Source organism: Pezoporus occidentalis, unplaced genomic scaffold (assembly GCF_034315485.1).
Source record: "Pezoporus occidentalis ecotype Australia unplaced genomic scaffold, CSIRO_AGI_Poc_V1 ctg138, whole genome shotgun sequence".
In the NCBI taxonomy this organism is placed as follows: Eukaryota; Metazoa; Chordata; class Aves; order Psittaciformes; family Psittacidae; genus Pezoporus; species Pezoporus occidentalis.
In genome coordinates, this window is record NW_026913188.1 from 515,689 (window position 1) to 783,447 (window position 267,759).

At 43.6% G+C, this 267,759-nt stretch overlaps 1 protein-coding gene and 1 long non-coding RNA gene across 10 annotated transcripts; both read right to left on the bottom strand.

Annotated features, from left to right (window-relative positions):
* Positions 1–1,117: 1,117 nt before the first annotated feature.
* Positions 1,118–124,234, bottom strand: HMGA2 (high mobility group AT-hook 2). Of its 8 annotated transcripts, none has more exons than XR_009962979.1 (8): positions 123,112–124,234; positions 120,377–120,463; positions 112,519–112,569; positions 27,973–28,005; positions 5,965–6,046; positions 5,309–5,380; positions 2,643–2,740; positions 1,118–1,348 (listed from the first exon to the last, which is right to left on the bottom strand). XR_009962979.1 is itself a non-coding variant. In XM_062609490.1 (6 exons), the coding sequence occupies exons 1-5, from the start codon at positions 123,220–123,222 to the stop codon at positions 5,999–6,001; spliced, it is 330 nt and encodes a 109-aa protein (XP_062465474.1). In that variant the 5' UTR covers positions 123,223–124,234; the 3' UTR covers positions 2,865–5,380; positions 5,965–5,998. The 8 variants fall into 8 exon arrangements, 4 of the variants coding, with proteins under 4 accessions (XP_062465474.1, XP_062465473.1, XP_062465476.1 ...); XR_009962978.1 differs by having other exon boundaries at positions 5,675–6,046; XR_009962977.1 differs by lacking the exons at positions 1,118–1,348; positions 2,643–2,740 and having other exon boundaries at positions 2,865–5,380; positions 5,675–6,046.
* A 128,112-nt stretch (positions 124,235–252,346) lies between these two features.
* On the bottom strand, positions 252,347–255,524 carry LOC134158973 (uncharacterized). 2 transcript variants are annotated; one of them, XR_009962972.1, is made up of 3 exons: positions 255,383–255,524; positions 254,224–254,415; positions 252,347–253,242 (listed from the first exon to the last, which is right to left on the bottom strand). It is a non-coding gene; the product is annotated as an uncharacterized LOC134158973 (long non-coding RNA). The 2 variants fall into 2 exon arrangements; XR_009962971.1 differs by lacking the exon at positions 252,347–253,242 and having other exon boundaries at positions 253,558–254,415.
* Positions 255,525–267,759: the final 12,235 nt, after the last annotated feature.

The following is a 267,759-nucleotide window of genomic DNA, read 5'->3' on the forward strand; positions in this document are numbered from 1 at the left end:
GATTCCTGCTCTAGCTTTACCCTATCCATAACTGACAATGCAAAGCTCCTCCTTTATATGACAATGGTAACGCTTTTAGCTGCGCTTAATTAGCTCCATCTTAGTAGGAAAGCAGTGTTGAAGATTTGTGTCCTATCTCCTAATGTTTCAGTTTCCCCTTTTGCTAGGAGATAAAAGCTGATGTTTATCTTGTGCTACAGGTCTGGGGAACAACCACCAGCAGCTTTATTTTAGAGTGTAAACAGGCAGACTGCTTCCCACTTAGCCTGCTACCTCAGTGGACTGTTATCTTCAGGCTAATCATAATTACATTCATGTTAATTACAGGAAGATGCTTTCTTTTTCTTCACTAATGGAACAAGTGCACTGCAAACCTGGAGCACTAAAGGGTGGGAAAAGGATTAAATCACAGGTGGGAATGAAGGGAATGAAGGGAATTTGGGTGACAAAAGGGAATAAAAGGTGGGAATGAAAAAGACATGTTAAACCTCACGGTCACACGGAGGTGTATCAGCCTGGAAGGTAAGAGAAACAGCACAGCTTGTTACACCAGCTGGAGGTGTGAGTATGGTCAGAGCAACAACTTGGCCAGAACTGTTGCCAGAGAGGTCCTGGAGCAAGATGGAGTGCTTGCATGGGGCAGCTTTGCTCCTCATGCACCCTTGAGTGAGCTGGGGTAGCAAAGGGATGGGGGTTTCCCTGTCACTAGTGTCCCTTAGCATGGCACACAGTCCGTGGGTCCAGGAGTCAGGCAGGAGCAGAGCATTAACCCACACTGACTGTGCCAGGGATGAAACAGCCAGACAGCAAGGGTGACTGCATTTTTCAGGCAACGTATATAGTACACAGTGCCAGACATTCATTTGACTGAGCAAGTTGAGGTAATGAGTTGGGTTGGAAGGGACCTCAAAGCTCATCTGGTTCCAACCCCTGCCACAGGCAGGGACACCTTCCACTAGAGCAGCTTGCTCCAAGCCCGTGTCCAACCTGGCCTTGAACACTGCCAGGGATGGGGCAGCCACAGCTTCTCTGGGCACCCTGTTCAATAAAGTTTCAATTGCTGTTATTTCTGAATCAAGAAGGCATATAGAAATTGCAGCTTTATTTGCACTGTACTGAAGGCTATATGACAAAGGACTTCTGTACATTTGACAATTAATGTGATCAGGAAGATGGTCAGAGATAAAAAAAGGATGAATTGAGTGGCAGAAGTTCTTCATCTATGTATGCAGAGATGCCAGGGTGAGATACATTCCTTCATTCAGGTTTCAGGCGACGTCTGAGGTATGACAGGTCTGACTCCTCTCCTGTGATCAGAGAAACACGTTGCCATTGTGCTGGATCCTGTCTGTAATGATGACCAGAGCAGATGTTTCGGGTTTCAGAGAAGCTACAGCCTATTAAATTGCTGTGCGAGGCACTGGCAGCGCCAGCTTTCAGTAATTCCCCATCTCCGCGTGGATGTGATGTGATGGGAGTGGAAAGCAAAAGCAGAAACTTAATATGACCCTTGCCACAGGCATCTTGGATAAAGCACTCTTGGCTGCTAGACAAACACAGGCCTTCATCCTGCAGAAGCTGATTAGTTTTATACACACAAATAGTCCCACTGTGGCATGAAGCGTGCAGAAGTTTATTGGAGGATGCCCCGAGAAGGGAAGTGGGAGTGCAGCAAGCTGGAGGAATGACTAATAAGCAGAGGGGAGTTAAGCAGAGGGTAGCAGAAGTTCAGCTACTTGGCTGATCCATTAGGTGGGTGGGTTACAGCTGGAGCATCACATCAGATAAAGCAACAGGAAGACCTGAATGATGGCAGCCACAGGGAAGAAGACCACCAGGAAGTCTGAAAAGTGGAATGATTCTTTAATATCACCGAGGAGGGTGAGAAAGGAAGATACACAATGTGAGGAACGCAATTACTCACATGTCTGACTCAGGACTGAATGGGTGTTACTTCTTTATGCTTTCTTTTGTGATTGTGTTTTGGTTATTTTACAAGTAAGCAAGCCCAAAGAGAACATGCTGTGAAGCCCTTGGGAAAGCAGAGGTTACTAGGCCAGAGGAGATTAGGGGGAGAGTTTGCAAATGAGTGAGCACAAAGAATGTGTAAACCTAAACATCTGAGGAATTAATATCTGAACAACCACTTTAGGTGAGAGGCGGAGCTCCAAGTATGAATCAATGGACATGCACCACGACCTTTAGAACTCTCTGTAACAGGCAGGAGGGCCATATAAGAGCAAATGAAGAGAAGAAGCCAGAAGAATCCTGCCCAACTTGCCTGTGACAGTCTGGTGTGGGGGGAGGCTTTTAATGCAGAGTTTCCTGAGCTCCTCAGTTTGTGCCCCAGACCATAACCCTGTCTTTGCTGCTCTGAGTACCTGCTCTTTTTAACCTAATGGCTGCAGAATGGAGACTCCATAAACCTGGATGCAAACTGTGATCTTGCCTAAAAAGAGGAGACGGCTCATCATCTTGGTGGATCCCCAAGAGGCAGGTCTGAGGCCAGTCAACAAAACCCACTTCAGCTTGCCCCTTGCTATGGTGTTTCCTGTCTGGTGGGCAAGACTGCAGCATCCAGAGTGCATGGCTTAGCCCTTAGCTCGGCACGGCGAGTCCCAGGCCAGGAATGGGTGCCTCACCTTTAAGGGAGAGTCACAGGATGTGTCCATCTGCCGAGCACCCAGCCCTGGGGTCCCTAACAGCAAGTGCACTTCTTCTCAGGCACAAGCCTACGGTCCTGGGTCAAAAAAAAGACGACTCCTTGCATGCAAAGCTTTCACAAATTTGGTCACTGTGACCAAACTTTATTACCCATTTGATGGAACTGTGACAAAAAGTCTAAGAATCAAACAACATGGGGATCACAGAGGCTATTATGTTTATTGTGCTGAACAGACTGTGATAATCCATTAAAGGAACATTTTCAACAAGCAAGCGATTTGAAGTACAATCATAGACAGCAACTCTACACGAAGAACAAAGCGTAAAGTTAGAAGACACTCAAAAGAAAAAGTAAACTGTAGTTAAACATCTTGAAGCGTTTTTTTTTTTCCTTTTTCCTGCAAACACACCTCTCTTGCAGAAATGGTAAAGAGTTAAATGTCCAGTCTTAGTTAGCAGTGACCACCGGCAGCAAAGAACAGTCGTATAAAATTTATCTCCCACAAAAATAAACTATATATATAAAAAATTTTATGATGTTCTCACTGATTCGATGGCCACATGCAATTTTTCAGTCTGAAAAAAAATGAGGTATAGTAGGCCCTAAGAGGTAGTAATGTGTTTTGATTGTACTACAATATAGAGAAAATACAAGATTCAGTTCATCAGAGTGGTGAGTCTCTCAGAGGCTGAAGTGTGACACACACCCAGCCATTATTACTGTGTCATCCACGGAATACTGTGGGTTTAAAAAATGCAAAAACAAAACCCCAAAAGGGACTTGCTTAAGGCTTGATTCGATGCCCTTTGAAGTCAGCAGAATTCCTTCTACTACCTTCAAGTGACACTGGATTTGGCCTGTTAGAGCTACCGTATAGCTAGGATTATTTCTCTTTCACTCGGTATTAACGTGTCTAGTTGTAATACTCTGATCAGCTCTTTCTCAGCGATTTCCGCCACTGAACCCTCTGTGGGCTTTCAAGGAGGGTCCGTATTGCTTGACACTGCCTCTGGGAAGAAGCCAGTAAGTAGTTATCTTTAACTGCATTTGGCTTGGTACTAAAGCCATACTAACAGACGCCTTCCTGAGAAACTACCCCTGGCCCAGTTATTAATACAACGGTAAAAAGTACTGACTAGGAAAGAGAGGAAGAAGAGGAATAAAACAGAACTAGAGAAAGCAAAATAGGAGGAGAGAAAGAGAAGGAACAACAAAAGTGAGAGAGAGAAGAATAAAAAAACCTCTACATAAGAAGCATTTAAAATAAATCTGGCTGAAACATATAACAAAATCACATTTGTGTAAAATACACGAAAATACTTGTCAAGTATTTTCTTACAATCTACTAATTTCTTCTTTTCTTTTTTTTTAAACACATATTTGTGATTGCATTATGCAAAAGCTGAGCTTGTTGCTTCCCACCTACAAAGCTTCAAGTTTCTTTGAAGGTTTTTTTTTTTTGTTCTTTTTTTTTTTTTTTTAATACGAAAGTAATTTAAAATGTGTTCATTTTCCACAAGTTATTTTACAAAAATAGTTTTCAATTAGGGATTAGTTGCAGTCCTAACTGTTTCCAACGTCTCAAAACTAATGCTGAAAGTAACAAGTTCATTCTATTTAAAGTCTGGAGGTAGGTCTTTGTCAATCAATTAGTCCATTTCTTTAAACAATTCATTTGAGGTACAAACTTGGACAGCAATATTTAAACATTACAGCTAATTTTTTTTCTATGTCCTGTAGTGTCATTGCAGAAAATTATCCTCACAAACCTATCAGCAATTCAGTACAAAAATATATACAAGTTAACAGTACATTACACAGAAGTCTAGCAGAGAATAGGGTAAGTACATTAAAAAAAAAACCAACAAAACAAAACAAAACAAAAAAACAAACCAAGAGAAAGAAAAATACATAGTCATGCCAAAACACAATGAAGATATTGCTTCCTTAACTGCAATTAAGTGTGGAAGTAGAAATAAGGGGGAAAATGCAGACAGTCGTGATTTATCTACCCAGTAAAAATTTCCTGCATTGAATGTGTATAGCAGCATGTATTTATCAGTCTGTTGAGTTATTTGTAAAAAATCAGAGGTAGCACTGAATAGTGGGGTAATATTGCATCTGGTGCTAAAAGTGCTGCTTTGAATGAAAAGATGGAAAAATGTCACCGGCGCCGAGGTGCTCAGTGAACCATCCTATGTCAAAATACATTGCTTAAAGTAATGCACGAGCTTAGCTGAGGTACATGGTGGTTGTTCTTACATCAGGACTGATGAGTACTGAGGAGAGATGCAATTCTTTTGAAATACTGGTATGGGGCGAGTGGAATTAGGCGAAACTAAGCAAAACATCTGGATTATGTTTGTTAGGACAAATACACGGTTAATTTTGAGGTACCTTTCTGTATGTTTTAAAACGCTTTTCTCAATAAAGACTTAGTCATTAATGGTATAAGGTGTTTGGTGTCAGTCATTTTTGTTTCCATAGAAAATGCCTGGATCTACAGAAAGCCAACTCTTGGCTTCCTCTCGTCCAGAAGATGAGGGCTGTTCATTTTGTTTACTACTACTTCTGCTGATATGTTTGTATCTATTACTATACAACGTATCTTTGTCTTTCTTCCCTTTTGCAAAATGAAAGTACCTTTTTCGTGTGGATTTCTTTCTTCCGCTTACCAGCTGAATGAAGTGAAAGATCAGCTTTCATTTTTTTTTCCTGAAATAACAGTAAGTCTTAAAAAAAAAAAATAAAAATAAAAAATCAAGTACAAGTCTACAAGAAGGTTACAAGAGAAAAAGAGTAGTATCTATTCCCTATCTTTGGTGTTCTAAAACAGGGAGTTCACTAAGTAGGGAGTGGGTTCCTGGAAGAGTTGCAAGGCTTTAGTGTTACACACACAGCCTTTCCTATTTCAATGCCCATTATAATGACTATGTTACAAGTTAATTGTTTCTATGCAGTGCAGTGAATGACATAAACCCGATTCGGAGCAATTTTTGACCCACTCACCCTTACTTAGCAGCTCAAATGAACTATTAGTAGGTTAAGAGAAAAGAAAACAGTAATTAAAGGTTGCATCGTTAATCTGTGTCCCCTTTGTGTTACAGCAGTTTTTCACTAAACCTGGGACTGTGAAGGGATTACAAAAAAGATGATTAGTCAAATCCTTTTTAAGGTTATGCAATTCCCCACTCCCACCCCCCCACTCCCCCCACCCCCCCCCCAGGCAAAAGTGGAAAGACCATGGCAATAGAAAATAAGTGGTCAAGGCAGTGTCTTCTCCCTTCAAAAGACCCAACTGCTGATGAGGTAGAAATTGCATGGTGCGGTCTCCTAGTCTTCCTCTGCAGACTCTTGTGAGGACGTTTCTTCAGTCTCTTCCTAAAATACACAAACAGAAAAATAAATGCTGTGGCAACCATGTGTCTTATGCTGCAGACAACTACCTCCTGAGCTAACAAAATGCCCTTTACAGCTGCTGTGGCATCTCAAGAAGGCACCTTGGGAAGGAGGCGTAGGTTCCCTACTCTCTGATCCCCCCCACTTTTCCCTACCAGGCTTTCCACCTACCCCAGGGGGTGCCAAGAAAAGGTAATCAGTGCCATGCTCTGTCAAGGGCCTCTTATGGCCAGAAGCCATCAACAGCTAGAAAATGGAAAGCATTTTGAGCAGGTAAGCTAAGTCTCTGGGAAGCTTTCTCCTCCTTGTAGGCTGTTCTCCGCCGCCCTAGCGCTGCCTTCATGTTTGCCTTCAGCAGTCCTGACCAAACGTGATGCTCTTACACTGCTTATTTAACAAATGTGCAGTACCTTTCAGGCCACGGGTGGTAAACTGGGGGCAATAAACATTTCTAATGAAAGGGGCTGTCAGTGAAAAGTTGGTTTTTATCATCGCCTAAGACAGCACGTGAAAAAGATCTAGGAAGAAGAGGAATTTACCCCCTCAGCCAACTGAGACCTTTGAAGAATGACCAGCTTAAAACAGCTTATAACAGTCTTCATACTTTAATAGATTTGATTTTCCACATGGCTTCATTTTGTCTGGGTGGCTAACTGACACAATTTATAACTCTCTTCCTTTCCCAGGCCACTACAGTACACCATTCAGCAAAGCATGCCTTAAAGCTTGCCTGCGTTATATGACCAAACTTCCATTCATTAGTGTTTGAAACACCTCAGCTGTGAAGGGCTCCTAAATGCTACCATGTGTGACACTACTGCGGAGGAGCAGCATCAAGGAAAACCACTGGGCTTTAATCACAGGCCATTGCTCACTGCAATCCCCTTTCAAAAGGTTTTAACCTCCCCCCCCCACCACCTCCCCACAAGAAAAGACTGAAAAAAGCTGTAAATCCAGGAAATAAACAGAAGTATAAATGAATGGATGACAGCTTAAAAAATATAACCATAGCAGCATCAAGCCATGAGATTTCACACTGGTTTTGTTTAGTCTGCTTTGGGTTATGTGGGAAATGTGAAAAGCATGAAGCAAACGGTCCCCCCTCTCCCTTCAAACCCCTACCCCCTGCTAAAGCTTGGGCCTCAGATATTTAAGCCAGTAGGTTTATACCTCTTGACTAGGAAACAGTCCATGACGCTGGGGTACCCTCTCAAGCACCAGGCACAAAGAAAGATGGAGCATGATCAAAGCCGTGGATAGAGGAAAGAGAGCAAAGTCAAGCGTCAGCTGCCCTCCGACCTTGAATTTTCAATTAATATTTGGATTCCAGAAGACACTGATCTGTCATGCAGATGAACATTTCTTCCTCACAACTCACGGCCACTCGTGGCAGTGTTATAACCACAGTGCTGCTATGGAAATGATCCCCAGCTCACAAAAGGAACAAGCAAATTTCACTCCGTCCCTGGCGGCACTGGGGGACCTGAGCTCACACTCCATCGAATCCCATTAACGCGTAAAGGATTTTCCCTGCTTATCTTCCTCCCAGAACGGGGACTGTGACTGTTACAACACGTAAGTCAAGAAGAAAAATGGTATGTACAGGCATCTAATGAAGGGCTAATTTGGGTTGCCTGTGGAGAGACAGCGCAAAGTACGTTGGTTTGAGCCTTGGTAATTCAGAACTCAGGATGATCACGGCAAACGCTGGCTTTGCCTCCAAGCCAAGTATTTCAGTTAAAACTTACAACTGTGGGTTCTGTGCTCTTAACATAATACAGGTGAACATGGCTTGGTATTTGATGATGACCACATGCTTAATTCCTCACAGCAACTCAGTCAGTCCCTGAGCCTCTCCTCACTGCTTCCCAAGATGGCAAGTGTACACGTGAGCGTGGAGCAGCAGCTCCCTGTTTTATGCTTGGCTTGTCAGGGGACTACTGAAACCTGATGGACTCATTTTCCATGAAGGTAGGCTTCCGATCACAGCATAAAGAAGGATGGGGGAGAGGCAAAGTATCTGGAAGGACTTACTTCAGAGCCCAGCCAGAGTGGCCACAAACACCTACTGCAGTTAAAGAGTTGCCTACTCTAGTGATTTTTACTGTCAACCTCACAATATTTCTTTTACTTATAGTCCCTGCGCCATTGACCATGAAAATTAATGAGAAGCTCTTCCTTCATGTGTGTATATATATATATATATATGTTTGTGTAAGGAGGGGTGAGTTTCTCTCATCTGCATATGTGCATGCAAACGTGTACCTGTAGTACCTGGAAGGATGAGAAATAAAAAAATCAAGCTAACCGCCCCCAAATACACGTAATACTTATTAAATACTTATTAAATTTCTTATTTAATAATTATTAAATAATGAACTAATTATTAAAAATATTTGATACCAGCAGACGTTGAATTCACATCAGTCCTGGGAAAGACTTTTTTAATGAAGAAAAGCTGTCAAAGGCATCAGATTGTTGTGCAGCAAAAAGAAAACTTTCCTTCATTAAGTTCATTCCTTGCAAAAGCCTAGGATAGCTCAGTTACAGACGGGTGGTTTTAAGCCAACCTATCGTGTAAGTCTCTTGTCAGGGCACAGATGGAGACATGATTGCTGCTCTGAAGGGCTTACAAGTCAAACAAAGGGATAATACAAATCAGACATACATGCATGAAGGGACCCAAAGGAAGAAGCAAGTAGAGGTTCTGAAAGAGAAAATGCAAATGCGCAAGACCAGAACAGAGAGGGAATTTTTGCATTTGTGAAAAACTGGTTGCAAATATCAGAAGATTGTGCAGCTGTGATCCTTAACCCACCCTATGCCTCTACAGCACCCACAAGCACACGTCTCCCCAAAAGATGGAGGGGGGCAGGCGTTTTGAACTGTGCACCCCTTTGTTGCAAACCAGCTCTGTGCTGAGTCATTCCAGCCAGAGATTCACTGAAGTGCATTGCGTGGCATGTGAGGGCACTGGGCACCTCAGGGGAAGGATGCTTTACCATCAGTTAGCACCCTCCAGGCACTTGCAACCCCTCACAGACCCACCAAGGTCGATGGCCTAGCCATGTAGGATCAGTCCCCGGGCCAAAAGCGAAACACTTTGTAAGTGCAAAAGTGCTTCTGATCAAGTTGAAGAGAAGGGCAAAGCTCAAGAGGGGAAGCGCAGTCATTAGAGCAGACATCAGAAATCCAAGTCATTCAGTCACAGCACGATAGCCACGCAGAGCATAAATTCAGCACCACCACCGCCACAGGAAACGCTCAGCCAAGAAGCAAAGGTTTCACGTTGCACGGCAGCCTTAATTCAGGTTGTTCTCACTTTTTAGGTGCATTCACTGGAGTTGCAGAATGGTGACATGTGTTAATTGAGCGTGAATGTTCATTGACCCAGTTTTGCCTTGAACTGCTACTCCCCTGGTTATTTGTTTTCTGCTCCAGCAAGCTGGGGAGCAGCTGGGTATCGACTGCAAAGAGAAACCTGAGAAAGCTTCAGACCGGGTCAAATCTGGCTAACAGGGAAGCCACAGCCAAGCAGAGCTCAGGTAAATAGGACAAGCACCTGAAGGGCAAGGTAAATACCTTCATGCACAACTCAGGCTTTACTCCCTGCTGCTAAGACAATATCCCAGGTAGTTCCCTGTGCATCTGTGCTCCCCACATAAGTGTATCCTCAGGGGCTGACTGGCATGAGAATGCGCTGCTGAAGCAGATTTACTTGGCTGCATGCATGCTTATCACAGAGTGATATTGCAAGACAAGCTGCAAGCTGTGAGACAAACACCCTGAGCTGTTTCCTCCCTTAGTTGCTGTAACTGCCCTACCAAGCAGGGAGTGATGGGGAGTTGCTGTCTCTCCCACAAAAAGAGCACCAAAAAGGCTTTCTCCAAAGCTCCTATGTGCACAGATGTTTAACAGGTCTTTTCTGGAGTGACATCGCTGGCAAGTGTCTGGCAGATGTGGACACTGGACTGGGATCCTCATGCCTGTCTGATGTTGGGCCCAGAAGAAGATAAAGGACAAATGTTTCACAATGGCTCAAAGCAGGTATTTGCCCTCTGAAGGGCTACTCTGCAGGGGGGCAACTGGCACCACAGTTGTTGACCCTGATTTAACAGTGGTGAAGGTAACAAAAAGGACCACAAGGCAGGACAGCAGGCTTCAGTCAGAAGTGCTATCTGCAGCCAGCATGTCTATTTCATAGAATCATAGAACAGTTAGGGTTGGAAAGGACCTTAAGATCATCCAGTTCCAATCCCCCCCCGCCACGGGCAGGGACACCTCACACTAAACCATATCACCCAAGGCTCTGTCCAACCTGGCCTTGAACACCACCAGGGATGGATCATTCACAACCTCCCTGGGCAACCCATTCCAGTGCCTCACCACCCTTACAAGAAAGAATTTCCTCCTTATGTCAAGTCGAAACTTCCCCTTTACCCCTTGTCCTATCATTACACTCCCTAATGAAGAGTCCATCCCCAGCATCCCTACAGGCCTCCTTCAAATACTGGAAGGCTGCTATGAGGTCTCCACGCAGCCTTCTCTTCTCCAGGCTGAACAGCCCCAACTTTCTCAGCCTGTCTTCATACAGGAGGTGCTCCAGTCCCCTGATCATCCTTGTGGCCTCCTCTGGACTTGTTCCAACAGTTCCATGTCCTTTTTATGTTGAGGACACCAGAACTGCACACAATGCTCCAGGTGAGGTCTCACAAGAGCAGAGCAGAGGGGCAGGATCACCTCCTTCGACCTGCTGGTCATGCTCCTTTTGATGCAGCCCAGGATACAGTTGGCTTTCTGGGCTGCAAGCGCACACTGTAGCTGGCTCATGTTCATTTTCTCATCCACCAACACCCCCAAGTCCTTCTCTGCAGGGCTGCTCTGAATCTCTTCTCTGCCCAACCTGTAGCTGTGCCTGGGATTGCTCCCACCCAGGTGTAGGACCTTGCTCTTGTCATGGTTAAACTTCATGAGGTTGGCATCAGCGCACCTCACAAGTGTGTCAAGGTCCCTCTGGATGCCATTCCTTCCCTCCAGGGTATCAACTGCTCCACACAGCTTGGTGTCATCGGCAAACTTGCTGAGGGCGCACTCAATCCCACTGTCCATGTCAGCGATGAAGATGTTGAACAAGACCGGTCCCAACACCGATCCCTGAGGGACACCACTCGTTACTGGTCTCCAGCTGGACATTGAGCCATTGACCACAACTCTTTGTGTGCGGCCATCCAGCCAGTTCTTTGTCCACTGAGTGGTCCACCTATCAAATCTCAACTTGCCCAGCACACAATTTCGTAACATGCTGTCCTTGGTGGGATCTGGTTGCCTGAAGATAGGAGCCCAGGGCTGCTTTAGATGCCCTGGGTGTTTCATCTGGTATCTAGCAGCCAGGTCTTATGTGTCATGCCTGCCTGCCTTGTGTGGATGTCTCTGATCCCCTGGGACACCTAAAAGGGCACAGACCAGCAGTGTTGCAATGTGTGGCCCCCCTAACCCTCTCCAGAGTGACAATGATCCCTGCTTTTCAAGGTTCCCCACTGTGGGAAACAAACCAGAGTATGCTGCAGGAACAATGCGAAGTGATAACCGCTACCATGTGCATCTCATTCCTAAAGCTCAGACAAGAGCATCCCCCACCTGCAGAGGGCAACTGGCATTTTTGTAGAACCGTTTGTTCTGTTCTAATACCCTGGGGCAAAGCTCCTTTATGGCTGTTTCAAGGTTAATTGCCTTTGCCTCACAAAGCTCACTGACAATTCAGCTGGTGATTCAGTTTTTTCACCTTCCGCTCATGAATTTCTGAGCTGCGGATTTAAAAACACCAGACCCAATGTTTTGAGATGAACTGCAGGATCACAGAAACACTACACATGGAGCCTCCGAGTTTGTCAGAGCTTTTACTTTATAGCAAAGTATTAGCTATTGGCACAGATTTTGCTGGCTGCTTTCTAAGCCCAAGAGGGTATGCTTGAATAGATATGTCAAAAAGAACTGCTGACAAGAGCAACTTGCAAACTGTGGACCATTGTCTGTTGTTAACTTGTCTGAAATCCCCTGGCACGCAGGCTAATGTTTTCAGAGGAGTCCCTGAAGGCAGTGGCTCCTATTGCAGATGCAGGGAGTGGGGCTGCGCACAGCTGAGACACAGTGCCAACACACCAAACTGCTTTAGGAATCCTTACAGCACGAACAGGCACTCAGTAGGTTTGCTCTGTGTGAAGCTTCGGGTGGGATGTGCTGCTTCCAGCTACTTCATTCTGCAAAGCACACTGACAAGCTCAGTGACAGCTGTCACTCAGCAGTAAGGCAAAGTTTAACTCCAGAACCTGGATTTAGAGCTCAAATTGATGCAGGTGTTTCCTTCACACATCACAATAAACAGATTTATTGGGGCAGAAGAGGTCACCATGGCCATATACAGAATGGCCACACAACTCTTCTTACTGCTGGATTAAAGCATGTTTTTAAGAAGGGCGCCTAAGGAAATTATTTCAATGCAGAAACTCCGCATCCCAATACATATGTGTAAACCAGCCCACAAGCAAGAAATTTCTGTCAGTGCAAGAAGGAGCACAACTTCTCTAGCTTGGTGACCAAAAGCACAGTTAAAAACTCTGCCTACAGAGCAGTTCTGGAGCCTCACTGCCCTCTCCCAGCACTGCTCCTGCAGCCCTTGACTAAGACATGGGACAGCCCTGGGGCAGTGACCAAGCAGGTCTCCCCAAGGAAGTAAAACTCAGTACTTAAATGACATTAAACAGAGGGACAAAGAGAGATGGCAGCTGATGGGAAAGTTTCGGGTTGAGATTTAAGGCGCGGAAACCAACATTTTACTTTAAATGTGTAAATTCCTATGGACTTAGCCTCTAATGGCCCACCTTGTCATGTAAGGATGTTACCCTTCTAAAGACTGCAGACTTGGCCATAGTGTTGAGTCCAGTATTTGGACACCAGCACGGAGCCTTGCTGAGCTGCTGTTTAACATTCTCAGTGCCGTTGGGCATATGCAGAGCTGCCTGCTGCTGTTAGGAGCAGTCTAAGGGTTGGCAAGTGCCTTAGAGATCATTTTGACTTGGAGATGTCTTCAAAGTTTCCATGCTCAAGCAGGCAATGCACAATAGACAGCAAGGATAAGACTTTGAATGTTCACGTACACAATAGCACTGGTTTGGAAACTCACAGGCAGACTTGTTTTGAAAACCTCATGATCTCTGATTTGAACCTGATATTTCAATCAGTGTTTTCTACCTTCTACGAAGCAACTTACACCCACCCAGCTGTTGTGTGTGGAGGATGCACCTTTATCCTGTTGAAGTCACTCCAGTTTTATAAAAATAATCAAATATTTTGTGAGGGATGGAAAAGGAGCAGAGAGAACAAAGCAAAGCACTGATGCTGTCCTGCAGGTGACCAGCATGTGGTTTCTGAGCTGCATGTTTAATAAGCAAGTTAAGGGCGTCCTTTCCTTTTGCTGCAGGAACAATACTGCTTGACTAGCAAAAAGGCTGTTCATAGGGATTACTGGATGATCCACATCCCCAGCTGTTGGAGGAAGTGAATTAGCTGGGGCAGTCAGAGTGAAGCTGCTGGGACTCAGCTGTTGGTGAGCATGACAAAGGCCAACAACAGTGGGCAAGGTGGGAGACCCAGGAACCACTCCTACAGAGCCCCTTCCTCTGCTGGAGGAAGTGTCTCGCAAGGCTTTGCTGAATTACAGCCCTCGAGTAACAGGTTCAGGTAACAGGAGGGGACTAGGACAGTGCTCAGGAGGATCCCTACAGGTCAGGACAAGACAGGACAGGACATTCCTCTTTAAACACAGATTCAGATCTCTCTTTCCTGTTAGATTAAGGGGGATTCAAAAACATTTCTCTATCTCCTAGCTTATCTCCCACTAGGAGAACTATTTGATATAATGGAGATACTGGTTACTCGGAGAGAAAAGGCTTATCTGACACAGGACTTTTAAAGCCAGGAGGGCTCACACTGAGAACTTTCAGAGACGGGAATTAGACTGACTGATGTTTAGATACCTTAAAAAGTATCTGCCTTGGGCTCTGCTTTTCAACGTCTGTTACAGATGGGCACGAATGAACCTCAACTCCACGTGCCCAACTTTGCCACGTATTTTAGAGGAGCCCTGAAGTTAACTCAGCAATGAGGCTTCTGCAAGGCAGCAGGGCACTCACTCAGCACTGAAGCCTTTTGAAATTGAGACTCAGCTGTCTAAATTACGTCAGGCCAGATTTCTTAAACACATTTTGGCATCTGAGTACAGCAAGTGCCTTTTTGACCTAAGCAGGTCAAAACACTTTGAAAAAAATCTGTTCCCCATGTGATTAAAAGGAGACTAAAAATCTCCAGCAAAATCTCAGCACTAGTCGGAAGAATTTCGCAGGCAGCACCATCTGAAGTCTGCAAAGCACGGACCTGAAGTGAAAATGGTGCTTGAAGCAATCACGGGTACTGTGCTAATACCGGCAGAGCCGTTATTTTGTCTTGGAGAGCTTCAACCCTACAAGATGTAAACAGTTCTGGTGGGAAGGAAATAAAATATTAAGGAAAAGAAGGCGGCAGTTCTATTAGAAACATATACAACTGAGCTGGACTAACCCCAGCGTTGAGAAGCTGCTCTTACAAACCTCTTGTGGAGCTGTAAACTGGAGGAGTAGTAAACTGCTCGCACACCACGCTTCAGAGCCAAAATCCAGGCTGGAGCATAAGGCAAGCAGAGGCTCTAATAAATAGTCTCTAATCACCAATATGTATGACCATAATTAGGTGAAAAGAGCAAAAAACAAGAGTGGATGTCAACCTTTAACAATCCTCAGGCTTGCGCAGGTCACTGAAACGCTGTGGGTCACTGCATGAGCTCTGCCTTCTTGTGGCAGTGGAGGCAGCAAAGCCCAAGAGGATCCTGGAGCCCACACAGGTAAGCCTGAGGGAGTGCCAATTTGTGTGTGTATTTTATGTCGAGCAGCACAAGGAGGACCACGGCGAAGGTCTCCCAAGAATGGAGCAGGGAAAGGAACACTAGTGCAGACTTCGAAGTGGAGGTCAAACCCCCACAGTTTACCTTCTGCCACTTCCCCCCCATGGTAGAACATGAAAAGGAGAATGAAGGAAGGCCTGTTAGATTTCTATTCCTTTTTCCCCCCTAAAAATGACTACTTGTTACAGACAGGAAGCAACTGCCCAAAGTTATTCACCTCCAGTCCTTTATCACTTAAGAAAGCATTACAGCTCTGTCCACAGACCCACTGGCAACTCTTGCGGTTTGGGAGCACCTCTCTATCTGCAATGCTAAATAACAAAACAAGGCGTCTTCCCTTTTGAATCCCAGCTCAGAGATTTTGCCAAGTGATCAAACTTGTCTGAACCTTGGCGCAGCAGCTTTGAAGTATGAAGAAAGAGACTGAAAACCTGCAGCCAAGAGCCACACACACCTCATTAGGGCCCAGCCATGCGGGAAGGCTGAGCGGCAGCCACCGGCCCTGTAGACCCACTGGAAAGGGGCTGCGGGAAGGGAAGATAAAAGAGCCTTTCACAGTGGAAGTGCACCAGTGACATATTTACGAGCGCCAGCCCCGAGGCTGAGCGTCCCGCGCCATGCCAGCGCAGCCCTTGGGGTGGGCAGGGGCACGGGGGCTCCGCGCCGCTGCCGTCACTCTTCCGCAGTGTGCCCTGGCTTTCCTCTTCCTCTCTTTTAGTTTATTTCCGAAGGAAGGAGTTTAACATACAAGGCTCTACCTTCCATGGGTCGTGAATTGAAAAGCCCCCCCCCCAGATGAGAAACGTATCTGTGAAAGACAGCAATCTGGTTCAGCAGAGTTCATGTGAAACTTGGTGGTGTAATTCAGCTCAATGGTTTTTCACTTTGTTCTTAAAAAAGAAAATACCCCAACCCCCCAAAAAAAACCCAAAACAAAAACAGTGAAGCATAACAGACTTGTAAAACACTTTAAAAAACTTCTGAGGAGTTTATAATCACAGATCTTACCACACAGACACTGGTGAGGCTGTGTGCTGGCGAGTAAAGCCGAGTCTTTGACTTTGAGAGCTGAAGCTCTGGGTTTAATTTTCAGTTTCAGACTAAACAGCAGGTCTGCAGCGAAAGGCAGAGCGATGACTCCTGAGCAGAACGGGGTAATGGAAATGCTTTCCTTGCAGACTTTACTGATTGTGTAACCATGGAGCGCCTCTTTGTGCAGGCAAAAGCCCAAAATCCGAGAAGTTTGTGTTGGTTTTAATAAACTTCCCCCCATCCCCCCATGCCTTTTTTTTTTACTGCAAAGAATTCTGCTATTTTATTATGTAATGCTGCAGGCTAAAAATATATCCACTAATTTAAGCCATCTTGCCAATAAATCTACAAATACCAGGTAATCCAAAAATGGTAGTTATGGTTTAATGACATACTCTTCTTGTCATCTTAATATGTTCAACTCCTGAAGGATTTAGAGTTATGCATTTAAAGACTTTTGACAATTTCTTGAGTATCTCCACACAACCTGGTGGAAAGGGCGATAAAGTAGGGTCCTCTTCAGCACAGAGCAGCAACACAACTTCGCAAGCTCCATCGGCACTGCGATGCATGCTACCACAGGGCCAAGCTTTTTCTTTCTCTAAGCAAGACAGTCTGATTCAAAATGAATAGGGCTGTCCAGTTTAAAAGATAGGGATTATTTCCTTTTGATTACAGAACCTTTTATGGGAGTTTCTCTTCCATTTGAACACATCTATATTCTCTAATCAAATCACAAAAGGTATCCTGGGGGAAATGTGTGTTCAAAACATGTTTTCTTTTAGGACTGAGACATTTGCTGCATTTATACCTCCGTGTTAATTTATTCTCCTCTTCCTAAACATAAAAAATTACTAACATAAATTACAGTTAATGTCTCACTGTATAACACAGTTCTCAGGAGACTGTTAAAGTGATGGGTGAGCTGCCTACCATACTGTAACCGTCTCTTTGCTTCTCTGATTTCAGTTTTCGGATTTTACCCCAAAATAAGCATGGGAATCATGGAAGGGGAGGGGGTAAAAGCCATTCACTGCCTTGAATCTGATATCTGTCAGGTCCTACAGCTCACGTCCCTTCCTTCCAGCCTCAAGTCTGGTTTCAATGGAGCTCTCATTTTTCTTCCCACTAATCCTGCCATGAGATCAACCATTGGTAACTCTGTGAGAAATTAAATACTAGGATGTGGGAAATCTGAGATCTGAATTCAGGCAGAAAGTGGGTGATTAATTTTTTTATTTCCTTCCTTCTATTTTCCCATGATGTTGTGTGGCAAATAACTCTCGAAACCCGATATCAGACATCAGCCCCAAACCTTTGACTATATTGACAGAACAGACGCAAACCAAGAAGTACATTGGCAGCATTATATCCCTTTTCAATATAAGCAACAGTAATTTCCAAAGAGAGATTTTGGCCAACGTTTTCTGAAAACATTCTGGCATTTCCAGAATTGCCTTCCAATGGGATCAGCAGCAGAACTTCATCATGGTGATGCTCACCATCTGCTGGAGCAGACTTCATAGAGAATTTACCATCTGTGGCATTGGGATCCCAATGAAAAAAGATCCACGAGACAGTTTGCTATGGTGATGTGAGTGTTACAGTGCCCAACAGCCAGGCAGTCATTTTGAACGGCTTTTTCTCTTTCCTCAGAGTGAGAAAAGCACATTTATTCATTTAGGTCCTGTAAAGATGAACTTAGGAAGCTCACAAATGTTGGGCTGCCCAAAGGTTTAGGTCCTTCATTCAGAAAATCACCTACGTACTCCTATATCCTTCAACGTGAAGTATCTGGGAGCGTAATTCTCACGCATGGTCTGCTAAGAGGCTGTGATACTCCCAAACTTCTTACTCTGTCTATAAACAAAGCAGCACCATGCTCACAATACCCAATGAGCAATTGATGACCATGAGCTCTGAACGGCCCCCCAGACGGCAGCCTGCCTGTCACAGCCAGTGCTTGCCATCTGGGTTCCTTCATACAATCACAGCACTAAGGGACAGCACCATAACAGCCTCAATGGAAGTGATATGGGATGGAAGCCCCACCAGGGAAAATGGTTTTAGAGTATCTATCACAATTTTATTTAGCACTGACTTTTATGAATTCTTTGTCTCTGTGGTCCTCTCTGACTGCAAGGGAGGAGACATGCTCATTGATGTGGCCTATCCATCCCAGCCTTAATGTTTGGCCCAGGTGTCACAAGCTGATGGACTGCCCAGGGAGATCAGATGTCACCCCAGGGTATATGGCAGCACTGACTTCAAGGAACCAAATTCACCGAATTCCACAAATGCCCCGCTGTGACTGACAGAGTAGCTGTGAAATGCTTCTTATTCTTCCGTTCCAAGACAGAGCAACAAGGGGACCTTATAAAATTCCCCATATGTCATACAAAATCCAGAATAAAATACGATATTAGCTTCTTATTGCTTCCTTCCAGAACATGTTTGAAGACATGTATCAGTTAGTAAGAGCTGAGCATGCTGTTCGTTTCCCTAGCCAAATCTTTTTTAATAGTACTGGTATGCAAACACTGTAACTGACCATCCCAGCAAATTATATAACAGATAAAAAATGTACTATTTTCATTGGTCTTAACTTTGACTTTCATTGTGTTTACCTCCATTGCAGCATACCTCATTTTTAACATACAATTTGCCACAGAATTTACATGGTCCTGAACTGGCATGGCAAAACGTAGTAATGTGTAGAAGTGGCAGATGAACTGGTTTATAGCCCTGGAGTATCTGTTAATAATATTTATGGCAGGAAAAAGACCTTCTTCCAGTGACCTGAGCCAGGTGTGGAGGAGCAAACACAATGCTGACTGTGAACGATGCAGGGCCTTTATGAGAAGCTCAGGAACCAAGCTCTGAGCGAAGAGCACTTTCTTCCTGCGCAGCTTTCTGACATCCCTCATCTTTGCTAATTAGCATTTTGATTATTTTTATTGCTGTAAGTCCAGACGCTGATTGTTCTGGCAGTTTCAGCTTTCTGGATATTGTTCTGGAAACATCTTAATCCAGTTTCTCCGAGGGTAGTCAAGTACTGCCTAGAATCCTGAATGCCTGTGACGTTAGATACCCAAATACTACCAGCACAGACTCGTTACTCTTGGACATCTCGGCCCAAGTATGTACGACGTGTATGCAAAAGTAGCCCGGTTTCATTTACTCTTGACTGATATTCTTTTAAACACTGTTCCCTGTCCAGCCATCTTCCTCAATAGTGTTTCCCAACCACACGCCAGAGCCCCTTCTCTTCTAGCTATCATTAGTGAGATTTCAGTTTGTGTCAAATCAGAGCCAAGTGCTGAACTGGATGGAGTACCTCCCTAAACAGCTTCCACAGCCACAGTCATGGGGTCAAAGACAAAGCCACCGTGTCCACAGCCACTGCACGCGTGTCCAGGGCTTCTTTCCCTGGCAGGCTGGGGAGAGGGAAGAGATGGGGAGAGGGCAGAGAGGGAAATGTTTTAGCTTACCCCTTTGGCCTTCAGCCTTCTGCCATCAACCGCAGTGTCTACTCTAAGTGCTATGCACAGAGAGGTTCAACAGCTGTACTCCATGAATGTTTATGCGTGCTTTTAGGGACAGGTCTTGACCAGCACACAGGGAAAGAGAAGCAACCTGAGAACATGTCTATATTGAATGGGCAAACGTGTGACATGCGCTGCATTCAGAAAGCTGCCTCCTGCTGTAGGGCTTCTCTCAAGGGAACCGAATGCTGCATGTCTGAACAGTTAAAATAACCTTTTTCTTGGTCAGAGCTGGAGGCTCCTCCTGCGTTGGGCTTTGCCATGGCACTCCTGCTATTTGACTGACTCAGAAACTGGCTGACAAGGACATGAGATCTCCAAGCAGCACACTGCAGCAGGCAAGACTCTGAACCTTCCAGACAGTCCCTGACAAGCCATGAAGCAAAACGACCTTGGTAAATCTGATTCCTTTTTAGTCACATCAAATTGTGACTGCGTGTACTCTTATAACTGCCTTACTCAAAAAGGGAGCATCAGAACCTCAGTTTTGGGAATAGCAGCACTGGGAGACCGCCCTAAAATGCATCTTGCACACTGCAGTGCTCAGTGCTAATGTCTTCAAAGGAAGCAAGAGGCTTACCTAGCACAGTGCCGATTGGGGCACCCCTGCTCCTTAGGCAGTATATGGGGACACAGGGCCAGGCACCTCAGCCTGCCTTGTAGGCCACCCAAATACCAGATCCCAGCAAAGGCCATAAAGGGTTTCCAAGTTCCAAATAACTTGAGACAGGAGCCTGGGGGTCAGCTGCTCGGCGAGTGCCTCTGGTTCCTGTGGTGAAGCTAAGGCACCTGCTGACTTCAGGAGGGACTGGGCAGGTAGGAATTGGGGTATGTAGTGATTTTCTCCATTAAACATCCAGTTTCTGCCTGCAGAGAGAAACAGGGCTACCTGTACTCTGCTGGTAGCTCACAAAGATCGAGGGCTGGATTGCAGAGGTTATTTGAGAATCTAGTGAAGCAGGGGTTATGATGCACACTTCAATACCTAAACTACCTTTGTAAAAACCATCTGCCTGCTCCCTCTGTGCTCTCCATGGACTGGTGAAAATGCTGGGTGAGATATTTCTAGATTGTCATTACTCACATGAGCTGTGAGCAAAAGCAACTTCTATAAAAGTGACCTTTGTAAAACCGAGTGGTGATAATGGCCCTGTGGCTCCAGGTGCTCATTGTGTGAAATGGTACTCGCTGGCAAAGCCTTTGCCATCCCCACACTGAGAGGCCAGTGTGAACCTGCCCCTATCATAAAAGAAACTACGAAAATGTGAAAGGAAGTGCCTCACAGAGCAGAAGCTGGCATCTTCGGATCACTGCAAGGATTTCTGATCTCTGACTCTTTAAAAGTCATTCTCTAAAAGAATATCTGAATATACTCCTGTTCTGAAGGTGGTTTTTTTCCTTTTCTTTCCTTCCTTCTGGTCACATAATATCTCAACTTATTGTTTAATTTATCTCAACAATGGCTGCTCTATCATAGCTATATAATAAATGACAATCATGAATACCTAAAGCCTTGAAAACCTGAATATTACACTGATTTGGATATTTAGGTGTAGCCTCATTGAATTACCTTAGTCAGAGTATATTCAGAAGTTATGTCATAATGTAACACACAATCTGCTGTCAGTAATACCTGGCTTCCTCTTCTAGCCTTCATTCTTTAGAACAGGCTAGCACTTCAGCTGTTCATAGAACAGATTATTTGGGGTTTTATTTCAAAAACTGTGCTGTTTTGACGTTTTGTTTTGAGGGTTTTTGGTTTTGTTTTTTTCAGTCGTCAGACAAACTTTTCAGTTTCCCTGTCACAATAAACCAGTCACAAAATAAGACTGAATATGTCTTCCTTTGGAAACCACATTATGCAGTTGCCACCATTTTGCGCTGGACGGAGAAAAATGGTAAGGGCATAAAGCTCAGCACCACCCGCAAGTCTCTATTACTGCAGGCATAAAGAAAGCATGAGACTTTCCTGATTTCCTTAAAATCAAATGCAAATCTCTCCCAGTTCAATGGCAGATCCATTCCCGCAGTTCAGGCATCCACCTGATTTATTAATAATTCTCTCCGTAGTCCCCATATTTGGTATTCTAATTTTGTCTTTTCCCTTTTACACCAACCGATCCTTACAGGCTGCTTGAAATATAAACAGCAGGAGCTGGTAACAATGAAACACAATTTTCAAATTGGAGCCATTTCTCATCAAGAGTTCCCATGACATCATTATCCATTTGGTAAAGCGGCATCTTCCAATCAGAAAAATGTTTCCAGAACACTCAAAGGCAAAATCTGGAAGGATTTTGCGAAGTGAAAGTGTTCAAAGGGCCCAGATCAAGCCCTATTTTTATTTAAAAAACTCAGTTCCCAAGTGGTCATAATATTGGGAAGCTCTGGAAAAACAAAAATTCCAAGGACACCGATGGGGAAAAGGGTCAACAAAAACACGAAGCAATTTATGCAAAACCTCTGACCAGCTCCAACAAGCATTGTCCCCCCATGTGGGGGTGGTGGGAGGCAGGGCACTGAGCTGGAGGGCCCACAACAGGTCTGGGGCTCAGCCCCAAAGGGAAAGCTTTGAGCAGCTCCATTGGGTCCAGGCTGCACATGGGAAGGGAGGTACAGTGAGGCTGAGCTGATGGAGCTGTGATAAACACTGTTCACAGGGTACCAAGAGCCTCAAGTGCACGTAAGATGTCCCCCACTGCTGCCTTTGGGAAAACATTCAGTATTTGCTTTAAAAAAAACCAATAATGAAAGAATGGTAACTGAGACTTTCAGAGGACGCTCTGGAGTGGTGTATGTAACACACACGCACTCACCCTACACTGAAGCATAAAATTCCACATACCATCGACAAACAAAGTTTTACCTCTGGGATCCAACAACTTCTTGACTCCCTGTATCAGGAAAACCAGAAAAAGCACACGACACACAACACAGCTTGCTGGATGCATTGGGGCGAGCAACAAATTGAGGCACCAGGTCAACCTCCAGGGCAGTTTTTCAGTGTTTCTACAGCCAAGGCTCGGTTGAGTAAGGCTGCAAGGAGGGGCTTGGACAGTGGCACACACTCTCTCTGATGTGTATGTGCACCCACTTGGGTGTGAAGGATTTGCTGTCTCACGTCTTTTGACGCTGGAAGCTTCTTTTCAACTTCCTGAAGTGTATCTCGGGGGTATTTCTACCACATTTCTGGACGAGATTTCCCAGAAGGGCAAAAACAAATCCACGGAACGCTTGAAGCTTGTGGAAGTGCAGATTTATTTCACAGCACAGAGAGGGGATGCAGCATGTGCCTGACGCGTGCCCCAGCGCGTCAGACCTGCCACACAACCGCCAAGGGTCCCCGGCTCAGCTCTGCTCACTGTCTGCTGCTTTTGGGCTGCGTATGAATGTGTGAATCACAGATGTAGCTCCTGGGCTGCAGAGCCTTACTGTGCTCTGCACTGAGTAGGCATACGTGATGGGTGCAGCTGGGGAACATATATAACTCGTGGTTGTGAGTGTGTGTGTGTGTATATATATATATATAAGGACTAATTAACATGCGTAACCTTACTGATACCAAGGCTTAGGAATGAGTAACATGAAAAAAAAAATATAGCGAATCTGCATTTTCTTTTCTATGCATAATTACGCTTTTCTTTTTAGCTTTTATTCTTGTTTGGATTTGATCTTTCTGGTTATTGTTTTAAAAGCATCTACTGTATTTGGCATTAGATGCCAAAGTACACTTTGTGCATTTTGGTGTACTTTTTCTGTACACTTTTTTGTGTACACCTTTCTATATACACGTTATGTCTACTTTTCTGACTGTCTTGCAACTGACATGCTGTCTTTCAGACTCGGATACAAAGGATTTGAGATTTGCATAGACCTCCCAAAGAGATTATAAGAAGATTTTCAAAGGGCTGCTCTACACTCGGTATTTCTTCTCTCCAGAATGATAAAATCATGTCCTGTTTCCAGAAAACTCTGATAGCTTTCATGATGTTTTCCTAAATATATCTATTTCCTTTGTATTACCTAAGTGTGTAACTCCCCCATATGGCTGAGTCTACAGCTGCTACAAATTGCTTAAAGACTAGGAAAATTGAGACATTTCTATTTGGACTGCTTATTTACACACCTCGGTAAGAATATTCCTGCATCATGGTTGTAAGATCTGGCTGTCATTCTTTAGAGACAGAGCAGATTTCAAAGGAATGTCTTGGTTTTGAGGTTTAGGCACATATTTCCACTAGAGTGCTAAACTTACCAATGTCACGCAGTGAGGCTGGCTATCTTTTCCTCATTTTCCCAAGGAAGTGTGAGAGTTATGAGTCAGTGATCACCACAAAGATGTGTACAGACCACAGTATTTAAAGGTTTGTATTAATGATACGGGCGTGTAGATTTCCAGTGGATTTTACTGCTGCGTTTACCGCCTGTGTGATGGTAAACATTCAGTGCTTTGCGGATGCTTGAAGACATTGCAAAGGTTTATACAGGCGTCTGTACGGCCCTGAACTGGACAGCAGATATTCATAAAGAGATTTAGAGCATGACAGAGCTCTGCATGATGCTTAAAATATGGGAAAGAGTGATGGGAACTGAGCTGTTATTCCTAAAATGAGAATTTTATCTGGTCTTTCTGCTTATTTTTAAAAACAACACAAACCCAAGAGGCATAGGCACTAGAATCACAGAATCACAGAACGGCCTGAGTTGGAAGAGACCTTAAAGATCATTCTGTTCCAAGCTACCTGACATGGGCAGGGACACCTTCCACTTGACCAGGTTGCTCAAAGCGTAATCCCAGCCTGGCCTTGAACACTGCCAGGGATGGGGCAGCCACAGCTTCTCTGGGCACCCTGTGCCAGTCCCTCACCACCCTCATAATCAAGAATTTCTTTCTTATATCTAATCTAAATCCACCCTCTGTAATTTTAAAGCCATTCCCCCTTGTCCTGTCACTTCATGCCCTTGTCAGAAGTCCCTCTCCAGATTTCCTGTAGGCCCTCTTTAGGTACTGTAAGGCTGCTCTAAGGTCTCCTTGAAGCCTTTTGTTCTCCAGGTTGGAGAATCCCAGCTCTCTCAGCCTGTTTCCACAGGAGAGCTGCTCCAGCCCTCTGATTATCTTCATGGCCTCCTCTGGACTCCCTCCAACAACTCCACGTCCCTCTTGTGCTGGAGGCTCCAAGAGCTGGATGCAGGACTGCAGGTGGGGTCTCACAAGAGACCTCCTTCGACCTGCTGGTCACACTCCTTTTGATGCAGCCCAGCATATAGCTGACTTCAGGGTTGTGAGTGCACACTGCCAGGTCATGTTGAGCTTCTCATCAGCCAACACTCCCAAGTCCTCCTCCTCAGGGCTCCTCTCAATTGATTCTCTGCCCAGCCTGTATTTGAGCTTGGGATTGACCTGACCCAGGGGCAGGACCTTGCACTTAGCCTTGCTGAATGAACTTCATGAGGTTTGCACAGGCCCACCTCTCAAGCAGCAGCAGTAGTAAGAGTAATGGCGATGTAAACTAACGCTCACTGAAAACTTTGAGAATACACTGAAAATTCAAAGCACAGGAAAGCACCCGGGGATGAAGCCTGACCAAGAGTTTCTGCCACCTTTACCACAGCAGACTGGAGTAACATGCTCACTATCACACAGCAGTTCTCAAGTGTAACCTCTTACAGTCCCCACTGATGAAGAAAGGATACACTTCTAACTTAGTCCAGACTGCCACATGGTAAAGCCATCTGGGAGGATATTTTGGAGGAAACAGATGGAAAAGGAAGAGATTCCTCTGAATGTAGTGTAAGATTTACATTATCCTCCATGAACTTCCATGTAGTCCCCATGTTTATATAATTTATCACTATTTCCTTAGACAGCTCAGATTAGGAAGCCTGCATGAGCTCATGTTCTTGTCTGAATTCTGAGTCTGAACCTCCCTCCTTTAAAGGGAAATCCAGTAGTGTAAAAAGAAATCGGAAAAAGGCACAACTGGACTTAAGTGAAACCCAGCAGCACGAAGTTCCTGATCACTGTCCCAGGAATTACACTGCTCTACCTCCTGCTTTCAACCTCAGGAAGACGCTGCCATTAGCGCTTGCTCACAGTGATAGTTTTTGTTCTCTGCCATGTACCCACACCCAGCAAAACCAAAATGTTGTGTAAGCATGGGAGAGTGGCCTATTAAAACCAGAAAGGGTTAAAGACAAGTCAATGATTTCACTGAACATCCCCCAGGCCAAGGATTGAAAACAAAGCAATGTTCTCTGAGTGAAGACATGGCATACAAACAATTCAAAGAGTGTCATTTCACTAGTTGTGCTGTGGTGACTGGGGATTTCTAAAAAGCCCTCTCTCTCCTTTCATGCATTCTTCTGTGCCTCCTCATTTTCTATACAAACATTTCCATTACTAATGGCAATGTCAAAGGGCTTCCTTTTCTCTTTCGCTGCTTCTGACCACAGAGATGCTGCTGAGGCTCCGTGCAGCAGCGGCTGCATCCGTCTGGCTGATAACACCCTACAGCATCCCCACTGGAATCACTGCTTCAGGAAAGGGAAAATCCACACAGGGAGCCCTGGTGCTTTAGTTTAAACGCCTACATCATTTCACCATCAATTAAATCTGTCATTACTTAGTTCTGCTACCAGAAGATGGAGTGCCAGGTTCCCTCTTTGTGCTCCCACACCCCAGCTCAGCCTCAGACCCAGACATTTCTTCCTCTCTTGCACTAGGGCTAGCACTTGAGTACTGTTCAAACAAAACACTTGCAGGAGTAAGTGCCCGTGGAGACTGGAGACCTCACAGCTCCGCACATGCCCTCGGCAGCAATGGCTTCTGCCAAGCCAGGCTGCGGGCACAGCAACTAGCTCTAGACCCCTTCATCCTGGTGACCCCAGTGGGTATGAGCTCTGCTATGTGCCAGAGGAAACCACAACGTGAACCACCTCCTGGGAGTCTTTGCCTCCCAGATCTGGCCTCCTTTGCACAGCAGGGTTTAAGCCTCCCTGTCTCTCAGGTGCCACAGAAGAGATGACTGGCCTTGTGCCCACTGGCAGATTTACTACCATGTTGTAGTAGGAATAGCCCGATAGTGGCTGTAACAGTTGAAGGATGTAAATGAGACCAGGGAGAGGAAATATCTTTTATTAGAACAGTTTGGTGTGTTTTGAATCGTGTGGGGTAGTCTGAAGGTTATAGACGGTAAGTCCTTCGAGACGGATGTTGCGTTTCTTGCATAAGCTGGCCTAATATAAGACATTACCTCTCCTTGCAAAACTTACCTCACTTGAAAATACTATTACATTTATCCTGTGTGTTATCTCTGCCATTTGGAGAGACATTAATACTATTGCCAGTGCCATGGACTCACCATTGCTGCAACTGTATTGATTTCTTTTTGTAGAAACCTGATTCCTGCACATGCTTTGGAGAGCTACATCATTTCACCCCTTCAACTCACAGCTAGGATGTTTTCTGTTTCTTATGTAACAGCTCCTAATTCAGATTACAGTTATTATTACACAATTATGTACATTGTACAATAATGTATTGAAACCATAAGGCAGAAAAACAGAAGTATTATTTCCTTCTGAAAGCAGACCTTTATCTAGAAAAGCAATGGACCCTTTATGCTCTTGACTGAGCATAGACGTACAGCAGCACAGCCCATGGACTCTGCCAAGCAGTGATGGACCTGGTCCCATGCCAACAGTCTCTTCTCTGCTGGTGCATATATAAAGAAGTGGCATAGTTATATTTTGGTTTTTTTTTTAACACAGGGCAGGCTGGGGAAAGAAAATGGAGGCAACTATAAATGCAGTGTATGACCAATTTCATAATACCTTGTGGCTTGCACTTTGTCCAAGGTGTTAAAGAGGAATAATACAATCCAACAGAAAAAGTTCAAATGCATTAGCCTTTATGATGGATCCAGCCTAGTTACCAAATTCAGCCTATTTTATTTTGTGGACTTAAAGACTCCTTTAGACCAGTGGGGAGAAGGTTTTTATACCTGTGCCTCCACCTTGCTGGAAGCGGTCCCCGGTTAAGCCATGATCAGGACATGCAGAGATACCACATGCTGTGTGTGCACGTGCCTGCATTACCATGGCAAGGTGGCCTCTGCAGAAAGAGCACCAAGCAAGCACTGTCTACTGCTTCCTCCTCTCCTTCCCAAGGGCCACTGCATGAATTGTTCTAGTGATTATGCCTAGCAAGCCAACAGCTGTCCCCCAGATCAAGTGATTGATGCATTTCCCTTCATTCTTTACAGTAAAGGAGACCCGTTTAAATATGGAAGAATTATTTCATTTAAATTAGTCTAAGATTTTAAATTAGCTTTTCTTACCTGAGCAGGCTTCTTTTGAACCACTTGTTGAGGCTGAAAAGTAAAACGACAGCACGGTAAGAAACTCATTGAGGCCACTTGGCCGTGATTTCCCAGGTGGTGGGAAAAATGTTTTCAGCAACAGGAATAAAACACAGGCAAAGCCCACATTCAAAAACGAAGCGATGAACATACCCAGCTCTCACACCCAGCCTCTCCTACACCTATCTATGACCTTGCTCTGAAGTAGTTCAGATTACTGTTGATTCAGAGCAGTATGTTAAGTTTGTATAATCAAAACCAAGGTGAAATCTAATTTAGCATGTTACATCTTTCAGCTCTTCCACGGTACTGCTAGATTTGCTTTGCTGCATTACTTATCAGGCTGTGAGAGTGGCCTAATTTTGTAATTAGTTTGTTGTCTCCACTGATGCTGTTCACTCTCTTACCACTTTCAGCTATGAGTGGAATGTTCCACTGTGGCAAAGTCCTCCTCCTGGCCATAAGCAGAAGCACAGCTTGGACAGAGGGATGAGGGACACATAACCACATTTCCAAGCCAGGGCTTCCCACTTGATGAAAGCCATCCCTGGCAAAGCCAGGAGGCTGGGGTAGGCAGTGGCCTCAGCCCTCACAAGTTCTGGTTTGAGATCTCTAGCTGCACAAAGGTGATGCTGCGCTGACCCTCATGGGCCTGTTGACGTGTTTTTGGGGATGCCCATCATTGGGCATGTTGGCTGTGTGGGCAGGGAGAGCCACAGGCTGTGCCCACCTGTGCAGGACCTGGTGGTACAGCCAAGGGATCCTCATTGAGTCTCCCTCCTGGCTGCGTCCACTCGGGAATGGGAAACACGGTCCCCACACGAGTCAGAAGACCCACCAAGGTGCCAGTGTGTTTCAGCCCCACCCCAGGGAAGGAGGAGGAGTACCAAATAAAGGACTAATACAGGCACATTTAAAATACACCACCACCACCCAGCTGGTGTAACAAACCTTGTGGGTGCCAGGAGCAGCATGGAACAATAAGACCACAGATAAAGGATGAAATCCTGACACCAAGAGCACAAAAGGGCTTTTCTTACTTTAGTGGGGCAAAGCTGCAGCCTCTCTCCCCTCCCCCTGACTTTCTGTTTTCAAAGTATATGAATTGCACTCAATGATTTTCTTCCTGCCCTTCCTTCCTGCCTGTTCCTAATCCTAGCCGTGATTTTAGTGCCTCTCTTGGGCAGAAGCCAACATGCTGTCCCTCTGCATGGCCAAAACCCTAATTTTCATGACAGTGTAGTAGGAAATAACTCGAATATTTCTGAATAAGCAGTTTAGTGTAACTGGCCTTTCGGAGCAGTATTTCAGCGGGAAGGATCAATGAAAATGTAAATTATATGTAACTGATTCAATTCAGACTGCCCACCACAAGCGTCCCATTTTAACAAGAGATGCTTTGTTTATTTTCAGTCTTTTTCTAATTCAGTGGAATCCTATGGCTGTTATGTTTTTGTGTCTGTGCCCCAGGCTCCAAGTTCTGCTCTCAAATAAGTATGAGAAAAAAAAACCCTATGTGATGACTGGGTTCGTCTTTAAACTTCAGGGTGGACCCTTTTCTTTTCCATTAAATACTCTTGCAATGGAGAAGCTATTACCAAGGCGCACATTTTACTGATGCCTTCTCCAGGTGGACTGCAAGCCCTGAACTCATTAATGGACATTTTCTGCGCTTGGACAAAGCCATGATTCCTTTCAAAGCAATCCTTTGTCATTACAGAACACATTGAGCTCTTCAGTAACCTGCCACTGGTGCTTTTCTGCTTTATTTTCTTGTTTTGCTTGCTGATTACACCTGTGCACATGTTTACTCTCAAACCACATGAAATCCACAGACATTCTTAGAGGCTGACTGTTTTTTCCTGCTCAGAAATCCCCATGTATTTTTGGCCATGCACTCTGCATTCATGTGACTCTCACACACTGTAGCTCAATGAAATCTTCTGAAAGAGCTGCCAACTCACCAAATTTTCCATGAATTAGGTCCTGACACTTCAATGAGAGGAAAGACAATGTCTGAAACAAGGCCAGCTCTGGCTTTCTGCCTAGTATGTGTCACAGTAATTCTACCAGCTGCCCTTCTACACAGCACTTCATACTTTTCAGACCACCAAAAAGCCCCTTGAATACTTTCAGTGATAGCTGGGGCTCGAGTTGCCAGCATGTTTTCCCAGCCTCTGGCACCCAGTGGCTCTGGACTGGACCTGGGAAGTTTTGTGTGCGTGTTTGTTTTGTTTTGTTGTTATTTTTATGAATGGCTTTCGCAGGGGACTCTGACTCCAGCACAATCCTATCCAGCCATTCATAAAAAGCAGAGAGAAAATATTGTACTTTGCCCAGTTGGAAACTGTCTCTGATACTGACCAAGGCTGTCGAGAATCTTAGTCATTCAAGACCTTCGCTATCGTAGTGCTTCCCGTCGAGCGCTCCCTGGCAGCGCTTGCTGACGGCCGGCGAGGTTTCCACTGGATTTGGGATCTGGAGTTCAGTGTGTGTTATGCTTTCTTCCTTAAATGGAAGCAGCACGGCTATGAAAGCCGGAAAGCAGGGCTCAGCCCCTCAGCCGCTGTGACCATCGGTGCACCCCACAGACACGCCGGGAACCGTGCCCACCCGTGTCACGCTGAGGGCTCCGGCTTGTGGCTGCTGAACCCATCACAAGCGCTGGTGTTCAGGAGCGTTGCGTTTCTTGCTGCAGCCTGGGAGAGCTACCCGGATGAACGCAGGCCAGACGAAACCAGCCAGGTCCTGTCGTGCGAGGGCTGCAGTGCTCGCTCACCTAGGTCACCCCAGACCAGGGGAATGGAAGTGTGCGGGGATCGTGAGAAATCTCCCAAGCACCCCACTTCATCTCTTCAACTGTTGTGGATGCGATGCCTTTGGAAACTTTGACACGGTATAGATACAAACGCTAAGCTTTGTGTTCACTGAGTTAAAAGATCATTTCAGGGCTTCAAGGGAGACACCTCTGATTCAAAAGAGTGTTGCAACTGCATGTTCAACTAGCTGGAAAGAAGGAGAATCTGTCTTGGTTATGGAAAAGACCGGAACCATAAAAAAGCCAAGAACGAGAAACTTTAAAGAGGTGCTAAAGAGCAAAATAAAGTTGCACACAAGACACGAGAGCCCTGAACTTTTATGTATCCTCCTCAGGAGCCTGAAGAGTAAGATGGCAGACCTCATTTTGCTCTGACAGAGGCTCTCTCACTTGTGTCAGCGATCAGATGGAAGGGGAGCTTGGTGATCATATGTTGGGAGCTTTGTGCAACACAGGACTTTCACATTTTACTTTCATCCTGTTTAAAAACCACCTATTGTAAAATGAATGTGTGTCTGCTGAAATACCACACTCTTGAATGCAAAATTCAGGTTTTTTTTATATTATATTCAAGTACAAGTCAACCTTAAGTCACTTTCTTAAACACGTATGAGACAGAAAGAACAAGCGACAGTGTTGGAAAAACCCTATGGTCACGTCATTTAAATGCCTACCATACAAGAACAAATCCAAAGTACAGCAGGGTTTCTTTTCCATGTTTGAACTATTGGGCACATGTGAGCTAAGGCAAAAGATAATGATTTAAAACTTCAGGAGAAGAGTTCTGATTTTGAGCAGGTAAAAATTAACCCACCTAATGAAGGACGTACGCAAAGGTTTGGGCAGTTTTATCTTTGCTGTGAGCTTCGTCTGTTCAGAGCCCAACTGTTTATATTCTACAAGACGCTTCTTCCACTCCTCTGTCACCACATACCTCATTTTATTTTCAACTTCTGTTACTTTACCCTTTGTCAATATCTTAGATGCATCCTTATGGCCTACACAGTTACTGGTCAAACAATTTCTTTGCTTTTTATAGGGGAACAAAAGGGCAGCCTCATGTGATGAGTCTATATTCATCTTGTAACAGCGGTCAAAAGTTGTTTCAAATTCAATTTGTCACACTTCTCAGTCACTGCAGTACTTCTTAACCTGTTACTTTTCACAGTGTTATAAAAATAAGGAAGGAGAAGGGTAAGTCTATGCCAACTAGTATGAGCAATGCTGGATGGAACACATTTTGAATGATCAGAGATAAAAGCCCTGATTTGAATGCAAATCATCCCCTGACTGCTGTGCCTGAAGCTCCAAGGCCAAGAGACACACTCACAGCACTCCTACATTTTGTGTTTCTGTCTTCCTCTTCAAACTAAGTATTATGAAGATGTTTGACTGATGCTTCTTGGCAACAGTGATTCTCTTTTGTTCCCTCAGTTAAGACAGAGACAGGACATTCACACGCACGTAGCTCTGCTGGTGAGACTAAATGACCATGATGGAAATTAATATCCCGTTAGGATGACATTCATAGTGCTGACAGATCAGTGTTGTGCAGAAATCATTAAAATGATTTCATAGGTCACCCAAACACTTGTAGCTCTAAATTAAAAGATGAGTAAACCCATATTTAGTCTTTTTGTCTACATATCCTCAAAAAATCAGGAAGTTCATATTATACCAGTTGAGACCGATATAATCCAAAATGAATCATGTCTTCCAAGCAGTTCCATATGACAGCAGAGGAACTACTGTTCTGCCCTACAGCTTTAATTAGCTCGAGTCCAGGCTTTCCCTATCTTCTCCAGTACAGTGATACAATGCAGCCTGCAAAAGAGCCCTCACCTCTGGGCAAAAACTACTTTCAGCTTCATGACCGTCAGCAGGATTGCATAGGATGGTGCGCCTGTCGTTCACTCCTCTAGCACAGCTATGCTCAAAGCTTGCTATAGAAACTATCTTTCTTTCAAGAGCGTAACAGAAATGCTTTTTCACCCCATTAAAAGCAAGGGGGAGATGTCCCCTTCATCCAAGTGGGACTGACTGGTATTTTGGAAGCACAGGTCATGAATTCTCCTGCCTCCATTGCATGTTTGCAGTCAACTGGCAACCGTGGTGTCTGTGTACGCACAGTGCTGTGGGTCATTAGGATCTAACAGCAAAACCATCTGGCCCTTAGAGTTCAAAGGAGATTTCACAGTTCTCTGTGCAGTCTCATAAAGGAAGCTAATAGTAATCTGTGGAGAATTTTGGCAAAATCTGTGGAACTTTTATTCTTTATTTTCTATTCTATTTGGCACTTCTCTGAGTTTTTAATACCAAATACAAAGTCAGGTCATTCAAAAAATATTTATTAGCTTATTAAACTGACCTCCCCTGACTGCTGCTGGAAAACCCTGCAAGATCTCAGGAGCTGCACCAGTAATTTTAGCTGATGACAAAGTAAATAGTACTTCTATTCCGCTTGTGGAGGAGAGCAGAGAGCATCAGAGTCTTCCAAGTACACAAAGTGACTTTTAAGAGTTGACTGGCAACAAAATATTATATTCTAATTGCCAAATTCAAAACACACTGCTTCAAATTACTCTTTTGGTAGCCAGGAAATGCAGGCACTGGCACATATATTCAGTCAGGTATGTATGTACCCAATGGAAGTCAAACAACTGACTTCAGCAGGGTTAGGATTGCATACGTTTTGTTTCTAGAAAGCTACCTTCACTACAAAATGTCTGAGAGTTGCTGCATTTGCAATGGGTTGATGTTCTGAGAGGATAAAAACTGAGAAAAGAATGTATCAAAAGTCGAACTCTGTTTTCTTTTACGCTCAAATAACCTATTTATTTTTCAGCTGCTTTGCTCAAACCTTCCTCACAGATGACATCCCACCATTACAGGTCTTGTTAAGTACAAACTTAATGGTTAGAACAGGAAAGGAAACCCCTTAATTTTTCTTCATCTGCCGGCTGAACTTCATCTGCAAGCACAATACCCCACTGAGTTTATGAAGGATATAATCAAAATTCAAAGCACAGTAGCTGTTACTTCAGTGCTCTTGATAGATGTTATTAATTTTTATAATGTTTCAGCCAATATTGGTTACATTTCCATAGAATATTTAGGGTAGTGCAGCTTATCAAATATCCATTTAATGGGCCTTGTATCAGTGGTTCAATACCACAAGCAAAGTGTAAACTGGCATACTCAGCTAAAACCAATACAGTTCGGCAGCAGGAGGATCTGTTGTTGCTGACTGCTTTTTAGAGTCTCTGCTGCTCTGTTGTGTTCCCCTGTTACCTTATTGCCATCCACGATGCATTTGATAAGCTTTCCTGGTGCATTTTGCTCAGCTGAAGTTCAGCACCTTTGCATTTTTCTGTTAAAATATCACAAAGCAATTCCTGCCTTTCAGAATAATTCTAGCACACAGTGCAGCGTTGAGGTTTTCTTGATACGCACCTAAGGAAATACGAGCTGGCTCTTTTGTCTGGCAGACGTCATACGTATCTATCTATTTATAACTCCATACACAGACAGACTATTGAGAAAGCCAAATGGGACGTTCCAGTTATTCTTAGTTATAGCGTAGGGGAAAAAAAAGAAACAAACCTACACTTTAGTAGGCAGAAATAAACTGTAAGTTATTTGCAATGAATCCAAGCCCTCGTGATTCAGGGATATAAACGGATCAGAAACTGCTTAGCTTTATACCTTGCAGACTTCTCCAGACAAGTAACTATTGTGCAACCCTTTATCTCCAGACTGTCTTGTCTGTTTGGATACAGCAACCCCTGTGCTCACCACGCATTTCTTTTGGCCCATGTGGAAATGATTTTGGGTCACCACTAAACAGGCTTGATTTGAATTCATGACCTGGAGGTGAAACGCGCCGTATCGCATTACCATCCAGTTCCAACCTTTGTTTTAAGGTCTTCCCTCTCTCTTCTTGCTCAGGCACCTCCTGCCATACAGACTGAAAAAACAGGGGCAGTTCCTGCGCCAGAGACCATTCCTGGTGGTACCGCTACGGGTGGCTGTGTGGAGCTGATCAGAGCCGCAGGACTGTCATCGGTGGGCTCATCTGTAGCCCTGACTGCGAGAAGCTCCTGAGTCCCCCCCCGAAATTTGCCCTGGCCTCCAGAGAACTAACAGAGTAAATAGGGCAGTAAAGTCTCAAACCAGACAACCTGCTGCAAAATCGGCTCCTGTTTGGAAAGTGAACGCTGAACTTCAGTGATTTTTGCTCAAAATATAACTACCGTCAGGTAACACTTCTCTTTCTGGCCTTCTACATTTATTCCCCTCCACATTTTAAGGCCACAAAGACCTCATGCTTAACTCGTTCATTGATAGTGTCCTTGTGTCATTTTGAGACTGGAAAACGCGCACAGCCTATTTTCAGCAATAGAGGCTTAGAAGCAGTCCAAATAATTTCCAGGCCTATGAAAGGTTTTGCCAACAACAGGCCCAAGCCCATAGGCAGGGATGGAAAAAGAACTGAAGTGGCAGGGATGTAAAACAAGGGACAAACTGCTCCACTGGGCAGCCCTGGGACCACTCTACCCTCTGCCCCGCATCTTCACCACCATGACGCTGCAAAGCCCATGCCACTTTTTCAGTGCACTTTCCTTCACTTATTGAAGCAAAATGCCAGTGAAAATAAAATATTCACTTCCCTCAGCCACTGGCCACCTTCTTGGGTATTTTCCAGTGGCAGCCTGTGGCATATTTCTTCAGTTTACTCTTCTGCTGCCTCCAGAAGGTAGCCATTCAAGCTGCCTTGAAGGTGGTAATTCAAGCCAAGAAATCTCAGTGTCCCCCCCTTGGGAAGAGTCTGTAGGCTGTGCTCTTTCCTTAGCCACATGTGGGTACCATGTTAGGTGGCCGAGGACAAGACTGTGTGAAGGAGAGAAGGCTCCCAACTGCACAGCACGGATGTCTGCAGACATCACTGAGGCTGCGCCCAGGCACTGTTCAGCTCACTGAGCACAGACACAACTTTATATCCTGTTAGGAAGAACTATCTGTTCCCTCATCTGCACAAATTAGGGTAAGGATACAAGGGATCTAAGCAGCCCCTATTGCACGGCATTTCTGCTCTTTCAGAGATGTAAAGCATCTTGTGCCAAGCTTATGTGGTCCTCCCCAGGCCCAGCCTGAAACTACTGCAGAAGCTTCCCTTTCCCATACAGTCCATGACCTCCCATTGCCCTGTAATGGCTGGGCAGGGTTTTCCTCCAAAGAAAAGGCACACAGTGCAAGGCAGGCCAATCGACTGTGCCTGGCTGATTTTCTGCAGCTGAGGATCTGGCCTCAGGCACTTTCTCTTGAACTTCTTTGTCTGAGCAGATCCCTTGGTAGCCACATGGGTTTTGTACGTCTGGGATATATGGATGTCTGATAGCTGTCTGTCTATCGAACAAATTTGATCATTATTAGCGCCTCCAGGAAGCTGATGCTGCTACAAGTGTCTGCCAGAGCCTGACCAGAGCCTGCTGACATCCTGGCACAGTTTTCTTACAGAAGTCCGTGTCCAAAATAGAAATACACTTCCCATGTACTTGAAATATACCAGGGGTTTGGTGGCGAGTTGTTGTAATTAACCCACTTCCTGGCTCAATATATTTTGGGATCATTCTGGTGTGTGGTATGTTAAATAGGGAGCTCAGCTCGTACGGTTATTTTTTAAATGGAAATTACATTCACTATGTCCAAAGGCATGATTTGTAGGCACTCCTTGCACAGCAGGAAAAAACTCCGTTGCGTTACATTGCATTTCCAGTGTGCTTTGACCATTCACTCATTACTAGCAATTTCATCGTGAAATCCACATGACATGGTAACACATTTTAAGAGGTGGCAGCAAAACAATTTTCTCTTCTATTTAGCAAGGACTCATTTAATAGAAGATGGCAAAGCCAAGGTCTATGGTATCCTACTATCATCAGCCTCTGAACAGCAGCAGAAATATGAATAGTGTCACTGTACACATGCTTCCCTTGCTCTGAAAGAGAGAGAACTGGGGAGAGAGGGAGGGATAAAGAGATTCTGCTGTTGATAATCCTGGTGTAATTTTGGAGTTGTTCTATTTATGTCCCTGGACAGACTCTAAATTTAGCCCAGCCTAGGAGAGATTTGACTGTAGTTGTCACAGGACAATTACCTGACTGTCTAGCTACATTTATTTAATAGCCTTTTGGAAGCTACATCCGATCTGAAGGTCCTATTTGTTGCTTGGATCTGACAATGTGAACATCGAAGGTATGTGTGTTAGGTATGCATGCAAATCCCCTGCAGCTTTCTTCATAATAGTACTGAAACCTGATAGCACATCAAGAATGCAGCGCCTGGAGCACCCTACTACAGCCCCGCTCCCTGGTACAGCTTAACGTGGTTTCCTCGCTCACAGAGCTCCATTCGCAACTGGGAAAGCAGCCTGCCTTTAAATGTTATGGTTGCTGGGAAAGGTTTGTGATCATTCTGCCAAACCCAGGTCATAGCAGAGAATAGGACTGCTCAATATTTACTCTTGGTTCCTGGTAACTCTTCCATATTTTGTTGCTTCTGTTGCTTAAGTGACAAAACCTGATTTTTCATGCCACAAAACCCAAAGCTAAATCCTGCCCTTGGCTAAGTTCTGCCCTTGGTTCAAACCACTTGCAGAGTCAATCCAAAGAGGTAAATCCTTCCACCTCCTACCTAGTCACATTCTATTGTGGTTGGAACCTATGTGGTTTGGGACGTGCCAAAAATATACTAGTTGGTAGCATCTGTGGCTAGGTGGTCCTGGCAGCAGAAGTGAAAGCCGCTTGCTGGATGAAGAAGGATAGCTGGCCTCCAAACACTGCTGCAGTTGGCACAGAGAGACATACCTTTTCTGGGAACTAGGTACACCGGGTAGACAGAAGCCTCATTTGCAGCTAGCTGAACAGAAATCACCTCTGTGAGATCAGGCGGTATATTAGCACCAGACCGCTTAAAGGCAGCTGTAAGATCATTTTAGTGTTGGCAGCAATGTGGCCAAGGACACCCTCGTGCTCTAGATATTAACAGGTGTGAGAGCTACTGATGGTGTGGAACAAAGTCTTTCTGCTGGTACTCACCAGGCCACTGCCAGGCACCTAAATATCCCCGTGTTCCATGCCTGTGACTCAAGCAAGGCTTTATCTTGAGAAAAGAGCCAAGGAGGCAAGCCCCAAGGACACCAGAGGTTTCTTTGAGCCCACTGCTCTCCCAGGCAAACCCTGTGGCCAGCAAAGGAAGAATAGCATTTGGAGGAGAGGTAAGGAAACAACAGTATGGCTTGGGACAGCATGTGTACACTTAGGAGCTTCTGGAAATCTTTGGTTGGTAGGGAACAGTGTTGGGAAGTTCTGGTTGGGTTGCATAGTGGGAAAGATCCAAAGGGATGGAATGGAGGAATGAGAGTGGCAAGGAAACATGGTGGGGAAGAAGGGGACCAAACACACACCACCTTCCCTACCTGCACACAAACAGGAGCGAGATCTCTACACTGTTCGTTATGTGCAAGGAATTGAAAGGAAACACAGAGAAATACCTTACTCATATTTCTCTTTGTCCACCAATGCACACAAGACTGCTGTATCGTTGTCATAGTTTTGGCTTCTTCTATGCTTCTTGGTGTGCATTACTGACATATTTTGGGGCTTCTGTGGTCTTTTATAGGGAGTAATTGCAAATTTGGTTAGAAAGACTGCTTTCAGGTACCAGTGGGGTTTTTAGATTTGAGGTTCAGATACATTTTGTAGGCTTTATGGGAACACTTCATTTCCTCAGATCACAAAAAAGGAAAAGAGAAATAGGAAGGCCCTGGGACTGTACTGGATTACACCCCTACCCGGAAGCAGAGAAACAACCTGCCGTTCAAGGCTGATGACAGCAGGATCCGCAGGAACACGTGCTCTTCCTGAAGAACTCAAACTATTTTTCACCACAGCAATGTCTGCATAAGCAGGTCTGCTCCAGCTTCGTGGTTAGACAGCGCCTGGCAGCAGCACAGCCAGGACATTCACTGTTTGGTATATAAGCCCTTCAAAAGGGTGGGGGACAGTGATGGGATAAGGAGCTGCCCGTGCCTCTTTGCTTCTCATCACCTCCCAGGAATGGGTGCCTTTGGGGATAGTTAGATGCATTTATGTTAATAAATATGTGGCCTTTTCAGCCATGTTTTTTCACTTTAATTCTTGTCTGCCCTTGCTGGCACGTGCCCTTAGCAATTTGTGGTTATTATTTTGCTCATTCAACATTGTACAATTGTCTTTTATGACTGAATATAAGGGTTTTCTTATAGTTTAGCAAATGCAGAACTCAAGGAAGTGATATAGTCTGGATCCACTTTGCTTAGCAAACACTGGGTTTTCTTTTCTTCTATCTCTCAGTCAGAAAGACAGTATCTTGCTCACTGTACATTGGTTTGCCAGCCCCAAACTGATGATTTCATAAGTCCTCCAGATGCACCATCACAATTCCAGAAAGCCAGGATTTCTGTGAGATCTCCACATCAGGATATTATCAATAAACATGCCGTACCTCAGAGGGAACCCCTCAGTGTCACGTACGCTCCATATAGCTCCCTACTCAACTCTGTGGTGATCACCTCCCTTAGATGGGGCTGATGAGGCTCAATCTTTTTGGCTGCAGTTGGTTGAACGGCCCCTTACGAGGTACTCAAGATCTTGATGCTCAGCACCAACCATGACTTAATACATGATGACACTTCTTTCAAATCCACGCTTATCCCATGACATGATGATCCCTGTGCTTGGACCAACTGAGAGACATGAGATCATGCAGCTGAAGAGCAGGATTCACACATCCTTAAAGAGAGAGCACAGTGAAAAGAAGGCTGCTGCCCTCTGCGCAGGATAAGGACAAGGAAAGTAGATGCAGGGTAATTTTGCATTGTTGATAATTCTGGCAGGGAGGATGCAGCCCATGAGCTTTAGTTTAACCAGCCCTGCCCTAGAAAACAGTTTGGCCATGTAAAATTGTGAAGCTCCACCAGCCAGTAAAACTCAGAAGTGTGCTTTCTTCCAGCGTGTCTCAGCCATAATACACTCCAATCACAGGGCTGTCAATGTCCTGGGAGAGTCTTTAGTATGCAGGAGTTGTGTTCCTGGAAGGGCTTGGGGTGCCAATGAACCACAGAGACTTTAGGAGCAAAATGCATAATGCTTTGCTGAATAGCATCCTGTAAAAACACAGATACAGACAAGGGCATCTAGTTCCTGAAGACTAGAGAATGAACTTTTTGCAATCTGAACTTTCCTACTGTTACACAGTAGACAAGGGCAAACTTCAAGCAGGGAAATTTGACAAGTGCGTGGACACCACCACAGTGAACATGTTCGTATATCTCTTCATCATTCCTGTATCTCTTCACGATGACTCATGGTGGATTTGTTTTGGTTTGGGGTTTGTTTGTTTGTTTGTTGTTTTCCCCCAGGTACATTCTTCTTAGCCATCAGTGATTCCTTAGAAATGGAAATTAACTCAGACATTCAGTGGAAGACCTGTGATGCTGTGATGGGTCATACCAATACTACTCCTCAGTTCACCATGGACTTTCCCATGAAAAGCTGAAGAATTTATGTTAGATACCAAAACCCAACAGCACTATTTAAATACATATTATCTCTGAATATCCTTTTAATCTCTGCAGATCCCAAAGTGATTTGCATACTTGAAGTGACAAGAGAACGTGATAAAGGGGCCTGTTTTACTCTGTTCTGCAATGCAGCCATTGCTGGGATGTTTAACAGCGCAAGACAGTGTGCTGGAGGGGCAGGAAGTGAAGAATAGCATGCCCAGTGTACACGGCAGGGAAGAAAGGATGTAATTATCCAAACTCGAATTTGGCCAGGACACTGAGGTCAAAACCCCAACTCTTTTGAAAAATGCCATGGGAATTCTGATGACCACATGTGGTCATAGCCTTGATTTTATATCTCATCTGAAAAAATGTCACCTCCAATGACAGTTTTCTGGAGGACCATGCAAAGATATTAATCCTAAGTGAATCAGAAAGCAGCTAGGTGTCCTTGGAAGTATTTATTTTGTTTCTTAGTTAGCCTATGTAATCTCATAGCACTTGGGACACATACATCCCCTTTCTCAGCACTGGTGTACAAAGAGAATGGGACACTGCTTATGTTGGATGTACTTATCAGAAACTCAGATCACAGCCCTGCTATTTTCAAAGCAGCAACATTCCTCCCATGATTAAGTCGTGACTTGACTTCTGTTGTCTAAAATGTAAATCACACCGAGTTCTTCATCTATGAGCAACTACTAACCAAAACAGACAACTCTGCATTTCAGTATTAGCAGCCTACTGCATTCTGCATGATTGAAGGACACAAACACACCACTGCCTTAAAAGACTGTTTAAAAATCACCACCAGGTAAACGGCAATAACAGAATAAATACAGGTTTTAGCCCACTTCAGACGTCAGGTTATACAGCATCGCTTTACACTTATTTTACTAAGGTGAAAGCAATGAGGACAGGCTAGCAGCCTCTGCATGGGTAATCAGTAATACTCATCAAATCTCAGCCAGAATGCTGTAACTCAGTCATGCATTTGTAGAAGCACAGAATTGTTAGGGTTGGAAAGGACCTTAAGATCATCAAGTTCCAACCCCCCTGCATGGGCAGGGACACCTCACACTAAACCGTGTCACCCAAGGCCTCATCCAATCTGGCCTTGAACACTGCCAGGGATGGAGCATTCACAACCTCCCTGGGCAACCCATTCCAGTGCCTCACCACCCTGACAGCAAAGAATTTCCTCCTTATATCCAATCTAAACTTCCCCTGTTTAAGTTTTAACCCGTTACCCCTTGTCCTGTCACTACAGTCCCTAATGAAGAGTCCCTCCCCAGCATCCCTATAGGCCCCCTTCAGATACTGGAAGCTGCTATGCGGTCTCCACGCAGCCTTCTCTTCTCCAGGCTGAACAGCCCCAACTTCCTCAGCCTGTCTTCATACAGGAGGCGCTCCAGTCCCCTGATCATCCTCGTGGCCTCCTCTGGACTTGTTCCAACAGTTCCAAGTGCTTTTTATGTTGAGTACACCAGAACCGCACACAATGCTCCAGGTGAGGTCTCACAAGAGCAGAGCAAAGGGGCAGGATCAATGCCTCACACTAGAAATTATGTCCATCTCTGTGCTTACAGACTCGGGGAGAGAAATTTACTGCTAATGTAATAAGGTGGCTTACAACTTAAGAGTGTTAATTTTTTATTAGTCTTAATTCTTCAAATCAAGTTCAGCAACCTGAACAGATTCTGCCTGGGACAAAACATCACTCACTTCTCAGCTCCTGCTGCCTCTAGAGTAATTCTCAGACTCACATCACCTGAGAGCTGGACCTAATGGCAGGTGCCTCCAGGCACCCAGATGCCTGTGGCCCTCCAATAGCTCATGAACTGTAGCATGCTGGACTGGGTACCACAGTCAGCAGTGGAACCACAAGGAACCACATCCTCTGCTACTGAGACAGGAAAAACACCAAAGCTGACATTTCCAGGCTGCCCAGCAAGTATTCATCCAGTTCCTTCCTCTATTCCTTTCTTCCCATGGCACTGCACAACTCTGGGGCAACAAGTATTGAATCCAGCAAGTGAGGCAGAAAGCCCCTGAGCAACAAGATTTTCATGCAACACTGGGAGAGGCAGGGGAGTTTACTGTCTCTGCATTACATGCTGCACAGCTGATCCCTCATATGAAGAATGGGCGCTCCAAACATGGAAGCCTAACAAAAGGTGAGCTGTGAAGAGGCCCAGAGAGATGAAATGCTTCATCACAGAACACGTCAATGTCAAAAATATTAGTGAGTGCACGTTTCTTGGAACTGGTCTAGACCTCTCTCACAGTCCCCATGTTGAAAATATGACTCAAAAGACTACGAGAGTTTGTCACTTGCATTCAAATGCCATCCATAGGAAGGAATCCCTTTCTGGCCATAAATCCTAAGCAATCTGTAGCACACCTTTGTGACAGACTCTGATGGCCCATCCTACACAGGAGGTCACATCAGAAACAAATCATCCCATTTGGCTTTAGCATCTGCGGATCAAGGGTTGGATACCTACATCACTAGTTTAACAAGGCAGAGCTAGTCTGCCTCGTAAGAACTACTGCAAGAGGGTTACTTTTTCACACGCATTTCCTTCTATAGCAGGAACATGCGTGCATGTGCTGCAGAGAAATTAAATGATAATTACGATCAAGGAAAATTAAAGGAGTTGACACAAACCCCAGTAAGACCAGGTGCACATAATTAGAAATCTCAGATTTGTCTGAATAATCTCACAGAAGCAAACCCAGCTCAAATCCATCGGGTTGACAGCACGAGTAACTGCATGTGGGATAGCGTAAGACCGCAGCACTTGAAGGAAATGAATCTTGGAGGTTCTACAGTGGTCTTGGAGGTTCTACATAGGTCTTGGAGGTTCTACATAGGTCTTTCAGCTACAAAGTTATATATAATGTAGGAATATGCTGCAATGCCTGCTCAGAAGAAGATTAAAATCAGTTATCAGTCTTTACTTTAGGCAATAACTGGTTTTGAATACACTTGAGAAAACAGCATTACATACATACCATCACATTAGATACCTTTGGCTCAAATGAGACGCAGGTCACGCTACATGAGGTGTAAGCCATCAAACCTAACAGTTCGTATCCTTTTAACAAAAATGGAACCAAAACTGTGATTTCTGCCTGGCGGGAACAAGGCAAAGACTGATTTTTCAAAGCAAAATCTAGTCAGCAGAAACACCAGTACGCTTGCATCTGATCTCACTGTTACAAGCTCAAGTGAACATTTGTCTGCCTTGCTGGACATACACAAGTATGAGCTAACTTGTCACCCAGCTGATTTTTACTTATTTAATAGTACTAATATTATGGATATTCCATTTCATAGAATAACAGGATGGTTTGGATTGAAAGAGACATTAAAGTCCAACCCCACAGACACCTTCCAATAGACCAGGTTGCTCAAAGCCCCATCCAACTCGACCTTGAACACTTCCAGGAATTATTTACTTGTGCCCTTTAAAGCAACTGAACTTAATGTTAAATGTGTTCTCCTATTTCCTTTTTGCCATTGCCTTTTCTGTGAAAAGAACATTGCTGCATCTTAACCACACACAGTGCTCACAGAATTAGCAAAAAACCCAGCAACAAATATACAGATACAAGCCTCCCCTTGCTGGTTGCTTTACTCCGTTTTACTCCATTTACTATCCTCTCATTGTTTTACTTTAATTGCTGGAGCTTGATACCGTCCTCATTTTACTCAGTCAGTTCATAATATCAATTTCCCTGAAGGTCAGAAACAATACTTCAGGAAATACCACCTGCTATTCAGGGATATCACAGGAAATTTGCGTTTCCACTTTGTAAGTGTTATTATTTTGGACTGACAAGCTACATTTACTCCATTATCCCAGAGTTAGGTATCTGAAAGCTAGAAAGAGAGAGAATGGGTGTCCCGGCTGGCCTCCCACTAGCATTTCATGGTCATTAACAACCAAGGGTGAGAAGACAAACAACTTGCAGCTGAGAGATGGTGCACGCTTCACCTGCAGCTCTCTGTCACTTCCACAGGAGTGAGGGAGCCATTCCGCCTCTTCGCTGGTCTCCTCCTTCAGAGCTGGGCTGCTGCCTGAGCGCATTCTTCCACCTCCTGCAAACAGCACTGAGGAATGAGGTGGCGGATGAAGCCAGAGGATTTATTCCCCTGCAGGAATACAGGAGACTTGAGAGCAGTTTCTGCAGGGAGTTGGATGTCTTCTTTCTAAACTTTGATTCATTAGGTGTGAGAATGCAGCATTTCGGGACCATCCTTCCCATTCTGGGGAAGAAAGCTGCCCCCAGTTGCAAGCCTTGCAACCTTCACAGCAACCGTAGCAAATCCAAACTTCAGTCCTTCAGTGTTTTTTCTCCAGGTGGGCATTCTGAGGTGGCCACCAAGACAAACTCCAGCAATTTTACTCCCTTAGAGCTCTCAGCACAGCCTTGGGGCAGGAAGGGGGAGACCTGTTAGAGGGAAGCTGCAATCCTGCACATTTCTGATGTATTTTCTGCAAAATGTGGAGCACATTAAGCTTTAGGAGCCTTCATCCCAGCTCTTCAAACTCAAACTTGTCTTCGGCTGTTATTTTCTCCTCCTGGGAGGGAACAGGCATGGTCCACAGTGCAGAGCAGAGTACCTGCTTCAAGCAAGTGCGGCCCTGGGAGCGAGCAGCATGGCCGCATGTCACATCCCTTCATGCACATGTCAGGAAGCATATATATACTGAGTGGAACGCTGGGGCAGAGGGGTATTCCAACTGCCTACTGCTTCTCCCAGGGAGTCTGCCCTGTCACCCAGAAACACACCTAATGGTGAGCATGAGGGAAACCAGCCTGAAGGCAGAAACGGGCTTTAAAATAGCTTTATTTCTGGAGGTCTGTCCAAATCCAGCTCTGTGGCTCAAGAGGAAGCACGACTGTGGGAACTTTCTTGCACAGTTTCTTCTTGGCTGGCCAAAGCCATCCCAGAGATTTCACTTCTGGGAAGAATGCCTTGAAGTGCTATTTTTTATGATGAGGGTTTTTCAAGACATATCTCCATTTCAAGCAGCAGTGCTGGAGACTGCTGAGGGAGGTCAGCGAGCCTTATGGGGCCGACTAAAGGAAACTCTCTTTTTAGCTGGCTCACAGGAGGGCACAAATGAGATGGCAGCAGAAGAGTGCACTCATCAACAGCTTCCCTGAGTCACTCTCCAGCCCTGCTCACCGTGGGGAGCTGTGTGGCCACTGGCACTCCCAGAGCCAAGGCAGCCTGCTGCTGAAGAGCTCCATGCTATGCAGAGCCAGAGATGATGCCAGCTCCCCTTTCCTGATGCAGAGGCAAGGCTGGAAGCTGCCGCTACGCCAGCAGATCCGAGCTGCAGATGCAGCACTGGTGCATGTAGCTCCAAAAGCTGCCCAAAGTTGAAAGAGTTTGGTTTGCTCTACTCGCCCAAGAAGAGGAAATGCAAAGAAGCATGAAGTTTCCTTTCCCAGACATGAGGGCTATCACATATGAGCTGAGAATTTCCCCCCCTCAGAGAGTCCTGCCCAAGTATTAGGATTTAGCAGTTGGCGGCCATGGCAAGGTCTTGCTGGCAGAAGAGAGCTGCTGGCTGGCACTGGCTCAGAGGCTGTTTGCACAAGGGCTGTCTTTTAAAACTTCAGACTGATAAAACTAATGACCGTGTTGAGAGATGCTCATAAAACACTGAGTCAGCCCTTATTCAACTAAGGAAGCCGTCACCGATCTTTCAAGGAGGCCTGAATGGGTTATTCCCCTCTGCGCTGTGCTGAACCCAGAAATAGCAATCTGTGTAACACTTTGGATGACCTGTGCTGCCAGCCAGAAAGTTCAAAAGGTGAGGAACACCTCCCAACAGGAATAAACAGTGACGCACATTTGGAAACAACCCTTGCAATTACGAGTAGCTGTTTGGTACCCTCTCCTGCCTGGAGGTTTTTGTGCTACTAAAAAGCTACCTAGGAGGGATGGCAAGAAATGACTGTAAACCAGCCCCAGCTGCCTCCAAGGTGGGTTTAAAAATCAGGAGGAGGAGAAATGCCGATGTTTAATATTTAAACAAACAAACAAAAAAGAGTTTAATTTTAAAACATTTATGTTCATTTTATGATTGTTAAATCAATATTAATACAAAATGTAAATCATTTTATAGCCTCCACACAAGTCTCCCTTGTTGCTCCCTTCCCAAGAAGCCTGTTTTTAGGCAGATGCGCATTACTCAGAAACACTGGTCCTAATAAATAACTCCAGAGTGAGACCTGCTGCCCTTCTTCAGACACACTGCCTAATGACTTCTGTGAGAGTTCTGCCTGAGTAAAAATACCAAGTTTTGGCCCATTACCTTCAAATGAACAGAACAGTTTATTTGTGGTTCAAGGTGCTTCCTCCTGTCTGAAGTTTCTGCTTTCCGGGCTGAGCCAAAGAGGTACAAAAGGGGTTTTCCTGTGATCCCCCAGGTTGTACGTATACTCAGAAGGGCTCCCAATTTATTCTTCTGAGTTACGTTGGTAGCTGCAATCCCTGCCTCCACTGAGCAGAAGCCATAGGTAGAGATGGGATGTCTTGACAATGAGCTTTGATTGAGTTTTAAAACAATATTTCTCCAGTGCTAGTCTCCAAAGACAAAAATCTTTTCTGACATTCTTTAGCCTTTATCCCCACTGCAAATTATACACACAAAGATGTGCTGTGTTTCTAAGAATCTCTTACAACCTATAGATGAAAACCAGGACAGTGCAGAAAACCAGGAGCAGAAACAACAGCTAACAGCCATGCCTCTAATATTTATTTTTGTGAGTTTGCTGCAAGAAGTCCGTCCAAAAAGCAGTCAGTAAATACTCGTGAGCAAACCTCACACCAGCCCACTGCATCCTGCTAACATCACAAAGCTGCTGCCCCCATTCATTCACTCCCTCGTGCGTTTGAACTTCATTTATCCATTCACTGGGGAGGAGGTGTTGCAGTCCTCCTTCCCTGCCCCTTACCAGCCTGTTTCCCTTCCAGAGAGCACCCCAGCTCCAAGGGCTCCAAAACAGCCTCCCAGCTCCCATCCTTAGAATCCCCCCGCTGTGGTCCTCGGGAGGGGGCACAGAGAGGAAGTGGTTCTGACATGTTTTACTGATGTTTTAAAGCGTATGATCCGAATGTGCTGAACGCTGTGGAAGATTACTGTCACACGTCCTAACCCACTGCCTATCTGTTGGCACAGTATCACCTTTCATAAATCGATGGATATCATTTTCCAATCAGCGCTGCCCTAAACACAGGAATTATAGGCAGGACACAAACCCAAACAACCCTTATATGCTTATAACATATATCCATAAATAACTATCAGGCCCTTAAATGTTTTTCCTTTAAAGGAATTTTCCGTATTTTAGATCCAACGCTTTCTAATGCTAATTTGTACTTTCCAGTGCCATAAATAACTAACACAAAGGAAAAAAAAATATAGCACATTCAAAATCAGCCAGATTTATATTTTTAAATTAGAAAATACATGCTCACACCATGCTTTGGGTACTGGCACAATTTTCTCAATGAATGCAAACAAAGCGAGATCTACTTGAATGCATCAGACCCCTTAATGCATTCTTAGCATAGCTCCAGGTCAGCGGAGCCAGACCAGTTCACACCAGTTCAACAGTTGGCCAGCAAGGTTCACATGAACTGGTATCTCTGTAAGTATCTGTTCTGTTCCCTCCTTCTCCAACTTGTGAATGGGTTAATGCTGCATATCTCGGTACACCTCTGAACTATCTGGATTTGGTTCAAGCCACACAAAAGCAGGCTGGAAGACACACGTGCACCTTCGCCACCTCCCCCTACTCCACACACACCTCCACACACTGATGGAAAGATAACATCAGCTTTTCATAGGAAAACCGATTACTGAGATGCTAGCTCAGCATGGACTACAAAATGTCACATTTGGGGTTTTCCATGAAGACAAAATCCTCAGAAGTGAGCATGTACTTTCAGCTTAAAATTTCCTTTTCACCTGAAATCAAATTTTCTGATTAAAGTATTTCAACAGAAATCGTCTTGTCAGTAGCTAATAAAGCTTTATACTCCACTACAACAGCACATTTCTGTGTGCTTCTGCTCCCAAAACCTGTATCCATCTCAATCCCTGCACATTTCAGCTTTCAGTATGGCCTGCAGGTCCACGGGTGAAGACTGATTTGGACCCCCAAGTACCTGCTTTTATCCTCTTATCATCCAGGCAAACAGGAGCTTAGCTCATATTAAACCATTGGATTTGTCTGCTTGAAGCATACAGGGAAAGAACAATGATGTGCTTGAGAGGCAAACGTAAGCCATTTGGGGATGCGCCAGACAAAATCAATACCTGGCAGCTGGTGATCAGCCAGGTTTCACTCCAGTGGTGCGGTGAGAACTGATGAGAACTGGCTTGTGTTGTATGAGGAGACACACTTGGCTATGGAGAGCTCCAAGAGGAACCTAAGTGTAGAGCCCTTCGGAGCAACCCAGTCAGTGAGCATAGAGTGAGTACTGAGCAGAGTCCTGTGATCTCTCTGGCCTGCAGTACTTTGAAGTTTGTATGAAGTCCCTGTTGCTACAGCACTGGCCAATTTCCCATACACTAAAAACTATACATAAATAATGACTCTTCCCCCCCCTTCCTGTTGGCTTATACAAACAGCTTCATTACTGTGTTGCGTTTATCTCATGTTGCAAGTGTCTAAGGAGGATGTTCTTGTGAGCATGTACTGAATTCCAACACATCTGAGCAACCATCAAAACATGATGGTGGTATCCCAGTCCTGCTGCAGCAGCTGTTCACTCCATAGCCAAGGAGGTTGCAATTGCTGCTCATCAAAGCTCTTCTTAGCAGTCACAGACCAAGGGCAAGCAACCAAGCTTTCAGGCTCTTTGTTCCTCATGATCAGGACATCAGCAGATGACCACCTGCTGAAATCACGGTGCCAATACCTTCTCCAGGCAGCTTCAGTAGTAATGATAATACAGTAACGATGGAATCCAGATGAGGGATTATCACAGAATCATAGAACCAACTAGGCTGGAAAAGACCTTTAAGATTATCAGATGACTTTTGTTTCCAGGACTGCCAGGCTAACACCCTTCATGAGAACTAAATTCACCTGTCAAAATAGTTTTTAAGGAAGACCATACATAGCACCAGCCTCTGCAAAACAGGCTGGGAAACACAGCAGCTCTATAATGTTAAACAATCCTAGAATTTCCAGGTGAATCCAAACTAACAACACCTACAAAAGCTCCATTTAAAAATACTCCTGCCACCAAAGAAAGCCCCAAAGCAGTCTGCCACCAACAAACAGGAGGAGTCCAACTCTGAGGAGATGGACTCCCCCTTAGTACCCTGCTGAGCCTCAGGCTGCCTCTTTTGGGGCTGGCCTCACTATGAGAGGAGCAGCAAAGTTTATGTTGGTGAGCAGGGTGTCACCCAATGCATCTGCTGATCCCTCTGGGTGATCAGAGACCAGCTGATGGGAGCTGGAAGCAGAGAGAGTGAATCACCCTTCTCCAGCACACCAGCCCGAGGACACAAAATGTCTGGGCACAGCACACCACTGTGCTTCCAGGGCTTAGACCATGTCACCTCTGCAGCCCCCAAACCGCCCACAGCTAGAGAGTGCTCTGTGGGGGCCGCACAGGGTGTCAAAACATCATCCTGTCTGGGAGTCATTTATTTACATCAAATTATCAGAAGTAGCTATAGAAGCTGAAGTAGAATGGAGAGAAATGAAGAAGTGGATTAGTGCCATTTGACATCTACATCCTCATTTTCAAGGCCCATAAGCCAGAATGAATTTTCACGACGGGCTTCCTTTGCTGATAACTGTATTTAGGAGACTGTTTCTATCCTATTCTGGTGATAACTACTATATACAAGACATTAGATTCATGAATCCATAATCTAATCCTGTATCGTGCATGTATTTTTTTAAATGAGGTGGCTACATGGTACTTGCAGAGTGTAACTGTCATTACCTTCCAACCCCAGCTGGAAACTAAGTACTACACAGCTGCTTGCTCACCCCCCACACCTGCTGGGATGGGGAGAAGAATAGGAGAAAAGGTAAAATTTGTGGATTGAGATAAGAACAGTTTAACAACTTAAAAAACAACAACAACATCGTAATGAAAATGGAGGCAACAAAAAGAGAGAGAGAAATAAAACCCCAAACAAACACAAGTGATGCACAATACAATTGCTTACCATCTGCTGACCGACACACAGCCTGATCTGGGCTTTCTGGGTAAATCTCCCCCTCTTTATATACTGGGCATGATGTGCTGTGGTATGGAATACCGCTTTGGCTAGTTTGGGTCAGGTGTCCTGCCTCTGCTTCCTGTGCCCCTCCTCACTGGCAGAGCATGAGACTGAAAAGTCTTTGACTTAAGAGCCATTACTTAGCAACAGCTAAAACATCGGTGTGTTATCAGCATTGTTCTCATACTAAATTAAAAACCACAACACTGTACCCACTAGAAGTGAAATTAATTCTATCCTAGTCATAACCAGGTCAGTGATGAGCCCTACTCCTTCACTGATGACCTTAAAACAGAATCCCCTTGCTAAGGAGATACGGAATTATGCTGTATTTTCACATGTGGATAGACAGTTAAATTGTATGCAAAATCTTTTTACTGCCTGGTTCCCTAATTGTGGTATATATAAGAATAGTAAAGAAAATTACTGCCTATAAAATGTTTGTTTCTGTTTCAGTGCAAGAAATGTAAAATATGTCCAAATGCAGCCAAAATCCTATTTTTGTCTTATTTTAACTAAACCATGGCCAAACCAATTTCCTTAAAATTTTAAGGAAAAGAGAAATGTTCTTGGGTAGCAGCTGAGAACTTGCGCACTATATTTCAGTCTGGACAGAATTCTTATGGCTCTGTTATTACTAATAAACAAAGCTAATAATAAATAATGGAAACATTGACAGGACATCCACTGAAGCAATACAGTACGGGCCACTGCAATAAATTCAATTAGCATCTAGTAGAAACTCTGGTCTCATCACATGCCAAGTAACATCATGCTTGGAGGAAAACAAAACTAGCACTGAACGGCTGCTGTCAGCTCCTGAAGGCTGCCATCCTCAAATTTCTCCCGCAGATTAGGAGGTTCTATAAACTGAGGTACCTTCTTCAAATCAACAGAAACTACCAATGCCAGACCAGATTCCCTCTTCATTTGACCGATTACACTCCTTTAAATACAGGATATCACTGCGGGCTACGCAAGCCCTCAGCCTCCGTACTGAGGTTATGACTACAGCTGACTTTGGTTCAGTAGCTGTTGAAGATTAAACAAAAATTAGCAGTTCCTGTACAACAAAATATTTGGATATTAACCATAGTTAAAAATCAAGCCTTAGTTTGCTTCCTGCCCATGGGGCATGCTACACTGAACATCCTTTTTAAATTCCACAGGTAATAAAATTTGCACTAAATGAGGTCAGTCTCAACACAAGTCTGTACTGATGCCAGGCACAGCAATCTCTTTCATGGTGCTGCTTTGCAAGCATTGAGGCTGCAAGGCATGGGGGTTCATGAAAAGACACTGCGTTATAGGTTCACTGATATCTTGATAGAGCTGATAATGCAATTATTGCTTGCTGGAGCTGACAAGTCAAACAGATTTTTGCAGTAGCGGCAGAATAATGTCAGAAATGAGCAGGAAAAACAAGACCAGTACAGCTCACAGGATGTGAACTTCTGTTTCCTAGACTAGTAAATAAAACAAATCCTTCTCAAAAGGATGTGGCTGTAATCCGGACTCCATATAGCAGAGGTGCAGTCAAGATAATTACAGTGGAATTCAGGTAGGGCTCTGGTGTGTGCAAAGAGGGCATCAAAAAGCCTTGTGCCACAGGATAATTAGATATGTAATATAAGGAGCCTAATCATTTGCTCCTGATGAGACAGATCAACCATTTAAACTGACTGAACTAATCTGAATGGTTTTGCTTGGAGTGTATTAGAAAGAGCTCACAGACACCACTTAGCCTCAGCTGGGCAATGTCAGTAACCTCTGGACAGCAGGCTGTGATGAGCAGCCAAGGGCACCAACCTCTTCCACTGGCACAGCTCAGCTGGATCTCGAGGAGGACACCTTCCTACAGCTTAACTACATGGGGTTCTCTATGGGCAATGGGCAGCCACGCCAACTTGCCCTCTTTCCTCCACTGACCTCACCCACTTTGTACCACCCAGGCAATCAATCAGCTCCTACTTGCTAGCACACAACTCTGGAAAGCATTAAGTTTTGCTTTCAGATCATTTTTACTGCTACAGCAATGTGAATAGTCTTCATGGTAACAGCAAAGAGAATAAAACACTGAACTGAGGCACAGTGTACAGGTCATAGTAATTACTAAATCCCCCAAAACACCCAACTGACACCAATAAGACCAGAAAGTGCCATTGCTATCACTTAGTCTGATGTCCCACACAGACATCAATGTCTGGTCAAAGGTGCCATTGTTACGTCAAAAAGACAAAGAGTTTTGCCCAACAATTCTTGCATCAACGTAACAATTTTAGGTTGAAATATTGCATATCTTTTAGAAAAACATTCAGTTGTTATTTAAGAACTGCAAGTCTTGAAGAATACACCACATCCCCTAAGTAAACTGTTCCCATGATGAACTGCCTTCATTCTTCAAAACCTGTACCTCATGTGCATGTGGGAACTGAAAACGCAAAGGGTGAGAAAGCCAAGTTCTGCTGCTCTGGCATGAGTGAAGAATCAACCTCCTATCAGTTTTATGAGGTTATTGTAACACCACATAAGAGGCTGTACTATCTTTTTGGAAGATCTCGTGCAGAATTTAGCATGAGAAGTGCCAAACATTTTCCCCACTTTGTGAGAACTTTCCAGACTGTGTTTCCTTCTCAAGACAAAAACAGACCTGACAAGTCGTGTATTTTTTGTGCAAGATACACGATCCACAGCAGCCACTGCAATGGTAATGGTACCATGGCTCTTCTCTAGCCCCCAGACTGGCTTGCTTGCCAAGCAACCGGGGCTGAAAAATTGGCTGCTGAAGTTAAAAGTCACCATGGTTCTGTCCACCAAAGAGCACGTTTTGCTTTCCAGCTGAGCTCTGGTTCTTCCATATGAACCAAGACAGAGGACGGGCTGCTGACATGCAACCAAAGGGGAAGTGACTTTGCCTTGCAATCCAACAAATGCCATGCTAAGTTAGGGTCAGGGAATTGGAAGTCGATTGACCCAGCAACACGGTATTTCGAGGGCTGAGGACAAAAGTTAATTAGAAGTCCTTCAAAAGTAAAACATCACAAAAGTTCATGAAACAAAATGACCAATGCAAGGAAGGAACTGAAATTTCTCATTTCACATATTGCTACTCAGTTCTGATCTCTTGTGTTTCTTTTAATCATGGACTGATTTATATTTCCAGCAGAAAAGACCTTCTAACTTAGAAAATACCGGAATGGGACATGTAACATTTTTTGTTTTAATTGAAAAGAGAAATTTGTTGAAATGGACCTTTCTTCTTAGGAATCTCTGATTAAAAAATTATTATATATAATATATGTATATAATTACATATAGAAAATATCCCTCAAAAGTTCCAAACCAGTTCCAGCAAACTCTTACCCAAGCTGAAACCCACAGCAGAGCATCTGACATTTTGCTGCAGTTGTAAGTGCAGCCCTATGCATTACAGAGAGGATGCATCTCCTCACACTCAACTGGTATTGCTCATGAACTACACCTCTTCAGTGGAGAGGAAAAGCAGAGCCAGAGCATGTGCTGCAAACTCATGGCAATGGTGGGACACAGCTGCTCATGGCCTGTCTGTGCAGCAGCCGTGAGCAGGAGGGAAGCAGTGAGCAGTACAAGAGCAGTAAGGGACATATTTTTTGGGGAAAGTAAGTGTTGCATGTCTTTTGTTTTCTTAACTTGGAATAAAGTCCAAAGCAAGCACTTATGTATGTGTCATCTGTTCTTCCCTTGAAGATGTCAATCTCTTAGCATCACTGGGATGTAAGGAGACAATTGTCATTGTGCTCTTTCTGTAATGCCAGAAGGCTTTCTCCAATGTAAATTTAATCTCCCATACAAAGCATCCAAGTATTTATTTACTTGCAAGAATCAGATCACCCAAAGGATATGACTGTGGAGAAGACCCTCAGCAAACCCTCATCTGCTACTTCACTCCCTCCAGCAGAAGCAGAGATCCAATGTCTTTTTTCACTGAGCTCAAAGAGGCCAACTGGCATATGAAGGCACAGCCTTCCTCCTCCTTTTGCCAGTATTTCCTGTTTGATGGGAAAAGCTGCATTGAACTTGAGCCACCACAGTTTTCAAATGGTTATTCTTACTCTTTGTTAGTCAAATACATGGGAAACAGATCTGCAGAAAACGTGACCTTGTGGCTGAAGACAGATCCCTTCATGACTCTACTTTAGTCTCCAAGTGAACACTAGAAGGACTTCACCTTCAGTCTCTGTTAACTGTGACCTGGCTACTATATTTGCCTGCATCAATTTAGCTGCAGACCTATGTTTTAAAATTCGGCTCTATAAAAAAACAGATTAGACACAATCACGAATTAGACTTCAAAGACCTTTCTTTAATCTGCCACATGTAACTAGCATACTGAATCACAATTAAACCATGCATTTTACAGCATTAGTTTTTTTAGGACAACAAGCTCATTTTTACCAATAGTCTTCAAGGAAAAGACTCCACTATTTAAAGGTACCTCTAATTTCTATACAATTCAAGATATGAAACACGGAATTTTGAACATACAGCTGCTTTCACATTATTTCATGATCCCTGCAGTATTTTTGGCAATGAGTGTTTTGGAAGGTGAATTTAAGCCAAGAAAAAATACAAAATAAAGTTGTCAGTGCACTGATTGGAATTACGGCTACGCATCCTTTCATCATATGTCCCAGTCAAACCATGCAACTCCGAGTCCACAAGGCCCACAGGTGAATCTCTCACTGTGGGCATTAAACACTGTAACATGTTTAATTAATTCACTAAAACACACGAAGGTCCTTGGACATCATAGCGATGGTGCCAAGTAAGTGCTTATAGTTACAGCAACTGCTAATAAAACATCGTGCACTCTAGGTTTGGAAGCTGACGTGGAAGAGCTGAGGGGCTCTGGGGCCTTGAGGTCATTCATGTCTTGTGTCTCCTTACAGTTAAGGAGACTGAATTTTTGTCAAGCCAATGCCTTGACTCCTCCTTGTACTCTTCCACCCTCTGGAGCTGCCAAATTTCCACAAGCACATGCTATCAGCTGTGGTCACCGTGGAAAGACAGCACTTGAAAGCTGCTGAAATACACCCAAGAGGTCCTGGCTGTGGCATATCCAAGGCAAATGTCCCACCTGGGTGACCATTCTGTCCAGGCCAGCCAGCTTGGTTAGCTGACACAGAACCACAGCCATTCTCACTCTGCTTCTCCCTTAATCTGTCAGAGATGCAATCTCTTACTTCCACTAGTTTACATTCATTCTGACTTCAGAGCTGTCAGCTGGATCTACAAGGGGTTTCCATTACTGTGACTGTCAGCTCACACTTTTCCATCTCCCAAGCACGTGAGAAAAGCCCTGACTTCTCCAATCGCTTTGCAATGAGATGGGTAGACAAGATAAATAGGTGGAAAGATGAACGAAATGAAGGAAGAACTGGGGAGTTTTCCCCAGAAGAGCTGTAAGTAAGCCAAATTACAGTAGATCTCCTATGTTTTCTCCAACCTAAACAATCCCACCAGGTGTTTAAGGTTAAGGTTCTTATCTGAAGAGCTAAGAGGGCTCTCCAGGGTACCAAAATGAGGAGTTATGGACTGTAATGCCTTCACGTGTAGCCTGTTGAATCTATAGTTTATGAGTCTATGAAGATCTCTCTGACAGACTCACAGTACATCCAGCTTTTCCCCTGATATTTTCCAAATACAGTGCTGCTCATCAGGATGGAAGTATGAGAAGTTATGTGCAGCACATGGAAGACAGTGTGCTCGTTTCCCTTGTGTCTGATTCTTTCAATTTTGGAGAGGAAAATTCCAGCAAAAAATCCTCTTTGTTTCAGTTGGCTTTAGGAAATTCTGAAACAAAACCGGCTGGTTTATCTTCATTTAACTGACTCATTCTCAGCTTCACATAGAGATGATTTAACAAATTAAGTGGTGAATGTGAAAGTGAACTGATCTGAAAGTGCCAGTTGGAAATGCAGTGTTTATCAAATCCCAAAATTATCAGAATTTCAAAATTAAAAGGTTTTATAAGAAAAATCTTGTCATTTTTGTTTTTTCAAAGGGAGCTGTACTGCTCATCCAAGCCATTTGTATAACATTTCATTAGAAGGTGTGTGGGATGCTGCTGTGGTTTGAGCTGAAACCAGGAGAGATGTTTAAATGAAAGGAGTGTTAGTAGAAAAAGCATTATGTTGTTTACATTTTATGGGGTCCTATCACTCCACAAAGAAGAAACAGAAACAACTTCAAAGAAAAGATAGAGTTCTGTCCTATCTTTGGTTGCTGAGCTTGTTTTCTATAAACACAACTACTTTTGGGTTCAAAAAATGAGCAATATTCTAGGAGTTCAGAATACTGCTTTTCACAACATATCCATTACTAGGACAGTTGACTACTTGTTAAGAAGTTGCTAGAGGAAAAAAGCTGCACATGTGCTGTCAAAAAGACCATAAAGTAACTATTACCAATGGAATTTAAAAGCAGAGGCAACTTTGGCTTTTAGTTTGATATCAAGGTGAGTCTTCCTCAACTTCTTTTCCTTCCCCTCCTCATTTTAACACCGGTTATTTATGGGAGTGAAACCCATTGATGGGAGTGAAACCTACAGGAGGGAAGACAGGAATTGGGATCCATGATGTCTCTGTTCTGATGATGTATAACACTTCTGGAGAAACCACTGAGCTGCTAAAGCTGGCAGTACGGGTTTACTGCATCTCATGGGGCCGAGCACAGGCAGTGAGCTAGCCCGCTGCTTCCCGACGTGAGCAGAGATGGCAAGATCTGCCACTAAAAATGGTTCCAGAGACAAAATAAAATGATGAATGGTCATAAAAGCAAGGAAAGGATGAGGAAAAAAAAATAAAGGAAAATGGAGAATGGAGGGAAACGGAGAGAGAACAGAGGGAGAAAGAACCGCACTGCCCTACAAGAGCAGCTTTGTGATTCCTCCAGTAATGTTACTCTGTTTTGTTTATCATGAAAAGATGCCATTAATGCTTCAGCCCCATCAAACAGCAGACCAAGTTCATGAATGGCACCTATCAGAGCCCAGGGTAAATCCAATGATTAGAGGGAATTTGCCAAAGGGCCTTTGTAGCTGAGAAAAATGCCTACTCCAGAGAGGAATGCAGAAAATTCCTGGGAGGACAGGCCCTCCTTTGTTGGCAGTCCAGCGGTATTCTGGAGCAAATAAAGGCACACAAAAAATGGGATCTTAGAAGCAATGAACATGTGAAGAAAACGTTCAAAGACCTCCTTGAAACATTCACACCTCCCCCCCCTTTCCCAACTGTACCAATTCTGTTTAGGATGACCGAACAGCCTATACTGAAAACACTATTTTAGGATTACATAATAGAAATGTCTCCCGACAGCAACAGCTTTACTTACTTAGTTTTTTTCTGCTGCTTTTTCTCCAGTTAAAACTTTTGTTGACACAAGCTTTTAAGGGCCAAATTCTCAGCCAGTGCAAATTGCTACAGATCCACTGAAATAAAAGGATCTGCTCTGGCTTACAGCAGTATAGAATGTGACCTCAGGTTCAGCCTGTAAAATGGAAGAAATGCACCCAAACACCAGAACGGACCGACAACCAGTGGAGAAAGGTATATTGACACCCCATCTCTGATTCACCCCGTCTTATTAAAGCCTGTTCCAAATGAATATGCATCACCTATGAGCTATGCAGTGGCAGCTAAAACTGAGCTGTACATGGAAGATTCGCCTGGACAGATCCATTTTGAGAGTATAAACACATCCCGGCAGAAATTAAATTCACAAGATCAGACAAGACAAGCTGTCACTTAGCAACTGCAAAGGACACGACATGCGGGGGTTGATTCACTTCAGACTCACACGACGGATGCTTTTTACTTCCTCTAAGTTAAGAACTCCTCCATAAGAAACACATTGAGATCAGCAGAATTACACAGAGACCCAAAGACCTCAGCCAACTATGCGCAAAATTGTATTAAAGCTGCAAATTGTTATGTAATGTTTGTCCATATTTGCTTACCGTGACCTTGTCAACTACATTACAGCAATATAGGTTTTGTATTAAAATAGCCCCAAACTATACTAAGCATACAGAGACAATGTTCTGTCTGCCACAGGCAAGGTTCTAATCTTGCCTACATCAGTGTAAATTCAGCATATTTCCAACAATTTCACTGAACACCAGCGAAAGTGAGGTCAGAATTTGGCCCTATGCCTCCTTCACTCTGTTTTTCTCCAGAGAAAACAAAACAATTTTTGTTATTTCTTTGGTGTGAAAAATCAGATACAGATTTTATGGCTGATTTAGAAGATCTTATCTGCTTCTGAAATCTTGAATTGCATAAACTGCATGTAATCCTCACATAAACACATTCAACAAACATGATTTCCTCCTTCCCTCCTCACTTCCTATACTCAGAACAATCCTAATGCCTCTTTTTTCCCTCACAATGTGCACTTAAACACAATATGCTTCCTCATAAACATTCTCAATGACTTTTATTTTATGTCCTGCTTTGCAGATTTTGCTGTGATGATGAAGGAGAGAAGCAATAATCATGCAGTTGGAAGGCGGCTCTGTAATCATCAATGGGTAAGTGCTGCATCAGTTTGTATGCGTGCACCTAATATATTTATCTGCAACATTGGAGACTGATAGGCTAATGTTTTTCAAGACGGGCGTGAATTGTTTGCAAAGGTGTTTCCTTTATTGTTCTGCAAATGCTGTTCATTTTACTATTGGTTTTAAATGTTCTTTTACTGGTCCAAGTGGATTTACGTTCACACAGCAGCACAGTGGCAGCGAAGGGATAAAAAGCTGGGTGCACAACCAAAGCTGGGCTGTGCAGAGCACCACTGTGTTTTGCAGTGGCTTGTTAAAAAAAAAGCAGTAGTGTTAAAAGAAATCTTTTCCTGTTTTTTTAAGGAAGGAAAGCAACCAAAGTTTTCTGCTAAGTTCTGCTTTCTCTTGGATATTCCCTAGGGAGCTGGTATGGGGATGCTCTAGCTTCCCTCAGTGTCAGTGCATTGCCACTATAGCCGACACAAAACTTGAGACACTATCTCCTTCTCTAGTAGGGAGAGCTGGAGTCTCTCATCCTTATTCACATTCATCTGTTTTCTTCAGTGTGACTCCTCTGAAAGTAAGATACCGAACTGTACTCATGGGTGAGACGCTCTGAGAATGGGGCCTTAAGGCAAAAAAATGGCATTAAGGCAGACAGGCTGGAAGGGCTGTGGCACTTGCACCCCCAAAGCCCACACTTAACATGGACACTGAGGGAAACAACAGATCTCAAGATACATTATTCCTCCAGCAAAGGTATACAACACCTACAGTGCTACTTAAATATAATGGGAAGTGCAGATATCCAGCGCCTTCCAAGGTCAAATAATCAAAGCAGAGTTAGCTATAGCAGAAAGAGAAATACACTGAGTGTAATTAAATTCCCTCCAAACAGAGCACATGACTCCCCAGCATAGTTCTTTAATTGCCAGCAGCTGCCTAAATCCTAGGAGCATCTTCTGCAAAATAAGTATCAACTTAGAAAGCTGGTCATTGGAGAAGTATGCACAGCCTGCAGAACACACGCGCACACGTGTGCGCGCTAACCTTCTCCTGTAACCTTGATTTATTGAGCCTCTGCCTGGCAGATGGCTGACATTTTAAAACAGGCTCCTAAAACTTCAGATCTGTTGGTTGGTTGGTTGTTTTCCACCGAACAGACCGTAACAACTCCAGCCATTAAAATCCAGGCTAGCAGGGTGAATGACTGTCACTGGAAGCCTGACTTGTCATGCTGCCATGGAGCGGTGTGAAGCCCTGGGCTCTTCCTCCCAAGCCAGGGTTACATCATCTCACACATGCTCCTTTTACTAGCTGGTGTTTTGAGCTCCCTTCAAAAACATCCACAAACGACGCACTGATTTACTCGCTGTTCTGCACCGTCAGGGTCCCTCCCTCAGGGAGAAGTTCCTGCTCCGCCACAGACTTCCTCTGTGTCTTTGGGAAGACGCATACACCCAGGCATTTAAAGATATTTTAGGAACCTAAAGGCAGAGACAGATGTTTTCAATAATACGTCAGATCAAAAAAACCTTGTGTTAACCCAGCAGCAGACACCTTGGCCATTCAGACACCCCCGGCTCAGCCGGCAGCACAACCTCCTTCCTGCACGAGGGGTGACACAGAGGCTTGGGCGGGCAGGAACGGCATGAAACTACCCTGCATGAGGTGGCTAATGGGTGAATCATGGCAAACGCAGCCGGTAACACCCCAGTGATTCCTGCTCTGAAGAAAAAAATAAAGACTGGCTGTTTAAAGAGGGGATTCGGTTCGTAAGATTTTGAACTCTCCTTTCAATCAAAGGTGGAGTTATTTACCACTGCAAACAAGCATTAAGTCCTAAGCCACTAAATCCTGTAGTGAAACAAGGATTGAAGCAAGAAATAACTGACTGGCCTAGATTCAGTGGCCAGTACAGATTAAAAGGGAAGTGGAAAGGCAGCTTGGAGGCGTTTCTGCACCCTGTGATTTCTGGGGTTGGGTCAGTTTCTTCAGTAGTCTTTTCCACGGAGACAGGTACTACCCATGCCCATGGGAGACCTGCTTCTCCTCCAGTGTCTTGGCAAAGTGACTAGATCCCACAAGAGCAAGCTAAATAAAAAGGGTATTCTTCCAACAAACATGAGCAGTAAGAACATTTACAGAGGACAGAGAAAGGGTCCAGGTGTCACTGCCTCTTTCTGGTCCCCACTTAGCATTGCCTCCTTCTGGTTCCTGATTTTGACTTAGAATTGAGAAGGAATCATTCCAATTAAAACTGTGGGGCCAAATCAGTATGAGACCAGAAGAAAGACTGTGGTTTATCAGAGCAGCTTCATGATGGGGTTCTTCAAAGCCCCAAAGATGCTGGCACCATTCCTAAAATGTGCCAGGAACCTCTGAAGCACTGTAAACATCAGATTTTTCCTCCTCCACAGTCACAGAGAAACAGGGAGAGGGCAGAGGGAAAGGAGGATGAGATGAGGAAGTATCGGGTCCTAGAAAACTTTGGCAGAGCTAAACTTGACATTTGCTCAGCTACCGGATCCGTGGCTGGTGTTCGCACCCAGGCTTGGCTGCTCAGCCCCAGTACGGGCGGCAGGAGGAAGCAGTCACCATCAAGGTCAGCCGGAGGATGTGGTGATTGCCCCTCCGAGCCGCCCCGGAGTTCATCAGGATATGAATGTCTGTACAGGAGAAGGCACTGCTTCCAAAATGAAATCTGGACAGTGTTAATTTATCATGTCTAAGCCTGAGGCCTGAAATAACAGTTACCAGCATTTGTGTTTTTTTATGCACTTTGAAAGTTCTGGGTAGCTGAAACAGTCTGTTTTTTTTCAAGAATTAAAAGCACTTCTGACCTTCTCTTCAAATACCCTCTGTAAACATAATGAGATAGATAGGCACACATTTACTGGCTTTTTGTAGGGGGAAAAAAACAAACTTAACATAAAGCAAACTGGTAAAGAGAGGGCAGAGGTAGCTCCGAACACAAAAGATCTCGCTCTATTTCTTAAAGGTTCTCCTGTACTAACAGCAATTAGAAAGTTCAGCTGTAATTTCACCCCTTATTCATATAGGACCTAGTCTCACCTTCAACAGGAAACAGGGACTGAGTTAAGAGAGCCTGAATATAATAGAAGTCTGTGGCTGTGGTGCACTGCTGCCATCACTATAAATCTGTCATAAACACACTCAGCGAGGAAGAGGAACTTCCATACACTGTGGCCTCTAGATTTCTGGATGCACATGCAGATTTATGGTGCATGGGAAGCAATAAGACTTTGAGCCAACGTGGGCCTTGTGAGTGTGTGGGGCTGTGCAGGCTGGTGCTCAACTGAACGGCACTTCCACAACTGTATTTGTAACCATCTCCTGCCAGACAAGGCTATGGAGATGGTCTCGTTACACTGGATTTTCACAACAAGGTGGCCTATAAAAGGAAAGCCACAATTTTTAAGCTGGACTGGAACTGATTTGTTATATGGCCTTCAAACTGCTGCCCTGTACTTCCACGTGTGCTAAATGACATCTTCTGTTTCTTTCACACACGTGGGATGTGAATGGGACACGCATGCAATAGAGAGTTAAGGGGCTCTATGAGGAAAGGTGGAAGAATCAGGCCCACAAAGCCCTTAGGATTCCAGTCCAACTTTGCTCACCCTTCCAGCAAACTTTGCACACTGATAAGAAGAGCCCTATCTGGAAGGCACTTACATCAAGTGACTGAATTAACATGATTACTCTTCTGAATTACGGCGTCTTAAGACTGTCTTTGCATAAAGGGAACTACAAATGAAAGCAGTTCTGAGCAAACTGACAAACAGCTCAGTGTCACTATTAATTAATTAAAAACAATTTTTCATAGCCTAATAGAAGGCTTCCTACATGCAACCAGTAACTGATTAAGTGAGTGACTCAAGCAGTAAAATCACAGTTGGGCCCATTTTCTTCATCCTGGAGGGCCAAGTTCAATATTTTTCCTATGAGGCATGCCTTGCTATAAAAAGAATGTGATGTTTGAACGTGAGCATCTCTGCTCTCGGTGCTGGCACCGAAAGCCTTTCCTAGCCCTCCTGCCACATTTCAAGAGTGCAGGATGAATCACAATCATGTGGCTCACCTCCCTGCCAAATTCTTTTCTTCTACTACCACTGCGAGTTCCTCCCAGACTGCTGCCAGCAGCGGCTCTCCCCAGCCAAGACCTTGGGGGCGAGTGTCAGAGGGAGAGACTAGATCCCTCGCTTCCTCCCTCCCTCCTCCTCTGAGGAAACAAGCAGGAGCAGTGTTAGAGACCTTTAATCATGTCTAAATAGATGCTGGAGGAGGCTGAGGAGGAGAAAAGGAGTAAGTAGGGGACTGAAACGGAGGGAGACAAGAGAAAGAGGATGTGTAGGGCTGGCTGGATGCTGCAACCTGCACAGCACTGTGAGCTGGCTGAGCACTACATCCTCCCACCCACCCATGGGCACACTCTTCATCTGTTCATCCCGTAGTGATCAGTATAACACTGCTTTCAACCAGGCAATGGAGACCCCTGCACAACAGAGCTGCGAGGTTGCCTAATTCCACTGTGAGCTATCTTCCAAGGCTGAAAAGCCTTTCAGATGCTTTTCACATAATATGCTGGTATTACTTAACTGTGCAAAAATCACTGCCCATCTTAAAGAAAATGTTTCCTTTCCATAGAAGAATGGCAGTGACAGCCCAGAACACAAGACATAGGAGCAAGACTGAAGATTCAGGATTGCAGAAGGTTCATTCTTTAAGACAGAACTAAAAGCATCCCTACCTGGCCTGCTTGTAAATGAAAAATGATCAAGATGAGTGTTTGGCCACTGGAAAAGCTTGGATGTTTTTACTTGCTTTAAGGTAGCAAAAAGGTTGTAATGGAATAATACTGAACTAGCTTTATTTTTTTTTTCCAAATTATGCCCTAATTCTTATATGTAGGCACTGTCCCAATCTCTTTGATGGCTCTGCACTGGTTTACACAGAACTGAAACCTTGAACTTTTACAGCTTACCTGGCGCCATAAATAATATGAGACTTAAAACAGATACAGTAAATCTTGACTTACATTATTCTCCCAGGGTTTATTCATTGTTCGTAAAAGCAAGGAAGGAAAAGCACCCCAAAGGATATTAAACTCTGGAATCTCTCGAGCTCTGGTGCTTTGTTCTGTGTACTCAGCGTTCTCACACCCAGGCACCCTGGGCTCAGGGATATCCCAGAAAGTGAGTGCCCTACTTCCAGAGATGTTGCAGCTCCGCTGAGAACCCTGCTAATGCTAGGATGAAAAATCTGGACTGACTTCTCCAAATTTACATTGAATTAATCCCCTTTTTCCTAAGTCTGCTCCCATATCAATTACATCTTAAACTTCCCCTGCCAAATATCTCTCAGGAAGGTTTTTACTACCAGTTGACCACTTCTGGGCCAGCTCAAACCAGGAATCGCAGGGACACAGTCAAGTTACTGACCATGTGCTTGCTCACTGAGAGCAGTTTAAGTGGTGCTTTTTACCTTCCATTTGCAGGGAGCTAACCACACACACTCGGCCAGCTATCACAGGTCAGCCAACAGGCAAAACAGGTCCTAGGTCCCACTCTTTTTGTGAGCTTTCTCCATGAAATAACACACCATGGTTATCCCAGCTCTGCTTGGCTTCGCAGGGAAGAAACACTGAATAAGAACACATGAAACACCCAGGGTCAACCCTTGCTCCTTTTCTGTACTGAGAGCAGCTCAATTTTCCATTTTCAAAGTATTCCTTAGTATGGAGCTGAGGCAGAAACCTCTGGCAAGCTTCCCCACAAGAGTAAGGACGGCCTTTGAGAAAGAGCACTGTCGGTTTCTGAAACGCAACACTCTGTTCTCCCAGTTGAGGGATAAAACTTTTCAAAATACATTATTTTTCTTGCAACCAATAGGAAAATATATTATGTACTTTATAACATAATTTAAGCTCCTGAACAGTTATGGGAAACAGAAGTAGCAGAGTCTATTGGACAGGGAATGAAGAGCTGGAATACACCACCAATTCGCTTTCTGCAGCCTCATTTCCTATGTGGAACAATGGCATTCTCCTTTATACTATGCCCAAGGGATCTAAAAATCAGAAATGTGGTACATATAGAAGATGATCAATTTTCACTTTTCTAAAAAGTACTTCCCCAATCAGAGGTCCAGAGGATGGAGAAGTAAAATTAATTCAGTTAATTCAGAAGAAAAGGAGACTACTTAAAATGCAGGTCACTCCATTTTAAATTAATACTTACTAACTTTTCATAACTATATTATATCATCTTAGTTGAGAATTTTCAGAAAACTGGATAAATCATTGTTACCTCTATCTTAATGGGAGAAAGCAGTAAGCATCAACAAATACTGCAAATAAAAGTGTCTGACTACAACAAGACCATACTGTTAACGTTAGAAATATTCCCTTCCATCATTCGTGATAGCAAGCTGCTTTAGAAAACATAACAGACTTATCTGAGTCTTTGAACTAAAGCTAGTGAGTGGTTCCACTCAGGTTAGCATACTGCACCTCTGGTACACCTTGACTCCCATGGTGATCACCTAAGTTGGTGGTTCAAAGCGAGCGTGTGGAAGAAAAACTGAAAGGTCATTTTTCAGTAAGGCAGCAAGAGCAGAATTCAGCCCCAGCATCAGTAAGTTCCGTTCCCATGGGGGGAGGCTGGGACAAGCCTGTTTCTATGAGCAAGCGTATCCTTTCATATCAAGCAGTCCCAAAATGATGACTACCTCGACAAACAGCTTTTCAGTAAGAATTGTATTCATATTGCCAGTTCCCATTCAGCATCCCACATGTCATTTGTAGGCTACTTCTCCAGAGGATGTTTTCAATTACTTGGCTGTTTTTCTTGCTTCCCTGTGCCCTCTGTTTGTCCCAACTATTACTCAGTCCCTGTAAAAGTATTTCTGTTGTGGCTGCAACTTGGGCATGAGACACGTAAGTGTATACTCTGTCTGCACATGCAAGTTAATGACTCAGATTCTCTCATTACAGGCTGTTCATAAGCAGCTTTTACCATTTCCTGGTCAGAAGAGATTTCTACTTTTCTGCTGTACCAGAGCTCAATTAAACCATCTAATCAACCTGATCAGTTCAGACCAAGTTCATTCAGCTCCACCTACATTTGAGTAGTAAGTGACTCAGGGTTTTCCTTCTGCTGTTTTGTTTGTGGGTGGGTTTTTTTTGTCTAACAAAATAGCTATTCAAGTTTAGAGAAACATATGCCCATTTTTGCTTTGGATATTAAATAAATCTAATGCTTTTATTGTGACTAAGAAGGAAGTGCCGGGGCACTGCTCCAATACTATTCAGTGGACCTACTTGCTAGCAAACACAGCTGATACGATGGGGTTGTTTTGTTTTGTTGCTGGATCCACTACAAACACAAGCCATTGGCAACTCAGCCAGCGACATATGAGAAGGGGCTTCCTCTCCCGCTGTAGTGTTCCTGGCTGCCTGAGCATGAACAGAAAAGGTGGATGGATGCCAATTGGCAAAACAGATAGAAATAGCAGCGCATGATTCCAATACAAGCAGGAAAAAAGACCAAGCACAACACATCTCTCTCTCTCCCATTGACTAAAGTTGCTTTTGGCAAACAGCAGCAGGCTTTTGCATGCTTATTTCCCTCTGGTTGGGGAAGATAGCTTTAATTATGTAGCCATGCAAGGTAATACTGCACAGTCTCTGGCACTGTTGATGTGTTTGGGCAGTAAACAGAGGGCAAAAGGACTGATCAGCTGTTAAGCAGCTCACAGATACGCCCCATCTTGGCTTTCTAATGAAATTCCACATAAGGGACGTAGCTGGAGGACTCCTCAGACCAATTCACATGCACTGCAGGAACGCATGGGAAAGGGTGCGCACCTACAGGGAAGGGAAATGTGTCAACAGCAGTGACGCAGTAATCCCTGCACATTATGAAAGGCAGGTTCACTGGGATTCACTTCCTTCCTTCGTCAACAGATCTTCATTAACAAGTGTGTGGAGCCTGCACATGTTTCGGCATGTATAAAGTATGGCAGTGGGTGGACAATATTCTGCTAACAGTTTTCTTTCCTTCTTTCTTTCTCTTTTTTAGTTTCCTGCAGGATATTGTCAGCTAAAAACTGATGCAGATCAAGGCTGATCTTCCTACCACTCTGCAGTGAGTATGAGGACTCGCAGAGGGATTCTTTCCATCAATGACTATGATTGCTATTATCACCATGACTATTACTATGACTTTTTTATGTTTTGCTTTTAAGGATTCCTCCCACACCCAACCAACACTGTGAACAACCAAAGCCAGATGGCTAATTCAGGGACTCTATAGGGCAAGAATATACAATGTAAGACCAGTCCCAAATCAAGGGGTGACTTTTCTGCCATTTCTTTCTTTTTCTGCAATGTTTCATTTCTTAACAGGCTCATTTGACAAAAATCACAATTGCCATTTCTTTGTAAAAGCCACTGGCAGATGTTTTGTTGCAAGAGAGACTGAACAGACAGGGATGGCGTTTGGTGAAGTGTTCCATGCTGGGCAGTGACAACTGATACAGATCTTCCAGGGAGATATGCGCTCTCCTGGAGTACTAAATTCAGTGTCTGCAGAGTGGGAGACTGCTAAGCACCTGGGGGCAGCACCAGGGTCTAACCCTCAGCTTCCCACTGACTTTGGTGGGTCCTGCATCAGCCTAATAAGCATAGTCACTTTACACTCAAGCAAGATTAAATGTGCTCAAGTACGGTAAGAGCTTCTATGACATCTATTTTGATACACAAACGGGGAACTTGATGTTTAGATTCAATGAAGACATGTATATGGCCTGATGTTATTAAAAGATGGCAACTGCGAGGTGTACTTGAGGATGCCAAGGTCAGCACTTAGCTCGTGAGCATCCTGACCAAAGGATTTAAGACTGTCCTGGGATTGGTCCCTTATCCAGTCAGATCTCCAGTTAAGTCAACATGGTGCTTAAGATGGAGCCTTTACTATCCTGTCTTTGGGGGGTAATCTTATATAGCCCTCATGTAAGAACACACAGAAAAGTATGAATCCTCATCATAAGGTGTTCACCATCTTCAAGAATTCACTCTTGCCTGCATTACTATTGTAAAGAGGGAAGGCAAGAGAAGCTGACTGCACATACAAAATATCTCTACTATTAGACTTACACTGTGTATACATGAATAGTCCTACTAGGACAGAACAGATACTGATCTACCCCTGTGTTTTTTTCCTGTAAGCAAATGCCTAGAAAACGGACACATGGAGAAAGGATAAACCCCCGATACTCTCCAAGCCTTTAGTTATTTCAGGGTGTGGGGCTCCTCAGCTAGATGTGGTCTGTAGGTGTTTACTAACCCGCAAAGTATCTCCCTTCCATGAGTTTCTCCAGTCTTTCACTGAACCCTTACAAAATGTCAGCATCCAGTGCCCTGTGGCAAGGAGTTCCAGATCTAAAACCTGCAGTGTGAAGAACCATTTGTGTTTGTCCTGAAATAGGCTACTACCAATTTTACTTGATTCCACTCACTCCTGTCATAGAAAAGCTAGTCAACAGACAATCCCTACCAGCTCTCTCCATGCTTTTCATGACTTTGTAGACTCTTCTAAATCATCTCTCTTCCAGGCTGAAGAGCCCCAGCTCTTCTACTCACCACAGGGTAGCCACTCACACAGCAGCCCCTTGGACTGCAAAACAGAAGTTTCTACTACTTTCTTTGTAGGAGGAGCAGACCAGAACTGCATGCCCTGTTTCCAAGATGCTGACAAACACGTCAGCATACAGACCCCGACTTACCTTCAACTGGCATGAAACAATTTTGGTGAAGAACTCAATGCAACGGAAGTCTAATGATAGGAAATGGTACCCTACAGCACCTTAATAAGAAGGTTTCTCCGAAAGACAAGTCAAATTTAAACACACAGCTCTACAAGTTACATCTTGCTGTAGTGGAAAACAGCTCAAGGAAACGGCTGAATAGGCCTCACTACACATAGACAAATCCCATGCTTTCTGCTTGGCTACGTGGGTGGGTGGGGAAGAAGGACCAAGGTGGAGTGAGGGAGGAGAGAACGGTGTGTTTGTGTGTTCTGTTTACAACTGGAGTGGTTTGGAAGTGTGTGTGTTTTCCTGTGGGAAGTGCCTCGCTCTATCTCCAGTGATCTGAAATCAGTGTCAAAGGTTTGTGAATGGGTTACAGAATGAGCAATGGCACCTCCCATTGTTAGCCGTCTACATTTTTTATAACCACTTGCATACTTTTGGTCAACCACTGTAAAATAAACAGTCCTTCCCAAATGTTTTTGTTTTCTTTGACAGCACAGCAATAATTCACTTGGAATGCTGCAGAATATAATAGCACTTTAAAGCTGTTGTAAAGCTGCCTTTTTATGATTTATGTGTGAGTTGTTTTCAAGCAAAAAAGATGCCAGAGCTATAAAAGTATACAAAATTAGAAGATGCATCATGTGTGCATATACATCATATGTATGTGTGCGTGGGCTCAAGTGGGAGATGCTAATTTTAAATAATCTTCATTTTGTGGGGAAGATCTGATCATTTGCCTGGGTCTGAAAAAATGACTCATTACAACAGCCAGATTAGTTTCTACCACTACCAAAATCTAATCAAGATGACCAGAACGAGTATCTTTCAACATGAACTCTTAGGACTTCACGCTTGCTGCGCCCCTTGAGTAGCAAAACAATACACATGGAACTGGACATTGCATCCGACCAGAAAAAACATTTTACAGATAGAACATTATATGACTGCAAATGCAGTCAGCAAATCATACTTCAGACTAGAACAGAAACCTGTGACAATTACACCAGTGGCTGTTACCCTGCACTATCAGAGAGTGAGTCCGTGTGACCACAGATGTTTATGTTCAGTCAGCATCACTGTATTTTTCTCTCTCATCTTCTTTCTGAAAACTCTTGTCTCCAGACCGCACAACAAAGACCCTAAATTGTGCTGTATGAGGAACAGGAATAAGCTGTACATTAAGTTTGGTCCTGAAGGCTCAGAGGTTATAGGTCCAGCCATCACACCTGCACTCCTGACAAACAGCTGGAGACTCAGAGGTCTGGCCCAGCTCAGTGCTTCTCCAGCAGAGAGCAGTGATACACTGTCAGTGAGCTCAGCCCGGAAAAGCAGGGCAGCTTCCAAGCTCCTGAAAAGGCAAAGCTTGAAGCTGGCAAGCTTGCCAATGTGAATGTCAGCGAAGCTGGACTTGGAGAAAAACTGACAACATGGGTCACCTGAAAAGAAAACCATTAAAACAACCTGCAAAGGCAGTGCCTGAGCCAGCAGCCCTCACTTCAGGAGCAAAAGCTCTCAGATCAGATATGCAATCCTTGCAGCATTTTGCACTATAAAGTAAGAAGTACAGGGGGCATTGGTACCATAAACTCCACCTGTCTCCGAATTAATATCTAGTACTCTCTGGCAGCCATTGCTAAAGATGCCTATACATGTTCAAGCGATGTCAAGGAGAAGATTCCACACTGCCAAGAGAATGGCATCTCTTACAAACTGTTTGAAATATCACTGTAAATTTGTCCAGCTCAAGTTGTGAGCAAGGCAAAATTTTCAGGCAGAAATAGACTCTTTTAATAGACCACCCAATACTGCCTTTAAAACCTGACAAGCTTGTCTCAATCTCTGTCCTGTATACAAGCTGCTCACACATTTCAAAGATAGGCTTACATATACACACAATGCACATCCTCACACATTGGCAATTCACCCTTTACACCTCGTATGTATTTTATAGAATCACAGAATAGAATCATAGAGTGGTTTGGGGTTGGAAGGGTCCTTAAAGATCATCCAGTTCCAACCCCCCTGCTATGGCAGGGACACCTTTCACTAGAGCAGGTTCCTCAAAGCCCCATCCAACTTGGCCTTGAACACTTCCAGGGATGGATATATCATTGTATACATTCTCAAAAGCCACTACTAGTAGCAACAAAGTCCAAATATGAAGCTCCCTTAGGCAATACAAAGTACTGAATGCTAAATTACAGATTTCATTGCTGTGGTCTAAGCAACAGGTAGATGATGTCCTTACTTGTGCCAACCCCAAAGGAACTGATCTGGATGCCTAGAAGCAGGCCTTCCCAGGAAGAAAGGTTTTCCTCTGTCCCATGTGCTACTGAAATAAATGTAGTTTTTTCATCTAAAGATTTTAAAAATATTTCACAAAGCAAAAGACTGGAATTGCCATTTCTATTTTACACATGATGAAAACTGAAGTACACCAAGTACACTGCCCTGAGTAGATGAAGCCAGGCAGACAAGTTTGCTGTTTTAGGCTGATGCTTCCCATCCTGCTTGTAGCCAGAATACCTTGCCATGGCTTTTCTGCCTGTCAGGTTGCTGTGGCTCTCTGCCACTGCCGCCTCAACATCTCCTGCCACTTCTCCTGTGACAGGCTGAGGAAGCTGGGGCTGTTCAGCCTGGAGAAGAGAAGGCTGCGTGGAGACCTCATAGCAGCCTTCCAATGTCTGAAGGGGGTCTGCAAGGATGCTGGGGAGGGACTCTTCATTAGGGACTGTAGTGACAGGACAAGGGGTAACGGGTTAAAACTTAAACAGGGGAAGTTTAGATTGGATATAAGGGGGAAATTCTTTACTGTGAAGGTGGTGAGGCACTGGAATGGGCTGCCTAAGGAAGTTATGAATGCTTCATCCCCGGCAGTGTTCAAGGCCAGGCTGGATGGAGTCTTGGGTGACATGGTTTAGTGTGAGGTGTCCCTGCCCACGGCAGGGGGTTGGAACTGGATGATCTTAAGGTCCTTTCCAACCCTAACTATTCTATGATTCAATCTTTCCCCTGTCCTCTCAACATCAGCCTGCTCTCTCCTCCCTAGCTGCTGCCTCATGTCTCACTCACACTCCTGTGACAGCAGCACTGGTGGAGATGCTCATACCCCCCCCGAGGAGCTTTCAAGCCAGTCCTCCCTGCAGCACCCTATCTCAGCAGGCAACCTAGTGTAGTGAGAGGAACCTTCTTGGGTGACAGCAGCTGATTTAAATCATAACTCATCTCTTCCGGCTTTGTGTCCCACATGTAGACACAAGTCTGTTCTTACAGTGGAACAAAAACACAGAGCATCCATTATATCACACAAATTGTGTTCTCTGAAAAGCAATGCTAGGCCAGACTCAGTATTTGAGCTGTAAGGCTATTTTGCACCAGCTACCACCAAAAGAAGGCTGTTGTGTCAGCAGGAAGCTTCATGAGTCAAGAGCATGCATGCATGCGACTCACCCTCCACCCCTCACCATGGCCACTTCACCTCGCCTAGAGCATCAAAGGAGTCTTTCTTGTCTTAATGAAACCCGGGCAGGAACTACTCTTTAAAAGCAATGATTGCTCAGTCAGGGCTGGCTCTGGGTTATATACAGCTGTGTAACCTGGCTAGCCAATCTCTCTTTCCACCCATGTGCAAGATAAGGAAAGCCTGTGAATCCTGCTACACCTCCCATTGCAGGGCACAGCTGAGATGTAAGAGAAAAGGTGGTAGAGAGAGCCTTGCTGGTGCTGGTAGGAACCAGACTGGTTTCCCTCTTGCTGGAGCCTATCTGGGTGGTGGAAGGGCTGGAGAGTTCAGGCAAGCTGTATCCTCCACTGCAGTAACCCAGAGACATGCTGGCCGTTGGCTCCAAATAAGGAGCTCATCTCCATTCTTCCTAATTTCCTCTTCCTTGTTCCTGCCTTGGTAGCACTAAGATATTTTCAGACAAGGATTTACTATGAGCTTATCTGTAAAACCATTGAGGCAATAGAAACATGTAGGAATTAGATTAAAACAGAATTTCACAGTGGTAAATATGAGATTTTAATGTTTCCTCCTCTCACCATATCCTGCCTGAAGTACTCCTATGCTTTTTTAGCCTCAAGTATGCATGTGGGCACAATTCTTTTTTTGCTGAAATGACCACATGCTCTTTCTGCATCTCACGGGCACATGACCCTACAGGATACAGCGTGAATGAAGAGGGTCTGAGAGAGAGCTTTGTCTTCTGTAACGTTCCCCAGCCTTCCCCATGCCAGGGCAATAGCACTAAAGAAAGGGAAACCCTTGTTTTCCTTCAGCCTGGGCTGTACTGCCAAGCGCATGCTGTACCTATGGGTCACACTAGATGGTCCTGCAGATACCATGTAGCCAGTAAGAGCATATCAGCAGCCTAAACTGTAAGAAGAATAACCATGAAAGTAGAAATGAAGGATATTTTTTTGTCAGATCCTTTGCAACACACTGACCTTACACCCTCCCCTTGTAGCCAACATCCCTGTTTCTGTTTGACTTTAAAAATGATACAAGCCTATCTATTCTATGATTCTATGATTCTATTTGTCATCAGCATTTTGAAATATAAGTCTGGAACCACTTGGACCTATTTTTTCTATTATTATTATCATTGTTACAGAGAGAGATTGTATTATTTCAAGGACAGCCCCTGTTAGGGCTTTCTCATACCCTCTCTGCAATGACCTCCTTTCCCCAGAAGGGCATAAAACCTGGAAACCAAGCAAAACAGTCCTCTCTGCACACAGGAGGGGAAAAACTTTGGAGCAGATAGTTGTATGCTCCAGCAAAAATTTTGGGTTTAATTACTAATTTTTGCAACTCGCTGCTCATCAGACGCAATATTGTTCACACCGTCATATCTCTGTAAGGCTCAACCTTTTGTGCTTTCAGAAGCAGCCAGAAAATGCACCTTTTTTGTAACGTTGAGGAAATGTGAACAAAAACCCCCCAAAAGCTACAGTGTTCATCCAGGACAGTGACAACCCCCCCAAGGATAGCAATACTATGTGTGTGACAGCTCTTGTTACCAAGCCTATAACTAAGAAAGTAATGATCGCAATATGCATTCCATGTTTCACTTTCAAGGAGTGGTTCACACGAGCAAGAGCTTCAGGCCACCTTCCTCAGATGAGCACTGGAGGATACAGTGGCTGCCTTCCCACAATGAGGGGAATTTTGGATGGCTGAATCAAATCAAGTGGCAACCTACATCTCATGTTCCTCTTGGAAATCACTATCTCCTGCCACGACGTGAGATTCCCTTCTAAGTCATCCTACCCTAAGCCCCAAGAGCACCTATTGCCCTGCTCCCTCCTTGCTCTGCCACCAACCTGGGCCACACTCGCAGGCAGCAGCAAGGAAAGTGGCACTCAGCACACCTCAGGCCTGGGCTCCCCAGCTAGGGAAGAATGCAGGCTGCTGCGCCGGCTGAAAGCCTTGGGAAAGTGCAGCCCTGCTGTTTCATGTCAACATTCCTCCCCCTCTGCCTTTCCCAAGGTCTCTGGCAGAAAATCCTTTTTTGTTCTTATCAGTTCAAACAAGAACAATGAATTCCTCAAGCCCGCAAGAATGTGACAAGGTGCCAACAAAGCCAACCAGAAAGGTGATGTATGGTCTATAGGCTGCAGCTCAAATAAATCACTTCACAAACCAGTGCTGCAAGGAGGGAATTCAAACAGCTTAGAGCCTCTATTTCTAGTTTTCCCCTTCAGGTTTTCACCTGCCAAGTATCCCAAATAAAAGCAGTATGTGTGATGCTAAAACACTGCATGCCCTTTGCTTTTGTTACCAGGAATAACTGTGCAGCATCTAATTAAATTGATATTACAGCAGTGTGTCTGCACAGCCTCGGTGAGGGCAGAGTTGCAGTTTCCATTATAAACCCCTATATTCGAGTTTAAAACTGGCTCACTGAGCAGGACTTGGTGAACACAGCTGTGAGCCAGGGAGTAAATTCTTTTTACCATATTTCAAAAATAATTGGTTTGGCTCTTTTAAAATCATACTAATGTTTTTTTTAAAAAATGAGGTTACCGTGTCTGGATACTTTTTAGTATATATATCTTCCATTTCTACAAAGAATCTGATTTCCTAGTGAGCTAGCCTGACTGGGAAAAGAATAATGACCAACATTTTCAGTCATAAAAAGGCAGCTTAGCAGGTATGTATTCTGCATGTGCAAGGATTCAGATGTCTCATTCTTTGCTTGGACAATATGCTTTCTGGACAGAATCCACATGATGCTTGACACTGAAGAAATTACAAGAAGAATTGTTTCATGCTAAATTACACTCACGATGGTGAAAATTCACAGTCCAGACAGAAAGGCAAGCAGGTGTCTGAGATGCTGGGCCCATGGGCTCTTTACCAGCCTGTGACTTCAGCGAAGCATGCCTAGCCTTGCTGTAAGTTAGGGGCTCTCCAGTTTGGTTTTGCTGGTCCATCCCAGCCGGTGCAGCAGCACATTGCACGTGCAGGAGGTGCTCAGCTGTGCAGGCAGCAGCTGGGTAGTCCTCTGGAAGAGCCTGCATGCTATTACTGGTATGTATAGCACAGCTCTGGCCCTAGGGAGCAAACTTTCTGGAACAACCACCCATGACTCGCCATCAAATGTTCTCCGTTGTTACTAACGCTGCCACACCAACCCAGTCACTTGAAAAATAGCAGGTGTTCAAAATGGTTCACACTGTAGACCCTTTTCTTGGCCAGGGACCTGCATGCACTTCATCAGCCCAGCTCTATGTGGGGTGAGCAAAGAAAGGCTGCAGGGAGGGGAAATCCATCTGCCAGAGCCAAAGGCGTGCCATGGGCCAAAACCCTGCACTGCTGCTCTCATGCAAGGCAGGAGGGCTATAGGAAATAATGGCTTACAGCTTGCTAGTGTGGACTCCTCATACTTCCCTAACCCTTCCCTTAGCATTAACTAACATTAGTATTAAAAACTTTGTTGGTGCTACACCTGGAACATCCAGCTCTCTGCCTGCACCTCCTCAACATAATATCATACCTCAGTGGTGCTGAGAATGTCTTCAGCATGGATGGACTTTCCCTATTTTACATCATATCAGCTCAGGAGGACCACTACTTGGCAGACACTCCAGCACTGCTCCTGCTCCATCATCTACATTATCTACATGCTACGCCACCAGTAGAGATATCACTGTGATGCCAATTGCAATAAGTACACTAAATCCACACATCCCTATCTCACCTGTGTATCTCTGAAAAGAAAACATCACTGTATCTCCTACCTCTGGCAACCAGACTTTGCTAGATTTGTCTGGTCTAAGTTGGCCATGTTTGCTATCTAGTGAAGAAGAAACACAGTAAAGAGGAAGAAATAACATACCTGGCCTATGGAGTATTGCACTTTTCAGATCAGCTTTTACTGCTTGCTTTAAAAAAACTTACAATGCACCAGCAAATGTGTTGCAAAGCAGTGACAAAAGCTATAAGGTATCTTTAATAAGAAATGTTAGTATGGCTCTGGAGTACTACATTCTTCTTATTGAATGGGGAAAAACAGAGTTAGCATTGGGTGAGGTTCCAGTCACTGGCCACTTCTTTAAATAGTTTGGTCCTCCATCTTTAATGACCAGGCTTGCACTTCTTTGAAGAAGCAGTTTTCTTTAACTACACACAGTTATGTTTCAAAAGAAAAAAAAAAAAATTAAATAATCCTTGCCCTAAATGCATATTTTATACAACATACCAAAGCATTCAAGTAATTCATGTGCTGGGTTGAAATGGCTGACTTGGAACTGCTACAGTCTGCTGAGCATGTTGTATGGGTCAGGAAAAAGTCCTCCTCAGAGAAGCCTAAGTAGAAGTTATCCCAAGCAGAATGGGAAGGTTCTTCTCTTCTGATATTCACCTTGCCATTTGTACCGACCAGAGGAGTATCTGTGGGCATGGATCTAAGCCTGGAAATACTCGTGTATATGAGTACCCCTGGATTATGCCAGTCAAAACCATCATTCCAGAAATACAGCATTCCTGCTGGGTGAGGTGTGGCAACAAGAAAGGTGAGACATGGCATGGAGCCCAAGCTCATTCCCTGAGACACCATGATCAGGCTGAGCTCTATGCCACTTTGGTGGGACTGAGGGAGAGGCAGGGAACAGGAGGAAGAGAGGAAAGCTGGGCTACTGGGGACAGCAAAGTAGGTTATGGAAGCAACAGTCCAGACTGGGAGCGGATGGGATGCTGAAGAGGAGAGAGGACGGCAATGAAGACTGGTAGAAGAACAGTTGGGAGTTACCAGCTTGAAAGACTGGTGCTCTTAAGTTCCATGATGTGCCCTGTGATACTTAGTGAGTTTCTTAAACCTTAGATACTGGAGCCAAATGCATATAGAAAAATATTAAAATACATCACCATTGAACTATTTTTAAAGAAAAAGCTCAAAATCCCGAAGGCAAATATAAAAAAGGCAGTTTCTCTTTTAAATCTCATGATTCTCAGCCAGTCTCACGAAGCCTGGTGTGTACATTCTCCTTTAGAAAAACTTCCACACAGCTACAGAAATTACATACAGAAGGCACCAAGGCACTTTCAAAATCACAAATATAGTTTTTATAGGAGAAAGCTTTTGATGTTTTAAGAGAAATGACAGCTAAAGGGTAAAGACGAGGAACACCAAGGAACAGAACCTATTTTGACATTATCACTATACAGTTACATTTTACATTACGTGTTGACTGTCTCTACCTGTCCTACAGATTGCTGGCCCAGATAAACAGCAATGTAAAAAATATAAATATATTTTACTTTCAAGTAATATATGTAATTGCATTGTACTCAATTCACTTTTGCCTCTTAATTGCAATTCAGGCCTTACTGAATTACTTATCTACACCATATAAAAATAAAAAAGCTTAAAACCCCCTGAAATTAGCTAAATTCTTCTATTAAATCACATTTTTATATCAAGCTTGAAGAACACCAAGGAAATTGCAGCAAACAGAGACATTTATGTTAATCCATTTCACCTAAACAGGCACAAGGTCTCAGCACATATTACAAGCAGAAACGCTCCTTAGCATCCTCTTATTCTCACCTCATAAAACAAACTGTGTGCAGTTTGGCACCAACCTCCCAGCTCAAGCAAGGCCCCAAAAGACACAAAAGCAGATGTCACATGCTGGGGCTGAACTGCAGTAAATAGCCTCCCATCATGAGCACTACCTCCTGTGCCTAACACAGGTATATTCTGCTGCAGCATCTTACTCAAATAAATACGTATTTGCATGGCAAACAAAAGCACATTTTTAATATAAACAAATGATGCAGTATGATTAATTACCAATTTCTACTTCTGAACTAGTGTTCAGAAAGTCATCTGACTGCCTAACAAAACTGCAGCTCAAAAGTAATATTTAACAAAACCCTGTATGTAGTTTATCACGTACTAATTTTGTGCTGCCTGTTAAAGGAGAAACTCATTTTCCATGTGACCTAAATAAGCACTTTCATCTGAGGGGAAAAGGGATAAATGACCTAATCCCGCTTGTTGCCAATTTGAATTCACTGTGCTCTCAGAAGGACTTCACTGACAACTAAGAGTACTCAGCACCTGGAGCTCAGAGACCTCACAGAGTTTCCAAACAGTTGGAGCAGGGCTGCAAATTTCTCTCGTAATGAAAATGAGTGACTGGTAATATAGTATGCTCCATCCTCCACTGCTAATTACAGTAATGCCTGGTTTAGCTGCTTACTAGTATCATGTTACTAGTAAAATCTCTCCATCATTATTCAGATTTCAAACACTACCTCTTCTCCATTACCTCTTCCCTAAAAATGTAAGAATGGGCATTCCAGTTAGACTGTCAAGGCCAGTACCCCTTCTGAAATGGTTCCCAGTAAAGAACACGTAGGAGAAAGCATATAGGTAAGACAAGCACATAGTTACACTGCCCATAATGCTGCCAGTGATTTAGTTCTGGCACCAATGATTTAGTTCTAGGACTTCCAGAACCTAAGCTCTGGTATTGAATAGCCCAAGATTAAAATCACATTCTTTGAATCTGTCCAATTAACCTTTGAATTTCCATAAAAACTTCCAGTTCCTGTAACATCCTGTAATAAGGGGTTTCAATATACCTTGTGCAATAGAGCATCTTCTTTTCTTTCTTTCAGACCTACCAGCTACTGCTTTCATTACATGACTCCCAGTTCTATTATTAGAAGAATGACAGTGAGCGTTTCATTTCCTGCGTGCCATGACTGATTTTTGAGACCCCCTAAACACATCCTACTCACAGTCATGTTCCCTCCTGACCAAAGAGCTCTGTTCTGTTTGATTCTTCACCTGAGATTCATTCTACACCTTCCATTATCCATTTTACTCTCCTGTGTGTATTTTCCAGTCCTACTCTCCTCTTCATTCCTCAAACCCTCTACGTTCTCATTTCTGGCCAGCAGAGGAGAGCCTCGAGGATGGCTGAGGAATACTCAGTGGAGTCTGGAGGAGACCTGAAGTTTCCTTTGAGCTGTCTAGACTGAGTGGTGGCTAAATACTGTGGTGTGCCAACTGTCCAGATTAGAGATGCGGCTTGAAAACACCATGCCTCCATTCTGGCCCATGCTCCACTTTCCTTTGCATGGAGAAAAGTGTGTGTGTTTTGGGGGAGGAAAGAGTCAGAGGCTGCCCCGCTCCTGGGTCTTGCCTGGATGTGGATTTGAAACATGGGTCAGGGTCACAGCTGGAGATAGGAGCTCACAAACACGCTGAAGTCAACCAATTTATGTCACCTCTTTACTCCCATGAAGCTGAAAATGACTGGTCTAGCTGCTTGGGTGAGGCAAGTAAGCTGCTTCTTGTTCTGAGGGTCAAGTAGCACACTCGAAGTCACCATGACTTTGTCCTTTACAACTCAATGGACAGTGGTGATGCTTTTTTGATGACAGCATGGACTCATGCATCTTATAAATTCTGCATGCCCTCTCAGCACACAGCTCCAGCAAGTGACCTGCTGCCATCTCAGCCTCCCAGTGCCAGTCACATAACTTTGCCCGCAAAGACAGGGGATAAACTACATGGCAGAGGCATGAAACCTGGTGCCAGCTCATCCCTTTTGTCTCTTTCCTCCTTTGGTTTGTTGACTCCAAGCCTTTTCTTGTGACCATACAGAACACTGCACATTTGGAAACGCCTGCACTGGAACCACCTCACACCAAGCCTCCGTCCACACCTGCAAAACATCAGCTCAGCTACAATCTCTCCTCAGGACCCCTGGCTTCCCCCAAAGTTAATTCTGCAAAAGGCAGAGGAGATCAGGTAAAACTGGGGACAGTCATGCAGGTTCTACCTTGTTCTCTTTATAGATCTAGAGATTAACCAGAAACATACAGCCTGTGGCTGTTTCACTTCCCAAGTGTTTCCAAGACTCATGCTAAGCATGCAAAGTACACTCTTGAGGATTTGTTTTTGTTTACGGTTTCTTTGCTTTCTAAACTAAGCTTCTTAAACTCCCATTAAGGAATCATGCAGTGCATATGCAGGCCCAGCTAAATGAGTTTTGCAGCAACCCGCCTTTGCCCTGAGCTGCTTCTAAATTGCTCCTCACAGCATTCCAGTTGTTTTGGGAAACCCAGGATCTGTCAAATGGTAATATGGTCTTCCCGCTGTTAAACTGTCCCCTTCAGCAAAGAAGACAGGAGCTCAAAGGATCTGTTTTTTCTTCTGATAGCTCCAGTAACTGGACTTAAACTGGAATTGGAGTGGAATTCCATGGTGAAAACCGACACAGTACCATCACATTGTCTCTGCATAGAGGCCCTGATAGATCGGCATGCTCAGGAGATTTTTACGTCCACTTTAACACCTGCTTTTCTCCAAAGAGTTAAAAAAATGGGGAAATTAAACCACCATTGAGCTACATTAACATCATAGGCACTGCATTATTTGGCAATGCTTTTATGGCTAGAATTAACTCAACCACATGTAACTGGTCCCCAGTCTTTGACTGGAATCTCTGTAAAATATTAGATCAATCTACCCTAACATGCACCATTTCAGAAACTGCCGTTTAAAGGCTTCATGTCTACAGTGCAGAAGCTGATGCAGGAGGAAGACCACTGTAGAGAATAGGACTAATAAATGTCAACGCTGCTACTGGTTGTGCTAAGGACTTTCCATAGTTCTCTGGGAAGCGCAGTAAATCTAATATTTGCTGACTATAAAAGGGGATATTACTGCCTTATGTCTGTTATAGCGCAGGTCAAATTTTCATGGAAGTGCTCATACTTTGCCGCATTAGGCAAAAAAACTGTTTTCAAATGGTATAGGGGATAAAGAGTCTGTAGTGGTTGAATATATTAGAAAACATGTCTAATTCATGCAATCTTCCACTGATATAAACCAGAGAAAAAGTGAAAAAAAGCAAACTCCTAATCAGGAGTTACCCCTTGTAGTGACAGGACAAGGGGTAATGGGTTCAAACTTAAACAGGGGAAGTTTAGACTGGATATAAGGAAGAAATTCTTTACTGTGAAGGTGGTGAAGCCCTGGAATGGGCTGCCTAAGGAAGTTATGAATGCTCCATCCCTGGCAGTGTTCAAGGCCAGGTTGGCCACAGCCTTGGGTGACACGGTTTAGTGTGAGGTGTCCCTGCCCATGGCAGGGGGTTGGAACTGGATGATCTTAAGGTCCTTTCCAACCCTAACTATTCTATGATTCTATGATTCTATTCACTTCACCTCACCTCATGGTATTAGGATGAAATTCAGTGAATCCAAATGTAACTTCTACCTCAATACGACTTGAAATTCGGTATGTTCACAATGTGACCAGTAAGTACACCTCATTATGTGTAAGTAACCCCGAGCACTTGGAAATGCTTGGGTATTAATATGGAAAGCTTTTCATACAGAGAACTTATCTGCAACATACTAAGGGTTATTCTCTGTCACAGACATATATAGATGGGTGTATATATATGAGGATGGAAACAGAGACATGGGTATGCTGCTATAGAATTGAAGACATGCTGTTATGGGACAAATTGTCCTACACTCATTTCATTAAAAGTGCTTATATTTCTGGTCAGTGTTAAGAAAAGTTCTCCCACAGCATACTACCATATACTGGCATATCTAAAGCAGGTAAAGAACTGAGGGAAAACACACAGAAACAGCTGCAGTTTCACTGCATTTAAGAGAAATTATAACTGGGATTGGTGTCATGTAACAAGATGTTAAAGTTGGATACACACTTATATCCCGGGGGGCCAGGTACTTTACATCCATCAAAATACCTATTCTTTTTTTGTAAAATATATTGGAACTGCTATTTCAGCTTGTATTTCTTATTATTGATGTATTAACTATAATATAGAAGCCTACAGAAGTAGAAATTAAGACCTTAAGAGCACTTGCAATGAGTCAGAATAAAAATCTATTTCTAGAGTAGTGCCAGCTCAGACAGTGGCTAATAATGGATGCTGAGGAAAAATACATGTGGCAAATATGGAATGACACTTCCTGCATTTTCAAAGTGGAAGATAGCATTGAGTCCACTGAGCTTAAAAATACTTTCTGTGTAAAGTCTTTTAAAATCCCTTTTTATTTTGGTATCTTTTTCCTTTGAACTTGTCTAACGGTTTTGTAAACCAGTTTGCACATCTGACATGAAGAACTTCTGTGCTAATGAGCTCAACAATTTAACTGTGTTGTGTGAAAAAAACAAACTTCCTTTTGTTTGTTTTTACCCTGTTTCTGTTGGTCTTCTCGTTGTTACATCTTGAGAAGCAAAAAGTAATGATTTTCTGTTCATCACCTATACAGAATTAATTAAATTTACAGGGTTTTGTCACATTTTCTCTTAATTTCTCTCTTACTTTAAGTTGGTAAGATGTGGTCTATTTATCTCCCCTTGCGGGGAAATAATTCTGTACCTCTGAGCAAACTAGGATGTATCGGCACTTCTTCAGGTCCATTATTATTTGCAATGTTCAAATGCATTAAAAATCCAAGTGCGCCACTGAGTTATCTATGCCACAATTATGTCTTACATTTTGTTGTCTATTCCCTTCCTAACACTTATTAATATTTATTCCCTTCTTTTGATCACTGCTGTCAGAGAGGTGACATTTTGCAAGAACTATGACACCAAGCTGTGTGGTTCGGTTGATCCGCTGGAGGGAAGGAATGCCATCCAGAGGGACCTTGACACGCTTGTGCAGTGGGCTGATGCCAACCTCATGAAGTTTAACCATGCCAAGTGCAAGGTCCTACACCTGGGTCAGAGCAATCCCAGGCACACCTACAGGTTGGGCAGAGAAGAGATTCAGAGCAGCCCAAGGAGAAGGACTTGGGGGTGTTGGCTGATGAGAAAATGAACATGAGCTGGCTTCAGTGTGCGCTTGCAACCCAGAAAGCAACCGTATCCTGGTCTGCATCAAAAGGAGCGTGACCAGCAGGTCGAAGGAGGTGATCCTGCCCCTCTGCTCTGCTCTTGTGAGACCTCACCTGGAGCATTGTGTGCAGTTCTGGTGTCCTCAACATAAAAAGGACATGGAACTGTTGGAACAAGTCCAGAGGAGACCACGAGGATGATCAGGGGACTGGAGCACCTCCCGTATGAAGACAGGCTGAGAAAGTTGGGGCTGTTCAGCCTTCAGAAGAGAAGGCTGCGTGGAGACCTCATAGCAGCCTTCCAGTATCTGAAGGGGGCCTATAGGGATGCTGGGGAGGGACTCTTCATTAGGGACTGTAGTGATAGGACAAGGGGTAACGGGTTAAAACTTAAACAGGGGAAGTTTAGATTGGATATAAGGAGGAAATTCTTTCCTGTTAGGGTGGTGAGGCACTGGAATGGGTTGCCCAGGGAGGTTGTGAATGCTCCATCCCTGGCAGTGTTCAAGGCCAGGTTGGACGAGGCTTTGGGTGACATGGTTTAGTGTGAGGTGTCCCTGCCCATGGCAGGGGGGTTGGAACCAGATGATCTTAAGGTCCTTTCCAACCCTAACGATTCTATGATTCTATGACTTCAAGTTCTCCTTCCTGTCTGGAAAAAACTAACTCAGAGCTCACCTCTGGAAAGGCAGAACTTCTCATTACCTTGAACACAGCAACACAAAGTGTTGCCTGCCATTGCACTGCCAAACCATTCAGTACCATGAGTTCCCTATTCTCACCATTCTTTTTGGTAGTAACTAATTTTTTATCAGCATCAATTCATAACCTTGCACAACTATTTTCAGAACCATTAATTTTGAGCAGTGTATGTCCCAGCAAAATTCCTGGTATCTCCCCTCCATTGCCAAAGTAGCCCAGAAGATGACCTTCCCTCTCATTCCTTGACCACTTAATTTCTTTAAAGCACTCAATGAATAACACTGAAAAAACTACTTAGGAAAACCAGACACATTGCATTGATTGAACCATCCATAGCCACAGGATTACTAGTTTTCTTTCAGACAATTCCATCAGGTTTGTGACACACAATTTCTTATCAGTATTATACTTGACCAAGTCTCTACAATTTTATTCTTTTCTTTACAGCTTATATCTATTTGCCTGGTGTGGTGATCAGACCTACTAGCCAGGTCTCTGGCTAGCAGTTCCAGGAGCTATCTAGGGTGTCAGTATGGCTGCCACCACCACCTGTGGGCCAAGCCACCTACCGTAAGCCCTACAGCTAGGGCTTTGCCATAGGAAGTTTGGAAATTTCACATTTCAGTTTAATCTGACTTTTTTTTGGAGAACAGTGTTTGGTCCTGACAATTTGCCACTGCTTCTGATCTGTTTAAAAACTCTTTCGCCTGCATTTCAGTATTAGACAGCTCTTTTCCCTGTAAAGGAAAGTTCTGGTGTGGAAATCTTCCTAAATTCTTTGAGGATGCCTAGAATTCGTATTTCTCTACTCCTGTGGCCTTGCCTTACTCAAGCTCTCCTTTTACGTGCTCAAGATTCATTGCCTCTACAGACTCTTCAATGACCTCCTGTTTCCAGCATGTTTGAAAGTGTTTTTATTAGTACTTCCAAGACTTTAACAAGCTGTTCCTTAACACCTTTTTAGGCCTGCTTCATCAATGCTTCCCATTTAACATACTTCACATTTAACATAAACGTATTTTCCTTTCTCCTTCATTTGGACATGACTTCTACTTCTTGAAGACTATTTATTTGAAATTGTCCTCTCCACTCATCTCCTTAAAAATAGCAAGGTTTTCATAATCCTTCTGTATCTTTGATAGTTGGTATATTCATACATTGAACATTTAAGAAGTCTGTAAGCAGTCTGTCTGAACAGTGAAAGTCACTTCACCCTGTTGACTCTTCCTTTTAATTTCCTTTTAACTTTAGTGTTATGTTGTTCCTTCTTATGAACTCAGATATTGACTGTGGAGAAATATGTGAAGCAGAAGAACAAGGACGATTTAGTAGGACATCTTTGCTCATTCTGACTATAACAACTGTATGGATTTTATATATGCTATTTTTATGTAGGATAATTCAAGGTTCTTTTTCCAAATGACCAGTAAAATGCTCTTTGCTCTATAATCGTGCATTCATGTACAGACCCAGTGATGAGTGACTGAGTATTGCTGGGCTTTAAATGCTGGTTGATTAGCTTACATTAAATGAATCTGTGGCATCAGCCTCAGCTCCTCGTGAATATTAGTTCTCAGTTCAGGTATATATTTTTAAGAATTTCAGAGAAAAGACCCCAGAACCTGTATTTAAACCTACCCTTCAACAGCTTTAGGCAATCATCTGGTGGAGCAGTGTGGACCAACCTGCAATTCTTCGGGCTATAATCAAATTTTTATTTGCATGCAGAATACTATTTCAGAGGCCATTTATTCAGCACCTCCAATTAATACCTTTGGTTTCATTAGGGTAATTATAGTCTACACAGGTATGTCTTTTATCAACACTGTAATCACAGCTTTAGGTCATTGCTTTTCCAGATTGATCAAATATTTGTATTAGCATTCACCTAACAAAAACCATGGCAATAACCATATTGTGAGAAAACTAATTTAAAGGCTCTAGGCTTTTTGCTGTTATCGAAAGAGCCTGACCTCATTAATTCTTTGGTTGGAATTTTGCTTCCAGAAATAACCTCTGAGGATTATTTCATAGGTTCATTTGCTAGTTCTTAGATGTCTAATTGTCTAATTTGTAGATGTGATCAGGTAGTTAGTGTTCTAAGTATCATAAATGGCAACCACAATTATTTCCTGAAGCAAATTTGCAGGCAGAAAAAGGAAGACCATTTTTCAAAAACAGACCAGAAATGTGGTTTTAATTGTAGATAAAAGCATCCCCAGCAGCACTACAATACAGCCACAGGTGTCATGCCCAAAGTGGCAGAGGCTAGGTTCATAATTGTTAGACATTGGCTATGTTTAGCGAAGCTGTAAATGTCACGTGGTGGCAAGCAGTACTTTATGTTTGGCCTTTTCAACTCGTAATTATTATGGACTGGTTAACAAACCTAAAAAACAAGTTGTGCAAATGCACCCAAGATCTGTTTGCATATTTGTGCTTCACTGCATGGCGTCTCTTGCATGTATACCTGTGCATAGAAGTGAAGCCTCCCTTTCTTCTAACTACATCAGGTATGAAGAGAATGAGCCTGGTAGAAATGCTACTCTGAGTTACTCCCTTTCAACTTCTGGCAATTTCTATAGCATCACAGGCTCTGGTTTATTATCCTCAGGTCTTTATCTTCTGTAGATTAAAAGAATAAAAGGCAAATAGCATGTGAAGTAAACATACATGGGCATATATGTCAGCTGTATAGACAGACATAGATATAGCCATTCTTCTACGGGATATTTGGGCTGTATGCAGCGTAATGCCTTGTGCTGACATCAAGACTCCTTAAAAATAGGAGGTTTGGTTATAGGAGCTGACTAGTGATCCTGCTGGCAGCACCCACCACAACCCTGGTAGACCCCAGTATTGCTGCTCTTCAGTTTCCTGATGATTTATATGGAATTATGAAAAATGTTTTTCGACAGTGAGTGTAGCATGCTGGGATCCTCAATTAATGTAAAATGCTGTAACTCGGTGGAGCTATTGCAGCTTGCTGCAGTAAGCAATCCTGTGCACACCCTTCTCTAACTTTGCTCACTTACAACCTGGCTTCTGCCCATGGAGCTTAGCGCCCTTGCTTAAGAGAAGGTCACACTAACACAGACCTCAAGAGTCTCTGAAAACATTAGACTGCCTGTAAAATCTTTCCATAGGAACAAAAATTGACAACAGAAAACAGGCGTTTTGCCTGTTTTTGCTTTGGATACTAATGAAGGAAAATTACAAAGTCAACACTCTTGAGTACAGAGGCAAAGCCTTCTTTAACTCCCGTTTCTTTAACTGAAAGTCCCATCTGTGGAATGCTGGAACTGGGGAACTGAAAATCTGACTCAATGTAAAGCACTTAGTTGTCATTAAATGCAAAAGTGAAAGGTATCTTTACTATACTTGCTGTCCTGGAACTTTAAGTGGAACATATGGCTTAAGTGGGTGGAGAGCCTGGATGTGAAAACACAGATACAGTCCTCCTTCCAGAAAAACTATGAAGAGTAACTTACTGATCAAATGAAGTCGGAAATTCACAGCACACCAGATATGGTTAAGGAATGTCAGAGTTTTAGCAACTGCTGATTAGTTACAGAGACCTAAACTTGCTTATAATTGTTTGTTATCTTGTACTCCTTAGGGTTAAACCCCATTATAAAGGATCAACCCATCGCTACCAAAAGGGAAGGAAACAAAGAGAAACTGGAAAATAGTATCTGGACTGTCAGTGCTGGCTGCATGTCTAGCTGGTATTATTAAGGGACAGAAGTACGTTGCAGTGTTGAGTACCCAAGATAGGAATGCCATCTAAATACTGCTTGAATTATATCAGTGAGCAGTTTGATGGGTGACAATGCTTGAACCAGTTCTGTGTTATTTCCATTTCCTTTTAACCATGGACACTAATAGCAAAAATATTCTGTCTCACTGCTCTTATATGAGCTCTCCTCCTACACCAATGTTTTAGTCAGAGGGCAGTCAGTGGGCAAAACATGCTCATGACTATTTCCTTTGCTTCAGAAACACTTGCCAAATTGTAATGGCCAAGGTTTTACATTTGCCTTCTGGACTGAGTCATCTGGGGGCTCTGGAGACAAGCCACCATACAGTGGGACAGTTCTGCTGATCACACTGAGCTCCTGATCAACCTGTGAGCATTGCCTCCAGGACTGCTCAGAACAGCTTCCCAAATGAGTAACATCCTGAATAGTGGAAAGCTTCACTGACTCTCCATCTAAATATGCAAGTATAAACTTAGAATTCTGTGAGTTTATACTCAGAAACACTGAGGTTTCCTCTGAATTTTTGTCTTTTTATCCCACCCAAACTCTTATTTCCTCTGTCCCTTCTTTGAGCTCCCCTCCCTCACTCTGCTTCCTTAGTGTCACAGAACCACAAGAGTCTGGACTGTGAAGGACTCTGCTTCATTTTGTCCACTGATTTCAGAAAAACCCACTGAATTTTTAATACATTTTTTTTATCATGCAATGTAATCTCCTGCTTTCTCTTACCCTTTCTGGCTTTGGTCCACTTTTCCTTTCCTTTATGTTGTACAGTAGATTATAGCCTATCTCTCTTTCCATTTGTCCTTAGCGTCTGTTTCCTCCTTTTTTTTTTATCCACCCTGCCTTTTCTCAATCTGTCTTTCTGTGATGCCTCTTCTACACTATCCCTGCATTTTAGCTTTTCCTCTTTCTCACACCAAATCTCTGCCACTCAATCCTGTTTGATCATCCCATCTTTACACCCAAGGACTGTATCTCCTAATCGAAGACACAGAGGTAAGAGTCATCTGTGTCTCCACAACCCCAAGTATGACAACAATTACTTTTACACATTATCCTAGTGTTTTTAACTGCCTAAAGAGTATGACTCTTTCTTTATCTGCCCTTTCAGCTTCACTTGCTCTGAAAGCATGGTCTTATTTGCCCCTTTTCTTTTTGTGCGTGTTCAGTCCAACTGTCCATGGGCTTTTCTGACTTCTCCACAATCACTGACAGATATTCCTTATTATTCTACCTCTTCTCAATTTAGATTGTTTTCCCATTTCTGAGCAGAAAGACAGGGCCTACAGAAAAAGCAGAACAAAGAAACTAGGTGTTGGGAAAAGCTTTTAAAAACAAAAAAGTAAGGGAGACAGGGACAGAATTTCTGAGCAGGAGGCTTCAGCAGGAAAGAGAAGGATGCTTTCCCAGGAGCGAAACGTGTCCCACTGCTGAACTAGCTGAGGCAGACGGAAATTCACTACCAAAAAGAAAGTGACTCCATGTTTTGGAAGAGAACAGAAGCATCAGAAAGGTTATCGCAGATTTCTCACATGACTTTACTTTCCCATAAACTAAGCAGAAACAGAGGTGGCGAAATATTGTGGACATGCATTATTTTGCATAGGTCTCTACAAGCTAGGGCATCTTTAAGTCACCTTATATTTGGAAACTCTTCTATGTCCATTTTGTTTCCTAGAGCATACGTCTCTAAGAGTGAACAAGAAAGTCGTAGTGCTTTCAGGATTGGCCCTCTGGGACAGTATGAACCTGAGAAAGAGTAAGGGTGATCAGTGGTTGCAGAGGCCATCTGGCTTCACATCTGTGAAAAGTCACAGCTGTAACACTGGGAGAGACGCAGGCAGACCTTGAGAAACAGTGCTGTAGATACCTTCCTGGATTGGGAAAGAGGCATGGGACTGCCTCTGCTGGGGCAGCAACACAGCAACCTGGCATGCTTCTAAGTGAGCCTCTGAGTGGGGTGGTTCTCACAGAGCAGCAAAAGGCAGTGGGAAAATCAAGCAGCTAAACTCGCTGTGATCACGCCTGACCACAATTCAGCTCTCGGTGTATCAGCAGACATAGCTCAGTTTAACTCGGATTTCATTTCAGTTTGGTAGCTCTCCTCTAAGTGACTCCAAGCAACTCAGTTTCCAGTAGAAGCCCTGGGAGTCTGCTCCATGGCCTAATACATTTTGTGTTTGGGGGGAAATATTTGTGATAGTCAATTTAAATTTTCCTTTGTTCAGTTTTTCCTATTACATCTACTTTATCTTTTAGTTTGTATTGGGTCTTTGTTCATATTAAATGTGCCAAAAGAGCTGAACCTCCGCTAATAGCTTTTTCATAGCATGCAGCTACAGGCATGTCAGATACCTTTCTGCATGTTGACCCTCAAACCCCGGATGGAAAAAAACCCTTTAATTACCAAAATCTTTGAATCATGAATTTCATTAGTGTAAAAAAAAATACCAGTAGCAAAAAAGGGAAAAAAAACCCTAGTGTACTTAATAAATCATTGTATCTTTGCTACTGCATTATACAGGATACTTTAGAAAGAACATATTTTTCTATTACTTGCTACCACTTTTAGAAAAATTGCTAAAGAAACAATTTCTAATACAATGCCTCTTCTATGAAAGTAAATTTTCAGCCTTACTCATTTAACATGTGCAAAATTCCTTCCTGGGAAAGAAAGTAGTAAAAATCACTGGGAAAAAAGTACTGAAAAGCAGTTACATATCCACTGGGGGTTTTCCGCATTGATTTTACAACTCATTACCACTATTGCATCTATGGCTGTTGCTATATTGATTTTTAATACATAAAAGAATTTTTTTTTTTTAAGCCATAAAATTCTGTTGCTGCTATGTGAAAGAGGTGATTTAAATCACAACAGGTTAAGATAATAACTCAGCAATACTTCTCCTGTCTGACCTACAAATGCCACTCAAAAATAGATGAGAGAAATGCTTCGAAGTTTGGGTGAAGGGAAATGGTTTTGGTGTAAAAGAGTTTGTCATGTTCAATCTAAGCACGAAAAACGTTTTGCAACCCAGCCTAAGAGACAAACATATTAAAATCAAAGTTTAGCTGAACAGCTTTCATTGCTTAGCTCTGCTAACTGCCTTCTAGCACTGAAGAGCCATTTTGGTAGTAATAGCATACTGACAATTTTACATCAGCACCTCATGCCTATTCACAAATCTCCACTGACCACCACAGAAGGCAATGTTACTAAAGGTCAGAATTACCATCTATCTGCATAACCTCCTGTAAGGACTATGCTGTAAAGGATCAACCAGTCTAACAGTTTAATGTATCTGTAAAAATCTGATTAACCCACACTAAAGTCACACAAAACACTTCCAGATATTTTAAATACTTGAGAGATGACAGTACAATAGGTTCTTTATCAAATATTTTAGTTTGATATTAAATTATTTCCATTCCTTTAAAGAGTACATTAGCTGACTTATTAAATGGACTAGTTACTCATTTAAAATTACTTCCTCGGTTTGTGGTACTAGGAAATGACTCTTTAACAAGTATTCTTGAAAGTGTATCATTGCTCATTCGCTCACCAAGATAAATGGATGCCTTTTAAAGCAGCGTATCAACTTGCAACTGTTGAAATAAAAACTGAGGCAGAAATCAGCACTGTAAGCATGCAAACAAGTAGAACGCAGCACTGATTATCTACCTAACCTTAACTCTTCACACTAACCCCGCCAAACGTTTACCTCTCATATTTATTTTGTAAAGTGCTACATTACCATTATTTTCCTGAAAGAGATCAGTTGCTGTAAAACTTCCTTTTCCTAAACACTTCAAGAAAACCAGTGAACTTAATGGTAAAGTCACAGGGAGCTGAATGCCACATGTAGGACACACCGCATTAAATGCAGCCCAAGCTGCATGCACAGAGAGTGAGATTGCTTGCCAAATCATTAAACATTGCTCTTAGCACATTCCATACATTTTATATATTCTGAATAGAGCACTGCATATTATTTATTCCATATATGTTGTTCCATAATGTAAAGATTTGTATCACATCATTTTCTATTTAAGAGCTAGAACAGCTTTGTGACTAAGGACATCGAAGTAATTGTAGATCAATGTTGTTGGGTTGTATATGACTTCAGGAGCAAGATAGACTCCTTTTTTTTTGCAAAGAAATATGAAATTAAGTAACTTTGCTATCACTGGGTACAAACCAGTGATGTCCTCCTCACAACCTGCAACTTGAACTTGACCCACGGACAACTCATCCTCCAGACTTGAGTATGTTCCCCACACAGCCAGGCAAAACCAGGAGCTGCCACAGTGGATCTAGACAATTTAATTTTATGTAAAAATTTATATTTTCTATTTCTATGTTATATTAATATTTTCTATTATCCATAATAAAAGGTTTTGCCTTGGAATTTTGGTTTGAAAATACGTTACGTCTGTGCGTATATGTATAAAGAAGAATCATTCAAATACATGCACTTGTGAAGATCCCATGAGCCACGTACTGGACAATCTGCTCTTTCTCAGAGGGCATCCAATTCACACAAAGGCTATCTCTTTCTCCCTTCTCATTCACCATTTCATTCTGACCAAATCAGATCTGACTGATCCTTCCATGGCTCCACACCACAGCCGCTCATGGTCTCCTGACGTCTCCTTCAAACAAATGAAGGCGTTATTCAGATGTTACAGAATGACTGCAGGCCCTCAAGTATTTTTGTAACTTACATAAATACACTACAACGCACTCATCGGCCACAGAGCTTTTACGTATGTGACATCTGAAAAATATTTAAACGAACAAACACTAACATGCATTCCCACTAGCCTCTGGAAGCACTGCACCAAGCCTGATGGAATAAACTACTCATTTAAGAAAGAGAAGCAGCTAAGGAGAGGCTAAAAAAAATCAAACCAGAACGTAAGACTAACCTTAATTCTTTAACCTTGAAACCTCTTAGTGAACTTGTTTGTCTCCACCCCAGCTTCACAAGCTGCAGAAAAGTCAGTTTCGTTTTTCAGCAGAAATGGGATGGTGCTTAGAGTGAAATAGAAGCTACTTACTTGGAGCCTGTGAGTTAAGCGCTCCCAGCTGCGGGAAGCCCCACTCATCACTGTTGTTTACATTCAGATGTTTCACATTGTTGTTGGTGTAATCATTCCAGGTACAGTTACTGTGAAACTGAGACTAAAATAACCATCCACATCACAGCTAAAATATGGCTTTGTGCATATAAAGGTGAAGGACTCTGCAACAACTGCAAGCAGGATTCTCAAGTGCTTTGGATGTGTGCTCTTTGGATTTGCTCTTTTATCTACAATGCCCAGGGAAAGCAGTGCCTACTAGGGTGAATATTTCTAAGAGAACCATTCCTATACAACAGGTTTACTTAGGTGAAAGAGAACTGGCAAAAAGTGCCTACAGTAACCTGCAGAAGCCTGGAAGACCTGTCCCAGGGTGAAAAAAACAGGAAAACGTGATAGGAAACAGGGGCAAGAGGAATCAAATGAGAACCTTACAACTGGTCTTCTCACTTCTTCACGGCGTTATAGCCATGAAAGAAATGGCATGGCTTTATAGCTGAACCACCCAGGCAGCTGATCACCTTTGATGATCACCTGATCAATAAGGGATGGCTAATCACCTCTCATCTTGACTCATTAGTCAATGAGGAAATGTGGTTAACCACCTCAATGATAAATCTATCCTAGTTAGCTGAATACTGCCCACAGAGCCTGAAAATAATCCACATCCCTGGAAAGAAAATAGCAACAACCCTAAAAACTACTTCTGCCTAGTACATTTACCTTTACACAACCTTGATTTTCAAGCACCTTAAGAAATTATATGGGGCCCAAAGTTACTAAAAATGCCTAACACTCCAAAGGGAAAAGGTACCATCTTGACAACCTTTGTAATGGTTACACGAGAAATCTGATTAAAATGGTCTGCCCACTTTTTGTCCCACTGCCCAGAAGGACTGCTCTATCTCTTCTTTCAGCTCATCAAAGTGAAGAGCAGACTCACACAGGCCATTTCCTCAGGATGGATAAATAAAAGAGTCAGCAACTCCTCCCAGCCAGTCCCACTGCCCAGGAAAAGCCCTATGCATTTATTGTTCTTACTCCAGTACCAGTTGTGAGAAGTCTTTCTGCTGTCTCAGGAGCAGCAAACAGAAAATTCCTATATGAAACGCAGTGTGTATGACTTCATTAACAAGCCATGGCTGGGCACAGAGGATGTAATTATTAAAACTCCAGGAAGTGGAGAGTCCCTGTCCAAACTTTGAAATGCTAGGAAAAAAAATGAGGCAAATCCTAGGGGAAATATTTCTGAGAAACTAAGAAATAGCGCCCGTGGGAAACTAAAAGGGAAAGGAAATTTGGGAAGCATTTAGGGTTAGAATGACTGGATCACACAGAAACCCCTCCTGTCATTATCAGATGAGGGAAATGAGAGTAAGACAAAGATGCCTGAAGAACACAAATACAATTTAATGAGGCAAGACCTGCTGTAACTCATCAACTCTATTAATTGACATGTCCATAACTATGAATCCTGCCCTTAGGTCTGATATGGGAAGAAGCTGAAAACAAAATACGGAAAGAGGAAAGCTCCACACAGGATATGCTACCCGTTTAATGAAGTCTCCATTAACCTGCTGTCCCTTTTCAGCAGCTTTCTGGTAAAGATGCCCAGGAAAAGTATAGGGGTAAAAAATAGCTGCTACAGGGAGATGAAGTGATTGGGAGTATGGCAGTTACCCATCTGATGTGAACTGGGGCCATGAGCTCTGCACAAAGCCTCGAACCGAGGCCAAAGCACAGGCAAGGACTGATTTCCATCTCTGTTAGCAGCCAGAAAGAAGCGTTAAGAAACAAGCTACCAGAGCTGCTGAGATTTGTAATCCTTCCCAGCAGCTTGGCCAAGAAAGAAGAACAAGGACTACAGGGATTTGAACACAAAAGATGGCTACAGAAACTACCTGGCTGTTATGGACTCAGTCCTGCATCTCCAGTCTTGTTTAAAGTAACGACTCCAACATACTGGGGAGGAATTAAAAACCTACCCACTTGGTGAGGACATAAAGCAGACATTCCTAAGCTTTGAGGGCTGTCACGACTCCTTCAAGTGTGTTTTATGAGCCCCACTAAACAGCAGAAGTGAAAGAGTCATAACTCAAAAGTGAAGCTGGAAGGAGGAAACATCATCAAAATTTGGGGAACTCTGGCATCAAAGGTGAGGTTATTCCTGCAGAATCCCTTCACCACATCACTCCGACACAAACTGCAGTGAAGTTCATCAGAAAGGTTTGCTGCTGACAATCTGAGGAAGCTTTTGCAAGCAGCTCACCACAGCTGTTGACTACACATGGATCATACTTGCAACAATGGCCCTGAGGAGCCAGGAGTGTCTTCTTCAATAGAAAGTTATACCTTGCGGCTTTGCGTTGCTTTGAAACAACACACAAGTCAACACTTCTTTCTGACAAACACAGCAACTTTAAATAGCAACTTTAGCATTTCTAACAGAGAGGTGAAAACAAATAATTCTTGCAGATTCATGTATTCTTATTGCCTTCAAGCAATGCTATAACCTCACAGGAAATCCTAACCACTGTTGGGCTTAAATCACCTGTCGGTACTGCACATCAAGTGTTCAGGGTTTCCTCTCTCCCCTCTCATTCCTTATTAATAGTGTCATTTGCCCGAAAACCTGTTCATTCTGCACCTGAAGTCATAATCCTTTGTCTGCAACCTCACAATTAGTTGCTGTGGAAATCATTCGTATGTCACAAAAACAAAAGGCTTAGTGAAAACTTCAGGTAGGAAATAAGCAGGTTGAGCAGATGAACTCTTACAAATAAGAGACTGCTTTCTGGCAACTATTCACAAAAATAAATAAACAAATAAATAAATAGGAAACGAAAAAAAACCCCAAAACTTTCCCGTAAACCTAATCTATGACTTGCATTCACACAGAGCTGTCAAAGACAAGGGATAGAAGAATTTCCCTTACGATTTATTAAGGCCGTTCAGTACTTAAAAGGGGCCTATAAGATGGGCTCACTGCAATAGGATGAGAGGTAATGGTTATAAACTAAAAGCGGGAAGATTCAGGCTGGATGAGAGGAAGAAATTCTTTACAATGAAGGGAGTAAAATCTTGGCAGAGGTTGCCCAAAGAGGTGGTGGATGCACCATCCCTGGAGACATTCAAGGCCAGGCTGGATGCGGTTCTGAGCAACCTGATGTAGTTGAAGATGTCCCTGCTGATTGCAGAGGGTTGGACTAGATGATCTTTGGAGGTTCCTTCCAACCCAAACTGCCCTATGATTCTACGACTTTTGGTCCAGGAGAAATGTCTAGAAAAGTCTACTGGCTATAAATCTATTTATTGCATCTTGATAAAATACTTCTAAACCCTAGGATCTTACATTCAAATTACTGTGAACCTTATGCTTGCCTTCTTAACAAAAACAAAACCCCACACCACCTGATCTGTGGATATTTCTCCCCTAGAAAATAATGCATTGAGCATAGTGGTAAAATAAGCTTCTTGATGGACTTCAGATCAAACTAAAACCAACCCCTCATAGCTCCTACCTGCTGTGCCACCCATCAGAGCAACCACTGCTCACTCATCTCTCACGAGAGACCCCTGATGCTCAGATTGTGAACACTCTCACTTCGGCAGCAAGTTACAGGGGTGCAGCAAGTCACAGGAGAGGGACAAGGCTGTCCAGCTGTGGGGTCGGGGTGGCAGACAAAGTGTCTGCTAGTTGTTTGCCCTCTGGCTCTCCGCAGGGACACGACAGAAACACAGATGAAATTGCCTTTCACCTTTGTTTCATGATTTAAGATAATGAGCAGCAGATTATCAGTACAAGGGGTAAAAATCCACTTAATAATTATGGAATAGCTCTTCCTCTTGGAAGCAAAGAGCACATGCACTGCGGGATGCCATCTGGTTCTGGCCCAGAGTTCAGAACCAGGGCTTTCTCTGTCCTCTCTGCCCTTCATTTACTGTTGAGCGTGATGGGCAGTAAAGCTGGGGTAACTCTACTATTCATTCCAGGTTTGATCTTCCACAAAAGAAATCCACTAAGTAGTAAAGACAAAAATACTACTGCAAATCAGGAAGAGCCTGAGGAAAGCCGGTCAGCTCTACCACAGATTTCTCTACCCAGCTGCTTGGCAAAAAGAGCTGCCCTAGCATGCTCTGGCCATTCTCAAATCCCTCTTCTCCTTCCCCTCCCAGGTGAAACAAAGCAAAGCTGACAAACTTAATGACAGGCCTGTGCTTGATGGGGAGGAACCCAGCATACAGGTAGTGCATAGAAATACTGATAATTTGTTCTGGAAAGTGCCTAAGAGCTGGAAGTTGGGCTTCTCAATCAAAAGTTTGATCAAGCAGGTCTGGACTTTCTCTGACGGATGTCTGGAAATCTCCAAGGAGGGAGATTCCTCAGCCTTTTTGCAGAGCGTGTCCTGTGCTCATCTCCTCCTGCTGTGGATTTTTTTTTTCCTTTGCTCCATGGAAATTTCCTTTGCCGAAACGTGTGGCCATTGCCCCTTGTCACCGTTACATAAACTGGGAAATGCCATGGACTCAGTAGACCTGTGCGAATGAGAGAGAACTGAGTTCTGTTTCTGTTAGCAGTATGGCTAGTGCACAAGTGACATTCCATTCACTTGCATCCTCAAAAGCCTCCACTCCCATGGTCTGAATCTGTACATAATCTGCGCCTCCCAGAGGGCTTAGAATAGGGATTCTGGTAAAGAATAGGGGTGAGCAACTTGCACATAAGTACAGCACATAATTGTTTATTGCATCTTTAGACATGTCTTAAAAATAATTGTTTTTCAAGGTTTCGACAAGCATAATGTATTGATGTCCTGTTTATACTGCGGATCATGAATTTTAAGAGGTTACAAGCACTCTGCATATGGAGTTGGAGAGGTAATTCTTTTGTAAAGAATTAAATCTGCCAATAACATTTGACTTTGGAAAACATGCTAAAATGTTCTTCAAGAGTGACTTGCATCTTTTCATTAAAACGAGTGCTTTACCTACACAAGCAACAACCATAGATCTGAAATGAAGAGATGCCTCGCACTTGGTAGCTACATAGTGCTCATGAAAGTTTTGTGACCTCCTCAATGGAAGATTGCTTTTACTTTCATTAAATACATATATATTATAACCCCAGTAAAAACAACCCAAAAGACATGTAACACCAGAAAAAATACATTGAAATAACACTAAGGATCTAATATAAATCCACAAAAGCCAGGAAATTCAGAGATAAAGAAAGACTTTCAGATGAGGGAAAACTTTCCAATGTATTAAACTGCAGCATAAATTCACTTCCTCTTCACATGTTTGCCATCAAGTCATTCCAGACACAGGGGGTAAGTTTCTCCCTTGGGGGTAACTCAAAGTGCCTTCAGCAGTACTACACCAAGAATCAGTTTGGTCCTACAGAACTATGTCTTAATACTTTCTCTAGTTGTGATAATTACCATTGATTTGAGTTTAAACAGCAACTTCCTCTCATACAGCTCATTTTCCCATCATTCACAGAATGCTATAAAACTTTATTTGTGAGATCGTAGTAGTTTCCATGATAACAGACTATGATGTCAATAGTGGGGTTATGACTTCATTGACAGACCAACTAGAACCTCTGTGCAAAGGAGAAAATCCACACTCAAATACAAATATATCTGAGATTAGCAAAGACAACACTGCACTTCATGGGCATGGACATTTCCATCCGCATTAATAATATTCTCTACTTTTCACCTGAGCCAAGTATGAAAATGCCCCTTAAAAATTTCTGTTTCATTCATAAGTCATTCATGGTGCTGATGTGCTGCCACCCAAACTCAGCCTTGGCGCTAGCGCTGCATGGGCCAAGCTTGATGTCAGCAGCAGTTTAAATCATATGCTGTGGGTCCAATTCTTCGCTGCACTCTCTGGAAGTGCAAAGTCAAACGTACAGCTTAAGACAGGGTATGAAGGGAATGAAAAGATTTTGAGCTGTCTTCAAAGTTCCTGTATTCCTGTCCTTGTCTTTAAGCTGACATGGCTTTGGCTCTGGGACCTGGCTATCCCATCCCCAACAGAGCAAGATAACCATAATTAACGAGTTACTAGAAGATCCCCATGTGTTTCATTGAGCAGTAGGATCCAAAAAAGGAGTGTGACAAGGAGAACTGGAAAAAGGAAAGACAGGCTGCAACCTTTCCGCAGCTAGTACAGGTACGTAAGAAAACTACCCTGATCCTTGAGATACAGAGCAGAACTGCTGTAAACAAGAGCTTTCCACATCACCTGTGTTTCTGAAAGAGGAAAAAATATTTTTCCTTTCAGTTTCCTAGACTGCAAAAGGCAGAGGGGCTGTGGCTGACGCCACGCTGCCATGTGAAATAAGAGATGGGTAGCTTTAGCACTCTTCCACCCTAGACTGAAAACTCTTCATATCGGTGCATGGGACACAACTGAGCTGGAGGTCAGATTCAACCCAAGAACCGAGGAGTTCCCTGTTGCTCTAAGTTTTACAGACACTTGGGCTCTTTGTCCATTCTTTTTGCCTGTCTCTACTCCTTGCTTTAAGACCTTCTCAAAGGCTACCTGAAATTTCTCATGTTTAGTTTTGTACCAGATGTTTATTTTGTTGGATAGCTTCCAAATAAATCCAGACATTTTTTAATTAAATAAATGCCCTTTTCCATTTTTCAGATGTCTTATCATACTCAATTTAAACTAAGAACTTTTTCAAAGCTTCTATCCATGACATTTATGTAGCCCTGAAGGAGCAGAGCAGGCAAGCTACGTATTCAAACTTTGACCTGGAGAAGACAAACAGAGAACGGATGCAGGTATGGTTCACCTCTGTCTCTATTCTTGTGCAGTGTCTGGAATGCCCACAGTGCAAAAGGGCAAAGGAAGGACAGAATCCCTCCCATGGCTTCTTATTATAAGGCCTTTCATGAAAACTAACAAGTCAAGAAAAAATGAGGATGCTAAATATATCGAGTTCTGCCTCCCAGTTATTACACACTCAAGATAATGGCTTTTGGGGCTTTGCAATGTATAAAGCTTGCTCTGGGACATTATTTAATTACCTATTTGAAACCGTAATCATGCAAAGCAAACCACAATGATTTATAATTATGCAAAAATATTATGATGGCTCTAACTTCCCCCTTAAATAGCTTTCCTGGTGATTTGGAAGGGTAGGATTAATAACCTCTTTTTTGGAAACAAATGGCATCTGGTTTGCCTGCAGAGGCTCGGAGACCTTCTGCTTCCTGAAATGAGAATAAAAGAGATGAAATAGCTTCTGCTTGGAGCAAAACTGTTATTAAGTATATAATTTTAAAACATTTTTGTGTGCATGTGTGAACTCCAGTTTTGTTGCTCTCTGTGCAATAGATATTGCCCTTACCTAAGGAATTTTGATCTAGTTTAAACAGAAAATACGATGCACAAAACCTTCTCCCTTTAGATATGCTGCAGATTAAAGGGCAAATTCTTTCCCTCACTCAAAACCATAACCAGTGGCTCTTTGTTAGTATAACTGAGAGAAACTTTCCAGTTTATGCATCACCTTTTACAAGTATTAGTATTAACTCCAACCAAATCAGTTACAGTCTTGCTATTGAATTCACTTCAATGGAGCCACTGACTTAACAGACTTAAAAAGAATTGTCTTCAGTGAGTAATGTACCCTCTGCACATATCTATCTATGAACACAGCTAGGCGTATCCTTAATGAAAGTTACACCTGAGGAAAAAAAAGCAAAATCATTCAGCATTTTCAAAACCACATCTTTGTATAGCTTCGAAAAATTTGCTGAAGGGTGAAGTACAGAGATGTCCATACTGCTGTTTTCGAACAGACCACTGAAATGACTAAACAAGAAAAGCCTTCTACTTTTCAGAAGCAATACTGTTTATATGACATACAGTTGCTTTACAATTAAAAAAAAAATCATCAACCCCCCCCGTCTGCATCTATGTACAAGTCTAGCCTACCTGCTCATTCATAGAATCATAGAATAGTTAGGGTTGGAAAGGACCTTAAGATCATCAAGTTCCAACCCCCCTGCCATGGGCAGGGACACCTCACACTAAACCATCTAGCCAAAGGCCTTGTCCAACCTGGCCTTGAACACTGTCAGGGATGGAGCATTCACAACCTCCCTGGGCAACCCATTCCAGTGCCTCACCACCCTAACAGGAAAGAATTTCCTCCTTATATCCAATCTAAAATTCCCCTGTTTAAGTTCTAACCCGTTACCCCTTGTCCTATCACTACAGTCCCTAATGAAGAGTCCCTCCCCAGCATCCCTATAGGCCCCCTTCAGATACTGGAAGGCTGCTATGAGGTCTCCACACAGCCTTCTCTTCTCCAGGCTGAACAGCCCCAACTTTCTCAGCCTGTCTTCATTTGGGAGGTGCTCCAGTCCCCTGACCATCCTCTTGGCCCTTCTCTGGACTTGCAGTGACTGCTCAAAACTTACTGACATTAATAACAAGTTTATTGTATTTACATATTGATTCAAACACTATTCTTGCTATGTGAGTCACTGTAAACTTTGTGTTCATCTGGTGCCTAACTTCAACATGTATAGATATTCTTCCTCAAATTACCTGAGTTTTGTGCAAATGACTAGTTGCACAATTTATAAAGCTTTATAATGAACCAGCAGGCACTTATACATCACGTTAGTGGCAGATGGAGAAGGGCTGAAATCCAGACAGCTGATTTCATTAGGAGTTTGGCCATTGACTTCAACAAGCCTAACATTTTATCATGTATCTCATGGCTGCATATTCCATCTACTTGATCAGAGGCATCATGTGTCACCAACAGACCACTTGTCTATCTACATATCTCAATCAGACTTACACATAAAACTTGACAAAACAATTTTGCATGATTGAATTGTCATCCCTGATTTGAATGGGAAGTTTGCTAAAGAAGCTCCTTAAAAATTGCCTACACCTTTTCCTCCTCCAAATAGCTCATGAATGCTAATGAATGCAAGAGTGCATGCCATGGCAGAGACAGCCTTGTCTCCTCTACATTTGTAATACTGTGATCCAAGTACAGTATGTACTTTGTCAATGTGTTTTGTCAGTTGTTTTCTCAAGACCCAGATAGTTGTCTATGGAAGGAGAGTCCCCAGGTAGATTCCTCAAGGCATTTAGCATCATTAACAGGAAACAATGCAGGAGGAGCAGCCAGAGGGTGAACGGGTTCTGTGTGAATACTAAGGAAACCCCAAGAACATGTTAACACAATGCAACTTTGGTAAGATCATAACAGTGAAGCTCACATATGTGTTTGTATTACATTTTGTAAAAGGCCGCAATTGCTGTCTATTGGGGTAATTGATATAACAGTCAAAATGGATTAGGAGAATATATTGGGTAATGCTTTCTGCTGTATGCAGGAACTAACAGTCTGACTGTTTTTTAAGCTCCCAGCAGTTACTTAGAACAGACAGGATGTAAAAACCCTCAATCTTGCCCAATTCACTGATAATCTTAAAGGCTCCAAAACAGAGATTTCCACTACTGGTAAACTACTTTTAATCAAAACAAACCAACCTCTGCAGACCAGACTCCTTTCTCATTGACACGGATACATATACACAAGTAATACGTTACTTCAAATGTAATTTATCAATACTATTATTTAAATCATCACAAATAGTGCCAAAGCCTAACCCTGCAATTCTGCAGTTCCACAGTTCTCAGGACTGACAGACTAGAATAAAACAAACTGAAAGCAGAAAGTTCATTTTAAAAATGTAAAATGAAAAGCAGAATATAGACATACATTATACATTACTACCCCCCTAAAACTGCTATGGGAACAGCACACATGCAGATATATAACCAAACTGCAAAAAAACCTCTGAAACATTACAGCACTTGCAATAACAGGCAATAATACCATTTGAACTGGCAAGAGAAAGAATTAAAATCACATGCAAATAGATTACAGCAAGCTGCTGCCTGCAAAATTCTTGCAGCCACTCTATAAAGCACACAGATAACGTCTTACGTGTGTGGAGGTTTCTCTAGGGTGGGATTTAATCCATCTGCTCTCTGTGACTGCCTATCTTTGTAAGGTCCTCAGATGCCCAGTGTTTTCTAGTTAACCTTAAAGCCCTCTGCAGACTGAAGTTTAATTAGCTGAACATGCTCAAAATTGCAAATCTAAGGCAGCAAGTCCTACCTCCCAACAAACACTTCACTGCATTTCAAGTTTCAGCTGAAAGCCCCCCCAAATCCAGGTCCACCCTATGGAGAAACCTTCAGAGCTACATAAGGTCAGGGATAGAACAGCTCCATTCATAGTGCTCTCCTCCAACTGATACATCAGTGTCTTGGAGCAACAGTACTCACAGGGGGGGTCTGCCTGTTAGCAAACATGATGAAGATTTGAACCCACACCTCCTGTACGTGTGTCCTAATCACCAGCTCCTATGCTTTCCTGGATGAGAAGCAGTCTCCAGCCCTTCTCTTGAAGCTGAAATACCATGCACAGAAAAGGCTTCTGGGACAAGCTACTAAAATCCCAGTGAGGCAGCAGGTAGCTTGGGTGGAATAGACTTCCCACACTGCCAAGCCATGAAAGAAAAGGGATGAAACCCAGAGATGCCTGTGTTCAGGAAACAAACCCACCCATTTCTCCTGGCTGTCAGATTAGGAGAGGCAGCTCTAGTACAGCAAAAGATTTCCTTCCTAGAAAGCAATCACTACAACATCAAACCAACAGAGATGAAGCCTCCCAGCCTTGCAAAGAAGAAAATCATACCCCGTCAACAGCCTCCAGTAACAGCGAGGCTGATACTCATTTTCTGTGCAACCAGAATCAGTTTGAACAGCGAGTTAACACAAGACTGCAAAACAACCAGCGTGCTATGAGCACTATCAGCCTCTACACCACGATTACATCTCCTCAACATACAGCTTTCTCATTCACTCTGTCATCTTCCCAGGCCTTAGTGTTTCCTGTTCCAGGGTCCCCCTGAATTAGCTGAGTTCTCCTGGACCTGAAAAGACCGCTTCCTCTTTAGCAGCAGTGTCACTACTGCAACTTTAAACCACTAAACCGTACCCCACTCTGACTACCGAAAGAGTACAGCCTGTGAAGTCTCTCTATTTTTATTTTGGTTCTCATTTGCAGCCTGATGAATACTTCAGATCGGTCTTGGGATGGATAAACACGTGCACCTATAAATGCCATTGTAAACTACGCTCGCTTTGTGTTTTAAATCCGTAGCTAGCACAAAATAAGTTCAAGACAGCAAAGTAAGAATGCCCCATGCTAAGTAAATCACATCTAAAGCACGTTACTGTTGATACAAACCCCTTTTTTTTTCCCTTGCTTGGAGTTGTGTGCTACAGAATTAGAAGCCACCTCCTGGTGAGGATATGTTGCAGCTGTTTACTGAAAAAAGCCCACTTTCTTGTTGAAAATCTAGCCTCATACCTAAAATGTAATAGTGAACTGCAGTCTGAGGTAAGGCTTAGACCCAGGATTAAGGAAGAGGAAATAACAATACTCACGCTTAAGGCAAGTAATGACTTTCACTCAAACACCTGAAAGCACTCTCCACATATTAATTATCACAATACCAGCCTCCTACCAGCCCTTCCAGGAGAGGATCAACCCTGCATTCCTTCAGCATCCACATTGCCTGCTTGGGTCTATAAAGAATGCAGAACAAAGCCAGAAGGATTACTTTAATTATTACTTCAATTATTATCATAACTCTTAATTGAAAGGAGTAAATTCACCCACACAGGGACTGACTTATAAAACGGCCCTTTCCTATTGCTGATGGAGAAAAAAATGTGTATTTTTTTGTAAGGCTACTGCATTACTGGGGATTGCAGTATAAAACAGAATAGAATGAAAATAAATTACATTAATAAATTACATTAAATAAGCTGCACAATTAGTCAGAAATTATAAGAAAACCTAGAAGTCTTGACTCTGAATCTTCTGGCCTGGATCACACTTTAACATGCAAGTTTTCATTCCGTCTGCACCATTACCTTTCAAGAGGACAGGGAATGGAAATACCATCTTTGAATGAGGTGACCTGGAACGGCCCTGTCCTGCAGCTATGGCTCAGATCAGCTAGTCCTGGAAAGCAGAGTAACTGCACTCAAAACACTCCAGGAACTAGGCACTTTGGTTTCATGATTACATTTGTCATTTACTGAATCAGTACTGAACTTCTACATGTAATTAAGGTACAAAGATGAGAAAATACCATCAATATACATCAAATACCTTTCAGCCTTGTATTTGGGTTTGGTTCAAAACCCTTCTGGTCTGAAACCTGTCCATTCTATCCTGTATACAGAATTATAGAATCATGTTGGAAAAGACCCCTTAAGATCAAGTCCAACCATTAACCTCGCACTGCAAAGCTCACCACTAAACTAAGTACCTAAATACCACATGTACACGTCTTTTAAATGCCCCCAGGGAAAATCATAGACATTTTGGTACCATACTCCTACCCCTCACTGCCCACCAGCTAGACATAAGCTAAACACACTGAGATTACTCACATCTGAGTTTACAGAAACAGGTAAAACCCATCTATTGGTTTAAGATACAGAACCGAAAAGCATGTTTCCCTCCTTATCCAACCTGTTCACAAGCAAGCTTTACAGGAGGATGGCCTTGACTGAAGGCACAGGCAGGCTGCCAGGAAATCCGAGTTCTATTCCTGGCTCTTCTACAGATTTCCTTGGGCAAGACAATTAACCTTGTGGAGTACATTTTCAATGGAGGTGAGGCCCAGCTTCTCTTTCGGCATTCATAACATTTTCAGTGACTAAAATGGAATTGTAAGAGCAAGAATGAGTGCCTGTGCTTTTCACTAGCTGATGTATTTTCTCCGTCAGGTAGCTGGATGCACTGATAACTGTGCTAGCAACAAAACCAAAAACGCAAACACCACAGGTGCAAAAACATCTCCTGATGCTGCCATGACCAGCCTCAGCGCTCAGTTTCCTCGTATGTTAAAAGGGCAATGAGGCTTGTAAAATGAAAATACACAGCTGAATGGGAAACTAATTTTCAAAGTCCTTGAACACCCGTTACCTGAGATCATGAAAAGGCAACAGCTCAGAATTCCAGTTTACCTTTCACTACAGATGCTGCATTTTTACTTTCTGCATTTCTTGCCTGTTAGCATTTCCTCTTTGGGCCTCAAACAGAGTAAAAGATTTTCCTTTAAGGATTCTGAAATGGCAGCTGAAGGCAAAATATTTTTTAGCAAAACTGGGTATGTTTTAAGATCCCTTAACGGAAGTGGAAATGAATTCGAGAATAAGAGAGATATTCTTTTGGTAATATGAATGTATTTTAGAACAGAAATATCATGGCTAAATTTTCTTTTGTGGTCTACAAGATCTGCACTTGAAATAATGGTGCAACATCTGCTTATACCAACAAGGAAGAGGACTCCAAGAGTCCAAGGAAGGACACTATTTGCTTAGATAAGCTTATAGAGAAACGAAGACACATACATCTCTGAACACCGGTGAGACAGAACATGTATTTAGTGATTTTTTATGCATCCTGTATGAGCATGCAAGATATTTTTTTTCAAAGAATGCTGAATAAAAAAAAAATAGGCAAAGACTGACAAAAAAGAGCATTAAAATATCTGTTTGTCATAGGAGAAAAGTTCAACAATCATTGCTTTTGTCAAAATGTTCAGGTTTTGAGAGATGATTTCTTTTACAGATCATCTGAACTGGAAAGTGAATGTATTGGTATAAAGCTTTTAAGGCTTCCACTTCATGTCCTTCATCTACTTGTTTAGTAATTTTGAAGGAAAGAGGTCGCCTGTTTTTCATAATTATAAAAGCCCCTTCGAGCTCTACAGAAAACTGAAACGATGACCCCCTCCCAGGTGATGATCTTGCCCACACAGATGTAAAACATGTTCATGAAAGAAGTTATATTACCATGCATTAACATCTATGACCTTCACAAAGAAGGTAAGGTAGTTTGGAAGATTAAAGTAACATCAACATGTGTAAAACAGGAAAACAATTGCAGTACAAAGCACTAACATCACAAATATTGCAGTCAAAAGTTGTAATGACATAAAGTCACTGAAATTAGATTATTCTTCCAAATACAAGAAACTGACTTTTTATCTAAATTCTACAGATAAAACTTCTATATTCTATGTATTCTATATTCTATAATTACATAAACAGCAGCTTCCTTTTTCGTTCATCATCATCCAATACATGTGACTTAAGTTTTACCTCAATCATGGTTTGCTCCAAATAGACTATGAAGTAATTCCTTCAAACAAGTACAGGTTCTCGTGACAGCGGAATCTCTAGCCTAGCTTGGGGATACACTGGCAAGCACTATCAACAAGCCAGATCTGCCACACATAGCTTTTACCATTGAAAACTCAGATTTGTGTCCTATTTTATCATCTAGATTGTCTTTCCCAGTGTTAAAAGGCTGCTCTCTCCAGATGAGAATTCACCCCACCTATAACTAAGTCTTTTATAGAGGAGGATGGACTATGATCTCAGAACACCCCTCTCTCTCTACTACATAGCGAAGAAGCCTGCATGACTTTAAGCATCTCCTAGACTATGACTTCATATGAGACAAAAATGACTGTGCTGAATGAGAAATAAGCACCAAGTTAAATGGCTTCACACGACAGAGCACGGCACTAACAGACAGAAACTTCTACTTAGATAAAAGTTTGCAAAATTTCATTGTGGGCAAGGAATAACCTCAAAACATTGAAGGGTCTTCTGAGGCAACAAGGCTCTCTTGATACGCATTTCTTCAAAATTCAGAACCTGGCTTTCAAAGTCTTGCAAGTGAATGAGCATTAGGAGCTCTTGGCCTGACACAGGCCTTCTGGAACTGCTAGCATAGAAACACTGCACAAATTCCATGTTTAAGGTTTGATATTTCAACTATGTCAAAACTGCAGTGGGAAATAAGCTGAAGAAAAAGTTACCAGAAAAAGCATTTTTGTAATGACTTTTTTCAATGTGTTTTGGCACTGCTTAAACTGATTTTCAAGTATAAAGTGAAACTCTGCCCTCATTATAAAGGGGAAAACCTGAGCTTCAAAAGTACTGTAACGTCTATGTCATCATGACTGGATCAGATAAAGCTCCTGCTTAAGGAAATTCAGTTTCTTTCTGATTATCTTTTATCTCCTACCAACCTGAAATGTGCTACCTAGACTATCTAGCAGAAAACAAAATTCTTGAAAGAGAGAAGTTTTCTGAACCAGTCACAGTTGTTTCTTGGGCATCAGTGACAAGATGTGCAAATGGATGCTTCACACGTACCCTGCACTTGGAAAGTCACCGATTCTCCTCTGCTGTTATAATCATGTGGCTTACAGAGCTGCAGCTCTGGACTTTTGCTTGGGTTTTTTTGAGCAATTCTGCTTTGCCATGCAGTGAATCTGTGGTTCAGGTTAAAAAATGTGGAGCTGAAATCAGACAATGCAAAACAGAAACAAAAACAAAAACACAACAACCAAAAAACTATCTAAAAATATAACAAAAACAATGGAAATGGAAAAATACCCTTTTAAGTATCAACTTCAGAACTGAGTTTCAGGTTTCCCCATTAAGCTAATGACTGAGAGCACTAGAAGTCTATGAAATTTCCAGGGGTTTTCAATGCAGCTCTTTGGAACAAACAGCAGAATAATTGATTATTCAGTCTCTTGCTTTACTCATAACCCTTCAGTCTCCTCCTTTCAATCAACTTCTAGCCATACACAAATTAAAACAAAAGAAACACGAAAGCATTGACTGTGAGCTCTTTACAAAGGGTTGTATAAAGCCATCAGCAAAACTGCTCCTGATTCCACAAACAGCAGCAACAGGAGGCCTTAAGTGGCAAAAACCTGGCACAACCAGTGCAACTTTTCACTCCATTCCGAGAATGCAAATCTCTATGGCTATGGATCCGATGTTATGCCTATGCTACATAAAATAATTCTGCTAATAAAACCCAGTGTGCTTCATCTGCCTTTTCCAAGCATCAAAGGCTATGTCCACAATACACAGGCAATATGGACCAGCAGGGAAAAAAAGGCTGGCGCTGAGGACTTCAGGTCCAGATCACATACCTTTCAAGAGGTTTTAATTCCACTCTAGCCTAGTCCTATGGGTTGAAAGCCTACTGGATGGCACTTCTGCAGCACAACTTCCAATTTTGTTTCAGTTGAAAGGAAACCAGCCCATGAGCTCTGGGACTGCTCCACAGTGCATGTAATACATGAGGGACAATTAGGAGATGCATTTCCAAAGCACACTCCTGATTTGACCTAACACACTAATGCAGATGCATCCAAAGAGCTTAGAACATGTTGCTGCATTATACCCTCTAAAATCAAGGAGTACCAAGGTCATGAAGAGGTTTACCTCCCTCTCTGTTAATAGGACTTGTAGCCGCTAATGTGCTTTACACAGGGGCAGCAACCTATGGTGAAGATGACTTACAGCAGCAGGCACTGTGTTTCTGACTGCAAATACGTTAGTTTCCCACCACCTTGACCTTGTTATCTCCAGGATTTTTATTTAATTAGCTCTACACAATTAGAAAGCTTAGCTGTGTAGCTGAATATTTTATTTTCAGGAGAGTTTGTCAGCTTTTACGTCTCTTCTACTGACAAGGGTCTTCTCCTTGATGACTTTGCAAAGCGCACATTATGGCACTGAAAACTCATCAGATGTCTCACACACTTGTGAGAAACTGAGCTACTTGCCTTTTTCGCTTGGGCTCTCCCTCCCCCTCCCCAGTTTTATAGTAATCAAAAAGATTTACTTCTCTTCTAAAAAATAATACATAAATAAATACGTTGCAAGTCACAAACATTAAATACTTAATTTGAACCGGCAGAAAGACCAGCTACCGGAATTCTGCAGTGCTCTGTTAGGTCGTATGTCTCTGCATGTGCATATTGAAGGAAACAGCAGAAATAATACTTTTCAATTTGATGAACAACATATGACACAGAACCTCTAGACTCGTAAGAAAGGGTTACAAACTCAGGAAAATACCTTCCATATAGAATCCTGCCCTCTCCGAGAAAAAAATCCTTACTTTCACTGATACAGAACCATCATCATTCAGGCTTGATATATAAATTGGAATAAAGAAGAAGACAATCACTAAGGACTTGACTGAAGTTCGGGTGATAAAAAGGGACACTTTCTGAGTACGTGTTAGATGTCAAAACAGAAAGGCTGATACTGTGCCATGTGCTTTTAGGCAAAACTCTCCCTTGATTTCAACCATAAGCTTTGCTTATGATTGGTACCATGGCTTATAATAATTTTACCATATTTCTTTCTGGAGCAAACCAAAACATCACTCTCCATTTCATCATGCACACAGGAGGAACCCATGAGCCTAAGTTTAAACTGGGAAGAGAAAAGAAGGAGAGAGGAAAATAAAAAGCGTATTTGATTCTCACAGTCTATAGAATTATCTCAATGCCAGCTGCAGATAGGAGCATTATCTCTGAAAATCACAAGAAGCAATCATAGCATCAGAATAAGCAAATGAAGACTGTGCTTTCAACAGGCACAGTAACAAAGTAATACCAAGTTTGAAAATATGCCTAAGTTTTTAAAACATGAGCGAAACTGTTGCACTGGTCTCACAATAAAGTAATGCATATACCCACTAAATAGCCAGTAATTCACATTCCTGCAAATCAGATTCTGCACCCAATAAACATCCTATGCTAAACTTCATGATACTGCCTATTCTTTCTACCCCATAAAGATACAAAAATAAAAGGGAAACAGTCTCACCTAAAAGATGCCACAAGGGTTGCATTTAGCCCTTTCCACTGGAAACTCACCTTAGTTTCTGACTGCGAGTGCTTGGGAAAGAATATCCTTTTAACATTTCACACTGCTGCGTTTTCCCTCTTTACAGAGCTCTTCAACCACCCCTATTCCACTGTCACACATTCCTAATACAGTGGGGATGCCCTGCCTGTTATAAATTACTCTCATAAACCAGCTATTTCTGCTGCTTCCTCTGGGGTTGCACCCAAGGTGAGGATCAAGCAAGCAACACTCAGAATCCACATGTGCAAGGTCTGAGCTGGACAGGAGGAAGCAGATGGTAACTGATACTTGTTTTACTGCCCTTGGCATTTGCCTTCTGCAAGATGCCTTTGAGAAGATCACCAGGACAGGTACATTTGAACACGCCACCTTCCTCCTAATGCCAATGAGGCTCTTCATGTGCCTGAAATCTGCTTGACTTAAAAACTACAGGCATAAGCAGACATCTAGTACGCAATGGTCTGTTTTCCCAAAGGAATATCCTGGGGTATTTTATCACTGTGGACAATGCCACAGAACTAGTTCTTAAAGTGATTGTTAAAGCCATCTCTTTATTTAGCTGCTGATACTCCAGAGAACCTCAGCTGTAGCTTTCAGTACCTTCTGGTCTTGTTTGAGCTTTTGCAAGCATATACTTTAAAGGCTGTGTTGACATCTATGCAAAAGAACTGAACAAAATGAGGGGAAAATTTACTGCAGAGAGGAAAGAAAAGGCAGAGTAAAATAAGGGAGCAAAATTGAGATGGATTTGAAAAATAAGTTTAAGGAAAACTGTTGAGCAGATAAAGGCAAAAGGAATTGGAAAAGGGAAATCAGAAATGTTAACTTGTGATGGAGCACGCGGCCACAACTTCGTGTTTTCTAATACCTGATCATGCTTTCCAAGTGACATCCCCACCACATTTCTTTTGAAAGCCTCTGCGTAAGTGAAAGATGTGCAGAGGAGAGGTGCACAAGTCAGACTCTAATTCGCTGCAAACATCAGTGAGAACACAGCATTTCTAGTATCTGAGACTGAAACTTTTCCACGGCCAAAGAATCAAACCACACATACTTGATTGCCATGTCTACAGACTAAAGGGCCAGGGAAAGAGGAAACTTTTACTGAAACATATTACTAGTCACTACAATTATATGAGGCATGAAGATGGCCCAGACTGGAAAAACTAAATTCTAAGTGCAAGTATCCCACTGTTTTTTCTCTCTTTGTCACTGGAATTAAGGAAAATAATGCTGTTTCTAGGCAATGTAGGACAAAGAAGTTTTGGTTTTAAAACTTTTAAACTTTATCTTGTAGACATTACATCTGAATATTATCACCTCTCTTAATCACCTTCTGATGTCTGATAGCACGCCTTTAACCTTCGTTAGTCAATTACTGGACAAGTTATCTCCTTACTCTCTTTTGAAGGAAGAGTTGTGCCCCTTTTCATGCTGATAAGAGACACAAAAATATTCACTCCCAGCAAACATTTAAAAGTAAAGTGTCTTGAGCAAACTACCAGAGTCTAAAGGTAGAAAGCTGTGGTTAACTTCTCTGTTATCTTAACTCTTTAGTTAATCCACCAGAACAAACAGGCATAGAAGATGGATGCTCTTTCTTACAGATTAAGCAGAAATAATTGTTCTCTGAAAGAATGGACTTTATAATATGCTTTATAACACAGCAAATAAATCAAATGATTGGAAGGGAAATACCTACCCATTTTCTGGGCCGGCCTCTAGGTCGCTTTTCACCAGTGGCTTCTGCTTTCTGTAAATGGAGAAGAAACACAACATATTTTATACCTCAGCATTATTTAACAGACTCAGTAACTAGGAACTCCTTTCCTGTAACATTAGCCACAATCCTCTCTCTCGGGTGGCACCAAGGCCCCTCCTGCTCTATGGGTGGAATAATATTCAACATAGTGATTATGCTGGTTTTCCTGACATTTCCTAGCCAGAGTGGCCAGGGAATGCCTCATCTGCACCCTGCACCAAGGGCGCTCCTGGTCCTAATCCACCCCATGTCCAGGGGTCCAGAGGAGCATGCCCATGCACATTCAGCTGCTCAGCATAGCTTGGGGTGCCCCAGCCCGGGCCACCCCTTGGGGCATGCAGACTGTGGAGGGGAGCGCAGGGCAGTTTGGGAACCTGAGAACCCCCAAACCCACCACATCTAGTCTTGCACAGCCTGTCACAAATTTACTTCAGCATCCTCCTTCTTCCTTTCAGTATTTTAAACAAGAGAGACTAGGATGGGGACATTTTTAAAAGCACCACTGCTATGTACAGTGGAAAGTATAGTCTCCGGTTATTTCAATTGTGATGCACTACATCAATAAAACACTTCCTAAGCATTAGAAAGCTGAGAACAAACCTAAAACATCTACATACACACACAGTCACTAAATCAAAAATACAGCCTGTTTCAAGCCTGAACAAAGCACATTATAGAAGCCACAATTCCTTCTTTTAGTCTCATGATGTTCATGCATGAAATGGATTTGGACAGACTACTACCATGAACATGTGTGTTTGCATTGGGAAATAACTTCTCTATTTCATGTGAAGTTTTCCAGATAAAAGCACATCCTTAAGCCGCAAGTAAACCTTTCACTGGTCCAAAACACACCTTCCCTTCTCAAGTTTAAGGAAGCAGCGGCATGGAAGGTGCCCTAGAAGTGACAGCTATATTTATATAAGCTCAGCAATTGGTCCTGGAGCTCAATGCAAAGGAAATACGGATTCTCTTACAGACTCTTTCATTAACAAACTGCGTGACACTCTGAATACTATGTCTTATGCGCTACACTAAAACACAGGCTTTAAAATTAAAACTGCAGGTTATTTTCTCTAGATAGGTTCTAGCCATGCACACTCCTCATCAGGTAAATAATCCTGTCCTGCAGAGGGTGATGAGGATTTTGCTACCAGCTTTAGTGAAGGCAGGACTTGCCACATACAAAATCCCTGAGAATAAAGACTTTCAGCACACGTTCAGTGAATGTGCTTTCACATTTCCATGAATTGCTTTTTTTTTTTTTCCCAGTTAATTGTATGTGTATTTGATTTTCCCTTAGAAATCAACTGTGTCATTAAATAAATCACTTGCTGGTCAATCTCGGTAACATACACTGTAACCTAATGCTGTGCAAATCGGATTCCTCGAAAAGAGAACCTGAGCTGAAGAAGTGGTGGAGGAATCTCCACAAAAAAACCTGCCCTGCGAGTTAAATGCAACTCTTTTGAAATAAATATCTCAGTAAGGAGAAAGCTGTGAAAAATAAAATTCACACTCCTAAAGGGCAAAATTATCACTCAGACTTGTTAAAAGAGTAAACCTGCTCTTTAATCGTTTATACCGGTGTTACATGTAAGGCGAAACCCTCTTATGAGAATACTTCTTAAAGTGCATTTACTCTATCCTGTAGCTGTCTATTTCAGAGTTTTGCTTCCTTTTAAAGTGTTCATTTCTTTGTACTTGATAACCTGAAAGATGCAAAGAAAAAAGACATGGCTTGGTTTTGACAAGCTGTAGCCCCCTCCATTTACGTTTACTTCACAAAACACTGGGTAAAAACTGAGGAGAAAATATTGTTCCTAATGATAATTAAAGGTTAAAATTGTTCTTAACAACTCCACACCTGACATGTTATTGAAGCACAAACACCATTTCTTTTCTTCTGCACCTTACTGCATTTGAAGGAAAGGCCCTTTTCCAAAACTCAATGAAAAACAATTAACTTTATGAACACGAAAACTACTTTGGTCTTATCATTAAAGTTCCTACAAACCTGGCACAAACTGTTAAGTGCAACAGCAGCATATAACCCATTTTGATGGGAAAGAGAACATGAGAGACTTCTTTGAGTAACTAATCTTTGCTTCCTGCCATAAACTGTCACACAGCGTGGCCGCTTGCCACAAACAGGGCTGCGCTTTACCCCCGAGGAAGGGCCTGTCAGAAGTGGCTAGTGTTCCTGCTGGCTAGTTTGGGTATCGGTTTGTCAAGTGCTTGGGGACCTTTCAGATTGAAAGGCACTATATTCCTGCTGTATATGATTTCCACCTCATGTTAGAAGAAAAACATTTCCATGGCTCTTATCAAAACCAAATCTTTCCCAGAGGTGAGCTGAGCAAACAGCAAGGCATGCCAGAGACAATGTTTTGGTACAGAGCCATTCTGTAAGTAAATAGGAAGGTTTCCACAGACCAAACTGCAGAAAACGAAGGACAAGAACCTCCAGAGTGAAGTTTTTTTATCTCCAGTCCAAGGGAAAAGAAAGACAAAACACTTCTGGAACAACCAGAAGGAGTAGTGGAAGTCCAGTAGTGATGATAAAGACATGAAACTTAGGAAGGTATTCTAACTCCCTCTGGATATTTTTTAGTTTGCATTTTGCAAACATAGTTTATGTTTTCTCCAACAGAGCACAAGACTGTCTTTTAATTTGAGCACCTGAAGAACGGTTTTATTGCGTATCAGACAAGTAATTCAATGTTCCTCCACATAATTTTAAACTAATTAATAAGAAAAAGAACACGTAAGTGTCAAAGCATTCCCCTTCCTCTGAAACAGGTATTTGCATAATCAGAAACATGCCAGTCTGTTGCCTCCTTGCTTTAATTGAAGTGTTGCCTCTGAAGCTAGGAACAAATCCAGAGAGAGCTCCAAGCCACCCAGAAGTAACACGGATCTCATCTGGGGAGTAAGATGCACATGTTCCCAGCCACCCTACACGCAGCAGCTGGTACCTGCTTCATCAGGAAGGAAGCTGCTGCCTTCATCCTCTAAAGCACTTTTTAAAATTGAGATGTGTTTGGTTAGGGCTTTCTTAACATTCAGTGCTACATTATGAGGCTCTGTACAGCTCAGACACGAAATCATCAAGCTTGAAGGAGGGTCGGGAATGTTACCTAACACAAAACAAGTTTCATGAAAAACCATGACATTCCTCATAAACAGTAATATGAAAACGTTATTTTTGCTATGTCACATTTTAGGAACAGAATTAGACTTACTTGTTTTTCAGCGCATGATCTATATGGAAAATGGGGGTGGTTTTTGCCCCAGGTGAGGAAGATGACCATTCCACCATTCACTGCTGCCTAGAATCAGCTAACATTTGCAACTCCCCTAAGCCCTGAACCACAGGGCCATCAAACCCTGCTTCCAAACAGATTTGACTGCCTATCATCTCTACCTCCTTGTTTCATAAGCACATTGTGCCCAGAGAGAAACTGAGGCTGTACTACTGAAAGCAATTAACAAGACAAGTATAAATAATTGAGCAGCTATAAAGTGCTCTTTGGTCATCTGTCTGTTGTCAAAGAAGATCTCAAATGCAACAGAATCCAAATTTGGAGAACTCTATCCACTTTGCAAAATGATCTGCTGGAGACCTCAGATAAAATGTGTCAGAGCTGTAAATCAGGTGAAATAACTGAGAGGTCTCAGGAGAAAGATCACTGTGCCAAGACCTTTCCTAGGAATGTGTCCCTCCCCTTAAGAAAAAAAAAAGTTATTTTGTTAAAAAATAGGCTAGGCATTGGCTGAATACAAAAATATCACACTTCCCATGTCCTGTTTTACCCATTTTAATTCTAAACAGGAGTCAGTCTTCTGCTTCTCCTATCTTGCTCAAAATGCCTGATTTTGAGGTCTTATTTTTCAGGTACAATCACCATGCTACAATCACTTGATAAATCTGATCTTGTTTTCCCTTTAAGCCTGTAATGGCCAGTACTGGTGAGAATGAATGAAGCATGGAGAAGCCAAATAGATTTTCATGAACCAATTTAGGGCAGAGTCCTGGTCACATGCACTCTTGCTTTACCTTTGGACTGCTTAACTCGGGGACATGCCTTTCTACATACCAAACTCTGGCCATGTAATGTAGAGACAGTAGTTAAGTTTAGTCACACACAGTACTACAAAGCCTGGTTTTCACAAGATGGTATTTCAAGATCCATAGGCGTTTCCAGTGAATTCCATTACATCAATAACTACAACAAGACTCCCAATATTTTAACTGAAGGTGAATTTCACTAAAGAGTTTACTTTTGGATATCCCTTGACATTTTCTTTCAAGCTAACACATAGTAGCTACTACTCCTTTTTTCTTAACCTCACAATTGTGTTTCCTCCTTCCAAACAGAAGAGTATTTATGCCTATACAGTATTTTTGTCAAGCCCAACTACAGCAGCTAAACAAAGAAAAGCCTTTGAATGCTTAAGGGAAATGCAATGGGCTGGGAACACAGCTGAGCTTAACAAATAAAGCTCAAGCACAGAACACCCAGGAAACTAAAAAGGGACATCCCTGCTAAGATCTTCCTGCAAAACTAGTCATTCATTAGGGAATAAAAGGGAAATCTTCACTTTTTTTGCTAATTTTTAACAAACATTTTGAATGAATAACTTCTGATTTGTTTAAAGACACCGACTTCAGTAACAGCCTAATTGTGGGGAATCAAGTACAAGATGAGCAGGAGCCTTTTTGTGTCTATCTCTTCTCATCCGCTAACATGTTGTGCTCCTTCTGTTTGCCAAAAAAGTTAAACAACTGGGAAACGGTTTAAGTTTTCTATAAAATGCAGGTTACCTTTTGTGTCCAGTTTCTAACAAGTCAGGCATGTGTGATACGTGAAGGCTTTTAAAAAAATGCCCATTACCTAAAATTAGAGTAATTGCCACATTATTAGCTGTCCAGTTGGTCTTGCAACATCCTGTATGCATTGTCAAGTTGCACATTGCTAATTTCCTAACAAGCGCAGTTTGTTTTCAGATGCCCCAAGGCCAGTTTACTAAGACCAAACACAAGCTCTGAAAGCTACCAAAAAAAAAAATAAGTATCAAAAATAAGAAAAAAAAATAAATCCCACGAACCAAGGAATTTAAAATACACAACACAACCATGATTCCAGGGTAAATTGTATGTCAACTGATTTAACAGCATTTCCTTTGTGAAGTGTAACAAAACAAAGCCTCAGTTCTGGAGTACTTTTAACTCACTGCCAGTTTGTGCAATACATTTTTAATTGTGATGTGTAATGGTTTGCAAGAGAACACCCAATCAATTAATCATGAGTGCCTTCTCATGGCTGCTCGGTGGGTTCTCCTGGCCAACGTTTATCTTACATGTTGTGAACACTCTAATACATTTCAATGAGCTCCCTTTGAAACAACCAGGGCACACACTATTCTTTAGAAATTCCATTAGATTCCAGTTGCATGTTTAGTGCCCAGGTTCACATGTAGAGGGGCTTAAGCTAAGTTAACCAGCTGTCTTTCTGAGAGTCGAGGCAGGCTGTAGGAAGCCTTAAATAAATACATGTATGCATATGGATGTGTAAATATGTTTACCACAAAATGAAACATAGAGCTCACTCTTATAAAAGGTGAAACCCTCACAGCCAAATGAAGCTTTCTCACAGTGCCAAACCCTTTCCATTCATGTTACTGTTAGAAAAACGATCAGAATTAATATTACATAAAAAGCACTTTGAGATGCCTATGGAGAAGCTGAACCATTTTAGAAAAGGTTAATTATCAATTTGGAAAAAGAGCTAAAATATTTATTTGAAATGTGATCTCAGTGACTTTCTTCCAGTCAGGCTTTATAAGTGGTTTATGTTTTAGAGGATTTATCAAACATTTATATACTTTATCTATAAACCTAGAAACAAGTCAGTCTTGTAATTACATACCTCTCCAAGGGTTTTTTTTAATGATAAAAAAAGACAGGTGGTCTTTGGTGATTTTTTTTACACTATCAACACCCAAAAAGGTTCTCTTTAACCAGAGCAGTAATTTGATCCATTCTGAAAATCAAAACATTACAATGAAGTTCCTCAGTTCATAAACTCCATTAAACAAAACCTAACAACTATATGCACCAGAATAATCTATAAAAGCTCTTGATTTGATATACCTACATATAAATGAATGTTTTTAAGTTATTTTCCATTTATACTGATTTCCAAATCACTCATATAAATGAAATAATGCTAATATTTCTTTTAGAAATATCTTTTTAAAACACACTTCTATGAATTACTTAAAATTTAATCTTACTACAAATATTTCTCCTAGGAAAGCCAACACTCCTAAGAGTAATATTTAAAATACTAAAGCTCACATTTGGATTTGCTAGACTAATAAAAATCTGCTTTCTCTCTTTTGAGGAGTGAAATTTAAACTATTTTAAATTGAAACTGAGGAACTTTTTTATTATGTAAAGAAAAAAAAAATCAACATTTTAAGCTCAGTAGGTTGCAGAGTGGCTTTGATATATTTTATATACTTAACCTGTAAAGCATTTTTTACTAATTCATGAACTTCTTGACAGAATGTACTGGGTTTTTTTTCCAGCTTAGCAAGTTAAAAGCGATTTTAAATTTTATTAAAGAGTTGGAAAACGTTCCACAAATAAATGTTGAAAACACTTAAAACAGGCATGAAACTATATTCCCCCTCTACTGATTTAGTATTTATCATCAGTTACTATAGCAATTTATAACACTGAAAATCATCAAACTTAATATGGTCAGTACCATAGGCATACTGAAAAGTGAACCATAATTACATGAGACCACAGATACCTTCCCCACACGTTTTTGTCACAGATCTACTTAAAAGATACTGATATACTTAAGCAATAGTTCACTACCAGATTTCCTAAGCTTTTGTTTCCAATTTAGTACCTGTAAATTAGTGCTAACTGCTGTGTAACCATCAACATAAACAAAATTCCCATATTTGTTTTCGAGCTTATACACAACTATTTGGCTTCTCTAAAATAATACCTACAGAAAGATCTTATTTGCCTTCCTAATTTTCTAATGCTGAGCTTCCTCCAATTCAAGTAAAATCAAGTCACAGTTTCACATTGTATTTGTGATGTAAAGTCCATGCACTAAATGCAGTGATTTCAGGGAGCTTCTCCTATAGCTACATGCATTCAGAACCCCCAGAATAAAAGCTTGCTCCCATCACCAAGCAGAAGCAGTGGTTCAGAAGACTAACAGCACTTCAAGTAAAAAATGATTACTGAACAAGCTATAGTAAGCTTTTACTGTAATTCACAGTTTACCATCACATTTTAAAGCTGTAAATTTCAATATATGCACTTATTTCCATCAACACATAATTGGATTTACTTCTAATTAACCTATGTTTGACAAAACACTTAGCTTTAATATACAGATTTGGTCTGGAGTAGTAACAACTGTAAGTGGACAAGAAATTAATCTTCCTCTTTCAAAAATCCTAATTGAGAAAATAATATCCTTAATGTTGATTTTCTTACTAGATACAGGAGATCTCAGTAAACACATCACACACAGTATGTTATTTCCCTAATGTGCACACTATTCAGAAAGCAAGCCTATGGTCTGTACCTAGGGTCTTCATGCAGCATGTTAATACTAATCTTAAAAATGCAAAAGATGTGCATTATGTAGCTTCTATTATTACAAAGATTCTGACTGCACAGGTCACAGTCTAAAGGACTGGACTTTTTGCTACCAGTTAATGAGAAAACAGCATTAGGAACTCTCTTTAATAATCTCACCTTCTGAGCTGCTTTAGAGGGACTCTTGTTTTTGCTCCCTTTGGGTCTTCCTCTTGGTCTTTTAGGAGATGGTTCACCAGTTGGTTCCTAAATACAGGAAAACATGCTATTGTGGCGAGAGGCTACAGCTAACCCAGAACATCTAAAGGATAAACTGTAACTGAGACATTACATAAAACATGTGGATTAACAGTATAAATAAATAACAATACTTAAAATGCAACATGAAAAAATAAACAACTCGAGGTAAAGAAAAAATATATTTTGCACAACAAAAGAGCTTAACTTCCCTTGTAATTGCATAAAAACGTTGAAATGTTTGCTTATGCTAGCACATAAGTTATAGAAGAAAACACAGTGTTAGAAGATGGCTATGATTTCCCTCATGTAGGAATGATTATTCAACAAGTAATGTTTAGCCATTTAATTTCAACTGCATTTCATTACAGCAAGACACAATTATATGCAGTTTCTAGCATAAACTTCTTTTTAGGGGAAAAACGTTAACTACTGGAAAACTGTAAAGTAAGCTTAGACTATTTTCTTTCTCCAGGGCATAAATAGTTTGGATTTTTTTTTCCGTTGTCCTGCAGTCAGCATTATATTCACACCTATTCTAGCATAATTGAGTTGTACGAAAATGCAAATGTAGAAGTTTCTTCAAACAGAGCACTAGCAAGCCAAAAAAACTCGACCAAAAAAAAAAATACCTGAAACAAAACCCCAACTCTGAAAAGACTCGACAGAACACTTATTATTTTAGCTGTTTCTTAACTAGCTCCTCTCCCTGACAGTAAATAACCAGCCCTTAAAAATGGGTATGAATTACTAAGAGTTCGGATTCCAAATATTTATTCAGTGAATCATAAACACTATAAAACTCTTCTAGCCTTAAATATTATACATTTCATTCAGATTACAGGATGTGGTAAAACTAATTAAATGCAGTTTGTTAACTTAAACCAGCTTAAAACCCTTCAGCTTTTTGAATTCCCGGGTAGGTTGAGGGAAGGCTGGCGAGGTGACTTCCCCAACTGCTCCAGCCTTCAGTGGCGGGCCCCGCAGGCACTGCACAGCTCAGCTGAGCACGCTTAAGGGGACGCGCTTTTCGTTCTCTTCCATACATCCAAACGGTATAGGACAAAAAAAAAAGGGGGGGGGGGGGAATAATAGTAATAAAAGAACTAAAATAGGAAGCCCCGGCGGGAGCTCGCAAGGCTGGGGCTGGACGAGGGAGCCCGGGGGGTGAAGTGGGACCGGAGGCAGAGCCCGGAGCCGCTCCGGTGAAAAGTGTCACTGAGCAGGGCAGAGCGGGAAAAACTTAGGCTCCGCTTTCATGCCTTTCCAAAAAGCAGTACTTTCTATACGATCTGCAGCAGCACATGGTTGGCAAAGAAGGGGGAGCAAAGCAGCTGGGTTTCTCCCTTGCTCGGGGCTCTGCTGTTCAGCTCCCGACGTGTTTTCGGAGACCCTCGCCGGCTCCCGGGGCAGCGGGGTTGATGCTAAATGAATGGGAGTCAACATTTTTAAAGCCCACGGAAGCTCGCTTTAAAAAATGAGCTCCCCAGGCAGCGCTGCTTCCCAGCCGTGACTTCCGAGGGAAGCACGGAAAGGGCTGCGAACCCCGCGCTGCCGGCGCAACCGAAGATCCCCCCTCGGCGGCGACCGCGGAGGAGCTGCGGGGCTCCCGGGCTCCCGACCCGGCGGCGAGGCTGAGTGAGGCTCCGCACCTCCAGGCGTTGCGGCGACAATGGCACTCGGGGAGGGAAGAGGAGAGGAGAGGAGAGGAAAGGGAAAGGAAGGGAGGGAGGGGGTGCGGTGGCGATAATGCACGGGTCTGGCAAACTTAGCGCGGATTCAGGTCTCGCAAGTCAAAAATAGGAGCCCGGCGCGTCCCCTTCGCGGCTGGGGGTGCGGGGGGAGGAAGCGGGGCTCCGCTCCCCGCGTCGAGACCCGGGAACGGTGCCCCTCGGCTCGACCTGCTTGGGAAGGCGACGAAGCAAAGGCAATAGGTGTTGCAAACGCAGGGCAAGCCCCCTCCGGCTACCTCCCCCCACCTCCATCGGCAAAAGGGGCACCTCTCTGCACACGATGACGGGGTGAGGGGGGAGGTGGGGGGGGGGGGGGGGGCGCCAGGGGAGGGAAAAGAAAAAGGCTAAAAAACCTATGCGACTTTCTCGACACCCTCCTCTCCCCCAACCCCAGATCTAGGGGCAGTGAGGGGCTGGGCTGGTCAAGATCGGAGGCGGCAGCAGCCCCGGTGGGACCCGACACACGCGCACACGCACACACGCGCACACACCCGCACGCACAGACCGAGACACTGCAAGGGCCGGGAGAGGAGGGAGACAGGAGAGCCCCATTCCCCGCTCCTCGCTTTCGCAATTTCAAAATCAGCTCGAAATGACCCAGCGAGCGCTGGTTGGTCGGAGCCGCGCTGCTCCATGTTCCCCATTTACATTGAAAAGCCCCAGCTCGCTCCGTGCACAATAGTGAAAGTCCCGAGGCAGCGCGGTGGCTCGGCCGCCCGCCGCAGCTCCCGCCGCTCCCGGGGTCCCCCCGCCGGGGCGCCCGGCGGAGCCCCTCGCTACGCCTCTGCACCGCCTCGCCGGGAAGCAGCGCACAACAAAGCCCCCCGCCCCGGCTCCGGGACTCCGTCGCTTGCAGCATAATACATGTACATGCCTGTAACATGCCTAGAGATCTGCGGCTCTACGTATCTATGCGATACTGACTTGTGGTTGCTTCCTGGGTCTGCCTCGTCCTCTCTTCTGAGGCTCTGCGGTTGCAGGTTGCTCCTGGGCAGCAGTGGAAGGCTGACCGGGTCCCTCACCTTGTGCACTCATCGTGACTTCTGCTGCTCAGCCTTAAACCAGTCTCTCCAAAGCACCTTGGAAGGGGGGGGAATCAAAACGAGCTCTTGCTGCTTTTGCTGCTCGCTGCCACCACCACACCGGACGTCCTGGTGCTGCCAAAAAGGAGAAGAGAAGGGGAGGAGGAGGAGGAGGAGGTGATGGTGGTAGTGGTGCTGGTGGTGGTGGAAGAGGAGGGGGAATGAATCTCTCTTACAATTTAGGAATGGTTAGTAAGTAACATGAAGCAATTCAAAAAAGGGGAGGTTTAAAAAAAAAAAATAGAAGAAGAAAAGGCAGAGTAAATTGCAACCCTGGAAATGCAAGAAGAGAGGGAAACACTCCGAGGGTAGTCGGGAGCAAACCAAGAAGGGGAAGAAAGATCCTACAAATTGATAGCAAGTGGTGGCTATCGCGCTTAGATCGGATCAGGACAAATTAAGATAAGACACACTGAAAATGCACTGAGAACACTGCACGGTCCTGCCAGAAGCATGCACCCTGGGAAGACCGGGATTTCGGCAGCAGCGGGCAAAAAGAGCGATCATTTAAAAAATAATAAAACGATTTGGGAGATTGGGGAAGGGGGGGGTGGGGTGGGGGGAGGAGGAGGGGGGGGGGGCGGTGCTGGGTTCGTGTCTGTGATGGGAGCTGCTGCGACTGGAAATATTATTATGCGAGTCCTGCCCACGGACTCAACTAGGATGAGGGCTTAAAAAAAAAAAAAAAAAGGAAAAGAAAAGAAAATCCACCTTTACCCGCGGGTGGAAAAACCAGGAGGGGGCTGTGCGAAAGGAGAGGGGCGGGTGCGGGGGGGGGGGGGGGGAAGGAGGAGGAGGCAGGACGAAAAACCGAAAACCCAGCGAGCGGGGGCTGGCGGCCGGCCAGGGAAAACACGAGCAGCACGGCAGCCGGGTAGCGCCGCCGCACGCCGCGGCCGCCTCACGTGTCCCGCACCGGCACGGCCCCGCCGCCGCGGCACGTTTAAAGGGCCAGGCCGGGCTCCCGGCGCAGCGCTCGGCGGGGGAGAGCGCGGGCTCGGTGCCCCCCGCACACATCCCCGCCCCGCCGCCGCTGCACGTGGGTGCCCCGCCACCGAGCGGAACAAAGGCGGCCGCGCCGGGGCCGCCCTTGCACCGGGAACGGGACGGGACGGGCCGGGCCGGGCTCGCCGTGCGCCACTCGCGTTCCGGCCGCGGGCAGGCGCCGGGAGCGCGGCCCCTTCCTCCGCTACCGGGGTGGCGCTGCCGGTGCGGGGCCGCGCTGCCGGCGGCGCACGGTGCGGAGAGTTCGGCGCCTCCAGGGACGGCGGCCGCCTGGGTAAGATGTGGGCGGTGTAAGCCGGCAGCGGGTCGGAGCTTCCCTGCCGCGACGGTGACAGGCGCGGGAATGACCTCTTCTGGAGAGCCCTGCCCCGACATTGTTCCCGTGAGCGCGGCGGCGCTGCGGTCTGCAGACCTTCCCCAGCTCCCCAAGTAGCGTGTCCCACACAGCCTTCTCCCCCGTTTGCCGTTCGGTCCTCTCCCGCGCAAGCCGCGGTTCGGCGCCCGTTCGCTGTGGCACACGCAGATGGCCACAAAGGCCAGGGAGGACCCCGATTTCTGTGCGTCCCCCAAAGAAAACGCTCGCACCTGGGCTCCATGTGCGACTTCGGCATTTCCCCCCGTGCCACACCTCTCTCAGGGTCTTGCGCTTTGATTGAGAGAGAGCTACTGCTGTAACTGTCTCCTCACATCCTCGGGGTGGACAAACACAGGAGAGCTCTTAGAAGGGGGGTGGGGGAAGAAAGTTACGTTTTCATATATAATGCTGAAGAGGGCAGAGATACCGCTGCAATGCGGATTGTACTGGCCATCTAGATGCATCTAATTGTCACGATACCATATAAATTCTTAGCTGTCTACAGATAAATAAACATAATCAGGGGAAAAGTTACTCCAGTCAAACACGCAGCCATTGATGAGCAAGGACTGTGCTGAGGAGACAGCTGAGTTATTTTCTGTGGAATAGGAAAAGTATACTGCAGACAGATGGGCTAAAGAAAGAGTAATCCTAGAACACTTCTTAAATCTGAAAATATTCCCAAAGTGTTCTTAATCCAATCACAAGCCTCCCAAAGCCTGCGCCCCTCCCATCTCCAAAAGCAACCAGCTCTGGAAGATGGACACAGTCCACCTGTTAAATCTCACAGCTATCAGGAGAGTCTTGTAGTTCCAACTATACTTTGTAAAACACTCAGTTTCCATCACACCATGAAGAAATCCACAGAGCCCTACATCCATTCTGTACATCAAAAGATGAAGCTGCTGTATGAGATCTGGATTCCAAGTGGAGATTGTAAAGTCTGTTAAGCTTTGCAGCAAGTAACTTCTATAACATCCATTAATCTCTTTGAAGCATATTCATGTATCCATTTCTTTGAAGAAAGTGCTACATGCATAAAAGCATGTAGCTCCAAAATTCCCATTCTACAAATTTATCTTACATGGTCTAATAACAGTTCCATTAGTCTTCCCTTGAGTAGTTCTAGTAACAATACCATAGTAAGAAGATTCTTTACATACAGCCATAAGCAAATAATCTTCACATGGCAGCAGTGCTCCTAAAATCACTCTTTGAAAGCTGTCTGGATAATGAAAAGACTTGGAACTTGCACTGTGCCCTGCACAGCAGCTTGGGTCTTTCTAGGGGTGTCTGCCTACAGGTTCACTATCACAACAAGAATTAGTATCAGAGATCTGAATGACTTGTGGTCTTTTCCTTATTTGAAACTGTCTTGATTCCCTCCTTAACCAGAAGTTCTTAGATTATAAACCGGTATGGTATTCCTGATGGCAGCTCTGGGGATACAAGCCTGCCTAGACTAATCCAAAAACTTGTTCTTGCATCATTTATATCCAGAGTACACAGGTAAGCAACATGACATCCAGAACCCAGAATCCTGACTTCCTCAGGTGGCTGGTGTAAACTGAGAAGCCAGAAACAGTTCTAGGTTTTGTTACAGATTCCTTCCCAAAAGAGATGTGATAACTGGTCCTTCTGCTGTTCCAATCCATCACCTGACAGTATGGATTATGGTCCAGTGCAAACGCCAGTGAATATAACTGCATAATTCATTGAAGACAATCCGGCAGAGTTACTGGAGTAGAGATGACCTACTTTTCACCAGCCTTGGCCTGAGATTGGAGCTTTGCTCTATCAACAGAAGTATTACTTGTCAGTCCTTTTTTTTTTTTTTTTCCTTTCTGGAAGCATTCATAATAGGGTAGTAAAAAAATTATAAATATAAAATAACACCTGGTTTCCACTCTTCATGAGCCTACAAACTTAGAATTTCCAAAGAAATTAAAGGAATTTCCTACAAGATTAAGAAGAGTGAAAAATAAGATGGAGATTTTGTTACCTAACCCAGAACACTTATAAAGAAGCCATTTGTTATTCTGTAGTCAGTGTGATGACTTGTAGAGGGTTAAATGGCCTCTGTTCCCAGAGGGGATCTGATTAAATTGTGCAGTTTATCAGCAGCAATAACGTTTTGCATCAGAAGACAGAGCTCCAGGTTGCAGCAAAAAAGCCAGAAAATCACAGGTTAAATAGGCCTTGGGGACTCTAAATAGCAGCAAGGTGCCCCCTTTCCTTGTTCACTTCTTCATCTATCTCCTTTCTCAAAAGCCTGTGGATGCAGAAGAATCACACTGTGTAAATCAACAGGCTCATGCTACGCACCATCATAAGGAGATGTCCCCTGCGGATAGCAACCTAACGTAACCCATACATAACTATATCGAACTCCCACCTGTGGAAGTCTGGGAGCTCAGATGGTCTCAAATGTTAGTGCACTACACAAAGAGAGAATATTTAGTTTTTTTCCAAGCTGCTACTTTTCCTTGAAGGTCTGCAATGCAGTCTGTGATAGGAGGTGTGTCACCGACTTTACAGTGCCTGCTCGCCATGTTTTCTCCACCCCAGTTCTCATGGAAAGCAATCTACTCAAAAGGGATAATACAGTGAGTTTAAGGCCCTGGCTCAGGGGGAGCACCAGTTATGTGTGGCTTTGAAAGATGTCTCAGGCCAGGGATGGCAGAGCAGATGGTAAAATTCAGGAGAATCTTTGTCCATTTCCTCAGTTCTTCATGGAGCTCACAAGTCACTTAGAGGGCTCCTTAGAGGCCCCTGCAGTGCTAGAAGCTATCATGTCTATAAGGGTCACATACTGGTTGGGAATTCCACTTTTTTGGCCAACCAGAGTAGCTAAAGATACTTGCATAGTCAAAGGCTGCAGTGGGTACTCCAGGAACTGGGAATCCTGATGCTCTGTTCTAGAAAACCAGTCCTCTCAGGAGAAGTAGGGTTTGCAAACATTGTATTTGTGGGAAATGTTAACTTTTGTTTTCCATGGTTCTTTTTGCATGGACTCCCTCTGGTCTCTGGGGATACGAGAGAGGAGAAGAGCAGGAACAAGAACCTTGAGCGCACCTATCAGGATGAATCGCCACTCTTCTGCTCATTTCTTTTCATCCAACTGGTAGAACAAACAACGGCTGCTGCTTCATAATCAGCGATCTGCAGATGGCTGGGAGAATGCTTTAGGGAAGCATGACTGCGGCTGACAAACAAGACCCAGACAAGAACATTAAGGCTCACTCTCAGGCCTCATCTGTACTGGGGAATTTTCTTCCCTCCTCCAAATTCCCACCATTGCTAATATGAATGCAGCTGCACAATTGTTAAGGATGTTGGGAGTCATAATATATGAGTTTTCATCTCGTCAGCCATTTGCAGTACTGTGTCAATTAACCCTCCTCAGAGCAGGGTTAACTGATACAGCGCTCAAAACGGCTGCTGGAGCCGAAAGCTGTCTATACTAAGGCTCCTATTGTTGCTAACCCTGGTGCAGCTGCAGTGGAATCAGCCCATGTGGGATTATTTTGGTAACAGTTCCCCAACCTAAAAATGCAACATAGCCACCTTATGGGCCAAAGCATGCTTCTGCTGCACCTCAACAGCTATGCAACTAGGCTGTCACCCTTCATAGTCAGAGTTTTCCTACAGTCCTTTCAGTCCAGGAGGTACCTTTTGTATTTCTGCATGAAATACTCAGTAGACTTCATCTCAGCAAGCTGATGCTCCTGTCACCTCTGTAAGTGCCTGCCTCTGCTCCTTAGCTCTCACTAGCTCTGGATTTGAAGATGCACTGGGGAAGAGCCAGTTGTCTGGTGGTGTCTTTTCATTGATGCATACATTCGTTAATTCAAAACAAAATTTGCTCTTTCACTCATGGAAACTTTGTGATTTGGATTTTATTTTTAATTCCTTAATGCAGATCTAGTTCTTTGGTTTATGACTGGAGATTCGTGGTTTTTTTTTTTTTGATGCTAACAAGAAAAACCTTACTCAGAGCAGCACTGTGAAGACTCAGGCTGATTTTTGGTGGAGTAAACTTCTATATTGAATGAGCACAGTTGGCAGAATCAGTCCCAGTTGTTTCCACGTGCTTTAGGAAGCAGTTATGAAATAGGCTGGTCAAATGGGTGTTTCACCTCTTGCTGAGTAAGGCTGATACTTACAAAAAGCCACTCTCTATCCTTCTCCCACATCCACGTCCAAGACTAGAACAAGGAAGTGTTGTTTTGCATTTATTATACTTCTGAACAATTATTTATCAGGCAGATGACGGCAGTCAGGGTTTTTTTCAGTGCAGTTTGCAAGTGTGAAAATACTGAAGTCCAGACTCAGCAAAAAAAAACCCAGTGAAAAACTCCAGCCCACTAAAGCCCTTGATTAATGACAAGCAGGTTTCAATTCATGCACAGCATTTTATGCAAATACAGAGCACAACTATATGCAGAATGGTGAACAACTGCATTTGCCTATAGATATCTACAGAGGCTCTCCCTGCCCAGGGGCAGACACAGAGGAGATGCTGTCCACAGCCTCCCAGCAGTGGGGGTGAGCTGCAGAGCTCAGCTCAGGGTGCTGGGATGTAGAGCAAAACCAGATTGGGCAGAAACTTGGATACAGCTGGGTATTTTGAGGAAGGGGAAAAGAACTGGCTCGCTCTTTCTTCATCTCTGATACTGCTACTGTGTCTGTTTCTCTCTCCCAGGGATCCCTTTGGACAAACTGAGGGAGTAGGCAGGGTAACTGAGCTGCTGCAAAGCAGGTGCGACAGCAGCCTGTGGAAGGAAGGAGGAATGTATTGAATACCCCTTTAGCTCAGATTTTGCTACGGGGATGCATGACAAAGTTCTCAGGTCACAGCTGTCACACAAGGAGCCCGCCTCTTGGTAAACATACTTATGTACTTGCTTAAATGGTTTGAATTAATCTCCTGAAAGGTTCTGGTGAAAATGCTAAACAACGCCCATCCCAAATCCCAGGGGAAGTGGACTTCTCATCTCTCTTAGCCCCTTTTCAATATCAGGGTCAGTATCTTGAATATGTTTTTATATGAAACTCTGATTAAAAGTACTTAACACTGGCTCATTTTTCTCTGCAATGAGTTCAGTTATTTCCTTTTTATACCTTCCAGAATTTACTATACCATATCTAAATATTGGCTGCAGTCCACATGTTTTAGATCATTCTCTATAATGGTCCTGTTGTTACAGAATCCTTTGTGTGTGTGTGAGAGAGAACATGCATATGTGTTGGAAGCGAGGCAGGGTGCATATAATTGTTTGGAAAGAGAAATCAGGGTATATTAATTCCATAAATGATTTGTGAACTGATAACATGGAAGTGATAAAAATAGCGAGCAGTGAAATTACATACCTCTAGTGCATTACCTTGTATGTGTGGTAAATAATACTTCTGACCCCTGTACACTACTCTATGTATATTCTAGTAATAAAATGACTCATTCACCTTTCATTGCTATATAATTTTAAAGATCAGATTTATTGTCATCACATTTCCTCATTTTTACTTATGTCCTAGATGTTGATCCTTCGAACTGAGCCGTACAATGTGTTAACTGACATTAAAGTTACATGAAGATGAAACTAAGGCAGCAGTTGAAGGTCCTTACTCATTACACAAAAATCTCATTACCTGCTGAAGATCATACTAGAATGTACACATGTAGGACACGTTAGTGGTCTAGGGGAAAAGCAGGATCTGATGCACCATTTGACAAATCAACCAAAAGAAAAAAACCTCTTTTTTACTCAGTGTCACAATGTATGGACAGAGCTCACGAGGATTTAACTAAGAAATGCCTCTCTACTCCCAGAACAAAATGAAAGGAGTAGTCCTGACCCTGTGGACACCTTTGACTCTTGCCTGTGACTCCCCACATAGAGCGTACCTGTAAGTGGCAAACAGCATCAGTCTATAGCATGTTCATTCACATGGACTGATTTTGTGGCCAGCAAGACCCACTTAGCTCACAGCACATCAGATAAGCCAGTTCACGCTTGCAGCAGGCTGAGTGCCCTCACAGTTGTGTTTATGGAGACACCCCTGCATGGCAAAGTTGCTCCCAGAGTTCTTTCAGCTTCTCCTTGTGGACAAGTCCAAAGACAGCCTGCTGGTGATGTGAATTTAGTCCATTTTCCCATGTGGGAGAAGTTCTCAGCCACCCAGAGCAGAACAGAGGCAAAGCCTCCTGCGCTAACTGTTCCACTCATATCCCACCCTGTAGGGCCCTGATTCAGGGATTAGGCAGTACAGAGGGCTGAGTAGATATCCTTTTGTGAAGGAGTGAATTTCACCCAAAGAGAGCGCACTTAGTTTCTATAACCTCTTTCCCCACAAGCTAAGATAAATTTCTGCTTTGGTCCATTAACAATACTTGTATTTTTAATGAGAATTATTTTGTACTATATTTTCTTTGGAAAAAACAGTAATATAGTTTATGTGAAATACAAACAAATGAGGGAACAATTTTTACCTAAATGTATGAATAGCATTTTGCTATTTGTCATTGTGATATATTTATCTTTTGAACTTTTAAGTGAGCTCAGCTGAAAAAAATGCTTCTCTTCAGCACATGACTGGAAAATATATTACACCAGAGAAGTATATTGCTGTTTCAGTTTAGAAATTAGTGGCTAAATATAATTTTCCACTATACTTACTTTCACAAAGTATGTAGTAAATTATGTACATTACAGTAAATTCTCAGTACCTATTCCAAAGGTGGTAAAATCAGCATTCTCACCCAAATTAATGGCTGGTTTGTGAATGTGCATTAAAACTAAGGTTCTTAAGATCTTTTGCTGCCTGCTGAAGCCTTGTAAAACTACTGTAACATGGCTAGAACAAAACGAATTTGCCAACAAAATGAACCCCGGGGGACGGAGAAGAAATTGGTACGGAGCAGGAAGATACAGACTGATGACAGTTTACAGCAGCTGGAGATTTGGGTCTGCTGCATGCATAACATCCATCTTTTAGTGGCACGTACGTAGTTGGTGGCGCGCGGTGGTTGCTTTGTGGAGTCTCTCTGATTGAAACCTCACGCAGCTCAAGAGATGCTGTGGTCTCAGCTGGTCCTGCTGCACCGCTGCCTGCCATGGCCTGTCCTCAGGGGCAGGAGCAGCGCAGTGCCCAGGCTCCCTGGCAGCACTGCCTTCATGCACCCCTGCGTGCAAGCTCCTGCCACAGCAGCAAAATCATCCAGCCCCTGCCTCTCGAGGGCTTGGGAATGGGGGGAGAGCTGGCTTTGAGCTGAGCTGAGCCGAGCTCTTCCGGCGATGGCAGCTGCTCCCAGCCTCCATTTTGCCCAGGGGTCATTTGCCTGTCACATCCCAGACATGTAACCCTCATGTGATGGGAGAGCAGCCAAGCAGCCATCAGGAAAGGCTGGGGCCGGGTGGGAGCTGCGGCTGCTGCCAGAACAATTCCTCTGACACACAGCCCGCTCCTTGTGCGCTCCAGAGCTGTACCCAGGGAAGGAGGCTGCTGGGAACGCACTGCGGGGCTGATGGATGGTCCTGTCTGCCCCGAAAGCTGGCACTCTGTAGGATGAGCACCTGTTCCCTACAGCATTTGCTCCTCGTATTTCCACACTGCTCTGCTGCTTTGTTAATGGGATTGCTTTTTGTCCGGTTTCCCTGTGTGCATATATAGAGTACACAGGAGGGTCCGGGGCTCATAGCACCAGCTGGGAGCTCAAGAAAGGGAGATTCCTCTTTTCCCATAGCCAAGCCTTCATTCCTCTCTGACCATCGGCAGACCATGTACACCCAGCTCTTCGAAGGGGTTCGTACGTCTACCTCCCATCAAGCCAAGCAAGAATGAAAAGTCTGTGCCCGGTCAGGAAAACTCAGATCTGAGTATTCCCTATCTTCCACGGCCATTACGAAGATGAAGACATTTCTGGTCTACAGAAATTAGGGTAGCGGCAGTCATTCAAAAATCATGTATCTGAGAGAGGGTAGGGCAAACACTGAGGAAAAGCTGCACGGTTACCTAAGGCAAAGAAGCATCTTGCTGTGTTTTCAGTTGTGACTCAGAATTAGCAAAAAGAGGTTTAAACAAATCTCCATACTTAACATTCTGTCTGAAGATATTCCTAGCCTTGTATTTATTTTTCTGAATAACGATACGAGTTGGAGTCTATTATACAATCACAGGAAAATTAAAACTCTCCAGGGCATGATCTTACCTGTGCAATTAACTGGGGTGGTTAGAAGTACAAAGTGAACCTGAAGCAACATTTGTACCAGAACCACACCTCATTATGTTTTGCTGCTGAAGTCTGTCATAAATAGAGATGTTTATTACACATCTGCCGTTTAAGGTCCACGTTATGTGCAGTGTTCACACGATGACAAGCGACATTAACTGGTGCCTCAAGGACCAGGGGTGCACGTTCACATTGAGCTTTAGGTGATATTGCAATTCAGTCAGTAGAGAGTTACACATTGTTTATAGAAGTATATTGTGTAATTAACATGCTTAGTTTCAGTCCACGGCGTTTCACTGGTGTGCATGACCAGTCAAGCCCTGTGTGTCCATTCACATTTATTAGACCAAACTTTGTCCTTAGAGCACCACTCCCTCCTCTGCTTTCAACAGCAAATGACACTAAAATCCCCAGGGTTTCCCAAATCAAACCCAGTTATTTTCTTTCCTTACATTTCTTTTCTTTTTTTTTTTTAAATTTATTTTTTACTTTTATTTCTTTATTTTTTTATTATTATTATTTTTTGTCCTGGGACCCAGTTGAGTAGGCAGTTCTGTTCTCTTCACTGACATTTGCCACATGCCTAAAATTACGCAGATGGTGTGCTTTGCTGAGCAGAATGCAGAGCTCTCCACATCTTTCCAGGTTCTCATCTGCAGGCTGAATATATTGATGCTTTGTATTTTGTTTTGTTCTATGGGGCTGCATAGATTGGAGAAAAGTAGAATCAAGAGGGAAACTAATGAAACTAGGAGCAAAGACTTGAAGTTGGTCTCAGTTTTGATCCAGAAGTGGCCACCGATCTGTTTTTGCAGGATTCTGCCACTGCTGCAGTAAGCAGAGAAGATTTGCTGAAGCCGTCTTAGTTTTGAAGATAGGTAGTGTTGGAAAGATGTTTTATTGCATTAGTACCTCTATTATGTTAACATTTAGGGCAAACTGCAAGGCTCTACTAATTTTGCAGGGACTTAGGAGTCTCCAGACAGAAACAATGTGGTGAAGACTGCAAAGCACTGGAATATTTGGGAAAGGTAAATCGCTTTTTGATGTCATGATTTGACCATTTATTTCCTCCCCTCTGGGGAGGACAAGCTTCTCAGAATTGTATACGTTTAAAAGAAAGCCCTGGTACGTTCAGCAAAATGGATGGCACACCACCAGCAACCATGTTAAGCCTGTTCTAAAGAAACAATCCATTAATTTCAACCATACTTGAAAGAGCAGTCAAAGTCTCAAAAATAATTAGGCTCCTACAAGTAAATGGGAGGGATGGATCTAAATGACTGCTCCAGCAGGGGGAAAGTTGGGAAGAATTGAGGTGCAATATGTTAAATTTGACAGTAGCCCTTTATCCAATCAGTACAAATGATTGACTGGCCATTTAGATCATGTGCTATTCCAGCCCTGCTGTAAAACTCCTTTTTGTCTGGGAGGGAAAGTGAAATGTGGGATTATTTACAGCAAAAAAGAGAAGGGGAACCAGAGGATAACCAACACCCACAGAGAATGTGTTCAGGCTTATTAGCTACTCACAGAACAATGCTTCAGATTTAGTTGTCATTTATGACTTTAGATCATAAGTGGGTAGATGTAGAATCCCATAGCAGCTAGAGCAGGAGAGTGTGGGAAATAGTATGAATGAAGTAAAAAGGGATTCAAGTGATCAGTGTTTTGGGGCAGGAACTCCAGTTACAGAAAGTACACGTTTTGTTCACGCTGGAAAGAATAGAACAAGGCACATTGAAGAGGCATTTACTGGATACAAGAAATACGATGTTGCAAAAAGTAATAAAAAAGGATATATAGAGAGCTATTAAAATGGAATATTAGAGAAGCCAAACCACATTTGTGTACTCATTTCCTCGAAGAAATTTCTCAGTGTTTGAAAACTTAAGACTTGTCTCTCACAAGAAGTAATCAAGTGTTCTCATGGATTTCCACAGAGCAACACTCTGGGACATTGCGGACAAATAGAACTTGGCAAATGGGTGAACAGACACAGGTGCAGAGTTACTGGCAGCTCTGCCCTGAGAGTCCAGTACGTTCTTCATGACAGTTCTTATGGTGGGATTATTACTAACACATATTCCCCCCCTTTCCAAAGAGTTTTTATTGTTTATTTATTTCTGGAATGCTGATTGCTTTCATGAGGTGCTCCTTTTAAAGAGGATGTCTCCAATACAGGCAGGCAATGGTAGCCCAAAGACGTATTCTTTTGCATGTTCTTCTTCTCTGGGGTCCATGATTTGCAGGGAGAGGCATCTGGAAGAAGAACTGAGTCTCCTTCCTTCACTTATCATGCCAAGGGTTTTAGTAAAACAGTGGAACAAACCCCTTAGATAAAACAGTACTGTGTCTCTTCTGACAGTTTAGAAGAGGTGAATATCCTGGGGGCAAAACCTGGCGTTTTCACTTGGTGGATGTTCATTCATTCATTAGGCAGAACTCCATTTGTTTCAACAGATTTGCCGGAGGAACAACCTCAGGATTCAGCTCTTAAAGGATACAAAGTATCTTAAAGATAATCCTAAATGCAGCTAAGATCCTTCAGGCCCAAATTAACCCTTCCAGGGTCTACAGGAGAGATCATCATAAGTCTTTAAGCAAGAAATGGAAACATCATTATTTAAGCCTGGGAACACTGGTTAAGGGCAACACTCCTCTGCTTTGATGTTCTAGGAAATGTAAACAAAAGCTGTAATTTGTGAGGTTGAGGATTGATCAGGTTTTCAGAGTGCAAAATAGCCCTACAGGAATCTGGTGAAAGTATCTGACATTACTGTAGGGAAGAAATTTGATCTTATTTTAAACCTAATTAAAGCCTTCTGCATCTCCACAAAAAAAAACCTCCAAAACCCTGGAGATCTCTGATGATTTACCCTCTAGGGAGAACACACAGATATGAATTTTAAGAGTGTCTTTTGGTAATGTGGTGGATAAAGACAAATTGATTACAGCAGTTTGGAAAAAAGCAGGTGGTGCATTACCAGGGCCACTGGGTTCATGTTTTCTCAGACATGGTGAAGGCCACCCAGATTGTAAAAGAAAGTTGATATCTTTAAAAACTTGAGTTCTATGGTTTGGGGCTTGATATGGCTTTCTTGTTTCCGGATCGACTGGATTATATCAAAAGAAAAATAAGATATATGGTCCAAATTCTTTTTTTGTGTACACAAAACCAAATCTAGGTTAAAACTTCTGACATCGATGGATTTGATCCCTTTTTACACCCAACAGAAGAGCAGTACTGCCCCAATTACAATGATGCCTACCATTATTCAGTATCAGAAGACCAATGGGAAACCAAAAGAGAGTAAAAGTCTGAGAAATGTTAACTCTGACCTAAGTTTTTCTATATATTTGCATGAAATAGCAAGTAGAAGTACCTTATGAAGATACTTGTGCCTGGTCTCAAAGGACATGGTTGTTCAAAATCTGTTTCTGAGAGAACACACTGGGTGTGCAACTTCATGGAACATAAAGTGAGTGTACTGTGATAACTATAGGCTCCTTGCATTCTATTTCTTTCCAGCCCATTTGTATTTATACTGGGACAATTAGATATACACATATGAATATAAAAGACATTTAACTGACATGCATAAATATAATAGCAGGTGGCAAACCAGATGACAATACTACTATTGTTTAATTCTCTAGCTTTGAACACTGTCTAATTTTGTTGATTAGTGTTTGGTACCCATGGATATACACACACCAATCCAAGTCTGCACATATGGATCAGATTGACATGTGATCTGCTTTCAGATCTAGCTGGTTTTCAGCACCAGAGGTAGCCTTCAGCCTGCCACAGAACCATGACCTTGGCATGCTGAGGAGCCTCACTCATTCCAGTGTGGCATGGTATTAGCTTAGGTTTGAAGAAGCATGTGGATCTAATCCAAACAGGGGCTAACTCTCCATACAGAGATGTGGCCCTGGAAAGTTCTGCTCAGATGCCTCTATCTGAAAAAAATGAGACACCTCTATGTGTGCCATGGAAAAGCCTGAAACTTCTGCTTCCCAAGAGGTGCAGGGCTGTCCTTTATCAGGGCTAGAAATTAAGTATGCATGGGAAACACTGAGAGAATTAGATGTCTTTTAAAACAAGCACAAAGAGAAGAATCCTGAGTTCTCATCCTGTCTGTCAGGACCATTCATATTCCTACATTAATGTGAGGAAGTCCTTGCCTAAAATGCAGAAACTACACTCAGAACAAGTGGAATTTTCCCAGCCATTAGAATGAAGTCATGCTTGGTCTTAGATTCTTATTTACTGTCATGGTTTAACCCCAGCCAGCAACTAAGTACCATGCAAGCACTCTATCCCAGCCAAAACCAGGACAATGTACCTTTTGCAATGGCACAGCTCTTTCCAGAAGGAATGGATAAAGTCCAACTTCTCCCTCTTTCCAGTAGCCTTTGATTTGGTGGTTAAAGGACCACACTGGAAGGCAATTCTCCTAGGTGTGAGTACCCACCAGCAGAGCTGGGGATTGACCCTAGTCTCTTGTGCGGGAGGTGTGTGCTGAAATTGTTATACCAAAGGCAAGATGGCTGGGCTACCAGAACTGGAGCTGCATTTCAGAATAAGAATGAGCTGTGTTGAACTCCTGATAGGAAGGCTGCTGATAACCACCTTCAGGAAAGTGCCAGGCTCTAGGTGCAGAGTGACTGAAAACAGTTCCTGCAGCCTTGACAAGATCCACTGGGGAGGAGGTTTACAGGTTTGCCTATGTCCTTCAGATTTCTTAAGTGTCCAATTCCAGGCATTTAGAGCAGCTCAGCTTGCCAGATGCTTTGGAACCCAGCTCTTTGCCTACTGCAGAGGGGAGCGTAGGCATCTAGCACAGAGCCTTGAGAAGCAGATGTTAAATGGCTGGTGTTACAAGAATTAACTTTGGCACTGAAGTCCTCACTAGATCTGGCCTTCTGCATCTGTGAACCATATTAAGCACCAGACCGATAGTTTAAATTCTTTAGCTCTTCCTAGGCAGAGCAGTGCCTGCATACCTGAAGGAAAGTCTAGGTCATTTAGCTTGCATTTACAAAGGTGTAGCATTTACAAGTGCATTTACAAGTTCGAGGTAGCCTGGGAGTCTAGTCCCCTTCCTTTATCTACCCAAGGAACTCAGGATACAAATAAATAGATATTTAATTTTATTTGGTTTGTGGTTTCCCATGCAAGATTTGAAATTACACAGGTCTGTAATGGGAATTTTCCTTCTGAGTCATACCTTTATATAAATCCTATTTTTTTTTTGGTCCAAATATGAGTTAGAAAAGCCTAGCTGATATACTACAAGTTAGTATTCATCTTTTAATCAAAGCTCATACTGTTGTATGTTTTAAAATATCTATCGATCATGCAGTGCTAGTTCAGCATCAACCTTTTTCCTCAATAAAATGTACTATAGCCACCCACCTTTAGAACAGGAGAACGCTTGCATCTTGTAACAAGCATCAGTGCATGGTTAACAAGAAGATGAACATGTTTTCCTGCACAACAGAGTGAGTCTTTGACTTCAGAAACCAAACTGGGAGAGGAAGACTACTAGGCACACAAAAACTTTATAAGAGCAGCCAGCATTTCTGATAGATTTACACGACTGGGAATTACTGGCTTTAGAGAGCAACAAAAAAAAACAAGTTAAATAATATTGTGTAATATCTGTTTGTCATGTATGGTATGAATTTACAGCTAATTCGCAATCTGGCAGAGTTTATACAATTAATACAGTGATACAGTTAATATAGAATCACAACAAAAAACAACACAATAAAATTGCCCCCATGACTTAAAGCTGCAAGAATATGGGTTTCCCACAGAGTTGTGACAAAGAGCCTGGGAATTACATTTTTTTCCCCACTTTTTTATTACTTTACTTTTGAGATAAAACTTTGAGTAGTTTCTCCTATACCCATCCCAACCTTGCAGCTGAGCTTGTTTGTTAGCTAGCTAACCATAGCATCCTAGCATCTAGGCTGCCCTTGTTCAGTGATGTTGCCAGAAACCGACAAAAAAGTGCCATGCCATTGCTTTGCAAAGAGCAGGAAGACACTAAGAAGCATGCATATGAATATGGAGCAGAACGATCAGATCTATGTTGTGCTTAGTCTGATAGCCCATCTCCAAGAATTTCAGCAATTGATGAAGGGTCATGAAACCAAGGTATAGGCCATTTTCCTGGCACATAATGCTACCTCTGCTCATTTATACCAGTCACTAATAACTTCTGTTCAGCTTGTGAGCTGAGGGTTTGTCTCTCTACGGCTCTCATTCTTTGTTTTAAACTGAATATATGTGGTTCTAACAATGTAGTTGCTTTCTTCGTGCTTGCAAAGTTCATGGTCTGAAACTTGCAGCGATCTGTTCCTTTAGTTAGCTGTTTGCCATGTTAAGCCATATTTTGTTCCCTTCACACTTGAGGGTAAGTAGAAGCAACCTATTTATCTTCCCTGCATTGTTTGCTATTGCATACAGCCTGCAAAAAGACACACAGTAAGCAGTTCCTATTTTGTCATTTGCCTTGGCTGGATCTCCCATCTCACAGACACTCTAACATATTACTCATTTATGCCCTGCTTTCTTGCTTTTCCAGCCCTGAATTCAGATCTGATTGACGTATCAGTTGCTTTGACTAGCAACAATAAAGAAAAACCAGTGCCACACAGCTGTAACTACCCATTGCTCTTTAAAAAATGTGACCAGCTTTCAAAAGCTGTCCAACCCTGTGAGAAACTCACTGATGTAAGAGTGCTGCTGCCAGAAAACTAACAGGAGCAAAATTAGCCAACTGAGAGTATTCATGAACTACAAGAGAGAGAACCAGAGACCTGTCTTCGAAGACAGCAGCAGAAATAATACGATTCTGTAGTATGGTTTTCATGTGATGAACTAGCTGTTCCAAAAGCCAGTATTCTTTCATAGGCTGCCAAAGCTGACTGAAGGAAACATCCAGTCAAAACCTGTAACTTAGGACCAATTTTCCAATTGCTTGGGCAGTTTCCGACTTGTACAGGTAGCAGTAAAGAGCAGTGGATTCATATTACACAGAGCTCAGGTTAAATCTAAACATTGATGAAGGTCTCCTGGGAATTCTCTGTAGGGTTTGCATATACTTTTTTTTCCCCTTTGACAATCCTGGCAATAATCAGCAAGGAGTTCTTTGTTTGCTCCCTGTGGAAAATTTTGACTGGTTTGTGTTTACAGCATCAAAATCAGAATCAGTGAAGACAGACAGGGAAAGCATGAAAACTGATGTGGAGCAAAGAGCAAACAGGGAAGTACCAACCTTTGTTGATACCAGCAAAACCTCACCCATTAGCCTTTGTTTATTCTCCCCAAGTAGTGTGTGCTCTGTCTTCTCTCATTTCTATAATCTTGCGGATGAGTTAATGTGAGAAGATATCTCTATAAAACAGGGAATCCATTTTAGTAGGTTGACTGAGTTAGTTCGCTGGTCCTCCCATTGGAGCAATTTGCGAACAGCAGGAGTGTATCCAGCAAAACGTAGTTCTTCACACAGACCTCCCAAGTTGTCCCATCTCTCCATCAGAGGAACTTTTGTGGGGCCTAGGGAAGGGAGAGTCCTTCTGTGAAAATAAAAATAAAAATGCCATGTCTAGGTGGAACCCTGGAAAAATTCCACAGAAGAAAATCTCATTATGAACCCTTTCCCTACACACTGTATGGCTGATCTGAAATATTAAAGAGGAAGACAGAATATTAGCGGGCAGGAAGAGAGGCTTGGAGTGTGTGGGATCTGGATTCTCTCGGTTGTTTTCTTGTTCAGGCTTCCAAGGAGATCTTGGGTGAAAAAGACACAGCTGCTGTGCCTCACTTTCTCCTCAGAAAACAGAAATTGATTAATGCTACCGATGCTCCTCCCAGAACCATTATTTGGGTTTATAGAAATCTCATGAGGAGGAACAACGTGTTTTTTTACACATAGAAACTAAGTGTGGCACCCACTCCAAATGGCTAGTGCAATGCACTGGACAAGGATTAACCTGCAGGCTTGATAGATTTATTCTGCATAATGTACAGTGTTCCACCCCGAGATGCTGTTGTGCTGTCTGCGTGTTTGCTTCCACATGTGTACACTAGAAAATAAATCTTAGATCAGCTGAGCTGCTTTTGGCAGAAACTGAATGTGTTTGGTTGGCGATCATTTTGAAGGTTTCTAAACCTTGATAGTTCCCCCAGGGAATTGCACTCACTTTTGTCAATCCTTAAAGATAGCAAGAGGAGATGTACACAAAAGCAGATTTGATGCTGTTAAAACAGTTATATTGGGCTGTGCATCTGACTCGGCTTTCAGGAAAGTAAAACGGTTTATATGGGCAGGATGGGGAATGACTTAAAAGTGCACGTTATGCACCTGGACTATTAAGCTGTTTGTGTTCCTTAATACCTGGTTTCTGTCTCCAAAAATGCACACAGGAGTATTTTCAGACAAAGGGTATGTTATAGTCCCTCATCAGTTATACAAGTGGGACTGAAAAATACCAGGTTCTCACTAGTTCTTAGCTCAAATGCCTGTTTCAATAGAGATATGAGTTCTGGGAGCACTGTATGACTTCATGCATCTCTTTCCAGAAGTAATGATAAAGAAGTAACATGAAAGACGAGTCCAAACAAAACCTTTGAACTGGAAGATGAACCAGATAACAGATATATATGTTCCAATTCATTTCTATTTGTGCTTGGAAATTTTTGGCGGCGCAAGTGCTCCCTTGAGTTCCCAGATGCCCCATTCCATTGGAAATCTTAAAGGCACAACCTAGAATATGGGCAATTTTTCAAGAACAAAGGAAATGTGTAACCAGCAGCCTGTTTTGCTCTGAAGCCGTAGAGCATCTATGGATGAGCATTTCTGAGTGCAAACAACTTTTACACTAAATTTGTTTTATATTTAAGAAAAACATTTGCATAAAAACTTGCCAGGACGTGTGTTAGTCAAAATGTACTGTGCTCCCTAGAAAGAGCCAGGGAGGGAGAATATGAACTGCAACTTTCCCTGGGCTTCTGCAGTATTGCAGCTGCTCTCAATTAAAGTGAGAGGTGGTTTCTAGGGACCGTATCTATGATATTTATCTTCCAACCAATTTTTTATTATTATTTTGCAATGATTTCATGAATTGCAATTGCAGCTTAAAAAAGGGGTGTTACAGTAGTGACCGTATTGTCTGCCGTATTTCTTCCGCTGAGAATCCCAATACACATTACATTACTGTCAGAGATTTAAGGTACAGCTATCTATAAAGCATCAGAACATGAACAAGGCTTAAATAATTAAATACACTATATCCACAGAAAGCACCCTCTATTGAGGGACAAGAGGAGAGAAAATGTTTGTGCTTTCAAGAACCTAGTGAAAGATACCTGGCAAACCACTGTCACTAGTTTATGCACAGTGTAAATCAGACACAGACAAGCATTGTATTTAAAACCCGAAGTAACTGATGGTGTTTCATCCTGCTGCATAATTTTTTCCATCCCCCTTCTTCTGAAGTTGATGGGGGACTTCCACGCTACATAGTAGCCAACTTGAGCCTTAACATGAAAGGGTTGAAAAGGGACATTGTGCAGGATAAAATCCACTAATCAATTCTAATTCAATCCCAAATAGTTCCTAAAGGTGGGTCAATTAATATTTGTCTATTTTCTACTTGTCACCTGTAATCACTGGTTGAGGCATATGGTGAGCTATCAGAAGCCCTGTGTTACAGCGTGTCTCTGCTTTGGGCTTCTTCCCTGACTCTGGATGATTTTTTAATATCTGTGTGAAAGGGATGGTCACAGCCAAAATTCCTTCCCTCTGCCCTTTTCTCTCCACAGCACTGGCACATTGTTACCCCTCTTGTCTGGATGCAACAGGTAGCTTTGTTAGCTGCTAAGTAAGGTGAAAATAACCACCTTATGCTCATGATGTATGGTAAAAAGGAAGCTCAAAACCAAGACTGACTTATAGAATTCTGTTATCCAAACACCATCATCCCACATTGTCAAATAGCCTCTCAGGTATTATTCTGCAGCTCAAAGCATTCACAGAGTGAATACCTGTTGTCTATCTGGACTATGACATGCTAAGTCCCATGCACAGAAACCAGGCAGTATCAGTTCTTGCAGATCCAGAGGGCATGGGTACTTCTGCTGAAGTGACCTTTTCAGGCAGTTGTGAGGGATCACAATGAGTTTGTCAGCCACCTTGCCTTGTTTCTTGGAGGACACCAGCAATGTGTCCCAAGACCCTAATCAGGCTAGTCCTCTGCCGGGACTATAATGATGGTTACAGAATATAAAACATAAAAATCACACCTCCAAAGCCTGTAGTAGGTTCACTCAATCACACAGGAAAGAAATATTTTACATTTTGAACTGCTTTTAAGGAATAGCCCTGCCAGCAAACCCGCAGGAATGTCAGCAAGCCCATCATTTGACCTAGATGAGCTTTGTAAAACTGCATTAGTTTGGTTCACAGGGCTTTAAAGAAAAGGGTTAGTCCACAAATGTTTCCCCACTATAAATATAAATTATCCCAACTACTTGGTCAGAAGACAGTGCAGCAGATATGCACATATACTCAGGTAGACCCATACCTGAATGGTTGAAAACACTCTTTTCACATAGCAGCCACTACAGAAGAAAAGGTAGTGATCACAGGTTACCAGTGGGAATGAATGAAGGTATTCTTGGTAAACCCAGCAGTCCAAGGTGACTATTGCTAGCCAGTTTAATATGAAAAGATCACTTTTTAAACCTGCATGCTGCATTATTCTATATTAATATTGAAATAATCACTTTGAATTACAGCAAAACATATCACAGCTGCTCCTGTGCTGTAACTGAAATGTTTCTGAAGATGGAGTAGTTGAAAATTTCTATATTCCAGAAGAAGGGACAAGCAGAAGAAACAGAGAAGGCAGCAGTCTGTGGTTTTGGATGGCCCTGTCCCTTTTTCTTGTAAGTGCTTGCCACACTTGCAGCCAGCCCTTATTAACATTAACAGCAATCCTGAGAGTGCAGTGGACTGCTAAACTGATGTCACAGAAGAAACGCATCAGAATCTCCAAAGCAGTTGAAGCAGTGAAAACAAAAAAAGAAAAACAGAGATAAATTTGTGTCAACAGATGTGTTTTACCACTAATTATCATGAAGCCATGATACCGTTTTAATTACTCAGACTTCCCCTTGCTATAATAGCCCCATAAAATGCTGACTAAATAAAAAACAACATCAATATACATAAGATGGAAAGCAGATGGCTGAGATTTTTGAACTAGAAGCCATTGCTGGAAAAGAACAATTGCTTTTGAGAGTCAGTCGCCTATTTGGCTAGATATATTCTTTTAACATGTTTTACTACACGACTAGAAGGGTTGAAAGAGTCAGATGCCTGAGGAGTGTGCTAACAGATATGGAAACATGAAAGGGCGACTTCCTTTTGAAAACATTGGTCCAGATGCTGTCCTCTACCAGAAGGCACAGAGGAGGGCAAAGCAAACTCACACACGACCTTCCATAATTCCTAGTACAAAGAAGAGAATCATATACTCATGAGTCTCGATAGCGGTACCCTTGTGAACATAATCTTAACATTTGCAACCACCAATAAATAGGCTTTTTTATGATGTTCATTATGGCTTTGTTCCTCAGACTTTCATCTCATGTTGTCTAGCTCTCCAGCCTCACTCTTTGACTCCTGCAAGATGGCTCCATGATTCCCATGTCCCTTGTTCCACAGTACAATACCTGAAGCACACAATAAAATCAGTTATCGTTGTGAGAAAGTAAAAGGCTGGCAGGAAACTCCGGTATGGTAAGACTGAAACCCTAATTCTGGCTGTCTGGATGCAGCCAAAGATTGAATTCCATGGAGTTCTGAGCAAATGACTTGTTCTTCAGCTGCAAGACCATCTGCAGAAATCTATGGAGAAGATGAAAACAGCAGTTTACTTCTCTGAGTGCCATTATTGGAGGCTACTTGCCGACTCAGGCAGGCACTACTGAATGCATGACACGTGCAAACATCTTTTGCAAGAAATATCAATTGTAAACAAAAGAGAAAAACAGGCACAGGAAATTAAAAAGATGAAGCCCCAATTCTTTGGCACCTCCTTTGAAACTTGAGGTTGGAATTTCATGGATAACAAACCCCTGGGACCTTTTTACGTTCTCCAAGACAGAAGAAAATGAAATGTAGTAACTGTAAAGCACTCTCTGTGAACTCTCTACATAAACTTAGTATGGGTTTAGAGCCTCACTGGCTTTGAAGAAAAGGAAGAAGCCTGACAAAAGAACAGTAGCCAATGGATTAGCCCATGGATGCCCCTGAGGATGCCAAGGAGAGACGAATTATTTCTACTTCATGATTGCATCTGAGTTGGAAGAAAAATTCAAAATACGTATACATGAAATCCATGATGTCCAATGAAGAAGGGCTTGGTCTGATTAAGGTTCATCTTCTATAGATCTCGAGCTTACACATTTTCTACTTGTTCCCACTGACAGCTATTTTCTCTATAAACTGGCCTCTCAGGATTCTCTGCTTAAGTTTTTCTAAAGACCAGTGAATGTGGAACATGAGAACCAGTATTTTCCTCCTGATGCCATAGGTTTCTGCCTCCACAACAATAAGTATTAAAGAATTCCCCATAACATCATGACTCACGTAACCAGCTGTAGATACCCACACTGTGGAAGACTAACTGATTTGATTGTTGAGATTGTTTCATTAGTCAATGGAAAGAAAGAAGGTGTACATAAACTGGTTCTAAAATAAACAACACAAACACTGGTGAATTATGCTCTATAAGTATTCCTTTCTCTCCTAACAAGGAGCCTAGGGTGACTCCCTCAGTTGTAAATGGCTCCACTACAGGAATACTAAAATGGGTGAGATGAATCTCAAACATGTATTAAATGCAACTGCCAAGTGGTGACACAATAAACAGAGAGCAACAAGGAAGGCTCTAAATACTGCTGAGTTTTTCTGTCTCAATAGCACCCATGTAGATTTGTATTTTTGATACCACTAAAACTGAGTAAGGCTGGTGGCATTTTCACTCTGATATGGAAATTCAAAGCACTACCATCAGATCTAAACTTCAAACCTTCATTGACAGGTACTAATCATGCTCGTGTGTGGATGAGAGACAGGGAAAAACAAGTCTCAGGAAAGTTCAACAGTTTTCAGGACACTGACTGTACCATGGTGAACAGAACAGAAGGAATAAAGTGTTGAGGTCCTGGTGATGCAAAGGGTTAACAGATGTACAAGGGGTTAGGATTAAGCCAATTGCTTAACAATGTTACTGCTCACTTGTGCTTACTCAACAAATGCGTGCTCAACATTTATCGTACTTGCTGGAACAGGGCGGGAGGACCAAGGCTATTGATAGGAGGAGGGAACGGTAAATCCTGTTCTCTGGACCCCTAAACTGACTGAAATCAGCTTTGCGGTTTGGACAGTGACTAAATCACCAGGGAACATGCGCAATGACTAGAGATGAAGAGTTCAGGGAAGACTCGTTTACTTCATCTTGAGACCCTCGCCCATGACCACCAAGAGACACTACGCAAGCAAGGACCTCTTACCTCATTATAATATGGAGCTGGGGTAGGTCATGAATATGTATGAGTGTGTTGTGTAATCTAATGCATATGTAATAGTTTAGAGGATAAATACAGAGGAGAACAATGCTGGGGTGCGCATGCCTTTGGAGGAGCGATTCCCCCATGCGCCTCAGCACTGAATAAAGCATACCTACTTTACAACTTTAATGAGTTGTGGAGTCTACCTACATATCACTGGAGTGAGCACCACAACTTTAGCAGCAGGGATTATTTTCTAGCACTCTCAAAATGAGGGCAAGACAAAAGCTTCCCTAAACAAACCATGTTTTGGAAAACCTGCCTCAAGAAAAGGGAAATCAAGCCAGAGGAACGTTGATAACATGAGAGCGACTAAATGAAGAGGACCTTTGCAAGGCAACGACAGAGCTTTTAAAACTGGCCCAGGAAAGTGTTGGCATGATTGACTTCTGCCTTATGTACAGTACAGTGCAAGAAATTAACAGGAGAAGCAAAAAGGAGCAAAGAGAAGCAAAGTAAGAACAGTCCATTTGTCTACATATTGAAAACAAAGAGAGGTGGCTCTCCACATGCTGTAGTCACACTGTGGAATTATGTGCCCTAGGATACTGTGGGTAGTAAAAGTTTATTAGACAAATTAATAGGGAAAGGAATCCAATGAGGACTCTTAAACACAAAATTTTAAACACAAAGACACAACCTAGACACAGGAAATCCATGAACCGCAAGTTACTAGAGGCCAGGAGACATGTCTTCCCCGTTACAGCCCTCCTTTTGGCTGCTGCTGCAGGCAGGATATCAAGCCAGATAGATCTTTGGTCTGAGCTGGACTGGCTATTCCTGTGATTTATCAATTTATTTTTATAGCAACCATACCACTAGAGTAAGGGTGATTCCATGGGATTTTTTTAAGCAGGAACTGTATTTTGCCTCAGTTTTGGCAGCATGTGTATGAAGATATTAAAAAGCTTTATTTGTGAATGCAGGCACTTTTTGTTTGCTTTATTAGAGGTATTGAAGCACAAGTTAATTCAAAGATTTAAATCTTTGAATGGCATTTATTGTTCTCTGCTATATACTACTGCTACATATTCAAAAGAGATGGTTTTAATTCTTATTTTTAGATATGCTGTTTAGAAGCTCAAGATAAATGGTTAATTTCTATCTCTTTCTGATGGACAAGCTCACTTAGATCATCACTGGTGTCCCTTTAGGCAAGGCCAGAAACAAGCACAGTGGATAGTGAGCCATCCATGTTCCCTGCAGAGCAAGGTGGTTATCTTAGCAGGCAGCTTAGTGGTGAAGTAATAGCTGCCTATGTTACGCATTTTCTAAGGATAAACAGGTTAGTTCAGTTTTGATTATTTGTCAATCTCATACCTTTCATGAAGCCTGTCTCTCATGGAAAATAATTCACAACCATCAATAGGTCCAAAAATTCCTTTGCACAGCTCTCCTTTTTCCTGGAGTAATAAGGGTTTCAAATATTTAGGAATTACAGTTTGTCCAAAAGCAGATACAATTTTTGATTCTAGATCTAAAATGCTACTTAACACTGTTCAACAAAGCTGGACAGCTGGTACTAACAGTCCAGAAAAGAACAAACCCAACCAATTCTCAAGTGTTTCATTCCTTTTTCATTTTCTCTGCATTAAGTTACCAAACTAATTTTTACGCACATGTTAGAAAAGTCTGTCTTAGAGTCCACCTGGAATGGAAAGGAGTTAAAGATAAAAACATGAATTAATATAGGAGAAGAGACAGGTATGGCCTGGGTCTTTCCAATGTTCTGAACTACCATGCAGTAGCTGTCTGGTGTGTTTATGAAGAGCCCTGCTCAGACAGCAAGCTTAACAATGTAACCTGTATCATTGGCATCAGTTCTCCATTTACCATCTCTTTCCTATAATCTGAGCAAAGTAACATGACAAAATATCACGAACTCCTGCTTCCTTTTTACTTGAGGGGGTGGTGGTGGGGATGAGGAAATAAGGAGGTGAGGGTGATGAGTAACTAAATATACAGTTCGTGGCAACCAGACAATTTCTGTGAAGACTCGGAATGCGCTACCATTGCCATCAATGAGGCAATGGAGGCAGTTCAGCAACTTCTAGAGCATCAGTTTAACTAATTGAAGAAATTCTCTCATAGGGCCCAATCTTGGAAGAACCTGAGGGTAATCAATCCCTGGTCTCGACAGAATTTGAGGAGGATAAACACTAAGAAGGGCAGGTCCTTGATAAAAATTAAGTCAACAACAGTTCCTAAAAAAACACCCCTTCATGAAGACCCGTGAAGATCTTATGAATATTTAGCAAAATGTGAAGCACTTGGGAAGATGCACAGGAGCACTGTAAATGTTTCTTGTCCTAGTGAAGGAGCCACCCTTTCACATCTGAAGGATTCACTGGGTTTGCTGCTTCTTTGCTCCACTGGAGTTTCAGCTGTTTCAAGTAGATGCTCCAAACTTGAAGACTTCTAAAAACAGTGGATTTACTAAAATGATGGCCCCAGAATCTTTCCAGTGTCTACCTATTTCCTGAAAATGACATCAGCCACACAGTGACGTATTTCTATGTGTTGTAGATTTATTGATTCTTAATCTCTTTGTATATTCTTCTTTATACTCTAGTAACTGACATAACTGGAATGCATCCTATTTTGCCACAGTGACAAAAGACTGGTTAGACCAGATGATTTTTCTTAAAGGCAATAAACCAGATCATATTCATTCAAGAAGCTCTCTTCCACCTGAGAGCTTTGTACAATTAAAGAAAAAACCAAAAAATCATGCCTCTGAAAACTACACATTTGATGTGTTCCACAAAAGCCACCAACAATAAGCTTCCTTATAAACAAACTAAATTAGTGGCTTCTCTTTAACTAGTCAACACAGCCTAGTGGTAAGGTAGAACCTCAAGCAACAGGCTAGTTTGCAAGATTTTTCTCATGGATTTACAAGTGTCTAAATGTGTACAGATGTGCTAGGGCACATTAACAGCCTGTAGCTCACAGCCAGGGATTAGAACGAAAAGAATCACTTTGTCTAGTCCTTTCTTCTTACCAAACATATTATGTTAGTCTTCTGTTTTCATATTTCTTTATGTTTACTTAAAAATTACTGAACTATATTTACATGGATAATGAGTTATTATCATTACAAATGCACTCTGTCATTAGGCTAGTAGCTGCCAACCACTGCCTGCATTTCTCTCTGACTCTGCTTTCAAGACCTGTTCTAACGGAGAGCTCTAACTACCCTTTAAAACCCAGGAAACTGTACTTTTGTTATTGAGTCAGTAAGACCAGAGATACTGAATTCAAAACTCTATCTCACTTCTGTGGTCCCTGAAGGAAAAGGCAGAATGACAGTCCTACTGAGTGGGAACAGGTTCTGAGATCCCAGGTTATTTGATGCTCAGTAGTAGCTCTTTTAGTTGTTTGCTATATGAAAAACTGATGTTGATCAGTTTGTGAAGTTGTGGGAAAACAGCTACCATAGAGTATTGTCAGGAATTACACTCTTTTTGGTGTCTACACATGTGTATCTAGGCAAAAGGATAAAACCAACAGCTTTTCCCAATACTTCTTAACCCTTTATTCATCTTCCAGCTCCCGACTCTGCCCTTCCAGTTTCTCCTGGCCATTCTCTCAAAGCCATTAGAGTAACTGAGAGCTGTGTGAGTATGCTGACTCTTACTTTCTGCTCATTTCTTTTGAAAGCCCTCCGTTTGTTTAGCAGTGAGAAAGAACAGGCAACTTTATAAAGGACAGTTGCTGTAGTGAGAAGAAAAAGTAAATCTCTGTGAGCATTCAGCTGTACACAGGCTGTGGAGCAAGGTTAAACTGCACCATTTATGGCTGTCATTTGAGTATGATTTCACAAGGGCCTGAGAAGGGCACCAGAATTACTAGTGAAGAGGGACAGTATGAAATAACAGGTGCATGTTATAGTAGTATTACAGCAACACCTGTAACTGGTAGGCCAGAGTGTGGGACTTCTAACAAATAGACACTCGATAATTATATGCTGGGAAATTTCTTCCTAAAATCTAATAAATGACTATAGCATGGAAGGCATGCTGGCACCTTTCCAGTCATTGAGTACTTACCCTCATTTCAGACTTTGCCCAAAGGACCTGCATTAGATAAGCAAAAGATTAGGGTGGATGCATGTGGACAGAATCTGAATGGGGATGGAAAACATCCTGCTTATGTGTCTGGAACAACATTGCTATGGGAGGAACTGTGGTTCCCACAGACTAGTGAAGAGTATGAAGGCTGAAAATGCACTGAGAAAATGAGGGATAGTGGCTTTCTGAGGATGGTGCAAGGCAGACAAAGGGAGTGCAAGATTAGAAAGATCAGTATAAAGCAGGAAATATATGTGGAGCAATCATAAGGGTAATTTCCCTTGAGACTAAGTGAGTGTGAGGGTAAACGTCTGGAAACAGTCTCTGCACTAGCGTTCAGAAGAATGTGGATGGGGGAAGCAATGCAAAGCTCTATTAAAACTGAATAAAGCAGTGCTATAGGATTGTTCAAGCAATTCCATTAAAACACAGGATATTCTCCCACCGCAGAGATTTAACTGCCTGTCACACTGCATATGATTCTACATCAGGCTTTCAAGTAAGTAAAGATGAATCTCAGCAGATTCTCAAGAACATTGGTTTGGCCATTTTAAAAGTTGGAAGCCAGTAGTGGTATGGCAGCTGGTTTGTATCTGAAAATGAGCTGGTTTATGTTTTATACAAGCAGTTCATAATGATGATTAGCCTCTTCTAAAACCATTTTTTGTAGTAACAACTGGGAAGTTTAGCATTTGCAAATTAGCTACTAAACACCTGTAATACTTTAATATCTTAAAAATATCTTTGTGCATGAATATGGGGGATATAAAGGCAAAAAGGACAAAAGACACTGGCGTAAGTCAAGAAGTGCAAGCAAACACTGGTCAAACTTTCACATACAGCTATCCATGCATTCAAGTTCTTACCTGCAACACTTCTATGTGAGGCTTGAGCAAAGTCCTTGCAAATGGTGACCTTTGCATGGTTCTGATCCCAATTCTCTCTTCTCCTGTGAGTATTCCCACTGCCATCCGTCAGTCCAGTCAGGCTCCTCACAGTCATAAGGATCAAAAGAATAAAGTTATTCCTTCATCTAGGACACAATAAAAAAATCCCAGCTAGTAGAGCTGTGAGAAGTGTGGGTAATGGAGTACAAAGCAATGTCAACTTACTTCATTTTTATTATAGTTCTAAAAGATTTTTGCCTAAAAGGCCTTCACTCAGCTGTTTCACCCTGTCTGTTGTGGTAGTCACCTACTGATCTGTTTGGTTGGCTGCTCCAATACCACATTGATGAAACCACCTGTAGGACAATCACTGAGACACATTTTAACATGGTTAAAACTGATGCTTGAGGAGGCAATTAGCAGTTGTCATTGACTATTACCAATGTGCCCTATCCTTGCTGATATTCTCCTGTCACTATTTGCCCTTGTAAAAAGCCTCCACCAGCTTTCATGTAGGACCACTGTAGATATTGGAAGGCTGCTATAAGGTCTCCAAGTTAAAGACTGTTCATTCAACACTATTCAACATGATTTCATCTCCCTCTGAGACATGCAATAAACCTTGGTGATGTACTGGTTGTAGCTCTTATAGGCCTTGTTGTCTGCGTATCTGCAGCTGAACTAGACATCCAAAGAGGCATCCTACAGATATACTATCAGCCTGACTTTAATAAACTCTAGTTCTGATCCCTTGAAATGTTTCCATCTAAATCAGTCTCTCTCAAGAAGGTTATACCTCACGTTACACCATTTTTCTGAACCCGTTCTTCAGATATATAGAATCATAGAATCATAGAGCCGTTAGGGTTGGAAAGGACCTTAAGATCATCAAGTTCCACCCCCCCTGCCATGGGCAGGGACACCTTATGCTAAATCGTATCACCCAAGGCCTCGTCCAACCTGGCCTTGAACACTGCCAGGGATGGAGCATTCACAGCCTCCCTGGGCAACCCATTCCAGTGCCTCACCACCCTAACAGGAAAGAATTTCCTTCTTACATCCAACCTAAACTTCCCCTGTTTAAGTTTTAACCCATTACCCCTTGTCCTGTCACTACAGTCCCTAATGAAGAGTCCCTCTCCAGCATCCCTATAGGCCCCCTTCAGATACTGGAAGGCTGCTATGAGGTCTCCACACAGCCTTCTCTTCTCCAGGCTGAACAGCCCCAACTTCCTCAGCCTGTCTTCATACGGGAGGTGCTCCAGTCCCCTGATCATCCTCGTGGCCTCCTCTGGACTTGTTCCAACAGTTCCATGTCCTTTTTATGTTGAGGACACCAGAACTGCACACAATACTCCAGGTGAGGTCTCACAAGAGCAGAGTAGAGGGGCAGGATCACCTCCTTTGACCTGCTGTATCTTCCTGGGTCCTGCTAAAGATGGTCCATGAAACATTGCTCAATTTGCATAAATTCAGTTTCTGCCCCTATAAAATTAGACTTGCATCAATTTGTTACATATATTATAAGACTAAATTGTCTGTAGGAGGCTGAGATTTCCAGTAGAATGAAGTCTTAATGCAAATTTGACATACTGTACCCAGATAGCTCAGCACAGATGTCACAGAACATTACTAACTTTCTTAAGTTTTCCCCAAAGCATGACACAATCACTTCAGTACTTGAAAGTGCCATCACATGATTACTTAAGCTATCTGTGGAAAATAGAAGCTATTCAAGTCTTTCTTAGTGCTTTTATTGGTCAGTGGCAGCAATAAGTTCAGAAAGCCTCTGTTGACACTGTAACATGCCACCTGAGTGCTTCCAGTGCTTCACAAATTGCCCTATAAAAGAGGGCAATTTTAGTAGGTGTGATTTTGCTAAATTTTCGGCATGAGCATGTGCTAGGGTAGCTTGTCAGGCCAATAAAATCTCACTGAACTGAATTAAAACTGAACACCGAATGACCTGCAAGAAGGCTGCACAAAAGCTATCTGGTGCTGCCTGTAGCTTGATAGTTAGACAAACGATCCACCATGGAAGAAGGTATTTTGCCAGTTTCTCAAAGGTGACATTGTGAAACAAAATGCACTGGCACATAGCCTCCGGTCACAGGACCACTCCTGGAGGTTGAAACCAAGGAAAAAGTTGTCCTGCAGGTGTGATCTGCCTCTTACTTCCTCGAAAGACATCGGATGCCTGATGACAGTAACACCCCTTATAGAATCTGGTCATACAGTTGCCATTCCACACTCTCTAACATACAACAGCTCTGGAAGCTCAAGAAACTCAAGGAACAAGATCTCTTGTGTTTGATGGAGGTGTGTGTGTGTTCAATAAATCGTTTATTTCTCAATTTGAGTCATTCGTTCTGAGCAAAAATATAGGAGAAGATCCCTTCAGCAGACAAGTCTTCCTCTCCTTGCCCAAAAGGAAATGTCTACCGTGGTAATTTCACTGCACAGATGTTCCTTCACATGTGCTATTACTCTCTTCCTGGGACTTCCAGCCAACACTGTTTAACTAAAGCAGTAATGCACAGAAAGGCAGACCAAGTCATTCCTACAAACAGCTCCTACATCCAAGAGGAGTTTCCTACCCTGTAAATCTTCACAATCCTTAGACAGGGTTAGAAAGCAAAGGGAATTCAGAATTCACATTTCCACCCATAAATCCCTCTCTCCAAAACAAATAGTTCCAGGACAACACAGAACAAAATTGCACTATCCTTTCTCCTCAACTCATTGAGTTAGCTTTCCATGTGAGGAGGCTGTATTCCTTCCTGATATGCCTGGGAGTGAAACATTCACAGGATATATACCAGAGCCCCAGTTTTGGTACCTAGTGCTCAAAATACAGGTGGAAGATACATGTAACAACAACAGAGACCTACTGGCTATAGTTGAGGCAGCTCAGGAATACGCATTAGTCTCTCCAAAGCAAGTTCAAGCTTTCCAGCTCAAATTCTAGTTGCATTGGACAATGGCACATAACAAAGCTTTCTGTTAAAACTGCCAGATTTAGACCAGACCAAAATCCTTTTGGAAAATTACCATCGTAACAGTTGATGTGGGTATGAAGAACACCACTCTCAAGAGGATTGTAAGAAATATTGAACAATAGTTCAATGATAGTTAAAATTCAAAGGTTATTTCAGGCCTTCAGACATGTCACAAAACAAACTGTCCCATGTATTTTGGAGATATCCTTCTCAGCTCTAACACTATCTTCCTTTTTTCAACATTCCACTATGTGCCAGCGTTGACATCTGACTATATCTGTTGTGATCAAAATTATAGCTTTTAAGAATGAGAGAGGACTCAGTGGTCCCAAAGAAAGATCTGGATCCCCCCAAATACAAAGCCAAGCCTCCCTCTCCCTCTCTCCACTTTTACACAGCAATACAAAATCATATCTGAGACCTGCCTAATCCAGGAAGTTATGTCAACCAGTGGAATCAGATACCTCAGACTTAGCTGATAGAAATCCTTTCTAGGCAGCTGTGGGATAGTCTGTCCTCTCAAAATGGCATTCTCACCTCTCAAAAGCTGTCTTAAACTAGGAATCACAATGAACTACGAATTATCAGTTTTTATTCTCTACCCAAATTATTAATCTTTTAAACCAATAACTATAACAGGGGATGTTCTTGTTATCATGTCTACCTCACTTGGAATATAGAACCATAGGATCATGTAATGATTAGGGTTAGAAAGGGCCTTAAGATCAGCTTTCTCTTCTCCAGTCTGAGCAGCCCCAACTTTCTCAGCCTATCTTCATACGGGAGGTGCTCCAGTTCCCTGCTCATCCTTGTGGCCTCCTCTGGACTTGCTCCAACAGTTCCATGTCCTTTTTATGCTGAGTACACCAGAACTGCACACAATACTCCAGGTGAGGTCTCACAAGAGCAGAGTAGAGGGGCAGGATCACCTCCTTCGACCTGCTGGTCACGCTCCTTTTGATGCAGCTTCGTCAGCGACGAAGATGTTGAACAGGATTGGTCCCAACAGCGATCCCTGAAGGAAACCACTTGTTACTGGTCTCCAGTTGGACATTTCACTGCAACTGTTTGCATGCAGCCACCCATCCAGTTCTTTATCCATTGAGTGGTCCATCCATCCATCAAATTGATGTCTCTCCAGTTTAGAGACAAGAATGTCTTGGGGGACAGTGCCAAATGCTTTGCACAAGTCCAGGTAGATGACGTCAACTGCTTTGCCCCTACCCATCAGTTCTGTAGTCCCATCATAGAAGGAGCTACATTTTTTGCTATATTTTTCACTACAAAATTTTGTTGAAGTCTCAACCTCTACAATCCGTACCTCCTCAAATGAGAAAATATTTTCTTGGGCTGGTTTTCAGTTTGCCATCTTTCAGTAGACATGCCACTTGTAAACATAAAATCTGAGATTATATTTAAGTGGGTTTTTGTTTGGTTGTTGGGTTTTTTTTGTGGTTTTGTTTTGTTTTTAATTATAACCTCATTTACTTGTCTTCCAAGTAGAGCAGTTCCAGTCTTTTCAGTATCACTTCTCTTTTCCCATGCTTCAGCCTCCAGGAGGGCCACAAGGATGATCAGGGGGCTGAAACATCTTCTGTAGGAAGACAGGCTAAGAAAGTTGGAGCTGTTCAGCTTGGAGAGGACAAGGCTGCTTGGAGACCTTGTAGCAGCCTTCCAGTACCTGAAGGAGGCCTACAAGGATGCCAGAGAGGGACCCTTCATTAGGGACTGTAGTGATAGGACAAGGGGTAACGGGTTAAAACTTAAACAGGGGAAGTTTAGGTTGGAACAGGTGGCCCAAAGAAGTGGTGAATGCTCCATCCCTTGCAGTGTTCAAGGACTGGCTGCACAGAGTATTGGGCAACATGGTCTAGTGTGAGGTGTCCCTGCCTATGGCAGGGGGTTGGAACTGGGTGATCTTAATCTCCCTCCCAACCCTAACCATTCTATGATAAAGGCAGTCTCCTTTTGGAAATGGCATGACTAGAACCACATTCAATATTCTCATCAAAGAAAACAAAAGTTGCTGGGTTTTTTTTCTAATGGTATAGACCATTTTCTGTATTGTTCTTCAGACCATCTTTACTCAACCTACAAAGCCCCCACCTTGAAGACTTTACAGGCTTATTCAAAACAAGCCATTACCCTGTTAAACACAAATGGAAGGTAGGAAGGAAAAATGTGATGTTCAAGCAAAGTCATTAACATGACAAATCCTAATGCTATGCTAGTTCTGTAATTTTCTTTAACATAATTGCTTTATTTATACTGGAAATGCTTAGGGAATGATTCTCCATCACCTTTGTACCATAATATGGCAGCTGGGCATTCCTTGATGTAGGAAATCCCTGCACAAAATAAGTCAGTGTAGGAGGCCTTCATAGGTGGCCAAGGCGGAAAGGAGCAAGTAGCATAGGATAGGCCCTTGGGAACTGTTCTAACTAGTGTAATTTAGAGCATTCCTGCTTTTAGTTATGCCAGGGGCCACTTTGGCATTAAGTCAACCTAGAATCCAGGGAATGAAAAATGGCTTAGAGCCACTTTCTCCCTCTCTATACCCTGGGCCTGCAACATGTGTGGTTTGGCTCTGAGGATCTGGCCACTACATTTTTAAATAGAGCGTTTTCAGCTGAAGTTGAAAAGTGAAAGAAAATGGAGTCTGAAGAGTAAAAGGAGTAGAAAAGTGCTAAAGGGAGAGATTAAAAAAAGAAGGGAAACAGAATGGGTGGCATTAGTAAGTGTGAAGCAGAGCTCATGTTTAGCAAACCGAAGGAGCACTGGGGAGGTCTGGGTTCACTTCCCAGCTCTGCCAAAGACTTTTGAATGCCAAGACTAGCCTATTAGGGTCATTTTCAAGGTGACCATTGAGCTTCTTTGGCCATCTATGCTAAATATGTTTAGTTTATACCCTGAGAACTAACCAGCTTTGCCTGCAAGCACTGTCACAGAGTCTGGTGTCTGAAGTGCCTTTCAGCCCTAATTAACTACAATAAGGACATGTCTGGAAAGGAAGACAGTACTGTCTTGAGCAGATCCACAAGACACATGCATGGGACAGCCTTGGTGCGAGGCTGCATGCATGGTACTCAGGAGAAGATGCTCTGCATTGTAGCTTCTCCTCTATCGTGTGACATAACAGATCATGCTGTATCACACCATGGTAATGGAGAGCCCAGGTCCCACCTCGGTAAGAATGCATTCAATGTAGATAGGAGAAGGAGTTGGAAGGGCTTTTGCAGCTAGGGAGGTCTGAGGTTTCACCTCAAAATGTGCATATTCATCAAGATTTACTTGGAGTCTCTCTTCGCCTCAGTTTCTCATCTGCAAAATGGGAATTCTGCTTTCTCTTCCACAGTAGTGGGAGATACTACTTCCTTAACACAGTAGTGTCGTAAGAATGCATTGAGACAGAAATTGAGATGTGCCCAAACTCAACAGCAACATGAAAAAAGAAGAAAACTCTAAACTGACAGAACTTCAGCATCAGATTTAAATGTATCTTGACAAATAGACAAAGGGCAGGTATCACTAGCATTATAATTCAGAATGTATCCAAATATTAAAATGTTGGTAAAACTTCAAAATTCTTAGTCCAAAAAGGTGGATGACGTTACTGGAATCTTCCAATATCTGTGATACTCAACTTGTGCCACACTGTGCAGCACTCTATACATCACTCTGTGCCAACCAGCACTATTGTGCCCCTCCTCTCTTTTAACTCTTTTTGATATTACTCATGTATCCTTTCCACCTTAATGATGAGCAGAGGAGACATCTTTTCCCTATTCGACCTGAGGTTTTTCTCCTTACCCTCTGCAAAGTGTTACAGCAGGAATGCTGGGCATACAGATGCAGGGAGGAAGGGTGCAAAGATTAATTCCCAGCACCTTCAGCATACCTTGTCTTGCATCCTTTACCATAGTTGAAGCCTCCCAAGGACAAATCCTCCTCTTTCAGTAAGATTAACTGGTAAGTAATAGTCTAACAAAGGAGAATGGAAGGAGGGAGAAGGATAAAGAGAGCTAGAGATGGAGTGTATTTCCCTTTTACATCCCCCCAAACTTTAGTGACTGCATCTAAAAGGTTGCATAGTATCACAGTAGTGGTAGTGTTGTTTCTAAGTATGACCACTACTTCTTGTCCTGTTTTATGGTGGGAGATAATGTTCAGCAGCCCTGAATATGTTCCTTGCAAGCTGAAGTCCTTGTTCGAAATGCCCAAGGAGACAGTCCTAAATTTTCCTGATTCAGAAATTCAGGGAGTTGTCAAACCCCAACCTCTTGTACCTTTCCCCAGGCACTTCCCAGCTTAGTGGAACACTACCCCAAACTTTCCCTGTGCCCAAAGCCCATTCAAGCACTAGTGCTATTCTTCTTATCAACCCAACCTAGGGCATCCTCTCTGCTACGTATGATCCTCCAGACTGCCTTCTGCAATTTGGAATTGCACCAAGCTGCTGCACTTAGTGCCTCCATGTTGCTGCCGTTGCACTGTTGCTTTTCCCCCATGCTCTGTTACCACTCTCTCATTAGATAGCACACAGAACCAAGCCTACCCTTTGTCTAGTTCTCCCTGTAGCAAAACAAAGCAGAAAGAAGGAAAGGAGAGAGAGAAAACAAAGCAAAAGGCCCCATTTCCCACTCTGGCAGAGATATTAAAACGAAGAGTGCAGTTATGACAAGGTTACCTAGATGAAACCCAGAGGGTGGGTGAGGGGAAGGACAGCTGTCATCCAAGGGGAAAAAATCAGATGTATGTTAGCCCTGTTCTCATAATATGATTCCTATTCCATGTGCAAATGTACAATGCAATAATAGTTCTCTTAGCCAGCAAGGGCTGGGTTAATTGTATGTAAGGAAGTTTTTATGTTGGGTTTTCTTTAACAACCCATTCATTTGATAAAAATCCAGCCCCAGTGATCACACCAAGTACAAGTATTTCACTAAAAGCTTGGTTTTAATTGACTGAAGTTCCGTCTTACTTTTAACTCTCTACCCCATTACACTGAAAAAACAACCCTGATGAGAACATGGCTACAATGTAAAACAATAGGCAAGTGCTTTGAGCATTTTCAATTTTTCTTTGTATTTAATCAGAGACTAGCTCCGGAAAAATTCACTCTGGGAAAGGAACCAGGCAGAAAATTATGATGTAAAGGGTGAATAACTGGAAAGTTGCAATCAACTGAATGGAAATGGGGTTTATTATGTCCCAGCACAAGCACAGGGCGTTGCCGTAAGCTCCACCTGTACTATGTGGTCACATATAACATGCAATCCTTTTACTGCTGCAGCACTGGAAGCTGACTATTGCTGACTGTACCAGTGGAAAGATATTTGGAGGGTTATTATGTATATGGAGAATGCCAAAATATTATCACTTGTTAAAAAAAATACTATTACTTATCTCAAAAACCCTGAGAATGACTAAAACTCTGTCCACAGCATAACACAACTGATACCTAAGGTATTAGAGATGCCAAACTGACATGCAGATATCTGTCACCTCTCCTCTGCCTGAGGCTAATCGAGTTCCCTCACAAGTTACAGCAGCCATAGGACTACCCTACACTATAGTTGCTGGCATACCCCAGCATTCAAAATAGCTTGCTCCAGAACCCACTATGTGCTCCCAGGGTTTTTTTATGGCAAGGGAATCCCCAAAATAGTCTTAGAAATAGGCCTGGGTAGCAGCTTCTTTATGCATTTTTCTACTGCTAGATGGGCACAAACTGGGTGGGGGGAGGAACCTAAACTCTACTAAACAGCTACTCACCAAATTCAGTAATTTCCAATTCTGAACATTTAGCTTAGGGAGAAAAGAAAATAGTGTGATACAATCAAAAGTGTATTTAAATGTTTAATCAAGGCAGGCCAGTAAGCAGTACAAACAAACTCATTGATCATATTAAATTCAGCTTTCTCACATTACTAATAAATTCGAGGTAGGTTGGGGAAGTGGCTCTAGAGCTTATCCCTAACATTTTCTTTAGAAAATGTCAGGAACCACTGTTTACAAACTAGCTGCATGCTTTTTCTACTCTAGTCTATCAAAATGGTGTTCTAATGCAATGTACTTCAGTGTGAGAGCACATTTCTGTGACTTAGGGTATCTTTTCCTAGATGTAGTTTTCACACGTTGGCAGGTAGGACCAAAATCCCAACCACAGCTGGCTGTGAATGGCAGATGTCCACAGCATGGTTATGTATGGTCTTGGCATCATCCATGCTTCTCCCCCCAATCTGCCATAGCAGATTGCTTTTAGTACACCCTACAAAGGACAACCCTCAACTGGTGCCAAGCAGCTATTTTTTTTCCCTGTAGTAACTCACACTGTGAACTGCAGTCCTAAAACTGACCTAGAGAGGGGAAAGGTAAAAAAACCCAACAACAAAAACCCCAAACCAAACCATCCAACACACACAAACCCCCCAAACTAACCAAATGAACAAACAAAAAAGCCAAAACCAAACCCCGAAGCCATCCGCTATTCCGTGTATTACTAGAATGCAACTATTTAGGCAAGACGGGAGAGACAGAAAAAGTGCAGTCGGGAGCCTGTGTGCTTGACTCGGGTGCATTAACGACCCCGACTCTTTTCCTTTCCTCTCTCCCTCTTTCCACAAAGTCTGCATGTTATTTATTGATGGGATGTACTTTAGAGGGCTCTTCCCTCACCCCCACCCCATCCAACTTCCCGCTCCTGAAGGAGGAGGCGTAAGAGGGGGAGGCGGCAAAGTGGGTGCATTACGAGCTGATTGTGCTCTGGCCCCGACCTCCAACAGCCTGATCTGCCTTTGAAGTTTTCCACCCCTCGACTTGAAGTGAGATCGATTACAGAAGAACAACAGAGACAAAGAATCTGCTGCTTTACGTGCAGCCACTTTCCCACGATCGGGGCAGCCAGCTCGACAGCAGCAAGGGATCACCACTTCTCCCCTGCTCCTCCTTGCCACCATTCAGAAAACATGCAGCCCCCGCCCCGAGCCCTCCGCTTCGCCCAGGACAGCCGGGGGCGAGGAGGGGGGGGGTGGGAGGTGTTACAAAAATGAATCATGTTTAAGGACGAAGGGGTGACTAGTGCGGTCTCGTTCTTTAAAAGGAAACGGGGGTAAAAAAAAAAAATCGGTGGAGAGGGTTTCTTTTGGGGGGTGGGGGTGGCATTTAAAGAGCAGATTAATTAAAAACTACGGGTAAATGGCAAAATTTACTGCAGACGCAAAGCAAGCGCCTCGCCGCATCGGGGGTGCGCTAGGAACGGGGCTGTAGCCGGGGCTGCCCCCGAGAGCGGGACCAACCCTTTTACCTTTCCGTCGGGTGAACATCTCGGTGTGTGTGTCACTACCCCTGGGTCCGCGTAACCCGGGAGGGGAAGGAGGGCGGGGGAGTTAATGGGCAAAACAAGGGATCGTAAATGCCTTACCGAGGGCAGCGGAGCCCGCCCGCCCCGTCCAGCCCGGGGCCGGAGGTCCTACCCCTCCTGGCGACCCCGCTCCCCGGGCACCATGAAGGACACCATCACCACCGCAGCCCCTCCCGCTCTCCTCCCGGCCCTGGTGCCTGTTTCCCCTCTGCCTCCCGGCCACCGGGACCCCGGCCGGCCTCAGGGGACCGCTCATAGTCCCCATAACCCCTCTCCCCAAAGGACCTGCCAGCCCGGCCCGCGGGGGAGTGGGGAACGGGCACGGACAGGGACACCGCTTCCCTCCCCGTCCCGCAGTGAGCGGGGAGCGCTGTGGGTGGAACTCGGTTTGAACCCATCCACACGGCTGCTGGCTTTTTGCAAGAACAAGCGGTTAACGTGTCACCGGGCATCCAGTCCATTCATAAAAAAAACGCGATGAAGAAGCGAAGCGGCGGCCGGGCCCAGGGACCCCCAAAGAAGGCGGTTGCGGAGGGGGCGATTTCCTCCCCCTCCCCTCCCGGCTGGGCTCCTCCTCCCCAGACTGAGCGGCGTCGGGGCGGCGAGCGAACAGGACGAGCACAATCAATAGCCATGGTCACAAATTACTGCAGGAAGTGTTAGCTGCGCACCAGCTCCTAAACAAGATCGATTGCCTTCCACCGCCGCGCACCCGGAGAGGGATCCCCCACACTCCCTCCTTCCTTCTTTCCCTCGCCGGGCCTGCCCGGGGCATTTCGCCCCGCTCAGGACGGGATGGGACAGGGGCGGCGGGGCCTGGCGGCTGCGGTGTCACACCGCAACGCGCCCCGGGGCGGACCGGGCCCGCGCCCAGGTGCGAAGGGGGATGCGGCCACCGCCGGTCCCCGCTCGCCGCGGGGCTGGGTCGGAAGCGCCCCCGGCTCCGTGCGCAGTGACTAAGGCCCCGTCCGCTCCGCGCCTTGTTCCGCGGGGGCCGCCGGTGACTCGGTGACTGGCACAGGAAGCGCTGAGTCAGCCCCCCCCTCCGCCCCGGAGGCTGCCCCTGGCCCAGGCTCCCGGTGCTGAGCGGCTGTGCCCGCGGGGCCGGCAGCGGGAACGCGGCATCGCCGGAGGAGTGCCGTGAAGGGAACCGGCGTGGGGGCGGCGGCGGAGTGACTAAACGCGAATGAAGCCGGGTCGGGGGCAGGCGGGTGGACAGCGATCGCTATGAATGCCTCAGCCCTGCAAAACGCTTTAGTTGCTGATTACAGCTGTTTTACCAGGCAACCCTGCGAGATCGGACCGCATCCTGCGGGAAACCCGCCTTCCTGAGCTCGCCTTGCGGCTCCGGGTGCTGCCTTCCAGGCGCTTGGAACAGTAGGTGCTAGACTAAGAAACAAACCTGCAACTTAAATAAATACGTGTATTTGTTTGTTTGTAAAACTACTTCTTACATGGTTGGAAAATCACTGTTCACTTTCAGGGTTTGTTTCTTTGTTGACTGTTTGTAAGTATGACCAAAACCAGTAGTTTGGTGCTGATGAATCACATAAGCAAGGTAAATGAGTCTTGCTTTAAGCGTGTGTACTTACACAAGCATAATTACACCTCCACGGTACGTGCATACACTCTTATGTCTGTCTATGTCACAACAGGTAACCGAGTCACATGCAAACTTTATTCTGTTACGTTGGTTTAGATGAAGATTCAGCCTTCCTAATGTGATTTAATTGTCAGTAAGTAAAATATACAATGTGTATTACCTACATCTATTACTGAAGATAGAAACATCACAATTTAATCGAGCTGTAAAGCATAAGAGTTTGGAGGATACCTAACTTAAGGGTGCCAGCTTAATCAAAAGGCATCTTCCATCTTGGTGGTGGTCTTTTAATTAAAAGTTAACATGCTCTTTCTATTACTACACCTTCTTCCAACGCATAGGATATTTTTTGTCACTCTCTTCAATAGTTTTTCTGTCCCTACGCCTGGGAGTTCCTGTATTGATAACTACATACTATTCAAACCTCACAATACGGAATATCCTCATGAGACTTTCTGTTATTCTTTCATCATAATATCTTTTATGTGCATATGAATAAAACTATGCAACATCTTTTATGGATTGAGATTTCTTATCAGTACTAAACCATTCCAAGACCTGAAGTGTAATGACTTCACCTCAACACCCAAAAACTGACATCCTTTGCCCTCAATGAGGGTCCTCATTCTCTAAAAAAAGGATTAAGAATTTGCCCCCACTGCCTTTGTGCTGCAGAGGTGTGATGTAGTTTGGGGACGGGTATTAAGTTAGCAGTTCAGGTGTTGCTAGTAGTGATATCACAGCAACACATTGCACAGCACAGATTAACCACCCAAGGCTGTGCCTTAGCCAGCCTGAAGCAAGTTTTAAAGCTCATGCTGAGCTGCTTGCTGTTCCATGCCTCCTGCATGGAGAACTCGTGCTACCTCACTTAAGGCAGCTCAGACACCTACAAGAGCTGTGCTTATGATGCAAACATATGTTTTGCCTTCATTCTCAATTCCTTTCACATGACTCCTCTCCTCTGGGGCCAATGCAGCAGTTTCACTTGACCAACTTTCTTACTGCTTCCTCTTCACCTATTCTGCACTTATTTTTGTCAAAATCACACACAGAGAAAAGATAACAAAAGCATACTTTCTCATTTTAATGGTGATGGGGTCATTTTAAATCTATAAAGCTTGGACCAAAAAACACAAACACACCTATTACCTGTTTTGAATCATTAGATTGACATCCCTGACCTTTGTCATCTGTTTCCACACACAGAGGTAAATATACATATGGTAATACATACAGTAGCCAGGAAAAACAAAACTGATAAAGCCTACTTCTTAAAAAAGTCATATTAAAGGCATTCAATGTACAGAACATTGCCATAAGTCTTGAACTTGCTGTCACCACAGCACCATCAGCCTACATCCTTAATGTATGTCCCTTAACATACATCTGTACTCAATGTACCTTGTAATTACCTCATTATGGTTAACTACTGCTGACCCCTGTGTGGAACATGTTAACATACAAAGCAACTGTGAAATAGCTGGGGAAAAGCAAGGGGAGGTTTTTCAGAACTAACTTACAACTCCATTGACACGGTCTGTGCCACAGAGTTACCATTATCATAGACTTTTCTTCCATATTTAATTCGTTGCCAGTCTGTAAATACTTTTTTAATCAGCAAAACAAAGAGACAGCTATAACATGAGAAACGAAGCAAGTCAGAAGACCTTACTGTAATACAGTGACCAGGCAGTGATCAGGCCTGGTAGCTACAACTCAAAATGAGGTCCCTGAAATAATAAGTCAGAACTATGTTTACTTGCTTAACCAGAGTTCTTCATGGCACTGTTGTAAGAAATAATTAGCAAACTATGCTTACCACAGGAAGACCACTTGCTGCTCGTCTCCCAACCCCACTTGCCCCAAATCCCAGGGCAGTGCTGCTGGGCACAGTCCTGCAACCTTGAGGATGGAAATTTCTACCTCATTTTCTGTGTCCTACAGCCACAGTTCCAACTCCTCACTTTACGCTTAGAACTGATAGAGAGAGCTGGAAACTCAGGCGGTGTTACAATGGACTACAGTTACTCATGCTACATCCCCAGGAACTCCTCCAGCCCCTACACAAAAACATGCACTTCTCTCTTGTATAAATATGGGTTAATTTTCATGAGCAAAATTCCTTCATCCCTGCATCCTCCAGGATTAATTAGCCACCTCTCCTTCCTCCAGACACAGCTTGGCCCAGCTGCATTCATTAACTGGGGAGCTATCTTAGCTACCACTATCTCTTTAGCTCTTCTTATCCCATGCCTCCTGTTATTGCATCCCCTCTCTTGTGAAGTAGTGGGCAGGAGAACAGGACTGCTGGAAAGCAAAGCCCAGGGTGCTTGGCTGTTTAGAGGGATGCAGCTGGAGCGCCTCTGGGTGACTCTTTCCCTAGGAGGCAGCTGGGAGAAAAGGAATGACCAGTCAGGGGAACTAAACCTGTCCCAGATTAAGGAGCTGGGAGCCTGGATAGCCACCTTTTGAGCCCCATGCTCCCTTCCCAGCAGTTTCTGAGAGCAGGGGTCCAGACACAGCCTGCTGGCAAAGGGAGTCACTGCAGGTTCAGCTGGAGAAGGGAAGGTGTGGACTGGCCTGAACTGGCATCAATCACCAGGAAGTTCTACATGAAGGAAAAGCTGTGAGTTCTCAACAGTATCAGATCGCACTTGATTTCTGTCTGCTGTTTCTTTTTCACAAGAGCTTTTCCAGAGGAGGTCCCCGTTACTTTGCTCACTATGAATTTGTGTGTGATGGTAGGGCTGTAATTGTCATGCATGCATCCTGCCAAAGAGCAGGAGGTGTTAAAACAGAAAGGAAGGCTCAAAGAAAAGGCTCTGAATGATCACATTTTAATTTTTTCCATCTCACAACTTTCCTGGAGTCCTGATGTTTTCATCTGGGCGGGGGGAGCAGCTCTGAGCATGGTGTTTGAAATAAACAACCCGGTATCTCCGGCGGCACTTCCCAAACTAAAAGTCATGACCAGAAGTGGGGTCACAGAAGTTACAAGTGGGGTCACGAGCTTGACAGAAATGAAGTTGTTTACAGCCATATCTGGGGTTTCGAGCCCGTTAGGAGTGTAATGTTTAGCATTTGCCCATCTCCAGTAGTTGGGTATTTCTCTGAAGCTGCAGCTTGTGGAGCCCAGTGATGATCTATTTATGTGCAGAGACCAGAAAGTACAAGATCCCTTTCTATGTTGTGGAATAAAGCATGAAAAGGTGAGAAAAGTGTGTCCTGATAACTTAAAAGGAATCACTCAGGGTGAAGAAGTTGTGTTTGGTTTGGTTTTGTTTAATATTTAATGAATTGATGTTTCTTAAGATGTTTAGCACTGACAACCTGTGCCAAGTGGAAGGGTGTTTCTACTTAGATCAATGTTGGAAAGCTCCTCCCCAGGCAAATAGCACCTTACACTTTGTAACCTGCACAGCTTTGGCACCTCTAATACATTACTCTGATCCACTTTCAAGATTAAAGCTCAAATGTTCTAAGGTCACATGCATCTATTTTTGTTATGGTCAGCCATTCACTGTAGAGACAAAAAACTGTAGCACAGCAGTCTCAAAGATGATACAGCACATTTATTGCAGTACATCTCTTAAATCACAACGAAAATCAAATGAATTTGTCTTTATATTTTTCTGCTGCAAAGGCACAGAAAAACGTATCTGTACCTGAAGAAAGAGGTGATGTTTGGGAGAAAGAAGTCAGAGAATTAGTGATTCTGGAACACGTGTCATGCCATTAGTTTCTTTATCAAGCTGAACCTCTTTGGCCTTCCTTCTTTGCTTTCCTCATGTGTCACGTGGGAATAATTTATGCTTCACCTGACAGCAACTCTCAAATGATTAAGATTTAAACACTTTCAAAATCCCTTGTGGGGGGTGGAACATCAAAAGAATACAGTATATTGATGGTCCCTGAAAGTACAGATGCAGAAAATAAGTGTGCTATTCTATTGCTAACCATCTTTTGTTGGAACTTTTACTAACAAAACATTATCTTTGCATCAAATTACTAGGTTTGGGTAGTAGGTTTTTACAACGCTCTTCCCATTCTTCAAGGGACACTGTATGTGTAATTTTGCCCCAGAGTAAATGTTTATGGGTGAATGATTAAATCTGTGGACAGAGAACTTTTTATTGGAAACTATGAAACAGTAAAAGCTATCATAGCATCTCCATGTATGTAATGTCTTGTGATGTGTGGGTACATGGGTATTTCCTTAGCGTCCAGAATGACTAGCTATTATGCCCAAAATAGCCTTTGTACTTTACTCATTTTTTTTGGTCTCAACAGTGACACTGAGCCTTTGCAGTCAAAATTTCCTAGCCAGTCATGCAACCAGGGATATCTCAACTGTGTTCACGCTGCCAAAGACAGCCTGTACCGGAAAGGCTCTTCAGCTTAGCTTCTTCTCACAACTTCTGAAGAGCAACTTCATAAAGGAGCTTTTAGGTAGATGTTTTGGTCATTACTGAGCCCACAGGAATCATCTGACCTGCCCTTTCCTGGAAAGCCGACTGGGGAGGGGCTGATTGCCTTTAGGGGTTAAGGGGGAGATCTCCAGAAGCCCAGATTTCTCATTACTTTCCCAGGTGGGCTGCCCAAACCTCTCCCTCCATCCAAAACAAGCAACCTTCCAAACACCAAAGCGACACCTCCTGCTTCTCCATGATGCTCTGGCCAAAAGTGATGTTTTGGACCATTTTTTCAGCTGGTGGGGCTTGCTTCCCCCACTTGCAAGGGTGGGAATGCTGCTGGTGAGGCTTCGGCAGAGACACGGGGCATGGCTCTTGAAAGCTGTTGATTTCCTTTGCGGAGCCAGGGAGGAAGCCAGCGTGTGCCCTGTGAGTGACGGGGTGGGGGGGAGCCAGGAGCCAGGCAGGCAGCCCGATGCCCACCCGAATTGAGAAGGTGCATCCAGGTAGAGCAAAGGGCGACCAGAGCTGCTGACAAAATCAGCTTTGTTTCTCTGTGCCTTTCTTTTGGTGGTAGTAGATATGTAGGAATTAGGCAGCGAAAAGCCAGTGCTGTCTGGCTTTGCTGGAGGGAGCTCGCGCCCCAATCAATACAGCCCCTGAACAAGAAAAGAGCGCTTTGCTAATTATTAGACTTTCCACAAACATTATTTATTTGCCTTGAAACAAAACACATTCCATTCCAAATCCCAACTGGCTTACATTTTTTGGTAAAGAAAATAACAATAAAACCTGAAATGGGCATTATTCCTATTTGGAAGCGAGTGGTTCTAGAAGTCACCTTTCAAACAAAGGAAACACTGACTTGTTATACAGAATTAACTGGAAAAAGTTACTGATAGTCCAGACAGCCGTTCAGGGGTGTGAGTGGGTGAGGGGCCTGTTTAAATATAGAAACAGCCATAAGTATCCTGACTTCTAAAATTAAAAAGAAAAACGAGCACAAACAAAAATTTTCAGTGTCAGTGAAATTAATTCACTGGAAAGTGAGGACAATCCACGCTCATAAAAAGCAGAAAATAACTTCACGCAGTTGACAGTTTTATTATAGGAACACAGGAAAATGGTGACAGAAAATGATATTTTGATGCCGATTGTTTTATTTGTGCCTCTTTCTCCGTGTTTTCTTTTAACAGGTCTGAGCTTTTAATACACCCTGACTGTCAAGTCATAAGCAAATGGAATGGTGTGAATTAATTATCTCTTTCATTTAAATGTACATTTTAATTAAGTTTATTGCTGGGAGAATTGACATCTTGAAGAGTTCTTTACATTTAAGAGATGTTAAAATAACAAAATCACTGAAGCTTAAAGAACATCAAGTAGGAATGGCATTTGTTTTCCTTAACTGACTGCGAGACATGAAAGAGCCGTTGACTTTTAAAAGGCCTAGAAAAGAAAGAAATTAAAATAATTAGAGAACTCGACTAATTGGAAATATAATTTTGTGAAGCCCTGAATCTGTAATTAAAAACAAAAAAGCAAAGTGGTAGCTATAACTAAAAGTGTATTCCCCAGGGGGAATTGCAGTTTTCTGTACCTAAAAGAAGAAAACCTTTAAAGGAGAGTTAATGGAAGGCTTGGTTTATTGTCATGCAGGGTGGAAGGAGACTTGGTCACTGATTTTTATGTTATTTTTATCTAGTTTTAAATAGAACCCTGTAAATATTTTTCACACTTACAGCTAACCTGTTAACACGGAGGTATTTGCTGGCTTTACAAAAGATGGAAAAGACTGACTTTTCCTCTGGCATAGCTTCATCGGTAGTAAAACCAAAACAAAACCAAAAGAGAAAGAGAAAAAAGCCTGTTATTTCCCCGGCTTGGGTTTGGTAAGTGCCTGTTGTGTATCACAGCAGAGAGAGGGAAAAGGTCAAAGTTTAAATTGAGCTGGCTGCTTTGCAGGGTCTCTGAATTCTGCACGCAGGGCTTGATCTGTCCTTTCCTTGCATGGCCCTTGCTCCTGCTGCCTTGCTTGCCACAGGAGAGGGGAGGAGGGGAGAGCAGAGGAGAGGAAAAGAGAGGAGAGGAGAGGAAAGAGGAGGAAGAGGAAAGGAGAGGCTTGGTGAGCTGTTTTGGGTCCTGGATAAGCTGCGCTGCTTGCCACAGCAGGAATTTGCCAGAGGAGAAAATGTGGTGCTGGGGGATGGGGTGGATGAAGGCAGTTTAGAAAGGAAACGAAATCGGAGGGAAATGAGGTCTTGCAAATTAAAAGTGGAGTGTCTTCAGCTGTAATAAATAAAGTACGCTTTCTCCAGTTATAGAGAAGAAACGTACCAACACAGTGGACAGCAGAGAAGCCACGGAAATAAGGATGGAACCTTTAAAAGGAGAGAAGGAGAAAGAAAGAGGGGCATATAACAAACCCTCCAAAGATCCCCTCTTTTCAAAACGAGAGCAAAAGGCAGTGGCAGACACGAGTGCAGCATCTTTCCTCCATGTGCTGTGTGCTCCACTCCCCGGATCTGGGTTTCCTGAGTTCCTCATTTTGAGCCACTGGGGCCAAAGAGGTGGCAGGGGGATGGAAGGCAGCAGGGCTGTGCTGCAGGCTACCCAACTGGTGCCTGGTCTGGGCTGTGGTGTGGTCCCCCCGTGCTGACAGCTGTGGAGGCATGCAGGGTCCCAGCCACATGGCCAGTGGTGAATTAAAGCAGCTGCTCCTCAGGAGGGCTCTGCCCAGGCAGCACACACCTACTGCTGCCTGCTGGACCAGGCTTCTCACAAAAGCCATTTGCAGGCACAGCAGAGGAAGGGAAAAGTATAAAAGCCTTATGGACTTGAGACAGAAGAGCACCATACTTTGGTCCCCATCCCTAGGATTTGCTTATTTTCAATTGACTGGCAAGTGGATAACGTATACAGAGCTGGTCCCATTCAGTAACCAGGACTCTGCCCACCCCACAGTGAGGAAGCCAAAGTCTTCCCCTAGTGTCTCCTGATCTTCCCTATGCTAGAGTTTGGATGGCAGGAGGTGGGCCTAAGCCCCATCACAGTAAGGAAGGACTAAGCCTAACTCTTCCAGCACGGGTAAATTATCTAACTTCCACTATGTTAACCATAACAGGGTGGCATATTGGCACCATGGCTTAGTAACCAGCCTCCTGGAGAAAAAATGAGGCCTTTAGGTGAAGTGAAGCCCTTGTGTTTCTGGGGAAAGCATCCTTCCCAGCGTTACAAAGTGCTATGCCAGGGAGGCATCTGCAGCCTCAGAACAGAGACAGCAGCAAGCATCATAGTCAAGACATATATTGTGTCACACTCGAGTCAGGGGCTCAGAAACGAAGCACTGCATCATGCAACTCTCAGGTGCTTTCATTTTGGATCTGGGCTCATGTATGCAATTTTGAAAAGGCTTTTGAAGTCGGCTCACTCCTGTTGTGGTCAGCATATTTTTAAACAAACCTTTGCACTTTGTGTCCATGGTGAAAAATGATTCAAATCACGCTAGTTAGTTGTGGTTATGCACAGGACTGACCACGATTACTGAAACTGAACATGACCTAAGGGTGCTAGAAGTTGGCCCTGTAACTAAAACTTTATTTTCTCATTTCATCAGTTGCTGTTTATTTTGCTGATAATGATGTCTTGGTATCAGCAGAAAGAGTGCAACTCTTGTTTCTGTTTTTGTAAGGCAAATACCTGCTTCAGCTGAGCTATGGAGAAGCAAAGCAGCTGTTTATAACTCCTTGATGGCAGAGACAATGTCTTCTGTGTCCATCATTCTTTCAGCACAAAAATTAAACAGGTTAGCTTAATAAATAAGGTGTGTGGGAGGGTTTTAGTAATTTGTATTTGTGGTAAGGTGCAATTGGAGACTCAGCGTCTTAGATGCAGGTTGGAGTCAAGCAGAGATGAAGGCTCTGGTTCTTCACTCTTCCTCCTGAGCTTTGCATGTCTTGAACCGCTGCCTAACTAGGCATGGGACCTGAGGCCTGTTTTCTTGTCTGAAAGTAATTCTGCAAGTGGAGACATCTTCAGATCACATTACAAGTGTTATTATGTAATTATACATTAATTAAATTAGATTTTTGTTACTTGTCATGTAGCTGTTTTGTACAGATAAGCAGTGGACTTGCACCTGTCCCCTTTAACATCATCATGCATTAGCATTTGGGTTTGTAACAGCTCAAATGGCTCCTCTTTTAGCAAAAACAAGGGCTGTTGTAATATTTTAGCTTGAGGGGACCCCCAAATGAAATTCTGTGACAGATTAGCTTCTGCATATGCACATACACAAACATAAAGCAATGGAAGGCAATGACTAGTCATTCACCTCAGCAGGACCTGCTCTTCACAGGGGAAACTGAAAGACTGAATTTCAATTGCAGAAATTCCCTTTGCTACAGATGGGGAGAGAAAAGAAGATGTGGGCTTGTAGGGCTCCATTAGAAACCTGCAAATATTGTACCTTGAACATCTATGAACTGGAGTCTGACACTTCTTTCTTTGATAATTTTTAAATCCAATTTAGTGAGCTTAATCTAGACCTGAAATTAAATCAAATTAATCCACAAAGTTTCAGTACTGTGTCTAAGGAGCTAAGACCTCTTGCTTTTTTGTTTTTTTTTTCAAATGCTTTATATAGATTTGCATCAAGGTCTCCACCTTGGACAGGCAAGCAGCTGATGTGCAGGGAGAGGCTGTTTCAAATGTGAAGTCACTCTGCAAGGCACTGGCAGCACCTGAGACCAGAATCTCAGCCCTCTTGAAGCCTGGGCACGTGAGTGTAGAGAATGAAGTACACTCCAGTCCTCAGCTTTTGGCACTCATTGCTACACTGAAGCATATTTACCCTGCACGTTTGCCAGTGCGAATGCACAACAGTCTTCTGTCTTTATTGAGAGTATCTTTTATTTGTAACTCTTCTGCAGTCTTCTTGTGTGATGCATTTAACCTTTTCCTGCACCATTTTCCTTACCTACCAAGTGAGAATAACACCCACCTCTGAGGACTGCAGGAGGCTAAATTCATTAGCGATGGCAGGGTGCTCCAAGATGTGTGGGTGATAAGCCCCGTGTAAGTCCAAAGCGTATTTAAAATTGAATAAATGTTTGATTCCATCTCCAGCTGTTTGCTGTGGCTTCTCTAACTCATAGAAGAAATGGCTATAGAGGCTTGAAAAGCTGCTGCATGTGGCCCTTGCTTTTTTTACCACTCTCCTTTCTTCATTGCATAGCTCACAGTTATGCCTTTTCCTTAAGCAGCTTTCCTCTGGCAAAACTGAGCTTTCTTTTCCACTTCTCTACACATGAAGAGTGCATTTAATTTGCTTGCATTTGAGTTTTCTGCATTTTGCTTGTAGCTTTAATGTAACAGTTTAAAATTGAATAGATTCCCTTTAATAAGCCATTAATATATGCTTGTACTTTACCACAATCCCGAAGCGGTTGCAAAAGACATTTCAAGATCAATAAACATCCAGAAAGATCCAACAGTTTCATGCACTTTCCTGAAAAATGATGCCCTGATGGTCACGTTATTTTCTACAATGTTAGCTTAAAAATAAATAAATTAAAGAATATATTCTTTTAAGAGGAGAAAGTAAAAAAATCACAACATTTATAGAGCATGGGCTTTCCTTTTATTTTTGTAAAAGCACTTTCCAGCAGAGTTCAATCTATTTGTAATTACTCAACACTACAGAATCTCTCCTTGGGCAGAAGATTAGATAATAAAGTGTCTACCACAAGCCTCAATCTTTAAAAGGGCCAGAGAAACAGCACCTAAGATATCAGTAAGAGCAAAAATTCTACTTGAAAGAATACACTGGTGTTTCTATTTACTAACTTATCAGCTTTGCTTAAATTAACTATGACTGAAGTATGCTCTACCCCTTTCCTCAATTAACTTTTCATTCATTCACAAATTCGTTGGGCCTCACCCTGGAATGAGACCCTTCATTCTTCAAAGAGCCGGGGTGACCTGCTACAGTTTCCAACTAATCAGAGAAACAAAAAAAGCCTGAGATTAAACCCCAAGGAAGCCAGGCTATCTTGGAATTCACTTGCAAGAATAAACATTGTCACTTACAACAAGCAGGTCTGCAGATATTTAACAAACCCCAGGGTGCTCTATACAGTGAAGATTTCCACATTTGATTGCCATCTTCTCCAGCAGAGTTTTCTTAGGTCTTTATCTAATCAAGAAGTTAGCTGGTGTGTTAGACAAAAGAAACTTTCAGCACATTTATAAGGGTTTAGACAACCCTCTACGTCCTGCCCACTGCAGTCAGCTCTGATACTGTGGTTCATAAAAATCACATTAAAATCGTAATTCAAACAAAATTGGGAATCGCAATCTATGTGTGTGATGGGTCAACCTATGTATGACCTTTATTTTTTTCTTTTTTATTAAGAAAAAAGGAAATGCACTTAAAGCTTGTGGTTAATGCTGCATTTTCTGAAAAAGCCTTGTAATGACTTAGCAAGAATTATCCTTTTACAGAAAATGTTTCAGATGTCTTTTCACTAGGAAGAGCAGGGTTTATGTGCTGACTGAATGCTTGAAGCTAAATTGATACCAGCATTGCAGATATCCTTAGAAAATAAAAAGATGGCTCTGGAATCAGAAAGTTGGTAAGATTTAAGAAAAAATTCTTTCCTATGCTGGAGTGCTGTTGGTTGTGGTTTTCAGTTTATGCAGCAGATTATTCAGTTCTGTTTAGATACTGCAGAGCTGTCTGGAAGGTGCCTGTCAAAAACAGTCTGTCAAAGAAAGATCTCAAAAGAGTAAAATTATCAACAAACAGGTTTGGGTAAAGTAAACTTTATAATATAGTGTTTCATGCTGTATGCCCTTGAAAGCTGTTCCTCATGTGCAGTCCTTGGATATGCAAGGTATGGATGGTAAATATCTTCACATAACTACTGTGTTCATACAAGGAAAGACAATAGAGCAAGGGAGCAGGAACCTTAGGCAAAATGTGCTAACCATGCATGACATCTGTCATGAAGAATGAAAACAAGACAAAAGAAGTGGTCAGATCAATGGGTTTCATGCCAGAATCGTCACAACACACGTAAACTGTATGGATCTCCAGCGATTACTTTGACTCCTTTTAATGGTAGGACATTTCTCCCTATTGCCTTTGCTGTATTCTGGAGAAACAATAGAAAATGAATTCTTAAGTAAATTGAAAGACAGATGGAGAAAATGGGCAAGCTTCCTTAGACAGAAAGTTTTGTGCACCCAAACCTGTTTTGGGATGTTTAGATACAGATTAAAAGGCCACAGTGTGAGGAAATGTGATTGCATGTGTAAGCGTGAGGCAGCTTTTGTTTTAAGACTGTGCCTTTATAGGACAAACCTCTATCTATCTATCTATCTATCTATCTATCTATCTATCTATCTATCTATCTATCTATCTATCATCTATCTATCTACCTATCTTTCTGCCAACCTACCCACTTACCTTTCTACCAGTGTATAATATTGTTGTAGCAGTAGATAAAAATGGAAGCAATGTTCTTGCAAGTTCTTGTAGGGTGAGGTGCTGTCTTCTTCTGCTTGTTTTTCTTTATTTTTAAGACCAATATGGCTAAAAATTAAAAAGAGATAAGCAGTGTGATACAAAGAGTCTCCTTCAAGTCAGATGGCTGCTGGCAGTGGATTGAGCCCTCCCAGCAGCCGTTGTCTGCAGTAGGTTGCCTAAACTCTCCTGCAAGTCCTTCCGCTGGCAGAACTGGGGAGTGCTAAACAGATGGTGGGAAGTGTGAAGGAGCCAGAGATGGTGGATTCTTTGGTCAGCACAATTGGATCTGAGAGCGGATGTCTGCTTACCACCTTTGCTGCATTGAGAAAATGAAAAATACATCAAGACTGGGACTGAAGCAGATTACTTACCTTCCATTTTAGCGCAGCTTAGGTAGGCACAATAAAATTTTAAATGGTGGTTTGACAGTGAGCTTTGCTCCTTAAAACACAACACAAGCAGGCTATGAAGAGAAAGCAAATTGTTTCTTGCACCCTTTTGCTTGCCAGAATGGCAGCACAGGGCTTGATCTCCTCTATTAATCTAACCCTGCTTCTGCTAATCTAATAGTCTATAGACTCCAGCGGCAGCAGTAAAAAGCCCCAGGGGAATAAAGAAGGACTACTGTGCTGAGTAAGAGTTTGCACAAGCTGTGTGCTCTTTACAGTGTACGTCTACATTTGGGATGAAGATTAGCAGGCTGGATGCCTCAGTGCAAGCAGAAAACATGTTTCACACTGCACATTTTCATGGCTGACTTGCAAACTGGTTCCAAGAGTGCACTAACACAGACATATTAAAACCACTGTTGTTTGAGCCCTTTATCCTTTCTTGTTTAAAATTTTATGAAAGACTTAAAATTGCTGTCCTTTGATTTCAGTTAACCTCATTACTCTGTATTTCTCCATAGTGGTTGGAGAAAACAGGATTTTATGAGCAATTCAAACTACACATGAAGAGTCTCTTAACAGATATGTAGTGCCAAACTCTAGATACCCAGGACCACTGCAGTAAAAACAAAGGGATCGTATGGGTGGGAATAGGAACAGATTTGCAAGGAATGTGGATTCCCAAAGGAAGTGGTAACTTCCATAAAATCTTGAAAACCCATTTTCCATACCCACCACTCTCACCACCTTCTTCTTATAAACTGGGCCGCTCAGTAAAACATGTCGTTTTCTGGCCTGCTGTGCTGTGCTATTATGGCTGGACAAGCAGGGTGAAAAACAGGCATGTGAAATTTTCACAGCGCAGCACACACCAACACAAAGCCTTGCCTTGGTTTCAAATTTCTTCACCAATCCAAAACCCAGACAAGCTTCATTGAAAGGTTTGTTAAGGTTCATGAGCCACAGGATGAGTTTGGGGGTGTGCCAAAGAAAAGAAAGGTCTGGAAGAGCAAGCAGAAACTGGGAGCAGATCTACTTTGGGCTCTGCCACGGACTGGCTGCGGGTCTTGGGCAGATCATCCTCCTTCTTGTCTGTCTCCCAGATGGCATTGCATGAACTCTGCCTCAGGAGCGCTGGCAGGATGAACAGCTGAGAAGTGGAATGTTATACTGGGATTAGAGTGGGCTATAGAGACTTCCTAGTAGAGCCATAGCAGCAAAGCTCCAGCAGAGACCCAGCTGGAGAATCCTTTTCCTTGTTTGCAGAAGTCATCCTGAGGACAATATATGATACTTCCCTGAAGATAATTTCTTTTACTTCCGACTTACACCTCCTCCTAGATTTTACGAGGATACCTGTGGCCACTATTCCACTTCCTCTAAGGAGAATGAAATAACCGTAAACTGCAGTTTATCAAGTCAGGCATTGGACGAATAGAGCTTTGGGCTCACTGCGAAGAAGCGGGCAGAGGTGACAGCTCTGATCTGATGTTAAAAGTCAGACCAGTGTGTGTACATACATATACATTCCTATCAGTCATGCTACAGCTCCTTAAAATTTACCATGAAGTCACAGACTGGAATTAGTCTGTTACGAAAGTTCTGAACCTGGGTTCAAGTTTATTAGGGTCATTTAATGTTTCAGCAATTGCTTTACTGAGGATGTAAGAAAAGATACTGAGAATGAAAGAAAAAGGCCAAACATGAAAACCAGTTAATACTTTCAGGAAAAAAAATGGTCAAAATACTGATGTTTCCTTTCAGGTAAAATTATGCTGCTCTGGATCACATCTCTACAATTTCATGAAAAACAGGGTGGCATAAAAAGTGACAAGTCATCACTCCACTCCAGAGAAGGAGTTGTTTTAAAGCTGAGTGAACATACTAACCTTTTTACTAATCTGTGCTGTTGTTTGGAGAAATGTAACTATTTAAAGTCATGAGATTCCATGTTAAAAATATTCTGGTGTGTTACAAGTAATTATATATAATAAGGTATCCCCCTTATGACTCCATATTTAATCAAGCACCTTATTTTGCTGTTTAAATTCCATGATTGCCTTTAAGAGGAGCTATGTGGTTTTTGACCATGTTATTAGAAGTGTTTAACATATCTTGTTGTTTTGTCTGTAAGCTTCACTTAAATACTGTAAGTCTGCAAAGCCCTACCCACAAATTCCTGGTGTTGACCAGGGGCAAGAGAGAGCTTTTTCATGTCTGTAAAATAATTTTATTGGGTATTAAGATTACTTGCTGCAACCACATTCATTGTGGGGTGATGAAATCAGAGGCTTTGCGACAATCCCAGTGGAGTGTAAAGATATTGATTACACTGAGCAATTTTGGCCAAATTTCATTTTGCAGCAGCCACACCAAGTGGTGTCCAATATATCTGAATTTGAACGGGGTTTTCTGCTGTGTGTGTCTAGACATACAGTCTAGAGAGGGTGGAGAAATACTGAATACAATATTTGCAGCCACGCAGTAGGAAATGAGGAGGTCTGTGTTATCTTTACTTCATATGAGATAAAGTGAGTCTTGCAAGTTAAGATTATTGAATTACAGTCAATATTGTTCTGATATAGGGCTATATAACATAAAAAAATGTATTCTAAAAAGGGTGCCAAAATCAAGACAATCAGCTGCATAAAGGGCCACAAAAATATTCAGAGGTCTGGAGCACCTCTGCTATAAAGACAGGCTGAGAGATCTGGGGTTGTTCAGCCTGAAAAAAAGAAGGCTCTGGGGAGACCTTAGAGCAGCCTTACAGTACCCAAAAGGGGCCTACAAGAAAGATGGGGTCAAAATTTATATCAGGGCCTGTTGCAATAGGAAAAGTAATAACGGTTTTAAACTGTAAGAGGGTAGATTTAGACTAAAGATAAAGTTTTTACTGTGAGGGTGCTGAGGTGCTGGCACAGGGTGCCCAGAGAAGCTGTGGTTGCCCCATCCCTGGCAATGTTCAAGGCCAGGTTGAACGGGGCTTTGAGCAACCTGATGTAGTTGAAGATGTCCCTGCTCATTGCAGGGGGGTTGGACCTATATGACTTTTGAAGACCCCTTCCAACCCAAACCATTCTGTGATTCTGTACTTTTCCAAATAAGAGGTACCTCTAGCTTTTTGAGACATTTGTGTTATTGTCAGCATTTCTACAGGGTAGAATTCATTCCAAAATGTGTGAGCAGAAGCTGGAAGGTGTACATGAAAGGACTGCTTTACATGGGTACTAGACATGGCCTAGGCCAACAAATCCCTTCTGCCTACAATAATAAAGATCAGAGGCCATGTGACAATCATAGTGGAATGTAAAGCTAATCTACTGAGCTTGTCTTCCTCACTAAAAGCTTCAGCCACTGTCTCGATGTTACTGGCTCACATTTATGCACATTCACACAGAGATCCAACACCCCTTCCTTTGTCCTGCAGAAAAATAATGAACACAGACACCACGATCGCAATTTTCAGGTCTAAATACCTGGACACGAATAATCATTAAGGATATAATGTATATAAAGGATAGTTTCCAAAAACGAAAGGTTTGCTATGAACAGACCCATCAGGCACTTCATAGCTTCACCCTGGAACTTTATCATTCAATGGCGATTGTTTGTACCACCACTAAATGCCTTGAAAAGCCAATGAAATCTAAATGTATTATTACTTCCAATATCTGTATAATACCAGTTAGAAGTGAATTGCTGTTTATGCCACTTTACATTTCAGAATCGTTGATATATGCTGATTAAATATGACAAACTATGTAAAACTTGTCAACTCAAATTAGGTACATTGAGTATGCTGTTTTACAGGAGTTTTTGTTTAATACATTACATCATACTTCTTTATCACTTTCTGAAAAGACAAATGCATTTTCCACATTCATACATTTTGTCTCACAATAAATCTGTTAGGAAGATGGGCGCTGTAGATTTATCCCCTGTGTAGCAATAAGGAAACTGACACACAGGCCAGGATCTTTGCTGTTGTAATTCTTCTTTTGAAATCTAACCAAGTCTGATGCGTAGAACAATAAATGACATTTGTTTATTTGCAGCACTGTTGTAAACAACATATTTAATGAATCAACTGGTCTATTATAATGACAAATAGTCACTGTATATTATTGGAAGTATGTGGCTGTATTATATTAATATGCACATAATATGTATTATTGGATACCTTGTAGCCAATAGCCTAAATGTTGTAGTCTCATCCTTGGAAGGTATGGGTTCGAGGGTTCTTCAAGTGTTTCCTAAGGTTACCATGAAAAAGACATACATGGAAGAGTCTTATTAATAGCTGATTACTTATAAACTAAGTAGTTATTCATTGAATGAATGTGGTTTCTTAAGAGCTGTGGAAATCTCCTAAGACTGTGACATAGCTGTGACCCCTTGAAGCCATAAAACCCTGTCCTGAGTCTCATGCCATGGGTTCTCCGGGTGTGATAATCGCACATTAAATACGCACTTAACCTCTTGGCAGCGTACATCGTGAATTCACCAGCCCGCATGCTTGTCCCTGACGGAGCTCCTGAGGAAGAGAGGGGCAGGAAGGCAGGATTACAGGGCTGCTGCTGCTAATGATTGCTTTCCAAATAAGTCTGTGGTCATTGACTGGGCAAAGCTGGAAAACTTCCAGCGCAGTTGTTTAGACTACTTGACTGGGTGATATATAGGGACTCCTTTGTACAGCGCTGTTAGTGTCTTCGTACTAACGTGGAACAGCATTCAATAAAAATACTTTTCTTGTGAGGGGGAACTGGTGTTTTATTTTAGCTGGGGGAAACACTAAAGCGTTTCAATCGGACTTACTGGTGACTGAAACTCGCCGTCGGGGTTGGGAGGGGGGGAGGCTGAGGGCCTGGGCCCGACCCCCGGGTGCTGCTCCCGCAGGGGAGGGGGCTGTGGAGTGCCCCCACCTTCCAAGGCTCGTGTTTATGTCTCCAGGAGCCTCCCGACCATCAGCCGGGACCCCACACCGCAGCCCCCACACCCCGCGGGCTGCAGGCCGGGTTCACGGAGCTGCAGCCGGGGGTCACTTTGGAAACAAGGCGTGAGCGCGGCGCTGGCGGGGCAGGCTGAACCCCCCGGGGGCAACCCCGGCGTGAGGGCGGGCAGCTCCGCACCAGCACCAGAGGCAGGAGCCGGGATGGGCTGTGCCTAGCACCGTACCGAACCCTGGGGCCGCCGGGGTTTGTCTGGGCGGGCCCCGACCCGCTCCGGTCCCCTTCGCCGCCTCAGTGCCTCAGCCGGGGCCCGGTCCCCCCCTAGCGGCCCGGCCGGCCGGCGCTGCCCGCCGCGGTGCTGGGAGCCCGGGGGCTGTGGCGGCTGGGGGTGAGAGGGCGAGATCTGTGCAGGAAACCTCCGTCCCAGCCCCCTGAGACCCGTTTGACCCCGGAATGGGACACGGAGCTTGCTGGCTGTGCCGTCTCGGTGACCCCAGTGTGCGTTTCTGCCCGGCTCTCGGTGGGGACAAGCCAAGCCCGTGGAAACAGCAGGACCTTCTCATGGAAACTGAAGAACCTAATTTGAAAGCCGTGTTTCAGCTTCACTCTTCGTCACAGGTTTGAACCTGCAAGTCCTACCCACTTAGGTTCAGGGTTTGTTTAAAGAACGCTGCAGTGAGGCAGAAACGACTTGAGAGAAACGTCTGTTACGGCAGTACATACGTACCGGGAAAAGGAGATGTTCCATTTGATCCTACGTATGTTTATATGTGCTTGAATAAGGCATGCTGCTGACATATGGATTCCCTGTATTTTCCCTACATAAACAGAAACATAAATGCACACAAACACACACAGACAAAGGAGGGTGTATGGAGAGAACCTGCTATGCTGGGCAGCTCAGCTTATCATGGAGTCGTAGAATGGTTAGGGTTGGAAAGGACCTTAAGATCATTCTTGTAACTACAGCAGAAATACTAATAGGCAGCTGTAGCCTCCTGTTTGCTTTAATAAACGTATCACATTTAAACAATTACATGAGCTGAGAAGCCTATAAAATAGAAGATAAAATTTTTTGAGGAAAACATTTGTGAACGTTGTCAATGGCATAATGAGTTCCCAACACATTCCGAAAAATTCCCAACACCTTGAATGTAATAAAGTTGCCCCATTTCCTAATTTGCTTGTTTTTATCTCTGTCACAAAAATGCTATCTCAAAGCTGTTCTCCGAAGACTGACAAAACTTGTGACAACCATTTAATCCTTTTATTTCTGGACACCAGAAAATGGTTTCTGGGAAGCCCACCATGCTTTGCAAACAAGCAAATATAGTAGATATATATATATATATAGATAGATATAGTGCAATGAAAAGAGTGTTTCCCTTTCCATAAAATCTTTGCTGGAGGAGTCAAGTTAGCCGCATCAAGGGATTTGTAGAGTTTGTAAAATTCTGGATTAATCTTATCTGGGGAGCACACTCAGTCTCCCCCTTCTTTCTTTGTAATTCCATCTGCTTTCTCAACTTCTCTGCCTCACAGCTGCAGTGTTAATAATTTATCGTCCCAGTCACCTCCCTCAGACTAGTTGAGCTGAGTCCTCTTCAAAGCCAAGGGAGTGAGCTGTTGGACAGCATGTTGTACAGGTGGCATGCTAACAAAGGGGGGTGCGAGCAAGCTTCAGCTTCTCCTTGGTTGTGAGTTCAGAGCCTTGTAAAGCTGCTGGGCAGGGTAACCAAATAAAGCAGAGATTAAAGAAAATAACCTTTGAGATGAGGCCAGATCATCTTTTATCTAAGGCAAATTTACACTGCTCTGTTACTGTACACTTACACTAAAACAGACCTAGCTTGCAGTAGAAGAATGGATGAAGGAGTTGCTGGAGCAGTGTTGGGAGGCAGAGGGATGTTGCTGCCATCTCGCTGCAAGTGTTACAATAAAAGGGATGAGTTTGAAGACATTTTGGCATCTTGGTTATCCAGGTGCAGTAGCAGCCCCTTGGGAAGACCAAATGGTGGCACAAGTGACAGCAACCTCTAAGCTCCTCCAGTGTGTACCAGAAGACTGTTCAGCAGCATGTGGGTCAGCAGTTGGGGCAACAGGAATGTAGTTGCGTTGTACTCTGGGCTTGTAAGTGAAAGCAAAGATTGGGGCCAAACTGTGTTATCAGTCAAATATACACACTGGATTCAGTCACATCTGGAAGTAGCAGCCAGCCAACTATATTCAGTATCAAGCATTTGGAATGGGGTAGTTTCCTCTGAGTCTCCATGACCCAGGCTACTAGTGATAAAAGGAAATTCACTCTATGTGAGCTAGAAGTTATTTCAGTGCCAAATTCCACTCCCCTCCCCTCCTCCTCTCCCTTCCATTCTCTCCCCCCCCCCATCCCTCCCCTTCTGCACTCCTGCCTGGCTTCATGTGAAGGGCATTCAGTGCTGAGCCAAGCTTCCTTGTTTCCATTTATTTTGCTGTTCACCTTAATGTTTTTGTTTCCTTTCTCTGGGTCTCTCTCAAAGGCTGAACAATGTTGTGTATACAAGCCCACTCTGTCTCCCAGCCACTGGTGAGATGACCTCAACACCTTTCCACATTGCTGTCTAGCCAGGCAATGCTCCAGAATAGTGAACTCACAATAGGGGACCAAGTGGCTTGGGCATAAACATGATGTCTGGCGCACTCTTAGACCCACCATGTTATCCACACATCAGCACTGGGATGGATGCTATGGCTGAAGATTTAAAACAGACCCATGTCTTTCCAGAATCACAGTTAAAAACCAGGGGAGATACCTTACAGATCTAAAGCAGTGCCAGGGGCTTTAGGTAGGCAAGCTCCCTGCTTGTCTGTTTACCCTTGCACTGATGTGTAAATTGTAGTATCTGCACTGCCTTTACTGAAGATTTGGGCACCCATTAAATTATTTTCCCAAGTTAAACAAGACCTGAGCTCAGTGCCAAATGAGCTGAGCCCATCACAGGTTTTCAAATGAAGCTGGCCAATTACGTAAGGGTTTCATTACAATCACAGTTTCTGATTAGACAATGGCCATTCTTGAGAGCATTTAAACATTTTCAATAGAGATTTAGAGATATCAACAGTAGCACAAAACATGGCCGTCTGAAACCCAGTACTTCTCTTTGAATAAAAATTTTGAAACATGGGGTTTCACTTTGATCTGAAGAGTTGCCTCTTCTCTTTTGCTATTTCCAAGCCAAAACATTGGTTGAAATTCATTCTGTATGTAAAAATCTCCCATATTATGTCATTTTGTTTGCTTTATAAGAGAAAAGAAACCCTCAGTTTCTGTATCAGTGTGCCCACTCAAACCCAGTGGCTCACCAGGGACCTCCTTACTGTGTGGTTTCCTGGTGATGTGCCAGCCACTTTGAAGTGAGGTCTGCAGACAGCTTCCAGGAGCATAGGTAAAGACAATTTTCTAAGTTCTGGTATGAGTGTATTCATGACATGTCCTGCATCCAGCAGCAGATCAGCAATACCTTATTGCCTTAGTGGCTGATGTAAAAGCCCTGCCAGTGCCAGCACCTGTGTCCCCTAATAGGACATAAAAGCAGGCCAGGACAATAAGAGAAGAGAGCACCAGGTGGGAGGTGATGGAAAGATGCAGACTGACATATCTGACTGGGTGAACAGCATTGGTACAAGACTGGTGTTCCCATGGCTGGAGAAGGGAGAGTGGAGGATATGAGGGCCTGGGTATGTTTGGGTCATGATTTGGTGAGCTGGGCATGAACAGTGTTGGATCCTAGACTGAACCTAGTGATGGAGTAGTGAAGAAGCCGTGCCTGCCTGAGCACGTACTGAAGAGCTGCCGCAGGACCAAGAGCTGCTACTGTCATGGATGACCTGTTGAGATGCCCCCAAACGCTTCTGGTTTGTAGGCAAACTACATTTGGAGATATGGCTTTGACAATCCCTAAGTCTTTTAAACTCATTCTCTCAATAGAAGGGAAAGAAACCACACTGCATTTCTTGAGGAGCAAAGATGGTTTGTTCATCTGCTTGTACCTACCAAGTAGCATGTGTTGAAAAAGACCACATATTTGTGCCATGATTATAATTTCCTTCACAAGCAATTTTTGCCAGAAGGCTCAAATAGCTTTATGAACCTTGCCCCTGTACTGATTTGGTCAAATGGAGATGCAGAGCAGTTGGGACATGAGGTTTGCTAAGAGATGTACAGGAGTCAGGCACCCAGCTCTGCCTGTCTTCCTGGGAGCTATGCCTCTCAGCTCCCTTGGAAATTCCAGTCTAAACGATTTGCCCCAGGGTCACACAGTGAGTCAGTATGTGAAGTGGGAACTGAGCCAGGCTATCCTGACTCTCTGTTTCCTATCCTAACCACCGGACTACTCACAGGATATTTGGTCATGCAAATCTTATTGCACAACATCTTGTCAGCAATGTTTTTCCATGAAACAATTGTCATCCTTAACAGCACATGGGTTCCCTTGAAGATAGAAATAGTAAACCAGGCCATTCTATATATTCAGTACTACAGATGACACATCCCAGGATCAGATCTTATTACAATCAAATATTTGTGGTGAAAAAGACCAGGATGAAATGATGCAGTCCTGATAAAATGGCCATTAAAGACCAGATGTATGCACCTGGAAAAGGAGACACACTGTGTTAAGTATTAGGCCATGAGTATTCCATTTCCTATTTGAGGTCAGATCTAAACTCAAATGAGATCACTTTTCGTGCTGAGAAGACTCTCCTCAGTCTTAAAAATTCATGTAAAAAATGAAATAATGCAAGTCAGGTATTCACCTAGGTTCACCTAATCCAAAGAAAAAAAATGTTACATTTATATACATAAGCTCAGTTAGCCCGTGAAGTAAATATAAATGTATTAGTGCAGCCAAAAGGAGAATTTGGTGCTATAGATGAGACTGTCCCTAGTATGCAGAAATTATTGACTTATTGTCAGCTACTGTGTTCAGTTATATATATGTGTGTGTGCATTTTAAAAGTATTCTTTTAGCACTTGCCTACTCAGATATTGCACTGAAATGAGGAACTGTCATGGATACCCTCAAACTGCAGGTTCAGCTTTACAAATTATTTTAAATTTAAAATAAACTATATAAATCAAATGTGTCATTTTCATTCTGTGGGAAAATAAGAATCCAGAGAACTAGTTAATAATACAATACAGTTCTTGATTCGGCAATAAATAAATACAACTGGAATTAGAAAACATTTCCCATGGTATTCTATACAAAGACTGAACTTGCTGGAAGCTTTGCAGTGGTATGTCCATTGACAGAGTAGTAATCTATCACCTTTCCATTACAGTGTCTTTAGCTGGAACACAAGAAAAACATCACTTTGTCTCAAAAATAGCCACAGTCTTGCTCAGAAGCAGATTACACTGAGCTACAAAGATTGTCTGGATGAGAAAAATGTTCCTCATTTCCGCATACCCATAGCCTGTTAGCATCATTTACACCCTGGGACTTCCTAGATACTCCGAGGAGTGGAGCTCATTCTCCTAAGTGCTGTGAAAACATGTCATGAAAAAACAGTACCTGCCTACCAGCTTTACACTTACACTGCACTCCTCTGTACTGCTTTGACAGTGCAAATCTGTCCCAGCTGCCATTTTCCAATACATTTGCAACACCATAGTTTGCTCCAGGGTACATGAAAAACTATAATGTGACTTTTAATCATCATGTACCACCAAAGATGGGAAAGTGGAGCAGCCAGCCAGCCTTGTCTTTGCATCCAAGTGGATAGAAGACACTGCTAGATACACCTTTGCATTTGTGCCTACCTGAGCATTTAACAGCTTCATTGCCATGTGAGTTGAACTACAAGAGCTATCTTCCCATTCAGCAAATTCTGTTCACAACGAAAGGTAAACCCCTTGCTGGAGTAGCTGAAGCTCCATGATAGAGAAGGGCAAGGAGCCACTGAACATGCTGGGAATGCGAACAGCCAGCCTGAGGAAAGGTTTAAGGCAGGCACTGATGTCTCAGTGTTGATTTCTTTGTTACTTAAAACTCAGGAAATGAGCATATTTGGACACTAATGAAGATGCAGAATGCTTCTAGGCAATTCACCATTTCTTGGTGAGCTTGCCTTTTTACCAGGCTGCCAGCTCTATTTTAAACACACACAGCCAGCAGTGGCAAACCTAACTATCAGGCATTCAGGTGCAGATACCTCTAGGCAGTACCTCTGAGCATGGCCATACCAGCTTTCCCTGACAACCTTAAGCTATTTCCAGCCACCTTCCAGAACTTCCTTCTCATTCCCGTTGCATTTGGATTTGAGTTGTCAAAAACGTTTGAAAACTTCTCTACCAAGGCAGTAACCTAGCTCTTACTGAGAAGAGTTGCCAAGGAGGTAGGTCAAGCTGACAGTGAGGTTGCATGTTAAACATCATGATACATTCACACTGTTCAGGATGGACCAGAGAGTCTGCTGAGTTTTATGCAGTGGCAAGAACTGACCGTCAACCATCTCCAGAGTTAAGCATATGAAGGCTGTAACTGCTTTTCCTTCCACAAGCACCCTGAACAGGGGGACCTGTGCTCTGATAGCACCTCGCTCTCTTCTGGGTTTGACAAAAGACCTGAAGGTTAGAGGTCCTAACAGGACCTGCTAACTGCTATCCAGAGTTAATGCTGGCCCAGACCTATGGCAGGGGATCCCTACTTGGGAGACCTCAGTTCCTCTTAAATGGGAGCTGACAAAAACTCATGAGCAAGACTGAAACCTTAAGCTGTGTGAGACTTGGGGTACTTGGATGTTTGTGTTCATCCTGTCAAGGCTGGCTTATTGTAGTTACCATCTGTGTATGGGGTTCAGATACAAGTAATCCTGTTCTCAGTGAAGCAGATTAGCAAGAATCCTCATTTTTTTTTCTGTTCTTTACCCCTGCCTTGGTTTGTTGTGCACTTCATTTTCTGCTTCCAGCTTTTACTTCTGATTTTCAGAAGACTCTAAGGTTGACTTAGGACCCACTTGAGTCATATCACCCCCATAATATCACCACTATGACTCACTCAGTTCAGCTATATTCTATGAAGATAGCACAGCTTGCAAAGCCTCAGATGAATCAGGTGAACAGAAAACATTTTGTGCAAGGGGATTCAAGTGTGATCTTAAAGATAGATCTAATGCTGTATGACTAGTGCTTAGGCATGTGACAACAGCTTCCTCTTTACAAAGCATTTTTTTTTTCTGAGAAATAGTGTAGTGATGATACAGGTCATTAAATTGCTTCCCCCTGCCTTGACCAGAGACAGAAAATCTCTCCCGGTAGTCCCTGTTAAATATATAGATCTCATTTACCTCAGTAGCATTTCAACAGCCTAGAAAGAAATCCAATAAAACCCCTAAGAAAGCTTTGCCTATGGTAGGAAATGGATTAATTTCATTTACACTCAGCCAGTGCTGCCTCTGCATTTGCTGAAGGTGTGGACAAAAATAAATACACTGAAGACTTACAATACACGTGGCTAGAATGCAGTTGAAGACAAGTAGATAAAAAAAAAGTTGGCCTGCTTTCTTCTAACAGGTTGGGGCAAATCTCACCTGTGACTGCATATTCGGTTTGTAATCCAGGCCTTAGTTTGGCTCCTTCATTGAGAATGACCTGTTTTGTCTTAATTTTATCCCTCCCTGAAACCAGGGGTTTGTGTAACGGCTACACAGAACAGCTGCTTGGACTATGCATAGGCCAGTTTACATTAGCCTGTTTTTTCTTGAGAAAGTCATAGTTTAAACAAATGGTTATGTCTATTTTAATCATTTTTGTCTTCTTTTGAAGTGCTTTTTCAAACATTAGCTTTTTTTCCCTTCAAAATCAAGTTTAGCTTTACAAATAAGTCTGCTCTGTCATGTCCCCTTTAAACACAGCTGTTACTACAATGTAAACATAGGTTTAAAAATGTAGATAAACAGTTGCAAGAAAGAGGGCTTCAAGTGTTTTTAACACATGGTCAGCTCTTGCTTACTTGGTTTTCTTTGGTTTAAAATTAGAATTCAAAATACACACTGTATTTCACACATGTCAGCCCTTCGATAATAACACTTACATAGTGCTTTACATTTGCAAAGTGATGAACAGAGAGACACCAACTAATAATCCTCCAAATGCCCCTGTGGAAGAAGCAAGCATTATTTTATAGGTGGCGAAACGGAGTTACGTTGGTTAGACTAGGAAACATTCGCAACATTTTCCTACCCTTGCAAACAGCTCCAGCCCTGTCAGCGATAAGAGCTGTTGGAGTCCTGCTAGTGCTGCAATTACTATATAGTACTTCTTTATGTAGCAGGAGCCTGTTGGAGCACAAAGCAGGGTCCAGGACTTACTCAGCGGGACTAAACAGTTAGACCCTGTTCCAAAAAACCACGGAAAATCAAAATCAATGGTGAAAATACCCGGTGTCATTATATCAGTAGACCCTGTGCTACCAAAAGAGAACAGTCAAAAATAACCGGTATTTTAGAAATGAAATGACAGGGCTAAGGTCATCAAGAGACGCAGTGACTGGAGTTCAGAGTAGGATTTAAAAGCTTCTCTGCCAAGACTGTAGCAACATCCTTTCTTAGCAACATCACCTCTCTTTAACAGAGCTATTCTCTTGCCTTTTCTGAAAAACTTGCTATTATGTCCAGCAGCTGGCCTCACCAAGACATTACCACCCTGTTAAAAGAACGTCAGTCATGTAGCGACAGAGTGCACATGATTTTAATGTGAAAACTTCTGTGAATGAGAGAAAGGGCATGGGGATCATAAATCTGAAGCAAATGTTTTCCTTTTAATGAATTGAGAATGACTTCAAACGTAGGAAGTACTAAAATAAAGTGAAATTATGAATGAGCTCTCCCTGCATGGTTATCTCTAACAACCAAAAGTAAAGTGTATGGTATTTGTGCTGCATTTATATCAGACAAGTGGGAATGCCTACAGAGCTATTAAAAGTCTAGCTTAAAATATTATACCATTCATTTTTTTCTACAAGACTGCATACTGGTTTCCCCAGATGAAGTTACACATGTGCTTTTATCCTGAAAGCTCATTTTCAGATACTTAGGACTATGTTAAAACTTCACCTTTTTGGAATGCATGTTTCCAGTGTTGGACTAAACTGCTTCAAGCAAAATTGGATAGGCCTTTTGAGAAAATGGAGAGTGAAATAATGTGTTTGGGGCAGTATAGAAACTACTTGTTTTGCCTTTTTAAAATTGAGAACAGTTGCTTCTTAGGAAACAGATCTTCTAATTTGCCCTGAGTGGTAGGGCTCAGCATCAGATATCATGCTCTGTGGGAGTTAGGTACCCAGATTCCTTCTGAGGCTGTGGTCCTCAAGTTGTATCTTAGGTCCTCTGAGAAGATCGATTTTGAGCTGGCAGACTTCAGTCCAATACCTCTGTGAGTGCACAGTATATGTTGTCACACAATGGACTATTGATGTAAGAAGAAGGGGGGGCTTTATAATTTAGGCACTGAAACTGGGAAAGACACAGAGGATTAAGATTCATTTCACTTTAGTCATCAAAAAAATTAGGTACCTAATTTCAGACCAGCTGTGGGCAGCAGCAAGAGGCAAGGCACCACTAAAGGAAGGTCACAAAACACAAAACAGTGTTTCTAAGGTAGAGGAGATGAATCATTCCTTAGAGGTACCCCTGATGAAATAGATAGCTAAAATAGCTAGCTTTTAATCAGCTAAAACTGCTGAGATAAAAACTACTTTCATACCAAATGCATAACAGCAAAATAAAAATGAACCTAATTTCTTCCCACACCCTGCAGTCCCTGCAGCACGTCCTTCGTTATGAGTAACTACAGTAATATGGAAGGAGGGAAAAGGAGGTCACTCTTTTACATAATACAGAACATACATAATATGAGTTTTCTGAAACTCCATACCAGCATGTGAACCGAAGGGAAATTTAAATCCAGTAGTTGCTCTGCTGTTAGCTTGTTTATAGTCTAATGCCAGAGTAAGCAGAAGAAAATGGATTTTAATTTTTAAAATAAGCCTGCACCTCCCTTCCTTTTGTATGATGTGCAAAGAGCATGGCTTTGTGAAAGGCTGTATCAGAGGGGAGAGTGCCCGAAGGAGACCTTCTTCTGCCTGGTACATTGTTTCCAGTAAAGTTTTGGAAAAGCCTTGCCTTACTGAGCATGAAAATTGTGCAGACTGGAGTGCTGAACAGTTATCTAGCAAATAAAGAATCCCTGGCTTGATTCATTTTCTCATGTACGCTAAGAAAATCGATACCATCCGCTCGCAGAAAAACACTCCAAACAAACAGGAGGGAAAGGAAGGGGAGAGGAAGCGAAAAGGGAAGAGAAGGAGAAAGGACAACAGAGAGGGAGGGGGAAAGGGTAAGAAAGAAAAAGGAAGAGGAAGGGAAAAGGGAAGGGGAAAAAGAAAGGGAAAGGGAAAGGGGAAGGAAAGGGAAATGGGAAGGGAAAGGAAATGGAAATGGGAAGGGCAGGCAGGGGCAGGGAAGGGAAAGGAAAGAGAAAGGGAAAGGAAAGGGGAAAGGAAAAGGGAAAGTGAAAGTAAAAGGGAAAGTGAAAGGAAAAGGGAAAGGGGAAAGGGAAATGGAAAGGGAAGGGGAAGGGGAAAGGGAAAGGAAAAGGGAAAGTGGAAGGAAAAGGGAAAGGGGAAAGGGAAAGGGAAGGGGAAAGGGAAGGGGAAGGGTAAAGGGAAAGGGAAGGGGAAGGGGAAAGGGAAGGGAATGGAAAAGGGAAGGGAAAGGAAAAGGGAAAGTGAAAGGAAAAGGGAAAGGGGAAAGGGAAATGGAAAGGAAAAGTGAAAGGGAAAGGGAAGGGAAAAGGGAAAGGGAAAGGGGAAAGAAAAAGGGGAAGGGAGAGGGAAAGGGAAAGGGGAAGGGGAGAGGTAAGGGGCAAGGGGAAGGGGCAAGGGGCAAAGGAAGGGGCAGAGGAAGGGGCAAGGAGAAGGGAAGGGGCAAGGGAAGGGAAGGGGCAAGGGAAGGGGAAAGGGGAAGGGAAGGGGCAAGGGAAGGGGCAAGGGGCAAGGGAAGGGGAAAGGGGAAAGGGACGGGGCAAGGGAAGGGGCAAGGGGCAAGGGAAGGGGAAAGGGGAAAGGGAAGGGGCAAGGGAAGGGGAAGGGGCAAGGGAAGGGGAAAGGGGAAGGGGCAGGGGAAGGGCCTAGGGAAGGGGAAAGGAAGGGAAGGGGCAAGGGAAGGGGCAAGGGCAGGAAGGGGCAAGGGCAGGGAAGGGGCAAGGGCAGGGTCAAGGGCAGGGAAGGGGCAAGGGAAGGGGCAAGGAGAAGGGAAGGGAAGGGAAGGGAAGGGAAGGGAAGGGAAGGGAAGGGAAGGGAAGGGAAGGGAAGGGAAGGGAAGGGAAGGGAAGGGAAGGGAAGGGAAGGGAAGGAAGATGAGAGAGGAAAAGAACAGAAAGGGAAATGAGAAGGTAAGAGAAAAGGAAGGAATGGGAAGACATAAAGAAAAGAGAATGAACAGTTGGATATTGAGCCACCTGCTCATCAAGAAATATCAAAAGCAAGCTGCCCATCCATCCATATCATTTAGTCTACCACAACAAAGGCTTTTATTACAAGGCCATGTGTTTTCCACAACACACTTGCCTTTACTTTCCATATGATGGATGGATCATGGTTGGAAATGAGTAAGATTGAGATTTTTATGGTGTTTTCCTTTTTTTCTAAGGAACTGAATAGGAGATGGATGGAGGAAAGAACTTTGTGAAGAAAAGGCGAGTAAAATAAAAAACGCACATTACCTCAGTACCCTGTTTTCAAGGCTAAGTTCTGTTAGCTCTTTCAGAGAAGGGTCCTGTTTAAAAGAGAGAGACTAGGGATTCTTGGCACCTTTGTTGGTGGGGCCACAGAGCTGACCCTGAAGCGATCCTTGCTGCTTTGGACTAATGGACACACATCATACAGATGTTTCCCTGGTTCCCAGCCCTGCCATGGCCATGATCTGACCTGGGGTCATTCTTTCCATTAGCAATAGAAGCACACATCACACATCTTCGTAAAAGCAGCTTCTCTGTGCACCGGGCTATGCAAGCTCTTTGGTAAAGAATAAGGCAAGAAATTTCATGCGTTAAGTTATACACCAGAGGGAGTTCCATGAATGTAGTACAAATATCCTGATATAGCCAAAGAAAAGTCATTTTAAAAATGACAGGACTTGAGTACTGTGATCCATAGTTCACACTGTAGCTCCTCCTGTCTGCAAAACTTCACGGCTATTCAGCTTCATTTACACTGTACTTTTCCTAAGCAGCCAAACTCGGACACTGTTGTTAAGTGAAGTTGCTACTTACATTTCCCCCACCACCCAGGATGGTTTCTCATCTATTTCTCATTGAGAAAAACATGTTAAACTGATTTCATGTGGGCAATATTACATAGTAGGATCCATCTAGGTTTGCATGAAACAAACACAGTTCTCACATTTGGAACTGCTTTAAGACAACATCCGAGATTTTGCAACCATTTGGCCCTGTATTATGTGTATGATGACAGAGAGCCCTCCTCCTCTCCCTGTTTACCCCCTACATGAACATGCAGTTTTAACATCAGCGTGTTTGCTAAAAGGATTTCATTTAACAATTTCTCTCCTGTTTTCATCCATTACAATTCCTTCCCCACTGCCCCTCTGGAAATGCTACAAACATCATTACAGACCAACCTGTCCCTTGTCACCTATACTCGAATCAGCAATGTTGAGCTTCTCCTTATAGAAATGACATCCAGAAACTGTCATATACTTGCTTAATGACTTCAGGAGTTTACTTCAAGTCTAGGCTTTGAACCAGGGAGGAGATGTAACAGGTCAAATGCAGGTCCTGATGTTTTGGCAGGTTTTCTTTCCTACTTTTTGACTGTGTTGGGGTTTTTCTTGTGGGTTTTTTGTGGTGTTCTTTGTTATGTTTTTCTCTTTGGAGCAACTAGATGGACTTTGCTTCATCCTCTGCATTTCATCAGACTATTTATAGACTAAGTCCCACCACGCAGCTGATTTTTTTCCTTCTAGTAACATAATGCAAAAAAAAAAGGGTAATGCTCTCACTGAAGGCAACTCTGTTAATTAGAGGAAAGTCTTGTATTGTGTGAACATTTGATAACTCTGACTGTGGGCTGAGTCGCTGCTGCTTTTTGTCTGAGAAACTCAGAATCCATTAGGCTGATAGCCACTGCTCTTCTGAGGAAACTACAGTCCTTGTGGCCCTTCCTGTTTCCTTTCAACATTCTTAATGTGATAGTGGAAGAGGATATCCTAAGGTCAGACATTAAAATGTAAAGTTGTGAGGTGATGATTAAATGGGAACACAGTGAAAACTTCACTCTTCATTATTTTAATATAGTCCAGCCTGTGCTGATATAATCATTTCCAGCAGATATTTAAGGTAGTTATAGAAATGATGAAAAGAAAGGCCTTTCATTTATTATCTTAATTATATTTTGTATGTTGCCTTTTTTTTTTCTTTTTCCCAGACACCAACATTAAATGTTCAGGTTTAAGTCCTACAAGCCCATTTTAAAGACAGTAATATATTTTCAACTCTGTATCGCTCTTTGATCCTTCGAAATGTAGTGCCTCACAAAGCATTATAGCAGTGGCCACTTCAGTTGCAACTGAATAGCTCCATTGTTCCACGGTCTTGTAACCTTCTGAAAAAATCCCTTTTAGGCTGAAACTGTCCATTCTTAGTCACTGCAATTAGTTTTAAAGCTGGGGAATGATCTGTTCAACTTTTTTACTTATGGAAACAGTAGAGAAAAAGAAGCACCACTTTTCTGATGGTAAGTGGTGTTCTGAAGAGCGCTACAGCAAAACCAGCTGCAATACTAATCTTGAACTTCTTTCCATAGGATGACTGCAATTAGTTTCTTTACAGAGTAGTATTCTTCTCTATCAAACCATACAGGCAGAACAAGTGACAGCCTCCAGGTGCCTGGTGCTGGTAGATGTGATCTCTCAGCTTACAGGAAAGTTATGATTCAGCAGTGGAAGAGTCCAACTGCTTATGGGCTTGAAGAGAGACAAACACTTAACTACCTCCTGAAAATGGGTTGCAGTTAAAGGCAAACCCAAAGTAAAAACAACAGAGGAAAACAAAGCATTGTGCCCTACACAGTGACGGGGGCATTAGGGCTGTGGCAGTCCTTGCCTTTCAGCTGCAAGGGAAGGGAAGGCAGAAGAGGTGTACAGGCTTCATTGGCAAAAATTGTAGGCATCCCACACTAGCTTTACACTTTCAAGGAGATTATTAATTCAGCCACAGAGGAACAGCTTTCAGTTCCCATTTTCATTATTTAAATGACCAAAGTATTAATTATTTACATTTTTTAAAATGGGGACTCCAAAATGCAGAGGATGAGCAGCTAAATTACAGCTTGCTGTTAGAACTTTACTTCTGCTTTTCCTGACATTTTGTGATTTTAGCCATCCATCTGTAGCAAAGCACCAGCCCAGACTTTTTCCCTCCATTTAATTTTAGACTGAATATACAGATTGAGTACAATAACCTTGGTAAATTAAAATATCACATGCTTTCCTTTCTGCAAGCCAAGTGGATGTGGCTGCAGAGCTCTAATGAAGGAGGGTTAGTACAAGAATGGAGAGCTTGCCCTTCAAGCACATCAAAGCCCTTCAGTGGTTGTAGAGTTGATGTGCAAAAATCACAAATGCTGTGTGAAATTCCAATTTGAATGATGTATCTGGATGAGTTGCAGTCCCCTCGTATCTGCTATTAGGTCTTCATCTGTGAAGAAAGTACAATGGAAGTGAATGGAAAAAGCTTGGATGGTAAAGATACACTAAAATCAATAAAAGCTTTGAAACTGGTCTCTGAGTAGTTACGCCTGGCTGGGATTGCAGTCCTTGGCCAATTCGTGTCCAGCACTTACTTGGAGCATGAGCTAAGTTGGGGGCTTGTGCAAGAGGCCACAAATTCATTCAGTTTTAACTTCAAGTCTGGTATTTTCGCTTTTCCATTGGAATCGTTAGGGCTGTCGCTACATCAGCTTAAGGAAGGGGAACAGGCTCAGGGTGATTTGAAGAGACGTAAGGGACAGTTGTTGGCCAGGGCTTCCCTCTTTCAAGTCCCATTACATAGAGTCAAAAGCTGGCAGCACTTCCCAGGAAGCATTCAGCAATTTGCAGCAATGGGTTCTCAGGATCTAGGTCACTTAATGAATTTTAAGAAAGCAGAATCATGTTAAGGATAGAAAGCACCAGATAGCAGATACTTTTCTTTATTTAAACTGTCTGCCTGTAATTTCTGAAGTACAATTGACTCCTTTCAGTCCCAGCCCTGTTGCAGAATTGTGTGGATATGACAGAAGGATTTGGATAGCCTGACGTGCAATTCTGCTCCAAAAACTGGCTTCAAAATGGCATTACATATTAATGACTCCCAGAACAAATTTGCTCAGTTCACAAGTGAAAAGCTGAGGGGGTTTGTATCTGCCAACTCTGTGAATTCCCCCTGAGATGTGAAGGTCAAGCTTACGCTATTTCCTTCTCACACATCATCATCACTGTCTTCATCAGTAATAAAGATTATGAGGACCAAACTGTGCCTCAGTTATGCCTATGTAAGCTCTGATGAGTTTCATGGAGTTACACAGATGTAAGGAATTGTCCTCCTGTGATTGCAAAGCCATGCTGCATGGCCAGCACTGCCCAGAGACCTTTGTGTGGGATGAGCTCCAGCCCCCTTTCCCATGCCCCACAGCATGGTGGGGGGGCCTTGTCTCTGCAACATTACCTCCCAGTCATCCAAACTGCTGCCCTGGGTGAGCCCTGCAGGGGGCTGTGGATGGAGTTAGGCACCATGCAGGCAACCTTGTTCATACAAAAGGTAAAGGTTTGCTTGCAAATGTCATGGCTGGATGCAGCACAACAGCCAGGGCCTGGTGTGGCTGCTCAGGACCCAGGCTATGGGAAGACTTTAGATTTTTTGTTTGCTGTCCTGATGCCTGTGGATGCCTTCTGCAGCACAGGATTCAGGCCATGAGCTATCTTTGAGCCTGGACTCATGCCTGTGTTGCAGAGCAGCTCCTATAGAATCAGTTGTCTGAATATGTAAAGGAGCTAAATAACTCCCCACAACTTTCTGAAAAGAAAGGCAATACTGCAATGGGATTTAACTCAATTCCTAAAATAAGGCCTAATAGGGAGCAGAGCTCCTGGGGAAAGAAGTGTTATTTTTCCTGAGAGGTGTTATTTTTACCACTCCTCAGAAGAGGGCTGAGCTTCAAACCCATCTCAGTGTGACAGGAGCGACTGAAACTAAAAGCTGGCCTGAGACACATCATCCCTTTTCTGTTGGAAGAAGCAGGATGTGCTCCAGCATTTTATAAGAGGCTCCCAGATGACTCTTCTCTGTGGAGATGCAGCATTGGACAGGGCTGAGCAGCTAAGCTTCCTGTATAGGATTTCAGGATCAGACTCTACATGAGTTCAAAGTCTTTCCATAACATGAGTGCAATGATGCAAGTGAGAAAGCAGATGGCTTTGTGCGCTTAGAGAGTGAGTTCAGGGGCATTTCCAAGTATGTAACAGCTTTGTCTTTTATGTTGCTTTGTATTTGCTGTCAACCTGATGCAGACTGTGCTTGGGAGTAACTCCAAAAGCTTCACTGCAGCCACACAGGAAGCGTTAAAAGTGGAGAACTAGACCATATATTTGCTAAACCCCAGGCTTTTGGGGGATATTTTAAATTTATTGCTTCCCTAGATTATTTTTTTCATATTGCAGGTGTTTGGATAGTAAGACCCATCTTCTAAGCAGCACAATGCACAGCTGCCTAAAGCTTTTTTGACACATTGTCTCTGCACCCTTTTGCTACTGGGCTGCTCTGGGGACAGCACAGTTAAGTCTGGCACAGTTTACCTGGCACCAGGTGTGTTCCTGAAGAGTGGCAGCAGCTTTTCCAGTGGATGCAAGAGGTTGAGAGGATGCTGAAATCCGCGCAGCTGTGATCCCCTTCTCTTTACACTCCTCCATCACCTCTTCTGTCTCTAATATGCTCTTGGCACTGATGCTTCCATGGGGTTGTCTCCGTGTTTCCTGACCCAGAACAACTCTCTCCCAAACCAGTTAGATCCCCTTTGCTCTAAGTGCAACTGTTTTGTATGAAGAGATTGGAGCTGAGGCAAGAATTTAGTTTTTGTAGTAAGAAAAAATCTCATCCTGAACTTTTCTTTCATTCATCAAGCTTCTACCTATGTGAACTATACAGGCGTTTCTGAGCAGACATCCTGCTGAGCTACTCTGGGTCAAATTACTCTGTTTGTATCAAGATCACCAGGAATTCTACAATACAGTGGGAGCATAGAGCCTCTGCTGGGAAAAGTTTGCATTTTACAGACAAGTCAAAGGCTTTGGGAGAGAACAGGCACAAAGAAAAGCGAGGGGACTTACTGTGCAGCCTTGGGTAAGCTGCACATTACATTACTGAGAAAGCCAAGAGTACAGCCCAGTTTTGCTTCTAAACTGGTACCCCTTTCCCTGAAGATAAGAATCAGGAACCTCATTACAGATTATAGCATTTTTCTATGTATATCTTGTTTTTGCTTTGGAATGAATTAAAAATTGAAACATATACTAAGGTTTAGGGTTGGTCATGGCCATCTTCATATACTGCTTGGTCTCAAATAAGTGTGCTATATATACGCGTACTATATATATATTGTTAACATTATTTACATGTGTATGCACAGTACATATGTGAGCTGTTTCTTATGGAAGCCCTTATCTTTCTGTCCTGGTTTTGACACTTCCTTATTACTTGTATACGACAGACAACAAGCCCATAGAAGAGTGGTAAATACTTTTTTATAGAATCATAGAATAGTTAGGGTTGGAAAGGACCTTAAGATCATCAAGTTCCACCCCCCCTGCCATGGGCAGGGACACCTCACACTAAACCATGTCACCCAAGGCTCTGTCCAACCTGGCCTTGAACACCTCCAGGGATGGAGCATTCACAGCTTCCCTGGGCAACCCATTCCAGTGCCTCACCACCCTTACAGTAAAGAACTTCCTCCTTATATCTAACCTGAATTTCCCCTGATCAAGTTTAAACCCATCACCCCTTGTCCTGTCATTACAGTCCCTAATGAAGAGTCCCTCCCCAGCATCCCTATAGCCCCCCCTTCAGATACTGGAAGGCTGCTATGAGGTCTCCACGCAGCCTTCTCTTCTCCAGGCTGAACAGCCCCAACTTTCTCAGCCTGTCTTCATACGGGAGGTGCTGCAGTCCCCTGATCATCCTCATGGACTCCTCTGGACTTGTTCCAACAGTTCCATGTCCTTTTTATGTTGAGGACACCAGAACTGCACACAATGCTCCAGGTGAGGTCTCACAAGAGCAGAGTAGAGGGGCAGCATCACCTCCTTCGACCTGCTGCTCACGCTCCTTTTGATGCAGCCCAGGATATGGTTGGCTTTCTGGGCTGCAAACACACACATGTTCATTTTCTCATCCACCAACACCCCCAAGTCCTTCTCTGCAGGGCTGCTCTGAATCTCTTCTCTGCCCAACCTGTAGCTGTGCCTGGGATTGCTCCGACCCAGGTGTAGGACCTTGCACTTGGCATGGTTAAACTTCATGAGGTTGGCATCAGCCCACCTCACAAGCGTGTCGAGGTCCCTCTGGATGGCATTCCTTCCCTCCAGGGTATCAATCGAACCACACAGCTTGGTGTCATCGGCAAACTTGCTGAGGGCGCACTCAATCCCACTGTCCATGGCAGCGACGAAGATGTTGAACAAGACCGGTCCTGACACCAATCCCTGAGGGATGCCACTTGTTACTGGTCTCCAGCTGGACCACAACTCTTTGTGTGTGGCCATCCAGCCAGTTCTTTATCCACTGAGTGGTCCATCCATCAAATTGAGGTCTCTCCAATTTAGAGACAAGGATGTCATGTGGGACAGTGTCGAAGGCTTTGCACAAGTCCAGGTAGATGACATCAACTGCTCTACCCCTGTCCATCCGTTCTGTAGTCCCATCATAGAAGGCCACCAAATTGGTCAGGCAGGATTTCCCCTCAGTGAAGCCATGCTGGCTGTCACCAAGCACCTTGTTGTTTTTCATGTGCCTTAGCATGCCTTCCAGGAGAATCTGTTCCATGATTTTGCCAGGCACAGAGGTGAGACTGACTGGTCTGTAATTCCCTTGGTCATCCATTTTCCCCTTCTTGAAAATGGGGGTTATATTTCCCTTTTTCCAGTCATTGGGAACTTCACCTGGCTGCCATGATTTCTCAAACATGATGGACAGTGGCTTAGCAACTTCATTCAACAGCTCCTTCAGGACCCACGGATGGATCTCATCGGGTCCCATGGACTTGTGCATGTTCAGGTTCTTAAGATGGTCTCGAACCAGGTCCTCTCCTACAGTGGCCCCAAGGTCTTCATTCTCACAGTTTCTGTGTCTGCCTTCCAAGACTTGAGTGGTGTGGTGGGAGCATTTGCCAGTGAAGACTGAGGCAAAGAAGTCATTGAGAACCTCAGCCTTCTCCAAATCCAAATTTGTTGCCACTAAAATAACTTTGGGTTCCTTGAAGTCTGCAGCTGGAGTCAAAGGGGATGTAATCCAACTTCTTCAAGCACATATTTTAATTTCACACGTCCTGTCGTGGCTATGAAATAACCAGCCAGGCTTCCCAGGTAGCAGGGGCAGCATTACTTAGTTACACATGGGTGATAGAAATTACCATGTTGGTGTGGAAGGAAAGCATGCAGGCCCATAAGGTGGTGTCACTTACATGGCACAGGGACCAAAGAGCAGGTTTTCAGAAGGGAGGTAAACTAGCAGAGTGAAAAATGTACCTGCCATGTACTCCTCACAACCTCTTGCTAGTAGTTTTCCCTGCAACAAACTTGCCCCTTGCTCTCAACAAATATCCACTTACAGCAGTTTACAGCCAGGTAATTTATATGTTTCAGTCTGATGCCTAATCCTGCACAAGATGATATGATAAGAAAGCACTTTATAACATCATAGAAATCCCCTACAGAGTGAGCTAGGTGACCTTAGTCTAGCCACTTGCTCCTGATGTGACAACAGCTTTTAAATAAATAGAAAGAGAAAAAAGATGAAAAATCCTTTACTAGGAGTCTGAGTTCGTCACAGTTCCTTGTTTAAATTGCTGTGGAAGCCTCTATTTTCACTTTCAGCCCTTAGTATATAGCCAGGGAAGACATGAGTTACTATTTACTTGTACAGTAAGTTTCACTCTTACATTGTCTGATGAAAGCATCTAGCAATAGTTAACACTGTGCATTTAATAACTGTTAGGAAACAACTCTGGGTTAAGATTTGTTTTACTCTAGGGAGTTCTTTAGCAGATAAGATTTTGTGACTAATGCCACTATTAGAAGTGGGATCACTAAAGTCCTGAATTGCCTAGTGTGACTTAGAAACACGCCTACTTTTGCATTGTTTCTGAGATGCTGGTACCATAGGTACTTATGGTCTAAGCATTAATGCATTGAGATAGATATTTATACTCTCTTGTTGTCTCCACTGCCTTTGAGCAATGCTAAATGATGGTAACAAGGTTTGTGCCCTCTTCACAGCCTTGCAGCAGTCTACAGTAATCCATCCCACCAGCATTCTGCTAGATCTAACTCATATCATGTTGGATGCTTTGTTGAAAATTCAGGGAATTATAGGGCTTGCATGGACCTCAAAGGATCCTGTACCCAGAGGTGGCCAAATAGGGATCCACAGGCCAGAGCCAGCCCACCAGAGCAGCCAGATCATATCACTGCTCACTCCCACCCATAATCCATCCTCTTTCAGGAGGGCGTCCAAGAAGTAAGCAAGGGCTGGGGGGCTGGGTGAGCTGCTCACACCAACCCACACTCACTGCCTCTGGGCTCCCTTGCTATGCATCCTTCAGCTCACTTTTCAAAAGAGGTCCACTTATCATCTTGTATCCTCCACAGTTTTGCCTACAGACAGTGACTGACTGGGCTACCTCTTGAGTGCCCGTGTTCTGATGCTTCTTTTCTGCATCTCATTCATTCCCTTACTGGTGAAAGGGGACACACATTTCCCAGGGTTTTCTGTCAGATGTTTCATAGACCGCGTACTGCTGCCTTCTGCAAATCTTGTGGTCTACATCCAAGCTGGTCTCTAGCAATGCTCAGTCTAGAGGTGCATGCAAATACAGCCTTATTCAGTTGTATTTGTCTAAGACTGTAACTGGGATATTGTTTCAGTGCAGAATGAAATGCCTACTCAAGCAGAAGACTGGACCATCAGTCTATTTTGTGGATTTCACATTTCGATTGTTACAGTTTCTACCACACCAAGAGTTTACTCAGCTTTTTTTTCTTTGTTGATTTTGAGAAGGAGGCTGGAATTAAACAACACACATATTTATTTATGTACATATATAGAGCTACATACAACAATGTGTTTTTATACTGAATATTACAGTAGGAACAGTTCTCTGATAGTTCACTGTTTGTCCTCTTCAGGATTAGGTTAACATCCCCTTCCAGTGGTTCTGGTTGGCAGGTCATTACCTAGTTTTTGTTAGACAAGGTTGTATTCAGCTTCTCTTCATATGACAAGTACCAACTCCTTTGCTCTCTGGGATGCAAATGCCTCCACAAGAGGGAACTCCCTTAGTGTGAAAGCAAGTTCTGTATGCCAGCTTGAGGCTAAGCTCCTGCTGCTCCTCCATCAGCCTGCCTGGCTGCCTCCTACCACTTCTCCCAAAAGATACCAGCTGCCTTTCTCACCTCCTGCTCAAGGATTCCTCACCCCTTCTCTCTGTGTTTATGAGTATGGTGCCTGTGGAGAGTTGCTCTCTGCTCCCATGGGGATCAAGGGAGGGCAGAGGCGGACAAGCAGAGAACTCACCTGGTCTCATCATCTCCAGGTCTGCAGATCTTCACTCCCTCCTATGCATGTTGTGTGGCTGATGTCAGGCAAACCAGAGGGCCCTATCTTCTACCTAGCCTGGTCTCAGCATTGCTGGGCAAAGGGGGCTGCTCTTTGGAGAAGCTTGGGCTGCTCCATGTCTTGTGGTCAAGTTCCTGCATGTGGCATAGGAGCAACCTGGTCTTGCTGGGTATCTGGGATAGGTGCAGATTCCAGCTGCCCATGTTTTAGGATGGTTTCTAACAGTTTGCCTGTGGTTCTGCTCCTCTCCCTGTCCTGTGGGTTTTCCACGAGCTCCTTGTACAAAAGGAGGGGAGAGGCCAGACCTCATGGAGTCTCTGACCCCAGTGCAATTAGCCCTGGGGGTCAAGGGGCCGCCAACTGGCATCTTATTTGTCTTGTCATCCTTGTCAGGATCCCTGGCTGAGGCAGGAAAGCAGGGGTTATATAAGCAAAGCATAAAAGCAATTGTTTTCTGGGCAATGAACAGATCAGGTGAAGGCTGTTTCCTTTCTCCCATCTGCTGCATTGTAGAAGCTTTAAGACAGAACAAGTAGCTACACAAAAGCCAGGGGCCAGCTACATGTTTTGGTATTGTGTGGGTCTAATGCTTTAATCCTGTGCCATTCTCACTAAGTGATCGGTGACTGACTGAAATGAAAAATCCCAAAGTATAGATTTTAAAAGTGGAGAAATGGAATGACTTGAACCGTGGCTGATTAAAAAGGAGGGGAGCAGACCTGCAACAAGTGGATTAAATTTAGCTGGTTGTAGAATTGACATGTCTCCGGTGTCATCTGCAACAAGAACCAAATGCTTATTGCCTGCCACTATTAAACACCTCATCAACTGTGACTTAGAGGTCTCCCTGTGCATGACTTCAGAAAAACAAGCCTGCCTTTATGCTTATTCTAGTTTCATGATTTTCAGTGGACCTGTTTTGCTGACGTTAATGGGGGCAATGTACTTCATTGTTACTGTTTTGCAAACTTCTTTTGATGAAGCACACAGAGGAAACTTTCACACAGTCTGGATTCACTAATTGGAAAAAGACTTGAGACAAATCTGAACAGCACCGTGTTTCCCCATGTCATCATGGAGCCACTGACACTCTTCAAGAGACCACAAGGAATGGTGGTGACATACTTCGTTTTCAGAACTCTCAGAAGAAGAGAGAAAACAGGAAGATTCTAATAAAAATACCAAGTACAATTTATTGTCTTGCCAACAAGGGCTTGTCCTTCAAAGCCATCATTCAGAACAAGATGAAAATACGAAGAATTTGACTGCAGCTTTTTTCAACTGTTTTTTCTGAAGTTAAGATGTGATCCCAGGACTTTTAAATGGTTGAGAAAGAGTCAAGTCAAATTCACAAATCCTGTTGTGCTGCTTGAGTAGCAAAGGTATTTTTAGGAAGGTTCTAGGCAAGTGGCATGCTGCTGCGGTAAATGAAAATCCAACTTACCCAGTGAAGGGCACTTGTGTCTATCTCTGCAGTATGTAGTGACAGAAATGCTTGTGAATGGTTTGCTGCAAGGCATCCTTCACACTGGCAGAGATAATTATATCTGCAATTAGAGTCATCTCCAGATCTGAATATTGGGTCATGCTATTGCGGTTTTGTTTGACAATCTGAAATGGGTAAGAAGGAACACAACTCACAAGTACATGGTATCATGGGCAAACTATGACCTTGCCAACCATGAAGTATGCAGCGCATACTAGAAACTAGAGCTCAACAAGGGTTGATACAGCCACTTCCATGGGAAAATATAAAGGAACTGATACTGACAGAATTCAGAAAGCTTTAAATATTGAGTAGGAAATGCATGGATCATGTATTACTGTCACAGAAGTTCTATGGCCTGGAAAATATCTTTTTATTTCAGTCCATGCATCACATCAGATACAAATTATTCTAGGAACAAATCCATGAGAAAGCTGGGGGTGAAATGACTCATTGAATTTTGAAGGTGAATGAAGTTTCTAGGAAGATATCAGGAGTGAAAGAGGAACCCAAACACCCACATTGAGAAAAGGAACTTTAGGGTCTTATTGAATCAAGGTAATTAATTGTAATCAATATCAAACCAAGATGTGGCCATAAGGTTTGTGTTATTACTTAAAACGATGTTCTAAAAATAGCTCAATGCCAAACTGCAAAAGACATAAGTGTTCAATGAGGTATGTTTCTTATTTCAATAAAATGAATTTATTTTTTTGCTTCTGCTTTTTTTGCAAAATTACTAGAAACTTCCCAAAATATAAATGGAGATATTACAGATACAGTTCAGAGGTTGTACCCCTTAGGCACTAAGTTCTAGGGAGACTGAAGCTAAGTTGTTGAAACTTAATTCAGGGATTACATTAGATCCTTGCTTCGACATCATTATTTTGAAGAGACTCTACCTCTAATTATAATGCAATTTTAATGTTTTTCATATGATTTTAACACTGGTTTATATAGATATGTTCTATGTTAAGCCAAAATGCATACCATCTGTTTTCTGAATTGATGGAGTTGATAAAAATTATTTTGGTGGGACACATGCTGAAAAGGACAATTCTAGTGCTCAGCATGAAAGGAAAAGGTGGTTTCAGTTTGGAGTAGGACAGTCACAGCTCAACTATGGTGATTTTATAAGTCTACCAGGACAAAACGGGTGTCCTACAGGTTACACCTGCTGTAGGAGAGTTGCTTTCAAGAAATGACACAGTCAATCCTGTGGTAGAACTTTTTTCAACTTATAATTCATGTTTTCTATTAATACTGAAAAGAGTAGTGTTTCAAATGGTATTTTTTTAACATGAGTAAATGGATCATTTTTGACAAAGTGAGATCATCTAGTTCTGTCCCAAACTCCATCTTTCCTTTATAAATAGAATTCCCATTGAGGAAGAGACTAAATCAGTTATCCTAGTCCCAGAATCCTGTGTCCCATAATTGTGTGAGGAAATGCATCTTGAAACTAAAGAAAAGGAAAAGGTTTCCTCACCTGTATGGCTCTCATTCAGATCTTCTTAGTCAAGGCTACGGGGAGATGCTGTTGAATGTGCATTTCATGAGAAACAACGTTTTAAACTTCCAAAATCAACTGTTTCTTGGTTTTACAGAGGAATTGAAAAAAAATAGTGGAAACAAATTAATATGGTCTTGTGAGCCTGAAGTGCTAGGACCTCTCTCAAGGCTATTTGTGAAAAGTGAGGCTGATTTCGATTTTTGCTATCCAGAATAAAGCAAGAAATGTGGAGGAAAAAAACATGGAAAGAAAGCCGCAATAGATAACGGCATGTGCCCTGGATCTGTAGAGCACTTTCTTTTTACCAGGATGGTATCTGTCACGTGAGTAGAGTTGTGAGTACAAACTTTACTTTTACATGTTATAAGTCAATTGATTTGTACCATTTCTTCAGCTTGCACGATTGTTCTACATCAGAGAAAATGCATTCCTCTCCAGTCAGGCAGTAACTGCAGCCAGCACCTCTCTCATTCCAATCACATACCTTTTTTTAGGCAATGTATTACATACAAAGAAACCATTGTACTTTTCATTCCTGCCAAATGTGATACAACTTACAGGAGACAAAAGAGCAGAATGGTTCCTTTTAACAGATCTTGAACTTCCAACTAAATATATAGAGGTTGCTCAAAGCCTTTAGCTTTACAAAACTGTGAGCTTTACAAAACCATTACAGCTTTGACTGTAAGAGCTGAAACAAACTGAACTCTGCAGGGCTTGCCCAGTGGTAACTGCAATAAACAACATATAGAAGAGCTCCCAAATATTGCTCAATGGAGCATGGTGTTGGCGATCTGCCAGACATCTGACGGCCACTTCTGATCTGCATACAACAGCACTGTGCACAGCACCGGTCGGGAGGAATAACAGCAGTCCAAGGGACAGGGGTGGCTTTCCTCAGCCAGCTTCATGGGTTGTCTGCAGAGCAGAATGGGGGGGCACTGGGGGAGTCGTGGACATCAACATAAAAAGGACATGGAGCTGCAGGAGCAAGTCCAGAGGAGGCCAGGAGGATGATCAGGGGCTGAAGCACCTCCTGTATGAAGACAGGCTGAGAAAGTTGAGGTTGCTCAACCTGCAGAAGAGAAGGCTGTGTGGAGACCTCAGAGCAGCCTTCCACTATCTGAAGGGGGCCTATAGGGATGCTGGAGAGGGACTCTTCATTAGGGACTGTAGCAATAGGACAAGGGGCAATGGGTTTAAACTTGATCAGGGGAAGTTCAGGTTAGATATAAAGAAGTTCTTTACTGTAAGGGTGGTGAAGCACTGGAATGGGTTGCCCAGGGAAGTTGTGAATGCTCCATCCCTGGCAATGTTCAAGGCCAGTCTGGGCAGAGCCTTGGGTGAGATGGTTTAGTGTGAGGTGTCCCTACCCATGGCAGGGGGGTTGGAACTGGATGATCTTAAGATCCTTTCCAACCCTAACTATTCTATGGTTCTATGATTCTATTATCTGTGGATCACATTTGGCCTCTGCACCTCCCCTGGTGCTTACACGTAATGAGTCAAGGAACAATACATACACAAGTCGAGGAGAAGAGTAATACAACAGAGCGCAACTGTTGTAGCCAAAATAAACAAGACTAACAGCACTTTCCAGCCAGAGTACTGCTACTCATAGCAACAGGGAGCCTTTCATTATGTAAAGACCAAAATAGTGTAGGAACAATACGGCACTTAGAGAAGAAAACCGTTTGCATAGAGAAAAGCCTGCTCCCATTTGCACCGAAATCAGAGAACTCCTACTGCTCCTTGCCGGGATGCTGGTTTAGCCGAACATCAGCAGCGACTTTTGCAGGGCGTAAGCCTGTGTGTTATCACGGCAGAGCCCTAGTCAAACACTGGGTGGTGAAAAGGGTAATCTTCAGCACAGGGATCAATGTGCAACTTCCTAAGTACCTGGGAGCAATTCGCCTGCTGCCTCCATTCCTTGCTGTGCTCCACTGCCTTTCCCATAAAATGTCTTTGAACACATAAAGCTGACCTCCACATGCGGAGGAGGGTTCTGAGGCAAAACAAGAGCCAAGTTTTCTGTCAGGATTGCCAATATGAGCAGTATCACTTATTTGTAGTTGTTATTTTGGTTGACAGGAGGCTAGGGGGAAATGATGCCTGCAGAAATACCATACCCAATAAGAGAATCCCAGGTAGAAGGCAATAATGAAGAGACTAGGCAGCGGCGGTATATAAATTAATCACGAGTGCATGACAGGATGCTTTGTGCAAAAGAACACATTGCTATTTTTGGACACATTCTGAGGGAACCTGAGTAAATCAGTGACATAAAGCATTCCCCTTTTCACAACTCAGGACTCAGGCATGAGGCTGTGGCTCATGTTGGTGAGCACTTAGTCACACCAGCAGTCCCACTGACTCCAAAGAGCGTAACTCATGCAGTCTGTTTTGCTCTGCCCCCCCCCCCCCCCAAAATATGTGCAAGACAAAGCCAGACTTAATACTTTGGAGTGAATGTTAAATACAGCATTGAAGTAACAGTATTAAAAAGCGCTGCAAGCTTATCCTCTCCAAAACCCACTCAGCAACCATTCCACACCAGGTTTGTCATAATTAAAGGACACTCCAACCTCAGTAAAATGCCAAAGTAGATGTATAAATAAAATCAATAGAAATAAATGATTGAACAGCAACAGTGGTTGTAACAATTTCATCATTGGGAAAGGAAAAAAAAAACCACATTTTAAACCTTTCTTAATGTGAAAAGGACTAAAACCAATCTAGATTTCAGAGAGGAAATCACACGCTCTTGGGCTCTTGGCAGATTACTGATATGCCAAAGGGCCTGTGATTGCAAAACCTACAAATTGGTGGACAAATGGATTCACAAGCCTGAATAGGCTACTTTTAGGCTGGAGATTTACACAGAATTAAGGCTCATATAAGCTTTACCATGCCTTAAAAAGTGCCCAATATAAAAAAGACATTGTTAGACTGAATATTGTCACAGGACAGGAAGACCGTGAGTACTCTTTAGAGCCAGAGTTATAAGCCAGATTCTGGGGTCATGCTTCTCCAGACTGTCGCGGGATAAATGGGAGAATTACTTATGCAAAGCATGGAGCTGGAAATCACGTTCTATCTCTGTAGCCAACTTAAGGCTTTCCAAGTGCAAGGAGATATTAAAAATGATACCAGTATTATTAAGCTGAATCACAGTCTCCAGATACGTCCCTTCTAGCCAAGAAGACAGTATATGCAGCAACAATATTTCTGTCTTTCCAAAGCCAAGGACAAGACACCCCTAATGTGGCCAAAAAGCAGTAACATTCAGACATTCCTCCATAGCTTAGACTGAACTTGCAGAATCCACATGAAATATGAGTATTGTCAATATGCCCTACCTTATATTTTATAATGATCTCCCCAGCTGGCTATACTTTAAAGAACAGACAGCAAAGCCGGCCCATATTTCAGACCTCAGCGATGAGTCCAAGCAGCCATCACCAGGAGTGTATTCCGGTACTCTGAAAGGGCAGGAACCACTGGAGAGCAGCTTCAATTAAAACAGCAGTATCCCTGGCTGCTGAAGCAACCATCCATGATCGCATATATAACTAGCTGCCAGGAGGTCCAGCACAAACAAAGTACGTTGGAGATTTTGATCTTACATTAGCAGGAAACAATTTAAAGTTTTTCATGCATGATATTGACTCCAAAGAAAGACCAAATGATGGAACAGCATCTGAACCAGCATCCCCTGAGGTCAAAGAATCATTACCTTTTTCCAAAAAAGGAGATTTAAAATGGGCTGCAGCTGGCAAGTACTCCACAAAAAGAGGTGATTTCTTGAGGACTGGGTGAAATATCCATTTTACCTAGAGTAAAATGTGTTAATAATGACTGCACCTCTGCACTTGCCTTAAGTAACTGTGATGGAGAGAAGTACAAATGGTTGTTCTCAGGTTAAAAGAATGTCAGAGGTGGCCCCACCAAAAGTTGACCTGAACCCAAACACATAGCAACAGCCCATGGAAACCCCAAGCTCCTAGTCAAAAGAGAAGGGAAAACTTGATAAAAGCCAATCAACCTTTTCCAAAACAAGCATTAAAAATATTCATAGCACTTTATAGGAGGTAGCTATAGAAAGTGATGCATCACATGATGCTGCAGCCACCTTTATGTCCCAGCTTCAAATATGTCCCCTGACTGTCTCCCTAGAAATTCACAAAGTCCAATAAATGATCAAATTCCAAGATGCTCTTCCGTCATTTCCTCTGCAGGCTGTAATATAAATGCTCCACATAACGCTTAAATGCCAATGGCTTCCCAGCAACTGTGATACAACAGGTTATGGTATGGAGTTCACAAGTCAAACATTTCCCTTATGAATGGATCACAGTTATTTATGACCCACTTTTCTAGCTAGATGAACAAGATGCATCCATTTGTCAGTAAAGTCAAGCACTGAAGAGGCTGTCCAGAGAACCTTCAAAGTCTCTGTAGTTGGAGGTTTTCAAGACTTAAGAGGGCAAAGCCCTGAGTGACCAGGGCTGAATTCAGTGTTGACCCAGGTCAACAGGTTTGAGCAGGAGCTTGGACTAGGTGACCTGCAGAGGTCCCTTCCAGACTGAATTATTCAGTTCTATGCCTTCCACTAGTACGAAGTTTGCCGATGACACCAAGCTGTGTGGTTCGGTTGATATGCTGGAGGGAAGGAATGTCATCCAGAGAGACCTCGACACGCTTGTGAGGTGGGCTGATGCCAACCTTATGGAGTTTAATCATGACAAGTGCAAGGTCCTACACCTGGGTCAGAGCAATCCCAGGCACAGCTACAGGTTGGGCAGAGAAGAGATTCAGAGCAGCCCTGCAGAGAAGGACTTGGGGGTGTTGGTTGATGAGAAAATGAACATGAGCCAGCTGCAGTGTGCATTTGCAGCCCAGAAAGCAACCGTATCCTGGGCTGCATCAAAAGGAGCGTGACCAGCAGGTCGAAGGAGGTGATCCTGCTCCTCTACTCTGCTCTCGTGAGACCTCACTTGGAGCATTGTGTGCAGTTCTGGTGTCCTCAACATAAATAGGACATGGAACTGTTGGAACAAGTCCAGAGAAGGGCCATGAGGATGATCAGGGGACTGGAGCACCTCCGGTATGGAGGCAGGCTGAGAAAGTTGGGGCTGTTCAGTGTGGAGAAGAGAAGGCTGCGTGGAGACCTCATAGCAGCCTTCCAGTATCTGAAGGGGGCCTATAGGGATGCTGGAGAGGGACTCTTCATTAGGGAGTATAGTGATAGGACAAGGGGTAACGGGTTAAAACTGAAACAGGGGAAATTTAGATATTGGACATAAGGAGGAAGTTCTTTCCTGTTAGGGTGGTGAGGCACTGGAATGGGTTGCCCAGGGAAGTTGTGAATGCTCCATCCCTGGTGGTGTTCAAGGCCAGGTTGGACTTAGCCTTGGGTGGCATGGTTTAGTGTGAGGTGTCCCTGCCCATGGCAGGGGGGTTGGAACTAGATGATCTTAAGGTCCTTTCCAACCCTAACTATTCTATGATTCTATGAAGGTTACTAAAATAAATTGGATCTGTTATGCTGTAAATTCATATTGAAAGACCTTGACTGCAGGATTAAGAACAAGGAAGAATATTTGCCTTGTCATGATTGAAGTGGCATTTCAGGGAAGATTTCAGAATCAATGACCTCCTTACCATGGGCCAAAAGCCTGATGGGCATCCCCACAAATGCTCTCAAATAACATGGGTACAAAGCTTGCATGAAACAAGGACACCAGTTGCCATGTCAAGAATCAAAATTATGCTGAAATCCCCTAAGGTCCACACTCCAACATTAACACCACCAGTTACCTGGGGTCATCTGAAGATTTGTCCAGTGGATCTTGTAGTCATTTCAATGGCAAAACTGTTAGTTTTGGTCTATTCTCCATTAGAAAAAGAGAAAAAGAGAAAAAGAGAAAAAGAAAGAAAGAAAGAAAGGAAAAAAAAAGAAAGAAAAACGAAAAGAAGAAAAAGCCCAACACTACCTGCCTTGAAGGTCAACAACATCTAATGCTGTGAGCCCGCTTGCCCCTACCATCCCCTGTGAGACTGCTAAATCATCAGTGGGGACAACGGGAACTGCCACAATGTTGTGAAGGAAGAGTTAAGTGCAAATCTAAAAATATATGGGTAAACGGTGATGTTATTTGTGTAGTACCATTAAGACTTCAGTAAATTTACAGACTCGATGGAAGAATTTGAAAAATCAATTGAAACAATAATTTCATATTTTCATCAATTTCAAGATTCCTTAGCAAAAGCTCAAGAAAGAATCCTGAGCATTGCTCAGTTTCTTAGACAGATTTTTCTTTAATTTTTTCCCTTGCCGACAAAATTCTAATTTCAAAATGTTTTGCCATAAGCATGAAAAGCAGAAACCTTTTTAAACACATGCATTTTCCATTAAAAATAATACGAAACAGGTGAAAACTCTAAGGGAAAAAAAAAGATTTTTTTTGACAAAAAAAAACATTTTTTCATACCAACATCTCAACACTTCCTTGGTGAGAATTCTGTGTGTCTGGAAGTTACTTCTGATATACATGGTGTAAGAGAGGGAAGAATGAAGCTCTGGTGTGTATAGCACTGTCAGACGTATTGGAATAACCTCAAAGGTCTATGAATGAAAATCCCAGTCAGACTGTCTCTACAGGAAACAGTCCATTCAAAGTCTGGATTCCTTTCAGAGAATTTGCTAGCAATATATACCAACATTTATCAGCAAGCATTAAACAAGTCTTACAGGTATGTTGCCAGTTGTTTGTTAATGACCAGTGCAAGACTTCTCACAGGGTCACTGGCTCCTTGTTTGACTTTCATGAGAGCAGAGCCAGTCAACCACTGGGGCATGATAATGCTTCATCTCTTGCAAAAGGTACAGATTTATCACTCAGCTCTCCAAGGGAGTTGCAGCACACTTGGATTGCAGCGGTTACTTTCTGACATCTAGAATTTAATGCGTGATAAGTTTCTGTTTGCATGTATGATTGGAGGTGACATTTTTGGTTTTCTTACCCAAGTTAATCTTTGATTTGTCACCTGAAGGCTGGTTTATTTTCCAGGTCCATTTGGAAATATGTGGAGTCCAAAAATATTAAAGAATTCCTAAGTCTGGGTTCATTCCCCTAGGAATGAGCGCTTCTAAAAGAAAGCACAGAAGCAGGAGACTGGAAAGCTGTACTGTCCTGCATGCAGGACTAGGAGCCAGGATTGCCTCAGCTCTGGCTCTCGTACCCAAGTACTTTCATCATCTTGGTCAAGCCAAATTGGTACAAATGAGTGTTGTACTCATACATGCACAAAAAAGTAAGTGGTCAGAGACCCTTCTGACTCCTGCTCACCATGGGCAGCAATCTGTTTGCTTTTTTTGCTCTTTGGGGTGAACAGGTTGTATCTATATTTCAAATGATCCATTCTCATCTTCCCTTTGGTCTCCCTAAATAAACACATTTCAGATTTTGTTCGGTACGATGCTAATCCCAGCAAATTTCTTCAGTACACTTCCTTCAGTGTCCTCAGTGCAGCTAAGAGCTGTCATTAATCAGAGAAAATATTTTAGCAGTGTCCAAAAGGCCACACTATTTACTAGACCCTATTCCGGTACCTATGAGGAAGAACAGTTAGGGTTTTGCATTGTTTGAAATTAATTATTTATTGAATTGTGCCTGACTGGTGGCAGTTATTACACTGCTGTTGGAATATTCAGCCATGACAATTCTTCCACTCCTGTCCTGCATTTGTTGCCTCAGAGTAGGAGAAACGCTGCAGTGCATCACACTGCTGAACATATTACCCGGCAATGGACAGCAAAGGGTATTTCCTGGCATCATAAGAAATGAAACCTTTGCGGTTCCAGGCAGTGGCTAAGCGAAGTCTTTATCTACAGGTTTCATAGAATCATGGAACGGTTTGGGTAGGAGGGGACTTTTAAAGGTAATCTAGTCTAATCTTCCTGTAATCATAGAATCATAGAATAGTTAGGGTTGGAAAGGACCTTAAGATCATCTAGTTCCAACCCCCCTGCCATGGGCAGGGACACCTCACACTAAACCATGTCACCCAAGGCCTCATCCAACCTGGTCTTTAGCACTGCCAGGGATGGAGCATTCACAACCTCCCTGGGCAACCCATTCCAGTGCCTCACCACCCTAACAGGAAAGAATTTCCTCCTTATATCCTGTCTAAACTTCCATGTAATGAACAAGAACATCTTCAACTATAGATCAGGTTGCTTAGGGCCCCATCCAGCCCAACTTAGAATATCCATCTGGACATTCATTGTGGAGTAGCCATCAACAGACTAACAGGGATTTGTTCGAATGCTGGTTTTAACCTATGTACACGTTCAGTCACCACAACACCTTTGTCATTGCAAACTGAACAATTATGTGAAGAGTTTTATTTGGCTTAAATATTTTTTGTCCAATCAGTTCAAATAATAATTTCCCCCCCTCCTTTCTTTTCTTTTTTTGGAGGGGGAGGGGACACACCCTCAGCTGCATCTTTTTCTAGTTGAAGTCTCTCAGCCTCTTCAGTGTTTCTCGGTACGTTTTCTGTTCCATGGCTGCTTATATGATGCTGTATTTCTTTGTAATATTTCTGTTGCTCATATACTGCTGTTGAGATGGGGGTGCTGTCCTGCAAGTGCATTCAGCATGGATTTATCAGGGGCACAGCTCTCTAGAACTTCCTCTTGAACAATTCTCACCAGTCTGCTTGTTTTCCTGACCACCCATCAGGGAGACTGATTCCTTGTCTCCTATGCAGATCAAGAAAAAGCTAATATTTAATGGCCTGGGGGTGCACTTCACTGAAGCCCAGGATACCACTGCCTCTTCTCCACTCAATGGGGCATCTTGTGTCTATCAGAAAGGAAGACAAGCATGTGAGCACACTCTATGAAACACATCAGAGTTGATTTACAGGCTTTTACTTCACAGTTCCTACAGCATTAACAAAATCAGTTGAAGGAGCAGAATCAAACAGCCTGTGCAGGATGTACCCATCTGGCAACAAGCATCATTTGATTGTATTTACCACAGTGTGAGCAAAGCACACTTGCTGTGAAGCTTCAGAGAAGGCTGAGTTGAATGCGGTCGCCTCTGGGCCAAACCTGGCCTCTGTGGTGCTTGCTACTGTATCACATTCATCTCTTGTCTTTGGAAAATCTATTAATCCTTGAAGCACCACAGAAAGTACAAAAGGTTTTCATTACATATTGGTGAGTGTATTTCCTTAAGAAGTTCTTGGCATCCCATGGAAATAAATGAATCACTGGCTCCTCTGGCTGCTGCATAACTACTTATTGTTTTATTGAACAAGAGAGTAAAAAGTCACATAAAACCTTGCATACTATAAATGGCCAGGGTATAATTCAGACCTGCCCATGTGCACATTAATTCACGCATTGGTCTTCTTGGAAAAAATGTCAACTGAATAAATAGAGCTTAGGCTGAGCACTTGAACCACCAATGACTTTTATTATTTTTTTGGTTAAATTCCACTCACCTTCCCACCCCCCCCCCCCATTTTGGCATGTGAGTTTTTCAAGTGGAGAATGAAATCCTTTCCTAACAAGGGGAATGAGAGGTAGAACTAGCAGACCTTTTCCAAAGTCATTTGGAGCAACTTTCTGTATATGGGAAATAAAGCTTTATGAACCTAATCCCTAATCTCAAGGTTTTCTAACTGATTTATATGTTTACTTATGGCATTGTGCGTTTTCTCCTTCTGATGAGCACAGTCAACTCTCTTAAAATTCATTCTCAAGAGACCTTTTTACGTCAACAGGATGGTGTGAATTTCAGGAAAGTACTACAAGCTCCTTAATACTTCAACATCCCTGGAGACTCGGTTGCGTATGTATTTTTTGGAAAAGCCCAGTTTCAGTTTCTTTCACAGAAGTACATGTGTCCTACAGCCTATCAAGGACTTTCCCAGAGCCTTTCCCAGGGCCTGATCCCCTACGCACCAACTAAGAGGTGCTAAGTGCCCGCAGCGCCCATGGACATCCATGAGTCACTGCTGAGAGGTGTTGAGTACCTGCAGCTCCTTCTGAAGTTAATGGAAATAGCAGGTGCTCAGCATTTCTCCAGAGGGTGGCCAAGCGAGACGGGGAGTACCCTGACACTGGAAAAAAGCTGCAAGCGGAGGGAGGCCCTGAAGGAAAGAAAATCTGCTGAGATCCCCCCCCACATCCCATTTCTTCTCAAGTCCTCCTCCTGCCAAAGCAACGGGGAGTCTTTGTGCCTGGGGAGGCTGCTCTCCTGAAAAACCTGCTGTGCTGCTGGAAACCGGACTGCCCTCAGGACTGGCATTTAAAGGAAGGGAGATTAAAAAGGCCAAGAGGTGCCTGCCAGGAGTTACCTTGGCAGGCAGGAGCATCGCGTGCACTGCATCCCTGCACAGCACCATCTGCAGCTGTCTTGGGGCTCCACGGTGAACAGCTTCCTGCAAGATATTTTGGGAGGTGTTGGAGATATATAAGGTTTATCTACCCACTTCTAGTTGGCCAGAAATCAAAGAAGCAGCTGACTGCATTCTTTAAATGGTTAATTCCCTTATGGCAGTGCAACTGTGGTGTTTCAGGCAGCTGAGAGCACCTCCGAGGCACAAGCACCCTCAGTATGATCTCCACAGATCTCTTTCATGAAGAAGGTAGCTCTCCTTCCTGGGGTGGTGACCCACTGTTACTCTATCCAAAGGATACAGACACATTGCCTCTGTGCAAAAGTGTTGACTCCTGAGAAATAACAAAGGGAAAGAGCTAGGAGAAACATAGCATGTATTAAGTGGAATTACCAGCTGGCTGGAAAAGAGAGAGAAATGGCAGCAACAAAAGTCAAAATGGTCACTTTAGGACTACAGCTGCATACCTCTGTCAAATTTGAAGGGCCAGCTTTGCAATAGCATCAGCAAAGCACAACGGGAACTTTAAAGAAAGGCTTCCTGTAAAGATGCAGTCAGAATCGAGCAGTAATTGTGTGCCAGTGTTGTGGGGTGGTGAGTTGATGGTATAGTCCATCCATGCATATATACCATGGGCAATATATAATGGCAGGAGCAGCCTATATAGCTTTTTTGTTGCTCATGTCTTGTTAAAAGGAAACAAGCACAGCCGTCTGTGCATTGCGCTGTTCCGCATGTATGCCATAGGCAGTTCTGCCATAGTGTTAAATTGGAGATGTAGATACAGTCTAAAATTTACATAGGAACTGAATGGTAAGTGGGCTTTTCTTTCCTCTGTATGTAGCATTAGCCTTGTTGATATTTCAGAACGCACATGCCTGCTTGGAAAATCCTTTTTTTTTGCTTTCAGGTCCTTTGAGCCCACTATCTCCATTACCTGTGCATTATCTCAACCACACTGGCAGCATGTCTCCTGTCCTTCCAGTCATTTATCAGATGTTGCAGGTAATGGCATGGGTGTTTAATTCTACCAAAATAAATTCCTCCATGGAAGTTTTGCCTTTTCTCAGAAAGGTTTGCATCAGCTTTCTATTTTGTAGCTCTCTATATTCTCGTTATCTCTTCCTTTACTTCTGAGGTATTTGATCTCCTGAGATATTTTAAGACTTTTCTGTCTTTTAAGTCAAAGAAGGTACTTTGGGCTCCACTGAATGATAATGGCAATATTTCCTGCACCCTGCTCATGATGCATACACTAGGGAGTCAGGCTCCCCAGGTTATCAACATAGAGGCTAAGATTTTACACTGAAGCCCTTGCTGCCTTTGATCCAGATCTGATCCAGGAAACATTTCCATCTGTTAATAAATACATATTCCATTTTTCCAGGGCAACACCTGAAATGCTATCACTTCCATGATTATGCTTCAGCATCGGAAGCAATGACAGTATATATGAAGAGGACACCATTCCCTATGGACATTTGAATTTCTCTCTTTAGTGTTCACTAAAAAGAGTTTTCCTTCTGTGTATCTCTGAAGGAACAAATCAGTGAGATTTTTCCCATGTTTATTTATACAAATGTTGGCTCCATTTGATCTAACCTTCTCCTTGTCACCCTTGAGTGTCAGCTGGAGTCCTGATCAACTTAATGTTCTCCCACCTATCAAAGGTGCTGTGGTCACTCAGCACTGAAGCTGACAGCTCAGGTCATCTTCAGACAGCTACAAACACAAAGGGAAAAGAAAGGAAAGCTTATGCTGATTCTGTGAAACATTTGGCTAAATCAGGCATGCACAGAGGGTGGGACTGAGAGAGCTGCTGGAGAGATTCCTCATTTCTGTTAAAAACTGGGAACATGTACAGGTTAAGTCCAGAGAGATGCATCTGAGGGTAGGGTGTGATTGGAAGCAGTGACTATAGCTTTTACTTATAATATAAATGCTGTTGTTTCCCTTCCTATAGAAAGAATGCCTCATCTTCAGGAATGATCCACTTGCCTTGCTAAGATAAATGATTCAGACATTTTCCTCGTGGTTTATTCCCCTGCAAAATAAATTATTGCCTTGTAAAACAGAGTATCTGCTCCCATTATCCCTTTAGTGACAGAATAACAATCATTACAAGTACAGAAAACCCATCTTAATCCAGCTGAGTTCAGTTGGAGAACAACTGGCTTAGATCTGCTCCTACTATTAAGGGAGGAATGCCTTTATTTGTATTACACATGATGATTAGTCCCGATTATCTCTGCAGAGCTTTAAATAAACAGGGGCTTCAGTATCTTATTAAAGAAATAATGAGCTCTGAGTTATTTGTTTCATGCGAGTGGAATTTAGGGAAATTCCAGATACGAACCAAACCCCAAGAAGACAGGGTTCTCCCCCTTTAGAAGGCACATATGCAGTTTCTCCAGAACCTACCTGGTCTTTTTCAGGTGGTGTAAACCAACACAGCACTTAGGACATCAGCAGAGCAATGCCAGTTTGAGCAATGCCAACAGAGGAGGCTCTGGCTCTGTTTTTCCTGCCTATCCATGAGAGTTCTGTTTGCAAATGGGCTGTTGCCATAACTGTGCGTCCCCAAAAGGATACAGCAACGCATGCACTCACATTTGACTGCCACCATGTGAAGTATTTTGCCTTCCTGAAGAAAAGTCTATGTTAAAGCTTCATTGTTCTGTGATGCTAAAGAATTGTTTCCATATGCTTCATATTTTCTGCCATCAGCTGGTTTTCCCCGCAGTCAACAGGAGGTGTGAATACACAGGTGTTCAAGGCCAAGCTTCAACCCAATAAGGATCAACAGCAGCCTTTGACGGACTTCCAAGAGCTTCAGATGAGCAGAAGCAGTTAGAGCTTCTCTGCTGCTGACAGCCTACAGCAGAAAAGGAGATATTTGGGGAAGTTTTTGAAAGGCACTGGCAGAGCAAAGGAGTAGCAGCACTATGCTTGCAATCTAGGTGGACTCAACAGCAAGACTAAGGTTGCAGTATTGATTGCCAGAGAGACTAAACCAGCAGCACAAGGAACAGGAAAAGTATGATAGGTATTTCCCCAAAGATTAGCTACCCACTTTGCCATTGTAAGGGAGGGAGGGAGGAAGGGAGAGAGGAAAGATTCAGGCTCCCTGACAAAGCCAGAAATAGATCATTACAAGCAAGCAAACCTCAGAAACCTTGACCTGCCTGAAAGACCAAGAATTTCCATGTGCAAGAGAAGAATGCATTAAGGGAATTCACCAATGTTACCTCACATTTCCTCAAAAATCCCCCAGGAAAAGGGAGCCTCAGTGGATAACCAAAAAAGAGTAAATCTGACATAAAATATCCACTGGAGAGAAAGGTCAAAGGAAGCTAGTATGTTAGCACATAGCCAAAAGAGACAAAACCCAGCCCCTCAGTTTGTCTGTGCAGAGATGGCCCAGGTCAACATACATTCTCTAAGAGGATCTTTGCCCCATTCTGAAGGTTCCCCAGAATCATAAAGGAGCTGAGAAATGAGAAGAAACTCTCCAGAGTCTTCTTTCTGAGCTGTATCTTACAGCTGCTTGGTGGGAGGTTGTAACTTGCCCAGCAGGGCCAGCAGATGAAACACACAAGTGCTGCTCTGGTTACCGCAGACTGTTCAACGTGCCATCACTGAGGTATGAGGTGTATGAGGTATGCATAAGGACAGCTGAACCCTGAGTCTTAGTCTCAAGGATATTCAAATCTCTGAGTCCAGTCTCACTGGAAATCAGAGGAAGTCAGTTTCTAAGTCACTTTGGAAAACTGGAGTTCAACTTTGTCCTCATGCAGACATTTCCCAAATGTTTATCCACCTCTTGATCTTTAAAGTGTTTTCTATGCCTTTTGGATGACAGGAAAACCATGGTAACAGTTGGCAATGTCTATTTTTGTCTTTTTGGTGGAGTGTGCATGTGTGTGAGTGGTGCTAAGGAGATGTAGCTGGTAAAAACCTTCTAGTCTATTATTACTGGGACAAAAGACCCAGGGATGGTTTTAGTTAGTATATAATTTAAACTTTGGAATTGCTTTCCTCTCCAAGGATCCCAGTGTTGATGGACTGCAGAGAGAGACTTCTCAGGAGTGCAAATACACTTACACTTTGACATCCTGAGGAGCATGTGTGACCATGGCAGGTCCCTTTCTACTGTCGCAAGATGAGGAGAAGAAGGAGGGCATATGGGATGGTGAAGTGCCCTGAGCGGACAGGATTTTTGCTGCTGTGGTAGATGAGAGCGTTTTGGCAAGTCTGGGGGACTGAATAAAGTCAGGCCTAAGGAGATCATTGCCATGTTTACCTCCTCTCTGACTTATTGCTAGAAGCATCTTCCCAGTTGATGCTGGGCCAGAACAGCAGTACTCAAAAGCACTCGGAAAAACCCGAAACAAATCAACACTCAAAGCAGACACACAGTAGGTTAGGTCAGAACATGCTCAAAGGCAATGATGTTCCCATTTCCAATGAGAAGAAGAGGAAGCAAGGTTATCAAAGATGAGGTGCACAGGACAGCCCTTGAAACATTCACTTTGAGCGCTGATTTCCATCTCCTAGAGGCAATGGGCCAGCAGGGTGAGTTAGATCAGTGAAAGCTCTTCTTGCAGGACCTGAAGTGAGAAACTGCATCACATCAGCTCCCATGGAAGATCACCCTATGCTGTGCAGTGAATTGTCCACAGGTACTCCTGACTTTAGTCTAGAAAGAACCCTATGACTTTCCCCTGCATTTAATCTGCACAATCAAAATTCACATACTCAGTAGCCCTTTAGGGGAGATGCAAATCTTGCCACCTTTCATGCAGTGGCTCCCTCTCATGAATCACACTCAGTGTAAGTAATTTGCTTTCTCACTAGTGCTGTAGATCTTGTCAAAATTACAGAACTGCATCTCAACACCACCTCTACCCACTGCTCATGAAAGCCAACAGCAGCCTGGTGCTTCTGCTGATGGGGTGATGAATGAATTTACCATTTGTACAGCATCATAACTGCCTCTGCTGAAACACACTGTGGTTACACACTGATAACTTGTGTACTGCTCACATGAGCTGGAGCCTAGAAATCTAAGCAAAACCAATACATTCCTTGTGGCTGGGGGCACAGGTCCTTTCCTCTCATTTTTCTGTGGAGCACAATAGTTCGGCTTTCAGAATGTGGACTTTAAAAGACAAATGAAAAGCCACAGTTTAGCATTAGCTTTCTCTTACCTTCCTGGGAGTAAAGATATTTGCCACAGAGTTGGCACTACTGTCCTGAGTGGTGGCAGGGAAGTACAGCACAGGGATGCTGCTCGTTTCCCCCACCTCCTACCCTGTAGCCAAAGTTTGGCAGTCCTACTGCCCACAGGTTTGAAGAAAACTAGTGGTAAGTGGGTGGAAGGACCAGCATAGTTATGGCGTGGTGGAGGCTGACTGAGGAACGTCTCACTGCAGGAGACAAGATATCTTTTTCTCCATGTCTGTCTCCTTTCCTGAGAAGGAAGCATGAGGCCAGAGTAGGAGCAAGAGGCAGAAGTGAGGACAAGCGGATGGGGAAAGGCAGCCTGGCAGAAGGAGTGGGTTGAGGACCAGACAGAAACCAGAAAAAGCAAGGATTTCCATGTCTCCCTCTGACACACTAGCACAGTTCATGAGAAACGCAAGCTTTTGATAAGGAAAATATTTTATTTTCATTGCTAACTTGAACATTTGCAGACCCCTAAGGTCAGAGAAACACCTTGGTGCAATCACACACATAGACAGCCATCACATTAAAGGCAGGAGTAAACACAGTAATATTACTCCAGTATTATTTTAGCCATGAGTGAACAGATCAGTTGCTGTTCTGAGGGCTGGGGGAATACAGATGGGATCAAGGGGTGGCTCATAAGACAATCTTGTCCTTAATGGTTTCACACCCTGCAAGAGCTTGAGCACATATGCAGGAAAGCAGCCCCCACAGACCCTTGCTGCTATACCTCCACCAGATGTGAGGGCCCGTGGGCAGCATCTGGCACTGCACAGCTCCAAAACCAAGTGCACAGTGCTGTATGAAAGTCCACATCACACGCTGCACACAGTAAGTGAAAGCAGAGCTCTGCAGGGGAGATGCAACATCAAAAAGTGTGCTGCCAGAAAGTGTAATCTTCCTCCAGGAAATTTACTGCCTGCATGCCTCTGTGCTATTCCCACATGAAGATGTTTGCTGCTGGTGGAGCCATGGGCCAGCTCCAGCTGTCCCCAGGTACAGCAGGCACCCGGGGTCAGGGTGCCAGGGCACCCCACAAGAAGGCAAGGGAAAGGCAGAAGAGTCTGCTTCTGCTGCACCAGGAAGCACAAGCACACCTGCACATGGGGACACTCCACTGACTCTGGTAGTCCTTTTTTTTCCTTTGGCTTCTACCTAAGGACTCTGTAGGTACATCTCCATAGTGGGCATCCCTGCAAAGTGGCACATGAGCTTGTGATTCGTGCCCATGGAGAGAAGAGGGGTGCAGCTGGGGGCCGGGTAGGACAAGCTCTCTGCTCTCCATCTTCAGTCTGGTCCCACCAAACACAGTGTGCTTATCCAAAGAAAAGGAAAGCAGCCCCTGCAGCGGGGGACCAGCTCCAGGTGGTTCAGAACTACTAATGGTGTATACCCTTTCTTCTGTCTTTCTCATTTCTGTTTCTATTAACCTCACACACATACACACACATGCAAAAATGCTATTTTTAACCTCCAGAAATAAGTTGGTAGGGAATTTTTTCCTATTGGCTAAAAAGCTGTGGTGAAATGACTTCATATATTGACTAACGTTTGGCTCCAAACATGTTGAAATGTTTGTGTGAGGTTTGTGTATTGGGACCCAGCAGAGTGCCATACAGGTTGATGCAAGCGATACACTGCTTGCCACGAAACTGCAAACGTTGGGCATCTGTCAACTGGCCCAAACACGCTTCAGTGCACAAAGCACTTCCTATACACAGCCCTGAGCAGCCCAGCCTCATGCTAATGAAGGCTGAGAGTTCATTTAGCTCATTGCAATCTATGGATCCCCAAACATTCTCCATCAGATATGCAAACCGCTTGAGAAATGTCACGTGCGCAGATGGCTGTGCAGCGCGTATGACCTGGCTTTGCTTCATCACTTTTTACACACTTCTTAGGAATACTTGGCTGCCAGGCTGAAAAAAACACAGATTTCAGTTTTATGCAGCATTTTGCCCTTTAAATGGCTCCTCTTTGCTTCACTGACCATGCTCGACTTGAAGAAATGTGGTTTGTACTTAAACTCAGACAGAGGAGGGTTTCTTTGCCTCTTCTTCCAGTTGTAGGTGACAGAGGACATGGCCACTATGCCACAGGACTTGCTGTGAGGTTTTTAAGCTGGGATTACCCACAGACAGTTGGTGCTGTCAGAGCCAGTGTGGTTATGAGGGATGGCCAGTAAGCACAGCTAAGGCCATCCAACCTGCGGAGCTCAGAGATGCCCTGTGTGGCTGGACCGTGTGTCCCCAGCAGCCGCAGGGTGACATGGGCCACCCTCTGCCAGCCTGGCTGTTTGAAGGCTGGGACATGTACTTGATCCCACAAGGCAGGGAAAGGTCAGGAAGACCTTTGGGAAGGCAGCTGCCTCCAGAGCCATCCTCTTTGCATGGTGATGGAGGAGACTGGTGCCTGACAGATAGACCTCGATACCAAGTGTGAGTTCATCCTCTTGGCCAAACCACCCAGGTTGCTGGCCTCAGGGAAGTCTGTGGGTCTGTGCTTGCAGTCACGCAGAGGCTGCTGGTTGGACCGGTCCTTGTACCACCGGGAGTGTGAGACCAGGGCTGTGAGTAACCGTAAATGATCCTTTTGTCCCCTTTTCCCCCTCCCCTTCCTCACACCAGCATATATATATATCCTCAGGTGGCCAAGGACCAGGGTATAAATTTGCTTCTCCTCAGTCAAAACTTCTACTAATTTGATCATGGTTTTGCCAAGGAAGGAGTAAATATGGAACAGGGACTGTGGGGATTTGAGCTATAAAAGTGAGAGCTGGAGAAGCTGAGACTGAAGCAAATTTCTGAAGCAAGCGGTCAGATCCAAGCATCCTGGCCCCCTCCTGTACATACTTCTGGCTAAGCCTCTATGTCTGCCTCAACACCCCCCTCTGCACAGAGCACAAATTATCAAGTGCTGGTGGGGAGACCATGGGGCCAGGATGCTCACACCATCCTGAGTTTCATGAGGGCCAAGTCAGCTCAAGGTCAGGCCAAGCCGCAAGGGTTGAGAGCCAAATTTCTACGTATGACCTCGCACACTGTGCTGTGCACAGCTCTTTGTCCCAAACCTCTGCACTACACTCACAGAGCATACTCTTATTAAGGCAAGCTGGAAATTTCACACTTCTGAATGCAAAATAGGTCACTCCACACAATTCCCCCATTTATGCAGGCGTATTTGGTGTTGGTGCCAGCATACACATATTTCCAGATACAACCTATATCCCTATCTTGTGAAAATTCAGACGCTTCTTGTCTACTGCCTGAAAACTTGAGATGCATCTTTTCCATATAAGGTTTGATCTCCAGTCTAGGAGCAGTTTAAGTACCCAAAGGACCGGGGTTAAAACCAGGTGAATGATCCCCAATGAAGTCTTAAAAATGAATTTCCTATTCCCCCAGGTGGGGGGAGTCCTTTCCCTGCATCTGGGCCAAGGAATTGGGTACCTTATTTCTCTCTCTTTCCTTGTTTCCCCATTAGCCAGTGTGTAATAAAGCACTGCAGGCATCAAACATGATTTGAATCACGACTTCTGCTCCTGCTCGACGTGCATGTCTGTGTAAGGTATAGGCCTTTTTTCCTTGGCCTCTTTTCTGTTTCAATTTATCTCCCTCACTCAGGAGTTTGCTGGTGAATACAATGGCTTCAGACTGGAGAGAACTGAAGCTGATTTTGTTACTCTGTTTGAATAAATGGCTGTTGGCTCTTACAGGAATAAGTTAGCCTTCTCATGTGGTTGTAATCTCCTTAACTCCCAGCCAAAGAGCTCCTAATGCCCACTGTATAAATAATCCACCCTTCATACGTGGCTGGTTTTGTCCTTGTTAAATTCTTTTTCTGCATATATATCTCTAAAAATGCTGATCCTGGGAGGGTCCCATTGTAAATGTGCTTTTCTGAGCGTTCTAGTTCTCTTTGCCTTAGGTAGCTTTTACTGCTTGCTCTATGTCCTACCACCAAAGATGAAGGGAAGCCTCCATTCCATGGGAAAAGACCATATCTCTTGCTGTAGGAAGCAGGGTCCCTGTGGCCATGAGTGCGTCTCAACATACGCCCTGCGCCGACCAAGGGAGCAACTAGAGAATGAGATCCCAGTTTGATGCTAGCCTCCTCTGCAGCTCAGGAGATGTCATCTTCCATTGTCCTTAAGATACTTAGGATAACACTCAATGATTGCTGCTGGAATTTTCCCAGTATGCCAGACATAGATGGCTGCTAGGAAAGCTAAAGATGTAGAGCTGGTCGTAGTGTCTTTCCATCCCAGTAAGGTATGCACCACAGTTATTCACAATAAACCTGGTGGCACTCAAAACTTTCTGGTTTCTGTCATGGTTAGTCTCCATCAAACTGCAGGAATCATAGAATCATGGAATGGATTATGTCTGTTGCTCCATTTCATACGTTTCCATAAGGTGGGTTGGCTGGTTTCTCTCTGTATGGATAAAGTCTGTGGAAAATGAAGCATTGAGTCCTCTGCGTGGAGGTTCACAGTGCCCTTAAATCAGCATAAGGTGATGCTGCTGTCAGAAGGGGAGTTGCGCCCTGGGTCGCTGCTCAGGGGATCATCCCTCCACTAGCACTTGCTGTTGCTGGCCAGGCAGCTCTGCAGCTTTGGCTGGTGCCAAATGACCATGAAACCACACAGCAGGGTTTAAGAGCTGCTCAGACAGCCTCTCTGTAGGCAATCTGGACACTCTGTCATGGTTTCTTGTATGAGTAGATGATCTGTTTATAGCTAAATACTGCCAGTGGATGTGAGCCAGCCAGTGGGTTTTGCATTCACATTCAACAAGGCATTTTCAGGTGAGGCATCAGCGTTTCTCAGTGTAAATCCATGTACTTGGTACACAGCTAGAGTGATCGATGGGTCTTCCCAAATGCCTAATACAATTGACCCTGTAGAAAAACCTGTGTCTATTTGGAGAAGCACAGATGATACCTTGAAGCATAAAATGAAGCTGCTCCTATATTTATTCCTTATCAGTCATGATATGGATATTAAGAAAGCAGGATGTGCAAATATTCTGCCTCTGAAGCATCACAGATTGCTCCTTTTCAGCTATGACAGCTTTGGATTCAGGGAGTGACAATCATCTCAGTTCACCAAGTCCTCTGCATGGTACCAGTATTGCTGAGGTGACCGAGCCTCCAGGGTGTGTAGTCTGAGACTGGACCTGTGGGATGAGCTCTGCAAGGATTGGTCACTGCGGCCAGGGTATGGCCTCACGCATCTTGGGAAAGAGGTTTCAGGGAGACATCCTCTCCTTTGGTTATGCACATCAGAGGCACGCGCTGAGAAAGGCAGGAGAAACATTAAGGGCAGTTTCAGTGGTCAGCCTACCATCTTTAGGTTTAGGTGGGAGCTGAGAAATAAGCTTTGGGAATGATGGTTTGAGAGGCAAAAGCCTAGCGGAGTTAGGGTAAAAACTTCAAGTGCTTTTGTGGATCCGACACCTAAAGCTTTGAAGGTGTAAATGCAGGGCACTTGAGAAGTAAACTTGCCAATTAGTTGTAGTGTTGAGAACCAGCTATGTGCAATAAAATATCTACCAGGTTCTATCGATGGTAGGGATTTTATGTATAGTTTCTGTATCTTAGAGATAAGGTTTTTAGTGCCTGGGGTCAAAAACCATGAGCACGAGGAAAAACAATGGCTATGCCCCATGTCCTTTTCACTATACCATTCTGTCAAGCATAAATTGGTGAGACATTTCCATTTATGTACTGTCATTTCTGAACCGTAAACATTCTAAATGGCTTCAAATATTCAAATCTTGCCACAGCATTGCAAATCTGAGCCCCAATAATGAAAAGTGTAAGCATTTTGCAAGCTGAACAGCATTTGGGTTGTTCAACAGGTAAAATATACATAGCTGAAGTTAAAAGTTGGCAAAGCAAACTTTGAAGGACATCATACTCCTCTTTTTAATATTTATTGCTAACTCAGAGGCTTCAGGTCAGTTTAACTTCCTTCCAGCATATGAATCAACAGTTTACCTTTGCTGGATGCACAGTTTTGTTCCTCTGAATCTTAAAAGCGTATTGTTTACACGACATAATCAGCAAATGAAAATGGTCTTGTTCACAGAGGGTCCAGTTCCCACAGCATATCCACACCCTTCCTTGCTCATGAATTATGGATGTCTGGGGTCTGTGCTCTACCAGAAACTTGGCTGAGCTACGTAAAGCCATTTTCTGGAGAGCGTGTTTTATTTTGAGTGAAGCAAGCAGGCAAGAGGCCAGGAGGATTAAAATGGATTCTTTATTTGAAACAACTCACAAAACACAGCAGCTCCTACCATTTTGTTAGGCTTCCCTCTTTCTCCCCAGATCCCTTTTTTCCAGGCTTCGGCTCGTGCTCTTAAGTACACTCGGCATCTCTCGGAGCGCATCAGAGGGTGGCTGCTACCGAGGATTGGTTGCCACCCGAGAGCTGGTGGACATGAGAACAAGGAGACTCTTGTGGGAGCCCCAGCCGTCAAGTCATTGGATTCATTATCCCAACCCTCACATGAGGAAGGGACATCCATCTTTCTGCTCCCTCGGCTTATGGGAAATAACTCCTCCAGGTATAATTCAGAAATACTGCGAAGCTTAAATTCTCTGAAATCGTAACAAAGAGCTCTCAGATTCCCTGATAAAAAAGGGAATGCTCTATATCTATCTAATATTATGTTGCATCCAAAGCTCCCTGGATTTATTTGGACAGTATTAACAGAAGTTCATTGAATGCAGGCAAAATAGTGAATGGGCCACATCCACAGAAGCTGGGATACCATGAGGTACTCTGGCAGTGCCAACAACTGTCCTGCTTGACCAAGCACAATACAGTTGCCTTTTCCATTCCCAACAAAAACCTAGTGGTGTGATTTCTTTAATTCGCTGCAACATTTTTCACCTGGTTGGCTTTCTCTGATGCAAAATAGAGAAAATAGCCAAACCTGACGCAAGAAGTATGGACATCCTTTGCCAAAGAGGTAGCCTCACAGCAACAAACAAACAAAAAACAAACAAGCAAACAAACTAACTAACTAACTCAAGTGTCACGCAAGATATTTGAGTGTTGTACATAATGCTTCTCAGTGCTATGAAGTTGAAAGCTGCCAAACCATTTAGCAATGGCCTCTGACAGGAGAAATGAAGTCTGTGGCTCAAAGTCCCACCTCAAGTAGTGTTTAAATGTCAGCTATCCACCTGTTGCCAGACCTGGTGAGCGATGGATCCTGCCCTATGCACGTGTCAGCAGAGCTGAAGTGTTGCTGAGCTCAACCAACAGCCACCTCCAAATGTCCATGACGGTGCCTGCTCCTGCCCACTGCATGGTGGGTCCTCACCACACAGGACCCTTTCCAAGGCTGCTGCCCTGAAAGAAGAGACTACACTTCTGCTATCTGTCCTCCAGAGAGCCAAGAAATTACCTCTACCAGAGTGAAACCCCTTTCCTTCCTTGTGACACCCTCATTACACAAGCGGCCTTTCCACCTCTTTAATCACTGCTCCTTCTTATTTTGTCTAGCCATGTTCACTGCTTATCAGTTTGCTCAGCTCAAACACTTTGAGTTTTATGGGCTGTCAACACCATAGGCACTAACCCTTTCAGAGTGCCCCAACCCGTGGGAACTACATTTGCTGCCACCCCATCCCACACCATACCCTGTCCCAAAACCCTCGTCACCGTGCCACATCCCACAGCTGTGGCTGGGCAGAGGCAAGCCCTTCTGGGCTGGGAGAAATGATACTTCAAATGAGGGGAGGGAAAAGGGGCAAGAGCCCTGGTCGCTGCTGTTGGCAGCCGCTGTGTAGTTAGGAAGACCTTGAGGGTTCCAGAAAGAAACCATTTCTTTGTGTGCTTTCCAAGATTTGTTTTGAAAAGATGCCAGGCAGAGCTCTGCAGAGCTAAGTGGAAGTAGCAACCATGATGGTGACATCTTTAAATCTGGCCACCTACCAATGGGCTTTCACAGGGCCGGAGTGATAAGGCTGGTAGAAGATTATTTTCTTTGTTGTTATGAAATCACATAGTCCTTGTTCTTGATAGCTGTAAAGGTATTTATACAAGAACACATGTCAAAGAAATACCTATGCCACTGAGACAAGAACAACCACCATAATATAGATTAGAAGGCTGACATTCCAGTATTAAGTATAAAAAATCATGACATTTGCCATTTTAAAATCGCCTCTGGGCAGGATATGCAATCAGACATTACCACAGCCCAATTAACCTGATAAAGGAGTGATAATGGTTTACATTCAAATATATACAACAATATCCCCTTCCCTTTCCTGAAAAGAAGAAATCATTAGAGAGGGATTATATATTTGTTATTGTGTCTATTAATGATCAGCCTCAGGGCATGGAGAAGAGACCTTTTGACAAAGCAGAAATTAATAAGGAATAATTTAGGGAGACCTGCTTAGAGTAGATTAGAATTGGCTTTGAAAAGATTTCTCCCGTAAGATGCTTGGAGTTGCAGTATCATCTGAGGTGAAAACACTGCAAAGGCTGCCAAAAAAGCATCAGAATGAAATTAATATAGAGAGGAAAGGCTGAGACAAGATAGTGTTCCAAAGGTTACGAGCTTAATGTTCAGAATTCCTCTAGTCCAGCCTATGTACCAGCAGCAAAAGGTTTGGAGTTAAAATAAAACATTTATATCCTATTTCTACTTGCAGATATTACTGAACTGTGTGTAGTAAATTGACTCCTACATTAAGTACTTTTTTTTTTTTGGCATATAAGGGAACTAACATTGAGAGATCCACCATATTGAAAAAAAAAAAGCTGTATTTTGGTGTCCAAAAAGGTCGTGTCTCTGACTTCTGCTATATCTGCTCTGAGTGATAAAGAAAACTGATTCAGTCTGCAGCAGAGAAGGGCCAGCTTGAAGCTTGTGGAAGTTAATGGTGCTTCAAATCAGAGAGACGAAGGGAATGAATATTTCTGAAAAATAGTAAATGCAAAAAAATACAAATGCACTAGAAGTGACCACCAGCCACTAGAGTGAGAACTGGCAGTCAGGAGGGTTCAGTGCTTCAAACGAGTGAGAAATGGAGCTGGGAGGGGAGGGAAAGAGCAGAGAAATTCTTCTTTGGTGGCAAATTCCATCCTAGAGGTATACAAATATCCCCAGACAGACACAGCCAAGAAAAGGCATCAAACAAGAGGAGGATGACCTACCCAAGAAGACAAGCGGTAAGACATGCTGATGAAATTATACGTTTTCCTGGTGTAATGCCACTGCAGCATCTCCCGTTTCCTTCTGTTCAGTTAGGTATGTAAAACCCAAACAAAACAAAGCAGAATTCACTTGTGCCTTTTGTACTTCAAAGTGGAAACAGAGGAAACAGAGAAAGACATGCCGGTTTCAAGGGCACACACAAAATCAGCTTGTGTAGAAAAACGGAGACTTATAAGGCTCTAGTACTGAAATAAATTCTCTGTGCATGACAAAGCTTCCTAACTTGACGCTCTCACTGATAGAAGAAAGTGCCTTATCCCATGTACATTAAAGCCCATCAGCAGTAGTCTTGTAATCACAGCACTTAAGTTATTGCTTCCCCTCCAAGCACAGTATAATCAGGAGAGTGAAGTGCTCCTACTCATAATATCCTAGCAGCAAAGTTGGCATTATGCAAAAGAATGGCTTTCAAATGGTCTGTGGGAAACATGTTCAAGGGACCATTCCTGACAGCTAAACAGAAGTATCACCTTGCTTTTAATTTGGGCAGAGCATTGGATGACGTGGGGGTGAGCCACACTGGAATAGAGAGTTTAAGGAACCTGACAGGCATCCCCTAGTGAACTGCACAGTGGCTTAAAACATAGGAGTCTTTGTACTGCTGCCACCCTTCTCCCCTGGAGAAGACCATACATGCAGCGCAGCCTGTGTGCCCACTAGGGACTGCATTCCCTAGTGAAGGAGGCTGCTGTGTGAACCTTAGTGCCCATGGTTCTCTGTGCACCCAGACAGGGGCACACCTGCTAGCTGTGGGCCAGGGCTGAAGTGCAGTGGGCAGTGCCACCCCTTTCTGGTAGTCTTTTGCAGTGGTGTCAAGGCTGCAGGACTTCCCTGAGACGTTGGTGGCTGCAAGGGCAAAGGGGATGTGTAGGCAGCCTGGGCTCGACCAGCATTCCGGTGGATGCTGATGGCCCAGAGACAGCTACATGAACACGCCAGGCTGAAACCTGCTCACTGGTCCGGTACCTCGAGGTCGGATTAGACATGTACTCTAATTGAGGAATAACAGCAGCTTTTTATGATTTAGCTTACACTGTGTGGGACAGGGTTATCATGTCTACTGGTTAAAATGTGTTTCAACACGCTTCAACATACGTGATTACAGACAAGCCCTTAGTGTGAAGCAGCAGCAGTTCTTCATTTTTGTTTTTTTCCCAAATCAAGGATTCAAAAGCAGAACTATTTTACTATGCTATTTAATGAGGTAAGAATAACCTGAAGTGAAATCATTGCCTTATGAGAAGACCCTAAGTAATAACATTCGTATGCAATTGCACGTGGTAAGATCCTTCTTAAAAAAGAAAGCTTAAGTGCATGGGGGGTGATCACTAACATGAAGAAAGGAAAGGTGGGCCACCTTTAGTTTCTTCAGTGTGAAATTCTGTGTCTTTCCCTGCGTCTGTGGAATTCAACACATACTACCACTCAAACTGTGATAGATATGTTTTAGCAGAGCAGTCAAGAAAGTCTTCCTCTTTCTGTCTGCTCTCCAAGATACTGTGGTAACACAAACCATTCCTTTCTCCATCTGTCTGCATGGCTCCTCATTATTAACTGTATTTCCCAAGGTTCAGGAGTGTCTTCAGTAACCTTGGGAAATCTTGTTTTCAAACTCAAAATGTGGTTTCTTCCCTGATCCTTCTTACATCCCCCTCTTTAAAATGAAAGGCTCCCATTCATAGTTACCCTTTCTTTCCTCGTCTTTCGCCAGTTTTCAGTCCAATATGCTCATTGTCCTTCTATTCCATGACTTCAGACCTTAGACATTTTAACCAACAGTGGAGAATGTTGTCAAATGCTTTCTGAAAAACGGAGTCTATAATATCCTTTCCCCTTCCTTACCAGGGCAGTAATTTCCTCAAAGAATTCCAACAAATTAGTTAGGCATGATCTCCTTTCCCTGAATTGATGTTAGCTGTCTTTAATCAAGCTCTGCTTTTCCAAGTGTTCCCTATTTGATTCCTTAAAGGAGTTTCAGAGTCTTTCCCCTTCAGTGAAGTCAAACTCACAAGTCTGATTTTTCCCAGTGTCTGGGGAAGCCGTCTTCTTTTTTCCCCTTAAAAAATGCTGAGAAATAAATTTCAAGCCATTTCAGCAGCCTCCCACCTAGAGACACTTATTCCCTCAGATTTCTAAGCACAGCTTTTGCTGTAAGAAAGGGGGCCCATACAAAGGGTGAGAATGGAGACACAAAATCACAGAGGACAATTTTGTGTAATTGGGTTGCATATTTCAAAAGCTGGGAACTAAATAATAACAAGCATTTCTGATGAAGAGTGAGAATTGCATGGATTAAACTCTTGTCCATTTCCTCCTGTAGGCAAGCAACACTAGGACCATACCAGCCTACAGCACTTCCCTGCGGACCTTCACTGCGGAACGTCTGTTGGGCTGCGATGTGATTTGTGTTGGAGTTTTTGGTGTGTTTATGTACTTACGAGGCTTTGCAGGCTGCCCCCCAAGCAAGCCTTTCACTTCAGGTGTGATTAAATTGTGGAAGAGGGATGTGGGAAATTAGCCCTTCCGCTGGCATCAGCACTGCCAGCCTGTGTGTGCCTCTGCACACACATACGATGCTATGCGGTGCATGACCTGGCTTCACGATCACACAAGCCTCTCCCCACATACCTCTGAATCATAGAATGATAGAATATCAGGTTGGAAGGTACCTCAAGGATCACCTGGTCCGACCTTTCTAGGCAAAGCATGACATAGACTAGATCTCCCAGCACCAACCAGACAAATCTTAGAAGTGTCCAATATTTGGGAGTCCACCACTTCCCTGGAGAGATTATTCCAATGGCTGATAGCTCTCATTGTGAAAATTTTCCTCTTGTGTCCAATCAGAATTTCTCAAGGAGCAGCTTGTACCCATTACCTCTTGTCTTTTTCACAGGAGTCCTTGTAAAAATGGAGTCTTCGTCTTCTTTGTGGACACCCTTTAAATACTGAAGCATGGTGATAAGGTCTCCCCTGAGCCTTTTCTTCTCAAGGCTGAACAAACCCAGCTCTCTCAGCCTTTCCTCATACAGCACACTTCCCACTGAGAGCAACTGCATCTGTGTTGACATAATTTATTTGCTACACAGTGCACAGTACACGGTGGACATTTGCTGGCCATAGCCAGTAACCTCTGATGGGGCTCTGGACCAGCCAGGAGGGGCAGGCAGACCATAGCGAGGTGGCAGGTAGCACACCCCACCATCATCAGGACCAGGGCAGAGCATCCCAGAGGGCCTGGGTCACAGGGTGCTTCCATACCCTGCCACTCTCAGTTCTGGCTTTGCCCTTTTTCAGTGGGTGGGTTTCACTGTTCTCTCTCCATAACTTACCCTTTTCTTCAGAGGCAAGCTTCATTCCCACTGTCTGAAGGACAGTGGGACAGAGATGGCCCCAGTGCAGTAGAAGAGCTGCCCCAGAGAAGGGGACAAAAGCATGGCCGTGCAGGATGGCCTTGTGACTGGTGTCAAGAGGCAGTGAAATGCCCAACGTGTGTAATTGTATCTGAGAAAAAAAATTAGTTTTCACCACTGTTATTGGTAGGAAAAGTGAAATAAAACAAAATCAAAGAAAAGAAGGAGGCTCTGGCTCCTATGAACTATGAGATCCACTCAAAGCCATGGAAACAAGCACAGCCCATGGTACTTCACATTTGGATACAAATTTGGATTGTAGGCACTACACATTTCTTGGATTCCCATCTCTGAAGCTCATACTGTATTGATCTGAAATTCCTGTATTGGTAGGTTTCTGTTCAGAGTAAAGACAACTGCTGAATCGCCCTCTTTTCAAAGCAGGCTGTTCTGAGAACACATCATTTACTGCCCAAAAGGAAAAAGAGATTCTGGTGGCTGCATCTTTCACAGGTAAAAAATATGCATATGAACAGATAACAGAAATCAGACATTAACCATTAACAGTTTTAGTCACTGTTTTAAGCACAAGAGAGCCTTTGAAGTTTTTTCTTTATGTCAGAGAACAATATCTACTACCTACTTCTGAATTTCACCTCTTATTTCCTTCTTGCCATTAAGCACCATTCATAAAGATTCAGACTCCTGAAAAGGGACTCCTAGATCCTACAGCTGGGTCAAGGCAATCCCAGGCACAGCTACAGGTTGGGCAGAGAAGAGATTCAGAGCAGCCCAAGGAGAAGGTCTTGGGGGATGAGAAACTGAACGTGAGCTGGCTGCAGTGTGTGCTTGCAGCCCAGAAAGCAGCCGTATCCTGGGCTGCATCAAAAGGAGCGTGACCAGCAGGTCGAAGGAGGTGATCCTGCCCCTCTACTCTGCTCTTGTGAGACCTCACCTGGAGCATTGTGTGCAGTTCTGGTGTCTTCAACATGAAAAGGACATGGAACTGTTGGAACAAGTCCAGAGGAGGCCACGAGGATGATCAGGGGACTGGAGCACCTCCGGTATAAAGACAGGCTGAGAAAGTTGGGGCTGTTCAGCCTGGAGAAGAGAAGGCTGCGTGGAGACCTCATAGCAGCCTTCCAGTATCTGAAGGGGGCCTATAGGGATGCTGGGGAGGGACTCTTCATTAGGGACTGTAGTGACAGGACAAGGGGTAATGGATTTAAACTTCAACAGGGGAAGTTCAGGTTAGATATAAGGAAGAAGTTCTTTCCTGTTAGGGTGGTGAGGCACTGGAACAGGTTGCCCAAAGAAGTAGTAAATGCTCCATCCCTGGCAGTGTTCAAGGCCGGGTTGGACAGAGCCTTGGGCAACATAGTCTAGTGTGAGATGTCCCTGCCCACGGCAGGGGGGTTGGAACCAGACAAGCTTTAAGGTCCTTTCCAACTCAAACCATTCTATGATTCTATGATTCTTCTTTCCTGAAAGGTTTCCTTTCCTTCTTACAGCATCTTTCTCTTTTCTACCGTTCCCCTTCCTTTCTCATTTCTGCTCTCTCCTTCACAAAGTCTTATCTCACTCATGACAGGTGGTTTAGAAAAATTGTTGATGGATCAGGCACTGAATTTTTTCCACTGGGCTGAAAGTTTCTGTAAGTAAGAGGTTTGATACATCAGGAGGCTGTGACTCAGATTTATCAGCTGAACTGCAGGTACTCACCTTAGCTTGTGGCATGTCAGGTAAATCATATCACTTCAAAACTCATCCAAAGGGATTAAGACTAATATTTGAGACATGTTAGGACAATCAGCATGGTCATTCAGTTGTGTTGCTTAGACGGGTTTTGGAACAAGATGCAACAGATAAATTGATAAAAACAGATAAAAAAGATGCTTCTGTAAATTTTAGTCGGTTTTCTGTGTTTCTTTATTGCAGAACTGATCAGAGTTAATGAACTGAGAAAGGCAGCAGACACTCCTACCTTATAACACAGCCCCTGGGACTGGTACAGGGCCCGGCACAACAAAAAGGGTGAGGGTGTCAGCCTGACACTGAACACTTGGTCTTAGAGGAAAGGGACAGCAGGGGAGTGGGAACCAAAGCTGGGTGCCTGTGAGTCAGAGCATGGTACCCTTCCCAGCCCTGGCCACAGAGCTGAGCTCACAAGGATGAGCAGGAGAGAGGGTGCAGTGGAAAGTGAGTTTCATAGCACTGCTTGGGAAGCCAACTCATAGAATGGTTTGGATGGGACCTTAAAATTAATTTTCTTACTAATTCCTGCAATGCTAATGAAGGACAGCCCTGCAAGACTGGTGATGAGACAGAACAAGGGCACTCTTTTTAATATATTTGTAAACTAGTTGGAAATTGTATCATCCATGGTCCTGGTTTCATGCAGCAGTCAGATAACCTTCTCCTTTTATAAGCAGCAGCTTTTCACCACTGTGAAAAGCGCTGTGGCTGCACTGTGCTCCAAGGATGCCCAGTGCAGCATCCGGAACCCAGCAGAGGAGCAGAATGAGCAAATCCACTTAATCTCTGATGTTTCAGCCCCATGATAGCACAGCACAGCATTAACTCCATTATTAAATCTCAGCCCAACTCAAGGAGTGCTTCAAGACCTTCTCCAGAAATAAAATCATAGAATCATAGAATAGAATAATAAAATACTGCTTTTAAAAAGCCAGGAATGCTGGTGTTTTGACTGTTAAAAGACACATTCTACTGCTACAATTTTATCATTTGCCTGGGTTACAAAGACCAACAGCAGTTTCTTCCTTTCAGCAGGTTTGACATTTTTTAATAGATTTCTAATTGACATCACATTACTGCACCTGGAAAATGTATTCTTGCTACTCATCTGGTATCTTATTAAGATCCACATTTGCTCTCTGTTAAATACTGTGATTCAGCTGATTTAAACCAGTTTGGGTTAAAAATGTGCCTCCTTTTCCAATTCCTATTCACAGCCTGCTTCTTTTTTGCTAGCTTTCTGATGCTGACTGCTAGGCTGGCCCTTGGTAGGCTAACATATGCAATCCACCCTTAGCCCTGGGGCCCCACATGAGTGTGGATGTGAGGACAGAGACCTGGTTATGTCTTTTTGATTCCTACTGTGCCCCTTGTCCTGACTCAGCATCCTGGGGAGAGCAACGTGATGACTGCTATCAGTGTCACTCACCCAGCTAGCAAAGTTTCCTTCCCAGTGGTTATTTGCCTTTGGTAGCTTCAAAGAGCACCAGCATCACCAACCAGATGCAGGTTAGAGGTTGCCTGCTTTGTACTATGTGCCCATTTCAAAAGGACTTTTGGAAGTAAACCACAGAGAAATGAACTGCCAGTGCATCCTGTCATCCTCCTGTGGTGGGCTTACAAGTCAGTGTTGTGAGCCTGCCTTGAAGCAAATGGATTCCTTAGCTGACGCTTGGGCATGCGGAAGGCAAAGTGCTCATGCTGCTTCTCAGCCAGCTAATACAGATCAGTCACGACAGTTTATATCTAGCTTTTACCTCTATATGCAACTGTGGAAAAAGTCACTGATGCTGTCCACTGAAGTTATCTGCATTTTTTCCAGGTCCAGTCAACTCGCAGTGTTCTTCTCAAGAGACTAATACAAAACATATGCAAATTGGACTCTAAGAAGATACTTAGTATATTTAGCTTTGAAAAATGAAGTTATGATGATAAATGAACATCAAGGCCAAGGGAGGCGAGTGGGGGAAAGATGGTTGGGAATATTTTTATCAGGGCACAGCCAATCTTCAACCTGGATGCGCTTGCTCCCAGATGATCAAGAGCTGACTGGGTTTCAATCACAAATGTGTCTCCTTTCACTTCTGCTTTAAACCAAAGTGAGCTTGAATTCTCTGGGTTAATCCCCATCTTTTTCTCATTGCAGAACTTGGCACTGTTCAGTACAAATAGCATGCCTTGCTCTACGAACTGCAAGAGTAATGAACACCAGTGCTTTTTGGATCATTCCTGAGATGTATTAAACAAAGCTGTGGGGCACTTCCTTGCAGCACCTGCCTGGACTGTTCCTGGCAGTGCTGGGAGCTGTCGGGTTTTCCCTTTCCTTATTCCCAGACAAAACCACCTTTAAAGAGGCAGTTCCCATTGCATGCTTGATTTCAGCAAGTAATGGCTGATGCTTAGGTGGGAAGAGAAATCATTCCCTCTTTTCACCGTGACCTCTTTACCTTACCTTCTCTCCACATCTGGTCCTCTTACCCCATGCCTCTGCCGCTGATACACCTTTTTCTTCTTTTCATTTTTCTCTCCTTGTAACTTATCCCTGTCTTATGTTACCACATTTCAGAACTATAATAGCTTAACATGATGTTTTTCCTGCTATCATTCCCTCCACACCTCCTCACCTGTGGTCCTGGTTGCAGCCATAAGCTCTTTAGGAAATGGACTTCCCACAGCCTCCTCTTTGCATCTGCTGGAAGGGGCCCCAGTCCTGGTTGCTCTGTAGGCTAATAAACATGACTAAAAGCAGTGATAACAGGTAGCAGTTTTGCTCCTTAGCTAATTAGTTCCTACATATGTCAGATGTTTGTCTTCTTTAGAAATTGCATATCCAATAGCATAAAATGGAAATTAATCTATAATTTTATGTGTCATCGAGTCAAGGGACAGAAGTCACCTCACTTGGAGTTGCGCTGCTGACCTGACCCAAAAAGAATTTGGTAATGGGAAAGGATTTTTCATGAACCATTTGAAGATGGAATTTCTGAAGAAATTGATGACAAATTTTCCATAACAATCAATAGCAAGGAAGTTCTGAACCACTCCTGAAGAATTCACAAGTCAAAACAGTGCTGAACTTCATCCAATAAATTATTCATTGTGAATTGTTCGCACAGCTGTGCTCTATTTACAAGGGAAGTTCAGGGGGTCTAATAATCCCTCTTCATGCAGAATATTTTGTGACATGAGGAAAATAGTAATTCTGAGGATGCTTAGGTTTTATGCTCTTGTAATAAATTAAGAAACTCTTTGATTCTGGTGTTTGTGAGGAAAATACTTCTTTTCTTCACTGCTCTGAAGTATCTAAGAGTAGTTTTTTAATGGAAATTAGTAGCATGGTTGGCATTAAAAAAATCAGCATTGATCCAGCAATTACCACACAATCCCAAATGATGTAGTATAGGAAAACATACTCATCCCAGAGACAATGTGTGCTAACTTACGGTAAAAGTTGCTTCTTCAGGAGCAACCACCACAACTCCATCTGCTTTAGCTAAAATAACTGTCCAAGTGACCCCAATTTCAACTTTATCAGGCTCATATTAATGGGGAATCTGGAGAAAATGAGCCAGAGTTTAGCTTCATGTCACTACTCACATTTTCAAGCTCTTTATCAAGTATCTCTTAAAAGTGTCCTGTATGCTAGAGCTCCGAATGCCTGTCTGTAAGTGATGGACTCGTCTTTAAAGAAACAGAGCCACTTAATATGTCCAGCTACAAACATGAGCCTATTGGTGCATACGAACTAACATGTCACCCTGTGACTGATGTTTCCTTATTACTCTGCCAAAGTACATTAAGTTAAGCTCCTTTTCATCTCCACAAATAGTAGGGACTACAGATGGCCCTCATTTATAATCCTCAGGAAGTAGCACAACTGAGCAATGTGAGAGGGTGCTGGTACCTATTGCCCGCTTGAAATGGATTAGGGAGATTTCTGTATGGAGCAGTGTTACAAGAATAAAGTATCATAGCAAGTAATAATGGAAAGGAAGGCTTGCTGACAGTGGCTGCCAGCATTAGCAAACTGTGCAGATGACAGCAATCTCTGAGTGGATACTTGTATTTGATGGTGAGTATTTTAGCAGCATGCATGACTCAAATATGTGTATTTTGCCCCTCATCTTCCACGTGCCGTAAGCAATGTGCACTATGAGAAACCAAATCCACTGCTTTGGTGGCATCCTCGTCCTGCTAAAACCCATGGTTGACTTCAGTTCCAGTCAGGATTTCATCCTGGCCTGGAGCTTGTGAAGGTCCTGGGTGAGAGGCAGCAAAAAGAGTCTAAGGATGCCTGGACACCTCTCATAGCGTTTTGGTGGGTATTTTTCTCATCAGTGTTTGTATAAGGAGCTTGGGCAACTTGAAGCTGGCCAGGCACCTACTTTTAAAAGCTATACAAAACAAATGTCCTGAAGCTTTGAGCTCAGGCTGTTTGCTGGATGCTCCTGGTGGAAGCATCACAACTGAGGTCGGTTAAGGGAGCTGTGCTCCAGCAGCCCTGGGAAGAGGAGCTCTGGATGCCTGCATCCCACCCAGAGCTGAGGCATCCTTGCAGCCTGCCTCAGGAAATGCAAAAGGGCCAGGAAACCAAATATCTGGGAAACTGATTGCTGAAAATGCTTTCCTCAGGTGGAGCTAATACCAGCCCTTGCGAGACACCTCCAAGGCATGCTTTCTCAAAAGGCTGAGCTGTGTCAGCAGAGAGGAGAAAGGCCCTGCACTGCTTCCAATGGGAGTGAGGGAGGGACAGAGCAGGCAGAGTGGAGGCTGCCGGCCCCTTTGCTCAGGGTGGTACATGCACACAGGTTGTAGACATCTTTGGACATGGCATATGTGTTCGCCGGTATGTCCTCTCGCTGTCCTCTGAGCACAAGAACGCAGGGTCCACATTGGCCAGCCCTCAGCTCCAGAGCCTGCCAGTGCTTTTGTGGGAAGAGCAGGGGACTGGGAGGGGGATGCAGATCTCCCTGTGCCATGGGCATCATTTTACCTCATGTCAGAGCTATTTCCATCTCTCCTGTAAAGGAACTGTGTTGTAACCCAGATGGTCTTCACTTGATGCAGATTACAAGAGTGAATTTATGTCACTCTGCTTTCTGAAAGAAGAGAAAAAAGGGAAGAAAGCAAACGTGATGGTAGTTTTGAGTGAGGGATTTGCGAGGCAGGAGATGAGCTCCTGGCCCGCCAGTGGTGGCTGTGGCTGTGAGCAGACAGTGCCGAGCGCATTCAGAGGCCAGACAGGAAGGGAGCCCTGGCCTCCAGACGGTACAAGAGATAACGAAGGTCTTTCCAGACAGTGTTATCTGCTCCAGTGAAGCGCCGGGAAGGGCTGACAGAACTTCCCCAGGGAAAGCCACACGAAACTCCTCAGAGGTCCACGCTCAGCTGGGGGAACAGGGCTGGCGTGGGTCTGGACTCAGGAACTGCAGAGGCAGGGATATCTGCATCGTCCGCAGGGCTGCTGCCCCACTGGCATGCCTCTTGCAGACACACAGAAGTCTGGCTGGGCAGGATCCTGGCCATGTGACAAGATGAACAGATACCATTCTTCCACAGTTTCACATGGTGTAGTCAGTCCGGACTGATAGAGGGTGAGAACAGAAAGGAGCTGGTGCCGACCTCTGGCCCTGCCTCCCTTTCCCCTCTGCACCACTCACTGCTGGCTCCATCAGTGCCATGTTGTGCTGCAGCCAGCCCCTAACACCCAACAATTCTGCCATGAAAGTCAATGTCCAATATAAGCTGCTCATCTTGGGTACTGCCATGGTGACATGCCTCCGAGCATCCCTCGTTTCATCACGGCGACAGTCATCACCATGTGTGTTCGTCACTCCTTTCTTGCCTCTGTGCACAAAGAGATGCAGCAGTGCATGGTATAACCTAGGAACATCCATCCGAGCCTTCCCCTGCCCATGCCTCACCCCAAGCAGGCCCACACAGCCTGTGTGTCCCCAAGGACAGGGAGCAGCTTCATGGCTTTCTGGAACCCTCGCTCCACTTCTCATGCTCCAGCCCCCCTGGGATGCCCAAGGCCATCATGATTGAGAGGTTCCCACCACCCTTCACCACCCACATTTCTCCCTCTCCTGTCCCCATCACAAAGAGCCTCAAGAACAACTTTCAGGGGAGACAAGAGAGTTGGCCTCCCAGTGGAGGAGTGGGGGAAAATGAAAAGGTGGGCAGGGGAGTGGGAAGAGGTGAAGTGATGGGATAATCTGAAAGCTGGGAGCATGGTGTGGGCAGAGGGTGACTGAGGTAGAATCATAGAATCATAGGTTAGGGTTGGAAAGGACCTTAAGATCATCCAGTTCCAACCTCCCTGCCATGGGCAGGGACACCTCACACTAAACCATGTCACCCAAGGCCTCATCCAACCTGGCCTTGAACACCACCAGCGATGGAGCATTCACAACCTCCCTGGGCAACCCATTCCAGTGCCTCACCACCCTAACAGGAAAGAATTTCCTCCTTATACCCAATCTAAACTTCCCCTGTTTAAGTTTTAACCCGTTACCCCTTGTCCTGTCACTACAGTCCCTAATGCAGAGTCCCTCCCCAGCATCCCTACAGGCCCCCTTCAGATACTGGAAGCTGCTATGAGGTCTCCACGCAGCCTTCTCTTCTCCAGGCTGAACAGCCCCAACTTCCTCAGCCTGTCTTCATACAGGAGGTGCTCCAGTCCCCTGATCATCCTCGTGGCCTCCTCTGGACTTGTTCCAACAGTTCCATGTCCTTTTTATGTTGAGGACACCAGAACTGCACACAATACTCCAGGTGAGGTCTCACAAGAGCAGAGTAGAGGGGCAGGATCACCTCCTTCGACCTGCTGGTCACGCTCCTTTTGATGCAGCCCAGGATACGGTTGCTTTCTGGGCTGCAAGCACACACTGCAGCCGGCTCATGTTCATTTTCTCATCCACCAACACCCCTAAGTCCTGTCAGGGCTGCTCTGAATCTCTTCTCTGCCCAACCTGTGGCTGTGCCTGGTAAAGGGCTCTTCCCCCTCCATGCTAAACTGTGAGTAGCTTTTCCTTTCCATTAAATAGCAAAATTCATAAAATTGCATAAATCATTTTTCTTGTGAGAGAACCAGTTTTGGATGTTGCATTTGATTTACTGACATACCTTTATATTAATCCAGTTGAATTTAGACAAGGCTTTTTTCATTACATCTGCAGAACTGAATGTCTCATCCCAGAGCCCCTAGAATACAGCAATTTGTTTAACAAAATACATTTTTTTAACAGTCATATTTATAGGATTCCAATTAGGATGACCTTGAAAATAATGACACAGTGCAAAGATAAATGCCCTTGGGTGGTAACTAGTTATTGAATATCCAACATCAGAGCTCACCAGTGATGACTCAAGCATGTAATTATACACACAAAGTATCCATATGCAAATTATTGACAGAATGCTATATTTGTGTGCATAAAAACACGCTTCCTTCTCTTATCTGGAAAGGCTCTAGGTTGAACTTCTGCGTCTGCTTCTCAAAACAAAAAAGAGTCCTGAAATGAAAGTCATTAGTGCAGGATGGTCTCTATTTCCAGGACAGCTGAAAAGGTAGTAAAACCAGAATTATTCACTTCTCTTAAATATAAGTTTTGCAAATACTTGGATGTTTCATATCTGCAGAAAGAATGTTCCCTTTCAGATACAAATAGCTTGATCCCGCAGCCACTCCATAACCATATGGAATGAAATTGAAAACAAAAGCCATTTTTATATCTGCTGTCACTCTTCATTTAAAAGGTGGAGCTGAGTGAACTTTCCTGTCCACTTTCTCATGAACATTCCTGCGAATAAGATTTTGTTTGCAGTGGAGTCAATTGTGGGCTTTCATGTGGGGCGCAGTTGGTACTGATATGGCCATGTTCACTCTCTGGATTTTAAAGGCTTGGGTGGCGAATCGTGTGTTTTAAGATCTCCATCAGCAAAGACATATGTAGGTGTGTTACTGAAGAGAAGGACAAGAGTCTCAGAGAAGAACTACACAATATATAAGAAGACAAAACCTGTGCTCTGTGCTGACATCAATGTGCAGTAACTTGAAGGAATCATGTGGGATAACTGTTATGAATATTTTTAAATCTTATTAACTCATTTAATTTATTGTATCTTCTAGGAGAAAAGAGGTGGAACTTCCCCCCAGTATTTCTCTGTGTTACACAGGAGATGCAATCCTGCTTTCCTAAACAGAAAGAATATCACAAAAAAAGGATCTGCTTTCTAGTTAGTCTCCTCAGAGGGGTTAGCTCCTGTGGTGTGACACAGCCATCCATTGCCACCAGATCCAAGGGCATCCTGGAAGGTGGCTGGGCCAAAAAGTCCAACTCCAAGGAGCTAGTTCTGGAGGCTTGCAAAGAATCAGGAGTACGTCGAGTTTAATGTTATGGGACCAGTAAGTGGTTTGCCATAAACCGAGTCAAACTTTCCTCATCACAATTTGTGTTCTGCTAAAAGAGTCTTAAAATAATGTAATTTCCATTGCCGCAAAACTTCCCCTTTTTATCAGTCATTGGGTAACCTTTAGAATATTGCATGTTCATTGTGGGAAAATAAACTTCCTTTGCAAATAGTGTTTTTAAAAAAGTGGAGATGAACAGATCACTACAAAGTTGTTGCAGCTAAATTAAAGAGTTCAACTTTCCCCCTTACTCTTTCTCTCTCCAGAAACCTGTTCTAGTTCAATGCATTTAAGTGGAGTCTGAATTTTTTATCCCAAATCTCTGTTTATAAATCTCAAATGCTGACATAAGCCCACAGTTTCTTCTCTTACCAAATGTGCCCTTTCCATAGGATGCAGGGGGTCTTTCCAGGATTTCACAGGATTTCACACAAATGAGCCAGCCTTCTGCAGCCTTATTCAGTTTCTGGATGGTCTGCTTGAAGGCAGTATTTCAGCTGTTCATGGAGTTTTCTAGCAACCCACAATCTCCGCTGGGTGCACTGAGGCTTTTATTTCATCACTGGTTTCCCTACTATGCTGCCAATGACTGACAGCACACATATTCCCCCTGAGAGCACGATGGACTGCGTATAGTTCAGCAGGGACATCCCGGCAGTTTGTGAACTGATGCAGGAAATATTGTCAGCTATGTGTTAGTGATATATTCCAGCTCTTCTCATGACTCATATCTTTAAAGGATTTTTTTTTTCTTCTATTCTAGCAATTGATGATGACTGGAGAAAACCAAATCTGGTTGTTAACCAATAAGGGCTTGTTTGAAAACATCCTATGTTAACTAACTGATTTACTTTCGGAGGACTGACTGAGAAGTCATTTTTCTAGTCCCTATGATCATATCCTAGCAGGGTGCTCAATTTACAGCTGATTCATCATGGTACATCTTTTAAAAGGTGAATCCTAGGAGTCCAGCTGCACAACGCACGATGAAATCAGCCACAACGAACCCCAGGAGGTGGAGGAGAGGGCACAAGTGGCAATGCTGCCTTGGGATGGTGTTTCAACTGCACTAAGGGGCAGCTCAGCCTCCCAGTGCCCTAATCCCAGCCCTGTGCCTGGGCCCTGGCTGTAGCTGCCTGCCCCACTGTTGCAGTGCACTCACACTCACATGCACCTTGCAGACAAATGCATCTTGCATGCTTATGTATACACACCTTGCACCCTCACACACACACCTTGCACATCTGTTCCCAGCCTCCATCCTGGAGTGGTATCAGGCCTTCTTCAACATCACCAAGAGAAAAACCTGGCAGTGAAATGAAGGACCTTTGTCTCCTGCGAATCTTGTCTTTGGGATGTCAGGAGACAAAGCAGTGGGACAGCATTACCTTCACCAATGGCCCTGTGAGCCTATGGGAGCAGCAGGGCACTGCCTGGTACCATTGTTACGAAATGCTGTGCTTTCCTGATCCCAAATGTCTATCTGCAGCAGGGAAGAGAGGCTGAGTACACATCCCAGGTATCTCTGGGCAAAGGAATGAAACTAGTTCTGAAGGAACCCAGACCCTCAAGCCCAGATTGCTAAGGGTGTTTTGGTTGTATTTTAATTGACAGTGGCTTCAGTGCAGTTAAGCAGACATCCATACAGAGGAATCTGGTTCATCCCAACTTGCCTGTAAGATAGCCTCCCACTTTTCCACCAGTCCATACCTGGGTGGCAGCACTGTGGGGCAGGATCACCTCTGCCAGTATTGGCAGAGGAGGTCCTCAAGCTTTGCTGGGGGCTTCAGGTATACCTGCAGCCCAGAGGAAGGAAGGTCGGTCACACACTGCTCTCAAGACAACCAGCTGCTTGCTGGTAACTGCAGACAACCACTGGCTCTTCAGTGTCAATATGATCTATTTCTGATGGTTTAATTCCAATCACTAGTGGCTCAGAAGGAACAGTACCTGAAAAGATACACCATAAACTTGATAGTGGGCTAAAGACAGAAGGCTCCAGTATTTAGGTAACTGACCACCTTCCCACTCTCTTTCTAGCTCCTGGATCATAGAATCATAGAATGGTTAGGGTTGGAAAGGACCTTAAGATCATCAGGTTCCAACCCCCCTGCCATGGGCAGGGACACCTCACACTAAACCATGCCAACCAAGGCTCTGTCCAACCTGGCCTTGAACACTGCCAGGGATGGAGCATTCACAGCCTCCCTGGGCAACCCATTCCAGTGCCTCACCACCCTGACAGTAAACAATTTCCTCCTTATATCCAATCTAAACTTCCCCTGTTTAAGTTTTAACCCGTTAACCCTTGTCTTACCACTACAGTCCCTAATGAAGAGTCCCTCTCCAGCATCCTTGTATTGATAAGTCTTACTATCTGGACAAAGAAGGTGAATTTGGCTGATATCATACCTTATTATATTCTGTAAAAGGACTCATTTACCAGGACACCATAACTCTGGTACAACTTGTTTGCTGGAATTCAAACTGACAGCTACTGTAGCTAGCTCCAACTTCCCAGCTACATGTACATTACCCTAGAACAAAAGAAAATCCATAAACTGTGGAGAAGTGGTTAAAGCTATGATAATTGCTACAGTCCTGTACTTTCTACCAACAATGAAATCAGCCTATAACTCCTGTATGGAAAGAATTAATCCATACCACTGTCCATTGTTATGCATCATTACCAGGAAACAAGGTTATTACAAGATTGGGTTTCTTATGTTCACCCTGGAAGAGAAAAGAGATACATTTTGGTTTTAAAATATATTAAAGAAAGAAGAAAGTAAATCCTTTCTGATCTGGTAAATTGCTAGTGTACATATTCATTGGAAAAGAAAAAGACATTTTAAAAGAAAAAGACTTTTTTTAAAGAACATCCCAGGCATAGAATGAGCCAAGCAAAATCACAGCAGGTGCTGTGTGTGCAGCGAAAGCAGGGATAGTGTAGTGCTCTTTGTGGCTCTGCTGGGCTGAGCACCACAACCATCATGGGCTGATAGCAACCCCAGCCACGGCTCAGAGAGCTCCCACCCTGCCACTGCTGCAGGGGTGCAGTACCCAAAGAGCAGTGGCTGTGTCCCACGCACCAGGCTCACACCGCCTGACAAATTTGCATGGGTACACCCCGCAAACATGCTCTTTTAACACCTCCTTTCCTCTCACCAGCTCCCCTGCCACCCCCATTGCCTGTGACTAGTTGCTTGGATGTTGAATTAGAAGCATTTAAATATAGTCTTTGATCTTCCACTAGAAATCGTAGCCCAACACATTCGGCTGTTGGCAGATTGTGGGGACTCTATGTACAGGCCTGTAAAGCAAATATCTTTGGTTTTGTATAGCATCCCAGCTGTGCTCACACACATGCCATGGCACATGCTGCATTGAAGTGTGATGACAATGGCAGCTGAAAACACAAGATGCTTTAAAGGCCCTGTAATTGAAGCAAAAAGAAGAAAAGCCTGGGCTTAGAGCCGTAGTGATCAGTACCAGGCCATGCACTCAGCAGAAAACTGCCTTGTAACTGGCAGCATTTTACAGACTTTCTAATTGGCTTCCAGGGCTGGTGGCTGTTGCTTGGGCTGCGCTGGAAATCGGAGCCATGTGGGGCCAACCGAGCTGCTGGCATCTTGTCCTGGGTTCAGCAGTAGCAGTCATTTTTCCCCTTCTTGGTAGCTGGTGCAGTGCAGTGTTTTGACTTTCAGCTCGGGAACAGAGCTGGCGATGTTTTGGTTTGGCCAAGGACTTTGTGAGCCTCATGCTCTGCCTGGGAGGAAGCAGAGACAGGACACCTGACCCAAACTGACCAAAGAAGTATTCCATACCACAGCACGTCATGCCCAGGAGGTAACTGGGAGTTAGCCGGAAGGGCTGAGAGACTGCAGGGTTGGAGGAGGTATCGGTCAGAGCTTGGTCGGGCTGGGGGGGGCAAGTTATCGGTCGGCTGGTGGTGAGATGATGTATTCTCTTCCCTTGTTATTTCCTTTATCATTATTATCATTGGTGGTAGCAGTAGTGATTTGTGTTATACCTTAGTTACTAAACTGTTCTTATCTCAACCTGTGGGAGTTGCATTCTTTTCAATTCTCCTCTCCGTCCCTCCGAGAGCAGGGGGAGGGCAAGAAAAGGGGGGGAAGTGAGCGAACGAATTACCTGACTGGGTTTAAACCACGACACATCTCTGCTGCCTGAGTTTGCCTCCAGCTGGGAGGCAGCAGAGGTGAAGCAGGGGAAGGAGGGCTGGAAAGGGCAGGCCACCATCTACGGCTGCTCGGGAAAGGTGCCTTGCTACCCCAGTGCCCTGCATCCTGGCACAGGGACGGGTGTTTACTCCTGGTAACAATGGTTTCATCACACGTCCGTGCCTTTCTCGGGGGGATAATGAGCCAGCCCCACTGCTGACACTGCCTGCAAGCCCCTGGCAGCCTCTCCTGGGCTGTAATTGCTGTGCCACCAGCCAGCACAAGCCTGTGTAATGGGGCTTCTGCATTCCTTATCTTGCCTTATTTGGCTTTCCACAGGTGAGTTTACTCTTGCCCTCTCCCTGCCTCTCCCTCTCTCTAAATACATGCCTGTACTCACCCTATAAGTACATGCAGACCAAAACATACTCCTTTGTGTAGCGTACTTGTGGTAGTGTTGGCTTATTTCCCTGGATTAAAGGACTGCATCCTAAAGATGCCCATATATGCTTGAATATTCATGCGATCCGCTGGCAATTCTTTACTGGCAGTCTCATGGGCTGGGTTTGATTTCCTGCAGGCAAAATTTGGTGTCACCAACTTAAACTTGCTCTCCAGAGATCCAAGAAACTAAATGCCCCATGACAAGGAGCAGGAAAGACAAACCTCTGTACTTACCAGAGTTTACCACGGATGAAATAAGTTTTACAAGAAGAGCTGTAACAGAGACAGGAAACACAATAAGGCATCAGCTTGGAAAATCTGGTGAATCTGCCCAGACTCAGAGAAAACTATGGAGACAGTTGCTCTCCTGCACCTGAAATATGTCTGGATTCAAGGAAGATTACAGCATATTCCAAGCAAAGTAATCACACCCTTATGTCTTGGCAGAAAGGCCTAAGATATCTTTGCTGCTATTTTTATTAGACTCAGCCTAACACTATCTTGCCAGATACTTGCTTCCATCAGTTTTCTTCTCCACCACTTCTTCCCCACCACGACCTCACTGCCCCCAAAAGCCCCAGAGTACTCCAGCTCTTTTAAATAAGGAGCAGAAACATGACAGTGTCTCTTAGAGACAAATCCGGGTGGTCAGATATTCCTTCCCAGAAACTCTTCCCCTTTCCCCATGCTCACAGAGCCTAGATCTTGCTTTTCTTCCTACCTCTGCTGGCCCCTGGGGCTCCTGGGTCACAAGCACTCAGTTTATCTCAAGTCTTTAATGCAAATGTTTTTTTATCCAGAAGATTTCCCAGATGGGAAGTTAGGTAACTTGGCAAAGAAATCCCAGCTGGTGAAGTCAGCTCCTCGTGCCCCTTCACTGCTGGCAAGGGTTTGCCTGGAGCTCTCCTGGCTCAGTTATTCTTCTCCCTGTCCTGTCAGTGGCCACCAACACTGAGCTCTTGCCCTTCTTCATTAGGGACTGTAGTGATAGGACAAGGAGTAATGGGTTAAAACTTAAACAGGGGAAGTTTAGATTGGATGTAAGGAGGAAATTCTTTCCTGTTAGGGTGGTGAGGCACTGGAATGGGTTGCCCAGGGAGGTTGTGAATGCTCCATCCCTGGCAGTGTTCAAGACCAGGTTGGACGAGGCCTTGGGTGATATGGTTTAGTGTGAGGTGTCCCTGCCCATGGCAGGGGGGTTGGAACTTGATGATCTTAAGGTCCTTTCCAACCCTAACGATTCTATGATTCTAAGGTTCCCAGCCCCAGTCTGTGCATATGCATGTGACTATATAGAGAGATATACACACATACATGTATGCAGGGAGAGGGGAAGGAAACACAGAGTCTTCCCTCTCCCCCTATCTCGAGTGCACTGAAGTCAGGAAACTTAATCATCATGTGAAGGACCCTCACAATAATTTTAAAGGACTAAATGAAGGACACTGCGGGGAGTATGAGAGATCACCTAAGCTCACTTGCATTGTAAACTAAAGGCTCCCATGCCATGGAGGGTCTCTGGGGTTCTCTACATTGGGACGAGTCTCATGGCCAAGCTGTGCCATCTCTGAAGTTTGAGAACTTTCCAGAGAAAGCCTGGCTGGCCCCAGGTTTGAAAGCAACTCTGTTAGCCAGAGGTCTAATAAGCTGTGTCTTTGTTAGCTTGCCTGTAGCAGAAACCATGAGACTATGACAGCTCTGATGGTTCAGTCACCGGAAAAATGATACAGGACCAATGTTTTCCTAATATGTTTTCTACCCCTTTTTCATAATAGTTTGAGGTCATGTGCCCACTTTTATTGTTTCCCTTAAAAATATTAGTTCCATAAAACAATATCAGTCTTAACTTGTCTCCATTTTCATGGAGCTTTTTTTATAATTAACAAGAACATTAAATCAAGAGAGCACTTGTTTAACATTTCAACACATTTTTGTCTGAAGTGATTCACTCAGCTCGTTTTCCTGGAAAAGGTGTATTCTGGGTCTGTAATCCCCTAGGTATGTGTTTCATCTTCCAATATTGAGCTGGTATGGATACATGGAAAGAAAATCTTATCTTGTTGAATAATACCTAATACCCTTTCCAGAAAAAACAATAATGATTTGGCAACTCTCCAGCTATTAATGCTTTAGGAGTAACTAATTCCTCAATGCAGAGTTTTCACACTTCTTCAGTACAGGAACAAGAAGTCCCAGGCACATGAGGCAGGAACAGAAAGTGCCAGGCAATCAACCCATTTGCCAAGTTTCTCAAGCATCTTCATGACTTCCCCAGGTAGTCATTGTAGTAACAAAAAATCATGGTGTATTCTTTGGCATTTATGTGACTATCTCATGTAATTTCATGAGCTTGCTTGCTCTTTCCCTGTCTCATTGAATTTTTACTTCAGTGACAGGTATGAACTCTATGCACAACACAGGGAACCTATTTAATACACAACAGTTGCTCTTTCATATGCAAGTGGTTTCTATAAAGAAACCATCCATCACTGCTGTATATAAGCCACATCTTTTTCTGAATGATCTGTCCTTCTGAACTGACATATGTGGTTATAAATAATATCCAGTGTAAAACAGGGAATGTGCAAACACTGAAGTTACTCCTGGAAGAGTTATTAATTTGATATAAAACTATTAAAAGTCCCCATAACTTATGAGTCCAAAATCCATTTTCAAAAGGAGCCAAGATCCAGAATGGTGAAAAGATGTAGATGCCTAACCAACATAAATAACCTAAATGCCAATGTGGCTGCCCCAGACTATGTTTTAAAGCTTCAGCCCTTCTCCTATCCTGTGTGAGCTGCATACTCATACTTCCATCAGGGTTTGACATTCCCTGGGTTTGTATATATCCATAGGATAACCTCAGAGCTTTTGAAGCTCATTCTTCCTCCAATCTCCTTGAGATATCTCCCTTCTCCCACTGGTGACTGGTATGAAAACCACTGCAACTATCCAAGACCCATAATGTGCTTCACTGCCCACCAAACCAAGGCAGTTCCTACCTAGTCAGGAATTAGTAATTGATTGATGGTGGTATGTCAAAACCAGTTATGTTTCATGGAAATATTTCTGACTCTGGAAACCTTTCCTGTCCCCAGACTGAAGCTTCCTTGGCAGTGTCGCAGGCTCAGTGTCCCCTGGCAGCACTCGATGGGCAGCACAGCTCTGGGTCAAAACCTGCATCTCCCAGGCTCTGCTGCACAGCAGGGCACATGGCAGGTCTGGAGGCCCAAAAAAGAATGGGACTGAGGGGTTTCTGTGCACCACACATCCCAGGAACAGCCCAGGGGATGCTGTGGAGTCGCCTCAGACATCATTGCACTTCAGTCTTGGCAGCCGTCTGAGAAGACAACCCCCTCCCAGCGAGCGTATGTCTGCAGCATTTGGTTTCAGAAGAAGTGAAAAGCAGCATTTTGAGCTTCCCAGAACAAAAGATTTTCAGAATTTTGTTTCCACAGAAAGGCAAAACATTTTTAGGCTTCGTTCCAATCCGGAATGAAAACTGCCTGGAAACATCAGCATTTCCCCACAGAAAGAAAATGCCAAGGTCTGACCCACACCAGCCTTAAGTTACTTGATTAAAAAAACTTTTTTTTTTTAGTTTAATAATTTCTTCCCAGAGCATGAATTGCTAAATATTCTGTGGCAAAAGTAGTTTCAAAGCCTTTGCTCCTTATGAGGATATTTAAGATTTCTACAACCACATCCTTCACCTGGAAGTCGTCTGGTCCATTTGTCTTGGCCACCCCCCATGATTGTGTGTTACACGGCTGTGCTGTGGGGCATTGCTGTCTAAATGTGGATCTAGGACAGGAAAGGGAATGTCAGCCTATCCGTTTAAACTAGAACTAAATGAAATTCTAATGAGCAATGTGTGATAAAAGCATAATAATGTGCAAACAGAAAGGATCTGACTGTTTCTCCAGACACCAGAGGGAACTGGCTACCCTTTTCCTGATAATATCGAAGGATGATGTATGGTCAGGTCCGTTTGTTTCCTAGTTTCTCCAAACATTGAGTGTGACTTTCTAACTATTAGTGTGGACCTCATCCTCTCCTGCTTGCCCAGGGACTCTCACTTGCTCCTGTGTAAAGCAGCCGTACGGCGCTACTTAGGCTGCATGGGGACACCTTATATCCACTTATAACCTCCCTGCACAAGTACCCTGATGGACAGCTTACAGAAGAGTGGCTGACGGGAAGTTAGAGACTGACTAGAAAGCTGGAATCATTAATTTCTAATGCTCTGAAAACCCACAAATTGTCAAAACCATAGAAGGCTGGAAATGAACAAGAGACATTATCAGCAAGCAAAATCTTTTCCATTTCAAGCACTTCACCTGAAACGTTTGCCCATTGTCCTTCAAGGTGGCAAAAAGCCCTGGCTTCTCCTGCCCAGCTCTGCAGAGGACAGCTTCATCCAGCGCCCTGCTCCGAGCAGTTGCAGTGAGCTGCCAGATTGGACTCCAAACATCTCCTTTCTACCCCAGCTATATTCCCCACACTCCTTGCTCTGAATCCCTGTGTTGTGGGCTGCAGGATAAGAACCTGGAGCTATAAACGTAGAATAACTTAATCCCAGCTGAAGCTACAAGAATTTTCTTTCTCCCTAATACAGGAAACCAAGTATTCCAGTGGAGGACATGAGTCTCAACTGTTTATCATTATTGTCTGGATGCAATCACATGCTTTCAGTAAAGAAGACCCAGATTCTTTTGTGGACCTTCAAAACAGGCGTTAGCTCCCAGCTTCTTGATACCTGCAAGTGAGCAATTCTGCTTGTAATAAAAAATAATCTCCCTAGAGGACCTCTGATCTTAAAACAAATGCTGTTTAATTCACCACTCATTAGGAGTGTATCTGGATTGATTTATTGAGCACTTCTGACCCCAAATCTTTTGAACAGCATTCCTTCACGATTAAATAGGGAATGGATTTGGGCAACACTTCTGGCAGGCAGATTGGAGGAACACAAGTGATTCTTAAAAGCATTCGTATCATGTAACTTAAGGAAAATATACTGCATGCTGGCATGCACTTGGCCCAGACCAAAAGGGATACGTTTTCCAGCCAAGGCTCAGGTAACTTCTGTAGTAAATATGGCCAAAACAATTCATTAATTATACATTTGTGGTTGTCCCACCTTTGTGTATTTTGGAAATACGCAGTCACATCCAATCAATCAGAAAGATGGCAATATCTTTGCGTCCAAAGGAAATCAATGTTTTTGGTAAGTACATGACAGTCTGTGGCAGCAGAAAGTATTATACCCTCTAGGGAATCAGTTTCTACTCGCAGCTTAATATTCAAAGAGCAGAGAAATGGAAAAAATTATCCTGAAAGTCTTTTCTAAGTGACTGGCTACAGACAAATGCTTTCTAGATGAGAAAAACAAACTTCCTTGCTAGTTGTACCTAAGTAATTACAAGCATGAAGAGACTTGGCCTCTGCTCCTTAGCATGTAAACAAAAAACTTTGAACCTTGTAATAAGAATCAAGACTGCAAAATACAACCTCCTGCCATGTGCCTCGCCATTCTCATTTGGCTGCAAAAGCAGGATGAAGCCATGGTTGCTGCATGGAATAGACTGCTGGCTGCCTGCCTTGTTTGGCCAATGAAGGTATATGCAGTAAAACTGGTATGTGCCTTCCCTTCTCTTCTGGCTTCTGGTTAACGGTGGAGCAGAGTATCTGGCTTGTCTCTCCCTGCAGAGAAGAGAATTTGCCAGAATATTTGCATCTACATATATCATCAAGAACGAACGTTGCCACTCAAACGTTGAGCGATGTCGTCAGCTCATGTGACTCTGCCAGAAGGTCCCCAAAAAGTTAGCTACCATATTGAATCAGATCTCCTGTTACCAGGAGACTGAGAAGTTGGGGAATGGCTGGATGAGGGATTTTTGAGGACGTAGACTGGATTTACATCAAAGGACTTTAGGCATCTAACTGCCCAAATCAGATGTGTGTTTCTGGTGGGCTCCCTCTGTGCTGAGCAGAGAGAAAGGGTTCCTTCAGACACTGAACTAGATGACAGAAGGATCTTACAGTGATTAAGGTGCTGAAGTAGGTGCCTGTTGCCCGAAATTAGTAAGAACTGGAGAGAAAAGTCCTACAGTGTTGATCGGACAGCACAGATAGAGGATTTTGCTGTGCAGTGTAGGCAGGTTCCTGTGAGCCTGCTCTGTCTGGGACATGCAGAATCAGGGTTTTCCCCAACAGGGACACCACTGTACTTGCTCCTCCAGCTGTGGCATTGGGTGTCAGAAGGGTTGGCGAGCAGCATCCCTCACCCCACGAGCACCCGCTTGGCTGCGAAGGGTAGGCTGGTGGGACAGGTATGCACACCTCCCCAGGCTTCCTGCATGCAGGCTCCTGACATAGGGTTGGGTTGTCCTCATCTGAACATTGCCCCCAGGAGAACCAACCCCCCCACAGGCAACTCCCCGGAGCATCCCCCATGTGATGAAGCTGGGCATGGCCCCAGCTGCTTGCAGAGGTGGGCACCACGAGGGGCAGCCCACGTTTCTGCAGTGGCTGAGAAGCCAGCCACGCTTTAAGTCCCACTGTAGCATGCCCTGCTGCAGTGTGGTCTGTAGGCTCTCTCCTGAGACATAAGCAGAAGCCTCAGCAGAGAGGAATGGAAACTGCCCATCTCCATGCCCTGTCTCACCCAAGGAACTGGACCTCTCTGTAGTGCAGGCAGGGGAGGAGTCCTTCACTCAGTACAACCGGCAGACCTGAGAGCAGCACAAAGCCATTAATTACCTTGCACTGCTAACAACAGGTGACAGAAAGAGCTTTATATCTTACACCTGCTCACTGAAAGCACATGGAAAGTTTGCTCCCTCCTCTGAGACCTTTCCAAGGGGCCACACAAGTGGCGAGCCAAATAAGCTAGAGACAGCCAGATCTGCCTTTGGCTTGGGCCTTCTGGAGAAAAAAACGTGTGGTACATGAAAGAGCTCTTTGAAGTGACTGATGTTGATGCTGCAGCACATTTGGGTGAGCGCAGAGAATACCATGGCTGACGGTGTCAGGAGTCAGGGGGGCTCTTCCTCCTCATGCAGGGAGAGGCTGAGGATATCTGAGAGCTCTTTTCTCATATACTATATATCTATATTTAAAGGACCGGGTAAATTTAGATTCTGCTGAAAAAGGAGAAGGGTTCATGACACAGGGGTGAGGGAAGAGCAGCATCTGCTCCTTTGCAGTGGTGCTGCATCCTGTCTCGCAGCATGGCTGTGTTGTCAAGCCCACCTTTCCCTGGGTGGCTGCTACAAATTACTCTGACGGCGGGGTAGTTTTCTGACCTTGGAAAATGTTCTCTGCAGATGCCAGTGAGTGGATTTATTTTTAACCTAAAGAAAATTTGTGATCCAGGGTCTCCGGATTAAAACGTACAAGCATTTACGGTAGGTGGTAATTTTAACAGCAATTCAAAGAGCTGCCAGATGACCTTTCTTCTCTTGGTGGCGAAACAATTCAGTGTGCTATAGATGCTGTCTTCCATGTACATTTGTTGCAAGGTAATTGGAAAGAAAGGAGAAAAGAGCATCACGAAAAAACTGAGGAGAAAAACATCAGCTTTGTGTCACGTCCAGAGCCACTGGAAAATCCACATCATAAAAGAAACTGAGCGTTTGTGTAGCTGGTGGAACTCTCCTCATGTTAGGGCACAGGTCAAGCATTATTTAGAACACAAATGTTTAGTGTCTCAGGCTGAAGGTGCAACGAGGAACAAAATCCAGTCTATCTCCTCCCAACAGACCAACAGGCAACCACATCACCACTCTGTCCCAGATGAGCCCCTCCAGGTGCTGCTCTGCTTGCTTTTGGACAAACAAACAGGTACAGGAGACCAGTGGCACTTTCTTCTGGGACAGCAAATGGCACAGAGGATGGGAGCTGGGGTGACCTGGCAAGGTAACAGGAAAGGAGCAGGATGGTGCTTGTGGGGGAAGATGGAGGAGGAAAGCCAAAGAGTGAAGGAGGTGCGTGAGGTCGTCTTTGAGCCCCTTATCCCTGCCATCTCCCTGTTTTGAAAAGGGAAAACTCTGGAGCACAAAGCAACCCAAAGATGAATCTGATCTGGAATTCAGCTGGAAGCACTTCCCCATTCATAAAGTCATGAACAGTTCTCAGATATTCCTGTGTGATTAAAAAGAGGAAATGCAAATACTTTATAAGCTTTGGGTTATGAGATTAGGCCTGTAATAGTTTTACTTGGCTTTACGGGCCTGATCCTGTCCCACTGAGCATGATGGGAGGTCAGTTATCAAGCCATAGGGGGCAAGATAAAGCTCTATATGAGTTGCTATTTTTTACTCTTAAAGTTAGTCTTATTGGGCTCAGCCCAACTTCAGCTGAAGTCAATGAAAAGACTCCTGCTGACTTTAATGGGAGTTGGATTGGCCCTATTGTCCTTTGTTGAGTAAAGTAATTTTAAAAGGTCAGGAGGTGAATTAAAAGAAAAAGAAACATCTACATCGATAAGCTTTATCCAACGTGCTCACCTTATAGAGAAGAAGTGTTGTCTTAGCTGGTGAGAGTAGTTCAAACTAGTCCTTGTAGACTCTGGCAAGGATAACAAGGTATGGTTTTACTCAAAAAAACAAGTGGAAATGAAAATTGCCAAGTTCCGATTTAATGATCTCCCAGTGCCTTCTATCTGCTCAATTTACAAATAAAACAGACACCAAAGCTAAAGCCTAATCTCAATGAAACCAACCTTGTGCTAGTGCAATTCCACTGACTTTAATGTACTTCTTCTTGATGCATAGGTGGATTACTTCTTGATTGACATTGGTGGGAGAGCTAAATTAAGATGATGTGGTTTTCATTGCTATGGCTACAGTTCAATTTGGACTATGGACATCGTGCTCTGCTTTCACTCTGGTCACTCCTCCACCTGCAGCGGAAGCAATTTGGTAGCTGAAGTGGCAGGGGGAAGAATGTGGAGGAGGGTTTGCTGATGAATCTGTTGATGGTGTAAAAATTAGCGAGGCACAGCTGATTTTCCAAATGCTGGCTTGGCTTTGGAAGAACACGAAGATACAAAGGGGAGAGGAAACCTACTGCGTGTTTTCCAGTTGCACTGTGTAAACCTTCTGGGTTTTGACTTTACTCTGGTCCTCTCCAGCTCTAACAAAGCAGACCACAGGTTTTATCGCGATATTCAGCAGATAAAACTATCAAATGAAAAGATGCTGCTTTTACACAGTACCTTTTCAGAGTCCAGTAGCATCATAATTACAGACCCATCTCCCTCCAAACAGCTCTTGCGCACTAGCTGTCAGAAGAGGCTGTTGGCGATCAGCTTCACAATTTATCTTATTTTTCCAGATTATCCCTCTTCCAGGATGTATTTTAGGAACCAAAGAGCACAAACCATGCTGAGTTTCTTGGGAAATGGCTAAAGGAGTTTGGTTTGGATTTCTTTGCATTGTCCTTGCTAAGTGTTTCATGCTGTGAAATTCAGATAGCTCACTCCAGTAAAGGCGGTAGCAATAGGAAAATTGAAGCGTATCTCCCTCCCTGCAATGTATTGCCCTTTTATAGATTAAAAGAAAAAAATCTCTACCAAGCTGAGATGAATCAGAGCCATCTTTCCAGCAGATGGTTAAAACTAAAGGGAGAGGAGGATGGCTTCAGTGGGCTAATCCAAGAAAGGGAGAAGCCCTCGGAGCAGTTCCCTTTCCAGGCAGGTTAACAGCAGGCTCTGACCATCAATGAACTAACCCTTTCCTCCAACCTCGCCTCCTGCTGGGCAGGAATTCAATGCATGAGCAGAGGTCAGTGTTAATGCCATCTTGCTAAAGGCATCCAGCTTTCATTCACAAAACAAACCACTTTACTGGCTTTAGAGGGAAAAGGAAGTAGCCTAGGAGAAAAAATGCGCAAAGATTTTCTATTAAGTGAGAATCAGTTTACGGTATAATACCAGTTGCAAAAGGGTCGAATCAAACATTGATATAATATATCCTTAGAGCAGCTTCTTAGTGAGAATCAAGGAGAGATTATTTTGCCCACATCTAAGCTTAATGGCACACTTACACAAATAAGATGAGAAACTACAGCTGCAGGGAACACTTGTGCTGCCTGCTGCAGTTTACAGAACAAACATTTGGGATCTATCTGGCTAATCATGATATATTTTTCATGTGATCATCTGTTTATGCTTCTTTGGTTTATATTTCTTGGGACTGGGCTGCGTGCCAAGGGGCTGGGGGCTGGAGTCAGCAAACCCCCCCAGTCCTGTGGGACCCTCGGCAGGACCCTTGGCCACAGCTGCTCCAGCCCCACATGGGAACAGCCCCCCCCCAACTCCTCCTGCCCATCGCTGAGGATGAAGCATGCTTGGAGCTACGTGGCTTAACCCCTCCCTTTCTTGCACTGCAGCCATGGGCTGGGCATGCATATGTAAGGACATAGGCTGTTTAGTGCACATTTTAACAAACCTCCCCCCCTAGGTGCCCTTGAGTAGTTCAATCGGGAGCAAGGCCAGTGATGGAGGCACATGTTTCTGCACTTGTTTAAAAAAAACAAAACACTTTTTTATCCTGTGCTGTTCATGTCCTCCAGTCCCCCAGGCCAGCAGCAGCATGAGGGACTCGCTGTGGCTGATCTGGAGGCCCTGGGGTGACCACTGCCACCATGTCCCCAGAGGCTCTGCCCCGCAGTCCCTGCACTAAATCACCCTCTCTTTCCGCACGTGGCTCCCACTGCTGAAACCTTCAGAAACCTGCTGAAACCAGGCAGAAACCTTCATCTTTCATCCATGTGCATCCACAGACACTGCGATTTTCTGACACCCTGGGTGTCTACCTGGTGCCCATCCATAGCCCCACAGCTTGCTCACACCCCAGGGCTGATTCCTGTCCTCCTGGACCACAACCAGCAGGACCAGGCTGGCTCAGTCAGGGGCTGGCTCAGGTCAAGGCTGGTGGTGCTGCTCATGCCCATCACAGCCCTCATGGCCTCCATACACCAGACTTGGCAGGTACTCCTCTCCAAACCTATGGTTACTTTGATAATCAGGTCATCCAAGCTGAAGGAACAAAATCAAGGTGAGATTTTGGCTAAGCAGCTTTTACGATGCTGGCAAGAGGCTGGCTGCATGTGAGTTCTTCCATTTCTCTCCCACAGAGGGAGCACAGCTTGTCCATAAAACACCGACGCAGATGCACTTCTGTAGCCATTGCAAAATCAACGATGGACTATACCCCCAGCTCAAGGCAAAGATGATTTTCATAAGTGTCACTGCTGCTTCTCAGCCTCCAGTTGTGATGCAGCAAAAAGGGGGTTCCCCAACATTGCAGCACTACTCCCATATGTTGGCAACAATAAGGAGGGTTCGGAGCAGCACCTTAGGATGGTTCTAGTTCTGGCAAAGGAGTAAGCAGCTTTGAGTGGCTTTGCAGGATATGAAACCTCCTTGAAAGCACAGCTTTGTGTGTGGAGCCAAGGAAACTACACCGAGGAGAAGGAAATGCAGAATGAACCTGCATAAGGCCTCAAACCTGTTGCTCCCCAGCGTGACTTGTACTGTATCTTGATTACTCTGCTGATGCTCACTGAAGCTATGCACTTTCCTGCTTAAGAGGCAAATAAATAATACCATGTTGCTTCTTTCTTCTCCACTGGTTGTCCCGCAGCGGCAGTGCAGCCCAGGCCCCATGTCATATGGCAGATCCAGGTCCAGTCTCAGAAGCAGCACAGTGCCTCCAGGCACTTCACACCTGAGCCGCTTTGGGCTCCTCAGAGCTCTTGTGCGTCTGGGGTCCCACAGGCAGGATCCCACCCAACCTAGAAAGCAGTCGGGTTGTGTTTCTGGTTGGCAATGAGGAGCCCTGTGGTTTTTAAACTGTTCAGCTCCAGTTCCCTGCTACATCAGCATCCGTGCAATGGTCCTGAAAGACTCCTGCTGCCTGGAATGTGGGAAGGGGTGAGAAAAAGCCAGGAGAACCTTGAAGGCACGCAAGAGGCACCTCTGCCCTCTTAGCATTCCCAGCCTGCAACCACATCCTCTTGAACCACAACCTCAGCAGCTCTACCAGCAGTAGAAGACCACAGGATTCCTGCACAAGCAGCCCTCCACAGGCAAGTCAGTGGGGCAGGGGGCAAAGGCTGCCGTGTGGTTGTGCCATGTCCCCGCTGGAGGTGCTCGCCCCACCTCAGCCAGGCCTGGGGCTCGTGGGGTTGCTGGCTCTCCCAAATAAGCCCTTGGCTGGGACATTGCCCTGGACCTTGCCCTTTACCGCAGCAGAGGCTGGAAATGCTGTGGGTCCTCCTGCACACACAGACACTGTAGTGGTCTGGCATACAACAATGGGCACTGTTATGCCCTGCCTGCTCTCCCAGCGGGAGGTGAGATTTTTGTGGGATGGATAGTCCCCAGAAAGCTGTATGCCAAACCTGTCTTATCTCTTCTGAATCCTGGCAGGATTTGAGCCATCACACGCAGAGAACAGCTCTTCCTACCATCCCATCACTGGGGAAAAGACTGTGGAAATCCAAGTGCACAGCAGCCTGTTCATCTGAAGAGAAATGCATCTGTGCATTTCGAATGCTTTGGAGCTGAAAGCAGGTCCCACACAGCTGGGCACAATGAAGGACAAGCGCCTGCAAGCCTGACTCCCAGGGCTCCACAACCTCCATGGCTCCTGGCAAAGCCTGAAAGGGCAGTGCTGCACATGGGACTGTCAGGTGAAACAGCAGGATGGTAAATCCCTGCCTGAAAAGGGACTGAAATGCGTGAGCATTTCTCTGTGCAGTCTCTACCTACCTAAAAATGCTTACTTTGCTCCTTGTTCTTCCCCTCTATTTCCTTCCTTTCCGTTTCACACTACTGATACGTTATGCATAGACTAGCAATGAAAGAAGAGATGAAAATACAGTCTTGGCAGCAATAGCTCTCAAATAGTTCTAGGAAGAGAAGAGTAAGGTAAGATGGGTGGTTAAGGGAAGGCAGCAGTGCACTTATCTGGTTGGTGGGTCCCCATGGAGAAGCCCAAGTTTGATGGGCTCATCTTTCTTTGCCATAGCACTTAACTCTGTAAGAATACCTTCCAGGTGCCATGCATGCATCCGTGAAGCCATGCAATCAACTCCTTGCAATCAGTTGACACCAGCATTGCTGGTACATGTGGCCATACAGTGTGGGCAACAAGTAAGACAAGGAGGTGCAGTGAGGGACATGCTGGCTGCCAGGAAGAAGTCCCCCTCAATGCTGGGATGGCCCAGCTCATACACTGCTGTAGTGAAATTATCTTTCATCATGTTTGAAGTGGTTCACACAGCGTTAAATCCTTTTCCTTGTTGCTCACGAGCATCACGAGTGTTTTGGACAGAGCCTGGAAGCCTTTTCCCTGCATGGAAAGCGTTCAGTCCCAAAAAGGCACTGGGGACGGCTGAACGAGAATACAGCTGGCTGCCAGAGAGCCAGTGGTTGTTGTGCTGGCATTTTTTCCTTTCACCAGTCATTTTTAGGCAAGCCAGGATTCCCTTCTTTCCAGTCTTGATGTATAAGTACAAGCCCCAGACTGCTTAATATCCTGGGTGTTGAGGGAATTTCAGATTCCTGCAGTGGGACAGTGTGTCTACAGAAACTGTAGTATTTGAGACACTCTGTAATATTGAGTGGATTCAAATTATCTCTTTCTTTTTACAATAGCACTGTGAGAAAGCACAAAGCCTCACATATCTCATGATTGCCATGAATGGGATTTTTTTTTGGGGGGGGGGAATGATTTCACTGTGACCTTTCCCCATTACTTTTTATTTAACTCTACATTCCTCAGTTCAGCTCTACTTAAGTGAAAAGTAGACCCTTGTGTGAGGAACAGCTTTTGGAAGAGACGGTCCCTGGGAGACTGCATGTTCTGGTGGCCTCGTTTTATAGGATGGCGACTGATACCCACCAGTGTCTGGAAACACCAAGCCTATTCATACAAAAAATAAATCTTGTGAAATACAAGCTTTCATGGATCATCTCATAAAGGTGAACGTTTTTTATATCATATTGCACACTAGGAAATAAAAAGCAAACTGCACTGACAGGATGCATTGACAGTGCCCTTTCTACAGCAGAATTTTACATGTTTTCCAGTCTTTAATTCTCTTACTTCAGAGTCCCTCTCACTGTGGATTTATGACATGTTTCCTGACTCCCTCCTCCTCATCTGTTCTTCCATCTCCCTTACTACTTTAAAGTGACATGTTGACACATATCCATGTGATGAAAGCGAGCACAGAGCTCCGGACACGACAGAGAATGTTTCTTTGCAGCTTGGTGACCCCGGACCAGTCAACACACCCTGCCAATGTCTGAGTGCAAACGCAGCGGACAGGCAGAGAGATGCCCGCCTGGCAGGGAAAGGCCATGAACTGGGAGGTGGAAACACTCAGCCCATGTGGAGCAGGCAAGATAATACTCTTTTTCAGCTGCTTGGATGCCTATTTTGGGGCTGCTGGGTGAGAAGTAAAACTCTTACTGCTGTTAAGTCAGAGCCCATGACGGCGGCAGCAGTGTGATGGTCTCCTCTGCAATAGTGACTGCTGCTATTCACCATAGATGTAGTCACCTTAAAAACCCAAAGCCACCCCACCACCCACCAGCGCTGTCACCATTGACACACAACCCCTTCTGCAATCTCCCTCCTCGCCCTTCCTCTAAGCCCAGGCAGCACCCACTTGCTCAACCTTGAGTAGCAGGGGAGCAAGGACAGCACCCAGCGGCAGGAGTTACGGGGCTCCTCTGCATGGTCATGCATACCCGGGGACTAAAGCAAGGACAGAAAGTTAAAGGTCCCCCACTCTCCGCATTACTGCCTGCCTGACCTCAGATGGTTCATGACTGCTTTTGTGCGTTAGTTTTCTCCTACATAAAATGGAAGTCTTGAGCATCAGTGATCACTGGTCCCACAGGAACAGCAGCACGTGGCAACTCCCTGCCTTTGCCTTCTGCTCTCTTTCGGAGAATTTTAAGGGATGCATTCATTTACCTTTGAAATTATGTGGCTGCTTCCTGAAGCTTTAAAAAGGCTGCACACAGCCTGGGTACATCCTCAGAGGGAAATGTCTTGTTCCTGATCAGTACAACCGTCAGTTAAATCTCAGGTGTTCTCTGTGCAAATGTGGAGCTACACCCAAAAAACCCTTATGGTGCAGAGTCTGGAGTTTCTTTGTCCCATAATCACCACATTCAAGATGCCAATGCTATGTAATATTACAGATATTAAGGCCCTTTTCAGTGCCACTAGAGTAAAGGAGGAGTATTTTCACTATGCTTTTCAAGTATTTCTGCAAAAATATATAGATCTGCTTTTCGATCTACTTGTAAAAGCCCTGCAAGAAGGTGTCCCTAAGGATGCTAATTTTTTTCCCAGTGTTTGCATGACTCTTAGAGCTTGCTATCTATTGAGATTAGCAAGGTGACAGTTTTTAAAGAGGGCCCCGGAAAATCATTACCAAATGCCTGAGCTGTGCCCTTCCACACCTTTGCAAGGCACCAAGCATTGGATTAGTTCAAATATTTGCCACCTGGAATAAAAAAATCTGTGGATAAAAACAGTCCAAAGGAAGGCTGGCACAAGAACTGACCAGCAGGCCATAACATTCTGCAGCACTGAGTCCCACAGGATAACTCCGTGTTGTACAGAAAGGTTCTGTCTCTTGCTTTCATTAACCCTCCTGTCTGGAAATTTCACTAGATGCCTTCTAGTTCTTTGTGCCCTAAGAAAGAGTGAACTGCTGTCCCCTACCCATCTTCTCAGCATCATCTTACAGTCACCTGGTCATCTGTCAGGACATTTTGGACACAGACAAAGAAGCAAGAGTCAAAGTCTCACTTAGACAACTGCATACATGGGAAGCAGCCCATTCATCTGGAAGTGTGAGAACAAAGCCCACTGTACACAGAGAGGTGTCATTTGTGTGATTTCTCAGTGTACCTCCTCTGTCCCCCTACCCCAGGCACTGTTTGCCACCACTTCCCCTGGTCTAAGGGTTTTTTGGGGAAGGCTCCTTAACTCAGGTTAACTCACTGACCTAGAAAACACCAGTCCTCTTCAACACTATAGCCCTGCCCTCAGAACTGTGTGAACTGTGCTTGGAGTTCAGCACATTCGAAAACCAAAGAAATGGGAGTGGGACCACCTCTAATTCCACGGAAGCATCACAGGAGTCCTGCCACCATCAAAAGTCATCTGCTCCCAGCCCTCACCTCTGCGTTCGCAGGCACACGGTGCATACAGACCCTCTCCTCTCCCAGCCCAGGACACAGCTGCTAGTACTCTGCTGCTTAGCTTCAGTATTTGTCTTCTCATGTTTTCTGCTGCATATTCATGGTACCAAAAGAGCAAGGATAAACCCTGAAGTCTGTGAGGTGGACAGTCTGCTTGAAACCTTTCAAGAGCATCAAGGTGGTTGCCAGTTTCACCCCCACCACCCTCTTCTCTTCTCTTCCTCTCCTCTCACCATCTCTGCTTCATCCTCCACCTTGCTGCCCCAGACAACTCGGGGAGCAAAGCACAGGGTCACAGAGCACATAGCACTGTGAAGAGGTTTGCAGGATAAGACCCTCAGGAGTGAAAAGTGATCTTTTTGGCACATGCAGCTGAGCAGTCTCAAACAAACGTGCTCTGCAATATTGCTCGTACAAATGGCACAAGGCTGTAGAGGCATGGAGGAACCATTCTGCAATAAGCTGTCAGAGAAACTCTGCAGGAAAGAAAATGCACAACAGCTCCCAGCTGTCCTGGGCTACAGGCATCAAACCTACACGCAGCCTTGCTGACACTATAATTGTCCGCAAGTAGGGTAGTCTGAATGGCACCCTTTGAATCACAGACTTTCATGTCTCTGGCAAATGGAAAAGCAGACATCGACAGATGATGAATATAGTGAGAATTGTATTCTAATTGGAAATAAGACGTATATTACCATGTACTGGATCAAATAACATGAAGGATTAAAATGGCTGTGCTGAATAATTGAGATCCCAGTTGTATAATTTTTCCTATCATTTTAAAGTTATGCCACGGCACCAGCAATATTCCACTAATAAAAAAAGGTTGCTCATAAAAAGGAAAAATATCAAAGAGTGAATAGGAACACAAGAGAGAGAAACAGAATTTCCCCACTCCTCATGCTTCTGTGTGTGCAAGTACTCAGAAAGAATTGGCAAGACTTGATTTGATAACCAGAGTAACAGCCACATCCAATTGTAAACTGGGGGTTCAAACCAGAACTGGTTTGGGTGTTTAAGCCAACTCCATCTGAAGGGACTGCGTTCTAAACCTAGGTGCGAGTAAACAGATTCCTTCTTACTGGGGCTGTTTGTCCCCAGTACCACACAAAGCAAGAAGCTATAACCATCTGCCCATTTGAAGCCTCAGCATCGTATTACTAGTGGCTTGAAATTTAGACTACAGCCTCTTTTAAAAGATAGTATTTTTCCAGAAATGTTTATTTTAAGTTTAGAGCTGTTATTGTTATTTCTTCTCAGTGGTGTAAAAGTCCAGTTGGAAGAGTTTTCTTTCCTCTGCATTGAGGTTGAAAATTCCTGGAAAGCCATGACAATATTCAGCATTCATGATTACACAGACAGACATATTTCATGAAAATTGCATAGGCTTTTAATACAGGATTATGAATGAGCTCTAATGTTGAAATTATATTAGATTGAATTTCAGAACGTATTTAACATATTTCCATACAGCAACCTTGGGATGTCTTTTCAATAACAGTGATTATTACGGGCAGGCTGTTTTTTATGAAAACATTTGTTCAAGGTGGACAAGGCTTCCTGAAAAATGTTGTACATCTTTATGGCTGACATTTTAGTTGTTTTGAATTAACTTTTTTCACAGCCAGCATGAAACGTTTCACCATATAATTCTTCATGCATGTCTTCAAACAAACTTGGGGGCTTTGCCATGAATTTTCTGAGCTGTAATACAATCTCAGCCATGAAAACGCTTTGTGAGCTGGAGGTGAGCATTTTGTCCCAAGTTATTCTGGTACTCTCAAAACACAAATATTCTTAGCTAATGTCTGTCTTTTAAAAGCAGTGGTTGCCTCAGCTGATTCAAAGGCATCCCTTTAGCATCATCTTTTACAGGCCTCTCACAGCTGACTGTTGCACCAATGGATCTCGATAAGGACAAGCTGTTTAATTGAGTGGAATAGAGTTCAGATTTTGATTTGCATAATGGCAAACACATTTTGATTAACTATAACCCAGGACAGTGTATGCATTTGGAAAGCAGAAGGTGGTGCCTCACCTTTAGGATCTGCCTGTAGGAGCGGTTTCCCTGCCCATCCTCATGGCACAGCTCAAGGATGGTTCCCTGGACCAGTGGCTCAGCTCTGTCATTTTGTCCCTTTTAATTCCCTTAATTCATATTTCTTTTTTTCTGGAACATCAGTGGTTTAAACTGCAGTTAGTTAATTTCAGAAACGTATCTACTAGACAAGGCCCAAGGTAATGGAACATGCCTTTGGCAAGTGATGTGGTTCTCTCCTAGGGTTTCTGGACTTGCTTCTCCATATTCATTTGCTGCCATTAGGAGCACCGGGACTATTACATTACACTGATACTGCACCCTATTTGCCTCTTATACGCATTAGTGTCAATCGGAAGTAAAGCTACAGAAAACACTTAGGTTTTACCAGTGTCAGGCACTGAAAGTCTTTCCCTCAGTTTGATAGCTCTCATTCATCTAGTTTAGTCATAGGAGAAAAGAGATGTGTGTTTCTTACACTGGTGGCATAACTGCTCCCCTCACTTTAATACTGCTGGAAGAAATGCGTATCTTCAGGGCTAAAACAGTAATCCATTCACAGCACGCTTCTGAAACCGGCCCTATTTTATTCACCTCTCTTAAATGGTCAAAACTGTGTAACTGGATGCCACAGGCTCTATGCTCCTAACACCTAATAGAGATTCTTTGAAGGGATGTTTTGAAGACATTTGAAATAGGAAGCTCTGTGCCCTATCCTCACTGCTGTTGTGAAACGCTAGGTAAGTCCACATAGATGTGGATT

Bases quoted from the DNA above. Each gene is read 5' to 3' on its own strand.
- HMGA2 (XM_062609491.1), bottom strand. From the start codon at position 123,222: ATGAGTGCACAAGGTGAGGGACCCGGTCAGCCTTCCACTGCTGCCCAG. The intron at 120,464-123,111 runs GTCAGTATCGCA...TCCTGTATTTAG, and splicing joins GACCCAGGAAGCAACCACAA to GAACCAACTGGTGAACCATC. The intron at 110,372-112,512 runs ATTTCCCTTCCA...CCCAGTTTAAAC, and splicing joins GGCCCAGAAAATGGGTAGGT to TTAGGCTCATGGGTTCCTCC.